We start from the raw sequence: 251990 nt of genomic DNA, 5'->3' as shown, positions 1-251990 counted from the left end.
TTTTTTCAGCAGTAACAACATTGAGGTGTAGTTAAATGATCAGCATTGGTGGCTTTCCACAACAGTAGTAAGTTTCTTGTTAAAGCCAGAAAAAAAATATACCCAAAAGGCAAGAAAATGAAAGCAACCTACACACATACCTAAAACAGTCACACCGGGATAAGCTCTAATAGAACTTTGAATAGGGTAGGCTGGTGCTCTCACTGTTATATGGCACAAAGAAAAAGATACAAGCAAAATGTATGAAACATACAAAGAGTGATGTACAGTCCAAACAACAGGTATCTTGAATGAAACAGATGTCAACAACTGCAAGTCAGTAAACTTTTTCTGTCTATACAATATCTCGGACCCATTCTCCCTCTGGGAATATATTTACAAGAAGTAAGATGGTCGTAGTCACTGCAGCCAAACTCTTATTTCTCCAGAGATTCTACAGATGAAGAATTCTTAGGATTCCAAATAAAAATGCCCCCCAAGTTCTGGAATCCCCATATATAAAGGGAAGATTTCTAATAGCAGATAATCTTCTCCTCTCTCCCTGCATTGTTGTATATAGAAATCAGAGAGATAAAACAATATAGCGTAATTCCATTTGATTCTAACAAATTGCAATAATGCACTCCCATATGTTTTAAAAAAAACCTTAATAGGGCAAATTCCAAAGGTTCCAAATGAGCACAAACAAGATCTGTAACCATGTGAAGTTAATTAACCCCGGCTTTAAAATTGGGGTAGGTGCTTTTTGTTTCGAAGAGATGCCCCCACCAATATCAATTTTCCACATATTATCAAAGGTAACCTTTCACCTCTCTGACAGCCTTAATGTACATAAAAGTCAAACAGACATGGAAAACATTTAACATAATTCTATGTTAAGAAACAAGACATTTATGTATAAAAAATGCACTCACATAAAATATATAAAATCAGGCAAGTGAAACTGACCAGTAAAACTCTTACCAGATGTGAGTGACATCAATACTCATGGATGGTGGAAAACTTGTAACCATCCAGGAAGTATATTCAGACCACGATAAAGCAAGTAGTAACCACGTGTGTCAACAGGTGAATGTAAAGTATGAGGTAAATACCAACCCAAATATAAGTGTACCACATACACACCAATACATGCTTATGAAAGAACTTAAAATAAATGAAATATGTATCTACCCAACTGAATAGGTCTAAAAACAAACATATCCCTGTAAGCATTAAACACAGAGTTTGTCCTTATGTTATAATGACTCATTGCCTTTCTGGAAAACATTCAAACCAGCCTCAATTCTAACACAGAAGGGACACTTCCTTATGGGATGGCATAATACCGTGACCCAACAGTTTGTTCCACTTTGGCAAAGAAGAACAAATGTCTGACCAAAACGACGAGCATCTCTCTCTCTCTCTCTCTCTCTCTCTCTATCTGTATGTATATATATATATATATATATATATATATATATATATTGACATAATCAGGAGCATAAGTACCATCATCTGGAGTAGATGACTTTGAACAGCAGCGATAAATCACAAAAATTCAGGATTTCTGGTACAACTGGTTCCCCCAGTTTTATTGAGCGTGTGCAAATACATCAAATCTATGTGCAAAAAAATCATATATATATAAATAGCACAGAGAGTCTTATAGTCAAAACCAATGCTGCATATTATCGGTAGACCACAGATTTCCTACGCATTTACCCATAGGAAATAGGTAGCAAACTGATCCTAAACTGTTAAATATGTGACTGATACCAAGTGCAATTCATCCCTCATAAACATAGAAGTGATTGACCATAAATATAGAAGCATAGCATAAAAGAATTATTCTAGATGCCCTGAATATGCGTTCTAAAATGAAGTCTGCTAGTATAGCAATAATGATAATCTGTTAAAACGGAGGTTATTACAGCTACTAATCCCATTATTGCTCTTTGAACTTCGATGTACACAAAAATCCTGTCACTAAAGAGAAATGTAGATTGAAAGCTCTCTAAAAAAAACATGGTCTGAAAGTCCCACAAAGGCTGCACTGGGAGAATAGACTTAATTTAGCGATGCGTCCAAGGGGGCACAAATACTTATGCTATCATAAGCACCTCAAGGTCTAATTCTTCCTCAAAAACCACTTTAACTCAAAATCTTGATTAAGACCTCCTGGGCACAAAGTTTTCAAATTATATATCCACTTCATCTCATTTTTTTTCCATCAATTTTTTTTTTTACTTTTTTTCAAATATATGGGTGTACAGAAAGCAAAAGGGAAGAAAGGATAAACAAAAAAAGAGATAAAAACCGTGGTGTACATAGGGGGGTAGGAACACACTAACATACATTCAACAATTTACATATTTAAAATGCACAGCAGCGATACTCTAGACGGGATCTCTTGAGCAGGCAGGGGGTACTTGCAGGCTTTTCCGGAGCGGGTTGCGGTATCTTGACCAGAGTAATAGAGGGAGCATTGTGGTGAGAAGAAGGAGAGGGACCAGTTGTTAGAGCACCCTCACTATCTGTCACATATACATGCCAATTTAACATTTCATCAATGGAGAGGATGAAGCAGTGGAATAAGGTGCACCCATGTTCTCCATGTCAAAGCCGATTTGGACCTTCGCTATAACCTTTGACAAAGTGGGAGACAGGGCGGCTTTCCATGGCTGTGCTATAACAGCTCTAGCAGAAATAAGAATATGATTATAGAAGTACCTAGAGTGTTTTGGGGCATGTGGAGTGTAGTGTTGAAGAAAGGCGATTTTAGGTGAAGTAGGGGGAGCTTGGTTGATAACTTTGTTAGCTAGGTAAAAGACCTGTTTCCAAAATGGTCGTAAAACTGGACCGGTCCAGAAAACATAAAGTAGTTCTCCTACCATGGCGCAATGCCGCCAACATAACTTCGAGTGGGAAGGCTACATTCTATGGAGTGTGGTGGGAGTGAGATAAAGTTGATTAATCAATTTAATGAACATTTCAATATGGTTTACCCATTTGGACATATGGAAAGTATTTGCATAAACTGCTTCTCACTGTTTCTCTGTGAGATTTATTTGGAGATCTGTTTCCCAGTGGAGTTGGCTATTTGTTTTAGGGGGAGTTGGCTCTGGAGAAATGATCCCATACCAAAAAGAAATACCTGCTTTATTATCACCATTTGTTAGTTTTGCAAAACTCAGAGCTGGGGAAGGATGAAACATCAAATCTTGTCTTGAAAGACAGGCCACCCAATGCCTGATTTGCAACTACTTGTAAAACTCTCTGGAGGGGATATGCAATTGACTTTCAACTGCAGAAAAGAGAGCATTCCCTGAGCATCACAAAGAATATCAATGCCATTAATCTTCCACAGTGTCAGGTTAATATCCAGAATGAGCTTTGCTAAGGACATGATAGACAGGTTTTTGGCGGGGAGGGTAATGGCAGTAGATGTCTCCACTAGCTTATCTTACACCCTCAATGCGTCCCTGCTTAAGTCGCCACAGCTTGGGTACCCAGTGTAAGTCTTGTAAGGGAAAGTGAGGGTTGAGAGTCCTCTCCAAGTCTACCCAGGCTTTTTTATGTGGAGAAAGGACCAATCTCTAAGATGGGCTAGTAAGCAAGCAAAGTGATATATAGTCAGATCTGGGAGTGCCAATCAACCCCTTTGTCTAGGTAAGGACATTCGGGGGCTGGCTATCCAAGGAGGTTTTATTTTTCCAAATATAAGAGCACATAAAATAATGCAGTCTAGCAAGCAATGGTTTTAGTAGTGCCAAGGGGAAAGTACAAAACAGATATATGAGTTTCATCAGCAGCATAATTTCAAAGGCTGTGAGTCTACCCAGCTAAGAGATCTTGCTGCTCATCCACGACTTTGTCAGAGCAAGGAGTTGGGGAATCAAAGTTGCATTGTAAAGTTGTTCAAGGAACAGAGAGTTTTGATTTAAAGGTGATATAAAAATTGGCCTTGTGCCTTTGTAGATGTTTTATGACTTCTTCAATTTTCATTTGCGTCCACTGGGCATCAAGGGCAGTGGCACTATGAAGATCTAGTGTAGGGAGGTGGAGATCTTGTAGAAAACTATCAATATTTTTACTTGTAGGTTGGGGTGTACTGCAGTCTCCCTTGAAGTTATATAATGTGGCATACAACTTAGCAAACAGATTCGCTATGTCCCTAGCATTGGAGACTTTTTGACCCCTCAAGCTCTTTTCTGTGCTTCAAGTGTCTGAAGTTTGGCCTCTAACTCATTTTGATGGTGGGCGTTAGTCTGCTTCAATCTAGCTCTGGTCTGTTTAGTGACTACTCGCACTACCGCCTTCAGGGTACCAAAATGTAAACACCAAAATTTAAATATATTAGTCTCCTCTGGGTGATTTGTCTGACAATATAGGGAAATAGCATCAGTAAGAGCAGTCATAGCGTCTAGGAGGGTTAGTAAATAAGCTGGGAAGCATCACAGTCTAGGGGGCGTATGGGAGCCGGCCAAATGCCAAGTCCAGACCAGCGGAGCATGGTCCGATCACGTCAATGGGGAATTTTCAATTCAAATAGAACTTTGCAATGTCCATTTATCAGTAAGGAGGAGGTCTATATGTGAATAAGAGTAATGGTCATAGGAGAAATAAGTGTGGTCTCTCCCCTCTGGACCCAATACCCTCCAGATGTTATACAGACCATGCTCAGGTAAAAGTTTGGAGAATGCAAGGGAGGGGTGCAACTGGAGAAGAGTCAGACAGTGTTTAGATGGAGAGGATCTATGCAATTTGGGGTCCAGCAGAACATTAAAATCTCCTATGACAATTAAACCGCCCTTCTTATGTTTGTCTATTTCCTGAAACACCTCCTTCAAAAATGGTATATGGTGGGAGTTTTGGGCATAAAGTGAGGTAAGAGTCACTAAGGTATTTTCAAGGAGACCAATGAGAATTAGATATCTACCTACTTTATCAGCTACCTGCTTTTTAAGGGTTAAGGTGATTCTGGAGATAAACATAATGTTTACTACATTTAGCTTAAAAGGACCATTTGCAGTGTAGAATGTAGGATAGTGATTATCCCTAAAGGGGGGGGGGGCGGGAAGAAGTTGAGAAGTGAGTCTCCTTGAGTGGCACAATATCTGCTGTTTATGCAAAGAGGCAAGAGCAATTAACCATTTAATTGGTGAGTTTAGGCCACATACATTGAGAGACAAAAGTTTAACCATCTGAGTAGAGATACAAAATGCAATAAAGGAGTATGGGAAACTCAGAGCCTAGGCAGGAGAGACATGTACCACTTGAAGTACCACTAGAAGGGGAGGTGAATTCCATAGAGGAAGAGGAGGTAATTGGGACGAGAAAAAAATAAAGGAGGATAATCTAACCGAAATAACCCAAAGCATTGGATTAGAGTGTTTGCTTGGGGGAGAGAAAAGTGGAAACCAGCAAAATAGGTACCTGGGGGTGCGTGGCCTCATTAAAGGTGTCCCAACACACACACACACACACTACCCATCGCCTTAACCAGGCTGTGGGTCCACATACTGCCGCTTGAAAACCGCAGTTTTCATTATGTCCATTACTTGTGACGCGATTTGTTAGTGTATAGGTGTTGCAAAGTCGCTTTTTAAATTTGCAGGGGATTTTAGCTGCCGGAAATACTACTTGCATGGTAAGTCGTTATCATTATATTATTATTCTTGTACTGATCGTCATTTTTCTGCCAGTGTGGTGTGTGTCGGGTTTGTAAGTACCACTTACATTACTACCACCGTATTTACTAAATTGTGGGTTTGAAAAATTGGAGATGATGCCTATACCAACCAATCAGATTCTAGTGATCATTTATTTAGTACATGCCACAAACTGACAACTAGAATCTGATTGGTTGCTATATTCATTATCTATACTTTTTCAAACTCACAGTATGGTAAATAGACCCCCAGTAGTCCAAGGAACCTTAATAGTTTGACTCTAGGTCAGAATCTCCGCAGGACCACACCCCAATATCTTGAAAAGAGGTCTAGAGGATGTGATAAGAAGCCAACTTAGAGAAAAAGAAAGTCAAGTCCATATTCATACCATGGGGTATATTTGCTAAAATGCGGGCTTGAAAAAGTATAGATGTTCGCCTATAGCAACCAATCAGATTCTAGCTGTCATTTTGTAGAATGCACTAAGTAAATTATAACTAGAATCTGATTGGTTGGTATAGACAACATCTCCACTTTTTCAAACCTGCAATTTATACCCCCATGTGTCTTATTTCGACCAATTGCTCCTCAGTGGCGTTTTGGAGGAGAAGAAAAACTCTTGTACAGGAACGTCCCAAGATTTCAGCAGAGCAAAACCATCTTCCACTGATGGGATAACATGAGTGGTATTTTGCTGCCAAATAAACAGCTTTACTGGAAAACCCCAGTGGTACTGAATATCTTGATCTCTAAGGGCATTACTCACCACTTGAAAAGACTATCAATATTATGCTAATCATTATCATCTGATAGGGTAGCATTGATATATTCATATTTCACTAGCGTCATCATTGTTTTCGGAACACAAGAACCTAGTCTTTTTTTAACAATTCGGACTTTATTAAAATTACATTTCTATACAGTGTTATAGAAAAGATTTATAGTATACTTATAATTAATTGATTTAATTTAAGTTATATTACATTTTTTAAAATATTTTGTTTAATATGTTGCGATTTTTATGTGGCTTTAATATTATTACATGTAATTTATTTGATATCATTCAAAAATATGAGGGGGTTGTATTAAAAAAATGCCCACGATATTAGTATTGGGTAACGTGACACAGCTGCATACTGTTAAACCATAAGTATAGGAAAGATATGCATTAAATAAAGAACTTTAAACTGGCGGAGTACAGATTACAAATTGGGAGCGATATGGTGATTGCCTACATCATTACATGCTTGTCGGAAAAAAAATCAACAGTACTTTATCAATGTAGATGTTTAAATTGTCAGTGTACATTGTTTAACTGTGTCGGGATGTTATATTTCAGCATTTTAATTATGTCATGTTTGTCAGTATTTTTATATTTATATTTGTAAGCAATTCATGTGTCTATTTTTTTGTGTTGGAACAATAGATGTCGGGAATGTTAGTATGTAAGGTTTAAACATATGTAGGTATTTTTGGTTGTCGAAATGTTTAATGTCTATGTTGTTGTGTTGTAGGAAATATATGTGTCACATATGTATATATATATATATATGGTAGGTGCAACAGAAGGAGGGCGCAATAGTGATGTCAACAGATTATACTGAACAAGGTGGGTACAGAATAGGTTGGCATAAGGATGTGATACAAATCTCTGGGTTGGTATCCAACAATAATGTAGTTGAACCAGTTCACAAATCCAAACGCTAGACAGAATGTTCAAGCATGACAGTCACTGATGTAAAGATAGTCAATTTCTAATGCCACAGTATGAGGTGTGCTAGCTAACCATATGGAGCTCGTTGAACAGAAGTAATACTGTTTGCGATTCAACAGATAGACAGGAATAAGTGGAATTGCGTGTAACGATACAGTTCACCAGATAACAAATCAAATAGGTGGGAGCGTACCAGAAAGTAAAATAAAACCAGCTTATCTGTATCAGGGTCTCCGACAGGAAATCTCAGCTCCGTCTGGTGTGTCAGGAACAGGCAAAACAGCAACTGCAGTATACAGTAGTTCTTAGCCTCAGGCAGCCGTCCCCATACAGTCACCGCTCACAGTCTTTACGGGATTTGTTAAAACTTCTTTCATGTACTCTGCAACTGTAATAGGCCCCGTTGATTTTATTTTCATAGTAAGGTGTTTGAGCAATGGGTTGCAGTCTAGTGGTTGTTCAATTTTGCTACTTTGGTATCTGCCAACATGACCTGCAGCAAATGCCGAACACATAGAAATCACACCTCTTCCACCTTTTTGTAACGTTATCAGTCCGCTTATACTGCATTTCAGCCCTGAGAAATGTCTTAGAAAGACTTTTCTAAGTATTGATTGCCATGTGAAAGTCTCTGCTGTGTACGGTTTTGAAATTCCTGTTCATTTATTGTCTAGGGCACTAGGAGCAAAACTGTTGGGTGGGCTGGTAAGCTTTCTGGAGGGGAGCGCAGACTGATGGGTTATCTGAAGGGCAAAGTGCCCTGTCCTCTAGTCCCCAATTCCTCCTTGCATCCTCATTCAAATTTAATGGCTGAGCTCATGGCCTGATTGGGTGCCTTTCCACCATGCTTACCGTGCTTATAGCATTCATTCTCTGCCCCTTGTAAACAAAGGAACTCCAGAGAGGTAGCTTGGTTGCAACCTCTTTAGAGTTCCTTTTAGTCTATGCTCCACTGTACTCGGTTGGATAGAAAGAGTTCCTGCTCTTTTCAGTGCTAGAAGTGGTTGTAATTGAGTGGAGGGGGTCAAACTTTTGTTATGCCCCCTCTATTGAAGTAGTCAGTACAGCACTGAATATTCAAAGGGCTGACACTTGTGATTTGGGGAACATGTGTTATGGATTAAATTATGGTGCCAGCCTTAGTTAACTGGAGCAAGGACTGCTTTGTAATGGGGATCTTTGGTCATTATATTAGTTTTATAGGCGTTCTAGAGATGTGGCTTATATCCCACCATTTTGAGTTCCCTTTATTGCTCTAGCTACCACTACAGCAAGATAGCTAAGAAGAACCCCTTCTATTTTCAGTGATGATACTGGTTGTAAATAGTAGAGGTGATGGGCACCCTATTTTGTTTGGGCGTCATCTACTAAATACAATAACACTGGGTAGCATGGCAAGTCTGGCAACCTTGATTGGGTGACCCAATGGTGTTGATCTCCAAAGAGAATCATAGCATATTGAGTTCAGTTTTGTCTAATGTAAGAGCAGATACCCTTTTTTGCTTTCTTAAAACAATTTATATATGTCAAAAATAAAAACAGTAAATTTTATTGGCAATGGCTTAATTTTGAACACAGCTGTATATGTAAAAAGTACTAAAAATCTGTTGTTGTTATTATCTGATTACTTACTTCTTGATATTATTAGGATCTTCCCAAATAAATATTAAGAATTGTTTGATACTATCATCATTCAACACCACTAGTTGTAACTGTTCAAAGCTGGTGGTCACAAAAACATATTACTTTATAAGCAGTTTAACTGACAACAAATGCGGCACAGATAAACATCCCCTGACTTGCCGCTTACTCCACAATATATTCAGTATGGAACAGGACAGAAAAAGTTCTCTATAGGATGAAAATATGTTATCTGTGTCAGTCACAAATCACCTGATAAATACCATCAATATCAGAGGAATCTCTGCTCATTTTACATGTAAAATGGAGAAAAAAAAGACTCTGCTAGTAACTATATATACTGCTGCAATGGACTCCACAATATATTTCAGAACACAAAGTCCCATGTAATAATTATAAAATATCTGATTAAGGAGTCTATTTATTAATATGCAGCGATACCACTCATTAGGTATCGCAACAAATCAGAGCGATGCAGTACTGCTGCTATTAATTATGCTGGGGCTACTCTGGGAGCCCCAGGGAGGAATCCTCTCCTACATAAAATGCATGAGGTTCTCACCTACAGCCTAGCACTGCCATTAAATCCCAAACCTGAACTGTGCCTGCGCTGCTAAAGTTTGCTCATGTGCATAGGTCCTGATTCTGCGGAGGATCATGCAAAGCCATTTTGGCTTCAGTGGACCCCATAGAGACAGGTAAGTAATCTTAAGATGACGTTAGTTTGCACGAAAAGCAATGGTTTTCACTGCTTTGTAAATTGCTAACTTTGCAGTCCTTATAAAGTTGTATAGGGACTGCGGTAGCACAGGAAAAGTGGGTTAATGGAGGAAAAAATTCTGATTTCTTCTGTGCTAACCTGTTTCTAAATTGTGTGATGGCCATTTTCTGGAGCCATTTTCTAGAGAAAACAACTGTTTTCTCTGTGTTTATGGCTGGTTGTCATTAATATACATCTAAGGCTAGATCAAATAATATGATGCCGCTCCCTGAGTGTATTGTTGCTCAATGTTCCTTCAGGAACCATTAATCAGGTCTCTTTTCTAGATCAATTAGAGTCAATCACATACCAACAGATGATGGAATATTTTTTTGCTCGCTGTTAAAAAAGAGTCAGTTCCATGTGAAATTGCAATACAATAATGTCCAGTGTGAGGGGAAGACAGAGATTAAAAATGTAACTAAATTGCTGTATAGACCCTTACGTGTTTCGTTATACTACATTTTGTCAGAGAGATGAGTATTGTGACTTGTAAAAATGACAGTTTAACAGACATGAAAATCTCAGCTGTACAGCTTAATTTATAGGCGGACAAAAGCAAATCAATTTTATATCAAATAATCATGACTTAGAGGAGACACAATCCCACTCTTTAATTATCATAAAGAAACCTACATGTTTTAAAAACTAACACAATCCATGATTTCTAAAACACAATGTCAGGCGCCATCTCCGCACTGACACTTGGTGCAGGAGACGGATGCCTGCACCTTCTCGGCAGCCACGTCCCGTTGCCTAGCACGCTCTGTTCAGTCGCGTCCCGTTGCTAGGCAGAGGGACGCTATCTCCGCTCACCGTCTATGGTCAATGTGTCTGACCGCCAAATAACCATCACCCAATCAGGATGCACCTTATGGTTTATAAAGCACCCTCTGACACATGTTGGGTGCCAGAGTATTGGTTCAAAACTGCTCCAGCGCTTCCTAAACTTCCTAAACTTCTGTTCTTCGGTTCTGACTCGACCTCCTGTTACTATTCTCCGGTGTTTTGTTTTTGGTACCTCGCTGTCCAGCTGGTTTGACTATTTGGCTTGATCTGACTTCTCTCTGGAACCTCCTTGTGTACTGCACCGCTCACTTGGCTTTGACATGGATTGCCTGACTACGCCTGTCTACTACTGTCGCTACACTGTTTACTGTCTTGGAGAACCGTGACCTGCATACCCTCTGCAGCTAAGACCAAACTCCATTACAAGGTCCATGGTGAATAACGGGGGTACGTTAGACTCCGCGCCTCCCTGTTCAGTTGCGCTAATACCAGTTAGCGGCCATCTATGCAATTCCGTGACACACAATATTTACTTAAGCCATTTATGACTGTTCAGGTGTTGTGGAACTATGTTCCAGCAAGTCTTGACAAATGGAAGTCTGGTTGGTGTTGCTTGTACTTAAGGCCACATAGCAACCAATGACATGGGGATGAGGAAAACTCTGCATTTGACCATCACAGGAAATCTCTGCACCATCCTGGCAGCAGAGGGGGAAGGTAGGGATACCAGCACTAGACAGGGTCCTGTACTGTTGTAATTGTTGATGACAGCAATGGCATGTCATTCAATTAAGTGCTGCCTCCTAAATATTTTAATGTATGAATTATCACATCTGAATGCAAGCATTTTCCATCCATTTTTGTTTTCATTTGAACCTTTACGTAAAAGGCCACAATCGCATAAAACGGACATATTTGTGTCTGATATCACAGTTAAATTTACAAATGCTGCAGCCTGTATTTGTGACTTTGGTCACAGTAATACACTCTTTATAGTAATAGATTTTAGCATTAATTATTTGGTGATAACAGTTTAATACTGATCTATTGAACATTGTATTAAAAAATATTCCACTTTTGTGAATTTGGCCCAAAATGTTTTATTTATCAATGTGCAAACCCCATTACACCCCTGACAGCCTTGAGCTAACCAATGAAAGCTTATCAAATATTTGTTGTACTGTGTTCAATGTCCATTATGTGTTCTGCTGAAAGCTACTCTGGGAGTGGGTTTGTAAAGACCATATAACAAAGCAGACACATACAAGACACACAATCACTTAATGTCCCTGGCATCCTATACAATGGTGTGCCGCACGTTGTGTTTTGTGCTGATCCTTCAGCACATCCCTTGGACTTTGGCAGCAAAACTGTGAGTGATTTTATTTGCCTTTGTATATTTATGACTGGATGGATATCATGATTTCCATACAGCCTTTCTTTTTTTTTGTAGGCATAAGTTATATAATTAGAACTTAATATATAATGTACTGTATAATAATGTTTAACTCTTCTGTTTTGATTGACAAGTTAAAACAACATTAACCTTGGAGGAACTAAAAGCTGTGAGTAATCATAAAACATATAACTAAAAGAAAAAGGTTGTATATAAAAGGAAAAATGATCAAATTATACTACTCTCATAAAACAACATATTTTATTAAAACTTAACCATTTGTCCTGTATATTAAGGACAGAAACCAGATTGTAAAGTGCATAAGATAAAATGGGAATTTACATGTCTGGTTTTTTGCATTAATAAATAATATCCCTATTCTATGAATTTTCTAAACAGATTGAAACATTATTGATTTAGTTGACAGCAGTATATCAGGGTACAATTAGATGTACAATGTATTTAACCTTTTATTTATAACTGCAAAATAATTAGGGTGACTAAATGCACATTTTAATTAATAATTACATTGCTTGTACAACATTTATCAATACCCAGTACCATTTATAACTGTACATGAAATATTCCCAATACATGGCAAGTAAACCACCCCAAAAGGGATATCAGAATATATAAAAAAAAAGAATCAGAAAAGTACAGACATATGGTATTAGCAAATAACGAACAACAAAATATAAATGATCATTCTGTTTGTAGTTTAAGCAGACTATGATTATAGACAGTAAATGTAAATAAATTATAAAATTCCAGTGAGGTTGGTTCACACAACTTAATTTACAAATGCATAAAAAACTACTACATGGCTGTAACTTTTAACACTACCATATAATGTCACGCGCTAGCTGCAGTGATTGCACAAAGAGAAATTGGAAAGCTCTCAGTGGGGTACTGCAAACCAATAATGAAAATAAAATGAAAATGTAAACAAATATAGTCTCTTAAAATTCATGGTTCTAAACATCCATTTATTTATTTGTTTTACTTCACCAAAATCCTCTGTCTACTGTAATAAAGGGAGGTATTTAGCTGGCAATCCACAGAGAAAGGATGCAAAAGTGCTATAATTTTGTGCAACAATACACATAGCTGAAATATAAACAGGTGGAGGACATCTGTGCAACAAAATAATGGTATAGAGTCTGATTTAACTTACATAATTTGGAAGTGCTTTTTTCCATAGCTATAGCCTCATCTGCAATACGAGTAACCAAATAGAAGCAGGTAATGAGAACTCCTTTTTAAAGGGAAGGTGAGACCTTCACCTGCCCATCAAGCTAGGGCTGTGGGAGGAGTGTCAGATATAAAAACCTGTTTGTCTGACTGTTCAGTGTGACCGATGCTAGAAAAGCTTGCCAGTGTCTAGAGAGCAGGACTCTGTTTATTTAGTGTTTAGGGTTACAAGAAACTGTATAGAATATTTATGTTGTCAAGTACATTACCATCCTGACATTAAAACAAAGCAAAAAGGCAAGAAGTTGTTTGTGTATGTTTCGCAGGAAGTGTGCCCTTACAGCAGTACATAGTGGCCTAACCTCCCTATTTATTGCCCACAGGCACTATGCTGTCATCTTCCCCTCAGAGATTATCTCCCACCATTCTGAGAACATCTGTATACACCTGGAAGGAGCTCAGGGAGAAAGCAGAGTCCAGATCTCTCTACAGCTAAATAAAAATAATACAACACTCATAGACAGGACCTTCCAGCCAGACCCTGTATTCAAATGCTTAAAACTCCAGGTAAAAATTGTTTTAAGAATGCAAACATAATAAATAAATAAAAACAGCACATCATTGTCCATGATGAGTAAAGTATTCACAACAAAGTTTGGTAAAAGTACATAGAAAACATTATTGATTTATTTTACTCCATACTGTTTTAAAGACTTCGGATGCTGTTTAGAAATGCTGAGTACATGGGTAAATTACCAATACCATCTCATTTCTTCCATTTCCTCTACTCATACGATATTACCATACACATGGACCATCTAGGAATTCATACAGTCTCTTTATTCAATTTATATTTTGACTTATCCCTGTTTAGGTTCCCGATCCTAAGGAAATTGAGGAGGTTGGCACTTTGGAGGTCTCAGTTCAAAATGCAGGGAAAACCATAACCAAAAGCAGAAAAGTTCTTGTGAAGAAGAAAAGATCCATTGTTCTAGTCCAGACAGATAAGGCTGTGTACAAACCAGGACAAACTGGTAATTGAATGGGGGAGGGGTTCTCACAACAAAATCCCAAATATCAATGATTGCAATGCCAAGTTTTATCCAAAATGTAACAATGAGCTTATATATATTGGTCTTTCCGTTATTGCAATAATGAACACTTTAATTCAAGGACTCTGTATGCTGAGTTGTATTCTGAGGTGACCTTGGCTATGATATGGTATTGTGGGACTTTCTGGCAAAATTACAAAACTCTACCACATGCTTCAATTTTCTCTACTTATAAGACGTAAATATACACAGGTACAAATATGCACACACAAAAGGTTTTCAATTGCACAGAAAACTGATTCAGTACTATAAAACATATTGGGCCTGATTCATTAAGGAGAAGCAAAGCATAAAAATAAAGTAACTTTGCACCTGGACAAAACCATGTTGCATTGAAGGGGGAGGTAAATTTAAAATGTGGGACAGATTTCAAGTTTAAAGTTGGGGTAGGGCATATCCTAGATCAACTTTACATTACAGTGTAAAAATAAACCTATCAAATGTAACGCCTGCGGGGGAACAGGACAGACGCACACAGATGTCTTACCTTCGAAAAGATGACCGCCTACAGTCTACTTCGGTTTCACCCCAGCCGCTCTCCGTCTCAGCACCGTCTTTAGTGAAGGTCTGACTCCTGGACCCTGCAGAGGAATACACCACTCTTTCCTTTTACAGCTGACCAGCAACTGAACCTCCATCAGATCACTCCACTACCCCCTAAGGAAGAAAGAGAAGTTGAGACCCGTGCCTATCAGAAAGGACTGTCCGATGCTACGGCAAGGAGCAGAGACACTCACTCAACCCCGCCTGCCGCAACCTCGTTTTGTTCTTGCCAAGGTTGTGGGACTACGAGTATTTGTGAACGAGAAGAGTCACTTCCCAAATCCTCTACTCCCCCCTTGGTGAGGGCCTAACCAGAAGTAGGAATCAAGAGAGCTTTCCTCACCCGGGCACTCCAACTTCCGGTACCAGCTCTCCTGCTCCTCTCCGTCACCTGTGGAAGACAGAATACAACACGGCCTCCCTCTACTCTACAGGTGAGGCTATAATATACCACCCACACAACTGGAGGTAGCTAACAACAGGCGCCCTGACCCTACAACAACTAATGGTCGGGTTAAGCAACTTCGCTAAGTACTGGGTGTAGTGTTCTCCCTAAACCTCCTCCCTCTATCTACAGGGACACCAGCCAGTATTCACCTTCTACCCTGGGGCTGACCCAAACCCTCACCTAGGTTGTACCGAGAAGACTGTCTTCTCACTACGGGGTTACTCACAGAATCCCAAGGACAAGTTGCCACCTGCCTGACCGGGGCTCACTGGAACAACGCTCCACCGGGGTGGCAGCTTCCGCTCAGAACCGTCAGTTGCCACTGCCGGAACTCAAGTCGGTCGCAGGAAAAAGCAGTCGGTATTTAACTTATGCGCAAAACAGAATACTAATTTGCACCCCTTGCATTGTAACATGGGTTTGTCCAGGAGACTGAAATAAGAAGTTTCTCAAGTTAAGATCCTTAATGAATCAGGCCCTTAGTCTTCAATTTTGTCTGAAGTTTAGTGTGTCCCAAGCACTGACCTGGCGAGCAGCATGACTGCTCTTACCACTGACAATTTATTGATAAATAAACAATAGAAAATATTATTTTCATTTCATACAATATTCATTTTGTAAGGTTCTAGTTCCCTTAGCTTTAGAAAATGATGTGTCTAAACGGTTTTGCTAAATAAAGTATTTTAACCAGAAGACAAACTATCTGAACTGTTAATCATGATTAGAAATAAATATTTCTTCATCCATGCAACATTATTTAGTTGATAATCAGTCAACCTTGTAATGTTTTTAAAACTGCTTAAATATTATGTAGCAATGTGATATAATCAAACAACCTTTTATACTTTTGCAGTGCGATTCAGAATTCTCTCTCTTGATGAAGATTTAAAACCAAAAAACATTTTGGTAAGTCTGAAATCAAACAAGTAAAAAAAAATGTGGATCACCCATATTCCTTTTCTTGCAGTGTAAAGTGGATCTCCACTTCCAGAAAATTTGTCCAGGCAAATTATTTTGTGTTTATTGTTATGTTGTTGTTAGGTACAACTATACATACTCATTTCTGTATATTGTACATTGCATTCATACTTATTTCTGTGCATTGTGTACCATTATAAATACACAGCAAATACACAGCAGATTTGTTGCCTTATTTTGGGATAATAAAAACAAATTACTCTGCCTGGACAAATAATACACTCTGGGCCTGATTCATCAAGACACGCATACTGAGCGCAACGTGCGCTTGTTTCAGAACACAAGTAATTCGAGTCTGTGCATGCCCGGGGATCTGAAGATGCGCTGATGAACCCGGGTGTAGGTCTGCTCAGCTCTACTACACAAGACACTGCAGGCTATGTCCAATATCTATGTGGAATATAAAATTGAAAAAGAGCGCACATAAAAAATAAAAATAATGTTACCTGTTAATCATAAAGGCATTCATGATAAAACAGTTAAAAAAAAAAGATTTTTTAAAATTATGTTTTCCCTAATGAAATACGTTTATTAGAATGTTCCTAATGTCTACTGAATGTAAAATAATTTTTTACCATTTGCAAACACATGTTATAGCATTCATACGTGACTGGTATCACTAATAATAAGGACTTATTCTAGCCCTGTAGCTGGGGCAAGACATAGTACGGATAAACAAGTATCTGAGAGATGCCCAGATCTTGAATCAGACACTGCTGCATGCGCTTGCGATTGGCATGCTCTTACTGTATGTTGACTACGGCCTAAGTCCCATTCCCTCCCCCGTTCCCTCCCTGAAATAGTAGGCTGTAGTAAGTGTCCTTTGCGTTTGAAAAGAAATTAAACGTAGTTGCGTTCTGTGGCGGATGGTCCGATTCTGGGCACACGCAGAGTGATTTTGCGGATGATACGCACAAAATCGCCAGTTATGTCCCTTGATGAATCAGAATGTGCAGGTGTGCTTTAGTTGCAAATCAAGTCTCCACTAGAATTAGCTATGAATCACTAGGTTTCATGTCATGGAAGTTTGAGTGTTAATTCCCTAATTCCAGTATGGATATGTAGCCAATGCAACGGCATACTAACTGCTAACACAGATACAGGCAACTGAGGATTCTGAACAAAATAATTATTTTTCTTTTCTGAACACTGATTTCATTTCTGAACAGTCAGATTCATGAAAAAGTTCGGTATATATGAAACATCTCAATCACAATCTTAAATAATCCAATAGTTTTATGATCAATCTAAGAAAAAATTATCTCATGCACATAATGATTAGTCTCCAGATTATGCACATCGAACAATTACAATACATATATTTCATTCACATATTCACATATTTTTTTCCTTTGTAGTATTGGCTAATTATATATATATATATACACACCTAGAGAGAGAGAGAGAGAGAGAGAGAGAGAGAGAGAGAGAGAGAGAGACATTATAGTCCTCACATGACCAGCTTTGCAATACATGCAGAGAAAATGCAATGATATTCAGTGCAGGTTTTTCAGACACAGTGAGGAAAGATTTTCACATATGTACTTTAATGAACTGTAAGTTTCTATAAATAAATTATGATTCATGATTGTTTTGTTTTTTTTTTGTTTTTTTTATCTTTTTCAGCTCCCAGCTGTAGAATTACAGGTATAATATACATAAAGTATGTTTTAAGCAAAGTAATCTTGTACTGTTCTAACTGATAAAATAAAATGGGGTAGTAGATGCCTTTCTTTGAGTCAACCAGCAAACAATTAAATACATTGTACACATCTCAGGCAACAGTTCATAAACAAATGCTATTAGGCAGATCACATAATATTTTTAGTATATGGTGAAAAAAAGATAGGTGAATCACATGAAACAACTTAACTGAAAAAAGTATACACTTAGGAGCAAGGACTGTCAGAGGTAGGGCCTGAAAATGTCTTTTAAGAAAAATATATATGTGCATTGAACATGATATGTGAATTATACTTTAATTGGACAGTGGAAGAAATAGCCTAGACTTTTGTATTTTCCCATGATTCCTGGTCAGCTTATCAAAATATTTCAGTACAGGTAAGGTACGAATGGAAGAAACATGAGACAAATATGTCTGCAGATATCTCACAATTTGAAAAAGGTTTTGAACCACTGTTCTATATTAATCAGGAACCTGAATTCTAGTAAATGAAACATTTAAAGTAATATATTACAATTGAGAACAACAGGGATGGACATATGGGGGGAATTCAATTGACAGCGCTATGCTTGAGAATAACGTGGCCCGCACACTATTGCCATTAGCACAGTAATTTCAGCGCTGATTTTTGCTCACAGCTCATGAGCCGCGAGCAGAAATCCGTTACCGTACTAATGGTAATAGTGCGCAGGTGTCGTTATTCTCAAGCATAAAGCTGACAATTGAATTTCCCCCCTGGAAGCTATATCCTTGTCTTAATGTGTGAAATATTTGGAGTATATAGTTATGCATTTTGTAGTTTCAACATTGTAAATTCATGGTTATTGAATGAGTCTTTTGCCTAAAGCTTTCAATGTAATATTTTCTTGTTTTTCAATTAGCCATTTAAATCTGTTACTTTTACATGACTTTTGTTGATTTCATCACACACAGTTATCCATTATATCACATCCAATATATATTACATTGCATGGTAAGTTAATGCACAGAAGCAAATTTTTCTATTGAGTCCAATGCATATTGTTGGTTATGTTGATATAATAGTAACCAAAATGTATGATGTGTTTGTGATCAGTGGTCGAAGTGGAAATTTAGAAGTGATGGTATGAACCTTCCACCCCCCAGAGATTTAGGGATTTTTATAGTGTGAAATTCATTTTAGGTACATTTTAACACTCTATAGTATAATATAAGACATATTAAATGATGCAAGGCTATCTACCCTGTGTCCCCACCTCTCCTGTGTCAAATTACCTTTCCTCTGAGTCCCTCCACCGCTCCCTCCTGTCTCCTTTATGTATTTACATTTTCCCTCATATCTCCATATTATAATAAAACTATCCAAAATATCTCCCTATCATATTCCATGTTACCCTTTATCTTTCCCTTATCTATTCCATTTTCTATGTGCCTATGGTTTCCTATCTTCATTGCAGGTATCCCCGTCTCTTCCTCCCTACCTGCTCTCCCCTGTGCCTTACATTCTACTTATCTCGCTCTTCCCTTACTCCTATCCTATTCCTATCATTCCCTTTCACTCTCTAATTGATACTGCTGCCTCCTTCTGTGCACTGTGCCCTCTCCATTGCATTTTGTCTCCTCCATTACACTGTACCCTCTTCAACACACTGTACCTTCTCATTCATTACACTGTGCCCCAATATTACACTGTGCTCTCATTCATGACACTGTGCCTCCTCCATCTCACACTGTGCCCCTTCCATATATCACCATGTGAACCCTCCATATTCACCCTGTGCCCTTTCCATATATAACACTGTACCCTCTCCATAGATCTCACTGTACCTCTCTCCATAGATCACACTGCACCCCCTCCATAGATCACCCTGAGCTCACTCCATAGATAGATCACCCTGTGCCCCTTCCATAGATCACACTGCACCCCCTCCATAGATCACCCTGAGCTCACTCCATAGATAGATCACCCTGTGCCCCTTCCATAGATTACTGTGTAGCCCCTCCATAGATGATACTGCACCCTTTTATATAGATCACACTGGCCCCTCTCCAGTGATCACACTGCACCCCCTCCATCGATCACCCTGTGCCCCCTCCATAGAGCACCCTGTGCCCCCTCCATAGATCACCCTGTGCACCTCCATCAATACCATGTTGCCCTCAGTTCTATACTTACCTTTCTGTGTCCTTTTTTCTTCTGTCTTCTCTTCCTTTTCTTTTCTTCTGTGCTCCCGTCTCCTCTCTGCTCTCGGCTGCAGCCTTACTGTCTGTCAGGTGGGACATCATCACGTCCCGACAGTCAGTGAGAATTTGGCAGAGAACAGAGAGGAGCCGGGAGCAGCACAAGCGGGGAAAGCAGGAGAGCGTGTCAGACATAGCGCTCCCCCTCCTGTCTGCTCACCACCGGCAATGTCATTGGAAGAAATGGGGCGGAGAAGTGCACTGTTTTTGAGCTTAAAAACATACTGCATGAGCAATAACATATTGGTGTTGTGTATTCTGACTAAAGTGTATGTTTACTTCATTATAAAATAATGCATAGTTGTATATGCATTTAGTATATTTTACAGTAGGCTCAAGCAAGTTGTGATTCTCCAGCTGCTCCGGAATGTTTTAAGGTATTTTTAACCAGATGCAGCTGACTTTTTTCATTATCAGTCTTCGTCTTTTCAATGTCCATGTTCCACAGTTTTCAATTGGGCAGCGATAGGACAACCTAAGGCCACTCTGATCATCGGAACACCTACAGAAGCACAACAGTAATATTAGGGGATGAGTTTATCGATCTTGCGGGAGGCAAATATCCACTTGTGTGATTGTGTCAGCAAGCGTTTAATGTAGCAGGGGTAATATCATGATGCTGGAAGATGGAGGTGAGCAGGAAGCCACAGACTGAGCATTAGATAGTGAAAATGCAGCATGATAATGGCATCAAACACAGATTTTTATCCAAAAAAGAGTTCATACATCCAGCTTGTCTCCTCTTTTAGGATCCAGAAAAGAACCGGATTGGTCAGTGGCTGGACGTGAGTCTTAAGCAGGGTATTGCTGAGCTCTCCCTTTCTCTCACATCTGAGCCCCAGCTGGGGGAATATACCATAAAGGTGAAGGACACGGTACATACCTTCACTGTAGAGAAATATGGTGAGGAAACTTCTCAATATCCAATATTTACCAGTGACTTGCTGTGTATTTTCTAATTCATATCCAATATATTTTTGCAGTGCTTCCAAAATTTGAGGTCATCCTCCAGTTCCCCAAGTATGTAATGTTTAACTGTGAAAGCTTCACAATTAAAATATGTGGCAGGTGAGTCTAAAATTCACTATGGGAAAGTGTGCTGACACCTTTAAAGGATAACTATAAAATTGTTTCTAGACATGGCTGTTTTATAGTGGAAAACATTTTTTACATGCTTGCTAGTCTTTTAATTATGCACAATGGTCACTTTCATATAGGTTTGGATTATGGCAGAATTGAAAGCCAATAGAGTGTCATATGGTGGATGGGCAGATCAATCCCTTGGTTGAACTAAGTAGTCCCATACAAAAGTCTGAGGCAGCAAACTTGTGTCATTTGTGTCATTCTCAAAACTTTTGGCCTTGACTGTAGTATTCTTGTTTCCCAGGTGCAGATAATATACCACCCTTCCACATCTTAATAGAAAAAATGTAAAACATTTATAACATTTTTAGAGTTGATAAAAACATAAAATTTTTTCATGTTATTTACATGTTTTAAATGTTTATTTTATATTTATTGTTGATAAAAAGTTTGTTATTTAAAAAAATCTTTGTGTGTGTTTTATTTTTCGAAGCAATTGTGTAATAGTGAGACATATTTGTTAGTAAAGTATATTATAAAGGGTTTTTTGTTATTACTGAATAGTGTAAGGTAATGCAATGAAAAGGTTAATATGATGCAATTGTCATGAAACATGAGTGTCTAGGAGTAATAAGGTCAATTAAAGCAATTAAGGAAATGCACGCATGTACGTTATGTAACTCATAACCATATTTAACTCCAGACATAGTACCAGGGTGCGTTTGTAACAGGGGTGTATGCCATACTTGCCCACTTTCTTCAGCTCCCTTCCGGGAGCCAGCCAGTGGAGGTGGGCGTGAGGGGGGCGGGACGGCCAAAATTATGTCAAACCGGGAATCGATGTTCTCACCGGGAATCGCGGCGTTTGGGATCTAATTCTGCCCACTTCACTAGGAAGTGGGGCACTTCCTAGTGAAGTGGGCAGGATTCGGGAGATTGCCACACTCGCCCGGGAGTCCGGGAGACTCTCGCAAAATGCGGGAGTCTCCCGGACATTCCGGGAGAGTTGGCAATTATGGTGTATGCGCGTCCAACCTACAAGAATTTTTAAAAATGAAACTTGCATTCGCATTGCATTCAAAGATGAATCAGGCCCCATGTGTTTTAGCTTAAAATCTTTCTTATTACGAATAAAACCACATTCACAAGGTGCACATGTACACCAGGGTAAATTTTCATATAGTACAGTTTAGAAACTGAAAGCAAATATTTGGGTGTTACAGGCAACAACAGTTTTTATTCTCAGTTAACTGTGGAACAGTTTCATAAATGTTCACCATTAAGGCATTCAAAGACATCACATGGAATTACTATTTAATAGTTGATGGTTGAACTATGAAAATTATTATTATTATTATTATTATTATTATTATTATTATTATTATTATTTATACAGCTCTAACATGCTCCACAGTTCTTCACAATTAGGAACAAACACATTAGTAAAGTAATACTAGGTATTAATAAATATACAAAAAGGCAAGAGCTGCTTACAAGTTTATATTCCAATTGCCAGTTATGTAATTAATCCCATCATCTTTTGCATCTATGTTCCATACTCACTGTTTACATAATCTAGAAAATTGCACTTTTATTGCAAATCTCATATACAATCACTGACCCAACCTTTCTGTTTCCTTCTACATAAAGGCCCTAATTCATGTTCAGACGTAAATCCGTTTACGTGCCATATCTTGCGTGAAACGGACCTTACATCAATGAGGGCAAAAAGAACATTTCTGACGCACCAGATTAAGCAAATTAAGTTATGAGAGTTGTACCAGATGCTTCTTTTCAAACTGATGGATATAAGTTAACATTCATTCTCTACCATTAGGAGGTGCTACCGATGTACACAAATGTATAATTAGAAAAAACAAATAGAAGAATGTATACAACATCGGCGCACGTATCTGAAAATTCCTTGTAGTTGGCACTATAACAATAACTAACACACTGCGTAGAAGTTCCACACCCCAAAACTGATTAAAATAATATCTTTATTAATAATTCCAAAAATTAAAAACATAATGCCAGTGAAAATTGTGATTAAAAATGTATGAGTGTAAGTGTAATGTCTTAAAAATAGACACACTAGTAACTAAGATCAATCTTATATTATAGTAATACCCCTTATTAATATATAGTGATTATACTGTTAAGAGTTGTTATTTCTTTTATATATATATATATATATATATATATATATATATATATATATATATATATATATATATATATATAATTTAATGTGTTCTGGTGTGACCTTTTATTGAACAGACGCTTGTGTGTATACTGCAATCTGTTGTGTATAAGTGACATTTAGGCAGAGCGAACTTACACACAGATTTAAATAAAAACGTATCTTGAGATACATTTGGATGTGAATATGGTGTTATCATTTTTAAACAGCAACTTGCGTACAAAACATAAACACGCACCAGGCCCAAAACCTCTAAAATATGCTCTTTTCTTACTTACACAACGTCAAAAAGATGGTGGTATCCTCTCCAAGGCGGTTCCTTCAATGGGGTGAGGTGTCAAATTTATCTCAAGTGGAATAATCTTTCCTAGACAGTAACCTGACTCTAACCTCCGCTTCTGGTACACCAGTAAGCAGTCACTCTGCAATTGTTGATTGTAGAAGAAGTGTAGGGTGACATAAATCTTCTGTGCTCCTTTCTGTAATCAGTGATCAAGCATCAAACATGACTAAGGAAAAGCAGTAAAAATACAGCATATTGTCCAGTAATATCCATTCTTTCATTATACCATATGGTACATAGTGCACGTCTCATTTAACTGTTCTTCCCCCCCAGGGGCAGATAAGTGCATTTCCAGGGCCCAATGCAAAATAATGGGTAGCGAGGGGAGCCTCTTCTGAGTGTGCAGTATGTGGCGACCTCAAAGGGGGGTGGGGGTGAACAGGCACCCACAATGTGTGACTTTCCTATGCTATATATTGCTGTGGTTTACCTTGTATATTAACACTTTTAAGTATCATCTATTCATCCTGTAATACTTGCCTAGAACTGTGCCAGATGTCAGCATGTTTTAAATACCAGTTAAAAGGAAGGTCCCATGGGTCCATAGAATGATCCGTGCATTGTTGTTAGTTATGTTAATTTTAATTATTTGTATTAGTATATTATTCTTTCAATGATAAGTATCTATGTACGATGTTTTCAGGTACGTCTTAACCATATTATACAAGATGAAAAAGAACACTGTACTTTATTCTTATATATAATAGACAAAGATAGGGACAAAGTGGGAATGTTGTGTATTTTTTTTTAAGTACCTTCATATTTTGTTGCCATTTTCTCCATTCCCACTTAGGTACACCTACGGGAAGCCAGTGCAAGGGGATTATCAGGCCAGTGTGTGCCAAAACCCCTATAGCTATGCATTGAAGATGACTGTTGATGCAGTTTCAGATATTTGTGTTAATTTCGCTGGAAAGGTGAGATCAACTGAATGTAACCGTCTCTTGACCCAGCCTCTCTTTCCAAATACCGCCCTATTTCTCTCCTCCCCTTTGCCTCCAAACTACTTTAGTGATTAGTGTACAAATGCCTGTCTCACCTTCTCTCCTCTCATTCCATTCTCGACTCTCTGCAAATGAGATTTCTGCCCACAACATTCCACTGAATCTTCTCTCACAAAAGTGACAAATGATCTAGTTACTCCAAAATATATTGGTAATTTCTCCATACTCATTCTCCTGGACTTCTCTACTGCTTTTGATACTGTTGATCACTCTCTTCTCCTACACACCCTTCACTCCATTGGCCTTTATGACACAGTTCTTTCCTGGTTCACTTCCTAACTATTGAACCACTCCTTTAGTTTTTCTACCTCTGGCACATCCTCCCCTCCACTCCAACAATCTGTTGGGGTCCCACAAGGCTCTGTTCTTGGCCCTTTACTTTTTTCATTGTACACCTCTTCTCTTGGGGCACTACTTCGCTTATTCGGCCTCCAATACCACCTCTAGGCTGATGACACCCCAATCTATATCTCTTCCCCTGACCTCTCTCCTTTTGTACTGTCTCATGTAACCAACTGTCTTTCTGCTGTCTCCACATGGATTTCCCAACGCTACCTGAAGCCCAACATGTCCAAAACAGAGCTTATTATCTTCCTTCCTGCCAGAGTCACCACCTGCCCTCAAATCTCCCTCACTGTCAGTAACACCACAATTTCCTTAGTCTCCCAAGCCCGATGCCTTGGTGTCACACTTGACTCCACCCTCTGCTTTATTTCTCACATCCAGACTCTATCCCAGTCCTGTCAACTCCACCTTAAAAACATTGCCAGAATATGCCATTTTTTTACTCAACATGCTACCAAACTCTTATCCATTATCTCATCATCTCCCGTCTTGACTATTGCAACTTCCTGCAATCTGGCATTCCTGATACCCATATATCCACACTTCAATCCATCCTAAATGCTGCTGCAAGACTGATCTTCCCCTCTCACCGCTCCACATCTGCTGCCCCACTTTGAAAATCCCTACACTGGCTCCGTGAGTCCTCCAAATTCAAATTATTAACCCTTACCTATAAAGCCCTAACAACACTACCCCTGCATACATCTCAAATCTCATATCAAAATACTATCCCTCCTACCTTCTTAGATTTACCTCTGACTTGTGCCTTGTCTTGTCTCTGGTAAACACCTCTCACTCCCGCCTACAAGACTTCTCCCGTGCTGCTCCCCACTTATGGAATTCCCTACCATGCTCAATCAGACTTTCTCACAGCCTTCAAATCTATAGATGCTCTTTGAAAACCCATCTCTTTTTAGAGATGACCTTATCCTCGATAACACTATTCACACTAATACACCCTCACAACTATCCCAATCTCCACTCTGAAACACATTTACTCCTTTTGTTTCGGCTGTGACCTCTTCCACTTAGAATGTAAGCTCTCTAATGAGCAGGGTCCTCCATACCCTTTGTTTTCATGTCTGCATTTATTTTGTCTACCTTTTATGTCCCTGTTTTATGTATGTACTGTTTTCCCTACTGTACGGCGCTGCAAAGCACTGTGGTGCCTTGCAAATCTACGATAATAATAGTAATAATAATAATATTAATAATAATAATAATAGCTGTTTAACTCTACATTATTACAATGTATAGAGAATACTCTGAAAAAGCATAAAAAATGAACAAGAGTGTCGTTCATGTTTGGGTTCTTTCTTGGCTATAATGTCATGTTGTACTTCCCAAATATATTTTATTTTGACTCAGTTCTCCCTGGGTCAATTTCCTTCTACACTGTCTCTGTTTAATTCTTATGTGTAGTTCATTATGGATAAACTAGCTAAAAGCACGTCAAAATGACTGAAAAAAATTATTCATTCAGAACATTTGACCATTCTATTTTACCTAAGACTTCACTTTTCCATCATCTTGGAGAACCGCAACCAGCGTAACCCTTGCAGCCAAGTCCATACCTCCTTGCGGGGGTTCCCGGTGAAAATCAGGGGTGCATTAGACTCAATGCCTCTTCGCTCAATACTGGCAAGTGGCCCCATCCTACTCTCTGCATTGTGACAGCAGCAACAGATGCTTAGCTCACCCTTTAAGAAGGATGTGATTGAGGCAGGCTTGGCAATACAAGTTACAATGCAACATAAAATCAAGGTTTCCATGATATCTTAGACACATACGAAGGTGAAAATCATTCCTGAAAGAGACAGGGTCCTGGCAGTCTTCACCTTTATTTGAATATTTCTGGTACCCACTGTTCAGTGAACTTGGAATGAGTGGATAAACAGTGTAATGGCCATTGTCCATTTTCTGTAGGAAATGAGGAACAACAATGGAAGGGCAAGATTAGCTTGTCATTTTGACACACAATCAATCCTAAATTAATCTAGTTGACTTAAATGCAGGAGACTACTTTTATATAGTAAAATACTTGAATTATTTTTGGACAGGCTATTTTTATGTACAAGTGAAATTGTTGCCAGTGAAAGCAGTAATGATTTAAACACAAATGGAGCACAAATCTTTAATGATCCTCTGCAATTGCAACAATCAATCGGAAAGGTAGCAAATGTAAGGTGATATATGTAGTAAAAGGCTCCTGACATTGTGTATCTCTCACCCTTAGCTGGATAAATCAGGATGTCATATTATAGAAGTTAAGTCTGAAGCCTTTAAGATGAGAATGAATTATATGGAAAGAAAATTGAAGGTAGTGGCCTTTATCACAGATGAGGCAACTGGTAAGTATGATTATTCTTATTCACATCCCATAGTTTAAACAATTTGGTCCTGATTCATTAAGGCATGCAAAGCTAATGTAAATTGCATTTTTTTTTTTTAAACATACGTAAATTGGACATACACAGGTTCGTATTCAACAAGGAGCGGATCTGAAGAAACGTCTTTTATAGAATACGGGGCTAGGTAAACTCTGCTCTGCCAGACAAGACACTGCAGGATACTTTCAATAAATATGTAGGATATAAAGAGCCAGCAAAATAAACAGGAAAAAAAAATATTCAATTAATGTCCTTTGCTAATAATATAGTCATTAATGTCAAAACATCATCACTAGTAATTGTCACTTCCATGTGATCTGTAGTTGATGCAAGTGATACGACACGTATCTTTGACATGTCCAAAACTTGAATCTGACCTTGCTGCGTGCACTCGAGCTTGTTACGCCTTTACCATACACTACGTGCATATGCCCAGTCCCCTTCCTGTTTCACCCAAGAAATCATAGGCTATCATAAAGTTCCTTTGCACTCAAAGATGTTTTCGGTTCAGGCAAAACGATTTTATGCAAAATATGGTACGTAACAGCATTTATGTATTAAGCCTCTTATATCATTGAACCCAAAAACAGTCTATATTCAATATAATAAGATAAATTGGTCACATACATATCCAATAATGGAAGCAGCCCTGGATTTTACATACCGTCCTTATCAGGGGCGGGCTGGGCCAGGGGGCAGGGGGGCACCGCCCCCCGGGCCGCTCAGTCTGACAGGCCGGCCCACCCCCGGAGAAATTATATTTTCTAAATATTACCGGCGGCCGCATCACAATATACGTGATACGGCCGCGTCAGCATAAAGGCGGCCGCATCCCGTGACACACAATGCGGCCGCGTCATCAATGACGCGGCCGCATGGCGTGTCACGTGATGCGGCCGCCTGTGCGCCCCCCCCGGGCTGAACATTGCCAGCCCGCGCCTGGACCTTATGCAACAAGAGTGCAGGGATAGCCTTCTGCTCAATTTGCCCATTACTTTTTTCATCATTGTTCATTGATTCAAGTAAATAAGGGATAAATTATTTTATAATTTTAGCAGTAAACAGGCCGCCAGTTATAACTCCCACTGTCTGCAAATTGGATCAGTATTGACACAAGAATGAGCCAGTCAGAAAGAAAAACAGATCATTTCTGGACTTGCTTAAAAATTCATTAGCGTGTGACCAATGTCAGCTTGTATATGTTGTTTTTCTGTTGACTACACTATCAGTACCCCAGATAAGCCTCTGGAATAGGAAAGTCTGCAGTTAGAATTAATAGGTGTCCTTTCTTTCAAAGATGCTATGCTATTTATTAATATAGTCCTGAAATAAAGGTTAGTCTGTAAGGCTATTCTGTTCTGACCCTCTATAGAAAATTAAAAAAAAGAGGACTTTACTTAAAATACTAAGATTAAAAATGTGTCCCATTTTAACTTGTTTACACTGTCGTTTTACTCCTGATACACTTCATCATCATCACCATTTATTTATATAGCACCACCAATTCCGCAGCGGTGTACAGAGAATTTGTTTGCCATTCACATCAGTTCCTGCCCCATTGGAGCACACAGTCTAAACTCCCTAATATACACATAGACTATGGTTAATTTTGTCAGTAGCCAATTAACCTACAAGTATGTCTTAGGAGTGTGGCATAAAATCGGAGCACCCGGAATAAACCCAGGAAACACGGGGAGAACATACAAACTCCCCACATAGGGCTCTGTTTGGGAATTGAACTCCAAACAGTGAAAGAAGAGCACTTTAGTTTTGTTATATTAAAAAGTATATATTAATGCATTCACAGGATTGATTGATGCATGGTTCTAAACTGTCACAAGAAAAATAACTTACTATATACTGATAGAAATTACACAATAACACAATTTGTTTAAATATGTAATAGCGATTTTAAAAAAATGCTAACATAATATTAAGAGATAAACAGACCCTCTTCAGAGCGTATGGAAAAGTTTATTAATACAAATGCATACACTTCACCAAAAAAGAAGACGGATAGGCAAATATTGGCCCTAAAAATAGGCAGCTTACTTGATTTTGTCCTTGTTATTATAAAAGTACAGCACAGTCCCATAATTTTCCTCCGCTGAGTATTGATGTTTGTAGTCACTTTTAGTTAGACAAGTGGTACTGTACTGCAACTATGCTATCAGAAAGATTTTGTTCTTGAGGTTAAAGATATTCTCTTGGCAATCTGGATACTATTGTGTTAAAATGCTTCTCTTACTTGAGCTCCAGTTGAAAGTTGTAGCCAGATTGTAAAACTTAAAGGGAACAATGGACAAGACTGACTTATATAGTTACATATAATATATCGCACACAGGGGATAAAAATACACACACACACACACACACACACACACACACACACACACACAATGGGGGATGATAGGCATAGATGGGGAGAGGGAGGTAGAGGGGTACACATAAGCAAGGCTAACTTTTCTGGAAACCGAGAAGGAGGAAAATCATCTCAGGGCAGTGTAGTCTCACCTGCTCTGAGTTCTCAGCAGAATGGAGAAACATGGCGCTCACTTATATATACTAACAGCATACTCAAGATGCTAGATTCATCAATCATCATCATCAACATTTATTTATATAGCGCCAGCAAATTCCGTAGCGCTTTACAATTGGGAACAAACATTGATAAGACAATACTGGGTAATACATACAGACAGAGAGGTAAGAGAACCCTGCTCGCAAGCTTACAATCTATAGGACAATGGGAGTTAGAAACACAAGGGCATGTGATACATCATATTGCACAATGGACCAGCTAGAACGCAAAGGTAAAAGTATTGAGTGGGCTGTGTGTGTTGCAATGTTGGTCAGAGGATTGTTGTCTTGCGTTAGCTGTGTAGAGGATGGTAATAGGGTAATCTAGGAAAATTAAGATGATGGTTGAGGAATATCATAACCTTGTCTGAAGACGTGGGTTTTCAGTGAACGCTTAAAGGTTTGAAGACTAGAGGAAAGTCTTACTGTGCGTGGGAGGGAATTCCACAAAGTGGGTGCAGCCCGGAAAAAATCCTGTAACCTAGAATGGGAGGATGTGATGAGAGTGAAAGAGAGACGTAGATCTTGTGCAGAACGGAGGTGTCGGGTAGGGAGATATTTTGAGACAAGTGAGGAAATGTATGTCGGTGCAATTTTGTTGATGGCCTTGTATGTTAGTAGAAGAATTTTATATTGGATTAAACAACATGTGCTTAATGGATATTTACGATCCTGCGTTCTTACCACTGCTGTATGCAGAGGGGACCAGTAAGTGGTTCACTATATTAAAAGGAGTGCACCGCTCATTTAGGTAATGGAGGGGGCGGAGTCTTTGCTATTCAAAATAAGTGGCCCATGATATGGAGGAAGGGGGATTCCCTCTGCTGTCTGTTAGGAGTAACAGTAACAGTAATAGGCTGCAGGTTCTTTATAGTGACAGAAGGGGGAGAGACTAAAGAGGCCTCCCGGCATCAGCAGATGGTGAGTTAAAAACAGGAGTGAGGGGGGTTTTGGGCAACTGAACCTCCCCGCAAGGGCATGGCCAAATGGCAACTTGTGAGAGCTAGAAAAGTGTTTGCAATGTGTATGTGAAACCATAGTTTTCTTTTGTTCTAAAGGGTCACAGATGTAAAGATACCACAGTTAAGAAAATTGCAGTTTTCATTTATAAACATTCACATAGAAAACAGACTATGTTAAAGAAGAGAACCATGCTGACTTTACTACAGCAAGTTCATATTGACCCTACCATGCTGTTAAGAGAAAACAACATTCATAGTATGATCCTATAAATACAAACACACTCACAAAATCACCACACAAACATGTACACACACATACACACACACACACACACACACACATAAATGCAGTACTCCCAATGCTGGAAGTTTCAACTTACAAATGCATTTACAGTTGTGTAATTTTTCTGATGCAGGTCGCTCTGCAAACATAGACACCTATATGCTATGAGATGATATTTTTCAATAGAATTATCGACTTTGGTTGTTGTAAGAAAACTTAGCTTATTTTTTTAAATGTAATGCAAAGTTCTAATTTTTCACAACATGTTACATCTATCTGTTGACCTGTGATCGCTCTCCCATCTCTATTGTTTCCTTCTCATATAGGAATTAAGTTATCAGCATTAAGTGAAACTAGTATATCAGCTCTAATGACCAAGGTGTCTTTTGTTGACGCTGACACTAACTACAAGCCTGGGCTCCCATACAGTGGGGTGGTGAGTTATAGACTGCTGTAAACACATACATTAACTTTTACTTGCTGTGGCCTCTTGGTTTTCTATTGAATGTATGAATGTATACTCCGTGTTTGTCATTTTCATACTTTATAATATTTTATTTTAGATTAAAGTGGAAGATGTTGGTGATAATCCTGTATCAGGCACTAAAGTTTATCTTCAAAGCAAATTTGGTCCAATAAATCAGACTTTACTGACAAATGAGAAGGGTCAAGCATCATTTACACTGAATACAACCGACTGGAAGGGCACCGTATTTCTGAGGGTGAGCAGCCAAAAATGCAGTAGTATACAATAATACGATTTACTTGGCCAGTCTCTTTCAATATTTGTTTTGATATATATATTGTATGGATGCTCTTTGTCCCTGTTGTTTAATAAACTATTAACTGATGAATAATATAACAGTGCTAAATGATAATACAAAATCAAGCTTTTCTTTTTAAAATCCCTTGCATGTTTATTTGCTTTGAGCATTTACAATTTAGTACTTTCTTAGTTAATTTTGTTTCATGTATAGATAAAGTTTTTTATAGCCTTTCCCTCTCATATGTCAATGAAGTTCTGAAATTCTCACCATCCCATCCTCTCTGATTCTTATCTGCGCAACTATGTTTGTGTTTTAAAAAGTATGTAACAGGAAAGTTTTATACATTGTTTTAACCTGTGCTGGCCTAGCGATCGCTGATCTAATTTATTACAGGTTTCTGCCATTATCTAGCCTAATAAGACAAATAGCTGTTTTTTTTTTCTAATCAGCTGAAGATTTAGCACAGATGTAGCTTATCCTGAAAACGGTGGTTTCTGCCCTAATGGCCTGAATCATTAAGTAGAGTAAAGCATAAAAAGGAGTAACTTTGCACCTGGGCAAAACCATGTTGCATTGGAGGGGGAGGTAAATTTAAAATGTGGGGACATATGTATAGCTGTGTTAGGGCATGTCCTAGATCAACTTTAAATTTCAGTGTAAAAATAACGCTATTAAGTATTTGTGTGCTACATGAAAAAACAGCCAGTATTTAACTTATGTGCAAAATAATAAACTAATCTGAACCCCTTGCATTGTAATATGGTTTGTTCAGGAGAAAACTTACTCCTTTTGTGCCTTACTTTCCTTAAAAACTCAGACCCGAAGTGCTTTACATACATTCTTTTCACGGAATTATCTTTAACATTATATCAACCTTCACCCTTCCTGCAACACATACCTTTGTTCTCATTGCCCGTTCTTTACTCCACTCACCTCTATTTAACACTCATGAACTGTTTTCCTCTTTATATTCACTAACTGGCACAGCCTTATCCTGTCGCCAGAAATTAAAAGGTCACACATCTTACAATCATCTTTCCTATCTTTCTCGCTCTCTCTGCTTCTAATAGCTGGTGATATATCACCTAATCCAGGTCCCCATCACTTCTCACATGCACATATTTCTGAATACTACTGAAATCCAGCTAAACGCAAAAATATCACCTGGCTTCCCTCTCTTCCAAAGTCCCTTTAATGTACCCTTTGGAATGCACGTTCTCTGTCAGGTGCCATCCCCGCTGATCCGCTGTCAGGCGGGGACGGACGCCTGACTTCCGTTGCAGCCGTATCTGTGCTCTGTCGGGTGCATATGCCCTGCTTCTGTCCCGTTGCTAGGCAACGAGACGCTACTGTGCCTTGGCGCACCGTCCTCCCTGAGCCTCCAATCATCCCCTTCCTTTCACTATATAAACCTGACTCTGGCGCCATTAGGGTGCCAGAGCATCAGGTTCATTCCTAATGTTCCTGGCTTCCCTGCTCCTGTATATTGAGTGTGAGCTCCCTGCGTTCCTGATTCCTCATTGTGACCCGGCTTGCTGACCATCCTTCGTTCTGTGTGACCCATCCTGCTCCGCGACCTCGGCTTGTTCACCTCTCTTCTGGATTCTCCCTGGTACTTCGCATTCCCGATTTGGCTTGACCCGTACCGTCTGACTCTTCTATGCTACACCGGTAACTGGCTAGCAGGACCGCGACCTGCGTACCCTGTGCAGCAAAGTCCAAACCTCCTTGCGGGGGTCCCTGGCGAATACCAGGGGTACGTTAGACTCCACACTTGTTGGTTCAGTAGCGCTAATACCGGTTAGTGTCCTGCTCTATTACCCTCAAGAGGCCTTCGGCCTGACATTCTGTTTGTAACAAACTTAGATCCATACACGACCTCTTCCTATCAAACAACCACAAACTTCTTGCAATAACAGAAACATGGCTCACACAATCTGACACTGCTTCACCTGCAGCCCTTTCACTTGGTGGCTTCCATTTCACCCTCACCCCCAGACCTGGAGGCAGACAATGAGGTGGGGTTGGACTACTTCTCTCCCCACAGTGCAAGTTCATAGTTCTACCAAATGTCCCGTCACTCACGTTCACATCTTTGAGGTACATGTTATTCGAATTTTTAATCCATTCTCTATGCGCCTTGCTGTAATCTATCATTCCCTGGACCACACCAGCAGTTTCTTGAAGCTTTCTCTGCATGGCTCCCTCAATTCTTATCTTCTGCCATCCACACCATCATCATGGGTAATTTCAACATCCCCATTGCTAATTCACGTTCCAATGATGCTTCCAAACTATTATTATTATTACCATTTATTTATATAGTGCCACAATTTCTGCAGCGCTGTACAGAGAACACACTCACATCAGACCCTGCCCCATTGGGGCTTACAGTCTAAATTCCCTTACACACACACACACACACACACACACACACAGACAGACAGACAGACACAGACACACAGACTAGGGTCAATTAATTAGCAGCCAATTAACCTAACATTATGTTTTTCAAGTGTGGGAGGAAACCGGAGCACCCGTAGGAAACCCACGCAAACACTGGGAGAACATACAAACTCCTCACAGATAACTACTCTCTCTAATATCCTTCATCGGCCTCTCCCAGTTGGCTGAATCCTGTGCTCATTAGGATGGCCACTGCCTTGATCTTATTGTCTCTAGACTATGCTGAGTTTCTGAATTCCTTAACACTCCTTTCCACCTTTCAGATCATCACCTTATCAGCTACATGCTCAACCCCAGTACTCAAATGTCTCAAAATGTCTACCAACTCAACACCTGCATTGTGCACAAGATCGTCATCTCTCACCCACTCTCATTACCTGCTCCCATTCCCGGTTACAGGACTTTTTTCAGGTTGCACCCACTTTGTGGAAATCCCTCCCTCTCACAATAAATCCTTCCTTTTGTCTTCAAACCTTCACACTTTTTTAAATAAAAACCCTCTTCAGGCAAGCTTACAATATTCCTCAACCATCCTCTTACTCTCCCTACGTTACCCTATTACCACTCTTTACACAGTTCACACACCACTTCACCTCCTGATCCTTTGACCAAAATTGCTGTGTGACTGAATTATATAGGTCACTAGGTACTCTTTAACTCTGCATTCTGGCTGGACCAATATGTAATGTGTAAAACTTGACCTCATGTATCAGACTCCCATTGTCCCATAGATTGTAAGCTTGCAAACAGGGCCCTCTTACCTCTCTGTCTGTATTACCCAGTTTTGTTTTTTTACTGTGTTTGTTCCCTAACACAGTATATAAACATAAATAAGTTTTGATGCGCTATACAAATAAATTTTGATGATGATATTTATCTTTCTTTCAAAGGTAAAAACAAGCCTGGAAAATCGAGTACATATTTTTGGGACAGTTCATGCTCTTTATGGTTTTGACAATCTGAGGCTTAGCCCCTTCTATTCTCGAAGCAATAGCTTCCTGAAGCTCCACTCCATGGATAGAGTTCTCCCATGTGAGGGGACACAGGAAGTCCAGGTGGAATATATCATTAAACACAGAGAGCTGGAGAAGGAAGCCAAGCAAATAGATCTACATTACCTGGTGAGAACCTCCCTGGTGAAATGCTTTTTAAATAAGTAAATACATATGCAGGATTCATAGAAGGATAATTTACTTTAAAGGAACATATGTGTATTCCTCACTGATTTCACTGGTTAGCTTCTTCATCATTTTTATGACTACTTGCACTGCCCACAAAGTCACCAATGTTTGTAAGTAACAGGTGCACTTTAACGATTGTATGCTCCAGGTACCTGCCTAGATGGAGGTTAATCCTCCAGTTTGAAAATTGTTTAAAGTGATGTATTTTGCCTAAAGGTCACTTCACACCTCAAGATGCTGCTGTCTGTTTTTTTTTTATGGCTTCCTATTCTTTTCTTTTAGCACTTTCTCAATATAATTTTATTCATCAAATGTTATCTACCATTAGTGAATAAATATACTCCAGGAGAAGTGTGGATCTGAGTTATGATGTGGGATTTTTATTACACACTGTTTAACATGGGCACATTTTTCTCACCACCACTAAATAAAATAAAGAAAACCAAATGGTGGGGGTTGTTTGTTATAGTTACATACAGAAATCCCTCTGGAGAAGGGATTATCCAGGATGGAACATTGCCCTGAAAGAATTAAAGAATAAATATATAAAATATATATATATTGTGGCACAAGCACACTTCTGGTGAAACACACGCAAACAACTTCTTGCTTTTACTTAGTTTTAATGTCAAGATGGTAAAGTATTTGACACCATAAATATTCCATGTAGTTTCTTGTGACCCTAAACACTAACTAAATATAGACCAGCTCTCTCACAACAGCCACCTTCTTTATCATCGTTCACCCTGAACAAAGAAACAAACAGGTTTTTATACTTGACAGTCCTAGAACAGGCCTAACTTGACGGGCAGGTGACACTCCCACCTTCTCTTTAAAATGGAGACCTGTCAGCTGGTTCTGTTTGATTTGGCTTACACAGACACAACCTGTAGCTGTGGAAAGAGGCACTTTCAAGGCATGTAGGTTAAACCAGACTTTAAACTTTTATTATGTCACACATATGTCTTCAACCTGTTTAGCTTTAAACTAGGTGTATTGCTGCACAGCATGTTACTCTGCTTGCATGCTTTCGCTAAATGCCTCCCTTTTTTACAATATATATATATAATAATATTTGTATGTTTGACTATTTATTTACAGTTATATATTTAAATATTTTTATTTAGGTGACCTCCAAAGGATCAATACAAGATTCTGGGTCTTTGGAAATTAACAATGAAAATAGCAATGAAGGTAAAGTAATGGAATTCCCAACACTGCTAAGAAAGGTGTCTCCTTAACCAGCCCTAGTGCTGAAAGCCTAACCTGATCGTTGCAAAATCGGGGAGACAAAAAGTGTGGTTACAAAAATGCACTACCCCCAGGTTTACCCAGCCCTGTGCTGGTAGCTCTAGTGGTCTTCATATACCTCTGGGTGGTGGGTGTGGGGTAATAATAATATTTTCATTGTCAAAATGCATTTTGTCCCTGGTGCACTACAGGTTCCAGCATGCTCAGGCCGCCATTAATTGTTTGGGCATGCTGGCGCTTGTAGTATTACAATCACCAGCACACCCATGGCTGCCAGGGCATGCTGGCACTTGGGGAACCACAAGTGCCAGCATGCTCAGGCACACAGGGCCTGTTGAGACCTGTAGTGCACAAAGAAAAATGTAAATAAGACACACACAACACTTAAAATTACACTTCCCTTCTTTACCCTCTTTATTGCTCACCCACATCCCGGGTCTTAATTTGTCATATCCATGGATCCTGGCCTTTGCCAAAAAAAGAAAAAGCATCAGTACAGTCCTATTTATATCATGGGGATTTCTATGGCTTGAGTTCAGGGCCATGGGACATTCTTTAAGGACTGTCTGACAGTGAAACATGCAATAAAATATTACCATAAAAACAGGATTATGATGTTTGGCCTGCACCTATGTGTATATCTCTCACAGACCTTCGTGGTAAGACCACTTTGAAGCTCCCATTGAATGCAGGGACATCTTCGTATCTTCGTGCACTTGTGTACATTTTACTACCTAACGGAGAGATTTTGGCAGATTCTGCAAAATTCAACATTCTAAGATGTTTCAACAATAAAGTGAGTTGCCTAACAGTTATCTCCTTTTTGATTTCATTTGAAAATGCCTATATTAAAACCCCAATGTAATTTGAATTGATTTATACACATGAAATGAATAAATGTGTGTTTTCTTATGGCTTGCGAGCATTCTACAAACACTATTGCTGACTGTCAGCTCTCATGATGATGTTTTTCATGAAGTAGGTAGAACTGAGCTTTCTGTCATGAAGACAATGATTATTATTATTATTAATAATTTTTATTTATAGGGCGCCACAAAGTATCCGTAGCGCCGTACAGGGACAAACAATGGCACAGTACAAGTAACAGTAAGCACTATAACTCTGGGGGCTCAGGCACAGCATGAAAGAGAGAGGGAGGGGAAAAGTGAGTATAGGCAGGTAACTATGGCCCAAGAAGGTGGGCACAGATGACAGGTTGAGAGTCACTGAGGGGAGCGGAGAGAAGCGAGAGGAGACAGAGGGCAGAGGGACCGAGAGGAGGTGAGCAGAGTAGCTGGAGAGCGCAGTTAAAAGTGATGGAAACAGGAGGTAGGAGAGCCCTGCTCAAAGGAGCGAACAATCTAAAGGGAGAGGAAGACAGACAGACACATGGATGAGACGGAGAGACGGGAGAAACGGAGATGGAGTCGAGGAAGGGGGAGAAGGGAAGAAGGGATGAGAAAGAGAGGTAGCCGACCGGTGGGAGTTTTAAACCTCTGCCTGCCTCTCAGCCGACAGGGACAAGTATATAGTGTGTTACCACAGGCAGCCCGCACTGACTAGAAAAGAAAAAGGGGTGACGCTCTAAATCGCCCCTTAATGCAGTAACTCTTAGTAACTAAGCAGACTCTTGTTTTCATGGTCAACGTAGCAGTGAATTCATAAAAACTAATTTTTTACTGAATATGAGTTAGTGTAAATTTGCACTTTTGCAGTTTGTTAGTAGATAATCCCAACAGGTCAACAGAGACTGTCACTACTCTGTAGCCAAATTCTGCAAACTCCTCCGTCATCAAAAATGTATAAGAATGTGGCACCACTTATATACCTTTCTGACACCTACCATCTAACGTCTTCTCCAAGTCCCAACTATCCTGTTTTAATATTTTGTACATTAAAATATCACAGACCTCACAATTATTTGTTATTAACAATCTATTCCTACAAATCACAGTTTAAAGCTATGTCCTCATTTACTTCCAAAAGAAAATTTAAAATATTATAATAAGATAAAAGTTGCACTTCCAGCATAAACAATATGTTTCAGCAGCATTATATTTCCTTATTTTCATCAGGGGATCACATTGACTATTATTAATCCACTAATTGCGCCATATCTGGCAAATGATAGATTTATCAATTATTATTTTATTATTATTCAAAGTTTGTGATCATAAAATTAAAGAGCCAATAACTGGTAGGCAAATTAGTTGGGAAGGTTACAGACTTTTATTTATTTTCCTTTCCTCATACACTGTAATTTTTTTCAGGTATCAGTTGGGTTCTCCCCGGATGAGGTTCTCCCAGGATCAGATGTGTCTCTGCGGGTTCAGGCAGCTCCAGGATCTCTCTGTGGTCTGAGAGTGGTGGATCAGAGTGTGGTATTAATGAAACCAGAGAAAGAGCTGACTGCTGATAAGGTGAGTGATGCAGTGTCGGACTGGGGCATGAAGGGCCCACCAAGGAACTGCAACGCTAGGGGCCCACCAGAGGGGGTGTGGCCAGCTATCAAAGAGGCAAGTGGTCAGCCCACGAAGGATAGCTAGCACCATAGTGTAGTATATAAATTGATGTTTATAAGGTATTACAATATTCTAGAGAGATCCACACTATTTGTATTAACGTCTATACTAATAAATTGGATTTTAGAGTGCCAGTGGGAACTAAAATAAATAAAAACACTTCTGTTTGTTCTTCAAGTGATTTATCATTAGCTATAATAATAACCACAGAATGGATAAGCAGAATGAAAGATGACTTGTTTTATAAAAAAAAGCAGCAAAACCACCGGTTTACTATGCTTATTAAAGTACATTTTTAATTGTATCACACAAAAGGAGAATGTGGTGACGGCAGAGAACATTTTTCCCTTTTACATATTAAGTCGTTTTAAAATTTTAGATTTTCCAGGATAAATTTACGAGTTCTAGACAATACCTTTTATCACCAATTGTAACAGGCAGCGCATGACGGCAGCACATGACGGCAGACATGTTTGACAGGCAGCCACACTCACTACTGATATGACAAAGAGAGGTGGGTGCGCACAGCAGAATTGAGTTGCAGAGGTTTGATTGATATATGCTTATGTGTCCAGCTAACCAGACTAAGCTGCTAGATCAAGAAGACAAGGGAGAGTCCACTCCCTAAATAATAGAGTAAATTAGAACAGCGCTAAAGTCTGGGTGGTATATAATTGTGGATGGTGTTATAAGGATAGAGTTGGATGGATCAATATTATCACAATGTGATGTTCGAGTAAAATAAGTCAACATTTAATGACAATCAATGTCACACATGACATATCTAAGCAAATAAATACAACTGGTAAAATAAAAAACATGTGTAAAGACAGATGGATCATCAGCGTCTTATGGTGAAACCATGCTGCACAATAATCATAAGCAATGAGATAAATGTATTTGAGGATCCCTCCCAAAAACTAAAATCCTTAGAAATAGTCTGTGGTATCTGCCTACTGATAAAACGACTCAGCGATATTGGTGGAGAAAGTCAGTGAGCTTTGCTGCTGAGTAAATTCTAAAATCAAAAGTTCAATAAAAAGGTAAATCCGAATACTTGCTATTAAGTGTCCGTTCAAGTTGCATGCCGTGATGGGAGAGCTCTCCGTGACCCGGCTGCTTGAGTTTGGAGTGCTCCAGTTGGTGGAGCGCACGTCGTGATTTCTGGAAGTGGGCGTGTATCTGGCGCAGTTGGTCACGATCCCGTGACTTCTTCAAGGCTAGATGTGTATTCACTCGAACATCACATTGTGATATTGTTCCAGGATAAATTTACGAGTTCTAGTGCATGGGCATTGACTGCACTCCCGGCCCTTGAGTGTGTGAGTCCCACATACTGCAGCTAGCGGCGCGTTTAATTGAGGTGTCGGAAGTTAGCCGCATTGAAGCTCCGCCCTAACAACGGAGGGGACGGAGCTTCAATGCTGCGGGGCCTACCGGTGGATAGTCCGGCTGCCCGGCAGGCCAGTCCGAGGCTGGAGTGATGTAATAATGCAATAGACAGTCAGTGATATAGTCTGCTGAACCATGTGTTGTTTATTTGCCAGAGTGTGCATCATTTTATAAATCATTAACCTTGTACCTGCTAAGTACCTTGTACCTGATAACTATTAACATCAGCAACAGCAGTCAACATTACTAGAAAGACAAAGTTATGACCATAAATTATTTAAGATAGAGATGAAGGAAATTGATATATTTTATAAAATTGGGCAGGAACCAATAAGTTAAAAAAAGATAGGGATGTCTTTAGATCCAAATAATCTGCGTGAAATTCCACAAAGCATCCTGATTTGTGTAGTTAATTTGCAGAACAAACCTGAAAAAGAGTTAAATAAACAAGCCAAATTTGTATCTACTTTGATATTCAGCATTGCATAGGTCTCAAGACAGTATGGAGGCAGAATGGCTAGCATTGCTGACTGACAGCACCAAGACCATAGAGTCCATTCCAACCAAGACACTGGCTGTGTGGGGTTTGTATGGTCTCCTTGTGTGTGTTTCAGTTTCCTTCCATAGTCCAAAAAAACATACTTATAGGTTAAAGTGTGTGTGTTTGTTATAACACTGGATCACCTATGGGTTGTTTGCCTGCACAAGCCTTCAAATAGTTTACCCAGATTTAACCTGCAATTAATCCCACATCAAGACAGCATTATCTTTTGATCCCAAGATTATGGAGATGGGAGAGTTTATTTAGCATAAATTTGAAAAGAAAGCGTTAAAAATCACAATAGACAAACAGGACAGATTGCGCTGCGGAGAATTTATGTTGGTATAACTCAATAAAGGAACCTAGAGGATCCTCCCATCGCATTAAGAAACCAATTGAATAGTATCACATGAATAAATGTTTAATCACAGACAAAATAATCTATTAAATAATAAATATAATATCAATTGTAAACCTGTATAGCTGGCCAGCATACATTTGAAAGGTACCTTGATACAAAATAAAAATCAATTGTAAAAAATGATAAAAACCTAAAAAACCCAGAGGGGCTAGGTAAAGGAAGTCCAATATATTGACCGTACTTCTTAAATGAATAATATATATCAGAAGCTCTTATAGAGAAAGCATGTATACATTCCATGTAGCAAATCGATCAATAGTAATCACGAGACTCTCTTTCACTTCATGTTGTGTCTAATACTTCCAATATATGGTAATCAGCTATGTAGACACAGTCAAGATTTGCTCCGTAACACTTGTTATAGTAAGGAGCAATTCAAATTCAACCGAGATATTCAGCACCTTCTCAACAACATATATTAAATTCTTTGGAAAAACCGCAATTGAAATTCAGCAGTATTTTCCTTACCATTCGGCGTCTTCAACCCTCCGGAGGGATTTAAAATAGATGGAAATACAGGGATTTCGAAACTCACTATATTCACTAGTTAGTGAATGTTATAGTCGGCACACCCAAATCAGGGTTCAGATGTTAACCGCTCGTGAGCGGTAGTGGATCAGGTTGTAGAAAAACTTGTTCCTTTGCGCTGAATCGCGCCCGTCAGATGGGGCTTTAGTTGAAACAGTATCAAGCCAAAATTGCAAGTTATTGTATCAATATACACAGTTCCAAAAGAGATCAAAATTCAAGCCGACTATATTAGAGCTTATTATTTCTCAAAGCTTTGAGAAAGTGCCGTGAAGCAGGCACGAAACGCGTCAGCGATTGAGGTCTGTGATTTCATCTCACTAAACCAACTATCATCTCACCAACACGGAGACACGGAGACTTTGTCTCTAATATAGTCGTCTTGAATTTTGATCTCTTTTGGAACTGTGTATATTGATACAATAACTTGCAATTTTGGCTTGATACTGTTTCAACTAAAGCCCCATCTGACGGGCGCGATTCAGCGCAAAGGAACAAGTTTTTCTACAACCTGATCCACTACCACTGACGAGCGGTTAACATCTGAACCCTGATTTGGGTGTGCCGACTATAACATTCACTAACTAGTGAATATAGTGAGTTTCGAAATCCCTGTATTTCCATCTATTTTAAATCCCTCCGGAGGGTTGAAGACGCCGAATGGTAAGGAAAATACTGCTGAATTTCAATTGCGGTTTTTCCAAAGAATTTAATATATGTTGTTGAGAAGGTGCTGAATATCTCGGTTGAATTTGAATTGCTCCTTACTATAACAAGTGTTACGGAGCAAATCTTGACTGTGTCTACATAGCTGATTACCATATATTGGAAGTATTAGACACAACATGAAGTGAAAGAGAGTCTCGTGATTACTATTGATCGATTTGCTACATGGAATGTATACATGCTTTCTCTATAAGAGCTTCCGATATATATTATTCATTTAAGAAGTACGGTCAATATATTGGACTTCCTTTACCTAGCCCCTCTGGGTTTTTTAGGTTTTTATCATTTTTTACAATTGATTTTTATTTTGTATCAAGGTACCTTTCAAATGTATGCTGGCCAGCTATACAGGTTTACAATTGATATTATATTTATTATTTAATAGATTATTTTGTCTGTGATTAAACATTTATTCATGTGATACTATTCAATTGGTTTCTTAATGCGATGGGAGGATCCTCTAGGTTCCTTTATTGAGTTATACCAACATAAATTCTCCGCAGCTCAATCTGTCCTGTTTGTCTTTGGTGTATATACATTCGTGTATTTCAGTGGTTGTTGTGTAATAAACCACGACAGTGCAGCAGTGGAGATTGGTGTTATCCCTTTTCTGTATATATTTTTATAGACAACCATTATCTCTTAAAGAGATCCCCAAAAAAACCCTTATTGGTGGGATTCCTCCGCCTACATAGTGTGCGCCATTAACCCTTTATGGGATTACTTTTAAAAATCACAATGTAACACACTATAATACTATACTATATTTTACTATACTATTATATACTACATAATATAATATACTGTACTATATTAATATTATAATATAAACACAGGGGGGAAAAAACTTAACAGTTACCAAGTTTCCAGTCTCTATATCCAACCCCTGAGGTATATGTTTTGAACACAGTCTATTGGCAGCAAGACTTCTTTTCCACTTAATGCTGAAAATACATCCGCCCTGCTTCAATATCTCCTTGGTTGCACACCTGCAGTAAAAAGAAGGAAGATCGTTGGTTCTCACAGTCCCTCTCAGTAACCTTTGATATTTATATGTCCAGCAGGAGCCATAACACATAACCAGGTCCCCACTAAGTTCTTCCAACTGAGTCTCTCTCTCTCTCTCTCTCTCTCTGGACTCTACCCTTTATTCTGTCTCTCTTTCCCATTATTGTCGTTTCTGGTTTTCTGGTAAGAGAGTGGACACTGGTTGGGCTTAATCTTTCATTTTACATATCAGTACCCACCTCTTTATGTCCATGGGAATAATGAGGGGACAAAAGGGTTAAAAATGCCACAGTTCACTCACTGTGGGAAATGATACATTAAGGATAGTGCAGGCTGAACCTCTCATTTAATCATAGTGGTGGAAACATTAGACTGTAAGTTTTACCGGGGCAGAGGTTGATGTGAATGATAAAACATTCTCTGTAAAGTGTTGTATTATATTCTGAGTTCTATATTATTGAAGGTTAATATTAATACAAAATAAAGCATGAGATGAACGGGCTAAGCGCCCATTGTCCAAATGTGTGTGTGTGTGTATATATATATATATATATATATATATATATATATATATATATATATATATATATATATATATACATACACACATTACAAATATAATTGATAAATATATCAAATATTAAAACATGAGATTGGTGACGATAAAAATCCATAAAACATACCAATATGATGGTACATTAAAAGAAAACAGAAAAACACACCATGGCAATGAAAATTAAAATACCATTAATAGAATAAAAATAGAAACTTAAGATATTCAATTAAAATCAACAATGTGGATATCAAATAAATTGGTCAAGGAATGATATAGATAAAATCCAACGTCCAAATAGATAATAAAAATCCATATAATGGTTACTAACCATAAAATACATATAATGGCCCTGATATCCAGCACTATATATATAGTCCAACAGAGTTTATCGGTATTGATACTATACAGAACAATGTCCGTTTAAGAGGGGAACAAATGTCTATAGTTTAACACATATGGTTGTAGTGTCAAGAGAGCCATAGCTTGTTACAACAATTGCCACTGTCTCTGTGTGGTCAGTTGTATTGGATATGTCCATATAATTATGCTCAGTAGTAAAAAGTTTTCTATAAACTGACAGTGAGTAATTATACTTGCTGTTTTCCTTGGGCAGCGTGTGAAGCCAGGGCCGTCTTTCCCATTGGGCACGCTGGGCAGGTGCCCGGGGGCCCTGCAGCCCAGGGGGGCCCTCCGGAGGCAGAAGAAAAAAAAAACCCTGCAAAAAAAGAAGAAAATACTTACCGTGCTGTCAGCTGGCGATCCGGCTCCCTCCCTGGTCTCCTCCTCCATCGCGATGGCAGTGCTTGTCGGGCATAATGTCATCATGCCCACCCGACATCCATTGCGGAGCGCGACGGAGGAGGAGACCAGGGAAGGAGCCGGATCGCCAGCTGACAGCACGGTAAGTATTTTCTTCTCTTTTTGCAGGGTTTTTTTTTTCCTGCCTCCGGAGGGCCCCCCTGGGCTGCAGGGCCCATATATATAATAATTTTAATTTGTTTTGTGTATATATAGGGGCCCCGGTGCACTGCTGTGCCCGGGGGCCCAAGAGGTTCTTAAGAGGGCTCTGTGTGAAGCTGGGTACCCAGCATAGTACAGTGAAGGTCTAATGCAAGGCTGTTTTCATCCTTGCAGATTGATGAGCAGGGGGAGAGGGATGTATCGCGTGCGTTCCACTACGGAACACATGCATTGTTCCAAGTATCCTATGTCCATATGGAGTGTGGGCGCGATTCAACGCTTTTCATCCAGTGGTGGACCTTCTCAAGGGCATGTGATCTTGTGTGTGCACAATCAGTCATATTTGTACCCCTCCTCCTCTTTGCCACAATTCTTTTGATTGGTTCCACTATTCAACGAGCAAAGGCTGCAGATCTTAAACCAGCAACAGACTAAAGATGCAAAATTAAATGATAGAAAACTTTACATATAATTGTGCTGCTATATAAACCATCATTGATAATATATACTTATTATCCTGTTGTTTATGTTCTAAAATTGTGGTTGTTATGAGTACAATATGCACAGCAATGAACTTATATAGTGCTGGTCATCAGGACCTATTAACCTTTATATGGATTTTTATTATCTATTTGGACATTGGATTTTATCTATATAATTTCTTGACCAATCTAATTGATATCCACATTGTTTTAATTGAATATCTTAAGTTTCTATTTTTATTCTATTAATGGTATTTTAATCTTGGCTGCTATGGTTTCAGTGTACTATTATATTGGTGTGTTTAGGGATTTTTATCATTATCAATCTTGTGTTTTAATATTTGATATATTTATCTCTTATATTTGTATTTGTAATAAAATGTACATATATTGATTTACCAATCTGATTATCACCAACTTGACCATTACTGCAAGGGATCACATTTACATTCTATTATTATTAATACAATTATATATTATACATTTGGACAATGAGCACGTAACCTAACCTATTAATCTCATTTTGTTCTCTATGGGACGGACACCCTTGGTTATTGTAGCTCTTGTACCACTGGAGAGAGAGAAGTTCCTTTCTATTTTCTTTCAAAAAATAAGTCATGAATACTGTACGCAAAATACCTTAATGTCTGGCATCAAGACTGTGATCTCCCACGAGTCTTAAACTAAGATAGAAATTAATTTTCCACCTCTGATTCTCTCTCCCCCGCTTCCTCCCTTCCAGTCGAGGTCCCTCAGGGCTCTGTCCTTGGACCCTTACTATTCTCACTATACACCTCTTCTCTGGGTGCACTCATCAGCTCCTTCGGCCTCAAGTACCACCTTTATGCTGATGACACTCAACTCTACCTTTCCTCTCCTGATCTCTCTCCCTCCCTTCTCTCCAGGGTATCCGCATGCCTCTCTGCCATCTCCTCCTGGATGTCCTCTAGATTTCTTAAACTCAATCTTGCTAAAACTGTACTCATTGTCTTTCCTCCCTCTCGTACCTCCTTCCCCTCTGACCTCTCTATCACTGTTGACAACTCATCTATCTCCCCTGATCCCCAACTCCGCTGCCTAGGTGTCATCCTTGACTCTTCTCTCTCCTTTGCCTCTCACATTCACTCTCTCGCCAAATCCTGCCGTTTCCAGCTTCACAACATTGCCCGCATTCGGCCCTTCCTCTCCCAGGATGCCACCAAATCTCTCGTCCACTCTCTGATTATCTCCCGCTTGGACTACTGCAACCTTCTCCTTATCGGCCTCCCCCTCTCTCATCTCGCTCCCCTTAGATCTGTACTTAACGCCGCTGCTAGGCTTATTTTCCTCTCTAGCCGTTCCACCTCTGTCTCCCCACTCTACCAAGCCCTTCACTGGCTCCCCTACAGAATCCTTTTCAAGCTCCTCACTCTCACTTACAAGGCCCTCGCCAACTCCACTGCTCCCTACATCTCTAACCTTATCTCTATTCTCCCTCCCGCTCACTGCGATCGTTCAACGATCGTCGCCTCTCTTCCCCTCTGATTACCTCCTCTCACGCACGTATCCAAGACTTCTCCCGCGCCACTCCCCTCCATTGGAACAAGCTCCCCCGCTCCATCAGAATTTCCCCTAATCTGTCCTCTTTCAAACGAACATTAAAAACCCACCTTTTCCTTAAAGCCTTCCAGTCTCATGCCTAAACTCCCACCAGTCGGCTACCTCTCTTTCTCATCCCTTCTTCCCTTCTCCCCCTTCCTCGTCTCCGTCTCCGTTTCTCCCGTCTCTCCGTCTCATCCATGTGTCTGTCTGTCTTCCTCTCCCTTTAAATTGTTCGCTCCTTTGAGCAGGGCTCTCCTACCTCCTGTTTCCATCACTTTTAACTGCGCTCTACAGCTACTCAGCTCACCTCCTCTCAATCCTTCTGCCCTCTGTCTCCTCTCGTTTCTCTCCGCTCCCCTCATTGACTCTCAACCTGTCATCCGTGCCCACCCTCTTGGGCCGTAGTTACCTGCCTATACTCACTTTTCCCCTCCCTCCCTCTCTTTCATGCTGTGCCTGAGCCCCCAGAGTTATAGTGCTTACTGTTACTTGTACTGTGCTGTTTCACCTTGTACTGTGCCATTGTTTGTCCTTGTACGGCACTACGGATACTTTGTGGCGCCCTATAAATAAAAATTAATAATAATAATAATAATAATTGATGCCCAAAAAACAGTCAATGACCAGAGAGCCTTTTCTTAAAATTCACCTCTACCATTCAAATCAAAACAGAAGCTGTATAGTCCGAATTGGGTCCTTCAACTATTCATAAGCATCTCTGATGCTGTAAAAATCTCTTCTTATTGAACGGTTATACTACTGGCCTGATGGTACACCTAACATACATTGTAAATCCATTTTATATCAGTTCTTTTACATTTCTATGGCACCATGTTTTTACATATCTAAATATCATTTTTCCCTTTCACTTTTGTGTACATGATGATTTCTGATTTTCTATGAATTAAAGAAATCAGAACTCATATAAGCCATTAAGGATCCCTGATATCTCTCCTTATACCTCCATTCTAGTCATGGAAACTATAATTTTTTGCAACCTTTTGACAGAAAGACATTCATTCTGAAAGCTAACAAATTTATGTCAAGCACTGGGGTTTTATATAATGTGCTTCTTATTGTTGTTCCTAATTACTTATATTGCTGATCATATTTGTGTTGTTGTTGTCCAGTTGAAGATTAAATGAGGATAGGACTGCATGTGGCTGCTGCAGTGTAATGTAGTGAAGAATGAAATAGGGGCAATTGATAAGCCACAGAGGGAGAGTTAGATGATGGAAAGAGCAGGTTTGTCCAAGAGTAGAGAAAAGTGATGGTAGGCTTCTTTCAAGCTGATTCAGAAAGATCTTGTTGTCAATTGAACCAATTTTCTGTTGTATCCCTTTGATTTTAAAAAGGTTTATGGTCTTTTCCCCTTCCGGGATTTTGGAGAATACGATTATCGTATCCAGGACTATGAAGATCAATGTGAATCCCTTGACTATCCACCCTTGTCTTATTTTCCTGAACTTTCTCCTAGACGATCATTCATGCACTTATGGTATCGAGATGATGCCAATGATGATGTATACAGCTTATTTAAGGTACGTGGGTAGACATTCATTACAAACCGTGAATATTACACACAATGTTGTGTAACTGAGAAATAAAATTTAAAGAAAATTAAAGTTCAGTTGTGCACACACAAAATGTTGAGCCCCAAAGGACAAAATAATTTCAACACTTTAATACACTAATAACACTTTAATATGTTTAATAAGTTTTATTTTATGTAGGAATTATATTATGGAACATCTCAAGTTCATGAAATAATTGTAAATTTTATGCATAGTTTTGGCCTGCCTATCTGATTATGCTTCAAAATGTTTAGTGCAAAAAATATATTTTTGTAAGTTCTGTGATAGAAGCACTGGGCAAGTGGTGAATGGTAAAAGTATATGCCGCAGGATTTCTGTCTTGTATGCTCTAAAACCCCCAGGAGATTGTCTTGTATGGGAAGGAGATTCCCAAAGGGATATTCAACTTAAGGAAAAACTAAAAAAGGACTGTGGGGTGTAAATGGAGAGAGATGGGTGGCCTCCATTTGCAAGGCACAGCCCAGGTCTTCCGTTCTGCAAGTCTGACAGCAGAATGGTTAATGTTTGCACCTGTAAGAGGTGTTTTAAAAAGCTTCTAGGCTTCTTCCTCTGTCTCTCAGACCTTGGGAGGAGGTTGGATGCCTCCTGAGACACTGCAAATGGTGACTACATAGTACATAGTAACATAGTTGATGAGGTTGAAAAAAGACACCAGTTCAACCTATTTTGGATCTCCTGCGATCCTGCACTTATATTTGAAATTAATCCAGAGTAAGCAACCGCCAATCTGTTTCAATTGTGAAAATCCCCCCAGACTCAATATTACCCTATATATACTACTATCCTTCATTTTAAATTAACGGTCGTATCCCTGGATACACATTTCCGCTAAAAATTTGTCTAACCCTTTCTTAAACATATCTATTGAATCTGCCATCACAACCTTCCCTGGCAATGAATTCCATATCTTGATTGCCCTTACTGTAAAGAACCCCTTCCTTTGCTGGTTGTGAAATTTCCTCTCCTCTAACTTTAGGAAATGATCACGTGTCCTGTGTATTGTCCTTGGGGTAAAAAGTTCCCATGAAAGCTCTCTGTATTGACCCCTAATGTATTTGTACATAGTAATCATATCTCCCCTTAGACGCCTCTTTTCTAAAGTAAACATGCCTAAACTGGCTAACCTTTCCTCATAACTTAATGACTCCATACCCTTTATCAATTTTGTCGCCCTTCTCTGAACCCTTTCTAGTTCCAAATTATCTTTTTTATAGAGTGGTGCCCAGAACTGTACTGCAAATTCAAGATGAGGTCTTACCAACGATTTATTAAGTGGCAAAATTACACTGTCTTCCCTTGCATCTATGCCCCTTTTTATGCATGCCAATACTTTGTTTGCCCTTGCAGCTGCTGCTTGACGTTGAGCACTATTGCTAAGTCTACTGTCTACGAGCACTCCCAAATCCTTTTCCATTATAGATTCTCCTAAATTAATTCCATTTAATTTATAGATTGCGTTCTTGTTTTTGATCCCTGAATACATAACCTTACATTTATCTGTGTTAAACCTCATATTCCATTTGGCCGCCCAATCCTCCAGTTTATTTAAGTCCCTCTGTAGAGAAGCTACATCTTGCTCTGATTTTATTACCTTACAGAGTTTAGTGTCATCTGCAAAAATAGAAACTTTACTCTCTAAACCATTACCAAGGTCATTAATAAATATATTAAAAAGGAGTGGCCCCAGCACGGAACCTTGAGGTACTCCACTTAAGACTTTTGACCAATTAGAAAATGTTCCATTTATCACAACTCTCTGTTCCCTATTCTCTAACCAGTTTTCGATCCAAGTACAAATTTTGATTCCTAGACCCAGTTCCCTTATTTTGTTAACCAACCTCTTGTGTGGCACTGTATCAAAGGCCTTTGCAAAATCTAAGTAGACCACATCTACTGTCCTGCCCTGGTCTAAGTTCCCACTAACTTCCTCGTAGAAACTAATTAGATTAGTTTGACATGACCTATCCCTCACAAATCCATGTTGATTCTAGAGATGGTCACTGACCCCCGTGTTTTGGTTTTGGATTCGGTTTTGGATCTGGATTACCGTTGTGTTTTGGTTTTGGTTTTGGTTTTGCAAAACCGCCATTGCGTGTTTTGGTTTTGGTTTTGGTTTTGTTTGGTTTTGTTTTGCAATTTGTTATAAAAATTACATTTATTGGTGCTAAAATAACATAATTTAGGTATTATTTTGTAGCTACATTATTATTAACCTCAGTAACACTAATTTCCAGTCATTTTTTATTCAATTTTGAACACCTCCTATGTCACAATATGATTTTCATACACTTGAAAAGAAAAATTGCTGCAGTTCTTGCCAGTGATAACAAAAAGGCCATTGTCATGCCTGGGCATAAGACCAAAAATCCACTCTTAAGTGTGGAATTATTTTTACACGAATCCTGGCAAGAGTTGTCTATCCATTTGTAGCATTTTGAAAGCCACACTCAGTAGAGGTAGGGACCTTAACCATCTGGGATCCTCATCCATGTTTCGTCATTTTTCAGCGAGTTATTGGAAAACTGTTGGGAAAATCAGAAACTTCGGTTAAAAAAAAAATAACAACAAGCATTCCAGCATAATCTACCTCCCTTCTCTCATCTACATCCCAGCACCTGCAGTCTTCCCCCCCAACAATTGGCAGTTAAACAATCCTCTGCAAGAGGAAGCAAGAATGAAACCTGTCACCCAGTCGCAAAGCGGATCACAGACGCCCTGGGTACTATGCTAGTGTTAGATCTGCGTCCAATGTTCACTATTAATACAGTTGGTTTAAGACATTTAATTGAGGTGTTATGTCCCTGTTAGCAAATGTCATCACTATACCATTTTACTAGAAAAGCTAATTCTCTCCTGTACCGAAAGTTTACTAAAAATGTCATTATTGGGTGACAAAATGGTATTCTACCCACTGTACACTTAACCACAGATATGTGTACAAGCGTAACTGGGCAAACAAAATATTATATGATTGTGAAAGCCCACTGGGTTGGTCATTCGCCTTCCCCAGCATGGACAGCAGCAGCATGTACCCAGGTACATCACATTTTTGAGAAGTAGGCTACTCTGTGTATCAGCAGCTTCACTAAGAGGCATACAGCTGACAAACTGTTCCAAAAACTAAGGGATGTCATTGAAAGATGGCTAATCCTGCTTGGAGTCTCCTGAGGATATGTCATTTCTGATTACGACCCCAATATTGGTCCAGCATTACAGCGGGGCTGAATTCCATCACATTTCCTGTTTTGCACACACTATCAACTTGGTGTTACAGAACTTTTGAAAAATGACATGCAGGAGATGCTGTTTGTGTCCATAAACATTTAGGGTCAATTTGTGGTTTCTGCAACAGCATGTAGGAGAATACAGCAGCTGCAAGAAGATTAGCATTTGAGGGGAATATACTTTAGTCCAGCGAAGTAGTTACCTGTGAAGAAAGTGCAGACACGGTTAGCTTGAGTCAAGTGATTGCCTTAATAATAGATTTTGAAAAGGTGCTACATAAAATTATAGTGTGCAATAAAACAAAGTAAATGTGCTAACTATATTTTAATTGTAGATGAAATACTTAATTTTCTTTGCAAGGATCCCAGACTTATCAACATCTTGTTGGGACGTCTTCTCCTTCAGTTTCTCTGGCAACTGCTTGTAGTAAAAGAAATTGCTTTCCCAAGACACCCAGTGGTGATGCAGATGAGTCCGCTAAACATTTTGATATTTGCTGTGCTGTAAAAGAATTGCCCAAAAACCGTGACAGCTCTGCCCTAAAATCAACTAGTCATTCCCTTTGGAAGGCCATTATCAGCAATTACATCATACTACACAGACTTCTATGATATTGGGATATTGGGATGAATTAGTATTGTTGGAGGAAGATTATCACTAAACCCTGCCACCTCTCCAGTTTCGCAGTGAGCTATGGTACAATAAAATGTAACTGCAGATTTAGACCAAGACTGTCAGCCCTATTATTTCTATTTCAGCAATTACAATTAGCAATGGAGCAATGGAGCTCTTCTCTTTGGGTGTTACCTATATAACGCAGCACAATTTGCCTGCAAATTCTACAGACAAGCCTGCTTGTCTTCCTCTCCATCAATGACTCTTAGCAATTGAGCACTCGTCTTTGGGTGTATATTACACCCAAACATTATTAGTGAAAATTATGAAAAATACAGTTTAATCCCTGATAGGCCCTCCACCATCCTTTGCATGTTAATAGTAGGATTGGTTGGAATTATGGTCAAGGTCACACATTTTTTTGACAAATCCTTCAAACCAGCCCAGATGTCAAACTGTTGTGGTCTGCCCCCTGCGTCATCCCTGCTTGTGTTTGGAAAGTGCATATTGGTGCCAGAACCTCACATGCCAGAACTGCTCCCACTGGTGCCACACTGCTGCAGGACTTACACAATCAACCGCATCCTCATCGTCGGATACCCAAATCTCCCCCACATCCTCTTCTAAAGACAAAGTGTCATCCTCACTTGGTGTATCACCGGCTACACTCGGGCTGTTCAGGCACATATCAGCAGAACTGCTGAAAGGGCCCTTCTTTATGGGTAGACTAACAGAATGGTCACGATTAGACATCCCACTGTTGGATGGACTCTCCACAGGGATTGTTGTCATTTGTGAATCAGAGCAAATATTCTCCTGTAATGCCTCACTGTTATCTTGCAGCTCGGCTTTGACGCGTAACAGTAGTTGTGCACCAATTGTAGGCTGGGTAACTTTTTGGGATCTGCCACTAATAGCCAAAGGTGAAGGCCTCATTCTCTCTTTGCCACTGCGTGTGTAGAATGGCATGCTTGCAATTTTTTTTTTATCGTCACTTAACTTTTGCTCAGTTACACTTCTTTTTCGCTTCAATACAGTAAATTTTTTTTTGGTTTTTGTTTTTTGCACTAATTTGAAAACACTCTGTTGTTTGACATCGCCTTGGCCAGATGACGTACTGGGAACACTAACATCAGGACTGGTGACAGAACCTGGTTGCTCATTTAGATCATATGTGGACTGCTTTGAATCCATTGCGTAGATACTGCTGACAGATATGACTTTTGACAGCCAGAAATATTAATGCACAATTAGAGAGGACACCCCAAAAACACTGAGGAGTGCTTAAAATTATTGAGTAGATACTGCTGACAGATATGACTTTTGACAGCCAGAAATATTAATGCACAATTAGAGAGGACACCCCAAAAACACTGAGGAGTGCTAACATTTATTGAGTAGATACTGCTGACAGATATGACTTTTGACAGCCAGAAATATTAATGCACAATTAGGGAGGACACCCCAAAAACACTGAGGAGTGCTAAAATTTATTGAGTAGATACTGCTGACAGATATGACTTTTGACAGCCAGAAATATTAATGCACAATTAGAGAGGACACCCCAAAAACACTGAGGAGTGCTAACATTTATTGAGTAGATACTGCTGACAGATATGACTTTTGACAGCCAGAAATATTAATGCACAATTAGGGAGGACACCCCAAAAACACTGAGGAGTGCTAAAATTTATTGAGTAGATACTGCTGACAGATATGACTTTTGACAGCCAGAAATATTAATGCACAATTAGAGAGGACACCCCAAAAACACTGAGGAGTGCTTAAAATTATTGAGTAGATACTGCTGACAGATATGACTTTTGACAGCCAGAAATATTAATGCACAATTAGAGAGGACACCCCAAAAACACTGAGGAGTGCTAACATTTATTGAGTAGATACTGCTGACAGATATGACTTTTGACAGCCAGAAATATTAATGCACAATTAGGGAGGACACCCCAAAAACACTGAGGAGTGCTAAAATTTATTGAGTAGATACTGCTGACAGATATGACTTTTGACAGCCAGAAATATTAATGCACAATTAGAGAGGACACCCCAAAAACACTGAGGAGTGCTAACATTTATTGAGTAGATACTGCTGACAGATATGACTTTTGACAGCCAGAAATATTAATGCACAATTAGGGAGGACACCCCAAAAACACTGAGGAGTGCTAAAATTTATTGAGTAGATACTGCTGACAGATATGACTTTTGACAGCCAGAAATATTAATGCACAATTAGAGAGGACACCCCAAAAACACTGAGGAGTGCTTAAAATTATTGAGTAGATACTGCTGACAGATATGACTTTTGACAGCCAGAAATATTAATGCACAATTAGAGAGGACACCCCAAAAACACTGAGGAGTGCTTAAAATTATTGAGTAGATACTGCTGACAGATATGACTTTTGACAGCCAGAAATATTAATGCACAATTAGAGAGGACACCCCAAAAACACTGAGGAGTGCTAACATTTATTGAGTAGATACTGCTGACAGATATGACTTTTGACAGCCAGAAATATTAATGCACAATTATGGGGGACAACCCAAAAGCGCTGGGGAGTGCCAAATATGAAGAAAAAATAATAAACCTCTATCCTCCTCTCTGCACTAGCGATTTTGGTTAGAGCAATTGCAAGAACAATATTGTATTCTTTCTCTGTCCCTGCTCTAATTAGCCTATGACTACACCCTGCTCTCTCCCTCTGTCAAATGGCGATGGATTGCTGTGGAGGCGTGTATTTATAAAGTTGAAGTATCGCGAGAACCGAGTCCCGAGATCCGACGACGTCACAATGACGTTCGGCCTCGATTTGGATTCGGAATTGGCGGGAGAGTACCGAGCTGCTCAGCTCGGTACTCGGATACCCAAAGTTCGGGTGGGTTCGGTTCTCGGAGAACCGGACCCGCCCATCTCTAGTTGATTCCCACTAATAAGTTTATTGCGTACCAAGTAATCCTGAATACTGTCCCTTGAAATACCTTCCAGTAGTTTCCCCACTATTGATGTCAGGCTTACAGGTCTATAATTCTCTGGTTGTGATCTCGTCCCCTTTTTAAACAACGGCACCACATCTGTATTCGCCAATCCCTTGGTACTGAGCCTGATGAGATTGAATCTCTGAAAATTAAGAAAAGCGGTCTAGCTATTTCCGAGTTTAACTCCATAAGGACCCTTGGGTGTATGCCATCTGGACCTGGAGCTTTATTTATCTTAATATTCTTCAGTCGCCTTTGGACTTCTTCCTCTGACAACCAAGTATTAATTAATGGCATGGTTTAATTTCCATTTTTATGTATTACTCCTGCCATTTGTTCCTCTCTGGTAAATACTGAAGAAAAGAAAGTGTTTAATACCTCTGCTTTTTCCTTAGTATCATTTATCAATTCACCCATCTCACTTCTTATGGGTCCTATATTATCTTTTTAATCCTTTTGCCATTTATATACTTAAAAAACTTTTTGGGGTTTGTCTTACTTTCTTTTGCAACGTGCCTTTCATTTTCTAATTTAGCCAATCTAATTTCCTTTTTGCATGTTTTATTACATTCCTTGTACCTACGGAAGGATTCCTCTGACCCTTCAGACTTAAACAATTTAAATGCACGCTTCTTCCTTTGCATTTCTTCCCTTTATTTCCCATAGGAATGAACTTATACGTGTATGTTTCCAACAACATTTTAAAGACAGCCCACATTTCTTCCGTATTTTTCCTTCAAAGGCTTTGTCACAGTCTATGCTCTTTATAGACTCCTTTAGCATATTAAAATTTGCCTTTCTAAAGTTTAAAGTCCTAGTTGATCCCTTATACCGTTGTTTCTGGAAACTAATTTCAAATGAGACCATACTATGATCACTGTTTCCCAAGTGCTCCTTTATACCGCTTTCATACTGCCGCCCCGGCAATATCCCGGGTTTTTCAAGCCGGGTTTTTGCCGGGGCTCGGAGCGTCCCAGCTTAGAAACACCATTCATACTGCACCTCGGACCCGGGAATTTCCCGGGTTGACCCCATTCATACTGCACAAGTCTGTGCCCTGGCAATTTGTGGGAGTCATCACCAGAGCAGTTTTCATTGGCTGAAAAATTTCTCCATTTCTCCTAAACTCCTTCTCGAATCTTCCACGGGCTCCCACCGATGACATCATCCTCCAGAGACAGGCAGACAGCCAATCAGCTTGTTTTCTGTGCAACCTGGGTTGAAAAGCCCGGGTTGCACCATTCATAGTGCAGGCAACCCGGGTCCGACCCGGCAATTACCCCTTGATAAATCCCTCGATATCATACTGCTCATTCATTGCAACTAGTTCTAACTCCCCCATTTTACCTGTCAGGCTTCTTGCATTTGCAAGCATACACTTAAGTCTATTGCCTCCCTTAGGTATTTCTTTTTGCTTTAAAAAGGGCCTCTCCTTATCGGCTATGCTTCGCTTTCCCCCCTCTCCACCCCCTTGACTCTTGTTAAATTCCTCCTTACTACTCTCAATGTCTATCTCATAAATACTTGCTTGCCCCTCCCCCCCAGAGCCTAGTTTAAAATCTCCAACCTTCTAACCATCCTCTCCCTTAGCACTGCAGCCCCTCCTCATTCAGGTGCAATCCATCACGACAATAAAGAAGGCAACTGACCGAGAAATCAGCCCAGTGCTCTAAGAATTCAAAACCCTCCTTCCTACACCAATCTTTTAGCCACGCATTAACCTCCCTAATCTCCCACTGCCTCCCTGGACTAGCGCGTGGCACAGGTAGTATTTCCGAAAATACTACCTTGGATGTCCTTGCCTTAAGTTTGCGACCTATGTCCCTGAAATCATTCTTTAGGACACCCCTTCTTCCTCTAACTCAGTCATTGGTGCCAACATGCACCAAAACCGCTGGGTCATTCCCAGCCCCTCCCAACAATCTGTCCACCCGATCCGCAATATGCCGAGCCCGAGCACCCGGGAGACAACACACTGTTCGGCATGCACGGTCCCGGTAACAGATTGCCCTATCTACCTTCCTAATAATTGAATCCCCTACCACCACAATCTGCCTGGATCCCTGAGTATCTTTGGTTCCCTCTATGCTGGAGAGCCCATTCCCCTGGTTGCTAGAGGAAGCAGTCTCATCCAACTCTACCAATTCTGAACTGCCTTCCACAGTATCTTCATCCAATCTGGCAAATATGCTGGGATTGCTTAGCTCAGAACTGGCCTGCCTCTTCCTCCCTCTGCTACCCCTAGTAACTGTTACCCAGCTGCCTACCTGTGCATCCTCCTCTGTCTCTGCTCCACCCTGCTCAGCTAACGCATCAACGGTGAGCTGTAAACTCTGCTCCAGGTTGGCAATGTCTCTTAATGTTGCAATGGTCTGCTTTAGATCAGTTACCTGGGCTTCCAAAGAGACCAATTGCTCACATTTCTCACAGAGGTATAAACCTTGGAACACTTGCTCCAAGTGTGCATACATAGGACAAGATATGCATTGAGTGAGATCATCAAGCCTGCTACTACTCATCTTATTATGGCTAACCTAACTTCTTATAGCCTACAGTGAACTCGAGAGTACTAACCTTTGCTACCCACTTACCAGATTAAACCCCTTACTGGATTCAACTCCACACTTTAAGCAAAAACAGCACTTGAAATCAAAAAAGCAGTAAAATCACAAGCTCAATGAAATCGCTTACTACCTCCTGTTAAATAGAGCTTGCACTAACCAGCTGTATCAACTATGCAATTAAACCACACCCACTAGCTCTAACAGAGAGAAGAAAAAAGAGAAAAGAAAAAAGGGACACTTAATAACACACAGAAAAACGAATCCTGTTCAATAAACACACAGAATAATATCCCAAACTATATTACTCTCTTAGCACAGCACAGCAATTCTTACTGGATCTAACTCCACACCTCTCTCAAGAGAGGGACACAAGGCCCCTCTCTTGAGAGAGGGTATTCCTGTATGTTTAGTTAGTGCCGGACAGGCAAGGTGTTTTTTTCTGAAGTGGTACCAAAACCTTGGGCTTGTGTGACTTATCTGCTGCTGTACAGTACCATCTATCCCAGGAGATGGCGAATGTTCCTCTAACCCGGTTCTTATAAATGTTCTTTTCAGTCATTATGGCACTCCAAAAACCATTACTGTCTATACAGATAACTGTGTGTTAAAATTCTGTTCCAATAACTACAATATTCTAATGACCGCTTTGGAGCCAGGAATATGATGAAAACAAAAACTGTTTTATTGTAGCAAGAACTCAATCCAGATAATGCAGGGTGAGCACAGAACAGGTAAGGCTGAGTATATAAACAAACATCTGGGTGTGTCTGGATAACAAGTAAATGGTAATGAATACAACACAGCAAGTACAGGTAACTTAGCTGAGCAATGATTAACAGCCAGGACCAGGAATTCACAGGAGAGGTAAGTTTGCAGTAAGTCCAAAGCATGAGACATCCAGGTGTGACTCGGTACAGGTAAGTAGTAAAAGCAATCAATGCCCAGTAAGGTGCCTTGCGGGAAGCAGGCATAAATAGTCAGTGACACAGGTGTGGTGATTAACAAGGGGAAGAAGATTAACTCCTGCCAGTGTGGGGATAATAAATGGTAGAGAAGTAGCACCTCCGGTGGCATGGAAATACTGCAGTCAGGTACAAAACAATGGCAGAGACTAACCACAGACTCCTAAAACTGTGGGGTTCAAATATATCTCATTTCATGACATCAAAGCTGATAATGTAGGTTCCTAAGCTAAGGAGTAAAGACAAGGAACAAACAAATGTGTAGTATAGACACCGGCAGGGGAATATACCAAACAGCAATGGTCAGGAATGTCCAGAAGCATCAGATACCAGAAAATAGGACACAATTGCTCAGAATTACAAACACAACTCTCAGCAGCAGGTAAACATGTTTTTGGACAATGTTTTTTTTGTGGACAAGATCGGGACATGGTCGAGGGTCATTTTACAAGCACACACAAAATGAGGGTGGACAATAAGCAAATTGGGATGGACCCTAAGCATTGCCACATAAGAAACAACTTTTGCTCCAGTCACATTCATACTTGCCAAATCTCCCAGAATGTCCAGGAGACTGTAGAATTACAGGTAGGTCCAGTACTTTCTGGATGGTAGGCAATTTTCTAGCATCCTGCCCTCTTTCTAATAAAGTAGGAGGGACAGGGGGGCCATGATGACGTGATTCGCCACAGTTGGGCCATTTTAGCACCAATTCGAGCAGCTATATGGCACAGTAGCAACATTTTGTCTCAGGGGCGAGGCCAAAATTACATTTACAGCTTAAACATATGATCCCAAAAATTACCTTCAAGCTGATTCTCAGTCATTTAAATAGCTATTACTATGAGGTAGATTTACTACAACTTCTAAGAAAAGGTGAAGGTGTTGCCCATAGCATCCAATCAGATTTTTGCTATAATTTAGTGCATTTTAGAAAATGATAGCTAGAATCTGATGTTGCTATTGGTTCAGATGGTCTTAATAAAGACAGACACAGAATGCTAGTTAACAGAAGCCATATTAATCAGATCAGCGCTAACAATGCCTGGATCAAATGAATAAGCAAAACATCAGAACAATAACATTGCACCACTTTGCAAAACAAGGTGGTGCTAAACATAAGGCTAACTTCTGCAACATCTTACTTTCTTTGGTATACAGTCATGGGCAAAAATTACACACATATATGTTTTCACAAAGTTTGCTGCTTCAGTAGTTTTAGACCTTTTTGTCAGGTAATGCTATGGTATACTGAAGTAAAATTACAAGCATTTCATAAGTGTCAAAAGCTTTTATTGACAATTGCATTAAGTTTATGTAGTCAAATCTGCAGTGCTGACTTTTCTTTTTGAAGACCTCTGCAATTCTCTCTGGCATGCTGTCAATCAACTTCTGGGCCACATACTGACTGCTGGCCGCCCATTCTTGCCTAATCAATGCTTGGAGTTTGTCAGAATTTGTGGGCTTTGTTTGTCCACCCGCCTCTTAAGTATTGACCACAAGTTCTCAATGGGATTAAGGTCTGGGGAGTTTCCATGCCATGGACCCAAAATTTCACTGTTTTGATCCCCAAGCCACTTAGCTATCACTTTTGCCTTATGGGCTGGGTGCTCCATCATGCTGGAAAAGGCATTGTTCGTCACCAAACTGACCCGCGATTCTTACAACTTCTGGCTGCCTTCTCATTAGCCAGGCAATTTTGGCAACAAATACAAAAGGCACCTTCTCCATTCACTCAGTGCCTGTTCCTCAGTTGTCTTTTGGTGCCTGGTTGTGGCTGCTCTCTATCCTGGCTATCTTGTCTACAGAGCTGATGCTCTAATCAAGCACCTGCTATTCCACTTGTCTGCAGAGCTGACGCTCCAATCAGGAACCTGCTATTCTACTGTCTACAGAGCTGAAGCTCCAATCAAGTACCTGCTATTCTACTTGTCTACAGAGCTTACGCTCCAACCAAGTACCTGCTATTATACTTGTCTACAGAGCTTACGCTCCAACCAAGTACCTGCTATTATACTTGTCTACAGATCTTATGCTCCAACCAAGTATCTGCTATTCTACTTGTCTACAGAGCTTACGCTCCAACCAAGTACCTGCTATTATACTTGTCTACAGATCTTATGCTCCAACCAAGTATCTGCTATTCTACTTGTCTACAGAGCTTGCGCTTCAACCAAGTACCTGCTATTCTACTTGTCTACAGAGCTTATGCTCCAACCAAGTACCTGCTATTCTACTGGTCTACAGAGCTTACGCTCCAACCTAGTATCTGCGATTCTACTTGTCTACAGAGCTTACGCTCCAACCAAGTACCAACTATCTTACTTGTCTACAGAGCTTACGCTCCAACTATACCTATAAAAAAAAAAGTGTATTTATTTCAGCAACCATAATATATTGTCCATGCAGAATTTATATGATGGCCTCACAGGTCTCTGATATGATCAGACACAGAGCTTGTGGTGAAATAGCTGTGCTGTACTTGAGATTAGCCAGTATCTTTCCAGTAGCCAAAATTCAGAGGGTAGCAACCAGTCTCTGCTCTGCAGATATGGGTCCTGTACCCCTCCTGCCTTTTGGACACCAAGCAGCAGTGCTAGTATGCGGTAATACAGCAGAAGTCCTTCCTGCTTGAAAACTATTGACTACTATCATTATGAACACTTGTGGCTTCTATTTTTAGATGTGTCTTCTTAAATGGGTGTCTTCCTTTTGAATGAGTGGGGTGACAAATTTAAGTAGCTCCTGGATTGTAGGATCATTCATCCACAGGAAATTCCTGAAGTTATGAGGATTCTTGCCCCGCATCTCATGTAGCTGTGGCATATGCAGCGTCGGACTGGCCTGCCGGTGAGCCGGTCGATAGACCGGTAGGCCCCGACGTTGGTTAGCCACGCCCCCGCCTGGTCCGTGGTTCCGAACAGGTGAATATGTGATTTAAGTGCAGAGAGCCCAGACGCGACTGCGGCTCTCTGCACATGCGCAGTACAGATGAGTCATCACATGACTCATCTTGGAAGAAGAACCGGAAGATGAGGATGTCCTGCCGCTCAGAGGAGCTACACGCAGAATGCAGGAGAAAGCAGCAGGTTAGTAAAGCGCGCAGCAGCGAGCAGCCTGTAATTTTGAAGGAGAGGGAAGAGAAACAAATGTGACATAAATGATGAGGGGCAATAAGGACATGAGATGCTGAGGGGCAATAAGGGCATGAGAGATGCTGAGGGGCAATAAGGACATGAGATGCTGAGGGGCAATAAGGGCATGAGAGATGCTGAGGGGCAATAAGGGCATGAGAGATGCTGAGGGGCAATAAGGGCATGAGAGATGATGAGGGGCATTAAGGCCATGAGAGATGAGGGGCAATAAGGGCATGAGAGAGAGGGCCAGAGCAGCATGGCACAGGGTGATGAAGGGGGGGTCAGAAGCAGCATGGAGGGTGCAGTGTGATCATAAGGGGGCAGAGGATGGTGATGAAGGGGCACAGTAATGTTTGAGTGATGGCACAGTGGGCTTGTTAGTTAGCATGTTAGTTAGTTAGCATGGTTAACTAATGGGTGCTATTTTGTTTGTGGGGTGATGGTGGGGCAATTTAATTTTTGGGGACTATTTAAGATGGGGTGGTGTGGGGGCTATTATTTAAATGTGGGGTTGAGTTTGAGGAGCATGAGGTCTATTTATTAAATGTGAATATGAATTATTTAATGGCAGTGACGGTTGCGGTAAATCTGTATATTTATTATACTTAAATGCTATTTATTGCTGGGACTGTCTTGAGGGAGGGAAATAGGTTTATTTATTAAATGTGAATACTATTACTTTAATGTTGGGGCTGAAGGAAGGCCTAAGCATTAATTGTGGGTCCTATTGATTTAATGCCGGGGCTGGTTGGAATTTTCTAATTGTGCCCATTTTTTTTCCAAATAGGGAACATTCCAGGATCCAGACAAGCCGCAACTAAAGAAACCAGCAGCCACAGGTGTTGAGTGACAAGAACAGGTAGGACAGTCTGTCAAATCTTCCAGTGGGACAATCCAGATTTTTTTTTTTTGTGACTGTTCCAACCAATCTAAGGGTCAGGTCAAGACTGTGTACTCTTTATATACACACTGCATTTTTTATATACGTACAATACTGTGGTGCTAGTTGTCCTTCGTGGGCTGACCACTCCCCCTCTAGTGTCTGATCTTGCCTCTATGATGGCTGGCCACACCCCTTTGGTGGGCCCTAGCGTTGCAGTCCCCCAGTGGGCCCTTCATGTCCCAGTCCGACACTGGGCATATGTGAAAAGGAATCTCTCCTCAGCAACCAGTCCTTGGCCCAAGAACTGCAAATGTTTCTTCTCCAATCCCTACGGTTAATTGTTTACAGCATTATAACCATGATGACAAGCAAAGAAGCGCAAGACTTTTGTTTATTTGACACTCATTATATAACACAACTCCTACCTTGTGTACATTTGAGTAGGGGGTTAACCGAACAGACACTATACACAAAGCAAAGCATTGAATGGCGATGTTGCCATTTCCTCATCCTTAATGTTTGTGTGTTTGTGTGTGTGTTCGTATCCATTGATGTTCAGCCCATTATGTAAATTAGGTTTTCATATTGCTGTAGGCGCGGCAGATATCTGTAGAGTGTGTACAGAGTCACAATCGTTTTAACAGACGGTTATAAGAGATGAAAATCACAGATCTGAGGGTAATTCATGTAGGTGTGTAGGCATAAATCGATATGCTCATTGGGACTTACAAACGTTGGTGAAATCGTTACAGAAATCACATCTGATAAAATTTTCGGCGTTGTGTGCCCAGTTATACTCAGTATAATGGCTAGCTAGTCTACAGGTAATTAACCTTGCATTTTAAAAGGCATTTCACCATCATAAAATAAAAATTGTCGTCCTTTTTTCAGTGTATTGAGGCGTTCCACCATCCTATGACTTATACTTTTACTGTCTTGCAATGCAGTCCTGCAACTTTTAAGAAATACATTTCCTTTTTATGTATTTTTTTTAGCTACATATTTATGTAATCATGCAAAACTGTTTGTTTAAACAGCCCTGTAAAACAATAAAGCTCAACACAGTTCTGATGTTTCTCTGCCTGGATAGCATTGTATCTATAGAAGAGCTTTGTGTGGTACCCCAGAACTACAAAACATACAAAATGGATTTTGGTGATGGTTAAAAAGCACAAACAACCCCTGAACCACAATCTAGCCAATTGCTGAGAAGAGAATTTCTGAGGTTTCACGCAAACAAACATGTAAACATATCACAATGTCTGAAAATTATAAATTACAATTATTATTCTGTTCCTTTCTTTTCTTACAGTACATGCACTTAAAAATAATAACAAGCGCGGACATTAAAAACTCTCGGAATTGTATTGAAGAAGCTGTAAAATCTGCCTCACCAGGTATTGTTGGAACACTTTTATCTAAATGATAAACTGCTTGGTATACCATCCACTAAAAGTTGTGGGGCCTGATTTATTAAGGATCTTAACTTGAGAAACCTCTTATTTCAGTCTCCTGGACAAAACCATGTTACAATGCAAGGGGTGCAAATTAGTATTCTGTTTTGCACATAAGTTAAATACTGCCCCAACCAGCTACAGCATCAAATCAATAGCATTCACTTTTAATAAATAAGTCTATTTCTCCTAAGACTTCCAACATTACAATTTTAACACCCCATTACATAAATAATTACCCCTTACATTACATTATTCACACTCCCATTACATCAATAAATACACACACACTACGTCAATACCCCACAAACACCAAAACAGTAGTCAGCAATACCCTCCACGCTACAGTAATCTCACCCACATTACATCAATGTCTTCCCATATGCCAACATTTCTCCAACATTACAGCAAAGCCCCCAAATTACAGCAATACTCTCAAATTACAGCAATCCCCCTCCCCACAAAACAGCAATGCCTCCTTGCCCATCTACATTACAGCAATGCCCCCAGCCCTACCACATAGCAGTAATAACCACTACTACCATAAATACAGCTATGACCACAACTACACTAAATAGAGCAATACCACCACCACCCCCACACTATAGCAATACCACAGCAACCCCTACACTAGAGCAATGCCACCACAACAATGCCAACACTAAAGTAATACAATCGGCGCACACACAGATTCCATCACCGTCTATGCTATAGCAATACCATCACAACCCCACATGCTAAAGCACCCCCACAATACAGCAACACCACCACCCCACTACAGTAATACCACCACCACTACCACCCCCCACACTATAGCAATGCCACCACCAACCCTCAGACTACAGCAATACCACCGCTGCCACCAAACCAAATACTTGTGCAATACCACCACCTCCACCACGCCTCACAATACAACATTAGTACCATCACCACCCAAACACACCCACAATACAGATATACCACCACCACCACTACCACACACTACAGCAATACCACCAACACCACCCACACACACTACGCCAACATCAACCTTATGCTCACACTAAAGCAATTCCACCCCTTCCACACACACTTCAATAATAACATCACCACCACCACCACCACACTACATCAATGCCACCCCTCTTCCCACATTGCATCAATAACACCCCGCTCCTCTACACTGCACCAATGCAACCCTTCTCCCCACACTGCATCAATGCCACTCCTTTTCCACACATTTCACCAATGACACCCATCTGATGACTTATGCCACCACTCTCCCCACATTGCACCAATGCCACCAACCTCCCCACACTAAACCAATGCCACACATTTTCTCACACTGCTCCAATGCCACCCCTCTCCTCCACACTGCACCAATAACATCCCACTCCCTCACACTGAACCAATGCCACCCATCTCATCACACTGCACCAAGGCCACCCCTCTCCCAAACACTGCACCAATAACATCCCACTCCATCACACTGAACCAATGCCCCCCCTTTAACCACACTGCATCAATGCCACCCCTGTACCCCACACAATGCCAGTCATTGATTCCTTACCTAATAATGCTCAGAGTTGGATACATGTCCAATATGCAGGAAAATAATTAAATCTTCCTACTGGAACCGGCTCTCAGTCACTGCCAGTCACTAAAAGCCAGTCTGCCCCAGCAAGGAAATAGATTATAATTTTATAATGAAGTAAAGGGAGGTGAGGAGCTGGAAGGAGAGGGTTGGCTCAGCTCAAGGGTCATCTGCGCAGAACCTATAATATATTGGCTTGTCCCTGGGGAGGTGCCAGACACCAGTAAGTATACCAATGTCAGGATTGGCCACTAATAGGACAGGACCAGACCCGATGAATGAGCCCGGGAAGCCAAGCACCTACATTCCCTCCTCCCTTGCAGGCAAACCACCTACCTGTTAAAAAATATATAAAACCTTTATAAAAATAATGGAAGGGGGGACCTGAGACCACCCCATTAGGCCACCAGCTTACTGGGAAAAGTTCTGGTAAGGCCTACAGCCAATTCCCACTGTGACTGTTTAACAGTGCAGGCTGCCTGATATTGATTTCTGTAACAGAAATCATGGAAAGCACGGCCATCTATGCCAGCTGTCACCATAAATAATACAAACCAGCGCTGTCAACCAATCAGTGTAGACTGCTTCCCATTGGTTTCTATATTGGCAGTTTCAACTGGGAACTAGAGTTATGGGTCAGCTGAGAAGGTTAGAGTAGCTGGAGCCCTAGGCCTCCCAGAGATTACTCCTTGATCCTGGATTTGAAATCACAGGTTGTGCTGGACAGATGATAACCCTATGCATATTGCACAATGATTTTTGCATATATTTAAATATTACATGTTTCATTTATTCTCTCCTATGGATCAAATAACTAGGAATTTTGAGGTTGAACTTCAAGGACAGATTTTGTTTTCAACCTAATTATCTATGTTATTGTGTCCATGTGTTTTGTAAAGGTGGCAGAGACTTCGGTAGAGAACGAGGAAATACAGTGTTACCAGTGCCAAAAGAGGTTGAAAAAGTTCGAAAGGATTTCCCTGAGACCTGGATTTGGCAGCTTCTCACTGTAGGGTGAGTCACTCTCTGAAAACTAGAAACAAACAAACTAATACAGGCCTGGCCAACCTGTGGCTCTCCAGCTGCTTTGAAACTAAAAACTCCAGCATGGTCTGCCAGCAGATAGTCAATAGCAGGCAAGGCATTCTGCGATTTGTAATTTCACAACACTTGGAGAGCAACAGGTTGGCCAGGCATGAACTAATGTGTGCAAAAAAACCAAGATGACAAACAATGATATTAAGTTAATGAAGCAGCACACCTTCTGAAAACTAGAAACAATTGTATCAGTAAATGACGACTTGCAATTTAGAGGTAACTTTTAATATACTTCTTTCTAGTAAAATAAATAAAGTACTACACTTTATCTGCACTGATTTGACCTGCATGTTGCATGATAATTAGAATCAACATGTTTGTCTCTCTCTCTCTCTCTCTCTCTCTCTCTCTTTCTCTTTCTCTTTCTCTCTCTTTCTCTCTCTTTCTCTCTCTTTCTCTCTCTCTCTCTCTCTTTCTCTCTCTCTCTCTCTCTCTCTCTCTCTCTCTCTCTCTCTTTCTCTCTCTCTCTCTCTCTCTCTCTCTCTTTCTCTTTCTCTTCTCTCTCTCTCTCTCTCTCTCTCTCTCTTTCTCTCTCTCTCTCTCTCTCTCTCTCTCCCCCCCCCCCCCTCTATTGGCAGAAACCTAATATTAGGGCACTTGTGCTGTTACATGTAATAGGTGTCAGCGGCATTGGTGGTAGATGTTAAACCAGAAAAAGCTTTTTAGACTTAACCAATTTGTTGCTTTGATTTCAGAACTTTTTGTAACAGATAGTATATGTATATACAGTAGCTCATATATATATAATTATATATATATGTATGTATGTAAGTTTACAGAGAAAAGGATGAAGCTCCAGTTATAAGGTCTTTTTCAGTTCAACTGTCACAGGAAGAACATAGCTGAGAGCCTAATTTCCTGTCTGTGCATGCTCAGTAGAGTGTTGCGAACTTTTAGAGGCTGCCCTACTTCCTGTTCTCACTAGAACACAGGGGACACCGCTACCAAGATGGGAGATAAAGTGTAGCACTTTATATTAACAACTATGTGGGTTGGATAGAAAATTGACGCACACATAGTTTTGATAGCAGTCATATTCAGACCAGATGTTCCAACAAGTTTGCTATTTATCTGATTTATTTTGATCTGATTATTATCTGACATTGCTCTCATTTTGAGGCCAGACATGTGATATTATCAGGCAAATTGCCCAATATCAGCACCTGTTTGGCCATCAGTTCTGTATTAGGCTGAATTAAGCTACATTGAAGCCATTGCCATCTTGAGTGTCACTCTGGGTTGTTTAAACAAATTAGCAAGATCAATAGTAACCTAAAAGACTGGACACTGTCACTATTTCTACACACCGTTCTTGCTACCATTCCTAGTGCTAGCTACACCCAAGCCACAATGCTTTTCTTTAAGATTACGATGGCAAAAACAGTAAAAATGTTCCTCTGTTGACGAATGTCTGCACTACCACTAATTGCCATTGATCAGGGTTCTTGCTATTTGGGACCAGGTTGTTACTCTTTCTCCACTATTATCTTTAGTCGTCCACTTGGACTTCAATATGACTAATGTCAGCTGCTTTCATTGATGATCGATTTTCAATAATTTTCCTTGTACTACAATGCATTTTTTCTTTATTTTACCCAGAAATTCTGGCAGTTCGGAACTCCACCACCGGGCTCCAGACACCATCACAGACTGGAACGCAGGGGCCATCTGTATGGGCCCCAGTGGTTTTGGACTCTCTCCTCCTGCATCCCTTCGAGTTTTCCAGCCATTCTTTGTGTATCTCACCCTTCCATACTCTGTGGTGCGAGGAGAGTCATTTACACTCAAAGCCACTGCCTTTAACTATCTGAAGCAATGCATAATGGTAAATTGAATGACTGAGAATAAAATCTCACTTTTGGACAACAACCTTTCTCTGGCATTATACACTGTACTTTTCTCTGTAGGTGCATTGTGTAACTTATTCATTGAAATGCTTAACCATGTCTAAAGACTACTATATTAGATTAACTAAATATTACTTAATGCTACTTATGATGACAAATCTCGTCACAGTTAAAATTGTAAATTTTCTACTACCCAAAACTGCAAAATAAATTATCTTGCACATTGAAAATTAGCAACGAACTATCTGCAAAATCAATTTTTACCTTATTTATTTTATTTGTTTTTTTTTATTTTTGCCTTCACAGGTTCAAATCACCATGCAGCCTACCCAAGAGTTAGAGCAAATACCATGTGTAGACTGTCAATGTAACAGTTGTTTGTGTGAAGATGAGAGTAAAACCTTCTACTGGAGCCTGAAAGCTTCTAAACTGGGTAAAATGTGATTCTAGAGTCCAAGGTTTAGGCCCTTGGCTGGCTCGCTCACTGTTTTTGTTGTTGTTGTTAGCTAGTTGAATATCTTGGGATTTGTAATTAACATTGAGCTCCACTGAAATTTATAATTGATATTGAATAAAAAAAAATATATATGTGTACACTTTCATATGGCCCAATGCTAATGAAGGTTTTGTAAAAATAATCAGTTGTGTTCAAGGGAGATAATATTATGTACTTGCTTCAGACTGTTCATAGTCATTGCATTTCTAACTCTGTTATGAGCCGCCACACTACTTGTGACGACTCACTCTGTAATTCCCTCCAGACTAGTTGCTGAGCAGCCAGACACTACTCCCTTCTTGTGAAAAATATAAGGGACTGGTTGGCCTCCCTTATGGTTATAGCACTTGTGTATGCCCTTCGTGAAGCCTGCTGTTGCTGAGACATTACCATTTGATAACCTGTTGCCTGACCTTTTGCGTGCCCCTGGATATTCTCTGTCTGCTGCCTGTCTCGACCCTTGGCTTGATTATGGACCATAATACAGAAATGGAAGTTGCTCAATCAATTTATAGGTTCACAGTAGGTGCTTGGAAGGGTGAGTTTATCCTGAAAGGAGAAAATACAGAGAAAATCCCCCAGCAACACTGCTGTAAACCAGTAAAAGAGGTGCTATTCTACTTGTACATAAAAATGCAGAATTTGCATTGGCAAATGTATGATAAGACACCCGCCCCATCAAGGTGCTTATGCTAATAAGGTGGTCCTAGCTTAAAACAATGAGAGTCCCTATATACTAGGTCATGCATTCATGTGTTTTTAAATTGAGAGCTAACTTACCAATTGATACCCCAGGAGCCTCTAAACGGCAATAGAGCACAAGCACTCCCCATGAGCTACTGATACCAAACATGCCTCTCCTACAACAATACAGAAATGGAAGTTGCTTAATCAATGTATAGGTTCACAACAGGTGTTTGAAAGGGTGGGGTTACGAGATAACAGAATGTTGTTTTACTTCTGGACCATCCTTGCTCGCTGCCCGCCCTGACTTTTTGGCTTGTGTCTGGTTACTCCTACACGCTGACTGCCCTCGATCACCTGCATCTTGTTGTATTATTACTACTTCCAACCTTAATACCGTATCGCTACCAGGTAACTAAGATACACTCTGTGCATTCTGTGTATACTGTAAGTCCTAGGGGCATTTGAGTATCTGAGAAAATATTGCTCTCTACAGGAAAAGCAGATTACTGTAGGTGATAACCTCACACACTCTGTTCTGAAAATGTGTCTGGTTTCCAGTGGGAGCTGTTACGCTCACCAATTGGAAATACAATGGCTATTTTACAACTGTCAACAGAACATCTAATTCAGATGAGATATGATAACAAATTATTCTGTTGACAATTGTAATAAGTATGATGCCTATAGAGCTAGTCTAGTTTATTTTTATTTGTTTTTAAAATATACACCACTATTTGAACCTTTCATACTTTGTCATCCACAGGTGAGGTAAATATCACAGTGAGGACAGAGGCTGTGGACACAAAAGAGTTTTGCCAAAATGAGATAATAGTAGTCCCTAAGCAAGGCAGCACTGACACAGTTATTAAGACCTTACTTGTACAAGTAAGTATAGAATATCCAGCTGCAATCTAAGGGGGCCATGAACCAATTATAGCAAAGATTTTTTATTACAAACTGTAAGAGTAAAAAGAAAAATAAATAACATTAGTTCAGTTATCAATTATTAAAAAATTTGTTATTTTTTTAAAGAAATAATCCTGAAAAATAAAAATAAATAAATATAAAGCTTAATATAGAAACATACAAATTGCCCTTTTAATTACACAAAATCATATATACCATTAAAGAGATTTTTAAAAGAAAATTATATTTTTTTTTCCTGTAGCCATAATTTAAAATTAATTTTTCTCTAAAAATGTATTAAAATAGACATCATTTGAAGATGTGCACCTGGAGCTAAATTATAAAAAAAATGTATCTTCATTTAGATCTATGTCTAGGTAATATATCTATGGTCTATATACATATATGGAATCTATTATCAGGTATACTTGGGATAGAGAAGATTTTTTTTTATCATAATTAGCAGTACATATATACTAAATTACATTTAAAAAATGACCCGATCTATCCCCACAGTCCCCTTAATCTCACTTTTCATTATAACATTTAGTTGTGCTCCTCTCAGCAATTATAGGAGTCAATGCACAGTAATTATGTTTATGACATTAGCAAGAAACAATAGCAGATATTTAATGCTATTCTTCTTTTGTTTTTGGAACGTTCAGGATAATAAGCATCCACATAAAATTATATACTATGTAACTGTTTTCAGTTTTTCATGGGATTGTCTCAATATGAAACTTTTTGTCATTCATTTGGAAATATTAATTATAGTCTGTGAGAATAAAGTAAACTCAATATAGTAACCATGTTATTTGGAGCTCATAAGTTCTCTTGGTTTTTTTTTTGTTGGTATCCTCAGCCTGGAGGTATCCTGGAGGAAAAATCTCACAGCTCTCTTATTTGCATCCAAGAGGAAAAAGGTGATCTTGTATTACTTGTATTTATTATTATTATTATTATTATTATTATTATTTTTTCCACCTAATAATATTCTTAACTTTCTATAACATTATAATAATTTTAATTTTCTGCTCAATATTTTCCACTTTTCAAAAAAATTGAGGATTAACCCTTTTTAATTACATAGCTCAGTAATTTTCATTGAGTGACTTATCTAGATATTGATCAGGAACAAGTAAATTAAATATATTTTATAGCTTCTACATTTTCTATTTTAAATGTATTAATATCAACTGATAATGTATTCCAAAGTGTTGACATCTAAGTAATGCAATGCTTAGTTCCACTGACTATTTAAAAATTCTATATTCCAGATCATTCTAAGACAGAGAAGATATTTCTAAAGATTCCTGATAACATTCTGGAGGATTCTGAGAGAGCTCATATAACCGTGTTGGGTAAGACCCATACCGTACAGATCTTCATCAAATATTTCTCATCTGTAATGGACACAACTATATAGGGATATAGTATGGTAGATAAAATTCATGAACTATTCTCAAGATACTGGCATTGATCTAATGCTGGCTGAATATGCTGTGATATTGCAGGAGTGAAGTTGAAATTAGCACAATATCGCAGTATTTGTGGAATCACAACTGTATTGATCCCCAACAATCTGATCAAAATTGATTTAATCAGTTTTAGACAAGTAAGTAAATGCCATCTGAACATGACCACTATTGTTCTGCGTGTACACTCATCTTCTGAGGATAACTTCTAACAAGTTGCAATGAATTCAGAACTGATCTGGCCTTTCGACCCGAGCACTGAATGGCCATATCACGTTCAAGTTAGCCTCCTACTGTGATAATACCAGGGTTTTAGGACTTATGCCCACTAGATGACCCTGGGATCTAGGTGTTCTTTGATAACACATGCAAGAATGGAAAATACAACATTATCTATATTACAGAAATGTACAGACAACTGTAAAACAATAGCTAGGGCAATAATATGTAAATATTAAAACAGCTAGTATTTCACCAGATTCCATAGGAGTCCTTACCGTAACCCAGAGTCAATTTATTTTAAGTCATTATTATTTTCAATGAGCAAAAATGGTAAAAAGGCCAAAATGAACCGTTCTCAGGTCAAGTTGTAAAAATACAGCTAATGGTCCTCCACAGTTATCTTGAAAAGGCTCAGTGCGTTCTATGGGATTTCTGTCTGGCCAAGTTGTATTTCTGAACAAAGTGGTCCTGATACAGATATCCTGATAACTGGGGTGCACTGGTTATTTCTGATCATGGTTTTCTCCAGATAAGCTGCTTAAAAGTATGCCCCTGTCAAAATGTAGCTCCCATACACAGTGTACGCCTCTGACACAGCTATGGATCTGGTTATGAAATCTTGATGTTCCAACCTCCTCTGCCACACGCTTGCTACCTGTATGGTAGGGATCTGAACACCATACTCCCGTAGGGATAGACATAAGGATATCCTTACAAAGAATAAATGATCAAATAAGGTTTGAGGTTACCATAGGTTAAAAATTGGGCAGATTAGATGGGCCAAGCGGTTCTTATCTGCAGTCAAATTCCATGTTTCTGTGTTAGGCTTACCAGGTGGACAGATCCTCGAGCAGCTCCCAATGGAGAAATGGATTAGTGGGGCAGAATTTCAGACATACAATGGGCACTAGATGAAGGAACCAAATCAGGTATCATGAATGAACTGGTAAGAGTCAAAACTCTAACACCAGACAAAATAAATCCTCAAACACACAGAATTTTTCATGCAGGACTCAGTTAACATGAAAAGTTCTACCCTGCAAGGTCATTCTAAGGTGATTGTCTCTGTGATTGGCAGAGAGCTGGCCAGGGAATGGATGTGAGTGGAATAGATGTTCAACCCCAAATTGTAATCTCCCTGCTGAGAATAAGCCCAGAAGTCTTATAGATTCCAGAGGGACACCCTAGTTCACTTAAACTAGTGAACACAGGGCTTAATCCTAGTTGATGAAGTGCAGCTGCCTCTTTTAACCCCATCCATGTCTTTATGATGTGAAAGGGATTTTAGATGCTTCAACGGATGGTTGCAGTCCACCTTCCCTGCTAAGTGGGGCAATATATATTCCAACTCAGTGAATGCAGTAAAGTTCTGACAGGTCCGATTGGTACCACAGTGATGATCCAAGTCCGAATACAGTCTTTGTTCATAGTGATGGATAGGAGATGTTGACTATAGTCCCATCTCGTCACACCTACATATGTTGCCAACTTGGACAAAGATTCTGTCCACATGGCTTGTGAGCATGGTAGGATTGTGTGGCCACCTTACACATAACTTCTCACACAAATTTGTTTTGACAGGTAAAGACACAAATGTATATAAATTATGACATATTTACAAGTTTGTAAAAATTAAATGAATACTACAGCAGTACAAAAAATCACCAACCTATGAAACAAATTGTTTAAACTGCATTACCACATAGGCCCTAATTTATAGAGGCACACAATTTTGAAGTCTGAACGTAGACATAAACCTATGTTGTGATTTTTACATGTGTATTTTAAGTTGTGCATATCTTCAGATTTGTCAGCTCAGTATTTAGCTTTTAGATGCGGTCTGTCAGACTGGCCCAGTGTAATGATACGTCACTCACCATCATTATTTAGTCTAAAATATTGAGCAATTTATTTGCTTTTATGCTTAATTAAAACTTTATAATCAGACAATACAACAGGTCATTTCTTATAGATAAAGTTTCAAAAGAATTTTGTCAGGAAAAAAAAAATAGCAGCATTAAAATACATTTTAAAACGGTCACTTCCCACTGTCCATTGGTAATTTTTCAGTTACCCTTTATAATACTAGGCTTATTTTGTTACCCTGCAGGAGATCTGATGGGCACAGCTATGCAGAACCTGGACCGTCTTCTGGCTATGCCATATGGCTGCGGAGAGCAGAACATGGTTCTTTTTTCCCCCAATATCTTTATTCTGCAGTACCTGGAGAAGACTCATCAACTAAACAATGAAATCAAAAGCAAAGCCACTAAGTTTCTTGAAAGCGGTGAGAGATACTGGCCCTAATTTCATTTTGCCTTTTAATTATTCACGAAAAATATATTATTTTCTTTAACCATTCCTACACTTATTTCTAATAGGCATCAGACATTTAATTTAGCCCGCAGCTACTTCTTTAGTACAGAAAAATAGCTAAAAGCTCCATTTTTACATATTGCAATGGTTTCTTGTCTGTGCGTGTTTTACAAAACTATCATATATTTTAAATAAGTTGGTATCCAAACTATGGCAGTTGTGGCCTGGCCAAGGACTTATGCAGATAGTACATAGTTGCCTACTCCCGAGCTTTTGGGAGTTCTCTCGGAGTCCCTGGAGAGCAGGGCAAGCTCCCTCATCCAGCTCTCTTCATTGGTGAAGTGGAGGTGGGGCTAAATGCATCATCCTGGCCCTGTCCCCTGCTGTGATAGGCCAAAACTATAAAGGATTAGCAAGGGCGGGACCTAATGACACAATTTGCATGGTCACGCCCCCATTATGAAGCCCCCTCCCGGACAGCTTGCTGCAAAAGTCGGCTAGTATGAGATACAGAAAGCTGCAGGTATGTTTGCATAAAGCACACCTGGAGCAAGATTCATGTTGGTTATGATGATCAGCTTGCGAGTGGTAAAGGTATTAAATAAATACATTTCTTTTAAAAACTGTGGCTCTTCCTCCCACCAAAAGTACTCATAGCCTAGGCTGATAGCGACAATTTCCTGGAAAGAAGGCTTGTCATTCAGAAAATTTAGGTGGCGTATTGAACTACACTGATACAATGTAGTTTATGCATACCTTTTATGAATAAACTACATTGTATCAATGTAGTTCTATAGCAGCTTAAAGCTACATGGGGAACATGTCTTATGTTACCCCAGTCATTGTGTGTAGTGTTGAAGTGCAAAGGTTAGACAGTGCACCCCTTCTCTAGCCCTGGCTAGCTCCTGGGCATGAGTGTAAATAACCAAGGAATCCCTGTACATACAGGTTTTTAGCTCAATCAAGTCTGTTTGAAGGTGTTAGAACACAGGTGATGTCACTTTGTGGTGCAGTGCAATAAAGGTCACAATAAGTTGGGCACCAGACCATCTATATGTTTCAAAATAAACAATTAATTTACATTCCTCTTCACTCCATGGGAGAGTGTTCCACAGTATAGGAACAGTCCTGAAGGTGGCAGTGAGAGGTAATCAGTGTCGTTGTGAGGCCTTTGTGTCCTAATCTTGCAGTTGTAAATTTGTGTCCCAATCTGTCCAAGTCCTCCCATCAAAATATCCAAAACTAAACTGAAAAGCCATATGTGAACTCAGTGCAACGGGCACATTTGCACAATAATAGTTGCTTTACATCCCAAAGCATCATGCACATTGTGGTGCTGTATTTTGCATATTTATAAACATGCCTTTTGTATCATTAAAAAGGTATAATTTATTTTGTATTTCACATTTATTATGCCATTTACAATGAAATTGAAGAAAATGTAATCATGATGTACAACGCTTGTCATCACCCTCTCCTCACAATATACATGATTGTCTATGAAATTCTGCAGCATATCCTATAGCCAGTTGCATATTCACTGAAATAAAGGGACAATATTTACATTTCTTTTATTTAAACGTGTTGGTGTATGTGAGTATCTTTAAATGAATTGAGCATAATGGTGCTGATGTGGAGTTGGTCACCATATCACACTCCCCCCTGCAGGACTTCACATGGTGAAGTTCCTGCCGCAACTGACCAGATTTGCGCCCATCTTCCAATCTTTCAAAGCTCACTTAAACCCCATGTGAAGCGGTGATGACTACCCCAACACTACTTATCCCGACGGAGGAGGAGACCAGGGGGGGGAGCCGGATAGCCAGCTGACCGCAAGGTAAGTATTTTCTTCTTTTTTTTCAGGTTGTTTTTTTTGCTGCCTCCGACGGGCCCCCCTGGGCTGCAGGGCCCCGGGGCACCTGCCCATTGTGCCTAATGGGAAAGACGGCCCTGGATGATGTCACCGATAACCGTGAATTCTAACCTAATTACCTCTCAGATTACCTGTTGACGTAGGTAATACACTAGGGCTGCCAGCTAGTTAACTCGGACATTGTTCTAATTACAAACCAAATCTAAGCTGCTCCTCATAACAATGGACATTTGAGACAAATGGCAATTACATTAACTAACACAAGCAAAATGACTTCTGCTGTCCTGTTATTTTCAGACAGTATGGCAATATTCTTTCTATTTCTAATACATACAATATGATACAATACATATTGTACGCAGAATCAATCTGCGCATACCCAGAACAGACAGATATGGCCGTGAAACAGAGAGACACCGATGTGTATGCAAGCTTCGTTCGTGCAACAGTGAGTGCAAGGAGCAATTACTACAGCTTTCGTCTTTGGAAAGTGAAGTGGGCAGGGAAGGGGTGTTTTGCTGTATGCAATGTACAAAAGGGGAGTGGCAAACTCGAGTGCATGCAGCCACGGACGTATTTTTTTCACTGTTTTATCATTGATGCCTTTATTATTATTTTCTTATTTTCCTGAGCATTCTTTTGAGAATGTATAATCCACATAGGTACTGGACATAACATGCAGTCTCTTGTGTAGTAGAACACAGCAGACCTACACCCGCATGTATCTTGAGATTCGTTTCTTGATGAATTCAGGAGTCCACACCTCATAGACACGTGTGTAGAATACGGAGCGCAAATTGTGGTCAGAATGCGTACTCTAGTGGATCAGGCCCACTGTGTATATAGTGGGAAAATCTCAGCTGTCAATGTCAAGGCTTCTCCTGTCACTGAATGATTTTGAACTGTAGTGACTGGAACTTCCTTTAGCTGCTATCCAAAAGCAAGCAGGCAGTATAGGAAAATACTAGTGATTGGCAGAGTGGCTAGTTGGGCTCTCGACTGCAGTCATCAGGGGTGGGTTCTCGCAGCAAGCAGCTCTGTTTGTCTTCACAGATTTTTTTTCCTATTGGATTACAACGACAGAAGAATTTCCCATTGGATTATGATGCATCAAGAACAAAGAAAAAGGCAAACAAGGGTTATTGAGTATTTTATTCAAATAAACTTTATTTAAAAATTGTGTCATTGGGCCTGAGTCATTAAGGAGAGCAAAGCATAAAAAAGGAGTAAACTTGTACCTGGGCAAAACCATGTTTTCTCCCCCATGGAGGGGGAGGTAAATTTAAAATGTGGGGTCAGATTGATAGTTGGGGTAGGGAATGTCCTAGATCAACTTTAAATTTTATTGTACAAATAAAGCAATCAAGTATTTGTGTGCTACATGAAAAAGCAGACAGTATTTTCCTTATGTGCAAATAATAAACTAATATTGCACCCCTTGCATGGTAACATGGTTTGTTCAGGAGCAAACTTACTCCTTATTTTCTTTTCTCTCCATAATAACTAGGCCCATTGTGCTTATTATTTCATTGTGGTACTATAGTCCGGAGTCTATTGTGGCGTGCAGATGTTGGTGATTTCAAGAAGGAGTAGGGCGCTACAATTATATGTCCGGAAAAGTGTCTATGTTTATGTGAAAAAAATAAACAGTGAAATTGAAATGAAATATTATTTATTTATATATATATATATATATATATATATATATATATATATATATATATATATATATATATATATATATATATATATGATGAATGAAAATGAAAGAAGAAACAATGACTCAGGACTCGGGTAGGTATTAATTATGATATAGCTCTTTTTTTGGTTATTTGCGCATCTGCAGCTTACAGGAACCAACATAAGGAACAATCAGTATTCCTACACTAGGTATTTCTAGTGGAGGTATTCTGTTTGTGTTCCAGAAATCAGACACTGATGCATCCGGACTTGCCAATAAGAGTCTCTTCCTACACTCAGCAAATTGCAAGTGCAACACTTTCCTAGTTCCTGGTTCCAGATCACCACAGTTGCTGTCGTTTCCTGCTTCCACCTGCTGAATACAGATCTCAACCTTTTACCCTTCATATGAATTCCCCCTTATCCTACTGCTGTTTTATGGACTTCAATCATTTACAATCTGAGTGAGTTCAGGTTTATTTTTCTGGCTGTTATATGGACTGCAAACCATTATCTCTCTGTGGGAATTCAGCTTCATCCTGTGGCTGTTATGAACTGCAACCATTATCCCTCTGTGTGAATTCAGCTTCATCCTGTTGCTGTTATATGAACTGCAAACCATTAATCCTTTGTGTGAATTCAGCTTCATTCTGCCTGCTGAAATAAATACTTTGGTTATTTGTTCCTCATGTGGATTCACATTCATTCTATCTGCTTATTCACATATTTCAGCTGTTATCTTCTGTGTGGATCCTCCTCTCCTCAATCTATTCCTGTCTCACCTACTGGCTATCTGGGGTAATAGGTTGTTGTTCTGAGTCATCCACCTTCTGGAGCCATTTATGTGTCTCGGGGTACCGACTTCCAGTATCAGGCCTACCCCAGGTTCTGAGTTGTCCAGGGCCAGTTCCAGACTTAGTGCGTTCAGGAGGTTGCCACCCGTGTGTATCCTCTGCCTCCGTTCTGAGTCTTCCCAGTCCCAGCAAAGTTGTGGTACTATATTTGTCTGAGTCTCTGATTTATTGGAGGTACTGACTCTCTGGTTGTGGGTTGAGGTCCCCCCTGTTCCCTCATCCAGGTTCCAGTCCATCAGGTCCAGATTCCAAGCATTTATTTCAGTACGAAGTCCAGTCCAGCAATCCATTACATGGATATAACATCCAGTATACGTGATTAGGGCAAGCTCTATGAGCAAGGCGTTCATCAGGTCTCCCAGTTTCCAATACACTCCTGTCCCAGAACCCTATTGCCATGACAATTTGGTAGTAATAAGAAAATAAAAATAAATGTAAAAATATGTACAAATAAAAGTACAAGTAAATTAACATAAAAATAAAAGGAATATAAAAGGAAAAGTAAAACATAATTTTAATTTTATTAATGTTATTTTTTTTACAAAAAACTACTAATAATAAATATCACATATGGTGTTATGTCCTGTAACTGGTACATTTATATTGTAAGAAAGGAACCTAAATCAAAGTCACTGTTCAAACCATAAGGAATCAGTGTTTTCATCTGATATATCCACTTGGTTTTTGTGCGTGAACTATTTGCCAAAAAGTCTCCCTCTCGCCAGAACCTCTCTATATGTTGAATCTCTAGAAATTTCAGCCTTTTGGGGTCACATTTCTGATTGTTTACAAAGTGGTTGGAAACACTATGGGGTATATTTACTAAACTGCGGGTTTAAAAAAGTGGAGATGTTGCCCATAGCAACCAATCAGATTCTAGCTGTCATTTTGTAGAATGCACTAAATAAATGAAAGCTATAATCCGATTGGTTGCTATAGGCAAAATCTCCAGTTTTTCAAACCTGCAGTTTAGTAAATATACCCCTATGTTGCTTCAGACCTCTTCTCCTATAATGTACAAAAGGAAGAACTAGGTGGTTGTTTGCAGAATAGGTGCACATAATCTCCCAGGAGTTAACAATCAAATATAATTTTTGTTCAATGGACGTCTTAAAATTAAAATATAACCTTTATTAATTTGAAATATAAGTGCTTGTGAGTAAAAGTAATAGTGAAGTGATTTCCAAAATCGCTGGATGCACTCACTGTATATATCCTGAATACCTAATATGACTGAAGATTAATTGCCTATAATAGAAAGGCTAGATTTTAATGATAGTACAGAAGCTATAGGAATAACCCTATGCTTCCATAATGCCACTCACAGTACAATCTTGGATTGAGAAAGGGAGTATGGTCTCCTGTCTATAACCATACCCTATGATACTCACTGATTTTCACAAGGCAAACATAGCCTAATTATGAGAAATGCACAATGAGTCCAATAATCTATCTTGTTCTCCTCTAAATCCTTGAACAGTAGTAACCAAACACTTAAATGGAGCACTTCCTTCACCTAAGTAATAAAACCCTTGATTTAACTAGGGAAGGCTCCACTAAAGCAATAATCTCCCTGTATAGGTTCCTAATTAGCGACTCAACCTGTATTAACACTGCCTGTCTTGCATTCCATGTATGGTGAGTGAATTGCTATCTGCCTCCTAGTCGCTCCATTCTAGCTCTGTATTTAGGGAGCTTCTAACTTTAACATAGGTATCCATCTTTTATAAGCTCTGGATCAAGCTGCATGCAGCGAAAACGCCAACACGCGTTTCCACACACACTCTTTAGTCTATGTGAGCAGTAATATAGTTTTATAATTTGACAAGCAAGATCAGAAATCTTTTAATGCCCAGGATAGTTTTATAACTTGTGCTACCATTTTGGTTAAACTTGGATTAGGGCTAGGTCTAGGGTTAAAACTTGATTTAGGTTCCGATTTTAGATGTGGTAAGATAAGATCAAAGTGTCAGGATTTGGATTTTAAAGTTGAGATTAATGTCTTTTTTTTAACTTGAACTTTTTAACTTAATAGTAAAAACAGGGGACGCTTCTTGAAACACTGGGTTCTATTTTTTAAGCATTAAAGAGCCTTAATTAAAATTGTCTGAGTAGCATAAGCTAATAATGTGTTTAAAAATTATGTAAGTTATTGAAGGTTAAGATCATGTGATAAGCCTCTGCCTACTTATTGGTCAAATTATTAACATTTTATGTCCAAATCTGCCCGATATTTATGAATTAAGATTGGGAATTGCTGATATTCAGAGAGCCTTGGAACTCTCCATATTATTTCACTGATCTCTTTATGTCTTTATTGTGGATTTCAGAATCTGTTGATAACTTTCTGGCTTTTTAATCTATGCTTTCTGTTATTCCCCATAGGGTATCAGAGACAACTGACATACAAACGTAATGATGGGTCATACAGCGCTTTTGGAAAGAAAGACCCAGAAGGAAACACTTGGTAAATGACGTTGCTTAAGTTAGTACTTTTAGTGCATGAAGCACATTTTCAGCCAGTTAATACATTCAGCAGGTTAATCTGCCACATCATACGTGCAATGTTCTCGCTTGACAATGGTATAAAAACAGTTTTTCCTTCAAAGTATTTTTACTGCAGTTGGGTAGTTAATATACAACTATAACCATAAGACACAATAGTGTTTAAATATATTTAGTACACGTTTATCTTAGACTATAACATTCATATATCTTATTGGCTTCTTATAGCATATACAGTATGAACTCATTTACTCAATTATTCTCATTTTTCCTTTTTAGCACAGACACAGACCATACAGTTTTCTCTCTGCTCAGCTGCCACCAATGAACACAAACACTAGTACATGTATAGATGCTGCACCCCCCTCCAAGCCTAATAACGACAGCCTATTAGATAGCCCAAGCATCTATGTCACCAATACCTATATGAAGAGCCATTGATTCATCCATTCTCCAGCTGTCTCTTTAAAGCACACACATGGTCTCAGCTGAAACAATGGCTTCCAGTCTAATCTAACATCTCCCGGAGATGTTAGCAACCCCCTAACTCAGCAACTGCAAAATGTACATATGAATTTTACCCTCACACAGCTCGACTATTAATACACTAAAGTACACACGTATATCATACAATATGTTCTCTTGTCCTATAGCCTATATACCTTCTGACACCTATGATGTGATTGATAATCCTATCATTATGATTATACAACCTTTGCTGCAGCAATAAACTCATTCAGTTCACCAAGTAGACAGTTAGATTTTAAAAACTGCCCCTTACATCATTGACTTCTGAGGGGGGCTGTCATCTATAGTGACATTCGTGAAAGCAATAGGTAAAGACATTGTACATCTTGGGAAACTAGAAATAGAATGTTAGCACTGAGCTTTCCACCATTTGTATCTGCTGTCAGTCATTCCAACTTTCTCCTGCAGCACTGGATTGGCCCCTTGAAATCATGTGATAATACCTGTGCAATCAGGATCAGTCAAAATAATCCTAAGAAATTAGTTCAGGGTTTCGAAATTGGGAGACATAGCAAGAAATTGTTGGCGCTGTCTTATTTTAATATTTGTATGGAGAAATGTCTCTCAATGTATACATTATTTTCCCACAGGCTGACTGCATTTGTGGTGAAGTCCTTCAGCAAAGCTCGACCTTATATTTTTATAGACGAGAGCCACCTGAACCACTCCTTCACCTGGCTGAAAAATAATCATCAAGATAACGGCTGCTTCCGCAGTGTGGGGAGGCTTTTCAATAATGCTATGAAGGTGCATCAAATTTACAGTAATTGTGCTAAAAGGATATATGTGATAAAGGGGGGCATTATTGCTACTGCACTGAATTATAACATAATAAAACACTTCAAAACTTTTCAGGAATGTACAAATATTTACGTTACACAGGTTGGGACCAAAAGACGAATCTGAAAGTTTCAGGAGCAAATAAAATATTTCTAATGCCCTTATTGACATACCATACAACTGGTGCTCAATCGCCCCGTTCATCTTAACCAATTGTGCTTCAACTGTTGATATACACACATACAGTAAAACCATACTGTAAATACCTACCACACATAGAAATTGTGTAGTGTATACAAATCTTCACTTCTAATAAGCTACCATTTTTTTCGGACACTTTTAACACATCCAATATCCTGCAAAATATTCCTTTGGAAGCAGTGGGGGAAAACCGGAAAGAAGGGTGAAAGAGTAAAGGGGAGGGGAAAGAAACGTGGGTTGGAGTAAATGTAGGATCATGGTGACAAATAAATGCATAAAGAGCGGGAACTGTTCAGTAAATAGGAATACCAGTTGCGCTAGATTTAGATTGATTATTCCTGAGTTCTGGAATGAGAGACTCCACATTCTTTAAGAAAATGAATAAAAGCAAATTGTTTTTTTCTTTAACTCTTTATTTACAAGGCCAGGCTTGGGGATGTTTCAGTGATATTTAGAGTTTAAGCAAGGCCCATTATCTCTGCATTACAGGGAGGAGTGGAAGATGAAATCTCGCTCTCTGCTTATGTAACAATAGCTCTCTTGGAGGCTGGTCTATCTCTACAGGTGAGTGATCAAGGTCATCATAAGGTTGATAATCACTTTGTGCAATTTTTGTAAGAAAAAAATAAAATGTGACAGTTTCCTGTGCATAGAAATGGCATTAATTTATCGGCTGGCCACAAAAATCCGCTTGTAGGGGTGGATCAGTGGTGTACAAGTACTTGTTAAGTACAGCAGGGATGTGCCCACAGAAGAATAGCATCAATGCTGTAAATACAGCTTAGTGCATATATTAGTGGTGCTATATAAATACCTGATGATGATAATGCATAGACAGCATCTCCATTTACGCCTCTTAGGAAGCATATCTGTTGGAGCTCCCTAAGGCCTGATGTAAAAATATAAGCTGATGACCCCATCAACATGTATAGTTACTGTTTTAAAAAAGAATAGTTAAAGAAATAAAATATAGAGTGCCCCCCAATTAAAATAAGTAACCTGCACCAGTTCTATTGTCTGGGCTGTTTAGGGCTAAAGCACAAGTGTGGAGTCTTCCTGCAAAAGAGGTAACTGGAACCAGGTTATTACACTGGAATCTGTTACTTACTGGAGAGCGTGGAATGTTGATTTGTCTTTATTTAATTAATCTCGTTATTTAAAGCTGTACATACTTGGCAATAATCATCACCTTTATTACAGTATCTTTACTCCAGCCGCATCAAGATAGGCGAATATTTACACTGTATTCCTAAGACGCCAAAGGTCAAGTGTAAATAGTATACAGGCACCAATAATGTTAAAGGTTATATATTAAACCAAACATCATAATAAAATCAGTGCACTGATAACAATGTGTACAATCAGATTATAAATATATTCCAAAATGAAGTCCTGGATAAAACAGGACTATATATTGCTCAGTACTAGTTAACACTACTGGACGTTACACTACGACCAAGTACTTTGCTATGACTTTTTTTTTTTAGTCTGTTTATCCATATTGTATCACTATTTTGAGTGCTTGTTTATCCAGGACTTCATTTTTGGATATATTTATAATCCGATTGTACACATTGTTATCAGTGCACTGATTTTATTATGATGTTTGGTTTAATATATAACCTTTAACATGATTGGTATCTGTATACTATTTACACTTGACCTTTGGCGCCTTAGGAATCCTTTTTATCACTACATTAATTTTGGAGGGTTGAAGCCCACCCCCCACGAATCCTCTAGGCAACCTACCTCTATTACTATAGGAAGCGCAGATTCCATACCTTCTTTTACCCATTTACACTGTATTGATTATGTTCGGATTGAAAAATTTAAGCCTGCTTTACATCAGTCCCTGTGCTGGATACAGAGTACATACTATGCAAAGAACTCATCATTATACATGGCCAGTACAGTGTCACAGTGGTCAGCATTTCTGTCTCTCAACACTAGGGCTATTGGTTCAGTTCTGACCTGGGCACTATCTGTTAGTGTTTGTATGTTTTTCCCATGCTTGTATAGGTTATATCCAGGTACTCCGGTTTCCTTGTATTGTACAAAAACATACTGATAAAGCAGTGGCGTAACTATACATTTTGGTACCCTGGGCGAGACAGGGCACTGGCGCCCCCCATCTAGGGAGGGGGAGGAGAGAGGGAGAGATTAACTTACCAGAGTTTGATGCTTGTCTTTAACTTCCGCCCTGTGGAGCGCATGTGCATTCCACTGACAGGAAGTTTGGCATTTAGAACGCAAGTTTGCGTTCCAAATGCCGAACTTCCTGTCAATGGAACGCACATGTGTTCCAAGGCGGAAGTTAAGGACTGAAGCATCAAACTCTGGTAAGTTACTCTTTCCCTCTCTCTCTTCTTCAGCCTTTAAGTGGAACTTAAGGGCTGAAAGTATGAAGGCAGTTAGCGGGCGGCTGCTGCGCCCACCTGGCTTTGCACCCTGGGCGACGGCACCGCCCGCACCACCCTCGCTACGGCCCTGTGATAAAGTAATTGACTTCTGATAAAATGGGTCTAAATTGACAAAATGGACCCTAGTGCATTTGTGTTTGTATGGTAGGAAATTTAGACTGCAAGCTCTAATGGAGCAGCCAGGTACCTATGTAAATAATAAAATTTTCTCTGGAAAGCACTGCGTAATATGGTGGTACTATACAAATTAATAAACAATAATAAACAAATGAGGAACATACATACGGTACAGTTAGGTGTACAGTGGCCTAAGGGAATAACAGCACACGAAGTTTAAGGCTGCCTACTGCATATTTTTGGCTTTCTTGAAGCTGAAATTATAACCAATAAGACAATACATTTTCTAGCAGTTACAAAAGTCATCAATTTATTTTACCATGTGGAATAAGCTATCACAAATGGCATTTTTTTCAAAGTCATTTTCAATAATAGAATTAGTCTGCTATGGTATTTGACGAAACACTAGCAAAAATAGATTGGTATGTTAACAAAAGTTCTGGTTCCCTTCCAATGCAGGATCCTCTTGTTAGTGACGCTCTCTCCTGTTTGCGGAAGGCCGCTGTGCATGTGACCAATGTATACACGCAGGCTCTGCTGCTCTACACCTTCACGTTGTGTGGAGATACCGATCTCAGTAAAACTTTGATGGATAAATTAGATAAAAAAGCTGTGCGAGGAGGTAAGAGATTTAGCTACAGGTATATATGGTGCGTATATACATTATACTTAGATACCAGAACATTGATCATTGTATAGGGTTCTTCTCATAAGTCTCTACTCTACCTGTTATGCAATGAAATGACTATGGTATTGTGCATATAACCGATATATAAACATGTGATAAATATCACTATGTAGCAAGACACTCATGTTAGGCTCACCCATTTCTAATTACACCAGAGGAGGAACATTTGGCATAGCACTGGTCTGGTTTATTTGATTTCACTGTAAATCCTATATTCTATTAATAATGATTTGTGTGTTTATTTGTCCCAAATGTATATTTTTAAGTAGCATTTACCATTTCCTTTTACAGCTCTCACAGTATTATCCCTCTGTATCTCCAGATGGACAGTTGCACTGGAAACGGGATACTACTCCCCCCTCTGACGCTCCATACTGGTCCCGAGCACCATCCGCAGAGGTGGAATTAACAGGCTATATGCTACTTGCTCTCATCTCAAGCCCCACAAAGGACCTAGGAAAAGTTTCTCAGACTGTAAATTGGTTGAGCAAACAGCAGAATCCATATGGAGGATATTCTTCCACACAGGTGAAATAAAGAAGTAAAGCAGGGTGGTGAATAACAGTAAACTAGAGACATTGAGGATAAGGACCTACAAAGGACCATCAAAGAATGATTGACTAAACTGCTATTTGCAACATAGATCAATATGAGAATCAGAAACACTAGTGGAACAGTGTCTGTAGGTGTCAAGTTTTCATAAATAATGGTAGAATTACAAAACAATTACTTTAAAAAAGTAAGATAGAAGTAAGATAGAAGTAAGATAGAATAACCATTATGTTACTCTGTAATATTAGTATAAAAATAACAATTGGTTTTAACCATTTGAATAGTTAAAGGGACACATACTGTATATACCTAAATTTAACAATATTTACTTTCTTTAGTTGGACATATACAATCTCTAGTACCTGATCTCATTCATCACCTTTGTTTATATAAAAAAATGTTAATATCTTCTTCCTATATAACTCTGGAACACTTACACACTACCTTCTTCCTTTCCCAGGATACAGTTGTGGCTCTTCAGGCTCTGTCCAAGTATGCAGAGTGCACATATAGTGATAAGGGGGATATGACTGTCACAGTCACTTCCACATCAGGGTTTCTGGAGCAGTTTCATGTGGACAAGAATAACCGTCTCCTACTCCAGAGAGCGACACTACCAGCCATCCCTGGAGAGTACACAGTGACAGCCACAGGGAGTGGTTGTGTCTATGTACAGGTGAGTGGAACCTTTCCCTCACCATCTTCCCTCTCTCAGTCTTTCTCTAGCTCAAACCATTGTGAGTCATTTTGGAAAAGGACAATGTCAGTCTTTTCTGCATTTGTGTCTTCTTGAAAGGATTATGATGAAATGATAAGTGTTTTAAGAGAGTAAAGGAGAAGGTTAGTTAAGGAGTTTTATAAATATGGTTACTGTGAGTTAATATTTGTACTGTTGATAACATGTTTCTATTACATGCCAAACATATGTAAAGTGTTGTTAAAAAGTGCTTAGGTAGACAACAAATTAATACACAATAGGGAAGAGTACCTATTAATAAGCTATTTAGTATAACAGGCACAATGATTACATTTTAGGTATGATTTTTTTTGGATGTTAAATCACCCTGTGTGTCCTCAACCAACAGACCGTCCTGAGATACAACATCCCTCCACCCAACATTGATGTCACCTTTATATTGAGTGCGATATCTCTTTCCAGCAAAAAATGTTTGGAGGGTACAGTGACACCTTTTGAATTAATCATCAATACGACGTGAGTCCTTTATGTTATTTTTGTTCTTTCTTTCTTGTGTTCTATACACTGTTATACTAATATAGGCTAATAAGCAGTGAAATACTATAGTGATTAATAAACACTGATTGCATAATACTGATCAAGACACACTGCAATCCTAATAGTGACCATTAGTCGCCCCTATCCTAATTGGGACCAATAAAAGCTGCTATCCTAATAGTGATCAATAAAGACTGATATCTTTGTAGTGAGCAATTACATCTATTATGTAGAATAGTGACCAAGACACAAGCAATCTTTACACTGAATATTATACAACTGCTTTTGTAAAAGTGACCAAACTGTTATCTTAATAATAGCTACAAAAACTGATATGGACTCTGTTATCCTAAAGATGAACAGTAGATACTGCTATCCTAATAGTGTGTTATACACTCACACTGTTATCCTAATTGTGATTAATAAACATTGATATCCTAATAGTGATCAAGAAACACTACAATCACAATACTGACCAATAAAAATGGATATCCCAGTAATGACAATACACTTTGTTGTAGTAGTGATAAAGACCATCATAATAGCAACAAAGATACACTGCTATCCTGAGGGAGACCAATACAAACTGTTATCCTAACAGTGAGTAACAGGCACTGCTATGCTAGTAGTGACCATTAAAAACTGCTACCTTAATTATAAACAAGAAACACTACTATCCTTAGAGGAACTAATAAGCATTTATTTCTTAATAGTGCCCTAGACACACGACTATACTAATAGAAACTAATTAACACTGCTGTCCTAATAATTAATAAATCAACACTGAAAATCTTATTGTGACCAATAAACACTGCAATACTAATAGTGACAATAAATGCTACTATCCTAACAGTGACCAGTGCACAATGTTATTTTAATCAAGACTAATAAAAACTGATATCCTATTAGTGACTGTCAGGACCTGATCTGTCTAAAAATGACTAGGATCCCCGCAAAAAAAGTATTTTACTCTCACTATTAAACACAAAGTCCTGGACCCACTAAGATTTAGTTCAACTGCTGACACTCTTAGGAAGTTTTTAGTTGCTTCCTAACTGATCTTAAATTGGAAACACAACCTAATTTAATCAGAATTACTGCAAACCAAACAGTTCCATGCATTATTGTAGCATTATAATAAACCAACCCTATATGACACATTAATTCCTTAAGAACATAAGACAGAATGCTATAAAATGTTGGGGCAAAAAGTTACTATGCTTATTGAATAAAAATTATGATAAGAATCTAAAATTCAGTAATATAAATGCAAAACAGTTTTCTTAAAATAAAACAGAAATTAAATACAGAAATGGTAATATCAATTTCACATACTCTTTTGTGCAATCCTTTTTAAATCTTCTATCTTACCCAAAATCCTCTCCTCTGTGACAAGATAGCAAGTGGTGTACTGGTATGCTAATCTGCTTATCAACTGTGATACCCATTACCAGAACAACAGTTCTAGTAATGGGTTCTGCAAATATTTTAGAATCTATTCTGGAAGATATGTGACATTATTTCCATTGGACATGGTATTATTGTGTGCACATACACTACACGGACAAAAGTGTTTGACCACATCTGTTAATTATTGAATTGAGGTGTTTCAATCAGACCCATTGCCAGAGGTGTATAAGATCAAGCACCTAGCCATGCAGTCTCCATTTGCAAACATTTGTGATACAAAATGGGTCGTTCTGAAGAGCTCAGTGACTTCAAGCGTGGTACTGTGATAGGATGCCACCTTTGCAATAAGATGGTTCGTGAAATTTCATCCCTGCTGGATATTTCACGGTCAGCTCTAAGTGATATTATGAGAAAGTGGGAGTGTTTAGGAACAGCAACTCAACGACGAAGCGGAAAACCATGTAAAGTCTCAGAGCGGGATCAATGACTGCTATGGAGCATGGTGCGTAAAAGTCACCAACGCTCTGCTGATTCCAAACCTGAAGAGTTCCGGACTTCCACTGGCATTAACGTAAGTGCAAAAACTGCGCGGTGGAATCTTAGTGTAATGTGTTTTCATGGCCAAGCAGCTGCATGCAAGCCTCACATCACCAAGACCAATGCCAAGTGTCGGATGGAGTGGTGTAAAGCACACCAACACTGGACTGTGGAGCAGTGGAAACGTGTTCTGTGGAGTGATGAATCACGTTCCTCTGTTTGGCAGTCAGATGAGTGAGTCTGGGTTTTTTAGATGCTGGGAGAATGTTACCTGTCTGACTGCATTATGCCAACTGTGAAGTTTGGTGGAGGAGGATAATGAATTGGGGCTTTTTTTAGGGTTTGGGCTAGGTCCCTTATCTCCAGTGAAAGGTAATCTTAATGTTTCAGCATACCAAGTCATTTTGGACAATGCTATGCTTCCAACTTTGTGGCAACAGTTTGGGGAAGGCCGTTTTCTATTCCAACATGACTGTACCCCAGTGCACAAAGCAAGGACTACAAAGACATGGATTGATGAGTTTTGTGTGGTAGAACTTGACTGGCCCACACAGAGACCTGGCCTCAACCCCATCGAACAACTTTGGGATGAACTGGAACGGAGAATGCGAGTCAGGCCTTCTCGTCCAACAACAGTGCCTGACCTCATGAATGATCTGCAGAATGAATGGGCACATATTCCCACAGAAACACTTCAAAATCTCATGGAAAGCCTTCCAAGAAGAGTGAAAGATCTTATCGCTGCAAAAGGGGGACCAACTCCCAACTCTATGTATTTGAAAACAATGTAATTACAGTGCTTGTTGGTGTAATGGTCAAGCATCCAAATACTTTTGTCCATATAGTGTTTATATAAGAAACATGATTGCATGATATTGATTATTTGGGGAGATAGATTATCTCTATAGGTTCTTTATGGGGCATGTATATATTATTGACATATGTAATGTTGTTAATTAAAGCAAATAAAAATGTATTCAGAGGTTTTCTCAAACATAGATTATGGAAAGTATTGCTTTTATGTATTATTTTTCCTTGTAAGAACTATACACTGAACTTGGAGTACTCCAAATAGAATCCTTTCTAGTCAAATGTATTTCCAGTTTTCTAGGATCTGTAGAACTCTTAATTGGTAAATAAAGAAAGGTTGATTTTTTTTCTTATGTGACACCAATGCATCTCTGTATAAACAATTAAGCAATTTGTCAACAGATAGACATCTGAAGCATACAGTAAAATACATGTACCCTTGATCACTTACACACAATAATTTGCTTAAAGCCATATCTAAAGGAATTAAATTTTTTAGGCGTGACAATGACCATATCAATATATTATTACTATACAGTATTATTTTAATAATAACCAATGAACACTGTTGTCCTAACAATAATTAATGGACACTGATATACTAATAGGGACCAATAAAAATGGTTATCCTAATAGGAACAAATAAACAAGGCTATCTTAATAGAGTGCAGTGCGCACTGTTATTCTAATTGTGACCAACCACACTAATGTCCTAATAGTGACTTATAAACACTACTATCCTAGTAGTTACCAATACACACTGCTGTCCTAATTGACCAATGAACACTATTTTCCTAATAGGAAATAAGCACTTCTAACCTACCATGATATTCTAACAATTAACACTTATATCCTAAGTGACTAATATAGATTATCCATCATCATCACCATCATCATCTATTTGTAAGGTGTTATAAATTTCACAACTCCAAACAGTCACCATACAGATACAAATTAAACATAATAGCAAATCATGGCAGCACGCATTACAAGTATAAATCAAACAAGTACACTTATAAGTAGAAAGTTTAAAAGTACATATTCCATAAGTACAAATTAAACATAAACACATAAATACAAGTTAAAATAAAAACATAGCAAATATATTTGACGTAGTCAAAAGAGGTGTGGACATGAGAGATTCGGTAGAACAGGCCCTGCTCATGAGTGCTTACAGATTAGAGAGTGGGAGAACCTGGAGACAGTAAAACTAATGGGACACTAGCACCAGCTGTAATATTCTAAATGGGACTAAAAACTGCTTTCCTAATAGTGACTAAATAAACATTAATATTCTAACAATGACTAATCAACTCTGCTATTCCAATAGTGACTAATAAATACTGCTATCCTATTAAACATGTCTATGCTGATAGTGACTAATGAGCATTGCTATCTAAATGTGATCACTAATCACTGATATCTTAATAGTGACTAAATATACAACTGTATGCAGAGCACCAATACAAACAATAACTTGTGATGAAAGTAAGACAAATATGTGGGTTCAAAACAGGGACAATCCTTCCAAAAGTGGGATTACTGGGAGGTGTGTAAAATGCCACATACCATCCCCTGATCCCATGTAAGTTGTCATGCTGTATTGAGAAAGAATATATCCCATCTCCAAAACATGAGTCAAATAACATATTTACTTATAGTAAAGCTTGGTGAGCAATAGTCTTAATTTTTAAAATTAATGAGTGCGGTATTGATCATTAACACAGAGAATCATTTGTAGCTTTGTAGCTTGGAGTGCAGAATTATCTAGACATTTAAAGAATTGATAAGCCATCACTATATTTTTCAGTGTACCGGCTGCATTACAAATATTAAAGCACTATATGGATGCAAAAATTAACAAAGTTATCAGCGCTTATCCCTAAATGTGTGATTCTGAATATATCCACCACAATAGAGGTATGATTTATTGGTTCATGTTATTATAAAAACATTTTATGCTTACAACTGACAAAGCAAGCAAAACGCTGTGTAACTCTTTTTTTTAGTCTATTAGTCAGGGTATCTAAAGGCAGCATAAAGTAAAAAAAAAATTTCATGTAATATTAATTTTGAAGCTATGAAAAGAAGAGGCTTGATGTGCAATCTGACAGCCCTTGATTGTAGGCAACTATGATATTAAGTAGATAAAATGTAAAATTAAGAATAATGGTTATGTCTTTGTGTTGTTATTTCTGTAGGTACATAGGTCCCCGGGTACATTCCAACATGGCTGTTATTGAGATAAAGATGCTATCTGGATACATCCCAGTGACGAGCTCAATTGGGCAGGTAAGTCACTAACATGTCATGTGCAGTTTGTCTATAAGAAACATTGAGCATTATCAATATAAGGGGCCTGATTCATTAAAGATCTTAACTTGAGAAACTTCTTATTTCAGTCTCCTGGACAAAACCATGTTACAATGTAAGGGGTGCAAATTAGCATTCCGTTTTGCAGATAAGTTAAATACTGACTGTTTTTTCATATAGCGCACAAATACTTCATAGCTTATTTGTATACTGAACTTTAAAGTTGATATTTGTGTGCTACATAAAAAAACAGTCAGTATTTAACTTATGCGCAAAACAGAATGCTAATTTGCACCCCTTGCATTGTAACATGGTTTTGTCCAGGAGACTGAAATAAGTAGTTTCTCAAGTTAAGATCCTTAATGAATCAGGCCCAAGAAGAATGTGGCAGTGGGTTATCTGGAATAAAGCATTATGATAAGTACTAGAGGGGGACACTGCCCATCTGTCTGTATGTATGTATGTTAGGGAATTTAGAGTGTAAGCTCCAATGGGGCTGATGTGAGTGAGTTCTCTGTACAGTTCCCCCTTTCCTCCTCCTACCCTTGCGTCTCTGTCTGTCCTGTCTTGTACGCTCCTTCGAGCAGGGCCTCCTTTCCTCCTGTTCTCCATCACCTTAACTCTGCTCTCCAGCTCCTTGTCTCTTCCGTGAGGCCCTTTCACCCCCTGGGGGCTCACCTTTCATCTAGCTGTACTTTGAGCTTCCGAGTTACTGTGCTTTTTGTTAACTGTTCCGTGATGTCTCACCCTGTACCGTGTTTCTGTCTGTCCCTGTACGGCGCTACGGATACCTAGTGGCGCCCTATAAATAAATATTAATAATAATACAACGCTGGGGAATTAGTGGGGCTATATAAATAACTGATGATGATGATAATTACTACCTCAAGACACCAGACGTACACACTTTATTTTACTGTCTTTTAAATGCTGCCTTTGCCCCTTGGGGAATGTAATGCTGCTGTAATCAATTTTCAAGATCAATGAAATCCCTATAAAATGGATCTTTGATACACACAGGTTTTTAATAAAAAGTGCATGAATTGATAGCTACAGAAAATCACTTTTCCCTCCATTTACTTAAAAATCTTTGAACGCAGATCCGTTTTATTTAGAGGTCCCAAAGATTGGCTGAAATAATGCTGAGCTCATAACTTGGGCAAAGGCAACCTCAAAAGGTGAAGAAATAGAGAGTGTTTGTCTGCCTTAATATCTTTCTTTAATTATTTTTGTTTTTAATATCATTCAGGATATTCAAAATACATTCTTTTTTTTGTTTGCATTCCCAGCTGGAGGAAAGAAAAGTTATACAAAGAAGCGACATCCAGGATGACATTGTGACTTTGTACCTAAATGAGGTCTGAGTTATTTGTCTGTCAATTCACCATGTGTTGTTGGTTTTCTGTTCCTGATCTTATTGCATGTAACTCATATGTCTACGTACTTCCCTATGTGCTTATGTAATTGTCTCCTAATGTTCTGTGAAGTCCGAATAGATAAGTTTAGACGCTGATCACATTTCTTGCTGAAATCTCTTTCACACATATCTGCTGGAAAAATGGATAAACGCATGAAAATAACATGTGCATGATTCTATTTGTAATGCAATTTCCAGGTATCAGTTAGCAACTAAAAAGAGCAGACAGATGGTGACCAGACGCTTGAACCTAGATGATAGCTAGTTTCTGAGCTGAAGCCAGGAGACTAACTCTTGTTGTTGTAGAGCACTGTTATTACACATCCAAGAATTATCTTAAATATCTTAAAGCACATTAACAAAAATGTTAAGCAAAACTATAATTTATAATGGATATTTTATTTTTACAAACTTTTTCTATTTAATGAATAATGAAAAAATACTCAGTCATGGTAAACACATCTCTAGGACAAGAAAGTGTGAATGTGGAAATATGCACCATTGATTAAGAGGCCATTGTGGACTTGTTGGGCTGTAGATTCGTAGTGGAAATGATAGCAACAAGAGACAATTTGGAATGTTGAATGATCAGAGATCTCTTATTTAAACAAAGAGCAAATTAAGTACAAGTGAATTTATCAATTAGCAATATTAACTACGTACCCCGTGCTATTTAAAGCTGCATTATAACTAGTGGTGGAAGTGGGTCGGTATATGGTGGTATGCTGTATCGCCACTTCTCCTACTGCTTTATTGTAAAACTGTCACATTCTAATCACTTACATGTCCATACTGCCACTTAAAAATTTCCACTTAAATAATGTACTTCTCCCCCTAAATTGCTATCCTAATAGTGTTTAAATTTATTTGCTTATTCAATATTACAACTGGAATAGCCTTGGGAAAAATGGCAGTATGTATCAGTGCTCCAAACTATGTCTAAAGAGAAAGACACCTTGGTAAAATGTTTAACATTGGTGGTAGTGCAGTTTTAAGACAGCCCCCCATTCCCCGATCCAACAATGCAGAAATTATATACCTTTACAAAAAAATATTAATATACATTATGCATTGTTTGACTTTAGCCTACAGTTCAAGAAGATAAACTGAAGTACATGATAAAATAAGTTTGAACAGCAAATACAAAGTTCTAACAGTTGTACAACATAACATACATAGTTACTAGAGATGGTCACTGACCCCCGTGTTTTGGTTTTGGATTCGGTTTTGGATCTGGATTACCGTCGTGTTTTGGTTTTGGTTTTGGTTTTGCAAAACCGCCATTGCGTGTTTTGGTTTTGGTTTTGGTTTTGTTTGGTTTTGTTTTGCTATTTTTTGGGAAAATCCATGTTTTTGGGCCTAAATTAACCCAATTTAGTGCTCCAACTGTTTTAGAGACAAGTAATCTAATTGTTGAGGTAATAAATCATCCAAAAAAACAGTTTAATTCTTCGTTGGTAGGCCTATTCTACACACAAAACAGATTGTCTTCCTCTCCATCTATGCATATTGGCAATGCAGCCATCGTCTTTGAATGTATATTACACCCTACACTTATAGTTAAATATGTAAAGAAATGGAAAAAGCCAGTTTGCTTTCTGTCTCTCAAGGCCCCCCTCCACTTGTATAAAATAGCAAAAAATTCAGCCATTATAGACTGTACAATATTAATTGACATGGAGAAAGCCAGTTTGGTTTCTGTCTCTCTAGGCCCCCCTCCACTTGTATAAAATACTAAAAAATTCAGCCATTATAGACTGTACAATATTAATTGACATGGAGAAAGACAGTTTGGGGTCACTCTGTCTCTCTAGGCCCCCCTCCACTTGTATAAAATACCAAAAAATTCAGCCATTATAGACTGTACAATATTAATTGACATGGAGAAAGCCAGTTTGGTTTCTGTCTCTCTAGCCCCCCCTCCACTTGTATAAAATACTAAAAAATTCAGCCATTATAGACTGTACAATATTAATTGACATGGAGAAAGACAGTTTGGGGTCACTCTGTCTCTCTAGGCCCCCCTCCACTTGTATAAAATACCAAAAAATTCAGCCATTATAGACTGTACAATATTAATTGACATGGAGAAAGCCAGTTTGGTTTCTGTCTCTCTAGGCCCCCCTCCACTTGTATAAAATACTAAAAAATTCAGCCATTATAGACTGTACAATATTAATTGACATGGAGAAAGACAGTTTGGGGTCACTCTGTCTCTCTAGGCCCCCCTCCACTTGTATAAAATACCAAAAAATTCAGCCATTATAGACTGTACAATATTAATTGACATGGAGAAAGCCAGTTTGGTTTCTGTCTCTCTAGGCCCCCCTCCACTTGTATAAAATACTAAAAAATTCAGCCATTATAGACTGTACAATATTATGAAAAATGGACAAAGCCAGTTTAGGGTCACTCTGTCTATGACACCCTACCCTTAAGGATAAATTGCCCTAACAGCAGCCTTTCAAGATGGTATGTGATATGGAAATGCCACAAGTCCCTTTCCTCTTTGGGGGTAGATTGCACCCTACACTTACATAGAAAGTTTTAAAAAGATGTTATCGGCATCATCTTCAGCTTCATCCTCACCCTCATCAGTGTGTACGTCATCATCACAGACTATCAATTCATCGCCGCTTGAATCCGCCATTAGAGAACAGTCAGTGCTTGGATGTCTTGGATGGTGAAGGCCTTCCTCGTGGAAGATGTAGTTCATTTTTATAAACATCATTTTCTCCACATTTTTGGGAAGTAACCTTCTACGGCGATCACTGACTAAGTTCCCTGCTGTGCTGAACACTCGTTCAGAGTACACACTGGAGGGTGGGCAGCTTAGGTATTGCAAAGCAAGTTTGTACATGGGTTTCCAAATGGCTTGCTTTTCTTCCCAGTAAGGAAAGGGACTGTCTGACATTTCCATATCAACTACCTCTTGAAAGTAATCCTCCACCATCCTTTGCATGTTTATACTCATATTGGATGGGCTTATGGGCAAAGTGACACTTTTTTTTGAAAAATCCTTCAAACCAGCCCAGATGTTAAATTGTTCTCGTCTGCCCCCTGTGTCTTCCCTGCTTCTTTTTTGGAAATTTAATTTTTTACGAGCAACAGCTTGAGAAAGTGAAGGAGGACACGTCGTCAAGCCGAGGCCCAGTTCAGCGGCCAACTTGCTGAGCAATAGCTCCTTGCAAAAGTTCACATCTCGCTCATTTACAAGTAAAGACTCAATGTAGGTTTTAAACCTTGGATCAAGCACAGTGGCCAAAACGTACTGATCCGAGTTCAAGATCTTAATAACTCGAGGATCATTGTGAAGCGAATTAAGTACTTGATCGACAAGGCCAACATACTTTGCTGAATTGCTTGCTTTCAGCTCCTCCTTCATTTTCTCAAGCTGCTTTTCCAATAGTCTAATTAAAGGAATGACTTGGCTCAAACTAGCAGAGTCTGCACTGACCTCACATGTCACAACTTCAAATGGTTTCAGCACCTTGCACAGCACTGAAAGGATTCCCCACTGTGCAAGAGTGAAATACATCCCCCCTCCTTTCCCAATGTCATGACTTGTGCAATATGCTTGGATGGCTTTGCGCTGTTCCTCCATCCTCTGAAGCATGTACAGGGTGGAATTCCACCGAGTTACCACCTCTTGCTTAAGTTGGTGGCAGGGCAAGTTAAACTGCTCTTGGAGCTGCTGTAATCTCCTACATGCTGTGGCTGAATGCCTGAAATGGCCTGAAATTTTACGGGCCACCGAAAGCATCTCCTGCACCTCACGGTTATTTCGTAGGAAGCTCTGCACCACCAAGTTGATGGTGTGAGCAAAACAGGGAATATGTTGGAAATCACCCAGCTGTAATGCTCGCACTATATTGTTGGCGTTATCTGAAATGACATACCCTGGGGAGAGTCCGAGTGGTATAAGCCATGCATCAATCACATCTCTCAGTTTGCGTAACAAATTGTCAGCCGTATGCCTGTTAGTGAAGCCGGTGATACAAAGAGTGGCCTGCCTGTGACAAATGTTACGTAGTGGTGTACATGCTGCTGCTGTTCCTGCTGGTGAAGGTGAATGACCAACCCAGTGGGCTGTCACAGTCATATAGTCTTTGGTTTGGCCACTTCCACTTGTCCACATATCTGTGGTTAAGTGAACAGTGGGCAGAATGGCATTTTTCAGCGCAATCTCTACATTTTTACACACTTTTTGGTATAGTTGTGGAATAGCTTTACGGGAGAAATGGTGTCGCGATGGAATTCTGTAACGCGGACACAAAACCTCAATTAACTGTGAAAAACCAGCTGCGTTTATTGTGGAGATTGGACGCAGATCTAACACTAACATTGCAGCCATGGCGTCTGTGATTCGCTTGGCGACTGGGTGACTGCTGTCATATTTGCTTCCCCTCGCAAATGATTGTTTCACAGTTAATTGCTGAAATGTAGGACTGCTCATTTTATTCACCTGCCTCTGGGATGACGATTCACCCCCAGCAGCAGCAACAGCAGCAGCAGGACTAACGCTTTCTTCAGAGGAATCAATAATAGTGCCGGAGTCATCCAGCCTTAAGTGGGATGCCGGGCTAACTCCGAGCGCTACTGAGGATATTGATGAGGATGGTGTGGTGGGTGTATTTTGTAGCCGTCGGTATGTCGGTGAGCGGAGGGTCTTAGCTGATGAGGGAGTGCTTGTATTCTTTTGGGAAGAACTTTCAGCTTTTCCCAACACTTTGCCATGAACTCTCGTTAGATGGCGTAACATAGACGAGGTTCCAAGATGGTTAAGGTCCCTCCCTCGACTGACTGTGGCTTCACATACACTACAAATGGCTATACAATTGTTGTCTGGATTTGGGTAGAAATAATTCCACACATAAGAAGTGGATTTTTTTGTTTTATGCCCAGGCATGACAATGGCCTTTTTCTTGTCACGTGCCAGAACTGCTGCCACTGGTGCAGGACTTACACAAACAACCTCATCCTCATCAACATCCTCATTAGCGCCCTCGTCGCCTACACAAATCTCCCCCTCATCCTCTTCTAATTCCAAAGTGGCATCCTCAATTTGGGTATCACCGGCTACACTCGGGCTATTAAGGCACACATCAGCAGAATGCTCACGATTAGACATCCCACTGTTGGATGGACTCTCCACAGGGATTGTTGTCATTTGTGAATCAGAGCAAATATTCTCCTGTAATGCCTCACTGGTATCTTGCAGCTCAGCTTTGACGCGTAACAGTAGTTGTGCACCAATTGTAGCCTGGGTAACTTTTTGGGATCTGCCACTAATAGCCAAAGGTGAAGGCCTCATTCTCTCTTTGCCACTGCGTGTGTAGAATGGCATGCTTGCAATTTTTTTTTTATCGTCACTTAACTTTTGCTCAGTTACACTTCTTTTTCGCTTCAATACAGTAAATTTTTTTTTGGTTTTTGTTTTTTGCACTAATTTGAAAACACTCTGTTGTTTGACATCGCCTTGGCCAGATGACGTACTGGGAACACTAACATCAGGACTGGTGACAGAACCTGGTTGCTCATTTAGATCATATGTGGACTGCTTTGAATCCATTCTGAGCGCAAACCACTGAGGAGTGCTAAAAATTATTGAGTAGATACTGCTGACAGATATGACTTTTGACAGCCAGAAATATTAATGCACAATTAGGGAGGACACCCCAAAAACACTGAGGAGTGCTAAAAATTATTGAGTAGATACTGCTGACAGATATGACTTTTGACAGCCAGAAATATTAATGCACAATTAGGGAGGACACCCCAAAAACACTGAGGAGTGCTAAAAATTATTGAGTAGATACTGCTGACAGATATGACTTTTGACAGCCAGAAATATTAATGCACAATTAGGGAGGACACCCCAAAAACACTGAGGAGTGCTAAAAATTATTGAGTAGATACTGCTGACAGATATGACTTTTGACAGCCAGAAATATTAATGCACAATTAGGGAGGACACCCCAAAAACACTGAGGAGTGCTAAAAATTATTGAGTAGATACTGCTGACAGATATGACTTTTGACAGCCAGAAATATTAATGCACAATTAGGGAGGACACCCCAAAAACACTGAGGAGTGCTACAAATTATTGAGTAGATACTGCTGACAGATATGACTTTTGACAGCCAGAAATATTAATGCACAATTAGGGAGGACACCCCAAAAACACTGAGGAGTGCTACAAATTATTGAGTAGATACTGCTGACAGATATGACTTTTGACAGCCAGAAATATTAATGCACAATTAGGGAGGACACCCCAAAAACACTGAGGAGTGCTAAAAATTATTGAGTAGATACTGCTGACAGATATGACTTTTGACAGCCAGAAATATTAATGCACAATTAGGGAGGACACCCCAAAAACACTGAGGAGTGCTACAAATTATTGAGTAGATACTGCTGACAGATATGACTTTTGACAGCCAGAAATATTAATGCACAATTAGGGAGGACACCCCAAAAACACTGAGGAGTGCTAAAAATTATTGAGTAGATACTGCTGACAGATATGACTTTTGACAGCCAGAAATATTAATGCACAATTAGGGAGGACACCCCAAAAACACTGAGGAGTGCTAAAAATTATTGAGTAGATACTGCTGACAGATATGACTTTTGACAGCCAGAAATATTAATGCACAATTAGGGAGGACACCCCAAAAACACTGAGGAGTGCTAAAAATTATTGAGTAGATACTGCTGACAGATATGACTTTTGACAGCCAGAAATATTAATGCACAATTAGGGAGGACACCCCAAAAACACTGAGGAGTGCTACAAATTATTGAGTAGATACTGCTGACAGATATGACTTTTGACAGCCAGAAATATTAATGCACAATTAGGGAGGACACCCCAAAAGCACTGAGGAGTGCTACAAATTATTGAGTAGATACTGCTGACAGATATGACTTTTGACAGCCAGAAATATTAATGCACAATTAGGGAGGACACCCCAAAAACACTGAGGTGTGCTACAAATTATTGAGTAGATACTGCTGACAGATATGACTTTTGACAGCCAGAAATATTAATGCACAATTAGGGAGGACACCCCAAAAACACTGAGGAGTGCTAAAAATTATTGAGTAGATACTGCTGACAGATATGACTTTTGACAGCCAGAAATATTAATGCACAATTAGGGAGGACACCCCAAAAACACTGAGGTGTGCTACAAATTATTTAGTAGATACTGCTGACAGATATGACTTTTGACAGCCAGAAATATTAATGCACAATTATGGGGGACACCCCAAAAGCGCTGGGGAGTGCCAAATATGAAGAAAAAATAATAAACCTCTATCCTCCTCTCTGCACTAGCGATTTTGGTTAGAGCAATTGCAAGAACAATATGGTATTCTCTGTCCCTGCTCTAATTAGCCTATGACTACACCCTGCTCTCTCCCTCTGTCAAATGGCGATGGATTGCTGTGGAGGCGTGTATTTATAAAGTTGAAGTATCGCGAGAACCGAGTCCCGAGATCCGACGACGTCACAATGACGTTCGGCCTCGATTTGGATTCGGAATGGGCGGGAGAGTACCGAGCTGCTCAGCTCGGTACTCGGATACCCAAAGTTCGGGTGGGTTCGGTTCTCGGAGAACCGGACCCGCCCATCTCTAATAGTTACATATACTAATACACACCAAAGTAGTCTACCCTTTTAAAAAAAATAAAAATGTAGCCATTAGCATTCAAATAACTCACACATGGTTGAAGGGGGAACTGGCTAAATAGTACTAAACAGTGTATGATCATGTACAGTGTCTCATCTTTGCCACACAGAACTTTATGTATTTCTCTGTTCTAACCCTGCTCCAACACAGACACTCCCCTCAGCATCCAGACACCAGTGAAAAACAATTTAATGAATATATATATATATATATATATATATATATATATATATATATATTAGATTTTGTTGAACGAAGTATATGCTATGAAGGGGACTACTCTTGATAACCAAGGACAGTTCATATTATGACAATTTCCTCACTCGTATAATACATACAGTGTTTGATTCCTATTGTTTTACCTGGTGTTTAAATATTGTGTGTTTGATTTTATGACACTGTTATTACCCCTGTGTGGGTATAGGTTTAGTATACTATTGTCAAGTTTTAATAAGATGTATAGTATCACAAAATTTGAATAAAAAAAAAAGAAAAAAAGAAAAACTGAAAAAATGGCCGGTCTACCGTCATACACATTTAAACCAAAATTTCTGCTGCAATTTATTTGTGATGTTTATGGCTTGCTGTTATATGTTGGCTATTAAATTTGCTGTTGTCTAGGAGACAAAAAGGGAAATGTTGGAGCCCATTATACGGCAAAATGCATCTTCTCCATAGTCTTTCCAAAATATAACAACGTATCCTAAAGAATAATAATAAAGTATATTTTCTAATATTAACTTTGCATTTGTGTATTCAAGACAAAGCATGTGGGTTTTAAGCAAATGCCATTCATACTGTCTCATAGTAGGGTTTTATTACCCTTAATAGATGATTATTTAATATATATTATAGTTCCCTAGTATAAATTTGCCTACTTATGCTCCTAATGATAACTTCATATGTGACCTTGTCCAACTTCTTATATGGGTGGATGTCATATAAGTGATGAAGTTTTTTACCTTTCTGTTGGCAAAAATATGATTTATGATTTGTTCCTATTTTTTATAATACATTGGTTTGATCTTCATTATCAATAAATGTTTACTATCTTCCACTTACACCTGTCTTTACTCACTTGTATATCTGTCTATCTTTTGCTCTGTTTCTATAGATAGGACACAGACCTCAAATTGTATCATTCATGATGGAGCAGGACACTGAAGTATTAGACCTAAAACCAGCCACAGTTAAAGTGTATGATTACTATGAGACAGGTAATATTCTTCACTTATAATTATGTGTTGATAATTGCAGGTTATATTGTATGAGAATATCTGCCTGAGTGGTACAGCTAATAATCTGAAGCTTCTTACAAACATTTCAAACAAACTGCAAAGATAATGTGTGTCGCCATGCTAACCTGTAATAACATGGTAATATAATGCACATGTATAGCATAATAACATAGCAGGAAACTGAAAATTTTACTCTTATTTTCCAGATGAACAAGCAATTGCAGAATACAAGCACCCTTGCAGTATTGGTAAGAATACTCTAAGCTGTTTCTACTTGTCTTATAGTCAAGAGATCAACTTCTTTCCACTTTGATTATCATATGAATTTTGCTTGTTTGCACAATTAAATATATCATAGCCCCCCCCCCCTGTTTATAAGTCAAGCAAGGATTTACATGCAAGAGGAGAAACTGAATTAGACAGCACAGAAAACATTTTTAAAAAAAAATGCTGATCTTCCAAGCTCCCTTCCCCACCATCATCCCAACTCCTCAACTCTGTGGGGAAACTGATCCCCTTGCATTCTATTTGCACCATTATAGTCTCTGACGCCACCACAAATAGAATGTTGGCACATGCTATAAGTCATTTGATGTTTGTCCAAAATTCAATACACATTCATTTCCCTTTTTTTGTGACTTCCTGCATATACCTATGTGCCTTTACAGCTGTTTGTACATGCACATGCCTAGGTTGACCTTTTAAAATCGCAAAATATTGCTTCTTTGGAGAATGATTTCAGAAAAGTGCGCTAGGCCTGTACTTGATTCTCTGCTCAAATACAAAAAAAAACACAGGATGCAGGATGAGATATTCCTATCATTATTAGGGGTGGAGATAATGCAGCAGCTGGACACCCCAAAAAAGGCTATATATTCTAATATATTCTATTTTTCAATATATTCAATTCTATCTAATTTGCCATCGTTATATAGATTAATGCGGATGCTGAGAGATGAATGTAGCCTTCACTACTACTGCAAAAATTAGGCACACAATACATTGCAAGAGTATTCATCGTTTGGTATTCATTAGCTTGCCACTATACAAATAAATGATGATGTAATAGATAAAGGTGGCCTGCACCCATACTACAAAAATTCAAATATTAGGCACACAATACATTGCTAGAGTATTCACTGGTTGCCAAGAGCATGGTTTTCAATACCTTGTTTTAATTATATGCTCTGTGCCATAATGCTGCCCTTCTGAATCAAACCAGGGCACTTGTATATATATATTTATGGGGTGGGAAGGAGGAAAAATCATTGTCTTGGAGTAAGATTTTTACAATTCCGGGGGTAAAGGGGACAGCCTGAGACTTATAGCAGAGGTGGTCCCCAAGAACCATGTATATAAATATGGAATGTATATAAATTATATTTATATGTTCTTTTAGTGACATGTAAGAAATATGTAAAAGAGACAGGTCAGATAGGCCAATAGTCATCCTTCCCAGACATGCAAGTATGTATAATACTTATATTGACACAGATTTGGTTGCCCAAAACATGTCTTGACAATGCAATTGAAACTCCACATTCTGAGAAACTAACCGGACAGATTTTGGACCTGGCAAAGAATACATTTATAGATGGCGATATGATGGATGATGATTTATGCTATGTGATGGAGTTAGAGAACCGTAAAGTATAGTTTACTATTTTTAGACTTGAATTGGATAAAGCAAATGCACCAGTGGCAGATTTATAAAATCCATCATTAAGAAAACCGTGATCAACTACGGACAGTGGCATTAGTAGACATTTAAAAGATGATGAGAGTGCACAATGTTAAATGGTGCAAGTCAAGAGGGCATTGTTCTTGGTACATCTGTGCCATAATGCTGCCTTCTAAATCAAACCAGGGGACTCGTAAACATTTATTTGAGAGTAAGGGCAGAAAAATCATTGCTCTGGGGTAAGCTTTGTTCACCTCCCGGGTAATGGGAAATGCCCGAAACTTGCAGCAGAGCCGTTCTCCAAGAAGGAGTGCACTTACACTGACGCTATGGCAACTGGGACGCCTCTCACTGCCGCTGCATCCCGGCGAGTGACAGGCAGTTGGGGCGAACGGCTGTATTTAAATTATTGCTGCCTCTTGAATGGATGTGGGGGGTGCTCTTTGGCACAATTCTCCTATCTCAGTGCTACCGATTCCTGCTCATAAGCTTCTACTATATTGACTTAAATCCTGGGGGTATCCGGGTACCTGTGAATGCCTCCAACTCTACGGGAAGGGCGGCTGCTATAGGTGAAGACCTCTATTGCTAGTTCTAAAACTTTGACAGTTACTAGGAAGCCAAAACATCGCAAAAAAATATATCTTGCTATCTGGCATTGCTGACACCCATATATCCACACTTCAATCCATCCTAAATGCTGCTGCAAGACTCATTTTCCTCTCTCACTGCGCTCCACATCTGCTGCACCGCTTTGCAAATCTGTACACTGGCTCCCTGTGTCCTCTAGAATCAAATTCATGTTACTCACCCTTACCCTCAAAGCCCTCAAGAACACTACCCCTGCATACGTCTCAAATCTCATATCAAAATACTCTCCCTCCCGCCCTCTCACATATACCTCTGACCTGTGCCTTGTCTCATCTCTGGCAACCACCTCTCACTCCCACCTACAAGACTTCTCCCGCGCACTTATGGAATTCCCTACCATGCTCAATCAGACTTTCCCACCGCCTTCAAATCTTTACATGCTCTTTGAAAACCCATCTTTTTTAGAGATGACCTTATTCTCTGATTCGCACTAATGCACCCTCACAACTGTCTCAATCTCCACTTTGAGCCACATTTGCTCCTCTTGTTTCAGCTGTGCCCTCTTCCACTTAGAATGTAAGCATTTATTTTGTCTACCTTATATGTCCCTTTTTGATGTATGTACTGTTTTCCCTATTGTATGGCGCTGCGGAGCTCTGTGGTGCCTTACAAATCTACAAAAATAATTAATAATAATAATAATAATAATATCCTGGGACCATTGGAGTAATAGCATTCTGACCTTCCACAGATTTTTTTTTGCTATTAGTTGTTAGCTGACTCGCATTGCTCACTCCGTCACCATTTTTGTTTAAATGATAACTGTGACCTTTTGCCAAATTTACATTGGTGTCTGTGGTTATTTATTTATTCAATTACAGTAATAATAAGTCTGAACATACGAAGGAGGCGAACGTGCAATGAAAGGGAGATATCAACACTATTCAGTTTATCATTTTTTCAATTGAATCAGAGGAAACAAATGCAATGATGGCAAAGTTACAAAATCCGTCATTAAGACAGCTTGCTGCAGACTTTGGCCAACATTGGTGAAAACTTGGACTATTGTGAAGGGATCATTAGAAAATAGACTGGAAATTACTGGAATTTAATGGTAATGCTATAAATAGCTATATATATATATATATATATATATATATATATATATATATATATATATATATATATATATAAAGAAGCTAATAATATGTAGAAAAAGGATTTTAGGTTTAAGACAATGCCAAATAAATAAGAGTGGAGGGATGTGAAGAAAAGTGTAATTTGTACAATAGAAACAAACAAAAACATCTGCTGTACGCAAATAGATTGTTACAATCGGGTTAATTGTGTTGGGTGTAAACTATGTAAACAAACTATAAAGGCAGATCAGGTAATGCTGCTGTACCTTTTAGACAGCTGACAGCTACTTACCAAGTAACACTACAAACAGCCACAGTTCCTGTCATAAATCACAGAGAGAAACTAAAGACAGTACTTGAAGAATGGAGCTGTAAACTCTATATTCTTTGTTTGTGACATTTTTCCTGTGGAGGTTATTTATTCAGTACATTTTTGGCAAATCCAGAAAAATTCTCAAATTAGCCAAGGTTAGATTTCAGAAATGGGCAATTTCCCATCTCTGCTCTCATTTCTTTCACATTAAACTAGAGCATACCTGCCTGGAATGTCCGAGAGACTTCCAAAATTCAGAGTATTTTCCCAGACTTCCAGGAAAGAATTCCACACTCCCGCAACTTGCCCACTTTCGAAGTGAAGTGGGTGGGGGGTTTGACGGTGCAATTCGCAACATCATGTCCCCCGGCACTTTTCACTTGGATTTTAAAAAATAAAATCATCAAGTATGAACTACAGATGTTTATATTGTATTAAGCAGGTATGAACTAACTTCAGACTGTCCTCTTATGTAATAATTCTGTTTATAAAGTAGGGTAATTTTATTCCAGGTAAAAAAAAAAAAATATTACGTAGTTCATAGGAATATTCACAATAATGGACCAATAGTTCATTTGGAAAATGCATTCTCATATTTATTGTTAATGGTTAAAACTAAATAGGAATTTTAAAAAATTCATAAATCATAATCATGAGGTTATATTGTAGTAATAAATGAAGGTACTGCAGAGAATGTCCTATCTGGGTCATCATATAAGAGGCGTAATGCAGAAAAGAACGCCGACTCTGTAATATAGAACCAGGAGGCTTTAATGAAAAAGTCCAGGATTATGGACCTTCTTGAAAATGAAAATGATGCTCACTATCTGTGATTCAGTGCCCGAGGACACTGGTCACAACTTCATGAAGTTGCTGAAGCAATATCTGTCACCATTAAGATGATCTGGAAGGTGCATTTTAGGATTAAAAGGTGCAGTCTGTATAGTAGTAGTTCTCTGAACACATTCTTTCTGAGCTGACTGTCTGGCAGCTTAAGTTTGTACTGCTTGTTGCAATTGGGCAGGGTTGACTGCAGCAGGCTGATTCTACATTACTAGTAACACAACTGTGATCTTTTTGGCCAGTGATAATGTTAGGAAATCACAGGCATAATGAGATTATGTTGTATTGAAAAATATTATGGAGGTTATTGCAGTATAAAGAGCAGATAGAAAGAGTTCATGCTCTGGGATAATGCAGGTATGAGTAATTGCCACAATAATATGCAGGAATCATGCAATACCATTACAGTCTTTTGTTGCAACACTGAAATAAACAATATCTCTGAAGAAATACTGGTGCGACAATGAGAATTTAAAGAATCTTCCAATCAACCCACCTCATCAGACAAGCTTATAATATTCCTACACCACCATTTTAATCTCCTGAGGTTAGCCTATTACCACACTCTACACAGCTAACACAAGACAACAACCCTCTGACCAACATTGCTGTGTGACGAATCACACAGCCCACTCAATACTTTTTACCTTTGAATTCTATCTGTACCAATGTGCAATACGTTGTGGCATGTACCCTTCTGTATCAAACCCCCCACTGTCCCATAGATTGTAAGCTTGAGAGCAGGGCCCTCTTACCTCTCTGTATGTATGTAATACCCAGTATTGTTCTATTAATGTTTGTTCCCACTTTTAAAGCGCTACGGAATTTGCTGGCACTGGATAAATAAATGTTGATGATGAAGAACTCATCAAGGAAGAAACAGCTGCGAGTTCAGAGCTTTTTTGTGAACTTATTTGTTGTCTGTAAAACACTGATACTGATAAAAACCTAATTTTTTTTACAAACATTTCACTCATAGCTCCCAAAATTCCTGAGAAGACAACTTCACTTATTCCATGACTGGCCATCCCTTTTCAAATAACGATGACCAAATCCCTAACAGACACCAAAATTAGAAGCAAACTGCAAATGTTGGCACATATGTGATTTGTCTGACACTATTCTGTAATTAACTTCTCTACCCTTTTTGTTTCTAGGTGACAACTCTGGCAATTGAAAATGACAACTGACAAGTGCTTTAAGAGTATCTGCGACCCAGCACTGAGAACTCCATAAACACATTTCTAAATAAATTGTCTCTAACAATGACTAACAAACAATAAAATATCAGTTGCAGCATGTCTTATAGTTTCTGCTAATTTATGGAAGAAAACAACTGCTTCAACACTCAATACAATAGACTTTATTTTATTCAGAGAAGCATGATACACATACAGTATTTCTGTAAAAATATAAATGGTACTATTGACCCTTGCAAAAATAAAATATATTTTGTAAAAATATATATATATATATATATATATATATATATATATATATATAATTAGAAATGGACAGCGCTGAGCTATGACCAGCATAACCTGCACCATCATCCTTTTTATCATTTAGAACAATAGTTAACATGGGCCTTATAATCTGAACATAGTCACAGACTGAGAGGCTAGTCCACAACATGTAGACATCATTAGTCATAATTAGCAGACCCTGGAATTATTGCTTTTCATATGGGAAAACAGTGGGAACCCTTCACAACTAAACACAACCATCGTCCTAGCAAATATGCCTCCACTAATAATATCCCTGTGTGATCAGACAAAAGGATCCTTGCTCATTGCATAAAAATACAAGAATTAATCCCCATATTCTTCTGCTGCTGTGTGTATATGTATATATATATATATATATATATATATATATATATATATATATATACTAGAGATGGGCGGGTCCGGTTCTCCGAGAACCGAACCCACCCGAACTTTGGGTATCCGAGTACTGAGCTGAGCAGCTCGGTACTCTCCCGCCCATTCCGAATCCAAATCGAGGCCGAACGTCATTGTGACGTCGTCGGATCTCGGGGCTCGGTTCTCGCGATACTTCAACTTTATAAATACACGCCTCCACAGCAATCCATCGCCATTTGACAGAGGGAGAGAGCAGGGTGTAGTCATAGGCTAATTAGAGCAGGGACAGAGAATACAATATTGTTCTTGCAATTGCTCTAACCAAAATCGCTAGTGCAGAGAGGAGGATAGAGGTTTATTATTTTTTCTTCATATTTGGCACTCCCCAGCGCTTTTGGGGTGTCCCCCATAATTGTGCATAAATATTTCTGGCTGTCAAAAGTCATATCTGTCAGCAGTATCTACTAAATAATTTTTAGCACTCCTCAGTGCTTTTGGGGTGTCCTCCCTAATTGTGCATTAATATTTCTGGCTGTCAAAAGTCATATCTGTCAGCAGTATCTACCAAATAATTTTTAGCACTCAGTGCTTTTGGGGTGTCCTCCCTAATTGTGCATTAATATTTCTGGCTGTCAAAAGTCATATCTGTCAGCAGTATCTACTAAATAATTTTTAGCACTCCTCAGTGCTTTTGGGGTGTCCTCCCTAATTGTGCATTAATATTTCTGGCTGTCAAAAGTCATTTCTGTCAGCAGTATCTACTAAATAATTTTTAGCACTCCTCAGTGCTTTTGGGGTGTCCTCCCTAATTGTGCATTAATATTTCTGGCTACCAAATAATTTTTAGCACTCCTCTGTGTTTTTGGGGTGTCTCCCATAATTGTGCATAAATATTTCTGGCTGTCAAAAGTCATACCTGTCAGCAGTATCTACCAAATAATTTTTAGCACTCCTCAGTGCTTTTGGGGTGTCCTCCCTAATTGTGCATTAATATTTCTGGCTGTCAAAAGTCATACCTGTCAGCAGTATCTACCAAATAATTTTTAGCACTCCCCAGTGCTTTGCGCTCAGAATGGATATGATCAGAATGAGCAACCAGGTACTGTCACCAGTTCTGATGTTAGTGTTCCCAGTACGTCATCTGGCCAAGGCGATGTCAAACAGAGTGTTTCCAAATTAGTGCAAAAAACAAAAAACAAAATTTTTTTTACTGTATTGAAGCGAAAAAGAAGTGTAACTGAGCAAAAGTTAAGTGACAATAAAAAAAAAATTGCAAGCATGCCATTCTACACACGCAGTGGCAAAGAGAGAATGAAGCCTTCACCTTTGGCTATTAGTGGCAGATCCCAAAAAGTTACCCAGCCTACAATTGGTGCACAACTACTGTTACGCGTCAAAGCCGAGCTGCAAGATAACAGTAAGGCATTAGAGGAGAATGTTTGCTCTGATTCACAAATGACAACAATCCCTGGAGAGTCCATCCAACAGTGGGATGTCTAATCGTGAGCATTCTGCTGATGTGTGCCTTAATAGCCCGAGTGTAGCCGGTGATACCCAAATTGAGGATGCCACTTTGGAATTAGAAGAGGATGAGGGGGAGATTTGTGTAGGCGACGAGGGCGCTAATGATGATGTTGATGATTATGATGCAGACAGATACCAAATTGCCTTTCTCAATTTCTATTTATATTCTAGATTATATAACGGCTGAATAGTTTTCTATTTTACTCCTAGTGGAGAGAGGATCTGATGCAGACAGATACCAAACTGCCTTTGTCCATTTCAATTTTTATTGTACAGTCTATAACGGCTGAATTTATTAGTATTTTATACAAGTGGAGGGGGGCCTAGAGAGACAGAAACCAAACTGGCTTTCTCCATGTCAATTAATATTGTACAGTCTATAATGGCTGAATTTTTTGTTTTGTTTTTAAAAAGTGGAGGGGGGCCTATAGAGACAGAAAGCAAACTGTCTTTTTCCATTTCATTACATATTTAAGTATAAGTGTAGGGTGTAATATACATCCAAAGACGATGGCTGCATTGCCAATATGCATAGATGGAGAGGAAGACAATCTGTTTTGTGTGTAGAATAAATGAAGGCCTACCAACAAAGAATTAAACTGTTTTTTTGGATGATTTATTACCTCAACAATTAGATTACTTATCTCTAAAACAGTTGGAGCACTAAATTGGGTTATTTTAGGCACAAAAACATGGATTTTCCAACAAAATAGCAAAACAAAACCAAACAAAACCAAAACCAAAACACGCAATGGCGGTTTTGCAAAACCAAAACCAAAACACGACGGTAATCCAGATCCAAAACCGAATCCAAAACCAAAACACGGGGGTCAGTGACCATCTCTAATATATACACACATTATATGGACAAAAGTATTCGGACGCTTGACCATTACACCAACAGGGACTATAATGACATATACTTTAATATGGAGCTGGCCCCCCTTTTGCAGCATTTAACTGCTTTCACACAAGATGTTGGAGTGTTTCTGTGGGAATTTGTGCCCATTCATTTTGTACTGCATACATGAGGTCAGAAACTGATGTTGAATGAAAAGGCCAGGCTCGCAATCTCCGTTCCAGTTCATCCCAAAAGTGTTAGGTGGAGTTCAGGTCAGGGCTCTGCAGGCCAGTCAAATTCATCCACACTGAACTCATCAAACCATGTCTCATTAATGCTTGCTTTGTACACTGGAGCACAGTCTTGTTGGAATAGAAAATGGCCTTCCCCAAACTGTTGCCCCAAACTTGGAAGCATAGCATTTTCCAAAATGACTTGGTATGCTGAAGCATTAAGATTGCCCTTCACTGAAGATAAAGGACCTAGCCCAAACCCTGAAAAACAGCCCCATACCATTATCTCTCCTCCACCAAACTTTACAGTTGGCATAATGCAGTCAGGAATGTATCGTTCTCCCGCATCTGCCTAACCCAGACTCGCCCATCTGACTACCAAACAGAGAAGTGTGATTTGTCACTTCACAGAACACGTTTCCACTACCCAACAGTCCAGTGTCAGTGTGCTTTGCACCACTCCATTTGACGCTTGGCATTGGTTTTGGTGATGTGAGGCTTGCATGCAGCTACTCGGCCATGGAAACCCATTCCATTAATCTCCCGTCGCACAGTTTTTGTGCTTACATTAATGCCAGTGGAAGTTCGGAACTCTTCAGCAGTGGAATCAGCAGAGCGTTGGTGACTTTTTTGCACCATGCAAGAATGATTGTAAGCTTACGAGCAGGGTTCTCTTACCTCTGTCTGTATGTATTACCCAGTATTGTCTTATCAATGTTTGTTCCCAATTGTAAAGCGCTACGGAATTTGCTGGCGCTATATAAATAAATGTTGATGATGTTGATGATGAAGGGTCCTAATTTGGAAAGCCGGCAGTCAGTGGCTTGCTAAGTGTTGGAGGCAGGTCAGTGACATCTAAGACTGCTGGCACTGATAATGTAAATAATAATTGTCAATTAACACTGCTTTCCAAATAGTTACCAAAACCACTACTATGCTGCTATCCTAATAGTGACCAGAATATACTTCTATGTTGAGAGTGACTAACGAACATTGCTACCTTAATTACGATCAATAAACACGGATATCTTAATAATGACAAATACACACTGTCTACTATTTTTCTAAAAACATTTTATGCTTGCAATCCACTGATCAAAAGGCAAGGAGATGCTGCTTAACTCTTGTTAGGCAGCATAAAGTAGAAAAAGAAAACAAAAACAACTTTTAGTTAATATGTATTGTTGGCCACTTTCCATACCTTTCTTCTGGGAGAAGATATAAAAATAAGGCATGGAAAGTGCTTGATGATCAAATTTGACATTCTGGGAATGTGGACAAGTCGAATATTAAGTAGATTCAATGCAAAAATAACTCTGTCAAACCTTTTCTTCCTGTAGGTACATAGGTTCCCGTGTACATTCCAACATGGCTCTTATTGAGATAAAGATGCTGTCTGGATACATCCCTGTGAAGAGCTCAATAAGGCGGGTCAGTCCTAGAATGTCTCGTTCAGTTTGTCTATCAGACAAGTTGAGCGTAAAAGCTTTGCCTTTCTAAAAATCCTCAGAGCTAGCCAGGAAAATTGTCCTCGAGGAAACACACAACAATTAGAGCCCAGTGTTTGAGGTCACCCTATAGCAGTAAATTAAAATGAGTAGCCATGGGGTAAACTCACAGCCAGAAGAAAATAATCTGATGTCTTGTGTGTGAATTAGAAAAGTGTCTCATCAGACAGTGTCTAAATAAAGCTTGGCTGAATATGAATGTTGCAGTGGTGAACTGGTATAAAGCATTATGATAAGAAGATGCTAGAGGTAGACACTGCCCGTTTCAAAATTACTACCCATGGTTTAAGACACTTAGACCTCAGACGCAGACACTACTTGTCATTTATATGCAGCGTTTTCCCCTTTCGGAATATAATGCTGCTGCAACCAATATTCAAGATCAATGGTCTCCATGTAAAATGGATCTTTGGTGCACACAGCTTTTTAAGAAAAAGAAGCATGGATTAATAACTACAGAAAATCAATTTGCCCTCCAATTTTTTTAAAAAACCTTTTGACTGCAGATCCGTTTTACTTAGAGGTCCCAGAGATTGACTGAAGTAGCGCTGTACTCATGAAGGAAAAAGGCATCCTTAAAATATGGAGAAAGTTATCTGCGGCCTAAATATCATTCTTTTGAAATTCTTCTATTTTTTAATATAAGATATTAAACATAGGATCTTCTTTTGTTTGTATTCACAGCTGGAGGAAACAAAAGTTATGCAAAGAAGTGACATCCAGAATGACATTGTGACTTTGTATCTAAATGAGGTCAGAATTGTTCGTCTGTTAGCTCACCATGTGCTGTTGGTTTTCTGTTCCTGATCTTACTGCATGTAACCCATATGTCTTCTATATTATTGGTCATATTGTCTAGTGCACGGTCTTATGTTTAATTTTGCTGCTTAGCATGCATCTTAGCCTTACTTCCCTCTGTGTTTATGTCATTATCTACTAATGTTCTGTGAAGTCCAAATAACGGATATGTTTAGATGCTGATCACATGGTTTGCTGAAAGCTCATTTGCACATATTTGCTGTGAAAATGGGTAAAAAGCGTGAAAGCTAACATGTGCTTTGGATGAACTTTTTTTAATATCTTTTTATTGCTTAATCAGTGAGCTTTTGATGTATTACAATTTTGCCAATATAATTGTAATATTTATTGTATGATCTACTCTACTGGTAGCATGTATTAACTCATGAGAAATAAATGGTGTCATCCTATAAAATTTTAAATGCAGCCTTACAATTTTAATGCAGCGGAGGATTGTACCCATAAGAAACCATTGATATTTTTTTTTAATACAATTCCCAGGTGTTAGTTAGCAACTGAAAAGTGCTGTAATAGTGGATAGATGGTGACCAGACCCTAAATCCTAGATAATAGCCAGTAGTGAGCTGAAGTTAGGAATGAATAATGAAAATATAGTCATGATCATGGTATATACAACCAGAGCTAACTATAAGGGGAAACACCTTCCATTTTATGTATTTAGTTCTATAGATTGGAAGGTAGAGCTGGAGATTTGGAGAGATGTAGACAAGAAAGTGTGAATGTGGGAGATATGCACCGTTGATTTAGAGGCCACCGTGGGCTTGCAAGGCCTTTCCATTCATAGTGGACATGATAGCAACATGAGACAATTTAAAATGTGGAATGATCAGAGATCTCTTTTTTTTTTAAATCAAAGTGCAAGTTTATTCGTGAAATAACAATCACCTAGTAAATATTTTAACTAAGGTCCTTTCCCCCTTAAATTGCTATTTTAATATTGATTAAATTGATTTGCCTGCGGTGCTCCAGGATATATGGATGTACTTAGCAGCCCCCCAAGAACTATGGCTGGGTGCACACTACAAGTTTTTTCACCCGATTATCATGCCAATCACACAATAAATGACCGTTGGGTCCAATTTCGCATTAGTGTATTCGTGCCAACGATCATGTTTTATCGTTCCAAAGCACATCGTATTGTTTCATTTGATTTTTATAAACGGACTAAAAATCTCTATAAGGGATAGAACAATGTCGTGCCAATTCTGCAGTGTGTATACACTCATGGCCAGCAGTGTAGGCAGATATCATACAATTTACACGTTCTTGTCAGCAGATGATTATGACAGATGAAGAGCACAGATCTGAAGGTAAATCTTGTAAAACATGTATAGTGTGTACACATGAATCGACATGCTGATCAGGTCTTTCAGTCATTGGTAAAATCGTTAACGATATCGCATCAGGAGAAATTTTCGGTAGTGTGTACCCAGCCTAAGACTAGAAGGAAGGTCACCTTTGTTAAATCTTTTACATATGCAGCTTTTGGATATAACAATCCCGATATTATACTTTTGCCAAATAATGGTATGTGTAGAACATTCTTCAACATTAGACAACATTTTAAGAAAATAACATGCAATACATGACAAAATGAGTTTGCGTAGCAAATATAAAGTATGAACGTTACCTACATGGTTACATATTCTAAGACACATCTTAATAGTCTTCCATCTAAAAATGATTCAATTCAACCCTTAGCATTTAATTAACTGTCACACATTGTTGAAGGCGGAGCTGGCTAAATAATGTATGATACTGTACAATTACTAATTTTTGCCACACAGTGCTTTATGTATTTCTCTGTTCATACACTCCTCCAACACAGACACATCCCTCAGCATCCAGACACCAGTGCGAAATTATTGGTCTATCACCATACACATTTAAATAAAAAAAATCTATTGCATTTAGTTTGTCGTAGTTTGTTTGTTTGTTATGATAATTTTGTTTGTTTAGTTTGGCCTGCTGTTGTATTTGTGGCTACTAAAGTCGCTGTTGTCTAGAAGGTATAACATAACTAGAAGTTATGTAACGCTATGTTGGATCCCATTGCACAACAAAATAAGACTTATTTTTTGCCTTTCCCAATATAGCAACCTATCCTAAAGAACAATAATAAAGTTTGTTCTAATTTTATCTTTGCATTAGGTGTAGTCAAAGAGAGATACTTTCACACAGTCTCATTGTAGGCATTTAATGCACTTAATAAAATTATAGTTTCCTTGTGTAAATTTGCTAACTTATCCTATTCATGGTAACTAGTTATGGGAACCCTGGTGGTGCAAGTGCTTAGATGGGTCGATGGCATTAATACACAAGTTCGGTACAGTTCTGCAACAAAAACTTACTTATGCTTTGTTCCTTTTAATATGATACCATGATTTTATCTTTATCACCAACAAATGTTTACTAGTTTTGAGATATCTATTATCTATTTATGTAGATAAGACCCATCCCTCAACATGTCTCATTCAAGGTGACGCAGGACATTGAAGTTAAGGACCTAAAGCCAGCCACAGTAAAAGTGTATGATTACTATGAGACAGGTAATATTCATATCTTGTAATAAAGTGGTAACTTGTTTGTATGACAATATCTGCCTGAGCGATACATTTGATAAGCTGAAACTTCTACCAAACATTTAACAAAAAACTGCAACAATACATGCTATTACTGTAGTAAAATGGGAATATACTAAATATGTATCTCTTAATAGCATAGCCTGGAGCTGAAAATGTTTTACTCTTATCTTGCAGCTGAACAAGCAGTTGCAGAATACAACCACCCTTGCAGTATTGGTAAGAACACTCTAAGCTGCTTCTGCTTTTCCTAGAGTTGAGAGATCCACTTCTTTCCACTTTGAATTTCATTTGAATATTGATTATTTGCCCATTTCCGCATGCGATTTTGCACAACGAGAAGCATTCATTACAGGTTTCGCCTATCCTGTCTATAAGTCACATAAGGATTGCTGGACAGAAGGAGAACATTTGAATTGAGTATGGCACAGAACTAGTGGTTTTACTCTCCATCCTTAAAGTGCATTTCAGTATTTAGTATGTAGGGTGCAACTATGTACAAAAAAAGTAATTATCTTCAAAGCTTCTGTCACCACAATCATCCCAACTCTTCTTTACTGTGGTAACAGAGTCTGAAAGCACCTCAAATAGTATGTTGGCACATGCTGTAAGTTATTTGATATTTGTCCATTGCGTCTGTCAGCCAGGTGCACTGTGTTCAAGAGGGTTTTGTGGAAGTTCGATTTTGTTTTTTTTACATAGACCACCCCACGCACACACATACGCACACACACAATTCAGTGCACTTTTTTTGTAGGAAATCCTTTTGAATGGTCTTTAACAAACGCAAGAGATTTTACTGGCATAGTAGAAATACATTTACTTTTTTGTGCCTTTACAGCTATTTGTCTAGGTGGATTTGTTAAAATCGCAAAATATTGCTTCTTTCGATGTGAAAAAATGGCACTAGACACATAAATGTACCTGGTTTTCTGTCCAAATACAAATAGTGTTGGATACACAATGAGATATTCCAAATATAATTAGGGTGCAGAGGTTACTGTTAAGTATTTTTCAAGGTGTTCCTACTGATACCCACAGAGTCCTTTCGGTAAAGCAAAATAATGTGATCTCTACAAATACTCTTTGGTGATGGAGATCAGATACCAGCTATTATGTGCCTCACCACTTATCTCAAAACCAACTTTCACTCCTTCCTCAAAATTGCCTCCTGTTCTTCTACCCACCTATGGAGTTCCCTACCACATCCAACCGGTTTCTCCACCAACATTCCAAGCTTTATATGCAGTGACACCACTCACACTGATCACTGTCTGCTCCTGAACCTGTCACCACTCAAAATCTACACTGCTCGCTGCTTCTCCAAACCCCAATCTGGTTGTCCCTCCTCTACTTGTTTCTGATATTCCCTTTCTATACTACAGGAACAGAGCTCTCCATTTCTACTGCTGCTCTTTCTACTGCTGCCCTTTCTTACATTTTGTGTACGTTTGAGACTTTCATTTTGTACATCCTGGGTTCCTACTGTCTGACACTGTGGGGTTTTGGGTCAACCTACAAATAAAATAATAATAATAATCATAATAATAATTAATACACTGTAATTAAAACATTAAAATACATTAATGAGCCATATGAATTTAAGACAACTGCAATTTCTTCTTACATTCATTGTATAAGAAAACGTAAAAGAGTTCCCAATTAATCATATTTTAGAAGTGGTAACTAAGCTGTTGGTCAAAAACAAGACAGAACACTGGTGCCCCCCATCTTGGTTTGAGTTAATGTTGCCTCCCTCAAAGGCATGACAAGGTGTGATCATCTTGCTGTTGGGGCCAGGCCTATCCCTTTACAGGCGCTAACATTCCTGTTTAATTAACAGACCTATTTCACTGTCACAGTCCCAACATTACTTAATAGCATTTCCATTTAATAAACAGAGAGCAAAGTACCTTAGAGGTACATGAGCTAACAAGTGAAAATGGAGTGAAATGTGCAAGTGGAAAAAGAAGAAAGGGAGGGTTTGGTAATTACCTTTATAACCAGTGCATTGACAGGCTACTTTTCTATGTAGCTCAAAAAGCTTCTGGCGCTGATTAATCATGTATCACAATAATAAAAGTAGTGGTTCAGCTCTTGCAGCTGTGAAAAACCTGAGTTATTATATGAAAATCAAAAATAAAATAAAAAACCACAACGTTGAGAGTTGTATCCATTCGATTATGTGAAAAAAGTATTAATAAAAAAATACACATTTCATGAAATAACTAAAATAAAAAACAAAAATATACAACATGAAATGACACTAATTACTACTGATCAGTGCACTGATCTGAAAATACTATTTTTAAAAAGACATTCAAAACCACAACTATCGATAATCTCCTTATTTAAACAATGATCATCAATAGGGTATTATCTTAAAAATCATCCAGTAATATATATCTCATCCACCTCAGGTATTAATGATTTATTCCAGAAAAATCCAAAGCGAGACTTTTACAATGTCCAAATATATCCCTCGCTTGTATTATATAATAAACTTCTGTGTAAACCAAACTCTCAGCGATGAATTATTTTAGTTTATTTTTCTATGATTGGTTGAAGTTGGTGATTAGGCTGCAAAACGTAGTAGCAGAAACAATTAGTGCAATAAATGGCACCGTGCTGAAAAGGGAGATTGGTTGGTTGTTGGTGCACTTTATTAATGAAATGACAGTTTGTAAATGCCAAAATATACCCAGCAGTTGTAGTGGATAAATTATATCAAATAAATATCAATTAAAAGAGGTATACTGGATAAACTAAAAAGAAAAGAAAAATAGATGAAAAGATATTTCAGTGTCATGACCCAACTTGTGCACTGTTTGAGGATTCTGCAATGTTCCTGATATATTATATAACTAGATAACCCCTCAGATGCCTATGACTGACCATGTTTTACACATTCTACCATGCTTCAGTTATAAAATACTACAGTAGTTCTAACATTAATCACTGAATAACATGTGTCCTGTTTTACAGCCACATATTGATACCTTGATGGAGATACAGGATGTATATAGAGTCTTAAACACACTTAATGTTATACTTAAGCCAAAATATTTTACATTTAGCCCTGGCTCCTCTTGCTTCTGTTGCTGCTGGATGGGACTGCTGGTCAGGTGACTCTAGTTGCTAGGAGCTATTTAGAAGTACTGAAGCCCAGTGCTTCCAGAAGAAGTTTGTTTGAAGTACACCTTTCATCTGCACTGGAGGTGGACTTTATCATGGTAGATGTGAGGAGTGATTACTGGCTTAGAGCCGTTCTTCCTGTCATTGTTACTAGGCGCCCCCTTAGCCTTGCACTATGGGTGGTGTCATATGTTGAACCGCCCTAGTTACGGCCCTGGCACAGGGCCACTAATAGTTGCAGTTCATGTCCCAAATCACAAAGAGAAATCATAGACAATCCAGGATGAAATGTGGTTGTAAACTCCAGAGACCAGACGCGGGCTGGCATATATCAGCCCGGGGGGCGCACAGGCGGCCGCATCACATGACATGCGATGCGGCCGCCTGTGCGCTGACGCGGCCGCATCCCATGTCATAAGATGCGGGCGTGGGTCAGTCAGGTAATTTTCCATCACAGGGGCTAACAGCGCTAAAACTGAGCGGCCCGTGGGACCGATGCTCCCCTGTCACCCGGGCCAGCCCGCCCCTGCCAGAGACGTATGACATTTGTTGATGCTTGCTGATTGACTTTAATATCCATCGACTGTGATCAGCCTCTTTTTCCTGTGGGTATTATTTATTCAGCAGATTTTTTGGCAATATCCAGAACACTTCTCAAAATAATTAGTCAATGGTTCTCCTTACACCTACAACTAGCTGTCGAAGTGAAAATTTAGAAGTGACGGTAAGGAAAATGTAAGTGACTGGAATTTGATAGCTTTACAATCAAAGCAGTAGAAGATGGTATAACACCATATAGCAGCCCACTTTGACCACTGGTTACAAAAGGAAGTGATACATGGTGATTGGTATCGCGATTTCTGCTGATGACAATGGAAAGTGTTATGGAGAGATAAGCTATGCCTTGTATACCCAATATCTTTCCTCTCAATAATGCTTTATTTCATTCTATTACAGTTATAAATTAGCAATAGTATGTAATCTATGGGAATAGTCAGTAGTAAAATACTCCCAGTACTCATAGCTCTTGTGTGAGACCAGTTTCCCCATCAGCATGACCTGGATGACCTTGGATCCTTTGGCCAAGACCAGAGTGGGGAAACTGATGAACTTTAGTGCCTCGTATTGACACCAGCTGCTAAGGGTGTTACTTGGAAAATTGATGCACAAGTATATTGTTACTGTCTAAAACTAGAAAGTAACTTAAAATGTAAAGATGGAATAACACTTGTACTGTACACCTTTTAATGTGTTGACAAAGTTCAGATTTTTTTTGTGACTTTTTTGTAGGCTATAAAACACTGATAATGGAAATAGAAAGCAATTTTGTAGAAGCAATTAACATATATAATTGCTTCCTTTTACCTTAGTGTTATTTAATGCATTTTTATTAGAATAATGTATTGTAGTTATAACCTGTTTGTGTGGTTTCATAGTTGATCATTAATATTATATTCCTTTCAAGTTACCATAACTCACCTGTACTATAGTTCTCACTTTACTACAATCTCATCGCTCCCAATATTCCTGAGAAGGTATTCCAGATACAATAGACAATGTCCCAGATCTGCTTAAACCATGCCAGATCCAGCCAAACCACACCTATTTCATGAGTGGCCATGCCCTTTTCAATTATGACCACACACCTGTTAACCGCCTAAAATCAGAACCGCATAGCGATAGTAATTAACTTCTTTACTCTATTTTTTTTGTTTGTTTTGTTTGCAGGAGTTGACAATTGAAAGTTGTAACTGACGAAGGCCTGGCTGTATGAATACTTGCGACCCAGCACTGAAAACTCCATAATCACATTCCTAAATACAGTCTCTCTAACAATAACTGAGAAACAATAAAATATTTGTTGCAATATGTCTTATAGTTTCTGCTAATTTGTGGGACAAACACCTACTCCAACATGTACTCTATACAGAATGTATAAAAAGCAAGTACAGTTAAATAGAAGGGGAACAAACTGGATACATAGACAATTTTTATTTAAAAACGCATGATATGCATTTTAGTAAATTATTTATGTAAAAAATGTAAATGGACAGTGCCTCTCTATTAGCAGAGAAAGGCTGGCAAATTTTAGCCAGAGGGATAAGAGTTGACTCAGCAGTCTATTTTAAAGGAAATAAAATGATGCCCCCCAACCCCTGTCTATTAGCAGGATGAGCACCATCAGCTTTTTTATCATTAAAAGAAAAAGTTAACATGACATCCTGATTACTGAGTCCCTGACTGAGTGGATAACATGGTTTCAGAAAGTACCAACATCATTAATCATAATTAATGAATTGATTACTTCTAATAAAGGTGTAATGTGAGAAACTAGTGGAGCTCATTCCCAACTAATTGCCCCCTTCTCTATTGCACAAAAGCCCATTGGGCTCTTCATAGCCATTATGTCTCCACCAATAAAACTCCCGAATTCATTAGCGCACGTATCTTCAGATCCCTTCCTTGTTGAATTCCAGAGTATGCAAAGCCGATTTACTCGTGTTTTTAAATACACGCACATTGCGCTCAGGATGCATGCCTTGATGAATCAGGCCCTATATGTGCAGCCGGGTAATTCTTATGCAGCTTACCCATGGATGTGTTTGTGACTTGAAGAACCTTTTCCAGATATGGGAAGAAATAAATAAGGGTTAGAAAATGGCACAATAAATTAAGTAAAGCATAAAATATCAATACATTCAAAAAAGCACTTCCAAGTTTCCAACCTATGTTACCTTAACTTGCCATTGTAGTCTGTTAAGCCTACCAAAAGATTTCCTCCCCAAGACTGTAGGTGCAAAAGGTAAATGTCAGTGCAAATTGGTCCAAGGAGACGTAGTTATTGAAATCTGAGGTCATGCAGATAATCTATCCATCCTGGTTAGTTGTTTTTTCCTCCACATGTGCAAACTGAGCAACAAACCACTGAAATTATTAAAGGGTATCATTATGGAGAGTGGCACATTGGCATATGTCATGGCTAAATATTGTTTCATTCATCTCTGCTGATGTAGAGAGTGTCGGGCTCATTTATGAAAGATATTAAAAAAAAAAAAAAATTAAATGCTGGAAGCTTGTGAGTCAGTTTCTCCCACTATGCTTCAGTATGTTTCTACACACATCAGAGTCCAGAACTTGGAACTTCACCACAATCTCTATTTACACTCTGAAAATACATGATGCTGTTTTTGGTTTGCAGTAGTACTAGATTATGTTTGTCATTTATAGTGACCTCCAGTAGCCTAAATTCACGAAAATGTGTTTAACTTTGTGAGCAAAGGAGCAGAACTGACAGGAAGCACCTGGGTGGAGGCTTATGTTCAGGGGAGAAAAGTTCATCGGAGAAAGGGAAATGGTTGTTGTGCACAGACTTCGCTGAGAAATACTCATAGGTCTATTTATGATCCAACAGAGAAAACATAGAGTTTCTATAAATGCAATAGAACCTCTTGTTTCACCATAATTTAAGGAGAAATGTCACCAACCAGATTCGGTCTAGCAGGTCCAGATTCATTAAAAAAGATGTTCTACCATTCCAGTTCAAAAAAATGCTTTCTTTAAATAAATCTAGCTATCTCTGCTATCTTATGATGGCAATTGCAATAGGAGGGCAGCAGCAATATTGGTATTGGCACTGTTAATGGTAATTAGTCTTCCCCATACTTTGCATTGAAAAGGTTCATCAGAGGCATCTGGCAAAAACCATTACCGGACATGGTCTTCAATGACCAAGGAACTTTCATAAATAGGGAGAAGCCCTAAGAGCTTTTTTCCCTATAATAAATAAACCTCTGAGACTTATGTGAATATATGGAATACATATCTGTGCATTCATTGTCACAGAAGTTTTAAACTTTTGGCTGCAGAAGATGGAAGTGGCACGGTAAAATCAAATTACTTTAAGACTAGTTTCTATGATCACTAAGAAAGATTGTTTTCAAAGTGCATATCATTTTTTAACAGTATTTTACAGGTTCCTTGTTCCTTGGCAAGCTGTTTGGAAAAAATATAACCTTACCGGTTATCATTCATTGTTTCTGCCACTATTAAATAATTCTGCATTCAAGAATGGTAAAGCTTCCTATTTTTTCTCTGCATGGAGTGGGCTTGGAATCCATAATATTCGTTCCCTGATGAACCTAATAGAACATAGACCCTTCACAATTGCCCAATTCTTAGAATTGTATGGACTGATAGAAACATACTAATTCATGTCCCTCCAGGCTAGAAAATTATTCTATTACAAAAACGTACTTACTCTACGCTAACAATTGGTCAAACAAACTTGATTCCTTATTATCTAAACCCTTACGTGACAAGGGGCAATTTCCCTACATTATATATTCCTCCATACTCCATTTGATCACAGTACTGCTAAATCAGACCTATCTCATTGGCTACCCATCTTTCCAGTTATCAACATTGAGCAACTCCTCAAAACATTATCCTACTTATGTTACACAATATCAGCTAGTCGTACAGAGAGATTTTCATCAATATTTTTTCATCCACGTTACCTCTTCCCTCAACGTAGATATAGACATTGAATGGATTTATCTGAAAATGATTGCTTGAAATGTGGTTCGTCTGAAGCTTTGTTTGCACATTGTATGTGTGAGTGCCCCAGAATTTAACACTTCTGGAGATAAATCCAGATTCATACCTCCTGCCATCTCTTGATTTACATCCCACTTTTTCCTGAATAGACTATTCTTGGTATGACTGACCCTTCCTTGAAAATATATGAAGGGGGTAGAAAATTATTGCTAATTATCTCATCAGTGACTAGAAAAAAATGTTCTACAACAATGGATACAAGACCAGCCTCCTACTCTATCTTTGTTTAAGAGCAAACTTTTCTTTATCTTCAGAATGGATTGGCTGGAGGCATCATTATAAAAAAAAAATCAACACAGAAAAACTTTTTATATCATGGGAAATCGTTATTAATGATTTATCTGACTGCACACAACACCTTATTAACCAATGCTTTAAGCATACTACGTTGCATGAAACAACATTACTATTGGAAGATCCTCCAATATTATCGGAAGCGCTGGGCTAAATTCACATTATGTCTCCTCCTTGTTGAGTGTCCCCCATTTGTAACCCATTTTTCTGGATTTCAACTTATGATTACTGTAATGGATAGTTCTAGCCACCCCCTCTTCCCGAACCAGTCAGGCCATGTAACTACCAGAAGAGTGCTTAGAAACTAAAAGCTGTCACTTGGATAAATCAAACAGTTGGTCCGACCATTCACGCTGCACCCCTAGCCACTGAGTCTTGTTGTCAAGTGAGCGAGAGATAATATATGTAGACTCCAAATTATTGCAGGCCTGCTCCAACTCCAGTTCTTAAAACGATTGGGGTCTGATACTTTTTTAATGAGTGTCCACCGGAGGTAGGCCTTGAAAGCATAAAAGCGCTGGGCTATCGTGACTGTGATCGCCAAAATAACCCTCCCACAAAAATATGGGGTTTGTGCCACCAGTCATTTGGTGCAGCCATGCCGGATGTAGATTCCAGAAGCACCTTCCTTTATTTGCAGCTATATCAACCTGGGCTAACAGGAGGGAGTAATCATAGATTCCCCTTGCTAGGTATTCAACAGTGGACACAAGGGGTAACAGCTGGACATGAGAATGAGGTCTATGCGGGAGAGGAAGCTGTGAGTGGTGAGTGGAATGGCATGAATATTGTTGTGTGTCCAGGTGACAGACCCTCAAGACATCCACAAGGCCCATCTTCTGAAGGAGCCTAAAAAATGCAGTGGGCCTAAATGATGGCTGAGCTTTGACCTTTCTCCACCTGTAAAGGTCAGGATCTATGACGTTATTAAACTCACCCATACAGATGACAGGAATATCAGGGGACAGAGTAAGGAAGGATGCCTGTGACAGGATGAACGGCCTATGCCGACCTGTCTGTTGTGTTGCTGGGGACCAGTTGGGCTTGCCTTGCCACCGTCCCCTCTTCTTTTTCCCAAATGCGCCTTCTAACCGTAGTAGGTGAGGCTTAAGCTGCTGCCACCACTGGACTCCTTAGCGGCATCCAGAACCGCGTTCCTCTGGGTAGCTCATGCTGCTAGTGTACCCCCTTGCTGGTACACCTGGGCTGGTACCCCTGACCACAGCAACACAGCGCCCATATATTAAATATTTACATTCATATTAATAAATATACCGTTGATACATCTTTAATCCTTTAGTGCTGAGGTTTAACCCATTCAATGCTACCCAGCCACAATGCCAAGCACTTCAGAACCATATAGAGAGGGAATGTAAATGGTAAGAATTACAATTCAAAATTATTCAAGCACCGCTCGTAGAACAACAAATCTACCATAGGGATCAAGTTGTAAATGTTCTAGTGTGAAACGTAAGTGTTTGCTAATAAGGAGAGAGACTCCTCTGGCTTTCGAGGAATGTATGGAGTGGTAGGCCCAACCCAACCAGGATCATTTGAGGGCTAAAATCTTGCCACCATGTAAGTGTGTTTCCACAAGGCAAATAATGTCTGTAGAATATTTCCTGAGGTGAGAAAGCACTAAGGAGTGCTCAATCAGTCATTCAGGCCCCTAACATTCCAAATGAGCAAGCAGAGCCCCACCACCACAGGGTTACTTACTGCCATAGCAGCTCAAGGGAAAGCTGGGAACAACAGGAAATGACAGGGAATGAGGAACTCTCAGCTGAAAACAGGACCCCTGGAGCCTGCCCAGCTTGTCACTGAAGGTAATGGAACAATATTAACATATTGAGAAAACAAATAACTTAAATAGTGTAGAAAACCATGCATCTGGTGACTTCTGTGACTTCTGTACATGAACATTAGTAGAATAACCATTGTCTAACATTAAATGGAAATTGCACTTCTGAAATCTCAGTCAACTTAAATGGGAAAATAGAACATGTAGCTGCACGACTGAAAAAGCAACAAAAGAAAGAAAAATAACAAACCATCCCAACCCACCTGGCATCCCCAGCCTAACAGTTAACAGCTAGAGTACACTTGTATCCCTAAACTATAGAAATTGAACCGTTCTAACAATTACCAGAAAAAATCTGTGACAACTAAACTATTACTAGCTGGAACTCCCAAAAAATAGGTCCTCAAATTGCTCTGCTACTACTATCATAAAGTTAAGGACATTATGTGGTGTCAATGCAACATTAACCAAAAGACCCAGACATCTATTAGGAAACTTTAAATACTAAACATATGATCAATGCCATTAAGGATCTGGAGCTCTCTCTGGCAGTCTTTTATCCAGCTAGTACATGACATCTCTAGGTGAAATAAAGAAGTGCTGTCTCCCAATGGCAGACACTCGAAGTCTATCCAGATAGAGCATGGAGTAGGGTAGCTGCAAGTTTCGCAATAGTCTATTAACTTGGATGAACAAGGATCTGCTCCTCTGAACCTCAAGCACCAAGACCGGAAAACAGAGACAATATGGTTCTCATAATTGAGAGGGCCCTGCAGCCGCACAAGCCTGAGTACTGCACTTCTGTCTTTGAAGTGTAGGATCCTTGCAAGGAAGGTGCAGGAAGGGGCACAGGGCAGAGGCGCTTGTGGAGGTAGATGGTGAGCCGGCTCAACCGTTATATGTGGGGAAAAGGCCTCTATCCTAAACTCCTAGATCAACCAGCTCTCAAGGAACATCTCTGGATTGGACCATCCGCTTTCTCAGGGAGGCCCAAAAACCTCAAGTTGTTGCATCGCGCCTACCCTCCAGGTCCTACATTTTTTGCTTACATGGAGTGATCTGGGCAGCCATATCAACAAGTTGACTTGGTATAGGTGTAGTGGAATCCTAAATAAATGATGATGATCCTCCAATGATGAGATTTGGTGTTCTGCCTCACCCACTCTCTCTCACATCTTTTGGGACATTGTGACGGACAAGGGAGTGGTCGACCTGCACCTCCCCACTCCTGTCAGTTACCATCTTTTCAGAAGCAGCGATAGCCAGGAGTACCTGCTGCAAAGATGGAGCATCATCAGGTACCCATGGATCAGATGCAGGTGGAGGGCTTGAAGTTTGAGCAACAATCGTCCCATCTTTGTGTGATTGTCAGACGAATAGCTCCAGTTTGGCCACAGCAGCCGCCGCTTGGCTTGATTTACCCATATTGTTGAGGTGATTATATGTCAGATTACATGGCAGGTCTTCTACAGCAGCCCAGCTGCTGCGTTTTGGACATCTGCCGCACTGGTGTCACCCCAAAAGGACACCCCAGCAGGAATGGGGAGAGGAGAGGCCCATAATATATCAGAACAAAAAGCAAGTTTGTCTATGTTGAAACAATTGATATGATATAATATTCTGTTTATTCAACATGTTCTACTTTTTCTCTGTGGAAAGAAGTGAAATTGCATAGAGTGTGTAGAAATGATTGATTGATAATTGGTTTTCATTTGGTTTCATACACAAGTACTCCAAAGTACAGATGTAGCAACAGTCTACTTGTTTTCTAACACTGAACAATTCTGGTGCCATCGTGCCGACATGGGAATTTCTCTATTTGTATTGTTAAGAGTAAACTGTAAACCATTGATAAGTTGCTGTTGCAAAACTATATTTGGTTTTCTGATGAAGTGTTGTGAATAAATGAGGTTGCAATGAGAACTAGAGTTTACACTACATGACAGATGATGGGGATAATAATTAGAATAACCCAGTCACTGGCAGAAAAAAGACATGCAGTTGGTTAGCAGAGAACTACAAATCATTGAAGGTCACTCCCACTCACATCATAGAATGAGGATGAGGTTGTTTGTGTAAGTCCTGCACCAGTGGCAGCAGTTCTGGCACGTGACAAGAAGAAGCCCAGTGTCATGCCTGGGTATAAGACCAAAAAAGCCACTTCTTATATGTGGAATTATTTCTACCCAAATCCTGACAACAGTTGTATAGCTATTTGTAGTGTATGTCAAGCCACAGTCAGTCGAGGGAGGGACCTTAACCATCTTGGAACCTCATCCATGTTACGCCATTTGACCAGAGTTCATGGCAAGGTGTTGGGAAAAGCTGAAAGCTATGGCAAAAAAACAACAAGCACTCTATCATCAGCTAGGAACCTTCTCTCACCTACATCCCGACGGCTGCAATCTACACCCACAACACCATCCTCATCAATATCCTCAGTAGCGATCAGAGTTTGAACACTTTTTGTAAGGCTCGATGACTCCTGCACTATAATTGATTCCTCTGAAAAATGTTTAAGCGTTAGTCCCACTGCTGCTGCTGTTGCTGCTGCTGGGGGTGAATATTCCTCCCGTAAGAAGCCCAATAAAAAGAACACTACAACTTTACAACAATTAACTATGAAACAATCTTTTGCTAGAGGAAGCAAATATGACAGCAGTCCCCCAGTCGCAAAGCGGATCACAGAGGCCATGGCTACTATGCTAGTGATAGATCTGCGTCCAATATCCACAATAAACGCAGCTGGTTTTTCACAGTTAATTGATGTTTTGTGTACCCATTACAAAATTCCATCGTGACACCATTTTTCACGTAAAGCTATTCCGCAAAACGTTCGTAAAAATGTAGTAATTGGGCTCAAAAATGCCATTCTACCCACTGTACACTGAACCACAGATATATGGACAAGTGGCAGTGGGCAAACCAAAGACTATATGATGCTTTCACAAGTAGGAACAGCAGCAGCATGTACACCACTACGTAACATTTGTCACAGGCAGGCTACTCTTTGTATCACCGGCTTCACTAACAGGCATACAGCTGATAATTTGTTATGAAAACTAAGTAATGTCATTGATACATGGCTTATACCACTTGGACTCTCCCCAGGATATGTTGTTTCTGATAACGCCAACAATATTGTGCGAGCATTACAGCTGGGTGTTTTCCATCACATTCCCTGTTTTGCTCACACAATAAACTTGGTGGTGCAGAGCTTCTTGAGAAATAACCGAGAGGTGCAGGAGATGCTTTCGGTGGCCAGCAAAATTTCGGGACATTTCCGGCATTCTGCTACAGCATGTAGGAGATTGCAGCAGCTTCAAGAACAATTTAACTTGCCCTGCCACCAGGAAGTGTTAACAAGGTGGAATTCCACCCTGTACATGCGTCAGAGGATGGAGGAACAGCGCAAGGCGATACAAGCGTATTGCACAAGCCATGACATTGGGAAAGGAGAGGGTATGTATTTCACTCTTGCACAGTGGGGAATCCTTTCTGTGCTGTGCAAGGTGCTGAAACCATTTGAAGTTGTGACGTGTGAAGTGAGATCAGACTCTGCTAGCTTGATCCGACTATTGGAAAAGCAGCTTGACAAACTGAAGGTGGAGATGAAAGAAAGCAATTCCGCAAAGTATGTTGGCCTTGTAGATCAAGTACTTAATTCGCTTCGCAATGACCCAAGAGTTATTAAAATCTTGAACTCGGATCACTACGTTTTGGCTACTGTGCTTAATCCTAGGTTTAAGACCTACATTGATTCTTTGCTTCAAAATGACCGAGATGTGAACATTTGCAAGGAGCTATTGGTCAGCAAGTTGTCCGCTAAACTGGGCCATGTCTTGACGACGTCTCCTTCTTCAGATTCTCAGGCAGCTGCTACTCGGAAAAAATTGCACTTTCCAAAGAGAAGCAGGGATGACGCAGCTGGCAGACCACAACAGTTTGACATCTGGGCTGGTTTAAAAGATTTTACCAAAAAATGTGTGACCTTGCCCATAACTCCATCCAATCCTACTATTAACATGCAAAGTATGGTGGAGGATTATTTTCAAGAGTTAACTGATATGGAAATGTCAGACAGTCCCTTTCCATACTGGGAAGAAAAACAAGCCATTTGGAAACCCATGTACAAACTTGCTTTGCAATACCTAAGCTGCCCACCCTCCAGTGTGTACTCAGAAAGAGTATTCAGCACAGCCGGGAACCTTGTCAGTGATCGACGTAGGAGGTTACTTTCGTAAAATGTGGAAAATATGATATTCGTCAAAATGAACTACATCTTCCATGAGAAAGGCCTTTACCGGCAAATACATCCAAGTACTAACACTTCTCTAATGACGGATTCCAGCGGAGATGAATTAATAGTCTGTGATGATGATGTACACACTGATGAGGGTGAGGATGATGCTGAAGATGATGATGACAACATCTTTTTAAAGCTTTCACTATAAGTGTAGGGTGTAATCTACGGCCAAGGAGAAAAGGGACTTGGGGTATTTCTATTTAACGTAGTCTTTGCAGACTGCTGTTTTGTCAATTTCACTATAAGTGTAGGGTGTAATCTAGACCCAAACAGAAAAGATGCTTTGGGCATTTCTATTTATGTTGCAGTCTTTGCAGGCTGCTTCTTTTTCTATTTAACTATAACTGTAGGGTGTAATATACGGATAGACACCAAACTGCATTTTTTGCTATGAATTTCGCTAGCTCTTTTTAGACGTTGGCTGCCACCCTGGATTGGTGTGTGTTTAATAAAAGCACACATCACGGGGGACTCAGCGCTCTTTGACATTTATTAGCTGTAGAATTACCTCACTTATCCAAGAAACAGCTGGAGCACTAAATTATGTTATTTAGCCCAAAAAAAAAAATTTTTTTAACAAATTGCAAAACAAAACCAAAACACGAAGGTAATCCAGATCCAAAACCAAAACCAAAACACGGGGTTCAGTGAGCATCTCTTTTTAAAAGTCAATGTAAATATAAAGTATTTGTGTGCTACATGAACAAACAGCCAATATTCTCATTATGTGTAAACTAATAAACTAATTTGTACCCCTTGCATTGTAACATGGTTTTGTCCAGGAGTAAATTTACTACGTTTCTTGCTTTGCTCTCCTTAATGAATAAGGCTCTAATAATAGCAACTGCTGCTGCCATTAGTATAGGCATAGGCAAAGTACAATAAGGAAGTGTTCAAGTAAATGCAACCGATGTAAACCTGGGCAGAGACACAGATACTTCTGCCAAGAAGTATATCAGTTGCCAATGTTTTACCCCTGATGTAAGACACGCACTGATAATGATAATGCTTAGCTGAGATGAATGTGTCCTTTTTAGGATGCAATTTACTCCTGCATTTAAGATTGAAATTGACAGAATAGACAGACAGTCATCTGAAGGTGGAAACATTCAGAACCTTAGTAACTTAAATTATCTGTGATTTTTCTCATTAATTATAATAAATTATTCTCTATGCCTACAGACCACCAACATCTGCACCTTGATCCACATAGGTACACAATGATTTGTGTACCCATGTGCAAACCCACTACACCTCTATAAGCCTTGAGCTGACCAGTCACTGCTTAACAAATATTTGTTGTGCTGCGTTCAATGTCCGTATTGTGTACTGCTGGCGGGCACTGTGAGTGGGTGTAAAGAGATAATATAACATATATGTCCTGTGGTCCTGCACAATGGTGTCCCGCACATTGTTTGTAGGGCTAATCCTATTGCACATTTCTTGGACATTGGAAGCAAAACTGTGAGTGATTATATGTGCATCTGTATGTATGTCTGAGCTGAATACAAACTATATCTTGAATGGGATTTTGTTTGTTGTGATCATGTTATGTCCTTACATACAACATGATCCGTTTTTCCATATAACTGTACAGAATAACAATATGCACAACTTTCTTTTTGACTTACAAGTTTAAAAAAAAGTTTCCAACATGTTTGTCACAGTATTGTTAGTAGTAGTAGTAATAGTAATACTAGGAAGAGAATCGTTTTGTGAGGTTGAAAACCAAAAATAAAACTACATCACCACTAAACTAAAACACAGTGTTCAAGTACAGACTTCATTATTAGTAGTAACAAAAATAAGATTGAAAAAATGTATAAAAAGTAAAATAGAATATTTTTACAAGAATAAAGTATCATTGCCATCAAATTACAGAATCAATTTTCTATACTATTAACAGGCCTTCAAGTTTTATAGAAAAATATTAATTAGTTTCACCACCTGTATGTGGGATCTTGTTGAAAACAACAATTACTGACAGTGAAATACATTGCACTGTGATAATTAATGTGTGTACAAAATTCCCCTAAATATTCCATTAATTTGGCTTTGGAGCTTATCCTTCAAGAAATGGCAAAATAAATCTAGCACAAATCAATAAATTTAGAAATATACAGGCATTTGATCTTAGCAGTCATAGAGCACTTCATCAATGCATTAAAAAGTGTCTAAAATCTAAATTTAGGTTTATAAATACATGTGGAGTGTGCCGTGTGTGACCTAACATGCATATTTAAAGCTACTGTGTTTGCCGTTTTTTAGGAGCCAAGGCGGCCACGGGCACCACCGCGACTCAGTTCTGGCCCTGCCTGTCCGACCATTGCCAAGGCAACGGCCGGACACGGTGTATCTCAAACAAAGCGCCCCGGCAGGGGGTGCAGCCAAGCGCACGTGCTAAAGTCTCCCAGCCTGCTGACAGATTAATTAATGGGGCACTCATTAGTCTGGCCCTGAGGGTTATTACAGGGCAAAGCCCTGATTTGCCAGCATTGGTATTTAAGGCAGGGAGGGCTTAGCCTCCCTGCTTAGCCTTCCTGCTGGTTATAGCACTTCTGACCCAGTTTTGCTGACCTGCTCCTGTCTGTTGTACCCTGTCCTGTGGATTTTCTGTGTAGTACCCCTGCCTGGACTTTGTACTCTGCCTGTTTGCGCGTGACCCTGACCCTTTGGTCTGTACCTTGGATTCTGCTACTTTGCCTGTGCTTGCCTGTGACCCTTGACCTCAGCTACTGTCTGACTACCCGCTGCTTTCTATTACGGACCTGCATTACCAACCCACACTATGCCTGGATTTAAGTCCCGGGGACATCTGAGTACCGGTGAGCACATTGAGCTCTAAGGGAAAGGCAACTGCTATAGGTGAAGACCTCCGTCATCTAGTTCTGTGGGTTGGTGATCAGACCGTCAGCCTAACACCGTTATGACAAACGTACATGGTTTACAATCATCAACATTTATATATATATATATATATATATATATATATATATATTTATATATATATATTAGCATTATGTAAGTATGAGACAATAAAAATATTATGAAATGGTCATCCATTAATCAATTTTAACACAGGGAATAAAATACTACTACTACTACTCGTACAAATAATAATAATACTGATGCTGTTGCTACTACTACTACTACTACAACTACTACTACTACAACTATTACTAATACTGCTAAAAATACTAATGATAATAATAATAATAATAATACTGCTGCTATTATTACTACTACAAATAATAATAATAATACTGCTGCTGCTACTTCTACTGCTACTACTAATACCACTAATAATAATTCTACAGCTGCTGTTGCTTCTATAATAACTACTACTACTAATAATAATATTATTAATAATAAATAATACTGCTGCTACTATTGGTACTACAAATAATAATAATACACTGCTGCTACTACTATTGCTACTACTACTACCATTAATAAAAATAATAATAATAATAATAAATAATACTGTTGCTACTATTACTACTACAGATAATAATAATAATAATTATACAGCTGCTACAGTTGCTACTACTACTACTACTACCAATAATAATAATAATAATAATAATAATAATAATAGTTGCTACTCCTACTACAACTACTACTACTAATAATAATAATAATAGCAATAATGATAATAATAATAATACTGCTGCTGCTATTACTACTACTACAACTACCTCCACAAATAATAATAATAATAATAGAAAAATAGTTGTAAAATATAATTCACTATTGTTTAGTTAAGTGGTAGGGATACATCATTACCTAATCACACAGTCTCATAGGATGCACATTATTGCAAATGGATTGTTATGTGATTTTTACACTGTAAATATGCAAGTAATGTCAGGCTGGTCCTCTGCGATATTGTAATGAGAGGAGGGTACTTAATACTGGCCAGTGAGGAGAACCTCGATAAGGATACCCTCTTACTGGTATAACTGCTGCTATTCAAGATCTTACATTTTGCCATGAGGTCTTTATAAATAGGATTTTAGGTTATTTTCTGGAATGTGCAGTGTCAAGGAGTCCTAACACGGTCCAGGAATGCATACCATACTACTGTACCTGTGTAATCAGACTGACCCTTTATTGCAACTTATACTGTAAGACTCTGCCTGACAGTACCGGAAGTATGCAAAGTTTTGCACCTGTTCTGTAAAGAAAATCCACTATTGGGTTAAATGCACAATCAGCCGGTACTAAATAACATGTACTTGGATTATCCCCTATTGTATGCCCAATGAACAGCCTATTGTTTCATGGTAGGTCTTCCAGATTTTAAGGAGACAGGACAACAGGAAGTCTCAGGATTTCAAGAACAGACCCCTTCCCCAAAAGTAACCCCCCTGAGATAATACTGATCAATCTGTGGGAATCATGAACAGTTTCAAATGGGACATTTTTCAGGAGCAACATGTGTGTTTTTTAACTCTGGAAAAAATGCTGACTGGAGGCTACAGTTCCATAGGACTTAAATTACTTAATTTCTGAATGAAGCACTGCTGCATCCTGCGTAACTTATAAGCTACCCTGCCTGCTGAAAAAGAACCTATGTACGTCAAAGCCACTATGCCTAAGTAATCAGAGTGTGGGATAATCGGATAATAAAATAATGAGTAGCTTCATTTTAATATATATATATATATATATATATATATATATATATACACAGTTTACCTAATCTCCTCTCCTCTCTGGTCACTTTCGCCAAGTGACCACCTTTGCGATATTAACTGGAGGGGAGAGCAGGTAAAATGCAGTGAGGGAGCCAAACATTCCTTATCGTAATGCTCTCCCCATAGGCTTCTATGACTAACGGCATCTTCAGATGGCACATTGGCAGATGGAGCTAGCAATCGAGCACAAGTTCTGAAAATCTTTAACTTTTGAAACTTGGTAAATTGCGTTAAATAGCAGTCCCCATAGAGACCTATGGGGACTTCTTTTGTATATCATAACAGTGGGACCACAGCAGTTATAACTACCTGGGATCCTTAATATTGTGGTTGTCTCTCAAAAACTACCATTGTTGGGGAATTAGAAGCTTCTTAAATAGGCCCCTAAATGTACAGCATGGTGCAGTAGAGGCAACTATGGGTTCCTCTTGTAATGGTGCAGGAAACTGCGGGAGTGCAGGCAAAAAGAATATACAAGGCATTATAGGGAGACTTGTAACAACAGGCTCTGACATATATAAAAGCCACAAGTGCATAAATCATTGGTAAACAGAAATCCAGGATGCACAGTCTCTGGTAGGATATTACAGAGGTATAAGATGTAGGTTGTTGCCAGAGTTCCAAAGGTAGAATAAGAGTGATCATAAGATGCAAAATAATGCAGGTTCTTGGCAGTATAACAAATAAGCTTGAGCTTGCAAGGAGATATAGCTCACAAAAACACCAAGGGGTATATTTACTAAACTGCGGGTTTGGAAAAGTGGAGATGTTCCCTATAGCAACCAATCAGATTCTAACTGTCATTTATTTAGTGCATTCTACAAAATGACCGCTAGAATCTGATTGGTTGCTATAGGCAACATCTCCACTTTTTCAAACCAGCAGTTTAGTAAATCTAGCCCCAAGAGGCAGTGAAGAGAATACAGGAACAAAAAAGCAGGAAGCTAGCAGACAGCCTCACAGCCCCTCTGTAAGTTCCAGCTAACAATGATCCGCAGAGAGTAGAAGCAGAGTAATAAGTAAAATAATTGCTTCTAATTACTCAACTTTTTTTAATATGTTTTCTGGCAATTGTCTGAAATGTTTACATATATTTTCATGATGAAACTCTTTCTTATGTGGATATGAAATCAGGCCTGACATCCACAAGAGAGGAGAGGAACCACAAAATATATTAGTGAGGAATAAAGATTAGTTTGAGAACCATCAATGTAAAAATTAAACAGCAAAAACATTATTGTTGTTTCTTATCTATTGTTCTCTTGTCTTGCTTCATAAAAGTTATTTATATACTTTGGGATAAATCCACAACATATGTGTAACCTAACCTCCCTCTTTATTCTCCTCAGGCACTATGCTGTCATCTTCCCCTCCGAAATTCGGGCCAGACATTCAGAAAATGTCTGTATACACCTGGAGGGAGCTCAGGGAGAGAGCAGAGTGCAGATATCTCTAAATCTGGATAAAAAGAACATAACTCTGATAGACAGGAGTTTCCAGCAGGACTCAGTATTCAAATGTATTCCCATACAGGTAAGTTCCCAAAACCAGGAGAGGGGAGGAAGGAATTATCCATCTAATCCTCCAGCACTGTGATTTGGCTAAATATAATTGATTTTTTTTTCACAACATACAATGGCTATAAACAGTTCCCACCACCGTTGGCATTTTTCATATTCAATATTCTTGGAATTAAAAATTGATCAGCACAAAATAATATGTAATGTGAAATTTAAATAATTTAGTATGTGCCATGTACCCGCATTTTAAGTGAAATTGAAGTGTCTTTTGTCATTGAAAATGTGCTGCTCTGTCACTGCAGCCCTGAGGTGACCATGTCACAGCAACATGGCCGCCATCTTACATAGACCCAGTTCTTCCCTTCATTTCTACACTTCATTGTTTGCTGGAGTGTAAGTTGGTATTTGTTTATTCATTCTGAAAAGATGACTATAGAGAAGAGGTGTGTGTGTGCCTGTGTCTGTTTTTAAACTTGACATATTGCCTTTTATTATCTGAACAGATGACAATGATCCAACTGTGCTACTTAATCTATTATCTGACAGGAACAGTAACCCAAATTATAGATTCAGAAGGACCCCGGTGATACTTGGTAAATAGGCTTTCCTATGCTTTGCATAGGGAAAGATTGCACGAGGCCTCTAGAGATGGCTACACAGCAGCAATAGCTTGGGGCTTTGGTAAATAGGGGGAAGCCCTAAATCCTGCAAAAACTTCAATCCTATCAGAATTTAAGACTTATCCCCTTTTAATAAATAGACCTCTTCAGATCACATAATATTTCTCCACTTGGTATGTGGGCTTCAGACATGCTTTCTTATAAAATCTAGGCAAGATTTTATGTCATACATTTTTTAACAATGGTCTCCCACCCTCCCTTAAACCACAGACTTGTGAATAACTTGGACATTCTTGACACATTTATAGTTTCTCCCATATCTGTATGGAAGAATATAACTCTGGTAGACTTGTGATAGTTTTCTTGGTGGCCGGTCTAGCTAGTGGCTATTATCACATGGAAGCTCGGTTTATAGGACAGTCTGTTCTAAACAAACTCCCATTATCCATATTCTCTCCATTTCTTTATGATGGGCTTGACAGTGCTCTGAGGCACTTTAAGGACCTCATTTAGAGTCGAACGCAAAGTCTGTTTAAGAAGTGTAGGAGTGGGAGTGTGCCGCAGCTTGGTAGGGTATTACGAGTGGCAAGCAACCCCAGTTGCATCCCACTCTTAATACCATATGGAGCTGCGAGCAGTTCCTGCAGCTAGCTAAAGCTTGCGCCACCTAATTCCTGCCGCACAGCTTTAGCCCTGTTTTGACATGTGTTGCGTCTGCGCCTCACTGCGACTTGGATGTATTTACATGGTCACGCCTTCACAATTCTGCGTTCCTCCCATTCTCTTGTAGTGAGTTGCAAGCTGTCGCAAGTGTCAATTGTGTCCAAGATGCAGGCAGATTTGGTGCTTTCTGCACATGCGTGGTAGTGTTTTTTGGTTAGATGTGCCTAAAATTAACTTTGCATCAGACTCTAAATGAGGTCCTAAAAGTCCTTGAATTCATTTTACATCCTTTGTGCCTCACAGACACTGGTCTTTATTTTGAAACCAATGAATCCCTTCAATTGTACTCTTCAGACAAGTGATTATAGCAGGAATTATTTTGGTATACCTTAACAAAAGGGGTCACTACTTTTGCAATCAATTGTCTGTTTTGTAATTGATTAAGAAGATGCTGTAGAGTGGTTTTATGACATTACATTTGTGTTGACCAGTAGTAAAAATTGTAGAATAAATCTCCTTGGATTTCATGATTTCAGATAATTAAATGTGGAAAATTCCAAAGGACTTTTGAGACACTTCAAGTACCATCAAAGAGCGTCTATTTCATAGCACTATCACTCTGTCCACTTTTATAGGTTCCCAGTCCTTCTCAAGCCAAAGAGGAGGTTGGTACACTGGAAGTCTCCATTGAAAATGCACAAGAGAACATAACCAGAAATAGTAAAGTTCTTGTGAAGAGGAAAAGGACCAGTGTTCTGATCCAGACAGACAAAGCTGTGTACAAACCTGGACAAATTGGTAATACTTAGATTGGGAAAATGCACAAAACACTTTTCTAATCCCTACTAATTTTATGTAACACACGTATATTTTTTATATTTTAAAATTAAGACCCAATGACAAGTTTATATCTATTAGAGAAATAATCTCACCCATAACAACCCCTGAATATACTATTCTGATGGCGACCTCATGCTTGGACTTGATTTCCACATTTAGGTGCGAGAATACATTTATTGTCTGACGTAAACTCAACATTTGTTGCTGTACTCATTTGATATTATCACACATTTTGACCATCCAGATTCTCAGACACATAGAATACTGAATCATTACTATGAATTAATATTAAGTACAGTGGTGTAAAAATGCATTGATCCTTACTGGATGTGTAGTTGTATACACTCTTTTAAGGTAAAACCATGTCTCCTTACACTATTATCTACATTACTACCCAATATTATGTATTGTTTTATATGAACATTGCAGAGTATAGTTCCTGCTGCTTTAAGACAAATTGCTTTGTGATTAATCTTCTCAAAAGTGGTCCATTTTCAATCAGGTCTAATTCAGGACCACAGGAGTTATTCCTCCATTGCAATTCTATCAAGTCCAAGGTAGAATTTCAGTAACAAGTTATTTATTTAGGTGAAGAGACACCCCTTCCCCTCACCTTAATTCACTCCTAGGTCTATGTGCTCATAAGTATGGTTTTGTTTTGTGGCAGGCCAATGAATGAGAGAGTGTTGGTTGGCATTATATATATTTTCTCCTGCTAAATAAAGTACAATTTGTGAGTGGAAAACTTCTAGCACCAGTTTATTGTCATTGAAATTCACAAAACAGTGCTGCATACACTTGCCCCCCAGAAATTAGACAATGTAACATTAATGTAATTATATTAATGTAATTATAATTTTAAGCACATGAGCTTTCTCAACATTTTGAAGTTATATGTTTTTGTAGAACTTTGTAGACGTTATTATTATTTACATATTTCCATGCCAAAAATGTATATTCCAAATCGATAGTACAGTGACTTGCAAATCCTATTTATTAATGCTTCTACTACTATGGTTGAAACACAGCTTGAGTGATTGCTGTTGAAACACAAGGTTGGAGGACCACTACGATTCAGTGGATATGAACTGTAAACTCAATCATCGATGGAATGCTCTGATATACATGAAGGAGATCAAACTGACAGACTGTATAACAAATAAACAAAAGCTGTGTTCATGGTACTCACCACAGCTTGATAAATATAATAAAATGTCAGACGGTTTTCGGCAGCATCACCATAGGCCTCCTTGTTATGGCACCGAGTGTGCTATATATTATAATTCCTAGTTGTACAACTATATCTATATTCTCATTTTATTAAATATAGCACTCAACTTGAACCAACTTCTAGCTGTCTAGTAATGCCATTCCCATAGGCCAGTGACAATACCCGCTGTCTATGAAAATCTATGACATAATTTAATGATCAGATGCAGGATACACAACAGGGATGATGGTAGAACCTATTATACTTTAAAAAAGTACTGTATAAAAATAGCAAAAGCTGTTGGTTTGGGGCTTATCTGCCATCAACCTTTTTATGCATCCTGCATCTCCACAATTTTAAGTGGTTTGTGTGTATTGATCAAGATGAGATGGACTCTGTGATTTCTGCTTTTGTTGTATGCTATTGTTTTTGTGTTTGAAGAATGTTGTGAGAGTATGATTTAAAATTAAAGAAACCACATATAAACTTCGTACATGCAACTTGTTGGTTATATAAATAAAACTAAAACTAACCTGTTTAAATATTTTTAGAATTTATATATTTATTCCACATTTATACTTTTGCAGTGAAATTCAGAATTCTTTCTCTTAATGAAGATCTACAACCAGAGAAGAGACTGGTAAGCATGAATTAATAATTGAAGAGAACATTATCCATTCAATTACAGACTATATAAGACTATATAAGAAAAATACACGTATATTTAATCATCTGTGCATTACCTATGCTCAAATAATTTTATGATTTTATAAAAATTTGCCTCCTTTCAATTCATCAAAAAATTATTGGGAATCTACTATATAAATGCCTAGTGGCGTGTGTGGGGAAAAAAAAACCAAGCTGCAGAGCCACCTGAGCGTAGAGTAAAACTCAAAATACAGCAGATCAACATTTTCAGGAACACAAAGCACACAAGTTGCAATTAATATATACGTACTTATTTTTAACTATCTATTTTTCATTTTTTCAGCTTCCGGTTGTTGAACTACAGGTAAAATACATAATACATATACTTAAGCAATAAAACACACACATATTATGAATGCTGCATTTCTACTACACTTGTCTGATGTAGGGAAGTTAATATACTGAAAGCTGTAAACTTATCTTCTCCAGTTCGCTACTGAAAGGTATTTTTGGTTGCAATGTAATCCCTTTTTATACAGTATTGCACAGAGCTAGATTAGGAGCCCAAGGGGCTTAATGTGAAATATTGGTTTGGAGCCCACTTTCCTCTGATCAGTCAATGCCAACATGCCTTTCCCATGACATTCTCTGACACCTTTACACCCTAACAATATTTACAGTATTTACTGTTTACATGCCCAATTATAATTTCTCCCTTTTCATTTTCATATTTAACATTATGAAACATATAACCTGTATACATATAGTCCTTCAGACAGCTAGCACTGGGAATAATTATGTACACTACATAAACACAGAACTCTGTCTTCCACAGCCCTTATCAAATAATCAGATCTGTTGTCGCTCACAAATGGAACATAATTTAATTTCCTGTTACCCCCTTGTTTCCACTTAAACATGAACATATTCCCAAAGAGAACTCATTTCCCACCTCCCAACATGATCCAGCAGTTGTGGAACTACAGGTCCCAGTATACCTGTCATGCTGTGTTTTTGTAGTTACTCAGACACTGGAGGGGAACAGGCTACATATTACTGGTTTGCTTAATCTACCTACATATTGCTCCCCCATCAAGTGGCAGTGGTGGATTGGTTGTATGCAGCTCTTTTTTCATGAGCAGAGCAGTGTGAACTAGGACTTACCTCCTGGTTGACCATCTATTCGGAACAAAAATCATGCAGGACAGTTAACAAGTCATAAAATTAGGACTTCCGCATCAGATTCAGAAAGTTGTCAGACTGTGTTGCTCTCTATTATCTGTTCTTGCAGTTTTTACTACTTGCTGGTGCTAGTGGTTTATTAAGCCCAGTTGCTGCCTGAATGCATCCTGAAATGTTAGGGCTCTGTTTAGGAAAGAGATAAAAAAGAGGTACTATTCACCTTCTGGAAAGCCAAGCAATGAGTGAACACTTTAGGCCTTCCCCACATCCAGCGTCAACATTAAATATATAGTAACCACATTTAATTATTATGCCTCTACTCCCCCATGGCTCCACAATTTAAATAATAGCATTCATGTTTAATAAACAGACCTCCTTCCCCCAATGAGTTCCTACATTACATTAATAGCATAAACATTTGATAAATAGGTCTATTTCCCTCAATAACCTCCCACATTAATTTAAGAGCCCCCACTTTTAAAAGAGATATCATATTGCATTAATGCACCCCACAATATATAAATAGCCCCACTAAATGCCTCATTACATTAATAATTCCCACATTTAATAAAGAGTCACCATATGACATCGAGCCCCACCAACACCCACATTTAATAAAGAAGAACAACCTTATAGGACCTCACATACAATCAAAACCACCCACTCTGATAAGCATCTTAAATATCCTGCTGCTCACTCCCTCTGCTCCCCTCACCTCCCTTTCTACTCCTCCCCGTCCCTATCTTCCACATGGGACAGCCCCACAAGATCATGCACAAGACAAATAGAGATGTCTTCTACATCAAGCATGTGCTGCAGAGTAGGTAAGTGTGGTGGTGTAGTCTTAATATTAATATTATCTGGCAGGGATAGTATTACTGTTCTGTTTTTATGTTGGTGGAGGTTATAAAGGAAATTAGTGTGTGTGGAGGAGTTATTAATGTAATACTTGTGTGAGAAATATTAATGTAATGTGTGTTTAGGAGAGGGAATTAATGTAATCTAGGCTACAAAGGTTTTGTAGTGTGGCTAATAATGTAATTTGGGGGCTAGTAATGCAATTTGGAAGTTGGTGGGGCTATTAATGTAATATCGGAACTATTAATATAATGTAACAGAAGTGAGGGGTGAAGAAAAAAGTAGAGAGGAGGGGAAGTAGTATAAGGGTAAAGGAGAACTGAGGATACAAAACAGGAGGGGAAGAGAGGTGTGGGTTGGGAATTGATTGTCGATCCAGAGTGCAGCTCATAGGTGGATGACCATGGGGAGAAGACTGCCCTGGCCATTTCTGTGCTTTCTGGTGGCTGGCTTCTTCTCTATCTTTCTTCCCATAAATTGTATGCTTGCGAGCAGAGCCATCTTATCTCTCTGTATGTATGTATTACCCAGTATTGTTTTATTACTGTTTGTACCCAATTGTGAAGAGGTATGGAATCTGCTGGCACTATATAATTAAATGAAGATAATGATGATGGCCTGCCACCTAACAATCCAAGGCAGCACAGCGCCAGAGCCCTGGGACTCCTACTCCCAAGTGGAAATGATAAAGTTAGTAAGGTGTTTTGTGGCCATATACAAGCATGATGCCAAAGAAATCTGGGAATGGTTTCCACAGAACAGTTGCAGAGCTAATATGGGGAAAGGATCAGGAAACTCAATAAGGAGATGCAAGAGGATGGGCTACTCAGCCACCCTGTCTGGGTGGAAGTTGGTTTCACAGATTTGTCTCAGGGTTCCTCTTACTGTCAGTAACCTGCCATTACTGACAAATCTTAGTAGTGTTACTCGACCACCAGACACTTACTGACTGCAACTGTCAACTGCACACCCATAGAAGAAAATTAGTTGCTGCCACCACCAAGGTCCTTCACTGAAATATGCAACTGTTTATTTCTGTTTGGTTTGTGTAGCTGATCATCACATCTTTGCCGGTGACTGCTTACTTAAGATCAGGACTGTAGGGTAACAGGCAGGTTTTTAACTGGAGCTGGGTTCAATAATGGGCGGAGGAATGGAGGTCTGGCCCTAGGACTCCAGTCCCCCTGCTGCAACTATTGAAGCAGTCTGGGCTGCAGAGTGGCTCTTTGCCTACAGGGACTCCACAGAGGCAGCGCATCTCTTGGATTTCTTTTGATTCATGAGATTCCTTCAGGAACTCCCCTGATGCTGCTAATGTCACCATTCTGACCACCAGACTTGGGGGCAAATCGGCGCTCTGGTACCTGAATTCCCCTTGATACCCACTGCAACACGCGGGTAAATATTACTACACTGTTTTATTAAATATACTTTAAACACACATATATTTTAAATGTATACACTGTGCCAGACATTTCATTTATCAAATTAACTGTTAAGGCCCTAGCACAAGACATTAACAGCAACATGCCCTGAAGTGAAACGCAATATATGATCTGTACATTGTATGAAAGGGAGTGCTGTGTTGTGTATCACGGAAGGTTCCTCATGACAAAAGTATAACTGAAATTATTTTCCTAAAATAAACAACTATTTTGATTATACTTTTTTATCAATAAACTCTTGTAGTATGAGTGTATCACTATATAGAGAAGTGAAAACAGGTACCTGCAGATTATAAAGAGCATTTTACATATTTGCTGATGACTTCAGAATGATACATCATATTTGTTTTGTTAGGCATAATAAAGACAGCATGTAACCAGGGCCATCTTAACAACTTTATGGGCCCCTGGGCAAAGCAGTGCATTGGGGCCCCTAAATATAGATATAGATATATAGATGTATACAGATACAGATATAGATATATAGAGATAGATAGATGTACTTGCTCAGTGACCCTTGTAGGTTTTTTTTTGCAGGTTTTTTTTCTTTTGCAGGATTATTTATTCTCATTAAGAGCCGTGCCTATGGGGCCCCCTTGCCCATGGGGCCCCCGGGCAGTTGCCCATCGTGCCCAATGGAAAAGATGGCCCTGCATGTAACAATTTGCAAATTGCACCCATGAAAATCCTGTGTTTGCCTTTTGACAGTTTGCAATATGCTCCATCTTTTACAATCAGAACCCCTTTACAGAACACGAACACTTATACGTGCAATTATATGGTTCCTTTAAAGTAATGCAATATATAAAAAGTATGATGCAAACATACATCATTCCTAAGGTCATTTCAATTGTCATTTTTTCAACATTAAGATAGTGCACTAGATTCAATAAGATTGTAATGCTGGGGAACATGAAGAACCAATCAGAATAGTTTTTAACCAGAGACTGCATGAATATAACAAAATTACAAAACAATTTAAATGGAATATGCCCCATGCTGCACAGAATTACAAAGGTAGAAACAGATCAGTAGGTAAAATTTACAACTGAGCTGAAATATGTATAGTATTTTGAGGGATATGAACAATTTGGACATGCACATGAGTTTGTAAGATGCTCATAGACATGACTTAATTCACTGAATCAGGATAAAGGTACTCAGTGAAGAGACAATGCTTATTTTTCTTCAAGGATCCAAGCAAGAACCGGATTGGTCAATGGTTGAATGTGAGTTTCAATCAGGGATTTTCTGAGCACTCTCTTCCTCTCTCCTCTGAGCCGCAGCTGGGGGAATATTCTATTCGGGTGAAGGACACAGTCCATACTTTCAATGTGGAGGAATACGGTAAGAAACCTTCTTAAACTGTAGTATTAAAAAATGGTTCCCTGTGTCATCTCTGACTTATTTCCAATTTATCCCTGCAGTGCTTCCAAAATTTGAGGTCACCCTTCAGTTCCCTAAGTTTGTTATGTTTAACAGTGAACACTTCTCAGTTCAAGTATGTGGAAGGTGAGTGGAACATTCAGGCCAATTTATGTGAAATTTTTACCGACAAGTTTAAAAGACATTTATGTAAATCCTTCCATCATCTTTAATGACTGGTGAATGTGAATAATTTTTATATAAAAATATTAACCACAAATTATTTAGTAACCATCACAAAAAAACAATAGCTTATAACACCCAAACGATGACAAATTATCAAATAAAAAACATGAATTGAACAAACATGAAATACACATTGTTTTACCAGGACCAATCATCATCATCATCATCATCATCACCATCTTCAATTATTTTCCAGTTTCCATAGTGTATGACATAATCATAAGGCTATGGTTAAGTACAAAATATAAATACATGAATGCACTTAACACAACAAATCACGTGGCATACAGAAAACATTCAGCATAAGCCAAAACACAGACAAAGACATGTACATGGGTATAGATAAGCAGAATGATAAATGCATAGGTACAATTACCTGAACAAATTGCATGGTATATAGAAACAATTCAGCATAAGACATAACAAAGACAAGTGAGGAAGTCAGAGAGTGGACAGACATGTTACATAGGTGTGGGGATAAAGAGAGACAATAGGAACAAATGGGACAATAAGCTTATTGTGGTCCATTATGGTGCCTCGCTCTGCAAATCCTTAGGCCACGATGATGCAGAGGCCATGATGGTTGCCATGATGGGTGCAAGGGTCTAGATGGTGATGAGTCCCAGAAGGTCCAGATGGTGCAGAAGCCATGATGTACGATGGAGGTAGTGCAGAAGGTGGATGGTGGTGAGACATAGATGGTGCAGGGGCCTAGATGATGCACTCACTGATTAATAGAGCAATGTGCAGTTATACTGAAAGTGTTTCCTCCTGATGGTATAATAATAATACAGCTTAAAATGCATATCCACTCATTTATTATATCCCTCAAAGTCCATCAAAATTTGGAAAGGATAGAATCGAAGACACTGAAGCATTGCAATCTGGAGATTCTAAGATTTGCAACTAATGTGGGTTGTTGGATAGCTTTAATTCATGGTAGTTTAAATTAGGCAAGTGATGCAAGCCTAGGGCTCCTATGTGTCCCAATTTCCCCAGGACCGTCAACAACTTTTATTCCACCAAAAATCATGAATTCATATTATTTATTTCTCCATAATACAGACTCTTGTAAGATACCATTTAACTGTTTTAGAAGAAGTTATTCCTACTTAATTGAATATAACATGTGGATTCTAGGCTTGAGCAAACTTCAGGTCACATGGGTGATCCAGTTTTAAAATGATGTTAGGCCTTTGGATGCCACACATACATATACACATATGTATGTAAATCACTGATCACCTCCTCCACCTCCAGAAGAACTTACTGAAATTCTAACAACCATGAGGGCTAAAAGGAAAAAGTAAAAGTATGAAAAATACAAGTTGCCTACAGAGGTAAAAAAGAAGGGGAAACAAAACAAAAACTTTTGATTTTAAAAGTACAGAAACTAAGTAAAACTTGGACAAAATATATGCCATATGCCTCACAGCTTGAAATGTTATTTATTGTAACCAAATGACATATACCCAGTTAATATCTTTGTCTCTAACAGTGATTACTCACTTACCTATTGGTTAAATGCCTGACCTATATAAACAACTGAATATTGGTAAACTATTGTATTAAGACACTCCCCTCACCCTTCTCATTTCCGTACCCTATGGTAAATTTTCTTAATAAAAACACTATTAAAAAAAGTTCAAACACATAGTTTTAGGTATATCTTATGATCCTCACACAAACAACATTAGAGGACATCCATATGGAGCCTAAATGCTGATCGATTCCAATAAAAATATTTATTTTTACAATTTTAAGCCAGTAGCTTAAACAATCATTAGAAAGAAAGATGTTTATTTGGTGGCTCTTTATAATGGCTTTACTTGTAAAGTCTACCAAATTTGGGGCCATGATAATATGATTGTCCTTTTGGATAAATTTGCACGTGAACTTTAGCCAAAAATCTGGCTTACACCTAACACATTTATTATTTGCACAGCTTATATTTTTGGTATGTAATTTTCTGTGCTATATCTGTTACTATTTTTTTTTATGCCAGAATTACAAGGTATAATTACATTTTTTGTACACATATAAAAAAGTTAAGAAAAACACATTTTGCTTGACTTCTAAAATCTAGTAAGTTAAACAATTGAATTGTTGACTAAAAAGAGATATATAAATAAATATAAAATCTTAGAAAAATCTTCTATATTATGATTGCAATTCAATGCAGAAGGTGAGATGAACTGGATATTGGAGATCAAACAATAACAGTTGGTGCAAGTACAAACACATTTATTTAAAGATAAACCAAAGTGTCCCACCATGGATTGATATAGTGAATCGCAGAATAATATGAATTTTATGCATAAGATATCATAGTGCAAATTAATATAATATTTTACATCTATGTTCATTATAAAACAATATAATTATTAAGTAAAGCATTTGTAAAAAAACACTCAATCTAAATGGCGCACTGTAGGTCTTATATATGAATCTACATAAACATGTACAAAAGGAAAATAACCTTCAGACTATGAGTATATTTATCAGATAATGGACTAATAGTAGGATAACATGTTAATGATGATATTAATATTAATACTAAAGTTTGGACCAATATTGCACCTGTAGGGGGAATGTGTGTGTCCCCACTTTGCAAAAAGCAAACATCAACAAAAAACACCAAATTACAGCGCTGTCATTGTCCAAATGATAAACAAAAACAACATGATGCTGAATGAGATTTACACAATAAAACACATTTTATTTTGTTAGTATCTGTAAACAAGCATAATAAACATAATAAACAATAAAATGTTTCTGCAAATATCAAAAAACAATCGCTGAAATATCTACAAAAATGTTCTGAATAAATTATAAATCCTCTATCATATGTTGAATCACAATAGTATAGTTCTGTTAGAGAATAACATTCAATTAACACCAGCTGATGGTAAACAGAAGCAAATACATTTTTAGCTCATTTTAAATTCCATAGACGGAAAATGAACATTAGATCTCGGGTCACATTAGTATGTCAAACATGCAGTGAATCTCCTGATATGTCAATCAACATACAGAGGTAATGAGAGGTTCTTGATCATTAATAGAAAGCAGGCTGATCTTTTATACAAATCTTAGTCCTTTTTCACGACGTAAGAACTGTCCAGAAACTTAGTAGACAATTCGGGCACAGAATTACAATTTGTGATAGCTGACCAGCTTGAGTCCGGACCAACCGCAATCAGCTGCAAGACAGAGGCCCTGCTGTAGTCAGCAGTTGGTGAGACTTGCCATGCACACGTGTAGTTGTCACACAGAAAATGTTTCTAAACACTGTTGTTAATGACTTTATTTCTAAAGTTCCTGCTATGCTGTATCCCAGATTTCAGGCGTCCAATCTACCACAAGAAATTAGAGATTTTACTTCTGTCAATATTGGGAAATGATAGGTTGAAATCCTTACTCCTTACTAAACAATCATGGATACAGCACATACATATTTTAATATATATATATATATATATATATATATATATATATATATATATATATATATATATATATATATATTAGAGATGCTCACTGAACCCCGTGAACTGGTTTTGGTTTTGGATCTGGATTAGCTTCATGTTTTGCCCTCGTGTGTTTTGGTTTTGGATTTTTTAGAAAAAAATCCTAAAATATGCTAAAATCACATAATTTTGCTCTTTTTTTTGTTCCTACACTATTATTAACCTCAATAACACTAATTTCAAGTCATTTGCAGTCAATTTTGACCACCTCACAGATCACAATATTATTTTCATACACTTTCTGACAAATACTGCAGTGACCTGGCTGGATGGTAAGCGACAGAGCAATGACACAAACACAAGGCAGTTCCTAGCACATCTAGGACACATTGGCACACAGCAGTGGCAGAAAAGAAAAATGGTGCAAGATGGAATTGTCCTTGGGCCCGATACCGTTATGTTGGATCTTAAAAAGAAATCCAAAAATCACGAGATCGAAGATCCAACGACGTGACAATGATGTTTTGCCTCATTTTCAAATCCGAAAAAGCGCGAAAGTACTGAGTCGGCTCGGTACTCGGATCTGCTAAGTTTGGGTGTCCATGACTGATGGATGTTAATATATATAGATATATGTTTTCCCAGCAATAAGACTACCACATGGGTGCTACCTTCATACAAAGTGCTGTTCTTTTTCAGCTGTAGATTTTGTCCAGGAGTATGGTATCAATATACTTTCTTTCATCCAATTATTCAACTTTGACAGTGTATATTCAGAAGTAAATAAAATGCAAGAAGTTGTTCCTTATATAGAGAAATTCCATTATAATAACTCTTTGCTTTGTCACTTTCCCTAATAAACATTCTATTTCAGTCTTTTTCTAATTATATCTATGTGAATCCATTGGTGAGGATCCTCTGTGCCTCCTCTATATAATCCATACAATTCATAATTACTAAACCTCCCCCTTGGCCATCAGTTTAAGGATAATGGGTCATTTTTTATTTTCTATTTAGCACATAAGTTAAATACTGTGTTTTTTCATGTAACACACAAATACTTGATAGCTTATTTGTACACTGAAATTTAAAGTCGATATTTGTGTACTACATGAAAAACAGACAGTATTTAACTTATGTGCAAAATCTAAAACTAATTGGCACCCCTTGCATTGTAACATGGTTTTGTCCAGGAGACTACTTACTCAATTTTTTTGCTTAACTTTCCTTAATGAATCAGGCACAATATCTTTATTATTCATTAGTCTTAAAAGAGTTTCTTTTTCATTTGTTGTTAGATTAAGTTTAGTATATACGTTTGTTTATTGCATACATTCCATATTTTTTTCTTAACATCCTCATAGAAGACCTTTTTTAAGATGTCTTTTTATTCTAATGTATAGAAGTTGCAGTTATTTCTAAATCCAAATATAGATTTCTTATTTCTTTCGTTCTATATAGAGTTTTGTTTTGGATTTTTCAAAGTGTCTTAAGAGTCGACTTGTGTGTAAATCTATTTAAGTCTAAGAATAAATGAAAACTTCTAATTTTACTTGTAGACACAAATGAGAGGATCTTATTGAGATTAGATTTTTTTCACTTGAGTTTAGAACAGTGTATAATAAACTAAAAATACATTTGTTGGTAATATGTCTCTGCTTCTGTGCATGCTGCTTCTTTTTTCGGTCATACTACTTTTCCCCATTACTTTCCCCTTCTCTAATGTTTTTCTCTTTAGTGAGGAGTAAGTTTTTATTTTATTTCAGTTTTCCAAGATATACGTCTCTCAGGTCTTATATGTTTAAGAGACAAATACTTATGTTTATGAAAAACCTATTAAATAAACATAGTTCTTGACCCAGAAGGGGTTATGTCATATGGAAAAATCCTCCTGTGGACCTTGAATTTTTTACAGTTATAATTATACAGATTTATTTAATTCATAACTTTTCTTTCCTTTTTCTGTCTCCAGTCCATATCGTCCAGATCATGGGTCATCTGTATCATCCCTGCTAACATTCCTTTTTAATTTATTCATTAAATTTATTGGTTCCCAGCCTCCAATCCTATTTTTCTCGCACTTTGTTTTATACCTTATGAGCTTTATCCATTTTATTTCTATTACTTCTGATTCTATTCTATTAAATTTTTATGTAACACTGCCTGAACGGATTAAAATTCTATATTTTTCTTTTGTTCCTGTTTTCTATCAATGTCCTGTATTTCCTTATCTAAATCTCCTAACATTAATCACTTTGGTTAAAATTTATATACCTCTTATTTTCTTTACATCTCTCTTAGGTACACATATGGCAAGCCAGTCAAAGGGAATTATAATGCTACTTTGTGTCGAAAGCATTATAGATGGTCATGGAGATATAATTACAATAAACCCGATCTTTGTGTTTATTTCAGTGGAAAGGTGAGATCATCAGAATGGTTTGGTAGATACATTAAAAGTGCATGTATGTTTAATAAAATAAGAACAAATAATGTATTGTTGTTATTTTCCTTCTACAGCATCATCTAGTACTTCCGAAATGTACCTCATTAGGACTTAAATGCCTGTCTTTTTACATTATCTTAATGTCCAATTTTGGCCTTTGCATCCATTATTAAGCTCTTTCATTGGCTTTTTAGTGTGTCTGTGTAGCTCATTGAATTCCAACAAATATTTTAGAACCCAGGTGTGTTACACTAGTCTAGGGGTGCCAGAAAATTGTGGCTTAACAGGTGAAAACTGTTAAAATAATTAAAGATATGTTTTAAGATCCATATTTAAACTATTTTATATTAACTGTAATTCAAACATATGCAGATTTAATAATGATTCTGGTTTTATTTATTGCACTATTTAAATATTATTGTTTTGTGATGTCATGTGTCATTTCTGTTCTTACCCTAATTATATCCTTGACTTCTTATCATTCTGTGTGAATGCAATTACCACCATTCTCAGAAAAATCGACAGTATTTTATAAAGGAATTAAACTAAAAGCTTACCGTAAAATGAGAGTTTCACAGTCCGATGCTTAATAAATGACCCATTGAATTGTTCGTCTCTCACCCTCAGTTGGATAGATCTGGATGTCATAACATAGAAGTTATGTCTGAGAGTTTAAATTTGACCAAGTCCATCCTGCAAAAAAAATTGAACGGAGCGGCCTCTATCACTGAAGAGGGGACAGGTAAGTTTATTATTATACTTATTTCCGCTAGACTATTGTTTTCCAAATCCAGTCCCAAGGGAACCCTAACAGTGCAAGTTTTCCAGGTCACAAGTGAAATAATTAGTACTACCTGTGTATCTTTTAAAATGTTGAAGTCAGTAATGAACACACCTGTGCTCAAATAAGCAGATATAGAAAACATGCACTGTTAGGTGGACCTTAGAACTAGATTTGGGGAAACACTGCACTAGACAGTTTTAACAGAAACAACTTATCTCGAGTACTATCAGAACATGGGAGATAACGCTTTCTACAGGATTACAGTGGCGAAAGAAATTTGGGAAGATTATTAAATCATGAAACAAGAAGCATGAATAGATTTTTATGGAACTAGTTAAGAAAAAAAGTACTTATAGCAGCTTCCCCATCAATAGAACTCAGTATAGACAAAATTAATTTAAATATTCTACCACATTTTATATTAATAATTACTAATAAAAATCTATTTATTTTAAAATGGGTAAAAGTTACCTTTAATAAGAATAACATTTAAACATGACACAATAAATATTTCAGTTAAAGCATTAGTTTTCTGAAATAGTCATTAATATCACCATCTTGTGAACTGCAGTTAACATAAAGCAAACGCTCTATAATGATAATGTATTACTGTATTCCTCCGGGTACTCCGGTTTCCTCCCACAATCCAAAAACATACTGGTAGGTTAATTGGCTGCTATCAAATTGACCCTAGTCTGTGTCTCTGTCTGTCTGTGTGTGTGTGTTAGGGAATTTAGACCGTAAGCTCCATTGCGGCAGGGATAGATGTGAGTGAGTTCTCTGTACAGTGCTGCGGAATAAGTGGCGCTATATAAGTAAATGATGATGATGTTGTACTATAAATTTCCTGCCTTACAGTCATTCCTACCAATACTGCTCCCATTGCATCTCTGTAGGATAGCAACCTTCATAGTATTACAGAGCTGTGCACAATTGCAGTTGCAGATGGTGGGGGTGACCATTATAGGATTGTGTGTTATAATTACAATCCTTGAAATACTCTGGTGAAAAAGCAAGGTGACAATATTGGAGCTATTTATCATAAAGTAACTAAATATGAATGTCTTTGAAGAATCAATTCCACACATTTATGTGAAACACAAAACCATTTTTTTTTATCTTTTCAAGTAAAGAACAGTACTAATCTGCGGTGACTGGTTATACCAAATATAAAATAAGTGATATAAATTTACTTAAAATGATTAGAAATTCATCCCATTTGTCCTTGATTATACCTCCCAACATTTCAAAGAGCGATACTTAAATGTGGTTGTACATTGATCTTGCTTTAAGCAGCAATTACTTCTTTTTTATTCTGCCAGGATAAGTTTTAAGGATCTAGAACAGGCTTGGCTAACCTGTGGCACTCCAGGTGTTGTGAAATTGCAAGCCGCAGCATTCTTTGCCAATATATAGCAGCTTATTGCTGAAAGGATATGCTGGGACTTTTAGTTTCACAACATGTGGAGTGCCACAGGTCAGTCAAGCCTGAGTTAGATGTATGTTCAATGCTCCTAACCTCTCCCAACTGATCATTGTCAAAAGCAACAATTCAAAACAAGCTTTGCCCAGAAATAAAATGAGACATTGCTAACAGCCAGTCTACGATTTTGCTTTTGTTCAGAAAGATAAAAATATTATCTGTTGCAACTAATTTTCCCAATAATTTACAATCTGTGATATTTGCATACTAAAGCGTTAAACTTATATGTTTCTTTGAATTAAAGTTTAAATGGCTATATTTATACTGTATGGTCAAATCCACACTTTAGAATGAATGTGACTGTTCCATTTCCATCTCATTCAGCTTGGAGGGAACTAGTTATGAACTGATATGAAGTTCTCACAATGTTGTGATTTGAAATATTAAGACTTACTTACAGTATGCTGTGATTTGAATCATAAAAAAGTTGTGTAAAATTTAGCTTAGTGTCACAGCTATTACATATTACCTATAATGCAGAGGTGCGATGCTAATATGCCTAATATGCTAAGCAACAGGCACGCAGTGTCCCTGGCCGTCCTCACGCTGTCGGGTGCATGTGCACTGACACGTCCCGTTGCTAGGCAACTGAATGCTTCCTTGTCTCGGCGGTCAGCGTGCCTGACCGCCCTTCTCCTCCTCCTATCACAAGCTCAGCTGCCTCTATTTAAAACCTACTCTGGTACCATTAGGGTGCCAGAGCATTAGGTTTCCTGTTCTCCAGCATTATTGTATGTTCCTGCTCCTGTTTTGGTTCTGACCCGGCTTCCCCTGACTTCTCTTCTGGATTTTGCCTGTTTGCCTCTGTTGTGAACCCGGATTGTCGATCAATCTTCCGGATTTTGCTATTAGTTCTATCCTTGTGTCCTCGGCCTGTCTAACTTCTCTGTGGATCTCCCTTCGGTGCTTCCTGTTCCTGTTTGGTTTTGACCCGGACCGTTCTGACCACTCTCTATCACTACTCTGGTAACTGTCTAGGAGAAACGCGACCTGCGTACCCTGTGCAGCTAAGCCCAAACCTCTGTGTGGGGGTCCCTGGTGAACACCAGGGGTACGTTAGCACCACTGAACCAGGAGATGCGGAGTCTAGTACTAGTTAGTGGCTTCTGAGCATCTTTAGTCCACAACACTCTTCGAAGCCTGACATAATATATGTAAAAACTCCTACACATAATATTTGCATAAAAATATGTATTATAAGGAATATCAAATAATTAGAAGAAATTTTGAAGATCTGTGATCTGTATGTATTGTCACGGGACTCGTCCATATTATGCCTGTAATTTTCAATATGGGGTGCATTTTCCAATATATTATTCTTTGATCAAATCATTGAGGTCAAGTCTTGTCATAATAAAACATTGTTATGAAATACTGTACATTACAAGTTCTCATTTGGCACAGCATGTCTAGAACTGTCCTAATACAGTTTTTGTGATCACACTTACATTAATGTTCTGTTCTAATGTAGGAATTGAGTTGTCAACAACCAGTAATACTCATGTATCAACTACAATCAATAAGGTGTCATTTGTTGATGCTGACAGTGCCTACAAGCCCGGGATTCCATACAGTGGAGTGGTGAGTTACATGCAGCTCTGTCACTGTACAATAGCCTCTCCTTGTTGTAGGTTCTTCTTTTTCCTAAATGTACACTCAGATGTGACATAAAATGCGCTCTGGCTAAAAGTCCAGGCTCTTTCAAATGTGCATAAAAATGTTGATTTAGCCTACATGTGTGTTTTAAAAAATAAGAGTGAATAATGTGAGGACGAGTTGGCAAACATATATAAAACTATATGTCCATCGGGACAGGACAAGTTCCTACAGAGATCCCAAAGACTAGCTGTTAAACTCAAGTACATTAGAGAACCCGCATCTCCTCAATAACCTACCTACTTTCAGTTTAAAATCTCTTATCAAGCTGCTTGGATCCCTAAGGATAAATGAAGGCCTAGCATCCATCTAAAGACACTGGGCAAGACAGCACCATTAGCGATTCATTATCTTACAAGGTGCCTGAGGCTTTGACATTTAATTATATAACTACATAACTGTTCACGGCAATAGGGTTTCTGGGATCCGTCTCTGGACCCCAGGGACTAGCTGTGGCAGGAGTGTAGTGGAAACTGGTGGGCTGGATGAATGTCTTGCTCATAGAGCTTGCTTGCAGGTGCAAAGAAGGTGAATCCACACAAGGAATAACAAACCAATGTATTTATATCAGTGGTAGGATGCAGTTGAATTCACACAAATGGTTAATGTTTGCAGTTCATATAACCATGACAATGATACAATTCCTTTGATCTTATTAATAAATAATCTCATTAATTATTGGGATATAATGCAATTTTTCGCTCTTTTAGTCACGTCAAATAACACGCACCCGTGAAACCTCAGATGTACTTAAGAGGCACTGTTTTACACAACCATTTTAAACATTCACCTTGTACCATGCCAACCGTAATCAAGGAATCTAGTTGTAATGCTTAAGCATATAGCACATATATGCACCAAATCAGAACCAGAAATAAGCAATTTCTAAACATTGAATAGGTTAAGAAAGGTCATATATATCTAGGTGGAGATTTCAGTCTTATCATCAATCCCAAATTAGTTTCACATCCCTCCTCCCTTCTGCACCCACAAATATATGACTACAAAATACTGGCATGTTTATACGACCTACACGATACTTTTCATGTTGTTAACTCCTCATCTAAAGACTATACTCCTTTCCTCATCAAATTTATTCGCATATAGATATGCTTTATAAAGACCCAACATTAACACATAAACTAACCTCCACAGAAAGGACTCCCCTAACTTACCATTTTGCTATATATTTCTATTTAGATTAATCCTTCACTCTCCCACACACCTTCTGTTGGCAGCTAGAGGATTCCCTCAAATAAAACCACTCCTATCACAAGCAATCACTTGGTTCTGATTAATAAATTAAGGCAAAAATGCTCCATGAATTCAATTATATTGATTCAATTTAAGAAAGGTTAATTAATATACATTTCCAATAAGATAGTAGATGAATTTATTGTATTCTATTCTTTTAATAATTTACCAGGCTCCTCATCTGAACTCTTACTCACTAGAATTAATTCTTATCTGAGTACAACTGGCCTTTCCATATTAAAGTAACTTAATCCTCTACTGCTAAACATACAGATCACTGTAGAAGAAACACCAAAAGCCTTTAATTAAATTAACCGTCATATTACCCAGTCCTGGCTTCCCAGTAATCTTTTACAAAAAAAATTAACATTCTCTCCTCAAAAGTAACTGTACTCATTAATTCCATATTAGACAGTACCACTTTTGAGCCAGCCACCACAAGAGCAAACATACTGGTCATCCATAAATCTTGTCAGAAAAAAGAGAGACAGACTAAGGTACACTAATTCTCTAACTTTTACAGCAGACGATGAGACTGATAAAACTTAACTTTTATTGACTAATAAAGCGAAATATAAAACAGCATATTGCTCATGTGTAATTTAAAACAATGTGTGCTATTAAAATTCGCTGGGTGCACTCATAGCTCTGACCTAATATTATAGATAGATTCAATATGCTAGTATCTAGAGTAAATTATGTCTATAATATATCCACTCAAACCATGTCTGGTAAGTGTTAGTAATAAAGTTAGTATCACAAGATATATAGCAAGATTGATCTAGCAAGTTTAGTATTTGCTATTTGCAGTTCTATTTATAGATAGTGTCTTGCTAACTGCCTAGCATAAGCTCCATCTAGCTTGGGACCTAATAGAAGCAATACAGCTTGGTTATATATCTTCAATATTTTCAGGCTAATGGAGGCATCCAGCAAAACGCCGACGTGTGTTTTGCTATGCGTGCTTAGTCGTGGCTAACAGAGGACTGATCTGACAGTTCTTAAATACTGTAAGTATGGGACAACGTTAATTATCATGTGGGCTTATCCTCCAATCACGCGAAGGTAAGTTGATTGGGAGTGAATATAGCCAATCCACGATATACAATGAGGCCAATGCCATCTTCATTATATCACCAATCACGTTCACTTGTATCATAACAATTACACCAATCCGAGAACATTCCAGCCTCCAATCCTTTATAGGACTTCTTATTGGCTCTCAGTGGTCATGGAAACCGCTATGTACATTCCAGCCTCCAATCCTTTATAGGACTTCTTATTGGCTCTTAGGGGTCATGGCAATCATTATGTGCATTAACGGAATGTAGATATAGTGTGATCTCAATTGCTATCAGCTCAGGGGTCATATTAAATTCATATTTAGACCATCGGATACCGTTAGGTAACATCTAAATATTTCATATTAAGACAGACTCAAACATCGGTCGTATTTAATACATGTGGACATATTAACAGGTAAGTATGGTAATATCAGAGAATTAATAAATAACTTCCATCATAAATATATTAAGAAAAAATGAGTGACCGAAGTATATGCATTTGCCGTTGTTTAAAATTAATCGGCTTTCGATGATCACTGCTATGCTTCACTGTGATGATGATCTCAATGGAGCTTGTCTTTACCCAAGCATATCTGTACATTTAGCATTAATCAGCATCGATTAGTGGAAAAGATGTATCAAGAGAGTAAGATATAACATCATGGGCTAATGCATGGTTAGACAATACGATTTCTGGATTCTTATATTAAAAATTAAAATCTTCATTGGTGCGACAGATATAGGCTCTCTTACCCTTTTCTGCTCCTTTAGTTTAATTTCATTCATAAATCTTGTAAAGATTTATGGCTACAGGCCCATCCCATTATTGAACTCTGACCTAAAATATATCATCAAAATTCTCGCTATACACTTAAATTTAATTATGCCTACATTAATTCATCCAGACCAAGTTGGTTTTGTCCCTGGTCGCCAGATCTCAGTCATCACCTGAAGCATGGTTGATTTAATTCACATAGTCCAACATAAGTTCCCTGCTTTAGTCTTAGCTCTGGGTGCTGAGAAGGCTTTTGATCAGATTGGATTGCCTTTATGTTTAGAACAATATCAACAATAAGTTTTTAAAAAAAACTTCCTTAAGGCGTATCTGCTCTTTATTGTAACCCTTCTGCAGTTTCTGCCAATGGACACACATCTTCCCCCTTTAAAATCTTCAACCACACTAGACAAGGTTGCTCTATTTTCTCTTTAATGTCTGGCTTAATAACTGAACCCTTTGCTAATAAGATAAGGCTTACCTTATATTAAAGGAATTGCTCACCTAATACTGATCATAAAATTGCCTTATATGCTGACTATTTATTTAATCACTCTCACCCAGAGTGATATCTTTGCACAATCTATTGAAGACATAGAGCAGAATAGTTTAACCTATTAGGTTATAAGATTAATTCTGATGAAAATTAAGTTTAGATTTAAATATTTCTCTTGCTACGAAAAATCTCTTGAAATTAAATTTCAAATTTAAATGGCAGCCACAGAGGATAAAATACTTAGGCATATATCTTTCAAAATATTATCATCAGTTACATCAATTAAATTATCCACCACTAATTAAAACTATTAGAAATGAGCTGCTTGATTAAATTACTGATTATATGGATTGACAAATTAAATTAGTTAATATTTTACCTAGACTGCTTCATCTCTTTCAAATTATTCCTGTATGCATACCATCTCAGACTTTTAAACTCCTTAGATCTTATATGGTGGAATTCATGGGCACAAAAACACCCAACTCTAAATCTAAATATTTTAGATAAACCATGAGTGGAAAGTGATTTGGACATCTTAGATTTCATAAGATATTACATGGCCTTCTAACTTGCGCAGTGTGTTCAATGGCATTCTCCCCTTGAATCCAATGTTTAGTTAGCCATAGAGTCCAAGGGAGTGATCATTTCATCACTATATCCACTTCCTCTACTTGTCTGATTTCTAAACATCATTGACTCTCTTCCATCAAAAGTCACCCATTTCTTTTGTTTTTACTAATTACCTATCTTGCAGAATCACTATTTCCCATTTGGGACAAGTTTACCGTAGTTTTTTCATGGATATCCGCTATAGTACAGTTTTTACCACATTTAGCGCACCCTCCTTCCCATCCATTACAGATAAACAATGTACACTCCCAATTCCAAGCGCAATGTCTTTGCCAATATCGACAATAGAGAAATTTATTTTCCTTGGTCCTCAAAACAACAATAATTGACAGACGTCTAATTTCTTTCAAAACTTTATTCCGAGCTTCTCCCTACGAACTAATCTCCAGTATACATGCCACACTGGTGTCCCCCAATTCACCAGTTCAATTTTTTACACAAAATTCATTTGCAGTCTGCATTTGCATTATTCACTCAATTTAATATTTTTTTTCCCTTTCAATAAATACAATTACAGTGAGATATTTGATCAACCAGATCATAGTTCTAGTTATCTATTTTTGGAGCAGCGATATCTTCAACTTACACTTCTCACTCCTTCTCACCATTACATCACTCTTATTCCCTCCTCTTCATTGCCCACTCTTCCGTCCCAGTACTTGGTAAACTTCTCCTTTTCATATATCCCTATATCCCTCCTTAAGTATAAATCAGGGTTCATTTTCAGGTTTGCTTCAGGTACCTCAATTCCAAAAGTAAGATTATATATTGTAAAGATATCTTGACATCATTATACTTTAACCTTTTCAATAAAGTTTATAAAAAAATCTGTACTAGGGAGTATCAAAATCCTACATTTACACATCTTAAAAAGTTTTGTTTTATATTACATTGCTTTGACACACATATGCTCAAAATGCACATGTGAAAGTGATCTCTCCTGCATTCATGATCATTTTTCATTATGTTTTATTTTAGATTAAAGTGCTGGATACCGGTGATAATCCTATACCAGGCATTATAGTTTATCTGCAAAGTACACAGGCTTCAATCAACCAGACCTTGCTGACAAATAAAAATGGTCAAGTTTCCTTTACCTTGAACACAACCAACTGGGAAGATCATATAATTTTGACGGTACTGACAAATCAGTGTGTGTTCAGATGTATATGTGTGTGCATGTCTCTAGCAAAGGCATATTAATTATTTTGGGCTCCTGATCATCCATATATATGAAAAATATAATGTCATCTGTAATTTTAAATACACAGAATCCATTTTACAGCTATGTGTGAATCAAAAAAAACAGTTTGTCAAGTGACTTTCTACATAAGCAACCATGGATACGTTAATCACTTGCCTTATGGCCATTGAAAAGTTATATTTCTACACGTAGCGCATTCACCTGGCAAAGTGCATAGTGTGCGGTGTGTATAAATAGACTACCATTGTAACAGGCTGTTAATGTAACCTTTCAAATACAAACAGAAAGATTAGTGGATAAACAAAAGAGAGCTCTTGTATACCTGACCTCCTAATGAAATTGCAGTAGAAACGTCACAGTGGACAGAAAAAACGAATGATTTTAAACGTAGCAGAACAACTTACACTGCATCACTGTGTATTATGAAAAGTAATCTAAGCACCAACGCTCATAACCTGGACTGATTCTGGCAGCTGTATCACTGAAGTTAATTGCGGCTAAAATTGCACTTGTCTACTTATCGTCTACTATTCAATCAGAGCAGCTTTCTCATGCTCTGACAAATCAGAGCAAAGCCAACCTGTCATTTGAGATAGGATGGGATTCAATATGCAATATATTGTGTCAATATTTGTTTTATTTCATTTCTGCTCCTTATTACTTACAAACATCAAGAAAGTAGAGGAGATTTTCTATGGATATAGATAAACAATACTTTAGTAAAAAAAAAAAAAGATTTTTGGTGACTTTCATTTAAATAAATGTTATTTGTCCAGTGGTGTTTTTGTAAAAGTTTTTTTTATGTGACAGTAGAATTGCTGGTTCTTGTCTGTCTACAAGTGCGATATTTCTCTGACAACCGAGGATATGCAGGTGATTATAGTTCTACAGGCATCAGTATACCAGTAAACAGTTGATTGCTGCCAGGGCTTGCTGGGATGAATATTTCCACATGAAAATATTGAATTCTATAATTTAATTATTTATTACCCCAACTTCCACTGGGCACAGATGTTTGGAAGAGCCCTAGTGAATTAAGCATGAGGTTAGGAGAACTAAGGGGTGCTTGCAATTTTTTGGCAGGTTAGCCTCATGCTGAACAGGATGAACATTAGCTTATCACCACACAAACTTCATTGCAATGCACAACTGTTTTGTAAGAAGACACATAATAAACTTTTTGAGAACTTTAAAATTACATAGGTTTTATGGTTTAGTGCTTATAAAATTATTTTTATACATTTCTAAAAAGTTTAAAAAGAAAGAGGAAAAAAATACCTCTACATTACCTTTCTTTTCAGTGCAGTGTTTAGATAAGCAGGTTTTTTGCTTTCATCACTTTCCAGTTTAGTAAAATAATTTTATCTATTTTTGTTGTTATTTTACTGTATAAGTAGTATTTTCAATAAAATGTAATATTGTGTTTCAATCTCCTGTGTTTACAAGTGTATCTTTCTTACACAGGCAAAAACATACCTAGAGAATCGAAGACATTTTTCTGGGTTCTTTATAGCTGAATACCAATCTGCAATATTGGATCTAAATTCCTTCTACTCCCGCAGTAAAAGCTTCCTGAAACTCCACTCATTGGATAAAGTTCTCCCATGTGAAGGGCAGCAGGTGGTCCTGGTGGAATATATTATTAAACATACAGAGATAAAGAAGGAGGTCACACACTTCAATTTGCATTACCTGGTGAGGGATTTGTTGTAATCAATCTGTAATAAAATTTAAATAAAGTAGACTGTAAGTTATTCTGTAATCCTATAAATTAGGATAGCATTGGTATCCTTGGGTGGTCTGTATACATCACCTGTAATATACAGTTAAATATAGTTTTCTAAGTAAGTTCACATGCCCTGTTGTGGTAAAAATGGAGAATGGATGTATGATCCTTACCAATCTGCAGGCTAGAATATACATTGTGGAATTTTTAGAGAATTATAGATAAAGACCATGTAGACCCCTGTTGATTGGCAGTGTGGTGTAAGTGCATCCCCTTGACACCTACCTCTGTATCAGTCTGTTAGGCAAGTTCAGGTTTATTTATGTCAGGATTCTGGGGGGGAGGGACTTAATTTTGAACAGATGCCCTTGCTGGATTAGTAACAAGTTGGTTTAGTAGCAGAGCACTAACACAGTTGCTAAGAAGAATGAAGACAACCTCTCAGGATGAAATAAAAACAATGTTTACTGACAAATCTTTTCCTTCTGCACAGTTCTTAGTAACTCTGCCTCTTAACCTCTCACCTCCATACTGCCAGACTCTGTACATTTTCCTTGCCCTCACTCAGCATTGGGTCTCTCTCTTTCTACTAGCTGTCATATTTTGGTACACATGGGCCTACTAGAAGTCATCCATAGGTCAATCCTCACTGCCCTCACTTCTCAATTTGACACTACTCAATTCCGCTCCACCGGTCTCTTACTGTATATTAAACTGTCATGCTTTCAAAATATCTCAAACTGCTCAAAATATTCACTGTACTTTGGAATGTCCCTATTGGAATCCAGACTTGCTTTGCACGTAACTATTAGTTTGCTTGTCATTCACTACCATCGGATACGGTCTTGGCAGTTCTTCAATACCCAAGGACAGTCATGGCTAACTCCAGAGGACATGAACTTGACTCAATAGTAAACTAATTCTTATCCAATACTTGCCAAGGATTACCTATGTGGAGTTAATTGATGTCCTTTGTGACAATGTCTGGTGTTGTGTTGTACAGAAACCACTGTAAGGTTCTGGAGATGGATGGTGTGGGCTGCTGGGCGCACCAGAAAATAGATGCTTGGAGAAATGGAGAACAATGTACCTTCTTCTTCTCCTCCTTCTTCTCCCTTCTTCTTGCTTCTTCTTCCTCCTCCTTCTTCTTCTTCTTCCTTCTTTTTCATTCTTCTTCTTCCTCCTTCTTCTTATTCTTTTTCCTTCTTCTTCTTCTTCCTTCTTCCTTCTTCTTCTGACTTTTTCTTCTCCCTTCTTCTTCTTTCTTCTCCCTTCTTCTTCTTTCTTCTTTCTTTTTTCTTTTTCTTTCTTCTTTCTTTTTCTTTCTTCTTTCTTTTTTCTTCTCCTTTCTTCTTTCTTTTTTCTTCTTTCTTTTTTCTTCTTCTTTCTTTTGTCTTCTTCTTTCTTTTTCTTTCTTTTTCTTTCTTCTTTCTTCTTTTTTCTTCATTTTTCGTCTTCTTTCTTCATCTTCATCAAACATATTATACAACTTATACATTAAGAGGATCAAGATGCAACGATCACTTGTTACTTTCAAAACAACAAGTGAATGCTTTATCGAGGAGCAATGATTTTCTTGCATGCATATACACAGAGCACAACTGAAGCAGTGATAACATTTCAATCATTACCAATTAAAAGCTCATTTACAGTTTACCATAATGTGGAATAGTTGAAAGTATATTACTCTTTTATACTAGATTTATTGTGCAAGTACCTTCAGTGGAAAATTATTAAAGAGCTCTAGGGGGTATATTTTCTAAACTGCTGGATTGAAAATGTGGAAATGTTGCCTATAGCAACCAATCACATTCTAGTTAACATTTATTTAGTAAATTCTACAAAATGACAGCTAGAATCTGGTTGCTATAGGCAACCCCTCCACTTTTTCAAGCCCTCAGTTTAGTAAATATACCCCTTGGAGTTTTATTCTAGGACAGAGTAATCATTCCTAATTGAAGGTTAGAGTGAATTTGAAGCGCAGTATCAACCATATATGTATAAGAAGTATATGTGCTTTAGAATACTAATTACAACATGCACATTTACTCTATTTTCATGTATGTCTCTTCTCTAGTTTGATATTAATGCTAATATGTCATGATAGATGCATTTACTGATCCAGGTTATTATTAATATATTTAGCTTACAAAGGCTAATGTTTAATAGAAGATTAAATGTCTTTAACAACAAGCCAATTATTATTTTTAGACATTAATTATATGTGTAATATATTTATGTTTGTATAAAGTTATTACTATGAAAATTAGTGCTGTTAACTATTTTTGTACTAGTTATTTCTGAGCATCTGTTCCTCCTGACCTATAGATAGGTTTCCTCCTAGCTAAAAAATGACATGAAAACAATAAGGAGTCTAATTGGTGGTGATCAGTCTTGAGGAGTGTGGTTAAGGGATAAGTGGGCATGAACTAGTCATCCTATTAGGACGCAATGAGTGGTAACCGATTCTAATTTATATATATATAAATAATTTTCCAATAGGTCACTTCTGGAGGGTCCATACAAGATTCTGGGTCTTTAGAAAACAACATTGAAAATGGAAGTGAAGGTAAAATAATCAATCCTTGACTCAGTCAAGCAATGGGCTTTTAAGTTGTATAATTATCTCAAAAATCTCAGTTGGTCTCTACAGCCCCGTTTTGGTTTTCAACTGAAATTACACTGCTTTCAGAAGGAGTAAGCTTGCTGTGGAAAATTTAAAAAAAAAACAAAACCATGATACAACAAAACCATTCCAAATGAACGTGGTAACTGACTGTTAATGTAAGGAATAGCAACTTACAATAAACCGGTGGCATGTCCTCCTGTGGGATAATCATCAGAACTGAAGATAGGCCTACCAAACATACTGTCTATTACATTAAGTATGACCGGTGGGGTAATTAGCATATCTTTTTATATTGCGCCTAACATATCAAGAACTGTAAGCCAACAGCCTGAAGCAGAAGTTCATAAACTTACGATAGTCACCCGTTACCCCCACATGATACCCCTTTGTGCTTTAAGAGTTCAGGAGATTATGGCTGCATTTGCAAGTGAAATTAAGGTAACAGTGATGGTTCATGGGGAGACAATTTGAGGGCTATTTAAGGAATATCATAATATAGGGTGGGATGCTTAAAACTTGATATTGCTATTATTATATTACAAAAATATTACAAGCAACATAAAGCTCATTCAAGAAGTATAAATGAAAAAACATAAAAATATGGTGTGTAATACTGTACTTAAGACATAATAGACATGGTATATAACAAGCAAGTGCTGTATAGAACATACAAGAGGTATGATACAAGGACGCATATGTGGCCAATGTGGGAGCAGACAGAAGGAAAGCGGTTAATTAGAAGGAATTACAGCACTGGAATTGATAACATCGCTGACCAAATATGAATCCGTGAAAATATGTAAAATATAACACACTCTTTTTACATGATTAAAATATAAAACACCATAAAACACTATATACACTAAATGATTATTAAAATAAATACACATATATTCTTAACAGTGGACTGATCTAGACAAATATATCTATATCCCAAAAAATGAACTGAGTGTTATGAGCTGAAACAAATAGCATATATTATTTTCCTATCAAAAACTCAATCTGGCCCTGGGGATAAGTGTTCACAACACCCCATGGCACAATTCTCTGTGTTGTTGTGTCCTCCTTGGTCAATAAAACATTAGAAGCTACTAATCCACAATATCGTATATAGAATATATGATGTTGTGGATTAGTATGTTCTAATGTTTTATTCACTCAGGAGGACAAAGCACTACAGGGGATTGTCCCATAAGGTGTGATGAGCACTTATCCCCAGTGCTAGATTGAGTTTTCATAGGAAAATAATATATGCGATTGGTTTCAGGTCATAACACTCTGTCCATTTTTTGGACTATAGATATTGGTTACTAGATCAGTGCACTGATCAGAATATATGTGTATTTATTTTATTAATCATTTAGTATATATGCTGTTTTATAGTTTAATCATGTAATAAAAGTGTGTTATATTGTACATAGTTTTGTTATGTACGTCTAGTAGGGTTGGGTACAGAATAATGATACTCATTATTCCGACACTACTTACCCCGACGTAGAGAGACCGAAGGGCTTCTTCCCCGAACAGCATGCAGGTTGACTTTTGTGTAATGTGACTGGAAGTGATGGCGCACCCTGAAGAAGGCGGCGCCAGCTGATGATGTCATCGATAACCGCAATGCGATTATCGGTGATCTCTTAGGCGATAGAACCGGACGTCTGAGGATAAATAGGGGATTAGAAGGATACTAGACACGATATGTTTCCTGTATCCTGAACCTTGGATCTCATTCAAGTGTGTTAAACATTATAATATTTAACTATAAACTTTGCTACATTTGATTATAAATGACTATGTTTTGTAACTATTTTTAAGGTGAACTAATTACAAGTGAATATGTAAGTGTGAATGTGTGTACAAGTGTTCGAATGGGTTAACTACTCTCTTCCACGCCGTAGCGTGTTATTCGCATATTTTTAGACAAAGATTGTCTAAAAATATGATTGGTAGATATTAATTTGATTTAATATTAATTTGAATTGACCATATTCAATTATTTGACTTAGACAGTTTCATGGATTCATATTTGGTCAGCAGTGTTGTCAATTCAAGCACTGTAATTTCTCCTGTTCAAGTTTTTTTGTTTTAGAACACACAGGCTGCTGCAGATATTTAGTCACCAGCTTTCCAATTATTTTAGCACTTAGTCTTTCAGCACCAGGGATTTTTCTCCTTTTTCCTTTTTTAGAGAAAGAAAGAGGGCTTACAATCTAATGGGAAGGTGAAAGGCTGAGACAAGAGGGGGTGGCACAGAGTGAGAATGTTGGCAAAGGGATCCTGAGCCTGTAAAGGTGGGGGACAGCACAGTGTATTAGTGGTTAGCACTTGTGGCTCACAGAACTGGGGTCATAAGATTGATTCCTGATCATAGCATTGTCTGTATGGAGTAGAGATGGTCACTGACCCCCGTGTTTTGGTTTTGGATTCGGTTTTGGATCTGGATTACCGTCGTGTTTTGGTTTTGGTTTTGGTTTTGCAAAACCGCCATTGCGTGTTTTGGTTTTGGTTTTGGTTTTGTTTGGTTTTGTTTTGCTATTTTTTGGGAAAATCCATGTTTTTGGGCCTAAATTAACCCAATTTAGTGCTCCAACTGTTTTAGAGACAAGTAATCTAATTGTTGAGGTAATAAATCATCCAAAAAAACAGTTTAATTCTTCGTTGGTAGGCCTATTCTACACACAAAACAGATTGTCTTCCTCTCCATCTATGCATATTGGCAATGCAGCCATCGTCTTTGAATGTATATTACACCCTACACTTATAGTTAAATATGTAAAGAAATGGAAAAAGCCAGTTTGCTTTCTGTCTCTCAAGGCCCCCCTCCACTTGTATAAAATAGCAAAAAATTCAGCCATTATAGACTGTACAATATTAATTGACATGGAGAAAGCCAGTTTGGTTTCTGTCTCTCTAGTCCCCCCTCCACTTGTATAAAATACTAAAAAATTCAGCCATTATAGACTGTACAATATTAATTGACATGGAGAAAGACAGTTTGGGGTCACTCTGTCTCTCTAGGCCCCCCTCCACTTGTATAAAATACCAAAAAATTCAGCCATTATAGACTGTACAATATTAATTGACATGGAGAAAGCCAGTTTGGTTTCTGTCTCTCTAGCCCCCCCTCCACTTGTATAAAATACTAAAAAATTCAGCCATTATAGACTGTACAATATAAATTGAAATGGACAAAGGCAGTTTGGTATCTGTCTGCATCAGATCCTCTCTCCACTAGGAGTAAAATAGAAAACTATTCAGCCGTTATATAATCTAGAATATAAATAGAAATTGAGAAAGGCAATTTGGTATCTGTCTGCATCATAATCATCAACATCATCATTAGCGCCCTCGTCGCCTACACAAATCTCCCCCTCATCCTCTTCTAATTCCAAAGTGGCATCCTCAATTTGGGTATCACCGGCTACACTCGGGCTATTAAGGCACACATCAGCAGAATGCTCACGATTAGACATCCCACTGTTGGATGGACTCTCCACAGGGATTGTTGTCATTTGTGAATCAGAGCAAATATTCTCCTGTAATGCCTCACTGGTATCTTGCAGCTCAGCTTTGACGCGTAACAGTAGTTGTGCACCAATTGTAGGCTGGGTAACTTTTTGGGATCTGCCACTAATAGCCAAAGGTGAAGGCCTCATTCTCTCTTTGCCACTGCGTGTGTAGAATGGCATGCTTGCAATTTTTTTTTTATCGTCACTTAACTTTTGCTCAGTTACACTTCTTTTTCGCTTCAATACAGTAAATTTTTTTTTGGTTTTTGTTTTTTGCACTAATTTGAAAACACTCTGTTGTTTGACATCGCCTTGGCCAGATGACGTACTGGGAACACTAACATCAGGACTGGTGACAGAACCTGGTTGCTCATTTAGATCATATGTGGACTGCTTTGAATCCATTGCGTAGATACTGCTGACAGATATGACTTTTGACAGCCAGAAATATTAATGCACAATTAGAGAGGACACCCCAAAAACACTGAGGAGTGCTAACATTTATTGAGTAGATACTGCTGACAGATATGACTTTTGACAGCCAGAAATATTAATGCACAATTAGAGAGGACACCCCAAAAACACTGAGGAGTGCTTAAAATTATTGAGTAGATACTGCTGACAGATATGACTTTTGACAGCCAGAAATATTAATGCACAATTAGAGAGGACACCCCAAAAACACTGAGGAGTGCTAACATTTATTGAGTAGATACTGCTGACAGATATGACTTTTGACAGCCAGAAATATTAATGCACAATTATGGGGGACAACCCAAAAGCGCTGGGGAGTGCCAAATATGAAGAAAAAATAATAAACCTCTATCCTCCTCTCTGCACTAGCGATTTTGGTTAGAGCAATTGCAAGAACAATATTGTATTCTTTCTCTGTCCCTGCTCTAATTAGCCTATGACTACACCCTGCTCTCTCCCTCTGTCAAATGGCGATGGATTGCTGTGGAGGCGTGTATTTATAAAGTTGAAGTATCGCGAGAACCGAGTCCCGAGATCCGACGACGTCACAATGACGTTCGGCCTCGATTTGGATTCGGAATTGGCGGGAGAGTACCGAGCTGCTCAGCTCGGTACTCGGATACCCAAAGTTCGGGTGGGTTCGGTTCTCGGAGAACCGGACCCGCCCATCTCTAGTATGGAGTGTGTATGTTCTCCCCGTATGTGCGCGGGTTTCCTCCGAGTGTTCTGGTTTCCTCCCACACTCCAAAAACATACTAGTAGTTTAATTGACTGCTATCAAATTGACCCTAGTCTGTGTGCGTGTGTGTGTGTGTATGTTAGGGAATTTAAACTGTAAGCTCTAATGGGGCAGGGACTGATGTGAGTGAGTTCTCTGTACAGCGCTATAGTGGCACTATATAAAATAGTAATGATGATGAACTACTAGGGTTTGAAGAAGAGGTGCTCCAGAGGTAAAATGAGTTTATGTCCGGTAAGACTGCCACCTTAATTGAACGCCAGTCATTAAGGCGTGGTCTCTCATCTCTCATGAATATATGATTACATAGACTACATTAGAATTAGAATATTTATAACTTAGTTCCTCCAAAGGGGTACTATTCTGACTGATTACATCTAAGGGAGCAACATTCTGTCTGATTACATCTAAAGAGGCACAGTAATTCATTGTTACATCTAAGGGGGCTCAATTATTCATTGTTGCATCTAAAGGGGCACCGATACTTATAAATTAAATAAGGGGGCAACAGATTTATTTTATTACCCTGATTCCCATTGACCAGGGATACAAGGAAAGACCCAATGCTAAATAGTGTTAAGCCAATCATTCCTAGAGGATCATGTCAGATGTTGAGTAGTATGTGTCTTTAAAGAAGGAGATGGAGAGGGTTTTGTATGCATGCCTTTATATATTTTTTTTAACACATTGCTAATGGCAGTTTTCCCTAAACTACTTGTGATTTGACACAAAAAATTGTCAGGTTTGGGAATTAGAAAAGGCCACACATCGCCGTCAGCTTGTGATTGCACACTCCGAACAACTGGAGAGTAAATTCGGTGGATGAAAAGCTCCAGCGATATGCAGCGGTTTCAAAACTGCCAAATAAAGCACACTTTTGTTACTTCACTACCAGGAATTGTTTGATTATCACACACTAAAGTGTACTTTTGAAACTTTTAATGAAAAAAAGTTGTCTAATTCACTTAGTCTAAAGTGACATTGTTGTTCTGTTTCCCTGTGTTGTCTGTCTCTCACAGACCTTCATGGTGAAGTCACTTTGAAGCTTTCTATGAGTGCAGGGATATCTTCAAAATTTCATGCACTTGTGTACATTTTACTACCTAATGGAGAGATTTTGGCAGATTCTGCAAAATTCAATGTGCTAAGGTGTTTCAAAAATAAGGTGAGTTGCCTGATAAACTTGTCACCTTTTCATTAAATATGGACCTGAGCCCTGAAAGGGAAATGCTAATTTTAAAACATATTTTTTCAAAGCATCTCTGTTTAAATGAAAGTGATAAATGGATAAGTTAAATGAATTCTATTAATTCTACAATTAAAGCATCTGCTGATTGAAGTGTAGGTGGTTGAATTGTGGGGGTTGCAGTGCAAGCTGTTGTAATGTGGGTGTAGTAATTAAAAAAGGAAAGGCAAGAGGTTATTTAGAATTGATGCACAGCTTACTCCTAATTTGTCAATCTAATAATAATATGGGATTGTCTTGGAATTCTCAAATTAATCTAAAATATAACTTTTATTTATGAACATTAAAAAAGCATCAGAGATTAAAAATCAGCGAAGTATAACAAACAAGTGTATAAGGGATTGAGTGACAGTTGTATACTATTAAAATAACTGGATGCACCTAACCGTCTCTAATAATATTGAGGAAATAACATAAACTCTAATGATAAAGGGGCAAATGGATCAATTACAAGTAATAGAAGTAATTCCCTCTGTATATCATGGGTAGCTACACTCCCTTTAATCCTTCCTCAGCATGAACCCTGTTGATGGTGTTCAATAAATCACCATAATTCATATCTAAGCTTGCATTTACATAATATTTTCACACATTTGTGTCTTTAATGTGTAAGAATATGTTAATTAGAAGAGCCAATATTATACATGTTCTCTGTGTTGTTGCAATTCCTATTAATGGTGTATCTAATTGCCAGACGAATAGTTTCATAAAGTATCGCTACGGTAACTGTTTTCTGTTGTAGCACTGCTAAATAATATTCCAAGTAGCTAAGTTGTTAGAAAAGGTAGATCTAAGTCTGGTATTGCTAATATTGTGAATCAACATGGATTATAGTAAATCATCCTGACTTAAGAAAATAAAAACTAAAATATTGGAATAATCCATTATATATTTTCATATAATAAGGGTGTTCCTACTACTACAATTCGTGCAACCGTTCTCTTCCCTCTTTCCCTCTTTTTCCTCAAACTGTCTAAATGATTTAGTTCATTTTCTATGGTCTGCACAATTATTTATAAACAAATCAATTTCCGAATGTTATAAGAGAAAGGATTAATATCTAAGAATTCTCAAAATTTAAATAATAAGTGACTACCTTTCTACACAATAAATATTTGATAGGGATGGCTACTTTTAATATTAAAAAGGATTTGAGTACAAGACAGGAAAAATGGTGTGAGAATCTGGATCCTGTTTTTAGTGGTTGTCAATCATTATACTGTGGGAACTCACATTGGACTGAAGATCTTTTGGATCTCAAACATCTAGTAATCAGAGAAACTAAAACCTTCTGGAATAAGGTAACATCTGAAAATTACACCTAAAAGTCTGAGACCAAGATTATACCCAGCTTATGAACTGGCTAATGAGGCGTTGAAACCAGAATGGGAACAATTCCTTTTTAAAATGTTCATCTGACCTGATAAAAGTTTTGATTAAACATGATGAAATTAAATTGGAACAACTGACATTTGAAATCTCAAAACTAGGGGATAAACTAAAGGACCATGAAAGTCTAGACAATTTCCCAAAAACCTATGACAAATACAAGAAAGAAATAGAGGACACTGAACAGACAATTAAAGAAAAGAAAAAAAGAAAATTTTTAAGAGACAAAAGCGATTTTGAACAAAACAATTTATTTAGATGGAATCAGGGAGTTAGTAGGCTAACGTCCAAACAACGCAATAACCGAAGTCACACTACCTCAGAAGCAGAAACTTCAGAAGGAGATAGATTTGAAAGCTCCACGAGATTAAGAGATACCTCACTTCCTCAAAGAAATTTTTTTTTAGAAAGAGGCACAAGGGACACAGGATCAGCAATAGATACAAGAAAAGAAGAAGGGGAGGACAGAGGCTCAAGGAAAAGAGAATTAAGAGAATGGGAGGGTATCCCACAGAGAACACTGAATAAACAGAAACATTAGATGAATTGGAAATTTCTCTGAGAATAATTAATCTGTCAAATCAAATATTAACAAAAACACAAATAGATATACTATCCAATGGTGTATCTTTTTCTCCTATGGCTGAGATGGATAGATTTGAGGTAGAAAAAGACCTGCACCTTTTCATTAGAAATCTTTTATTACATAAGTTTTTTTAAAAATAATGATGGGGATAAAACCAGGGATGGTAAAGACTCTTGTGTTAATTTTAACAATGAAGATACTGAAGATACACGACAGGAACCCATCTTAGATACAAAAGAACTTGAAGTATTATCAGCATTGGAGGAACTACAAACAGAAACAACAATAAAAAAAACAACTGTTATTGAATGAAGATGTAGGAAGGAAATTAAAGAAAAAAAATCAACATTCTGCCCGAACATATAGATTTTTCCTGAAGCAATAATATACATGGAATTGGTCTCAAAAGACATGGATGCATTGCTTCAAAAACCGTTTAATAATAGATCTAATATTACAAAGGAAGAGAAGAAAGCATTGAATTAAACCAGAAAATGGGAGACTGTAGTCATCAAATCCTCTGGTAAAGCAGATGACATTGTCATTTGGCCAGTGGAGAAATATAAACTGGAAGTATATAGACAGTTAATTGATATCAATTGCTATCAAAAACTAACTTCCAACCCCTCAAATTCCTTCTTAACAAGCTATCAGAATTTGATCAAGGATGCATTGGATGAAGGAGCAATAGCCAAGAGAGACTATGATTTCTTATGGGTAGAAAACCCAAAAATTTCTACATTCTATATTCTCCCCAAGAATGTAAAGAAACCACGTGGGAGACACATAGTCTCAGGTATAAGAAACTTAATGGAAAAGGTGAGTATTTATGTGGACAGCCATCTTAGGGAATTTGTTTACACATTATCATCCCATATCCAGGATTCCATAAATAATTGGCAAAATACAAATTATTACCTTGAAGAAAAACATGTGGCTATGTACTTGCGACATAGAAGGTCTATATAGCAATATCGAACATCAAATTGGTTTACATGCAGTCCGACATGTTTTGGAAATGAAAATTCACTCAGACCATAATAACGTTATACTAACTCTGTTGGAATTCATCCTGAAGAATTACTTTATTTTTTTCTAGGAAATTCTCCTTAATGGTAAGGGGCACAGCAATGGGGACAACATGTGCCCCCACCTATGCTAACATTTACTTAGGATGGTGTGAGAGGAAATGGTGTTTGTTGAAGAAAATGAGAGATTCACATAACATATAACCATGTGGTTCAGATTTATTGATGACATCTTCCTAATTTGGGAAGGAGAGAAAGGTCTATTTATCGAATTCATGTATCAACTAAATAAGAACAAAATAAATCTGAAACTAACCTATGATATGAGCATGACAAAGATCAATTTCTTGGACTTCACCATATTTATAACAGAAAATGGAGCACTCTTAATAGACATATTTAAAAAAACAACCTCTACCAATAGCATTCTTCATGCAACTAGTTCCCACTTACCTTCCATCATTAGAAGTATCCCGAAAGGAGAGTATCTACGAACAAAATGTAATTATGGACAATAGGATATTTTTGAGAAACGAGCAAAGGAATTAAAGAGGGGATTACACAAAAGAGGATATAGTCATAACATGATTAAGAAATCATATAATGAAACAAAAAATATCAACAGAGATGACTTAATCTTTCCTCAAAGAAGAACAAAATCAACAAAGGAACAAGTTAGATTTATCAGTAGATTCAATAACCAATGGCTGGAGATACACAATATATTACAAAAACAGAGCCATATTTTAAAACTAGAGTCAGACCTACGAGAAGGAATAGAAGAGAAAATCTCCATAAGTTGGAAAAGATCTAAAAATCTAAAGGATCTTCTGGTCCAGAGTCATTTCAAAGAAAAAAAGATTGCTGAATCAACAATTAAAACAATCACAGGATTTTTTTTCCTATGGAAGGTGTAAAGCCTGTAAATTTGTTAAAAAGACAAAAAACTTTGTTGACAGGTATGGCAAAAATCATACTATCAATTCCTTTATAAATTGTGAAACTAAAGGGGTTATTTACTGTCTCACTTGCACTTGTAATCTCAACTATATAGGCATGGCGAGCAGATGTCTTTAAACAGAGATTACTGAAACACATTGCTAATATCAGGAATGCAGAATCAGACTCAAAAAGATTTAAAAAACTAACTACAATAGCAAAACATTTTTTAAGAACACATCAAAGTGATCCTAGTCATTTAACAGCATTCGGTATGGAGCAGGTAAAGCTGGGTATCAGAGGAGATTTAAAGCAGGAATTATTAAATAAGGAAGCGAGAATGATTTTCCTAATGAATACCATACAACCATTAGGTTTAAATGAGAATACGAATTATATAGCATTTCTCTAAATTGATACATTTTGGGAATAATATCAATCAGTAGACTTTTAGAAGATAACACATTGCTGATTTCTGATATTAGATAATAAACTGAATGAAAATATTAAGAATATATCCCTCTCCAAATAGTATTTTATAAAATTTACACAAAAATATATACAATATATATCTCAATAATCACAAGAATATTGAATTTAAAAAAATAATGACATAACTTAAAATCAATAAATAGGGATATAGAAAAACAATCCTGGTGATTTAGGGTTATACTAAAGAAAATGATCACCAATGAAGGATGATAGGTGGTCCATCTGTGATTGGTTAAGTGTAGTGGCCCCCTCTCTATATACATAAACAAATTAACAATATATAGATGAAGCATAAATTGGTAAATGAGTTCATAAGAACAAAGAAATAATACTTACCCTGTTTGGGAGAGAGGAGGGCATGTGTGGACCACCTGTGGGTGGATTGGATATTTGGATTACACATGGATTTAATAGAACTGCATATTTAACATTTTCTATCAAAGAATTAATGATTGATATCAAAATAATATCTTTAGTGTATTTACAGATCATTGGTCAAGACACTGATTAAAATATTATACATTTGATCACTATCAATCACAAATTGAGTCACAATAAACCAGCATTAAAAATACTTTAAATCACGGTTATTATTTTACATTAATCATCATCAACATCATCATCAATATTTATTTATATAGCGCCAGCAAATTCCGTAGCGCTTTACATTAATGGATATAATCTAATTTATAAATGGGATCATTAATCACACTGATACATAAATAAAACATTGGTAATTATTCCTTAATTTATCATTTTTTACACATTAATTTATTTTAGTTCATCACCTTATTTACTCATGGGGCTGGATTTACTAAGCTGCGGGTTTGAAAAAGTGGGGATGTTGCCTATAGCAACCAATCAGATTCTAGCTGTCATTTTGTAGAAGGTACTAAATAAATGAAAACTAGAATCTGATTGGTTGCTATAGGCAACATCCCCACTTTTTCAAACCCGCAGCTTAGTAAATCTAGCCCATAGTCTTGCACCAGCGAAACACACGTCGATTTCACTGAATGCACCTAGTCATGTCCGTTTAAACTAACAGACAAACTAATTCATTCTCCATGTAATTCTTTACTGAATCAGAGAAATCACTAACGCATTTTTAGTAATACCCATTATCCAGTAGTGACTTTTAGAGAATTAGTGCTGACTTCTCCCTTCTCCCTTCTTCCTATTTGTAGCGTGATCAGGGTGATTTACTATACTCAATGTGGATTCACAATATTAGCAATACCAGACTTAGATCTACCTTTTCTAACAACTTAGCTACTTGGAATATTATTTAGCAGTGCTACAACAGAAAACAGTTACAGTAGCGATACTTTATGCAACTATTCCGTCTAGCAATTAGATACACCATTAATAGGCATTGAGACAACACAGAGAACACGTATAATATTGGCTCTTCTGATTAACATATTCTTACACATTAAAGACACAAATGTGTATTCAGGAAACATTTGTGAAAATGTCACACTACTGTAAAATTGCTGAAATGACCTCGTTATGTCCTCTTCTCTTGTTATTTGTACATCTATTTTGTACCTTAAAAAATACAACAATTCTATGTTTAAGCAAATATCAGACTAAACCCTAACCCTTTTTCTAACAGAACTTGATACCAATTGCATCACCATGAGGAGAAATATCGTACTTTCAGTCATAAACAGTGTGCAGCAATTTATGCCCTTATTAACTTACATTTTGTACATTACAGGTCAGTGTTGTTCAAAATGTAATGTACCAGATATTAACAACATATAGGGCTAGATTTACTAAGCTGCGGGTTTGAAAAAGTGGGGATGTTGCCTATAGCAACCAATCAGATTCTAGCTTTCATTTCTTTAGTACCTTCTACAAAATGACAGCTAGAATCTGATTGGTTGCTATAGGCAACATACCCACTTTCTCAAACCCGCAGCTTAGTAAATCTAGCCCATAGAGTAGAATAGCTGGTGATAACAGATGGAGAGTTATTTTCCACCCCCATATACTGTAACTTTTTTCCAGGTATCAGTTGGGTTCTCCCCGGATGAGGTTCTCCCAGGATCAGATGTGTCTCTGCGGGTTCAGGCAGCTCCAGGATCTCTCTGTGGTCTGAGAGTGGTGGATCAGAGTGTGGTATTAATGAAACCAGAGAAAGAGCTGACTGCTGATAAGGTGAGTGATGCAGTAGTGCAATAGACAGTCTGGAACCTATTAAGGACACACTTTACATTCTCTAATTACATGACCAAATTTAAAATGAATACCATACAAGCATATTACAATGAAGACATAATTTAACAGTAAAAGTATGACAGTTGTAACAATTGTATCCGGAGATGAGTAAAATCATTATCATGCTTAATTAACCCAACAGCGTTGGACAGTCAAAATACCTAATTATACAAAATACAAACATACATAAAACAGGACATGTACATAGAGAGTTGGTGAAGGAGGTGCAGACATGAAACAGAGTTTAGAGGGAATCTATCCGATCATGTCCCCGTGCCTCCTCGCTGGCTGGGGACGGACGTCTTCCCCTTGCCAAGCGCCCCGTTTCCGGCACTCTCAAGGTGCATGTGCGACCGTTGCCTCGGCAACGGGACGCACTCCCCGGTTTCCTGTCAGCGGTCAGCGCGTCTGACCGCCGCCCACTGTCCTCCAATGAGCTCCTTCATCCTTCTATTTAAAGCTGGCTCTGACACCATTAGGGTGCCAGAGCAACTAGTTTATCTAGCCTCCAGTGTTCCCTATGTTCTCTAACATTCAGTCTGATTCCCTGAGTACCGACCCGGTTCCCATTGATCTTATATTGGATTTCCCTTTTGACTTGTACCGCACTCTCTGGATTGACCTTTGGCTTGCTGACTACTCTTTGGTTCCTGATTCTGTACATTATTTGCCCGCACAGTTCCTGACCCCAGCCTGTACGACCATGATTCTCATCGCCACCTCACGGATAGCTTCCTGGGAGGGCCGCAACCTGCCTGTCGTTTGCCGCAAAATCCAAACTCCCTTGCGGGGGTCCCTGGTGAAGACCAGCAGCGTGTTAGACTCTGCGCTTCCTAGTGTTGCAGTGCCCATATCCGCAGGTAGCCGTATTCCCATATTGTGACAGAATCCTGCTGAGAGCTTACATTGTAGAGAATACATAGTAACTACATTGGTAAAGCTGCTTTATCTCTGTTCTATTTTAAAGAGTTAGAGAAACATTGATTAAAGAGGATAAAAATATATGAACTGTTCAGAAGCAATAAAAAGAATTTAATTTATAGAGCAGCTGTCCTCTATTCAGTATTATTGTTATCATTTATTTATACAATGCCAATCATATTACACAGCTCTGTACAAAGGATATGTAGTCATCCACATCAGTCCCTTCCCCTTTGGAGCTTACATTCTAAATTCCCTAACACACACACACACATATACATACTAGGACCCAATTTGTCAGAATCCATTAACCTACCAGTACATTTTTGGACAGTGGGAGGAACTGGAGCACCAGGAGGAAACCCAATTAGATGTTTGTAAGAAAAAAAATAACTCTCACAAATAGTGTCATAATCAATTTAGACAGGGGAAGGGGGAGGGGCTGCCATTTTAATACGTGTGAGTAGCAAAATGTCAATTCTAATCTGAAATGAAAAAATTATTATAACACACATTGTTGCAATCATTTAAAAATGTGGGCCAACAAGAAACTACTCCCCAACCTTCTCTACACATACCCTTTGAACTGACTTCTTGACCAACCACCTAAACTATGTATGTCCCGATCAAACTCATAAAAGATATTGTAATTTGTTGTAATCTTGAACTAACTTTACAGTATGTCTGATAAAGACTGTATTTGCAATGTTCGAAAACTAGGCACTTGTAGCACTGATCCAGGGACAACACAGACGTATTGTTATTTTATTTTTTTGTTACTGTATTTTTTTTTACTGCTTAGTCTTTGCCACTGAAGTATTTTATCCCAGTAAAAAAAAGTGGAGAAAGGTTTATTGAATGGAGGGTCATGAGCACGTGAGGTGCAAATTTATTCTCACACCATGCTAAGAGCAGCAATAGTTATACATTTCACAATTACTATTATTGTTTACATATATATGCTACAGAGAGACACATTGTTAATACAATTTATTTATTTCATTTCCAGAAAGATGTCTTTTACTGTTTGAACTTTAATATTCTTTTGTCATTTTTCTTTCTTTTTTTGGCAATTTGTCTAAATTTTTATTGTTTGCATTCTGTTTGAAAGGTTTATGCACTGTTCACCATCCGGGATTCTAAAGGGTATGACCACCGTGTCCTGGAATTAGATTATAGATGTGAGCAACAGCCATCTACTTTTCCTGCACTATCCCCAAGAAGACCATTTGGACACTACAACTTTGGTGATGATAATGATGTGTACAGTTTATTTAAGGTAAATGCATAAATTTACATTGAAAACTATTATGCCAAAGAAAAATGTTGAAGTTCAATATGCATACTCAAAACATGAGTTCCACGACACTGGTTAGGTACATAAATGTCGTCGTTTTGGTAATCGATAAACTGGCTACCACCGCACGAGATAGAGAGTCATAAGTTGGATGCAATTGAAGAGGAATGCTATTTAACAGAATTTGACGTAAATCAGAAGTGATTGAATTGTGCCCATGCTATGCAAATGTTGGCCTGTCCCTCTGGATTCAAAATTTTCAGACTATTGAGGCTCCTCATTTGATCTGCTTGTCTTAAAATATATTCCCAATCCCCAATAATAATCCTCTTGATATCAAGAAGATCATTACCAGGAATGTTGGAAAAATGAGATAAGGAGATGTCTGCTGTCGACCTGTCTATATGGTCTTATTGGTCATATTATTAGACCACAACAACAAGCTGCAATAGACCAAGAAGTGACTCTGATGATCAGCCCATAGGGTTGAATGGCCAGATCTCGTCTGATTTGGCCACCCCCATCCAGTGAGCCAAATTAAACTATAATCCTGTTTTTCAGCCCATGTAAAAGTCTTAGGGCTAGATTTACTAAGCTGCGGGTTTGAAAAAGTGGGGATGTTGCCTATAGCAACCAATCAGATTCTAGCTTTCATTTATTTAGTACCTTCTACAAAATGATAGCTAGAATCTGATTGGTTGCTATAGGCAACATCCCCACTTTTTCAAACCCGCAGCTTAGTAAATCTAGCCCTTAATGTCCTTTCAGTATGCAAAATTTCAATTTGTATTTAAAAAGTAAGCAAAGCCAATATTTGACATTAATATTTTTAAAATGCAATTCCATCAATGTAATATATTGTAATATATTGTCTTTCTTGCCCGTGCAAAATTAAATATGTGGGCATGACAAGTAGGCCACTTAAAAAGCGAATCCTGGAACATGTAGGAAACATTAGAAGAGCCCCCACAGACATAGCAAACTTTAAACAAATAACCACAGTTGCAAGACATTTTCTGAGACATCATCAGAACAATCCCAAAGATCTTACTGCATTTGCAATGGAACAATTTAATTTGGGAATAAGAGGCAGAGACATCCATAATGAACTCCTAAAAAGAGAAACAAAGAAAATATTTTTGATGGGCAGCATTGTCCCATTTGGACTAAATTATTATAGTAATTATACTGCTTTTCTGTAAATTGGACAGACCAATTCAGTTACATAATATTATAAAAAAATATTACATAATAATAATATATATTCAATAAAAACAGAATATATTACTTATTATTTATTCCCTTTACTAGCATTGTCCTTTAATCCAAATGTATATTTTTTATTGGTGCTTTTGATCCCCTTAGAAATACTTTTATTTTAAAAATTATATCACGTCACTACACAATTTATCTTCACAATTTATCATTATTATGCATATATTATGCTCTTATTTAGTTCATCACTAAATTGAGTCACTTTATTTCCCAATAAGGGGAATCATACCAAGTTAATTTCACTAGTTACACAGATACTTTAGCTATAGAAAGTAGAACATAATAAGTTAAAAACTCATCCTCACTTATATCATTCTATCATTCACTACATTACTTTTCTACTTATCTAGTGCATAATTATGCCTTTAACCAGTTCATCATTAATATTTTGTTTTTTCACTCACTTCACATTCTAACTAGGGGATTTATATATTGATTATATACATCACAATGACATATGCTATATATATATATATATATATATATATATATATATATATATATATATATATAAAATCAGTTATCGTAATTTGTTTTAACCGAAATATTTTTCATTCATGATATAAGAACTTACCTACAATCAATACACATTACCACTGACCTTATAACTTATTACTCCAATAAGGGAACTATATATTCAATTATATCCATGGGAAAGCCTATGGATACAGTTCTCTGTCGATATAATAATTAGAGATATCGATTATTACTTACATTATACTTACCTTCATATGTCCTCTAAATACAGAAATAACAAATTGATAAGTCCAACTTAAGATATATTACTGCCATATTTGATAAAGAATAAGTTAGCACTGTTAAAATCCATGGATATGTCTTTCTTCAGCTAATAAACTGATAGGCTAACAGAACCACATGATCAGTGTGGTTACTAACAATGTTGCTAAGAAAAGTGGGAGGATTCATGACACTATGGAATGATCCTGCCAATTGCTATCGTAACTGCCACATATGATAATTCCCCTTAATAATAAGTAATCTTTTTATTCAACAATATAAAAGTCTTAATCAGATGGACAAATCTTACTAACGATTACCTTGAATAGCGTTTAAACTCGTGGAAGTGTCTACTTCTAGCATACAACTCAGATGATAGGTAGACCAAATCACGTGATCTATAAGTTGCTAACAACGTCGCTATGTGACGTCTCAGATTATGGGAGGTTCTCTCCCTTTATAAGACCAATCAACCTGTACTTCGGCTTGCCTTGATAAAGCCTTATAGCGAAACGCTGCGCTCGCTGTCTCTCCATGATTTGGACCTTATTACATTTAAGACCAGCTACTTAGATAATAATTTTTAGGCAGCTATTGAATGATTCCCTGCTAAGAAGCGGCATTTAGATAACATATTATTATCTTTAGACAATTAACAAATGATTCCTTGCTATTAAGTCGCATATCTTAAGGATCCTGTGAAAACTAGGGACTCACTTGAATCACTGTATATCAGTGCAGTGTGTATGATATCTACCTAGCGAGAATCAGTTCTGTGTGAATGGTATCCGTTTAGTGTGAATTAATGAATATATATCCTGTAGTGTATCAATTGTCATAAGAGGAAGAGAAAAGAATATATACAAAAATGAATAGGGGATAATAAAGCCCCATAAACAATGTTTGGGACAAACTAACGAATCCAACAGGATCAGATACCACTCATAGAAGCATTAAGGAAACTTATATGCTTGAAATATCATACTTATATATGTGTATTATCAAAGATAACACATTATTAAAATAATATATTTTGGACAACTCTGCAGTCTTTATTAAATAATAGGGGAACCAACCTATTGGTCTTTATCTATAATCCTGGTCTATTCAACGAATAATATTGATGTTATAATAAGAAAACAGATAGCAGCTTCGCAGCTTGGTAGCCTTTGTCTACCTTCTTAACAGTTACTAATATTATTTTCATGTCATCATTTCTCAGATTTACTTTTTAGCATTTCGCTACAAGTCCTTTATTGGATTTCAATTTTTGGTTACCTATTTTAAAGATTACTAATAAAAATTATAAGTTTTAAAGGTTAAATGACCATTTGAATGCCTCAATTTCTGAACACGCTTTTCTCTCTTCCCCAATGTAGTATTGATTCGAATACAGTGTGTGAGTGCACCCTCCAATATGCCCTATAGTAAAATATTTGCTTCTTATAAATATAAAAGGAGTAATAATGGTTTACTTGGTGTGGTGCAATTCTACTATTTACAATACAGATTTGCCCTTGTGACTTACTTTTAAGAAGTCTAGAGAAAAACCTTAGTGGTCTAGTCACAGATCCTACTTCTTGTAGTAAGACTGTTGATATGGACTCTGGGCCGGAGTGAGCCTGAATTGCCAGCTCACCCTCTGGGTGTGGAGTGGACAAAACTGGGGCAGAAGAGAGATCTCTTTTCAGAGTAGAAAATGCCTCTTCCTGTGCTTCTACCCAATGAAGGTTCCTCACCTGTGAGCAATTCATTCAGAGGTTTTGCTTTTGTAGCAAAATCCTCTTTGAGCTCCCTCATGAGGTTTGCAACCCCAAGGAATTTGCACAAGTCTTGTAGTGTATGTGGTTTAGGCAATTTTACCATTGCTTCAACTCGGGCGGCATTATACCTTTTGTCCCATGAGCAATATTGACTACCAGAAATATGACCTCTGACCTAGCCAGGTTTGCTTTGTGAGGACTCAGTTCGAGCCCTGCTCGTACAATGAGGCCTAACAATTCCTGTAGGAGTGTCAAATGTTTGTCCATATTCTCTGTATGGAGTAGTAGATCATCCACATATTGCAGCAGGTATTCTGGGCATGAAAATACACTCTGCACTTCTGCTAATGCCTGATGGAAATATGCAGGGTTACTGTGAAATCTTTGGGGTAATACGCAAAACATGTATTGCTAATCTTGCACGGTGAGCGCAAATTTGTAACGGCAGCTTTTTGTCAATGGTATAGAAAAGAAACCATTGGTTACATCAATTGTAGAGAACACCTTACTTTTGCCATTTATTCTTGTCAATTTGTCTGGTGTCTCAGCTACCACCTATGCTGACATGGGGGTATATTTATTCAAAACCATGAGATCAATTGTGAGTCTCCAGGTGTAAGTCTCCTTCGTCTTGACAGGCCATAAGGGATTTTTGCACTTGAAATGTCCCTTTATGACCACCCCCCTTGCTTCTAAATCAGTCATAGCTTTAATCACTGGTTGCATAGCTTCAGGGGGGAAATGATATTGACGTTGAGGTGGTGGATGTGGTCCTTGTATGTCCACCTGAACATCAGTCATCTTTCCACAATCATTCTTCCCTTGAGTCCATAGCTCTGGGTATTTGTATACAATAGGTTCAAGGTCTGTGTTATGTGAGACCTCTTGCCATTTGTGTACAATCATGTTGACTGTTCCACCAATTTCATGTATGGGTGTGTAAGTGATGTTTCTTTATCACACAGACCTTTGAGTTTCGTGGGCCCTTCCATAGCAAACAGTTTGCTAGATCTAAGATCCAGATTCTGTGTCATTACATCAGTTCCGATAATGTTATCAGAACCTGAATAATACCACATAGGAATTTTTAAAGTGAAATCATTGGTGATTTCCAAAGCAACTTCCTCAATTCTTTGGGCTCTTGCCCCCTCCTTATTGGTGATCAAATCCAGTCACCACACACTGAGGGCTGTCTGGCAGTAAATCATGTTCTACATTAGTGATTGAAATTTGTGCCCCAGTAACAAACATAATTTTCAGTATTTCATTTTTTTATTCTGGCCATTATGTGGGGTCTCCCTGAGGAATCCAATATGATATTGCATATTGGTGTCAGATCCTTAGGGGTCCCTAACCTTCAATCTAGTTGCACCAGATTCCCAGTAGGGACATCTGCTGTGTGAACTGCTACTTGTGCTTTCTGTACATCACAATTGTTTATCTGTTCTAAAGGGTTCTGTGTCTGTGGAGTCACTGAGTTATGTGACTGTACATGAGACTGTCCTGTTTGGCCAGTATGTGTACTTACAAGTGACACACATTTTTGCATCTGATTCAGCTGCTGCAGATGTGTTTGCTCGTCTAACTCTCTAACGTGAAGCTTTTTTTAAAAAACCATTGTTATTGCCCAAGTGTTCAGAGTCATTTATATACTCTTTGCGAACACCTTGTGGACAGTTATGTCTTACATGGCCAAACTTTAGGCATGCATAACATTGCACATTCACCCATTTCTCCTGTGGTGGAGCTGTAGGGGTAATATGTGTGTGTCTGTGCACATTGCCATATGTTGTGTAACGGTTATCTTGTGATCTGCCATTTACCACAACATATTCCGATCTTCAGTGACTTCCTATTTTTCAGCAAATCTTGTCTGTATTCTTCTATAACTATTGGTGCGTCTGCAAGCGTTGGTTCCTTTACCGCACTTAAGCGAAATGCTGTGTCAACGTATGGACACTTTTCCACAAATATGCATATCATGCCTTGTGGAACTTCTGTACCTTGATCTTTGGTTACTTTTCTATACATGGCTTCAAACCTACAACATAGACACAATGGCTCATCGTGAATGGTTGGTTTAAAGTTAGATAGGATCTCTGGGGTTACTTCCCAATAAATAGTTGCCAATTTCATGAGGATAGAACGTCTCTCTTCCGCATCATGAAACTGACAATTTTTTGGAGCAGCTTTTTCAGTTGCTGCATACCTCTGATTGAGGTGAATGGGTAAACATAATTTAAACAAGTCCATGCGATGTTCTGGGGCGACATTAAATTTGTCACAATGTCCCTCAAAAATATTGCAAGAGGTAAAAGGGTCTATACTGGGATCATATTTTTTGAATTCCCTTACGGATTTTCAACAGAAATTGACTCTTCTCCATACTATAATTTCGATGGGGAACATGCAATCCTGTGCCATTACAGTGACTTTTTTGTGAAATAGGAGCGTTATGTACAGTTTCTCAACCGTGGCCAAGGCCAAAAACTTGATCATCCAAAAATTGTGCACGACCATTAGATCCATTCCCCATGGGTGTTTTGAATAAGTTACTGTGCATGCTACAGGGTAACTAGGATCAGCCACTGAGGCTATTTTATCTCTCTGATCTACCTCAGGAGTAAGTATAGGCATATTATGTCCCATACTCCCAGTTTCACTGCTTCTTTTATCTGTTTTACATACCTGCTTTCTAGGCATGGATATATTATGTGTCGTGGAGAAGGGTGATAACTCATTGATTCTTTTTTGCATATTGGTTATCATCTGTGCTCTATTGATTAAATCACTTTGTAATTCAGCAATTAGAACTTCACTAGATGCCACCTTATCCTTGAATACATAGATCTCTGCATACAGTTCTGCCAATTCTTTATCAATGTCGGTGTAATATTTCTCTCTCTCTAATAATTGAGAATTGAGCATACAAATCTGCCTTCCCCTATCTATATTGGCCATATCTTTGTCTTCCAATTGTGCTTCAAGTTTGGAAACACTTTTAACCTTTTCAATGTAGCACTGACAATGAAAATTTCCATCAGCATCCTTTTTGTTTTTAACTAACATCTCAACGTGTTCAGATGTCAAAATCCTATCATCGTAAGCATGTACCAATTTGGCTAACATTTGGAGACGATTTTTTGTTGAACACAGTTCTCCTGTTAATACACAGCGTATCATGTGTATAAGCCTGTTCTAAAGCTGTTGCCCATAAATTTTCAGTGCCGCATTTTTGTCAAGTCTGTTTTGCAAGCTGTCGGAACAAACCACTATAGGTAAGGCCTCCATCGCTGTTCTCATGTAGGGCTAATTTGTGCCGGGGGTTTAGGAGCGAAGGTTTAGGTAGTCTTGTGATCCCAGTCCTGTGAGGTAGAAGTACTAACCACTTAGCCACCATGTTGCCCTGATTGGAGCGTGCAGTGTAGGTTAGACCCAGTATGTGTGCGCACACTCGTCATGCATGCCCCCCTTCACAACAATACAGTAGAAAAGACCTACAACCATTCCAGGAGATCACATTCATCACACAATTTAATAGTAGTACAAAACCCTAGAAGACATTATCTGGAAACATTTGCATGTTTTGGAATCAGATGATGAAGTTAAAAAGGTCCTCCCTAAGAAACTGAAAATCATATATAAAAAAGCAACTCATCCTGACCAAAAGCTACATACTCATATCTGAAACTAGAACCAACATGAAGATGACACAAACCAATCACTACGGTCAAATCAAACTCTACCGGAAGGGAATTTAATATTAAACAACCTATCAGTTCCAACAGTGTAGGTGTCATCTACATGTTACAATGTACTTGCGACTTATAGTACATTGGCAGAATGCAACAAACTTTGAAAATCAGAATTCGAAACATATCAATAATTTTAGAAAAGACTTGAAAACACTATGGGGTATATTTACTAAACTGCGGGTTTGAAAAAGTGGAGATGTTGCCTATAGCAACCAATCAGATTCTAGTTATAATTTATTTAGTACACTCTACAAAATGACAACTAGAATCTGATTGGTTGCTATAGGCAACATCTCCACTTTTTCAAACCTGCAGTTTAGTAAATATACCCCATAGTGTTTAAAACCACTTTGTAAATAATGAAAGGTGCAATCCAAAAGAACTAATATTTTTATAGGCATCCAGCATGTAAAATAATTCTGGAGTGGTGGCAACTATCTTGAAAATATATTTTTGTATTGAAGCTAAATGAATTTACACAATGAAAACTTTGAGAATCGGGATCCACCTGGTGCAATATACTTTCTCTGTATTGTAATTGTGTTGCTTTTCTTGCACCATTAAATATACCAGCACAGGATTTTTTCACCTTCTCCTTTCGAGAGAATAATAGTTATAATAACAATTTGCCCCATTACAGCCTTCAGCATAGGCAGTGATCTTATAAAAAGACAAGAGAAATGGCAGTGAGATGTTGATGTTGAATTCTGTCTTGATACAGTTGGCCTCAACAGCTCAACCAAAGGCTGGTCTCAATTATTAGATGAATTAAAAAAACTCATGTTAAAACAGACAAAGGTATTTTGGAATAAAACCATGTTTAACAATTACTTGAAACTAGAGACGGGCAGGCTCGGTTTCCTTGAAACCGAACCCACCCGAACTTCGGGGATCCGAGTAACGATGTTGTGCCTATTCGGATTCCAAAACGAGGTAAAACGTCATTGTGACGTCGTCGTATCTTGGATCTCGGATCTCGCGAGTTGTGGAATCAATAAATACCCACCTCCACTGCGATTTAGCGCCATTTGAGAGAACGACAAAGAAGGATTAGGTCACAGTATAGAGCAGGCAAAGTGATAGAATAAAAATAGGAGGTTGGGTATTTTTTGGAATTTGCACTACAAAGTGTTTGGGGTCTCATATACACCCTTATAAAAAAAAAGCTGTAATTTTCTGAGCGCTGAAATCCTAATATAGCACTGTATTTTTCTGAATTTGCACTACAAAATGTAGGGTCTTATTAAAATGGATTCACAGCAGTACACAGATGAGCAGGAGCAGAAAGCACCTGCTGCCACTAGTCCTGATGGTAGTTTTCCCTGTACGTCATCTGGTAAAGCCTATGTAAAAAGTACATAGTCTTTTGAAGTGAGGGAAAAAAATCAAACAAAAAAAACACCTTTTACCATGTTGAAGAGAAAAAGAACTGTAATACAGGAAGTTAACTGCCGATAAAATAAAAATTGCCAACATGCCATTCTACACACGCAGTGGCAAAGAAAGAATGAGACCTTCGCCTTTCTCTGTGAGTGCGAGATCTAAAAATGTTACTGAGGCTTCTTCTTGTAAGGTCACTCGTGACCAAGCAAGACAAAGTAATTCAGAGTCCAAAAGTGGTCCACAACTACTGTTACGTGTGAAAGCCGAGCTGGAATAAAACAGTAAGGCATTAGAGGAAAAAGTATGCTCAGAATCAGAATTGATACCATTCCCTGAGGATCCATCCACGAGTGGTATGTGTAATCGTGACCATTCTGATAGTGTACCCATAAAGAAGGGCCCTTTCAGCATTTCTGCTGATGTGTGCCTGAACAGCCCGAGTGTAGCCGGTGATACACCAATTGAGGATGCCACTTTGGAATTGTAAGAGGATGAGGGGGATATTTGTGCAGCCGTCGAGGGCGCTAATAAGGATGTTGATGAGGATGAGGTTGTTTGTGTAAGTCCTGCACCAGTGGAAGCAGTTCTGGCACGTGATAAGAAGAAGGCCATTGTCATGCCTGGACATAAGACCAAAAAAGTCACTTCTTATGTGTGGAATTATTTCTACCCAAATCCTGACAACAGTTGTCTAGGGGTTATGGGTAATTGACGTCATAATTGATGTCACAACCCTGAAATGTGAGGCAATGTAGTGGTGGTGCCGCGAGCCCTCTCGTATACTGAAAAAATATGTGGTTAGTGTTTATAGCACTTCATTTAGCAGCGCCGTTTATTAGATTTGGGATAAAGACTTTAAATGGGCACACTATCGTTTTCAGTGACTATATATAACATGAGTAAGCGTAGCGTAGCTTTTTCACACTAAAATATGTGGCTAATGTTTGCATAACTTTAATCAGCAGCACCGTTTATCAAGACTCAAAATGGGCACACATTTGTTTCAATAATTATATATAATATGAGTAAGTGTAGCAGAGGTGCAGTTTGCGCTCTCTGACACTGAAATATGTGGCTAGTGTCTGCATAACTTCAATCAGCAGCACTGTCTATTAGACTTTGAGATAAGATCCTAAATGGGCATAATATTGCTCTAAGTGATCATACATGATTGTAATTACATTGGGAGAATAGGAAATAGATCACCAGATCCTTTGTAGTTACCATACCACTAATAGGAGATTTGAAGCTCCAAAATTGAAAATTTAAAAATTATTTTTGTGAGATCTCCATTGGCATTAATAGCAAATTTGTGGTATATGGAATTCATGTCTTGGAGAAGTAGACAGGCAGGATCTTGGTAGATTTTTATTCCGATATATACCAAGGTATTTTTTTTTCCTTGTGATATATATATTCTCTTATTTCTTATCTTTTGCTCAGTAGGGGCGCTATACCCTCTTATGTCTCCTCGAGCATATATGAGAATTAATATATGATATTCCAATCCCACTGATACTAGTGTATATCTTGCTGATTTCTGTTTGAGATATTATAGACCTCTTGAATCAATGGAGGTCAACAAGAATTGATTGTATTTGGCCCATTTATAGATCCCTGTTTTTTGCAGGCCACTCATTCTGTGGTTTTTAATACACTACTTCATTTTCATTTCCCTATTTTACTTTTTTTCTGATTTTATATTTCACTTCTAATTAAATGAGGACATAACCATTATTCATAGTGATATGGTTTTTAATTAAATGCAATTAATAAAGGTATTTACCCGTATTAATAATTTTTATTATAATTGAATGGATAGGAGTGCTCAAATAGTCCATAGCTTTCTTTTTTCTCTTTTCTCATATCATGAATGAAAAGAGCACCCCCTCACCGAAATATCGATTTGGATATGGGAATGAGGTACATCCCAACCTTGTGTGGATAATCTCTCTTTACTTGCAACAGTTGTCTAGCAATTTGTATTGTATGTAAAGCCACAGTCAGTCGAGGGAGGGACCTTAACCATCTTGGAACCTCATCCATGAACGCCATTTGACGCGAGTTCATGGAAAGGTGTTGGGAAAAGCTGAAAGTTATGGTAAAAAATAACAAGAAGCAGTCCATCATCAGATAGGACCCTTCTCTCACCTACATCCCGACGCCTGCAATCTACACCCACAACACCGTCCTCATCAATATGCTCAGTAGCGATCGGAGTTAGCACTGCAACCAACTTGGTAAGGCTCGATGACTCCTGCACTATCCTTGATTCCTCTGAAGAATTCTTGAGCGTTAGTCCCACTGCTGCTGCTGTGGCTGCTGCTGCTCCTCCCATAAGCAGCCCAAGAAGAAGACCAGTAGTACTTAACTAATTAACTGTGAAACAATCTTTTGCTAGAGGAAGCAAGTATGAGAGCAGTCACCCAGTCCCAAAGCGGATCACAGACGCCATGGCGACTATGCTAGTGTTAGATCTGCATCCAACATCCACTATAAACACAGCTGGTTTTTCCCAGTTAATTGTTGTTTTGTGTCCCCATTACAAAATTTCATCGCAACACCATTTTTCAAGAAAAGCTATTCCTCAACTGTACCAGAACGTTTGTAAAAATGTACTAATTGGGCTCAAAAATGCCATTCTACCCACTGTACAATTAACCACAGATATGTGGACAAGTGGAAGTGGCCAAACCAAAGATTATATGACTGTGACAGCCCACTGGGTTGGTCATTCGCCCAGCATGTACACCACTACATAACATTTCTCACAGGCAGGCTACTCTTTGTATCACCGGCTTCACTAACAGGCATACAGCTGATAATTTGTTGCGCAAACTAAGGGATGTCATTGATACATGGCTTATACCACTTGGACTCTCCGCAGGATATGTTATTTCTGATAACGCCAACAGTATTGTGCGAACATTACAGCTGGGTGAATTCCATCACATTTCCTGTTTTACTCACACAATAAACTTGGTGGTGCAGAGCTTCTTGAAAAATAACCGTGAGGTGCAGGTGATGCTTTCGGTGGCCCTGTAAAAAAACATTTCCGACATTCTGCCAGAGCATGTAGGAGATTGCAGCAGCTCCAAGAACAATTTAATTTGCCCTGCCACCAACTTAAGCAAGAGGTGGTGACAAGTTGGATTTCCACCCTGTACATGCTTCAGAGGATGGAGGAACAGCGCAAAGCCATACAAGCGTATTGCACAAGCTATGCCATTGGGAAAGGAGGGGGAATGTATTTCAGTCTTGCACAATGGAGAATTCTTTCTGTGCTGTGCAAGGTGCTGAAACCATTTGAAGTTGTTACATGTGAAGTGAATTCAGACTCTGCTAGCTTGAGCCAAGTCATTCCCTTAATTTGACTTTTGGAAAAGCAGCTTGACAAACTGAAGGAGGAGATGAAAGAAAGCGATTCCGCAAAGTATGTTGGCCTTGTAGATCAAGTACTTAATTTGCTTCGCAATGATGCAAGAGTTATTAAAATCTTGAAGTCGGATCACTATGTTTTGGCGACTGTGCTTGATCCTAGGTTTAAGACCTACATCGATTCTTTGCTTCCAAATGACTGAGATCTGAACAGATGCAAGGAGCTCTTGGTCAGCAAGTTGACCGCTGAACAGGGCCTTGGCTTGACGACGACTCCTCCTTCTGTTTCTCAGGCAGCTGCTGTTTGTAAGAAATTGCACTTTCCAAAGAGAAGCAGGGATGATGCAGGTGGCAGACAGTTTGACATCTGGTTTGGTTTGAAAGATTTTACCAAAAAAAGAGTGACCTTGCCCATAACTCCATTCGATTCGACTATTAATATGCAAAGGATGGTGGAGAATTATTTTCAAGAGTTAAGTGATATCGAAATGTCAGGCAGTCCCTTTCCATACTGGGAGGAAAAACAAGCCATTTGGAAACCCATGTACAAACTTGCTTTAAAATACGTAAGCTGTCCTCCAGTGTACTCAGAAAGAGTTTTCAGCATAGCCTGGAACCTTGTCAGTGATCGACGTAGGAGTTTACTTCCTAAAAATGTGTAAAAGATGATGTTCATTAAAATGAACTACATCTTCCACGAGGAAGGCCTTTACCGGTAAATACATTCAAGTACTGACACTTCTCTAATGGCGGATTCCAGCGGAGATGAATTAATAGTCTGTGATGATGATGTACACAATGATGAGGGTGAGGATGATGCTGAAGATGATGACAACATCATCTTGACAGTGTAGAATTCACTTCACAGCACTGTTGGTCTTTAGGGCCAATGCCTTTGGGGCATTGATAGCTGGTTTAGTGTGGGCCCAAACAAATCAAGCACTTCAGCCACAAAAGTGGCAGCCCTTGTCGCTGAAGTGCTTGGTTTGTTAAAGTGTGCATGTCCTTTGTAAGATCCAACATATGGGTGGGTGAGAGGACCCAAGGACAATTCCATCTTGCACCATTAAGCTTTCCTGGCACTGATGTGTGTTTCTGCCCTTACTCTAGCAAGCCCATTGTTAGCTTGTTTAGGGAGGGCCATGTTGGACTTGCACTTCAGCCACAAAAGTGACACTCCTTGTGGATGAACTGCTTGGCTTGATCAATTGTACATGCTACCTCTCGTAATTGTGAGTTACATTGTTAGCTTGTTTGCTGAGGGCCGAAAGAAAATAAGCACTTCAGCCACAAAAGTGAACTGCTTGGTTTGATCAATTGTATATGCTACCTCTCCTGAATGGAATTCACTGGAAATTAGTGTTAGTGAGGTTAATATTAATGTATGTGTCACACGCCGATCCCATAGACAGGTACCAGCATTGGTACCTTCCTCTTGTAAGCGGTGATCAAAGCTACTAAACTTCATTCACCATTTGTATTTGGTTCTGTGCATGTGCTACCTGTTACCCTCGATTATGATCTCCTACCTGTTCCCATTGGTTCTAAGCATTTTGGAGCACTATTTAAACCTCCCATGGTTTCCTGTCCTTTGCTTGTTCTTCGAGTTACTCACTCTCAGTAGGATTTGGCTTCCTTTGGTCTGACTCACCTGTTGGCTGCTTGCACGTCTGGAATCAGCTATACTCCTCACAGCTACTGCCATTTGTGAACGACCTGTTGCACCTGTACTCATCGCTGCTGCTCGGAATCACCATCTCCCGTTCAGGTAGCTCAATACCACCACTACTTCACTGGGACTGCCGCTGTACAAACAACTCACTCGTTGCTTTGAATCACCATGCATGGATCAGCTAAGTTCTATTCCTCCGTTACTTCTACATATTGAACTGTTGCTAATAAACTGCTTGTTGCACCTGTACTCATCGCTGCTGCTCAGAATCACCATCTATGGATCAGCTAGTTCAACGTCTCTGCTGTTTCTACATTTGATCTACCGCTATGCCAGTATCTCACATGTTATTCTGAATCACCATTAAAGGATCAGCTAAGTTCTATTTCTTCGTTAATTATATATATTGAACTGTCGCTGTATCAGTAACCCACCTGTTGCTCTTAATCATCACCTACGGATCAGCTAAATTCTATGCCATTACTGCCTCTGTTTGAACTGCCGCTGTGTCAGTGATTCTATTGCTATGTTCTGAGTTATTATCTACGGATCAGCTAAGTTGTACTTCACCACTACCTATGCCTGAACGACCGCTGTATCAGTTGTTGAAGTCGTATAATTGGATGAACGAAAGTATATTGGTTTAATATTGGTTTGCCGTGCGTATTGCGAAGCGTACGCCACGTAACACGTGGCGTGATGCGATCGCATGGTAAAGTACGCACGCACACACTAGCATTACAACATTTAGTTATTTATACAATTCATATTGGTTCCGTTACACTGTAATTTATGAGCAGATAGCATTTGGTTTATTATTAGTTTATAGAATATGATTATATGTACATTTTAGTGTTATTAAAGGTTTAGGTTATAGGAAAGGTGTCATGCCTGATATCATATTGAAACCCTAATCATCAGCAGCTGTCCGGTGCAGTCGGTGAAGAGATCGCACATTGCATACTTTAGTTATTGATATTAGGGAATAAACCTTTGTATGATGCTGACTATGAAAGGAGCAGACCCCCTGGAGAGACGACCCCCTCCTTTGGATTCCTTAGATTGAATCAGCCTATGAACTGTTTACCCTGAAGCCAACCCCTGTTCCTGGACCTATGGAAGCAAGCTACGTCATCTCTATTGTTCACAATGAAACACTGACTGTATATATTAGCTGTATCCCCCACCAGGGTCAGTCTACTCTGACCACAGTTATCTAACAGATACACTGTTCTATTGGGACCCATGGAAGCGCAGCGATTGCAGCGGTATGTATGTATGTAACTTTTGGTATTGGCTGTGCTGTACTGTACTTTATCACAATATAATAATGTATTGAATTGTTGATTATTTACATCTGCTAAAATAAACCACCATGTGCTTTGGAAACACATATAATTGATTGGGCAATGCTTATTTTAAAACGATAGAATTACTTTAATACAGTGATTCACCTACTATGCTTTGAGTTACCATTTTCAGACTAGCTGAGTTCTAGCTCCATTATTACCATTGTTGAATTGTTGTTCTATTAGTATTCCTTGCAGTTTCCATGAGTTACCAATTGTGGATTAGCGAGTTGTATCTCATCATCACTCCTATCTGAACTGTTGCCGTGTTAGTGATTGTCTGCTGTTGCCCTGAGTTACTTACTACGGATCAGCTGGTCCTATACCGTTATGCCTTTCATTCAACTGTACTGCATCAGTATCTACCTGCAATTGTCCAGACGTGTCATCTATACCTCTGCTATCATATTTCACCATTACTACTACTTGTGTTACTACTGAGCCAAGGACTTTTAGCTCGTGTATCCAGATTCTCTCTGACCACTTGTATCAACCCATTGTGTTTTAAGCTCCACTATCTACTCTGCCATCATTCATTCAGGAGACCATGACCTGCGGGATAGGAGCAGCGAAAGCCATACCCTCTTGCGGGGTCACTGGCGAAAACCTCCTACCCATTAGACTCCGCACTCCTGAGTGAGTTCTATCTTGGCAGAGACAAGAGATCCACTAATATTATCCAGATTTGTGACATTATGTACAAAATAATACCGAAATTATGTGATTGTACCCTAAAAAATTTAATTTTGTAAAAAATAGCTAAATAAAACCAAAGCCAAAACACGCAAGGGCGGGTTTTGCAAAACTAAAACCATAAGGTAATCCAGATCCAAAACCAAACTAAAGCCAAAACACGGGGGTCAGTGAGCATCTCTACTTGAAACACCAAATGATCCCAAGGGGTCTGAAACCCAAACTCTATCCAGCATTTGACTTAGCCAACGTAGAATTAAAAAAGAAGTGGGAGGTTGCTCTAACTAAATGTTCCAACGAGCTGATGGGTATTCTCATAGAACATGATATTTGGTTTTTACACTCATACTCCGAGGAGACTACATCATTTGGAGAGAAACCGAAGCAATATTAGGACCTAGATCGGTTCCAGAAGTCGTATGATGAGTTCAAACAAGAATCGGATCAGTTTGAAAGGATAATTATTGGCAAAAAACGAAATAAATTCACAAGGGATAAGAATGACTATTCATATAATAAGGCATTTAAATGGAATGTTCCTAGAGCCAAAATATCCATGTCAGGCTACAGTACATCAGAGGTAGAATCATCTGAAAATGAGAGGTACGAACATCAGTATGGGATTTTTTATTGTTTATGACGCAGGGAAGGAGGAGGGGTATTGAACCTAAACCGACATGACGGGAGGGAAGAGACACCAAAGCAAGAAAAAGAAAGGCTGTGGAAGAACAGGATCTCCCGGTGCAACAACAACCTCCTTGGAGATACAACAGAAAAACACGTTATTAGAAGACACTATGAGGGTCATTAATCTATCTATCAGATAAGCCCATCAGTGTCGATTAAATCTCTTTCTAGGGAAGGGTTTATCATTCTCACCCTCCCAACATTTTAACAGATTTCAAAGGGAGAAAGATCTGGTGTTCTTTTTTCTGTTGAAAAAATATTTCCTCAATAAAACAATGGAGCAAGTGACCACTTTTGACTTGTATTTGAATCCGGAAAATTTACAAATAAACTCTGCAAAGGAAGCCCTAGCTTTACAGATCTTGTAGGAATTGGACACATCTGATTGCTGGACTATGCTTGATATAGATCCCATGGAGACACCGGCTGTGATGAAAAACAAAAAGAAATCTACTTTTATGCACGATATTGCTATATGTCCCTAGGTAAAAACCTATAGGGATCTAGTGTCCAAGGATTTGGAACTCCTATATCATCAAAAGGAACATAAATGTAAAAAAAAGTATAATCTCACTATGGGAGAACTGAAGGCATTAAAAACAGTCGGACAAGGGTGGTAATGTGGTATTGTGGCCAAGTATCTACATGAGGTTTAACGTCAACTTAATGATGCTGACTGCTATAAACAACTAATATTCAATCCAACAGCTAACTATCAGTCTCAATATAATACCCTAATACGGGATGCACTCCCAATGGGAGTTATAACGCACTTAGAATTTGATTTTTTCTGGGTTAACCATCCAAAATTAGCGACGTTTTATGTCCTTCCCAGGATCCATAAGGATGAGAATAACCCGTCTGGAAGACCCATAGTTTCAGGTATGGGCAGCCTCACAGAAAATGCTAGTAGATTCATTGATAGACATCTTCGCCACTGTTACTAGCCTTGATTCTTATGGTAGAGACACGTCTAACGTGCTAGCAAAAATTAATAACATCACTATCAGTGAAACAACTAAGCTAGCATCATTTGATGTGGAGTCTCTCTACTCGAATATATAATACATGAACAAGGCCTACAGACGTGAGATATTTTCTTGATATGGGACAAAGGGACGATTTAAGTAATTTTATTATGACTTTACTGAAATTTGTATTTACTAACAATTACTTTGTCTTTGAAGAAAAATTCTATCTTCAAATTAGAGGGACTGCGATGGGCAGTGCCTGCGCACCTACATACGCTAACCTCTTCCTAGGCTGGTGGGAAAGGGAGAGAGTTTTCACTTGATACCAATTCTGTAGATACTAGCCACATAAACATGTGGCTTAGATATAAAGATGATGTGTTTATTCTATGGAATGGAGAGGAGATCCTCTTTCAGGAATTTAATCGGGTCCTTAACTCCAATGATTTAAACCTGCTTAGGATGAAACGCAAATGCTCGAATGAACAGGTTTTTGTTCAGAGAGAAGATGAGCTTAAAACTAGGTTGGAGTGTAGGGGAAATAGTAAACAAATTATCCGTAAGGCTGAGATATCAGTGAACAAAAGGAGTAGAGAAACTCTTATTTATCCATCTCCCAAGACTAAGAACACTGACCAGAAGGTCTGAATGATTGGTACATTCTACTCTGAGTGGTAGCAGATAACCAACATTTTCCAAAAACATTTGGCTGTCCTTAGATCTGGCGATGATCTCTGGAAGATCTTGGGAGACAGAATCTCCATGACATGGCGCAAGTCTAAAAATCTGAGGGATCGTATTGTACATAGCACCTTACCATCTAAAATTGGAATTTCCAATAAACCAATGTTTTTTTCAAATGTGGCACATGCCAGGCATGTCAATACATGGTCCAAACTAAAGAATATAGGGACCGTTATTCAAAAAAATGGAAGATCAATGACTTTTTGAATTGTAATTCCCCCAATGTAATTTATTGTTTGTCCTGTCCATGTAACCTACATTATGTAGGTATGACAAGTAGACCTTTTAAAAAAATAGAATCTTGGAGCATGTAGGTAATATCAACGAGTACGAGCTAAAAGAGATATGAGATACATTTAAACAGGTGACGACGGTGGCAAGTCATTTCATGAGGTTGCGAATAGTATGCTACAATATACCAGGGTTAATTACGCATAGGTAAACAAAGCAAATACACTTATATGTACACCTACATTCGTAAATAGTTCACTTTTAATAAAGTTCCAACTCACATTCTTTTGTATATTAATATAAAAGACTTAGAGATTTGTTATACAATGCTAAATCTAAATTAAAGGTAATTAAGTTTCACAATATAAGAAATGTATTGTGTTTGATCTTATATTAATCCACATTTTACCAGCAGGAATCCGGTATCATCGGATAAACAATCGCATGTTGCGATCGCTAGTTATCACTAGTATAAGATTAATACTTAAAAATACTTTGTTAATGAGTTAATTCAAACCAGATTTTCGGCGGTTCCCTGAGGCAAGACACATACACAGATGTTGGAGTGAGCTACCCCCACCTTTGGAGAAGCATCGTTTGAACTGATCTATGACCTGCACTGTACCGGACTAACCTAAATCCTGAACCAATAAAGAATGATTTTAGTGTTATCTTTGTGTGCATTGTGACATCATCACTGTTTTTTTCAACCCAAACTGAATAAAAGGCCACTGGACCCAGTAACTCGCTCTCACTCTCTCACCAAACAGACTTCAGGATTGATGAGCAGTTACTGGATCCAGTGTGCAGCGTAATGTATCGGTTATTTTTTGTTGTACTTTGCTGTATTATACTATATTATAATGTTAAATCTCTTTCTGCATTGGAACCACATGATCGCATCAGACAATCTTTATTGATGACGATCGTAACGGACATTACAACTGTATATTAAAGCAAAGTTCAATTAGTTTCATTAAGTCATTTTCAAATATCCCTCATACTTTCATTGAGGGTTATTTACAAACATCACTAAAATCATAGCAACCAATCAGACAATAGCTTCTACCTATCTGATATAAATTGGTTTTATTAAATACTTGTGTGTTAGAGCGATGTTAATAAATAATGCCTTACTGAGTTGGGGATGTGGCACAAAAGTAATTTACAACAGTTAATATTAAAACTCTGCAAACATATTATATAAACTGATGTGTTTTCATCTTTCTTGCATTCATTTATTTGATAAAGTATTATTTGAAAAGTATAAATCTAAATAGTTGTTTTTTTTCCCTTTAAATTGCAGGGCATACGCCTAAAAATAATTGCAAGTGATGACATTAGGAAGCCTGTAACTTGCTATCATTATTTATGGAGGAAGAAATTGCTTAGCAATAAAAAGGGTAAGCTTACTAAATGACGCTTTGAATCTAATTGAGAAATTACTGCCACCCATAAAAAAAAACAAGATTAAAATAATTTAACTTTGTTCTTTTTGTTAGCTAGAGTAGTTAATGGAGATGTAGAATCAAAAAGGGCTCAACACGTTCCAATACAGATTGAACAGGAAAAGGAAAAAGAAAAAGATAAAGTTCGAACATATTTTCCTGAGACGTGGATGTGGGAACTTACATCTCTTGGGTGAGTCGTTTTCTAAAAAAATTGGTATACAAATCATCATGGCAAACATGGCAATGTCAGAACATGGCATTAGGTGCCCTTAGGGTCACTGTTTGTATCAGCAATACATGCTCTGATCCTCCAAACAGAAGGAGACAAATTTAGCAAACCCAAAGTCAAACTGCAATCTTGACGCGTTGTGCGTACAAAGTCTCATAACACAGCATCACAAAAGAAGGAGAAATGGCAATGCACAGGCAGCTCACATTTTTTACTGTTTTAATAACCCTTCCATAGTAATTTTTCCTTTATATTATCCAGAGACTCTGGCATTGCTGAACTACATCACAAGGCCCCAGACACCATCACTGACTGGAATGCAGGTGCCCTTTGTATGGGCCCCAGTGGCTTTGGACTGTCTCCTGCTGCATCTCTTCGAGTTTTCCAGCCATTCTTTGTGGATCTCACCCTCCCATACTCTGTGGTGCGAGGAGAGTCATTTACCCTCAAAGCTTCTGTCTTTAATTACCTAAAGCAATGCATAAAGGTAAATGTGGTGATAGTTGCTAAAATATCACATTTGAACAAAATCCATTCTTTGGCATTTTGTATACTGTACTTGTCTCTCTAAGGGCCTGATTCATAGTTGGATATACGTCATGCTCAGAAATGGACCTTGCGCCAATGAATGTAATGGCATACAATTCATCTCTGAATGCAAATGACACTTGTGACTGCCTAGGACTTGAGAGGTGGAACAGGTGAGGGAAGGTCCTCGGTTTCTCATAAGTACGCTTGTTTTCACATGTATCATTTGCACCAGCTACAGGTTAGGTGTAAATGCCAACTGATAGTGATGACTTAAGCGGCATAGTCTTAGAATTAAAACAAAGTATTAAGTATACCTGCCACTAGGTAGCACAGAACAACTGTACACAACTAAGATAGACTATAAAAATGCATTGTATGTACAGTACACATTGCAACCATCTATATTAATGTATTTAACATACAAAATAACATTTTTTTTAAAACAGATATTTATATAAATGATTATTTTGTTAAGAGTTGCTTTTTTATTTTATGTTACAATTTTTTTTTAAATGCATTCTGTTGTGATACATACGCATGTGGGTATACCGCAGTCTATTGTGTGTACCTACGTACAAAAAGTACCGTTTAGCCAGAGCGTACTTACACCCAGAGTCAAATTGAAATGTATCTTGAGATATGCTTTGATTTGAATACACTCAGGAATACGCTTAAATTCTGCACACTTTTTAGAAAAAGTAACTTGCATGCAAGTTTCGTTCGGACTTGACTCAGGCCCTAAACGAATTGGTTGTGTGGCCTGTACATCCAGTGGGCTAATTATATATAAAATAAATAAAATGTTACTCTAAAATTCAAATTGTGCATTCGAAAATATTTACCTCATTGAAGATTTTAGAATTCTTACAATACTTAATTAGATTATAAATAATGATGGTCAGTACATTGACAACTAATATGAAATTCCATTTACCAATTACACTAGTTGCTTCTAATTATCTTTTATATTGACAGGTTCAAATAACTCTACAGCCTACCCTGGAATTAGCACAGACAACATGCCCAAACTGCCAGTATAGCAGCTGTCTCTGTGCCGATCAGAGCAAAACTTTCTACTGGAACCTGAAAGCTTCTAAACTGGGTGAGATGTGATCCTGGAGCCCAAAGTGGCAATGACAGTTTTGTCACTTTTATAAGATAGAGCCTTGTAAGATCTCATACAGGACCTCATGGAGAGAAGTCCATTTCCGAGGTTAAAATTCAACCTCGTTTCATTAGGCCTATATGCATGGAGAGGCAAATAGGGGGGGGGGTGGTGCTCCTGATTTACAGTAAGGGCATGTGGCACATCCGACCTATTCTATGTTGGCCGGTTACACCTTTTAGCTGGGACCTATAGTGCCCCATTGTGAAGTACAAGAAAATAAACACACCTGCACACATTGTAAAAAGTACTTTAGTTTAAATAAAAATTCACCATTCACTCTTTCCTACCTTATTTCAAGTCTAGTTCTTATAGTATTTTTTTTCTTCCTGCTTCTTCTCCTTCTTCTTTTCTTCTTACTTCCTTTCTTTTCCAGTAATCCAGTGGTCAAAATAAAATATCCTCTTGGATGACTCCAGATTTGCTTCAAAAGGAGCTGCAACACAAATGGCCAATCAGAGCATTTTTTTCATGCCCTAACCAGTCAGAGCAAAGCTGCTCTGATTGAATACTTTGTACTACTGTTCTTCAAGCCCTAGTATGCTCTGGTAGCAATGGGTATGTTGGCACATGTAGTTCTGCAAGAACCAGCATACCCAAGCAGTACATTGCTACCAGTGTTGGCTGCGATGAGTAGTAAATTGCTATTTTACACTATTTTACTTGTCAGTTTAACCTTAAATTGGCACCCAGGAGGTTCAGCGCTCTGCAGACCAACCTACAGACCACTATGACAGTGGCATCCCATGTTGCAGGTTTGTTACATAGCCTGGTGCTGGTTGCAGATTTTGCAGGGAGACCCTAGGCTGTTTGTACCTCTGCATTACCTATAACTAGACCAGGCTTTGAGTGCTGATGCTTGGATCAGTTTTGGTGGGGGTGAGCATGTTTTTTACCTCTTCAGTCATCATCATAATGTTCATGATGACTGGCATATCTAGTATGTGACCTTATACACTTAAAGGCATATGTTGATACACTTTAAGCACATCTAAATGTAGCCGCATTGTAACAGAATCATTGAGCTGCAGGTATCAACTCAAAATACACAGGTAAGAACACAATTTTGCAGCCAGTATTATATATGTCCATTCGGGAAGAAAAAAAATGTTGATATTCATTATTAATTTAAATAAACCTTTTTTTTCTCAGGGGCAGGTATATTTTAAATCAAATATTTTTATTGAACATTTTTTAGACAATACAGAACAAGAAAATTACATTAAAATTACTTTTCCTATCTAAATAACATTGTGTAGCCCAGGTAAAGGTATCCATACTAATATCACTCGTCATACAGTACAGTAGTAACATCGGGCCTGATTTTGGTGCATCACGATGGGCCTGATTCATTAAGGATCTTAACTTAAGAAACTTCTTATTTAAGTCTCCTGGACAAAACCATGTTACAAAGCAAGGGGTGCAAATTAGTATTCTATTTTGCACATAAGTTAAATACTGACTGTTTTTTCATGTAGCACACAAATACTTGATAGCTTATTTGTACACTGAAAGTTAAAGTTCATATTTGTGTGCTACATGAAAAAACAGTCAGTATTTAACTTATGTGCAAAACAGAATACTAATTTGCACCCCTTGCATTGTAACATGGTTTTGTCCAGGAGACTGAAATAAGAAGTTTCTTAAGTAAAGATCCTTAATGAATATCAGGCCCATCATGATGCACCAAAATAGTAAAATGGTCTCTGGTTTCCTGTTCTCCTCAAGACAAAAAGTAATAAGCAACAACTCAGGGGTTGGACAGTAGAGTGTACAGTATCAACAAACACTGGGCATGGCTTGGGGGTGGGGAGTGGATATCAAGTTTAGAGGAAATACTTAATCTGTTTCAAAATCGGCCACTAGAAATCTTTCTGCATTGACTATATTGACAAAAGTATTTGGCCGCATCTCCTAATTAATGAATAGAGGTGTTGCCATCAGACCCTGAGGTGTATACAATCAAGCACCTAGCTATGCAGTCTCAATTTGCAAACATTTGTGATACAAAATGTATCTTCTGAAAAGCTTAGTGATTTCAAGCGAGGTACTGTGATAGGAAGCTACCTTTGCAATAAGAAAATGGAAGCATTTAGAAACAACAGCAACTCAGCCACGAAGTGGAAGACTACGTAAAATTACAGAGCAGGGTCAACAACTGCTAAGGCGCATGGTGCGTAAAAGTCACCAACGTTCAGCAGATTCCATAGTTGAAGGGTTCCGAACTTCCACTGGCATTAATGTACGCAGAAAAACTGGGTGACAGGAGCTTAATGGAATGGGTTTCTATGTCCGAGCATCTCTATGCAAGCCTCACATCACCAAGACCAATGCCAAGCGTGGGATAGAGTGGTTTAAAGCACACTGGCATTGGACTGTTTAGCAGTGGAAACGTGTTCTGTGGAGTGACGAATCACGCTTCTCTGTTTGGCAGTCAGATGAGTGAGTCTGGGTTTGACGGATGCCGGGAGAACATTACCTGCCTGACTGCATTTTCAGGTTTTTGGCTAGGCCCCTTATTTTCAGTGAAGGAAATCTTAATGCTTCAACACACCAAGTCATGCAATGTCATTAAAGTCCCTCCTGGTGTAATGGTCAAGCGTACGAATACTTTTTTTTCATATAGTGTATCTTGATTTTTCCCATTTAGACCAGAATTTATAATGTTTAGACATATCGTTGCCGGACTGGTAGGTGAAGTGCTCATGTCCAATGGCTTCATTAACCAAGACTGCTCACTCAGCAAAACCAGGGCCCTCACAAACCATCCAGCCCCTAGCGATAGTAACCTTTATCAGTGCTGGAATGATCATCACGTATCTGATCACACTCCTACCTAACAGAAGATTCAAGCCCAGGCCAAACAGACAAGTCTTAGAAATCAGCAGGTGGAAATCAATACCGATGTCTCGTATACCCTCCAGCACCGCTGACCAGAAATTCTCACCCACAAGGCAGCTCTGGAGTAGGTGCCAGAAGGTAGCAAGAGTACCCCCCATTTCAGATATACAGAGTCGTTCCTAGCACCTATCAGGAGCAACCTGGGCGGGGAGTAGTAAACCCGGTGCAGTGTATACAGCTGCACTTGTCTATACCTGGTGCAGGAGGTGGCCTCCCTAGCACTATCAAGAACATGGCTCCAGTCCCTGTCATCCAAGGGATTCAGGTACGGGTCAAACTAATCTAGCAGCACAACCTGTATGTAGGTAGGAAATAATGTATAATATTAATAGCTACTCATTTGACTAGATCTCATAACAAACTATCACTTAATACATTGTCATGGGAATAACATCTAACCTGGGATAGTCATTTTTTTTTAAGCTTATAAATGTTAATCATTGTTTAAATATTTCATGTTGTCTTTATCCCAATCAAGGTGAGGTAAATATCACAGTGAAGACAGAGGCTGTGGAAACAAAAGAGTTTTGTCAGAATGAGATACCTGTTGTCCCTAAACATGGCAGCACTGACACCGTTGTAAAGCCTTTACTTGTACAGGTCAGTATCTGGAAAATTACATTCCACACTAAACTGACTGTCTTAATTATATTGCTGCTTGTGCACAATGTGTTCTCTTGGATAAAGCGCACCTGATTGGTATAAAAGGCTTCCCATTGAATGTATAAGCCAACTCCCGATCTCTACCACATCTCATGTGACCATAAATCATTTTATGGGGAAAGAAGGCTCTCTGACTACCCATTAATTAAAGAACAGTCTCTTAAATTGGCAAACTAATAGCATTGAAATTCATTTGAATATCTAGTATACAGCACAACATCATTTGCATTTGAAGGGAGATGTTTCCCGTAGCAATTAAAACCCAAATCTGCCCAGCTTCTTCCATCAAAATGAACTAAGTTTTGAATCTCCACATCACTGTGTTTACCCAGTAATTGAAATTTATAATTGAAAGTGTAAACACAATAATGGTCAACAATAGAATATAGGGTTAGAAGTAAATCAAGCTGAGGGTGGGGATTTGCACATGGACAAACCATGTTGCACAATAAAACAGTATTTTTTGCATGTAAGAAAAATTCTGTCTGCTTCTGCATTCAGCACGCAAAATCTGGTCAGCTTTATTTTCGCCTACAATTTAGAATTGAGCTAGGGTGGGCTACTCCTACCAACCCTAAATCTGTCTGAACATTTTAATTCTCCCCCTCCCTGCAGTTGCCAATGATTTATTCATAATTCCAAATGAGGCCATATATCTCAAGCATACGCATTGTGGAGACCACAGTTTTGCAGCCTTATAACTACATATACATTGATTTCTAAGAATTCCTCAAAATGTTATTATTTGACACGTCTATATAGCATTACTATTTGTTTAACTTTATATGAAATGTACTTTATTCAGCTTATGTCCATACTATATGGGGGTCTACATGGCATTATAAACAGTCTATGTGGAAATAAAATCTCATAAAAAAACACTGATAACCGGTAACATTACAATTCATTTTCATGTGCTCTTTTGTTTTTCATGTTTTGATGTTCACAGCCCGGAGGTATCCTGGAGGAGAAATCTCAAAGTGCTCTGCTCTGTATCCAAGAGGGAGAAGGTGAGGGGTTAATGTCATAACAGGAGGCGGGTGATGGAGACGTATAGCAAACTATACTAGCGGTGTCATGTCGTTACTAATTTTGTTTTGTTTATAAATAAACATGCTGTCTATTCCTCTAACAACTGCTATCATAATGTGTGCTTGCATTTAGTGTTTTTTTAATATAAAATAAAATTGAGTAAGAAATTAATCTCAGTAGTTTTCTTCAAAACTAATGTGTCTAAATATTGATTAGCAACAGATGAATTGCATATGTTTTGCAAATTAAAATGATGAAAATAGCCATTTTGAATTGATGAATACTTAAACTTTAATGTTTTTTAAAGTTAATTCAGTGTAAAAAAAACCTTCTCATCTTTATATTGCAGAGTATTCTAAGACAGAGGAGATCTCTCTAATAGTTCCTGAAAACATTCTGAAGGATTCTGAAAGGGCTCATGTCACATTGTTGGGTAAGATTTGTCTTGTACAGATTGGGCTTGATTCATTAAGGAAAGTAAAGCAAAAAATTAGTAACTTTGCACCTTGGCAAAACCATGTTGCATTGGAGGGTGAGCTAAATTTAAAATGTTGGGACAGATTTATAGTTGGGGTAGGACATGTCCTATATCAACTTTTCATTTCAGTGTAAAAATAAAGCTATCAAGCATTTGTGTGCTACATAAAAAAACAGCCAGTATTTAACTTATGAGCAAAATAATAAACTAATATACACCCCTTGAATTGTAACATGGTTTTCTCCAGGAGAAAACGTAATCACTTTTTTGCCTTTCTTTGCAAAGTGAATCGTGCCCATTGTCTCCAAACCCCTCTGGTTCGCAGTGAATTGTGTCCTAAAATACATTTTTGTTCTATAAAATCACACTGAAAATTACCACAACTCTTTGTCACATTCATCTAAACACATTGTCAACGTCTCTCACAATTCTACCCTTGACGAATGATGATGCTCTTTCAATATCATGATGAACATGATTCTGTTTACAAGTATATTGAGCATGAGTAAATATATGGTAGATGTAGTGAAAGACTACTTCACTTTGTCTTTATAAAATGTATTTGTTACAAAGACATGCATAGACTCATATACATTAATGGATATTCACATTTCCTTATTTGTGTAAATAAGGGAATCCAGTTTCTGCAACCAAATTTGTTCAGCTATTGTACTAAAGAAGATAGAATTCTGTTTGAAAACAATGTTTACTGATATAACATCAGGAATGCGTACATCCGTTCAAAGTTGCTAATTTACTAGTGAGTGGCTTTTTAATTAAGTAATGCAGAAACCTAGAGTAAGGGGTTTATTTATCATGATCCTGTGATGCTGAAGATTTCCTTTTTGCCTATCGCAGAGAAAAAATCTTGTACAACACAATTTATTAATAAAAATTTGCTGGAGTAGGTGTGCACAGCTCAGCTCCCCAGCGATAGTGGCTGGCAGCGGTATGAAGAGTCTTATCACTCTCAAGGCAAGTCTGGGGTCAATCTGCACATGCAGGAGTAGGCTTGCAGACTTGTGCATGCGCACTACAACTGGAAGCCCAAGGTTAGATTTAATTAAAAAAATAAATATAAAATTGTTTCAGAAAAGTGTAAAAAATAAAGAAAATAAAAATAAAAAAAAAATAAATAAATTTTATTAAAAAAAAATATGTGATTGTAATGTGATAAGGAGTACTTGTACCTCCACTGTACACAATAAATAGAAAAGCTTCTCCAGAGGTCCCCGATGATGGCTATCAACGGTGATAGTCTTCACCTGTCAGGGAGCTTTAATAAAAAGGGAAAAACCCTAAATCCAACAAAAACTCACCGGATTTAGGGCTTTACTCCCTTTAATAAATAGACCCCTAATTCTGTCACAACAGTTATTATTATTACTCTGAATCTAAAGATTACAAAGCTAAAGGAAAAAGGAGAAATGGAGTCACACCAATTATTTGAGGAGTGATAATACCCTTATTGAATAGAAATTCTTGTATATCCTTCAGAAATTATTCTTAACTAAGGGGTGCATCACAAACCCATTGTATCAGATTAAGACAGAGAAAATAAAAAGTTGGTTTAATACGATGCACTAATCACTCCACATAAGTATGTTATTATTCAAAAATGTTGGGGGATCAAAAGTCCATAAAACTTAACCTTTATTGTGATTCCTAAAATATCCTAAAAAAACAGCGAAATATAACTAACAGAATAAAATTTGATATGGTATTGGTGTATAAAAACTGACTACACCTCAAAAAGTCTCCTGGTCACAGATTTATTGGGGGCAGCAGTACTGGTATCAGTAAGTGTCATTCCATATATATGCTGACTTTATAATGGTCTCACTACTGACTTAACCCCTCAATATTATGTGGTTTCAGTCTAATTATATAATATTAGTACCAATTTACGAGACAAGAAAATAGGATATAAATCACTACAAATCCATTTCCTATGCTTTGCATATTAAATAAAAATAAAAAATAATAATAATAATAATAATATTAATATCCATGAGCTGTCATTTATTGTTGTTATACATCTATCATTTGTTATAACTATATTATGTAGTTGCCGTTTAATAGTGTAATATTAGTACAGCTTTACGAGACAAGAAAATCGGATATAAATCACTATAAATCCTTTTCCTATGCGTAGCGTATTAATGTCCATCAACTGTCATTCATTATTGTTATGCATCTATCATTTGTTATAATTTTAATGCCGAATGTAGCAAATAACATTTGATGTAGTAACTGTAATTCGCTATAGTTATTGTGACATATGTAGCGGATAGCATATAATGTAAACCACACTAAAAGCAAAAAGGGATAGGTGAGGAACTAGAACTAATTCTCAATAGGATATAAGTTCCAATTATATATTCCAATATGGAACTGATTTTATTCCTATGATCTTGGAGCTAAGATAAAGATGTTACCGGGATTTTATTCCGTGTGTATAGTGATGGATTCACATTTTATTATCAAAACAGGGATCATGTTCCCTAAGAAAAATATGTATATACAGCTCCTATAGGGTATATATGTACATAGCTCCTTCGAGTCAACGTCCAGGATGCTGTTCCAATAATAACTAGATAGCTGACCTCAAAGCTGGATTACTAATAAGTAACATATATTGTGCCAATAGTGTTTCTGCAAAATGGATTATTCTCCGCTCTTTAGAGCTGCTATCTAAATTATTGTTCCGATGGTGACTGCACAGATAACCCCAATGCTGCTATTTAGATTATTGTTCCGATGGTGGCTACACAGTTAACCCCAATACTGAATTGCCATTCATTAACACATAGTGTATCCACAATATTACGATAAGTGGATCGCTCACAAGTATGAGGTCTAATAGGAATTTGGTTGGTAGCGCTAACATAAATATATCAATTATTTTTCTCTGTCTTAATCTGAATCTAAAAAGTAAAGCAAATAAAATTGTTTGGCTGTTATAAGTACATGATCGAAAGATATTCTCCTAATAAACTTAAGGTAAAAACAATGAAATAAGTAATCGAAAGTTAATAACAATAGTGGTACTTTCAATGTAATTCCTATTGTACAGATTTAGATGTAACAAGCGTTAAATTGACAACCAGTCCATCCATCATGATTTTATGACATTGTTCATGTGTTACTATTTCACAGTGAGTTAATATAATGAAATGTCCTTAGTACTGTTTGCTTATATTACCAATACTGTCCTAATATTGCAAAATTCAATCAAATGATTAATTTGGTGTTGCTCTGTGACATCACAAATTTATTTATTTCAGAATCAGCAGAAATGGGGATAAACCTTCAATTAAGAGAATTAGGCGAGGAGAGTTCCATACGATATTGGTCCTTTTTCCCACACTACTATATAGCCCCTTACTCCTCTTATCTGAATTACATATTAATGTGACTGCAATGTGTCTGAATATTTAAAATTAATGCTGCTAGGATAATTATGCTTTAATTGGTTATATAGAATGCCTCTGTGAATATACTAATTGGTTGTTTAACTTTTAACTTTTAATTTTGCAATGGTTTTTATATATCCAGAGAGTGACCAATTCTTTTTGATTATAGATTCTGCCTTGATTAATGCAATTGATTTCTAAAATATTCGCCTATTTTACATATATTTTGGTGTCCACTAGGAGAGATTATACTCATTACCAATGTATCCTCTTACTACTTTTAGATATTCCATGGTTCTGTTGGTGTATATATAGTTTTATTGTTGGCAAGGGATAGCAATATTCCCTTTTAACAACTGCAGTGGTAGTGCTCTCTATATATTTTTAACTACTAGATTAAAGCGCCGGAGATTGTTGACAAATTTCTTGTGTTCTTGTGTCAATATAATGCTTCCTAAACCTGTACGTTTTTTCTATTATCCTGTACAATATTGTCCTGAATTTGTTACCATACAGGAGATCTGATTGGCACAGCTATGCAGAACCTGGACCGTCTCCTGGCCATGCCCTATGGCTGTGGAGAGCAGAACATGGTTTTATTTGCGCCCAATATCTTTATTCTGCAGTATCTGGAGAAGACGCATCAGCTGAATAATGAAATCCAGAGCAAGGCCACCAAGTTCCTTGAGACCGGTGAGAGATACTGGACGTATTTATTATCATCTGAGTACTACTTTTGTGTTTGTCCTTTTATGTCAAGCAGTTCTCTAATTAATTATAATAGTTACATAATACACAGGCAATTTATTCAGCTGTACATGCAAGGCAGAGTTAGGATTTGGGGTAATATTTACTTCTACATTTATCGATTGATAGAATACAAGTGTCCACTCCCAATAGAAAGCTTGAAACAAATGGCATTGATTTAATGTTTTATTTTTCTCAAATTATCTAGCAATTTTACTCTTTAATGTAATATGTAGATTTGTTTACTGATTTGTTTATATAAGATAAATGAGGAAAGTGTATTATGGTGACAGCAAGATATTCACTTCACCTTCTCAGTCAATGATTGCAGTCATTATGCTCACTCTAAAATTTCCTCTATTTGACACTTACAGACTGTAATTCTGTATTTCTGTAATTTACTGGCTATATCTACAGAATAGGAATATTTGGGGGGAGGGCAAAATTTATCAATGCACTGAATAACATAGAGCAAATAACTGTTTCTGTAATGAGCTACAGAGAAACAATTTTGATTGTGTCCTTTGCTATATTTGACAAATATATCACTATTTTGCTCTTTGTAGGTTGAAAATTGCTATAAGAACTGATATACTGAATTACATTGGGCACATAAATACCCTTTATATGAAAGGAGACACACAGGAAAATATATTTGAATATATTTCAATATATATCTATAAGCCACAATATCACTGCAAGAGTAGGTATGTAGCAGCTAGAGTAGCAATGCTAACTCTCCTACATCTCCACTGCCCAATGTGCGGTCATCTTGCTGTTCCTGCTGATTGAACTAAATAGAAATTTGTATGTTGCTTTTTCACCAGGATGTAAGCTGTCCATGCAAGTGGAATTTGTTATAACAAAATCAGTTGAACAATGGTTCCCAGTTTATGGTGTTTATTAGCAACTTGAGCTTAGGGGAGGATTGAAATCTGAGACATTCAATCCATAAATTATTTTTAATTCATTTGCTACATCTGTTTTTTTTTTAATCTGTTCCAAATTAGTGAATTTACTGAAAGTCAAGGAATTTCAAGAATTGCTAAAATCCAAAACATGGAAACAATTCACAATTTCCTAGCTGCCTTTAATGTTAAACTGTAGATTTCATTGCTAGTTTGTAATACATACATTGTGATTCCTCCTTTGTAAATTGATACTTTTTATAATTCTACTCAGGGTACCAACGGCAGCTAACATACAAACGTGGTGATGGGTCATACAGCGCCTTTGGAAATAGTGATCCTATGGGAAACACATGGTGAGTGGCTTTGCCTAAATTAGCATTGACAATTTATAATTGAAACTACCGCAACCTTTAAACAAGGGCTATAATATATATTACAAACCAAAGCCATAGCAAAGGCAGTGCGGGTGGTGCAACCGCCCAGGGCGCCAGGCTGAGGGGGCGCCACAGCCCCCTGTTATTACACAAATCACAGTCGCAGGCACACATCTGGGGTTGCTGCAGAGTCAGCATTGGCGAATCATGCCATTAGCGGTGGGGGGTCTCCATGCTGCAGAGGCGCTCTATCCGCTTTGCATAATGTAAGAAAGAGTGTGGTAAGGACTAAGAAGCTCCAGTGCAGTGAAACACAGAAAGCTCCTCCCTGAGGACGGTCTGCCTGCCGTCCAACATAGAGCTGATCAAGAAGCTGCCCCTCTGCTGTGGTCAGCCCATCAAGCTACTGCATGATTATCATGAGTGCCCAGCAGAGAGCACTCCACCCTCTGGACAGCCCATCAGCTTCTCCTCCATTATAGACATGCCATGTGTTCCAGTTATGTAGGCAAGTAATCCTCCGTCTGTGAATACATCTTTCCAACCCCCCCCCCCACAGCAGCCTGTGAATCTATCAATCTCCCCTCCTCCCCTAGCAGCCTGTGAATCTACCCCCCCAGCAGCCTGTGAATCAATCTTTCTCTCTTTCACCCCCCAGCAGCCTGTGAAATTAATCTTTCCCTCTCTCTCCTCCCCAGCAGCCTGTGAATCTCTTTTTACTCCCCCCCAGCAGCCTGTGAATCTATCTCTCTCCAACCCAGCACCATGTGAATCTATCTCTCTCTACCCTCAGCATTATGTGAATCTATCCCCCCAGCAATCTGTGAATCTATTTTTCTCACCCCCCCCCCCCACTCCCCAACAGCCTGTGAATCTACCACCCCCCCCAGCCTGGTAATTTCTCTCTACCCTTCCCCAGCCTGTTAACCTCTGCCTCTCACTCCTTCCCTTTCTTTTGACTCCCCCTCAGTCTGTGAGCCTCTATCACCCCCCCAACCCTCTGTTTACCTCTCTCTCCACTCTGTCTCCTCCTCAGCCTGTGAGTCTCCATCCATCCTTACTGGCTATTAATTTAATCGGAGTAGGGGCTATCAATGTATTGGTAAGGGCTATTACTTTAATGGAGTTAGGTGCCAATAATTTAACTGGTGTAGGGGTTAGTTATTAATTTATCAGTGTGGCTATTAATTTAATGAAGGTAGGGTATATTAATTTAATAGTAGTGGGTTTATTCATTTATTGGTGGGGCTATTCATTTAATGGGTGTATGGTGTGTTAATTTAATGTAGGTAAAGGGTATATTTATTTATTGGTGATGACTAATAATTTAATGTTTATCGGTAGGGCTAGTCATTTATCGATAGGGGCTATTTTTTTTACCTGTGGGATGATTGTGATGGTGGGGGCTATTAATTTAATAAAGGGGGGTTGGGTGTATTTAATTGAATGTGGGACTGATTTGGGGTAGAAGAATATTTGCAAAATGTGAATGCTATATAATGTCGGGCCTGTTAGAGGGCAAATATGCCTATTTGTTAAATGTAAATATTCTTAATTTGATCCATGGAAGGAGACCTGATTATTAAACATGGATACTTTGATTTAGTGAAATGGCTGGTTAGAGGAGGGAGGCCTACAGTATTCACTAGTTGCTTTGCTTTTCATTTGGTGAATAAATCTTTTTTTTTTTCCAAACAGGATCCAGCCAAGCAGCAAGTGAGCCTAAGATGTCAGTAGCAGCACAAGGTAATCAAGCCTCAAGAACAGGTAGGAGAAAGTTGCACAGCCCCCCCCCCCTGCCAAAGGCAGCATACACTTCCACCAAAATTGGGGGTTGCCAGTGGTCTCTCTCACCCAGGGCACTAAAATCTTTAGTTGCGGCTCTGTTACAAACAAGAAGAAATTCGTCATCTGCACTCACCTTTGGCAATATATGAAAGAACAAAGGACATTTGTGATACTACATAGATATTTTTAAAATGCACTCATTAAAATCAGGGAATGTTACTTTCATATAATCCAATATTTCTTGACAAGTACTTGTCTATTTTAAAAATTCAGGTTTATTTCAGTGTAGGTTTTAGTCAGATGGGGAAGACTTTGATGCCAGTTGGGCAACTCAACATGTATGGTAATATATTCAACCAATATTCTGTTTTTCTAACATAGTGGTTTTCAATGTAGCCATATAGCATAAAATTGCTCTAATGTTACATATTACACGAAAGATGAATGCACTATATCAGTTTCTAAGTTCAGGCTAAATTGACACAAGCAGTTTAGATTGAACAAAACATATTTATTTTTCCCTAATGGTACATTTAGTTGATGTTCAATATTCTTTTCTTTTGTTACCTCATATTGTTGCCTGTACATCATCTGATTTATTTCCAATTTTTATTTGAAGTCCTCCTGCCTGACTTCATCAGAGGACACAGTTTAGGGGCGTTTTAGGAAATTAACTCGCCAGATGACTGGGCACAAAATTATTATACAATCATCATTATTCTATTAAATTGTGTAATCTCTTTCATCTCTTTTGATGTAGGAAAAACACTAAAAATCTATTCAGAAATGTCTCTAGACATTGATTGGCCTTGTGTTGTTTCTATTATTTTGCAGGATTGTCTCCTGAATCCACATATTATTTTCCCACAGGTTGACTGCATTTGTCGTGAAGTCCTTCAACAAAGCTCGGCCTTATATTTTTATAGATGAGAGCCACCTGAAGCACTCCTTCACCTGGCTGAAAAATAATCGCCAAGATAATGGCTGCTTCCGCAGTGTTGGGAGACTTTTCAATAATGCGATGAAGGTGCATTTCATTTATTTTCTGTGAAAGAATATGAAACAATGGTGTTAGTATTTCTTCCACATGACATGGATAAAGAATAAATTACTGGTTAAAATACTCCAACTTTTACAAACAATATAACCCAGAAATGTAAGAAAGATGCTGAGATAAATAGGAATAATTATTGAGAGTTATGTTAGCACATGGAGCAAATAAACTATTTTCTTGTTGAAGGATAGAGGGGGCCAATAGCATTATCCAAATATATATTTTATTTTATATGTTCCTTCTCACTACAGCACTTTTGTTTTTTTCTTACATACTTCACTGATTATAATGGGGTATCATGGGGTATAATTCACATTATAGCAATAGATTATATAATGCTCTACTACAGTACTGAACACAGAGGCTGATTTATCAAAATGCAAAAAGCCATTTTGCTTTAAAATCCTGATGGTTTTGGCAGCAAAAGGGCTTGTTTTTGCATTGCACTATATACTAATAGGTTTATTATTTGTTTTAGGGTTAACCTAAAACAAAATTTATGAGTAGTGCTACTGGTAGGAGGGGCAGAGCACTAGGTGTCAATCTGACACCCTGGCCCAGAGCTGGATTAAGGCTTTGGGGGGCCTGGGGTACTTTAGACAGGGGGGACCCCTATGATGTATTAAAGTAATTTCATAATTTTCCAATAAGCATTGTCTGGTTGATTTGTGTGGTTCCAAAGCACAAGCAATTTATTTAGCCAAAAGCAAAAGTTTAGCAGTTCAATAAATAAGTAAAGTATAGCCGATATATTATACATATATACATACGCCGTGCCCGCTCCGCTCCACTGGGTCCAGCTACAGTCTTCAGTCTTGAAGACTGTGGTCAGAGTGACTGTTTAGCAGGTCCCAGGGAGCTGTATATATACACTTAGTGATACAGTGAAAACAAAACAGATGATGTGGCTTGCTTCTATAGGTCCAGGCTTCAGGAGGGTCCAGTGTAAAGCAGTCCATAGGTCAGTTAAAACAACCCCCTCCAAGGGTCGGGGTCTGCATTCCAAAGGTGATGCAGATGATGCATACTCAGTTTTACCGCCAAGAACTGGTTCAAACTGGTCTATTAGCATTACACAGACAATATCACTGTGATCATTTATACCCTATCATCGATAATTAGCGCACGCAATGTGCGATCCTTTCGGCAAATGAACCGGACAACTGCGGGTAAATAGGGGATTAGGATGATACCAAACATGACATGCTTCCCATGACCTGAACTTAAAAAATCACTAAAGTGTACATGTAACCTTATAATATATAAATATAAACCAAATAACATCTGCTCATAAACGACTGTGGAATGGAACCATTATAAATATGAAATATATATATAAATGAATGTGAAAGTGTGCGTGCTTTATTGTGCAATTGCGCCATGACACATAACACGTGGTGTACTGATCGCAATCGCACGGTAAAACTTTTTTAATCAATATACTTTCTTTCATCCAATTATACAACTTCGACAGCTGTAACATGGTTATCAGTTTAGACAAATACACATGTAATACTGTGTGCACTGCTTGTATGTACACGCAGCTCTGCCTTCATGAGCAGTACAGTGTGAAGCAGGACATACCTCCCAACTGTCTTTGCAGTCAGACCAAATCCTGACTAAGCGATTTCACAGATTCAGGACAGATGGCAGACTGTCATTGTCTCTCCTACCTGTTCTTGTCACTTTCAGCCCCTGTGGCTGCTGGTTTCTTTAGATCAGTTGCTGATTGTCTGGATCCTGCTTCCATGCTGCACGGACGTGCCGCGTGAGCTCTCCACTTAGGTCCTACTCCTGGGCTCCTAATTCCTGTGAAGTAGCCCCTGCTCTGTTCTGGTGGCCTGTCTCTATTTACCTCGCCTCCATCCGAGCTCCAGTGGCTGTGAGTGATTACAGCGCCCATCAGTGATTCTTCCCACGAGTCCCTCTAGCGGTGTCTTCCAATTGAGTCCCCCGACTCCGGCCTAGCTACACGCACCGATTCCTTCCTGGCTCTCCTATTTTCACCTTCATTCCATGCCACTTTAACTCATTCTTTTTCATTATCTCTCTGTCTATTTTTTCCCCCCTGCTCTCTCGCGGCTTACTGTAGCCTCTCTTATTTCCTCTGTCTTTCTTATTTTCCTCTCACCATGTTCCCTGCTGCCCCCTCACTTACAGCAACCTTCCCACCTGCCGCCACACTCTAACTTGTCTCCTCCTATATTTCCCTCTTACACCTTCCCTCATTCTCTTTCACTTATATTCCATCTCTTATTCCATCGCTTATTCTTTACCTCTTATCTGCCCCTTTTTTTCTTCCTTTCCTCCACCGCCTCTCACCATGGCACCCTGGTCACGTCCCATACCCATACTCTCCCCTCGCCCCTCCTCACGCTCTAGTCCCTGCACTCCCTTACGTGCCACTAATTACGCCAACCTCATTTACATTTCCCCACTTCCCTCTCTCCCTTTCTCCTGTGCCGTTTGGAATGCTAGATCCATCCGCAATAAACTGACCTCTATCCATGACCACTTGTTATCCAACTCTCTTAACCTTCTTGCCATTAGTGAAACCTGGCTCTCCGATTCTCACACTGCCTTCCCTGACGCTCTCTCCTATGGTGGCCTTTCTTTCACCCACTCGGCCAGATCTAGAGACCGTCCAGGTGGCGGGGTGGGCATTCTCCTATCCTCTACTTGTACCTTTCGAATCATTCCTCCTGAACCCTCCCTCTTCTACCCCATCCACATCCGTGTCTCTGTCATCTACCGCCCCCCTTGTCCCACTTCCCTTTTACTTGACAATATTGCAGCCTAGCTTCCCCACCACCTCTCCTCTAACCTCCCATCAATTATCCTCGGCGACTTCACCATCCCTATTGACAACCCCTACGACCCTGCTTCCATTAAGCTGCTCCCTTTTTTTTCCTCCCTTGGACTCTCTCAATGGATCTCTTCCCCTACCCACTGCCTTGGTCACTTCCTTGACCTTGTCTTCTCCCACCTATGTGGTCTCTCTGACTTCCCCATCTCTCCCTTCCCACTATCCGGCCACCATCATCTCTCATTCTCACGTTCCTCAACTTCTGGCACTCCATGTCCAAATCGACCAAGTCTAGGTGTAACCTTGACACCCTTGATCCTGCTATTCTGTCCTCTTCTCTCGAGACTCTCCTCTCTCCCCTATCCACCCAGGCCTGGGTGATGCGGCCGCCCCTGCCCATTCGCTGCTCCAATCTCCAACCGTGGCACTCCACATTTACCCACTTCCTCCAAAGTGTTCTTGTTCCCTGGCTGATTTCCTCCACTTCAAGTTTATCCTATCATGTTTCAGTTCTGCCCTCTCACCCCCTAAACATTCTTTCTTTAAATCCCTCATCTCCTCTCAGTCCTCTAACCCTCGCCGCCTTTTTGCCACCTTCAACACTCTCCTGCCCCCCATCCCTCCTCTCATCCTCCCTCACAGCCACTGACTTTGCCTCCTTTTTCTCATCTAAAATTGAGGCCATCAGACTTGAAATCTCCTCCTCCATTCTCTCCTCCTATCATCCCCCCACTCTACCCTCCTCTCTCCCTAGTTACCAACCCCTAGACTCCTACCGCCCAACCTCGGGCGAGGAAGTCCACTCTCTCATTTCATCCTCCCTTCTACCTGCCCCTTGCCCCTTCTCAACTCCTTCGCTACCTTTCCCCCACCGCCTGCTCCCACCTTGCTAACCTCTTCAATCTGTCCCTCTCCACTGGAATCTTCCTCTCTTCTTTTAACCATGCTCTCATCTCACCCATTCTTAAGAAACCTAATCTTGACCCCACTTCACTCTCCAACTACTGCCTCATTACTCTTCTCCCCTTTGCCTCCAAAATACTTGAGAGGCTTGTCTGCAACCGTCTCACCGCCTACCTCTCTTATCACTCTCTACTTGATCTTCTCCAATCAGGTTTCTGCCCCCTCCACTCCACAGAAACTGCCTTGGCTAAAGTCACCAATGATCTCCTATCGCCTAAAGCCAAGGACCATTTCTCCCTTCTGATCCTCCTGGACCTCTCTGCGGCCTTCGATACCATGGACCACCCCTCCTGCTTCACACACTCCTCTCTGGCACCGTCCTCTCCTGGTTCTCCTCTTACCTTCTGGACCGCTCCTTCTCTGTTTCCAACTCTGACCCTCTACCACCCTTCCAGTTGGGGTTCCTCAGATCTCTGTTCTTGGATCCTTACACTTTTCTCTATACACCTTCTCCCTGGGAAAACTCATCAGCTGCTTTGGCCTCAAGTACCATGTTTAGTCTGGTGACACTAAACTGTACCTCTCATCTCCTGATTTCTCTCTCTCCCTCCTCTCTAGGGTGTCCACCTGTCTCTCTGCCATCTCCTCCTGGATGTCCTCTAGATTTCTTAAACTTAATATTGCTTAAACCAAACTTATTGTCTTCCCTCCACCTTGCACCTCCTTCCCCTCCGACCTTTCTATCACTGTTAACAATTCCTCTATCTCTCCTGTTCCCTAACTTCGCTGCCTGGGTGTCATCCTCGACTTCTCTCTCTCCTTTGCCCCACACATTCACTCTCTTGCCATATCCTGCTGCCTCCAACTATGCAACATTGCTCGCATTCAGCCCTTGCCTCTCCCAGGACGCCACCAAAATCTCTTATCCACTCTCTGATCATCTCCCGCTTAGATTACTGTAACCTTCTCCTTATAGGCCTTTGCCATTCTCATCTCACTCCCCTTCGATCTGTACTCAACGCAGCTGCTAGACTTATCTTTCTTTCTCGCAGCTCCAACACTGTCTCCCCCTTCTACCAAGCCCTGCACTGGCTCTCCTTCCCCTACAGAATCCTCGCCCTCACATACAAGGCCCTCGCCATCTCCACTGCTCCTTACATTTCCAACCTCATTTCTATTCACACTCATTCCTTCTCACTTCGATCTACCAACGATTGTTGCCTATCTTCATCTCTGATTACCTCTTCTCACGCACGCATTCAAGACTTCTCTCACGCTGCCCCCCTCCATTGGATGGCTCTCCCTTGCTCCATCAGAACATCCCCCAAGTGCAGCTTCAAACGGGCATTAAAAACCCACCTTTTCTTAAAAGCTATTCAGTCATCCACTGAAATACCCACCTTGTCGGCTACCTCTCCCTCTCATCCCTTCTTTCATTTTCTTTCTTGTTCCGTGTGACTTTATTTCTGTATCACCCTCATGTCTTCAGTCTGTTGCCTTTCCCTTTAGGTTGTAAGCTTCTATGAGCAGGGCCCTCTCTCCTTCTGTTTCCATCACTTTTAACTTTCATCTCCAGCTACTCAGCTCGCCTCCTTCTTGGACCTTCTGCCCTCTATTTCCTCCCGCTTTTCCCTGCACCTCTCATTGGATCTTGCCTGTCAGCCGCGCCCACCCTCTTGGGCACAGGTTTCCAGCTTGTGCTATATATTCCTCACTTTTACCTTTCAGCATGTCTCTTTAGCTGTGCTTTGAGCTTCCTAGTTATAGTGCTTATTGTTAACTGTACCGTGCTGTTTTACCTTGTACTGTCCGTTTGTTTGTCTCTGTACGGCGCTGCAGATGCTTTGTGGTGCCCTATCAATGGCGCATGCAGGGGGGGTTTCAGGGTCTCCAGAACCCCCCCTCCACTAAAAAGTGCCCTGCATATCGGCACTTTAGTATACAGCAGCCGCAGCGCTGTCTAAGAAGCGTCCGTGGCGGTGCTGTATTGTACACAGCACCGCCGCGGACGCTTCTCTGACAGCACCGTAGCTGCTGTATACTACAGTGTAGCCGAAATGGAGCTAGGTTTGTTTGTTTTTCCCCCCCTGAAAAATCCTCCGTGCGCCCCTGCCTATAAATAAAAATGAATAATAATAATAATAATAAGAAGAAGAAGAAGAAGAACAATAACAATAATAATCCTGGAATGTTGAATGCGCATTAATTTTCCCCAAACAGTCCCACATTCAATTAAGAGCCCTCAATCCACCCCAGCATTAAATTAAAGATCCAATCACCCTATCTTAACTTTATAGGCCCCAACTATTAAATTGCCCCACCACCCACAAATAAAGTAACACCCATAATTAGCCCCCGACCTGCACTCCACGATTAAATTAATAGCCTACGTCCCACATAATATTATTAAGATCTCCCTTCCATCACACATTATATTATAAAACTGTCGCCCTTCCCCTTCCCCCCCCCCCCACACACACACACACACACACACACACACACACACACACATTATATTAATATACTGGCCCCCTCTCACACACACAATTAATTGTCCCCCTCACACGCAAAATGTGCTGGTCCTCCCTCACACTCACACACACACAATATACTGGACCCCTCCCACACACACACAATATGTACAGGCTTCCTCCCACACACACAATATATACTGGCCCCCTCACACACAATATGCCTGCCCCCTCCCCCACACACACAATATACTGGCCCCTTCCACCACACACACACACAATATACTGGCCCCCTCCCACACGCACAAACACACACAATATACTGGCCCCCTCCCACACACAAAATGTACTGGCCCCCTCACATACACACAATATACACTGGCCCCCTCCAGATCCGTAACTAGACATTTTAGCACCTTGGGCAAAACAGAACACTGGTGCCCCCCCTTCACCACAATGTACCTTTATGGGAGTAGATGCTGTCTCTCAGTGGTTAAGCATTGCCGGTGTCTTCTGCCTGCTGGTGTCTTATGCTCTGTTGCTGCTTAGATAGATCCTGGAATATTGGGGGCCTGTTTGGAAAAGATTGTTATTACTCACCTCCTGGAAAGTTGAGCAGTCAGTGAAGAATCTAGGTCTCCCTCCCTACAATCAGACCAACATTAAATCAGAAGCTTTTCTGTTTAAAAACAGGCCTCATTCCACCCAATCAGCTCCAGAATCTAATTAATAGCATTCACAGTTAATGTCTATTTCCCTCCATATAGCCCCAAACATCAAATTAATAGCACCCACATTTAATAAATAAGCCTCCCCCAACCAGTTCTGACATTAAATTAATAACATTCCCATTTAGTAAGCAAACATACCCCACGCATTAGCCCTTACATTAAATTAGTAGCATTCCCATCTAATTAATAGACCCAATTTACCCCTCACCAGCTCCCACCATTAAATTAATAGCATCCCCATTTAATAAACCAAATCATTCCTCACCATACCCAACATTAAATTAAAAGCCTTCCTATTTAACAAACAGACTCTCACCAGCCCCAACATAAAATTATTAACATTTCCATTTAATACAAATGCCTATTTCCCCCACCAGCCCCACAATCAAATTATGGCTTACAAATTTCCCATATTTAATAGTAATTATTATTATAAAATTAATATATTCTCTTCTCTTCAGAAACCCCATTGACTCCAGACACCTTCCTCACCAGACCCCCCCATTGACTCCAGACACCCTCCTCACTAGACCCCTAAATCCATCTCTCTAGACACCCCATTGACTCCAGACACCCTCTTCACCAGACCCCTCACTCTTCCTCTTCAACCCCCCCCCTTCACTCCGACACCCTCCTAACCAGACCTCTCACTCCTCCTCTCCAGACCCCCCATTCACTCCAGACACCCTCCTCACCAGACCCCTCACTCCTTCTCTCCAGACCCCTCATCACCAGACCCCCCCACTCCTCCTCTCCAGGCCCCCCATTCACTCCAGACACCCTCCTCTTCAGCCCTAGCTCCTGACCTCTCCAGCCCCCTCTTCTCACCAGCACTACAGTATTTTACTTACCTGAGTTTCTCTTCTTCTGTCATCTTCTTCCATTTGTGCCGGCTCCTCATCACCTGTGTTCTGACAGCATCCTGATGTCATTATTTGTACATCAGGATGCTGCAGGAGCACAAAGACTGCACCCTCCCCCTTGCGCTAGCTGTCATCAATGGGCACAGTAGCCCTGTGGTGCTGCCATTGCAGGACTAGATTGCCACTTTACTAGTGATTTGTAATGGGTGGGTGTGTGTTGTGCCCCCAATAGGCCTTGCGCCCCCACTAGGACTTGTGCTCTGGGCGGGCGCATCGCCATCGTTACAGCTCTGGGCCCCCTCACACGTGCACACAATATATACTGGCCCCCTCACACACACACACGTAATATATACTGGCCCCCTCACACACACACACACACACACTAAATATATACTAGCCCCCTCACACACACACAATATATACTGGTCCACACAATGTACTGACCCACACACAATTACCTGACACATATAAATAATACACTGACACACACACACACACACACTATATACACACACACTATATACTAACATACCACATACCACCTCCCCAACCTCGCTAGCACTTAACGTGTTCCAGCCGAGTCGTGCGCTGTGCAGTGATGTTTCTCTTCACACATAGGATGGCACCTGTCACATGGTGCGTGTCCCATGTGACACCAATAGGAGGCCACACACAATGAAAGGGAGGGAGGGGGGTCTTATTATAAGGATCCATGGCCAATAGGAGAAGGTGGCTGGTCCCGGAGGAGGGGCCAGCCACCAAGTAATAGAGAATAGGGACCAACCCAAAGTAGATTTCTTTGGTCCAGCTCAGGGGGCATATGCCCCCCTGCCTCCCAGCCCCCCAGCCCAGCCCGCCCCTGTGTCCTCACATGCCATGGTTTGCTTTTTTCACAGACACTGCGTTAGAACTTTCATTCTCTATAAATAGTAGTATAAAAGTAGTAGGAGAATTAATAAACAAATAGATTAATCAAATAGTGCATTATGAAATGAGTGAGAATAAAAGAGAGAGTATGAGGGATCAAGGCTGGCAAAGGCACTTTAACATTTATAAGCTGAGGATGAGGAATTGAGCAGTTAAAAGGAAAAATGTTTACCCATAGCTGAGTTTTGAGGAACTTCCACTTTGGCAGCAGACTTTATAATTAAAGTGAACATGTCCAGTAATTAGCTTGTCATTTATTCTAAATGGGGATTACAAATTCAGGTAATTGTCATCCTAGAATGAGATATATTTGACATATTATCAAGAAGTAATCTGTATAATCGTACTAAAGACATTAAACATTTTTGTAACCCTATGGGTTTTTTCACGTGCTGAGCCTATTTTGGCACCCTTGGGCTCTTTACATTCTGACTCCAAAATCAGTAATTTTTATGTGCAGTCCCCACACAGAGTACAACTAAACAAAACTATCATATCTTAAAGCTATAAATTTACTCTTTTGTTGGCATATGTGTCTCCAGAACATGGATGGTAGACAGTGAGCTGGGCAAACCATCCAACTACACTGGTTAAAAACCAAGATGATTTTCAAAGCTCATCGACTGCATTTTATAAATAGCCCCCATTTTGTTATAGTTCTTTTATTTTATTTTGTACTTTTGGAAATGTATTCTTTTATTATTTTTATTAAAAAAATATTCTAGTTTTTATTTAATTCTTTAAATGGCCAACTTAGTTTAAACACAAACATTCATGTGTGCCTTACAGGGCGGAGTAGAAGATGAAATTTCCCTCTCTGCTTATGTAACAATAGCTCTTCTGGAGGCTGGGCTATCTATAGAGGTAAGTGATCAGTATCATGTTGATGTATATATATTTACTTTTTGTTAAGTAATGTTCAAATATGTAAGTGTCTCATTAGAATATTGTGTACATCATGTTAGAAGACACAGCAAACCATATACCGTCCTTGTATAAATCATAGGGATTTGTATAACATACACTCAAAAAGTTACCACATGTCATGTACAGTCACTAAGAGGAATGTCATCACTGTATATGTAATATTACTTACTGAATCATGAATCGAACATATTATATTGAAGCAGGAAATTTTACCTATTCACGGGAAATCTTGTTTGTGAAAAAAAGGACAATATTTATATTGTCTTCATCAATAGCAGTCTCATCTCACTTCTCACCTGATATTCTTACTGGTACTTGGTTACCCTCAGGATTTGTGCATAAGCCCAAAGTGTTCACTAGTAATGTCAATAGGGAGCCAGACAACAGAGGGACATTTTATAGTAATAGGGCCAAGGAAAATCAGGAGAAGACAATAAGTTACAACTCACAGTCAAAAAGCTCTTTCACTTTAGATTTGATAATATTTTGTTATTTTATATTTCTATTTTCAGGTTACAAATGGTTGCTACCTGAACAATACACAGATCAAAATAAGCACATTTATAACTCAATTGAATTATTATTATTATTATTATCATTTATTTGTTGGGCGCCACAAGGTTTCCGCAGCGCCTTACATAGTACAAACAGTAGACCATACAGGGTGAAACATTACAGAACAATAAACACTAAGTACCAATGCTTTAGAAACTCCGGGCAGACATATGGCGTAAATACGGAGCAGAAGATTCGGTATGGAGACAGGAGGGGAGAGGGGCCCTGCTCATGCGAGCTCACATCCTAAAGGAAGGTGGACAAAAAGGCACGAAAGGGAGGCAGTGATATGAGGGAGAAAAAGGGGCAGGGGAGAGGGGAAGAACTGCAGAGTAGATGAGGGGTTAAGTGGATGGTTGGAAGGCTTTCAGGAGTAGGTGAGTTTTGAGTTCCCGTTTGAAGGAGCATAGATTGGGTGCGACACGGATGGAGTGAGGGAGGTCATTCCAGTGCAGGGGGCAGCTTGGGATAAGTCTTGGATTCTGGAGTGGGAAGAGGTAATTAGAGTGGAGGAGAGGCGACGGTCGTTTCCCGAGCGCAGGGAGTGGGCAGGAGTGTGGATGGTGAGGAGGTTAGAGATGTAGGGGGCAGTAGACTGGGAGAGAGCTTTGTAAGTGGTAGTAAGGAGTTTAAAGAGGATTCTGTAGGGGAAAGGGAGCCAGTGTAAGGCATGGTAGAGAGGGGAGGCAGAGGAGGAGCGGCGTGAGAGAAAGATGAGTCTAGCAGCCGCATTGAGTACAGATCGGAGGGGGGCAAGATGGGAGAGGGGGAGGCCAGTGAGGAGAAGGTTGCAGTAGTCAAGGCGGGAGATGATGAGTGCGTGGATGATAGTTTTGGTGGCGTCTTGTGAGAGGAAGGGTCGGATGCGGGCAATGTTGCGCAGTTGGAAGCGACAGGCTTGAGCAAGGGATTGGATGTGGGGGGTAAAAGAGAGAGAGGAGTCAAGGGTGACACCTAGGCAACGGAGTTGGGTGACAGAGGAGATGGTAGTGTTATTAACAACGATAGAGAGGTTGTGGTGGGAGGGGAGTCTGGAGGGAGGAAAGACAATGAGTTTAGTCTTAGAGATGTTAATTTTGAGAAAGCGTGAGGACATCCAGGAGGAGATGGCAGAGAGGCAGTCAGATACGCGAGAGAGGAGGGTGGGAGAGAGGTCAGGAGAAGAGATGTAGAGTTGAATGTCGTCAGCATAAAGGTGATACTGAAGACCAAAGGAGGTGATGAGCGCACCAAGGGAGGAAGTGTAGAGCGAGAAGAGAAGGGGGCCGAGAACAGATCCCTGGGGGACTCCTACTTGGAGGGGGGATGGGGCAGAGGAAGAGCCAGAGGTGGAGACAGAGAAGGTGCGGTTGGCGAGGTAAGAGCAGAACCAGGCGTGGACGGAACCAGAGAGGCCGAGAGAGAGAAGAATTTGCAGTAGAAGGGGGTGGTCCACGGTGTCAAAGGCCGCGGAAAGGTCAAGGAGGATAAGTAAGGAGAAGTGCCCCCTGGATTTGGCTGATAGGAGATCATTGGTGACCTTGGCTAGGGCAGTTTCAGTGGAGTGGAGGAGGCGGTACCCAGATTGGAGAGGGTCAAGGAGGGAATTGTCCGAGAGGTATTGGGTGAGACGACAACAGACTACATGAATACATTCAATCATCAATATATTAGTTAAATCTTCTTATTTGGTAATGTAGCACCTTAAATATTCTAGCTACATTATTTTTACATGCAAATACAATAAATACAATGCATTAGACTGTCATTTGCTCCTATTTTTCTGTTATACCATCACAATACTGAGACTTATTCTAATACAATTACATGCAGGATCCTCTGGTTAGAGACGCTGTGTCCTGTCTTCAGAAGGCTGCTGTGAATGTGAGCAATATATACACCCAGGCTCTGCTGCTCTACACCTTCACTCTGTGCGGAGAGACTGAGCTCAGGAAAAGTTTGATGGATAAATTGGAGGCAAAAGCTGTGCGAGATGGTAAGAAATATATTTAGCTACCGGTATATGAGGTACATAAATAAATTATACATAAGATATGAGAACACTGTTATAGGATTCTTCTCATAAGTCTCTACCAAAAAAGTATTGTTGGGTAAGACATTTAAATTCATATCTCTCATTTATTCCTAAGTTCCACTGAGATGATTAGGTTGTTGTAATTGCAGAAAACTGATATAAGCATCTTAAAGTATCATTATATAGCATTATATAGGTTTGGACTCCAGCACAGATCAAACTGAAAATACTATATAGCGTATATTGTACAACTAGATGTCTCAATTAAGGCTTAATAAAAATTCAAACTCATCCTTATTTGGTGAGAGTTAAATCAGAGACAGAGGTCCTGATTCATTTAGGCAAAAAAAGCAGCAAGTTTGCTCCTGGATAAACTATTTTACAATTATGGGGTGCAAATGAGTTTATTATTTTGAACATAAGTTAAATACTGCCTGATTTTTCATGTAGCACACAAATACGTGATAGCTTTATTTTTACAATGAAATTTAAAGTTGATCTAGGACATGTCCTACCCCAACTATAAATCTGTTCCCACATTTTAAATTTACTTCCCCCTCCAATGCAAAGTTATTCTTTTTTCTGCTTTACTTTCCTTAATAACGCCCAGAGTATGTATGATCTTCTTGTGCCTCTATCTTCCTCATTGTTGGACCATAAAAAGAAGGAATATATAGCAAATAGTGTATATTGTCTGAAATTATATAATAAAATAAGTGGCCCTGTGTATATGTTGATCTTGTCATAGTCAGATCAGGCCTTCAACAAATAATGAACTCTTCCTTCTGGTGTGTCTCTGATACTGGCGATACGGAGCCTTAAAGTGCATTTGTCTTATGTCAATGACAGAGGTGAAATATAAATGTGTGCAATTAATTTGTAAGAATATCCTTGAAAACAGTAGTGAAACAGCAAAGGTTCCTTTGAGATCAGATGAACAGTTTTCCAAAACATCTTCAGTCTAAAGTTCACAGTAGGGATTATTGGCATTGAATGTTATGTAACTTAATTCCAGTTTAAACAAAGTGAGCATCTTTATTGAGCCAACTAATACGACATTACAAATGATATACTATTTTCCTTCATTCGGTTCCATCTGTGCTGAGTTCACATCTCCAAACTGCAAACTGAGAGTTTGATTCTAACCTGTCTGTTCCAAATTTGTCTGTAATTATTAGAGATGGGCGGGTCCGGTTCTCCGAGAACCGAACCCACCCGAACTTTGGGTATCCGAGTACCGAGCTGAGCAGCTCGGTACTCTCCCGCCCATTCCGAATCCAAATCGAGGCCGAACGTCATTGTGACGTCGTCGGATCTCGGGACTCGGTTCTCGCGATACTTCAACTTTATAAATACACGCCTCCACAGCAATCCATCGCCATTTGACAGAGGGAGAGAGCAGGGTGTAGTCATAGGCTAATTAGAGCAGGGACAGAGAATACCATATTGTTCTTGCAATTGCTCTAACCAAAATCGCTAGTGCAGAGAGGAGGATAGAGGTTTATTATTTTTTCTTCATATTTGGCACTCCCCAGCGCTTTTGGGGTGTCCCCCATAATTGTGCATTAATATTTCTGGCTGTCAAAAGTCATATCTGTCAGCAGTATCTACTAAATAATTTGTAGCACACCTCAGTGTTTTTGGGGTGTCCTCCCTAATTGTGCATTAATATTTCTGGCTGTCAAAAGTCATATCTGTCAGCAGTATCTACTCAATAATTTTTAGCACTCCTCAGTGTTTTTGGGGTGTCCTCCCTAATTGTGCATTAATATTTCTGGCTGTCAAAAGTCATATCTGTCAGCAGTATCTACTCAATAATTTGTAGCACTCCTCAGTGTTTTTGGGGTGTCCTCCCTAATTGTGCATTAATATTTCTGGCTGTCAAAAGTCATATCTGTCAGCAGTATCTACTCAATAATTTTTAGCACTCCTCAGTGTTTTTGGGGTGTCCTCCCTAATTGTGCATTAATATTTCTGGCTGTCAAAAGTCATATCTGTCAGCAGTATCTACTCAATAATTTTTAGCACTCCTCAGTGTTTTTGGGGTGTCCTCCCTAATTGTGCATTAATATTTCTGGCTGTCAAAAGTCATATCTGTCAGCAGTATCTACTCAATAATTTGTAGCACTCCTCAGTGTTTTTGGGGTGTCCTCCCTAATTGTGCATTAATATTTCTGGCTGTCAAAAGTCATATCTGTCAGCAGTATCTACTCAATAATTTTTAGCACTCCTCAGTGTTTTTGGGGTGTCCTCCCTAATTGTGCATTAATATTTCTGGCTGTCAAAAGTCATATCTGTCAGCAGTATCTACTCAATAATTTTTAGCACTCCTCAGTGTTTTTGGGGTGTCCTCCCTAATTGTGCATTAATATTTCTGGCTGTCAAAAGTCATATCTGTCAGCAGTATCTACTCAATAATTTGTAGCACTCCTCAGTGTTTTTGGGGTGTCCTCCCTAATTGTGCATTAATATTTCTGGCTGTCAAAAGTCATATCTGTCAGCAGTATCTACTCAATAATTTTTAGCACTCCTCAGTGGTTTGCGCTCAGAATGGATTCAAAGCAGTCCACATATGATCTAAATGAGCAACCAGGTTCTGTCACCAGTCCTGATGTTAGTGTTCCCAGTACGTCATCTGGCCAAGGCGATGTCAAACAACAGAGTGTTTTCAAATTAGTGCAAAAAACAAAAACCAAAAAAAAATTTACTGTATTGAAGCGAAAAAGAAGTGTAACTGAGCAAAAGTTAAGTGACGATAAAAAAAAAATTGCAAGCATGCCATTCTACACACGCAGTGGCAAAGAGAGAATGAGGCCTTCACCTTTGGCTATTAGTGGCAGATCCCAAAAAGTTACCCAGGCTACAATTGGTGCACAACTACTGTTACGCGTCAAAGCTGAGCTGCAAGATACCAGTGAGGCATTACAGGAGAATATTTGCTCTGATTCACAAATGACAACAATCCCTGTGGAGAGTCCATCCAACAGTGGGATGTCTAATCGTGAGCATTCTGCTGATGTGTGCCTTAATAGCCCGAGTGTAGCCGGTGATACCCAAATTGAGGATGCCACTTTGGAATTAGAAGAGGATGAGGGGGAGATTTGTGTAGGCGACGAGGGCGCTAATGAGGATGTTGATGAGGATGAGGTTGTTTGTGTAAGTCCTGCACCAGTGGCAGCAGTTCTGGCACGTGACAAGAAAAAGGCCATTGTCATGCCTGGGCATAAAACAAAAAAATCCACTTCTTATGTGTGGAATTATTTCTACCCAAATCCAGACAACAATTGTATAGCCATTTGTAGTGTATGTGAAGCCACAGTCAGTCGAGGGAGGGACCTTAACCATCTTGGAACCTCGTCTATGTTACGCCATTTAACGAGAGTTCATGGCAAAGTGTTGGGAAAAGCTGAAAGTTCTTCCCAAAAGAATACAAGCACTCCCTCATCAGCTAAGACCCTCCGCTCACCGACATACCGACGGCTACAAAATACACCCACCACACCATCCTCATCAATATCCTCAGTAGCGCTCGGAGTTAGCCCGGCATCCCACTTAAGGCTGGATGACTCCGGCACTATTATTGATTCCTCTGAAGAAAGCGTTAGTCCTGCTGCTGCTGTTGCTGCTGCTGGGGGTGAATCGTCATCCCAGAGGCAGGTGAATAAAATGAGCAGTCCTACATTTCAGCAATTAACTGTGAAACAATCATTTGCGAGGGGAAGCAAATATGACAGCAGTCACCCAGTCGCCAAGCGAATCACAGACGCCATGGCTGCAATGTTAGTGTTAGATCTGCGTCCAATCTCCACAATAAACGCAGCTGGTTTTTCACAGTTAATTGAGGTTTTGTGTCCGCGTTACAGAATTCCATCGCGACACCATTTCTCCCGTAAAGCTATTCCACAACTATACCAAAAAGTGTGTAAAAATGTAGAGATTGCGCTGAAAAATGCCATTCTGCCCACTGTTCACTTAACCACAGATATGTGGACAAGTGGAAGTGGCCAAACCAAAGACTATATGACTGTGACAGCCCACTGGGTTGGTCATTCACCTTCACCAGCAGGAACAGCAGCAGCATGTACACCACTACGTAACATTTGTCACAGGCAGGCCACTCTTTGTATCACCGGCTTCACTAACAGGCATACGGCTGACAATTTGTTACGCAAACTGAGAGATGTGATTGATGCATGGCTTATACCACTCGGACTCTCCCCAGGGTATGTCATTTCAGATAACGCCAACAATATAGTGCGAGCATTACAGCTGGGTGATTTCCAACATATTCCCTGTTTTGCTCACACCATCAACTTGGTGGTGCAGAGCTTCCTACGAAATAACCGTGAGGTGCAGGAGATGCTTTCGGTGGCCCGTAAAATTTCAGGCCATTTCAGGCATTCAGCCACAGCATGTAGGAGATTACAGCAGCTCCAAGAGCAGTTTAACTTGCCCTGCCACCAACTTAAGCAAGAGGTGGTAACTCGGTGGAATTCCACCCTGTACATGCTTCAGAGGATGGAGGAACAGCGCAAAGCCATCCAAGCATATTGCACAAGTCATGACATTGGGAAAGGAGGGGGGATGTATTTCACTCTTGCACAGTGGGGAATCCTTTCAGTGCTGTGCAAGGTGCTGAAACCATTTGAAGTTGTGACATGTGAGGTCAGTGCAGGCTCTGCTAGTTTGAGCCAAGTCATTCCTTTAATTAGACTATTGGAAAAGCAGCTTGAGAAAATGAAGGAGGAGCTGAAAGCAAGCAATTCAGCAAAGTATGTTGGCCTTGTCGATCAAGTACTTAATTCGCTTCACAATGATCCTCGAGTTATTAAGATCTTGAACTCGGATCAGTACGTTTTGGCCACTGTGCTTGATCCAAGGTTTAAAACCTACATTGAGTCTTTACTTGTAAATGAGCGAGATGTGAACTTTTGCAAGGAGCTATTGCTCAGCAAGTTGGCCGCTGAACTGGGCCTCGGCTTGACGACGTGTCCTCCTTCACTTTCTCAAGCTGTTGCTCGTAAAAAATTAAATTTCCAAAAAAGAAGCAGGGAAGACACAGGGGGCAGACGAGAACAATTTAACATCTGGGCTGGTTTGAAGGATTTTTCAAAAAAAAGTGTCACTTTGCCCATAAGTCCATCCAATATGAGTATAAACATGCAAAGGATGGTGGAGGATTACTTTCAAGAGGTAGTTGATATGGAAATGTCAGACAGTCCCTTTCCTTACTGGGAAGAAAAGCAAGCCATTTGGAAACCCATGTACAAACTTGCTTTGCAATACCTAAGCTGCCCACCCTCCAGTGTGTACTCTGAACGAGTGTTCAGCACAGCAGGGAACTTAGTCAGTGATCGCCGTAGAAGGTTACTTCCCAAAAATGTGGAGAAAATGATGTTTATAAAAATGAACTACATCTTCCACGAGGAAGGCCTTCACCATCCAAGACATCCAAGCACTGACTGTTCTCTAATGGCGGATTCAAGCGGCGATGAATTGATAGTCTGTGATGATGACGTACACACTGATGAGGGTGAGGATGAAGCTGAAGATGATGCCGATAACATCTTTTTAAAACTTTCTATGTAAGTGTAGGGTGCAATCTACCCCCAAAGAGGAAAGGGACTTGTGGCATTTCCATATCACATACCATCTTGAAAGGCTGCTGTTAGGGCAATTTATCCTTAAGGGTAGGGTGTCATAGACAGAGTGACCCTAAACTGGCTTTGTCCATTTTTCATAATATTGTACAGTCTATAATGGCTGAATTTTTTAGTATTTTATACAAGTGGAGGGGGGCCTAGAGAGACAGAAACCAAACTGGCTTTCTCCATGTCAATTAATATTGTACAGTCTATAATGGCTGAATTTTTTGGTATTTTATACAAGTGGAGGGGGGCCTAGAGAGACAGAGTGACCCCAAACTGTCTTTCTCCATGTCAATTAATATTGTACAGTCTATAATGGCTGAATTTTTTAGTATTTTATACAAGTGGAGGGGGGCCTAGAGAGACAGAAACCAAACTGGCTTTCTCCATGTCAATTAATATTGTACAGTCTATAATGGCTGAATTTTTTGGTATTTTATACAAGTGGAGGGGGGCCTAGAGAGACAGAGTGACCCCAAACTGTCTTTCTCCATGTCAATTAATATTGTACAGTCTATAATGGCTGAATTTTTTAGTATTTTATACAAGTGGAGGGGGGCCTAGAGAGACAGAAACCAAACTGGCTTTCTCCATGTCAATTAATATTGTACAGTCTATAATGGCTGAATTTTTTGGTATTTTATACAAGTGGAGGGGGGCCTAGAGAGACAGAGTGACCCCAAACTGTCTTTCTCCATGTCAATTAATATTGTACAGTCTATAATGGCTGAATTTTTTAGTATTTTATACAAGTGGAGGGGGGCCTAGAGAGACAGAAACCAAACTGGCTTTCTCCATGTCAATTAATATTGTACAGTCTATAATGGCTGAATTTTTTGGTATTTTATACAAGTGGAGGGGGGCCTAGAGAGACAGAGTGACCCCAAACTGTCTTTCTCCATGTCAATTAATATTGTACAGTCTATAATGGCTGAATTTTTTAGTATTTTATACAAGTGGAGGGGGGCCTAGAGAGACAGAGTGACCCCAAACTGTCTTTCTCCATGTCAATTAATATTGTACAGTCTATAATGGCTGAATTTTTTAGTATTTTATACAAGTGGAGGGGGGCCTAGAGAGACAGAAAGCAAACTGGCTTTTTCCATTTCTTTACATATTTAACTATAAGTGTAGGGTGTAATATACATTCAAAGACGATGGCTGCATTGCCAATATGCATAGATGGAGAGGAAGACAATCTGTTTTGTGTGTAGAATAGGCCTACCAACGAAGAATTAAACTGTTTTTTTGGATGATTTATTACCTCAACAATTAGATTACTTGTCTCTAAAACAGTTGGAGCACTAAATTGGGTTAATTTAGGCCCAAAAACATGGATTTTCCCAAAAAATAGCAAAACAAAACCAAACAAAACCAAAACCAAAACCAAAACACGCAATGGCGGTTTTGCAAAACCAAAACCAAAACCAAAACACGACGGTAATCCAGATCCAAAACCGAATCCAAAACCAAAACACGGGGGTCAGTGACCATCTCTAGTAATTATCCAAACCAAGCGGCACATGTCATTTATTTATGTCATTATGTACCAACACAGCTTATGTTAGACTCATCTCTCTAGACCAGATGAGGGAATTTTAGATTAGGGTTGGCTGTTTTATTTCCATTTCACTGAATATCCTATCTTCTATTCATAATGATTTAATATTTATTTGTTTGTGCCAACATTTATATTTTTAAGTAGTATTTACTTTTACATCTTACACAGTATCGCCCTTTGTATCTACAGATGGACAGCTGCACTGGAAACGGAATTCTGTCCCTGCCTCTGATGTTCCATACTGGTATCGAGCTCCATCTGCGGAGGTGGAGCTATCTGCCTACATACTCCTTGCTCTTGTCTCAAGCCCCACAAAAGACCTGGGCAAAGCTTCACAGATTGTGAACTGGTTGAGCAAACAGCAGAATCCGTATGGAGGATACTCCTCCACACAGGTGATATAACAAGTGAAGCTAAGTGGTGAATTACAGGAAACTAGAGTCAATAAGGATAAAAAGAAACTGCAGATTCACATTGACTTTTCCTTGCAAATGCACCTATTTGTCTGCCTCATGCATAACAAGGTGCAAGACTATTTACAGGATTGCACGCAGAGATGGTAATGTGTGTGCTGGGAAAGTAAAAACATTACTTTAAAATCCGGCCCATTATCTCTTTTGGGCCCCTTTAATTCATTTTAACTTTGATATTTTCCTCTTAAATAACTGTTCAAACAAGCATCATTTATGTCTAAAATATATCATGACAGTAAGGGAACACTGAGTCTTCATTACATCTCACACATTACTGTGTTTGCATATTATAATAGCACTGTGATTTGTGCACATAACATGTGCATTCCCCAAACTGCTGCTGGAAGCTGAATTTGATATATGGCACCTCCAAGAACATGTAAAAATCAAGGTCTTTTGGGAGAGAAAAAGGCTCTATGGCCACCTGTTTACATAGGAACACTCCCAAATTCTCTACTCTCTACACATTGAAATTTAAATACTTCATACTGCATTGCAAAATATAATTTTGTATGTGGACACAATAGAAGGCGTATATTGGCACCTAGTCTCAGCACGGAGCTCCTCCTATCAGAATATGCAATCTTTCACACCCCTAAAGACAGCACGATCTTAGCGCAGTAATCCATGCTGTTTTCATGAGAATCTGTGTATTCATGCAAACATAGTGGCACTTGTACTATGGGCACACATTTTTTTAATGATCATAAATGAACTATCAATAACTATCACAACAACACAGAGCTATCAGGGAATAGTGTCATATAAAAAGTCTACCTATCTTTACCAAGTAAGAACTTTTAAACAATTCAAAAATCACTTCAATTAAATAACATATCCTGTTCTTACAACCATTTCCATATTAATCTTCCATTAGCAAAACCTTATTTTTGTATTATACATAATACTTGATCTTATCCATTAACTTTGTTAATATATCATGCACCCATTTCTTTATAAAATCTGCTTATAAATATATTTTGCTCATTTACATACTACTTTTATCTTTTCACAGGACACAGTTGTGGCGATTCAGGCACTGGCCAAGTATGCAGAGGCAACTTTTAGTGATAAGGGGGATGTAACTGTGACAGTCAGTTCTAAGACAGGGTTTCTACAGCAGTTTCATGTGGATAACAATAACCGTCTCCTGCTCCAGAGAGCGACACTACCGGCCATCCCTGGAGAGTACACGGTGACATCTACAGGAAGTGGTTGTGTCTATGTACAGGTTAGTGAAAATTTCCTCTCACTATTCTTCCCTCTATTAAAGTCTATCCCTAACTGTAAGCATACAGAACTAAAGTGAATTTTACTTATTGTTGTACATGTATTGTTTTATCTATTTTATGCTACATGCATGCAGATTCTTTAGCAGAATTTGTAAAATGTGCTCAAGTTAGCTCGTGGATCTGGATGTATAGAGACATTCCTTAAGATAGCTGCATTAACGCAAAATATTAAGGCATGTTCAATAACAAATTTTAATTTTGCATGAAGTTCAAGTGGTGAATTTCGTATATATTTGATGGATCCTACAGGTTAGAAGAAGTCTGCAGAGAATTTTAAATTAACCAAAGTTATCACATTTTTGATCCACCTCAAAAGAAGTGATGGTTATGTAATATCTTCCATTACTTTCAGTGGGATAAATGCTGCACTCTCTAGAGGTTATTTACAAATAGCAAATTGTTAGTTGCACATAGAAGAGTAGTTTTGGAATTCCATCTCTATTATCTCCATATGTTACCCTGCCCCATCCTAAACAACTTCTTCCTCTCACTCCGCCTACATCTCCCGCTCACTTCCCTCAACCCCGATCCTCTTCAGAAGATCACAACCAATTGTCTTTGGCAGGAATTCCATTGCACAATCTGTAACTGAATTTGTTGATCGTTATTAACAAATATTTATAAGATCGTTGTCTACCTTTATTTTTGAAACTTTTATCCCAGATTATCTTCATTTTATGATTGTATACTAATATACAATATAGACGGTTTGTTAACTATAAAACATTTTCTTAAAACACATACATACAGGCTCACATTTTTATTACTTTTCCTTAAGCTTTTTGTCTTGAAAATAATATATTTAAATAACATGCCCCTTAAAAAGCAATATGGTACAGCTAAGTACGAAGTACAGTTATAAGCAAAGTACAAAATATTCATTAGAGAGCAATCTAACCTCTTGTATATCTAATTTATAGCTTTCCTGTCGATTCAGTGCAGGGCTTCCTTTTATATCTTTACAGCATGCATGTTACATTCAAATAATCTTTTTGGTCGCCATACTAGTATTACCATCAGTGTGAATACTTTTATAATTTGTGCATGCACCAATTTGGATTTTACATTTCATATGAGACTTATCTATATTCCCACACTCCACTGACGAGTGGGAGGGTGGATGAAAGATTCCATTGGGGAATTGGGATTGATACACAATGTCTACCAATGGTATCACATTTGGTATCACAATGTGATACCAAATGTCTCATCCACTCTCTGATCATCTCCCGCCTGGACTACTGCAACCTCCTCCTCACTGGCCTCCCCCACACTCATCTCGCTCCCCTTCGATCTGTTCTTAACGCTGCTGCTAGACTTATTTTCCTTTCTCGCGGCTTTTCTTCTGTCTCCCCCCTCTACCTAGCCCTTCACTGGCTCCCATTTCCCTTCAGAATCCTCTTTAAAATCCTCACACTCGCCAACTCCACTGCGCCCTACATCTCCTCCCTCCTCTCTATTCACACTCCATCCCGCCCTCTCTGTTCTGCCTCTGACCATCGCCTTTCTTCCCCCCTTATTACCTCCTCCCACGCTCGTATCCAAGACTTTGCCCACGCCGCCCCCTCCACTGGAACAAGCTCCCTCCCTCCATCAGAACTTCCCCTAATCTGTCCAGTTTCAAACGGGCTTTAAAAACCCACCTTTTTCTTAAAGCCTTTCAGTCTCCCACTTATCTTCCTACCTTTTCTTCTCCCTCTCCCCCTTCTTTCCTCTTCCCTGCCTCCGCCCCCCCTACTCTCCCTCTATCCCCTGCGTGTCTCTGTCTGTCCACCCCTCTCCTTAGATTGTACGCTCCTCTGAGCAGGGCCATCTCTCCTCCTGTTTCCACCACTTCTAACTCTGCTCTCCAGCTACTTAGCCCTCCACCTCGAGGACCCTCCTCCCCCCGTCCCCTCTGGGGGTCTCCCTGTCTTCCGCGCCCTCCTTCTTGGGCTCCGTTGTTTGCGGATCCTCCCTCCCCCTTCCCCCGCCCTCTCTAGCTGTGCATCGAGCTTACTGAGTTACTGTGCTTACTGTTTACTGTACTGTGCTGTCTCACCTTGTATTGTAATTTCGTTTGTCCCTGTGCGGCGCCACGGACACCTTGTGGCGCCATATAAATAAAAATTAATAATAATAATAATAAAAATAATACACAGACTCACTTATTAATAACAGCTGATTTTCTTAAAAGGACATCTGTTTGATGAAGAGACTGGTATCTCCGGAAATGTAATAAATAATCTATTGTTATATATTAACAATTTAGCGTGGCATGTTAATATTATATTGAAATATCTATATTAAAGAAGCTTGTTGGATCCTGGTGGGTATACATATCGTTGTGTTACATAGATCAAATCAAGATTGTCAGTACACATTCAGCTATTTTTTTCTGTTCTATGCATCCAGTGTGCGCCGTGGGATAAATAGTGTTTTTGGTTTAACTACACAGATTATGATCAGAAAAACATAAAAGCATATCTTTTTCTATATATTTCTGAATTATTAGGATATTTAAGACAAATGATATACAAATGTCTTTATGACAGTTATAATAGAATATTTAAATCTGTCTTTGTTGCAATTAAATACGATCACACATATCTTAATGATAAAAACTCCAATTATGTGTGTAATGTATCCCTTACCATTTCCTTTTGTGCTTTTTTTTATAGATTATGATTGTCCATGGTAGAGTTGTAGCTCTATTTTAACTATTTTGATTGTTATATTAGTGCTCTAAGGGTATGACATTTTAGGAGAGACATGATTGATAGTGACATTATGGAGTGTGGAAGTCAATAATCGCACATAAACTTACTGTGTTTTCTAAATTATTTAAGCCATCAATTAGGATTTAAAAAGTGTATTCGGAGAAAGAAGAAATTAATAATCAATGGTAGTCAAAAAAATATGAGGTATGTTTTAGTTTGTGCTCTTCAAATAGTGCATTTTGACTACAGACCAATATCCACAAAAAATCTGATCAAAGGGACTATAAAAGATTTAGAGTAGAATAAACCACCTGGATATTTATTATACAGTACAACAGACACAATGATTGTTCTCCACACCTGCATTTCTTGTGGTTAGTAAATGTCCTCATTGTCCTCAACCAACAGACAGTCCTGAGATACAATGTTCCTCCACCTAAAAGTGGTGCCACTTTTTCACTAACTGTGAAACCATTTTCAAGAAGTGAATGTCTGAATGATCCAGTGACAACTTTTGGAATTCTCATCAATGCTTCGTGAGTTCTTTATGCTTATGTACTTATTCTTGTATTTTATATATACTGCTATCCTAATAGTGACTAATACACATTGATATTCTAACAGTCAGCAATAAACACTGACATCTTAATTGTGAATAATAAAACTGATATCCTAACAATGACAAATAAACACTGAATTTCTAACAGTGATCAGTAAACACTGATAAAATAATGAGTAATAAACACTGATTATCTAATATTGACCAGTAAGCACTGATATCCTGACAGTGACTAATAAACACTTCTATCACAGCAGTGACTAATTCACACTGTAGTTTGGGAGGAAAATGGTGCCACTTTTTCACTATCTGTGAAACCATTTTCAAAAAGTGAATGTTTAAATGATCAAGTGACAACTTTTGGAATTCTCATCAATGCTTCGTGAGTTCTTTATGCTTATATACTTATTCTTGTATTTCATGTACACTGCTTTCCTAATAGTGACTAATATACATTGATATTCTAACAGTGATCAATAAACATTGAAATTCTTACAGTGATCAGTAAACACTGATAAAATAATGACTAATAAACACTCATTTCCTAATAGTGATCAGTAAGCACTGATATCCTAATAGTGACTAAAAACACTTTTATCACAGCAGTGACTAATTCACACTGTAGTTTTGGTAAGAAAATGGGACAGGGATGCAGGTTGGAAAGAGGGACAGATGAGAGGCGTTCCATTCTTAACATCCTTCCTCAACATAGATATTATGTTGTCTTGAGAAAAGAGACTACAACAATTCCAAAATGTCAATACAAAAACAATTTTATTTGCTATAAAGTCTGGTGTTCAGTGTTCCTCAGTTATTACATTAGTGAGTGCTATTTTAGATTATTACACTAAGAGGAGGGGCAGGCTGGGCTGGGGTGCATCTACCCCCTGGTCCGGTCCCATAGTGGGCTATCTTGGGCTTAGTCAATGGGCCACCTGCATTTTTTTTTCTTTAAGATGTTCCAAATAGGCTGGAAAAAAACTTTTTAGCTGACATTAAGTAGATGAAATGTAAAATTAAAATTAAGAATTCTGCCATGCCCTTTTGCGTTACCCCTGCAGATACATAGGTTCCCGGGAAAAATCCAACATGGCTGTTATTGAGGTGAAGATGCTATCTGGATACATCCCAGTGAAGAGTACAATAAGGAAGGTCAGTAACCAGAGGCGAAACTAGCGAGCCATGGACCCCGGTGCAGTGAGGTGGAGAGGAGGGACCTGGGACCCCCAACCCTTTGCATCTACCATGCAGCGGACCCCAATATCTCCATGGGCCCCGGTGCACTGCACCTGCTGCACCAATGGTAGTTCCACCACTGTCAATCACTATCATTTTATATGCTATTTTACATGGGCATTTATGCACCATAACAGCCTTTCATAACCCCATAGCAATAGTCGGTAGGGTGAATTTCCTCTGCCGAAAACACAAAGCAAATAGGGCCCAGTGTTTCAGGCCACATACAATGAAACCTAGCAATTAATAGGAGAGTTGATTATTGCATGTTTGCTTTTTTCAATATAGTAGATATCAATAGAATATGCTGTAAGGATCATGTTTAGTCATTGACTTTTATACCTATTACTATTCATAGCTGGAGAATGACAAATTAATTCAGAGAAGTGACATCCAGACAGACATGGTGACTTTGTATCTGAATGAGGTATGAAGTATTTGTAATGTCTTATGTTTATTATTTGGTGTTGTTTTTATTTGTGCTATATAAAGCTTGACTTACATTACTTTTCTCTGTGTGGCCATTACTTCATTGACAGTTGTGTACACCATGCAACGCTTTTCAGATAAAATGTAATCATGCATGCAAACTCCACACAGATAAAGAACTGGTTGGAATTAAACCCAGCGACGTGAGGCATCAATTCTAACCACTGTGGCACCATGCTGCCCAATATTTATGTGCCTCCTAAATATCTGTGTTGTTTATTTATTAGACTGTTAGATGATGATTAGATCTAAGGCAAATCTATTCAACCAAACTTTAGAGATTCAAGGTAATGAATTCATTTCCAAATCTTTCCATATTTATCAAAATTTGCTGAGATGTAACCACTGGGGAATCAGATCTCTCCATTCCCATTTACAAAGCAGTAGTGACCGCACTACTGCTCTTCCATTACTACCCCTTCCCCGAGGCATCAATGTCGATTCTGGCTTTACAGGGCTGGATCAACAATAAAAAATAAAAAATAAATAAAACAGGCAGCATGCACATATTTTTAACCAATGCTGGATAATGTAACAGATACTGGATTCTACTACTACTAATCTTGATTAGCGCTGGCTTACCTGACGCGCGGAGTCTAACGATCTCCCCGGTGTTCACCAAGAACCGCCGCAAGGCGGGGTGGGCTTCGCTGCCAGGAGTCGCAGGTCGCGGTCCTCAGATTCGCCCCAAGATGTAGTGCAGCGGAGTGGAGCGGAAGATGCGGAGTCAGACAAGCCGGTTCGGTACACAGGAATGGAGTCAGGCAGAATCAGGAGGCAACCCAGAGTCAACAAGCCAGGATCAGTACACGGGTCACAAGAACAGAGGGATGGTCAGCAAGCCGGGTCGGTACACAGGGGTTGGAGAGCCAGGATAGTCTAACAGGCAGAGATCAGCACACAGGAAGACACAGGAGACTGGAAGACACAGCAATTCATGAAGCACAGGAGCCAGGAACGGGTAAGTGTTGCTCTGATTGTCAGAGTGATCTTTAAGTACTGATAGGGATTCAAAATCCCCGCTTCTAGGTTGCAGTCATGTGACCGCCTCCGGGTGCGGTCACATGGTGCTGGATGCGGAAGTGCGGCTTCCGGACGTCGGGGAGGTAAGTCCGTTACAGATAAGTCTTGTTTTCATTATAATAGAGAAATCATGAGCCTCCGATCTGAGCAAAATTTGCAGCTTTTGAGCCATAGTTGCAGGAAACAAAATTCCCGAGCTTCATAAAACCCAAGTGATGATTACAGAATACCTAATAGTTATTGATATTTCTGTTACCTGTGAGAAATACAAATGTCTATCTGAAGACCAGCTGGGTTGTTGGAGCCAGTGAGAAGAAAGGATCATGCAGGAAATACAAAGTATATTCAGTGTAATTTCAAACACTGCCTAAGTGCTTAATATGGGTAATATGGATTGAGACTTCCCTGCACACAGTTTTCCAGTGCTCGTACCCCCTAACCAATACCAGTAATTATTGCATAGCAAAAGAATAATTCAATTCCAACAGAAGAGGAAGTATAGATATAAGAGTTTGGTCACCAACTTAATAAATAGTAATTAGTGGTGCTATATATATATATAAATAAATAAATGATGATGATAGAGAAAGGGTAATTGCGCTTAACCCAACAATTAAAATTATAAATGTGTTCTGACACCCATATTTTCGTTTTGGATTTGGTTTTGGTTCTAAAATGTCTTCGAGTTTTGGTTTTATAACAGGTTTAGCCCCAAAATCCTTAAGGGTTTTGGTTTTAAATGTGGATTTAATTTAAAATTACATAAATGTGTAAAAATATGCTATTTGAGCTGGCTTTGCTCCTATACTACTATTTATAGCATTTACATTTTTCCAGTCCTTTTCAGTCAATTTTCTAATGATACTTTCACAATTGTCCAAGTTTTCACCAATTTTGGCAAAAGTCGTCAGCATTCTGGCTGGCTAAAATTAGTAACAGAGCCGAGGCACAAATACATGGCGCAGACATCACTTTCCACCGAATGCTGCTGTGCAGTTGGAGAGAGTAAAATAAGTCCTATAAACATATGAAATAAGACTCGGTCTCTGCCAAGTCTGAGCTAGTGCAAAACCCACCTATCTCATTTCAATAATGTTGCTATGGAAATTGAAATCTCATTTTGCACTGGTTCACAAAACTAGATACAGCTTTGGATGACAGTGGTCATCTTCCTCAATGGTGACAGATGACAATGTTATCATCACCCTTCTCATCAAAGATGTCTACATTAATGAAGGACAGACTAAGTAGGTAATCGGTAAGCAGCATGTGTGACACATTGGATAGGGTCATCAGCAACATATTGAAGAGGATCAGCAGCAAAAAAATGTAGAGGGTCAGCAGGAAATACATTGGAAATGGACAGTATCGGCAGTATCAGAGCTCATTACATGGACAGCGTTGGCATCAGATGACATTATTTAACAGATGATAGAATAAGGACACAATGATAAATGGTGCAAGATGGCATTGTCCTTAGGACCACCCAACCAGGTGTGATACACATATGTGTTCGGCAGCTACAGGATTGACATAAATAATATTGATGGGCAGCCGAATAGACAGGTTTGTGAAGTCGACAATATAATGACATGAGCAGTATTTTTTAGGTTGACAATAGGAATGTAGACAGTAATGTCCCTAACCCTGTCCCTATCACTAACACAGTCCCTAACCATATCCCTATCCCTAACCCTGTCCCTATCCTTATAATACTATTGACATCTGAATTGTCCACCTAATCATACTGTCCACCATGTGAATTGGTGACCTAATAATAGTGTTGACACCTGAATTGCTGAACTAATGTTGTTGTTATTCTGAATGTCGACAAAATTGAATGTAACAGAAACTGTATTGTTGACTATTGTATATTCTGAGAGAGAGAAGTAAATTATAAGCAATGACTTGAGAGGTAAAAATATATAAATCTGTAAAAAACAACTGTAGGCAAAAATCTCTAGCAAACAGTGTATAAACAAACCTCACAAGCCTGACATGCTATTCACCAGTTTGGTAACCTTACAAAATGACAACAAAAATCTAAGTTTAGCCTTGAAAGGATTTATCATTCATCAGAGCTAACATTATTTAATAACTCCTAGTTTCACTTGTTACTGAAGTTCTAGTTAATTAATAACTAGTTATGTGGCCTTCAATGATCAGCCACAACTTCAGAGATAGATGAATTGCGTTACCGCACACAATCTAGTTAGATTCAGGTCTGTTGGAAACATACTTACATAATCTTTAATGTAATATTATATCTTCCTCTCTAGATTGGACACACCCCTGTAGATCTTTCCTTCATGGTGGAGCAGGACATTGAGGTCAAGGACCTAAAACCAGCCACAGCAAAAGTGTATGATTACTATGAAACAGGTAATGAAGTATTAGATGTTAGAATCAGTGAAACCAAGTCACGTTCCTTTAAATTAATGAAATGTATGCAAGTGGATAAAATCATTTGAGAGATGACAATTAAAACTGCTGAATATGTGAAAACAAAAGAAAATATAGTCCGGCATTCTGAAAAAAACGATATATAAATCAATATGTGTCAGCATTTAAAAGTAGTTGAGTTTATGCATAATATAGTTATATTGGGATAAGCTCACCTGCCAATGACAAGCCTTCTCCTGTAGGTGAGTCCCTACCAAGTTCAGCAGCAAATATACGTAGGGCATCACATTTAAAACCTTCCTGAGTCTCCATTATCAAAGTATTCAGCAACCTATGAGGGGAGGGGTCTGACTCCCAAATAACAAATTAGAGTCATTGAAACTAAGGTGTGCTCCTGTAAACTAATGAAATGTGTACAAGTGATTAAAATCACTTGAGATAGTACAACCAGGATAATTAAGACCACTGTGTATGTGAAAACAAAAGAAACTATAGAAATATAAGAGGCGTTAATGAAATATTAGAAGTGGAGAATATCCACTCAAGCTGTTTATATAATAATCTTCTTGCACTCCTTTCTTTCTACAACCAAATTAGAACCAATGAGAATGTTGATGCTATTCTTGTAGTTACATAGTAATATGCTGCACAACATGGAGCTGAAAGTTGTGTACTATTGTCTTCCAGATGAAAAAGAAATTGCGGAATACAACCTTCCTTGCAGCGCTGGTAAGAACATTGTTATTACATCTTTCATCTGCTTCTAAGTTTCCTAGAGTTGAAGGGTTATCTGTGAAGATATGTATGTGAATTTTCTAAGCCTGGGTGATGGTACCATGAGGCAAAACCTTGGCAGTTGCCTAGGGTGCAAATTACTAAGGTGTACTTAAAACTAAATGCATTACAGAATATCACTCATTCAGTGTTTTTGCAGTGTCCCTCACATTAATTGTCAAATGTTGACATGGGGGAACAGCAGCTGGCAGCTTCTGAACCGTGAACTTGCGGGCTGCTGTTCCTCCATGTCTGTGATATGCTGGGAGAGTGGCGCTGAGTTATGATATCATAATCCAGCTCCACAGCACTCCGCCACTACATCTGCCTGATACTGTAAGACACACCAGTTCTGGCCTTTAATTCCCTCCAAAGTTCAAAGCATAATTAAAATAAATCACAGGATACTAGGAATCATTCAAAAACAGTACTGTATATCAAAGACCAGTTTCAAAATCACATATTTCTAGTAAAATGACCCTAACTCATAATGTGCAGGATGAGAGTGCATAATCCAAAATCTTTTTACTAATTAATAATAAATTAAAATCAAACAATGGATTTGAGTTTGAACTGTAAGGTGATAAATATACTGAAAAAATATATAGCGTATTATCAAAAACTAAAAATTACACAAAAAATATGCAGTGTGAGAGTTTCTCATAATACCAGTTATGGAAGACAGTTCGCAATGCATCGTCAAAACTGACAATTCATTGACATCATCATCATACATAACAAAAGCCTCCTGGATGATACAACAATCTTATATAACACTGCATACATCAAGTCTGCTAAAGGTCAAGACAATTAGGAAAAATAGAGAACTCACCTGCGTGCCACCTTTATAAACCACTAACTCCGACCAAAATTTGGATTGCAATTTCTTGTTGGTGCTTCAGACGGTCTTGTTTGTTTGCCTATTCTCCAACTTAAATTTTGTCCCTCGTTATTTTATCTTTTCCAACCCATCAACTTCAGATTTGTCCCTCGCGCTCATCCTCTCAGACTAATCGGGTAAACCGGGCATAGTTTGTTTCTGATCGCTCCCCCAGCTAAATGATTCTCTCATTTATTAATGCTTTTATCACATTTTAAAGTAGGGTAATCTGATTATCCATTATTTTTAACATGGTATATTGAATATATTTTTGTCATGATTTGCTTTAGTCTTCGATGTTTATGCAGTCTCTTATTGCTAATTTCTCAAGCATACAGTCATTTATCTATATTACCATATTATATTCCTTTCCCATACTGTCTATACTGTAAGCATCATAACATCTTTCAGACACTAAAATAACTGTTTTCCTTTTTTACTCTGTGTTGGTTTGTAGAGGAGAACTCTGGCAATTCAAGATGATAATTGAAAAAGACCTGACTGTTGGTCATACGAGTATCTGTGACACAGCAGTGAGAACTACACATTGTATAATACAGTTCACCTAAAGTGTATCTAGAAACAATAAATACGTAATAATAAATATCTTTCAGTCTACTAATTTGTCTACTGATTGTAATTGATAGACGTTATCAGATGAACATATTTCTATGGACTCCACAGGACAGATATAGAATATCCCTCCCTATCTCTATCAGTCCCTAAATTTGCCAGCCTGGATCTGCTTCCTAAGCAAAGTAACCAAACACCAAGCTGATCAGTGCAAGAATGGTTGTTTTTTTTTTTTTTAAAAAAGGAACGGTCACAAAAAATTGTGTCACTTCGCATAATTTTCTTCTGAATTGGAAATCACACGTTTCATCCTAGCAATTATGTTATACTCGGGTACCTTGTATAATAGAAAAGGGGAAAAACAAACAAGATCAGCAAATCTGTAAACATGTGTTTGAGATTTAATTCTTCTAATCCAAAGGCAATACTCATAAATCTATAACTTGATAACTCAATCTAAAAACTTGTTTCCAACAGAGAGCAGCTGTCCAACTAGATGTCTCCCACCCCAGAGCCATCCTTGTTTTTATCTGGGGTTATTTCACAGCTTATTTGTTATTAGTTGCATAGTTAGCTCAAAAGTAAAATTTGACAATTTTTTTTTCAGTTCATTTAATCTACTTAGATTACCTAAATCAAATGTTATAAGAGCTACATTTAGTTAAGCTTTTTTTCTTCTTTTTATTTTAATTTTTTTAAGCAAGAATGAGGCCATAAGTTTAGTTTTGGTAGAGTTTGGAGATCTTGCTGCTCTTTTTAGGAACATAAAACTTGACATATAATTATAAGGTGTGTCTGAGAGGCGGGTGCATTGATGGGTGAAGAACCCATTCAATGCATGACAACTGGCAGCTCAGACAGTGCTACAAGGGGGTTCAATACATCTGGACTCAGCTTCCCAAGGCTATACAGACACTACAAATTTATTTTCACAATGTTTGCTAAATAATTTGCAGTCATTTTTACTCACAGGTCGTTCTGTCCTGATCCAATATGTGGATGATCTTCTGCTGTGTTCCAAATCATTCTAGACCTTGAAGATACTAAACAACTATTGTGTTTTCTCCTATGAACAATGACAGCAGCTTCTTTTGGTAACAAGTTAGTTATTAAGTGATGGCACATACAAAACAGACTAATGATGAAGTCACAATAGGAAACAGACTAGCAGACTCAGCAGTTTGAGAAGTAGCTTTAGAGGTGCAGCCCCACACACAGGTGATGATTTTTCATGGCTTCATATTTGGGTATTTATGACAATGTCAGGAAAAAGCTACACTAAATGAAAGTAATAAATGAAAAATTAAACAATGTCATAAACAGAGGATGGAATTTGGGTAGATGTGGAAAATAGACCAGTAGCACCAAAAATGTTGTTACCAATTCTTGCAGAAAGTGCTCATGGGTAGGTACACATGGAAGCAGATAACACGACTAGGATTGTAAAGTGTTATTGGTATGCCAAAGGATTTACTACAGTGGCTAAGTCTAAATATGAAAGATATATAATTTGTCTCAAGAACAATGTAGTAAAAACAGTGCCTACAGAGATCAGACATTTGCCTAACACAACTGGTCCATTTCAGTGGTCAAATTGATTGTATTCAATTGAAAAAAATAAGAGGGTTAAAGTATGTGTTGATTTGTATCAATATGTTTTCTGGGTGGTTCGAGGTCTGACCAACCACCTCAGACACAGCGCAGTTTACTGCTAAAAATATTTTGCAAGAATTTGTATGTAGATATGGTTTAACTAGAGTCATAGGGAGTAGTCATTTCATGGGAGAAGTGTTTCAAACAATGTGTGACATGATGGGAATAGATTCAAAATTTCACACCCATATCATCCCCGAGCTTCAGGAAAGGTTGAAAGAATATGTAATGGAGTAATTAAAAATAGGTTAGCCAAGCTTACAAAAGAAACAGGACTGGCATGGGTGGAAGCACTTCCTTTAGTGATTCATAGTATTATAATCACACCTAAACCTCCACTCAATCTCTTGAATTACACCTAAACCTCCACTTCAATCTATATGAACTGTTATTTGGACTTCAACCAAGGTTTATTACTTATCCTAAGACTGACTTAAAATTGCATCAGGATCTAACTGTTCAGTATGTCATACAATTGCAGAAGCTTCGGAAGGCCCAGAAGGACATTCAACCACAATCAGCTTTTGGGCCTGCACACAAGATACAACCTGGAGACTATGTAATGGTAAAAAATTTCTTACGCTCTGGTTCCCTTACAGATCGATGGAACCGTCCATGACAAGTTCTACTAATGACTCAGAACCAGATAAAGAGACAGTTATATTTAAAATAACTCTT

At 38.6% G+C, this 251990-nt stretch overlaps 3 protein-coding genes across 3 annotated transcripts; all 3 read left to right on the top strand.

Annotated features, from left to right (window-relative positions):
- The first annotated feature begins 11790 nt into the window (after positions 1 to 11790).
- On the top strand, positions 11791 to 110483 carry LOC142160955 (alpha-2-macroglobulin-like protein 1). The gene is made up of 36 exons (XM_075216096.1): positions 11791 to 11930; positions 13529 to 13712; positions 14020 to 14179; positions 16102 to 16154; positions 17853 to 17873; positions 20880 to 21033; positions 21114 to 21198; positions 24553 to 24676; positions 27345 to 27459; positions 31650 to 31759; positions 31887 to 32045; positions 35447 to 35677; positions 36865 to 36931; positions 37639 to 37784; positions 39259 to 39408; positions 49061 to 49246; positions 64996 to 65080; positions 67610 to 67724; positions 69408 to 69633; positions 69962 to 70088; positions 71602 to 71723; positions 72607 to 72667; positions 73022 to 73105; positions 75552 to 75728; positions 82550 to 82631; positions 83788 to 83944; positions 84668 to 84742; positions 87175 to 87337; positions 87726 to 87931; positions 88416 to 88631; positions 89041 to 89168; positions 94148 to 94238; positions 95549 to 95617; positions 104492 to 104594; positions 104822 to 104863; positions 110340 to 110483. Exons 1-36 carry the CDS (start codon positions 11842 to 11844, stop codon positions 110357 to 110359), a joined length of 4383 nt encoding a protein of 1460 aa, XP_075072197.1. The 5' UTR covers positions 11791 to 11841; the 3' UTR covers positions 110360 to 110483.
- Positions 110484 to 113424: 2941 nt separating this feature from the next.
- Positions 113425 to 123560, top strand: LOC142160956 (alpha-2-macroglobulin-like). The gene is made up of 5 exons (XM_075216097.1): positions 113425 to 115076; positions 115838 to 115906; positions 118419 to 118521; positions 118732 to 118773; positions 123418 to 123560. Exons 1-5 carry the CDS (start codon positions 115014 to 115016, stop codon positions 123429 to 123431), a joined length of 291 nt encoding a protein of 96 aa, XP_075072198.1. The 5' UTR covers positions 113425 to 115013; the 3' UTR covers positions 123432 to 123560.
- Positions 123561 to 134090: 10530 nt separating this feature from the next.
- LOC142095297 (alpha-2-macroglobulin-like) lies at positions 134091 to 249694 on the top strand. The gene is made up of 36 exons (XM_075178255.1): positions 134091 to 134171; positions 138757 to 138940; positions 140846 to 141008; positions 142848 to 142900; positions 143252 to 143272; positions 147587 to 147740; positions 147821 to 147905; positions 153776 to 153896; positions 154548 to 154662; positions 157659 to 157768; positions 163044 to 163202; positions 164734 to 164964; positions 167498 to 167564; positions 173366 to 173511; positions 180043 to 180204; positions 182285 to 182452; positions 202416 to 202512; positions 202612 to 202750; positions 203051 to 203276; positions 204296 to 204422; positions 207865 to 207986; positions 208999 to 209059; positions 209431 to 209514; positions 213492 to 213668; positions 214905 to 214986; positions 217666 to 217822; positions 227343 to 227417; positions 229848 to 230010; positions 237448 to 237653; positions 238747 to 238962; positions 242131 to 242258; positions 243343 to 243433; positions 243876 to 243944; positions 247309 to 247411; positions 248120 to 248161; positions 249544 to 249694. Exons 1-36 carry the CDS (start codon positions 134104 to 134106, stop codon positions 249567 to 249569), a joined length of 4398 nt encoding a protein of 1465 aa, XP_075034356.1. The 5' UTR covers positions 134091 to 134103; the 3' UTR covers positions 249570 to 249694.
- Positions 249695 to 251990: the final 2296 nt, after the last annotated feature.

The sequence above is a fragment of the Mixophyes fleayi genome, chromosome 6 (genome assembly GCF_038048845.1).
Source record: "Mixophyes fleayi isolate aMixFle1 chromosome 6, aMixFle1.hap1, whole genome shotgun sequence".
Taxonomy (NCBI): Eukaryota; Metazoa; Chordata; class Amphibia; order Anura; family Limnodynastidae; genus Mixophyes; species Mixophyes fleayi.
Note: the sequence above shows the minus strand (reverse complement) of the source record. Positions and strands in the feature narration are given on the sequence as shown.

Excerpts from the sequence above, each read along its gene's own strand:
- LOC142160955 (XM_075216096.1), top strand. The coding sequence starts at position 11,842 with ATGTCCCTGGCATCCTATACAATGGTGTGCCGCACGTTGTGTTTTGTG. Across the intron at positions 35,678-36,864 it reads AAATAGATCTACATTACCTG|GTGACCTCCAAAGGATCAAT; the intron begins GTGAGAACCTCC and ends ATTTTTATTTAG. Across the intron at positions 104,595-104,821 it reads GTATGATTACTATGAGACAG|ATGAACAAGCAATTGCAGAA; the intron begins GTAATATTCTTC and ends CTTATTTTCCAG.
- LOC142160956 (XM_075216097.1), top strand. The coding sequence starts at position 115,014 with ATGGCTCTTATTGAGATAAAGATGCTGTCTGGATACATCCCTGTGAAG. Across the intron at positions 115,907-118,418 it reads TGACTTTGTATCTAAATGAG|ATAAGACCCATCCCTCAACA; the intron begins GTCAGAATTGTT and ends CTATTTATGTAG. Across the intron at positions 118,522-118,731 it reads GTATGATTACTATGAGACAG|CTGAACAAGCAGTTGCAGAA; the intron begins GTAATATTCATA and ends CTTATCTTGCAG.
- LOC142095297 (XM_075178255.1), top strand. The coding sequence starts at position 134,104 with ATGGTGTCCCGCACATTGTTTGTAGGGCTAATCCTATTGCACATTTCT. Across the intron at positions 153,897-154,547 it reads GTGTTTATTTCAGTGGAAAG|TTGGATAGATCTGGATGTCA; the intron begins GTGAGATCATCA and ends TCTCACCCTCAG. Across the intron at positions 202,513-202,611 it reads ATTGCTTAGCAATAAAAAGG|CTAGAGTAGTTAATGGAGAT; the intron begins GTAAGCTTACTA and ends TCTTTTTGTTAG.